The sequence below is a fragment of the Camelus dromedarius genome, chromosome 14, assembly GCF_036321535.1.
Source record: "Camelus dromedarius isolate mCamDro1 chromosome 14, mCamDro1.pat, whole genome shotgun sequence".
Taxonomy (NCBI): Eukaryota; Metazoa; Chordata; class Mammalia; order Artiodactyla; family Camelidae; genus Camelus; species Camelus dromedarius.
In genome coordinates, this window is record NC_087449.1 from 49,219,857 (window position 1) to 49,444,314 (window position 224,458).

Here is a 224,458-nt window from a genome sequence, read left to right on the forward strand (position 1 = left end):
TCCATGGCTCGTGAGTCTGTGAGCTTATGTTGCCCTGGAGAAACAACCTGAATTTGTACATTAATGATGGTTATCTATCATAGCAATTTTAGTACATTAACGATGTTCCTGACAACGGCAATTTTAGTTATCTGACTCTGGTTGATGAGTGTTCAGTTAGCACAGGTTTGAGGTCAGTGGGGACAACAAAGGGAATAAGTTTTGGATAGAGAGATTAATCATAAACTCAGTAAGGACACTTGGTTTCATATCTTCTTGGGAAAGCCCTCTCCACTGTGGGAAGTATTTTCAAGACAAAGAGACAGATGACTTCAAACGTCCTTTGGAGACACTCCCAGGACACAGGGACCTCTGTGCCTTTGGGGTCTGTCATTTTCAACAATGCCAATACAACTAGCACATTCAGGGACTTTGTGGTATTTTTCTTTGACGTTTTCCAGTTTAAACTTAGAAAAGGCTGTTGGACTGCAAGTAACAGCAGTTTCTCAGGCTAACTGAAACAAAAGCAGGAGTTATCTTATGGCAGGATGCAGGGGAGGAAGAGAAATGGCAGCCCCCACATATCCTTTCATCCCTACTTTATTCTTTTCTTCTCCTGTACACAGCTTCTGGCCTCTTTTCTTTGGTGTAAGCAACAGTGAAGGTGAAGGCAGTTGCTCTAGGTTTACCTGTTCTTAGGTAAGGGACCAGCCCAAGCCGACTGACAAACAGATCCGCAATCCCTAGACAAAAGATCTGATTGGTCCGCTTGGACCGGGTACGCATTCCTGGACCAATCAGTCATGGCCAGGATGTGAAGGGGCGGAGTCACAGGGTTCAGACCGGCGCTCGGGGGCCACACCGAGTGGAGAGGAGCAACTCTGGAAGAAGGTGGGTAGGTATGGGAAGGTCTATGATATTAAAGGAGGCCAGTTGGACGCCCAGGACTCGCTGGCACAATGCGTTTCCCTTCATTCCAGTTAGTGGGAAAGTCTTTTCCATAACTGGCCACCATGTGGACTCTCCATTTTCCACCCATGTAAACCGTTGTCAGTGAAAAGGAGCCTTCATTATATATTTGACATTTCTGTTTTTAGAAAGAAAAAAGGGATATATTTCTAGCTCAGACATCTCCTAAATAGTGAGACTGTAATTAAGGCAATCATCTCTGTTTCTGCTGTCTGATCCCAGCCACGGCTCCGGGGTTGTCCCTGGGTCCTGGTCAAGGTGATGGTGCATCATAATCACCTTTTTTCTTCCTTTCACAAGAGGCCCTGGGAGCTCTGGGTTCACAGTGCCTGACATACTTCCTGGTGCAGCGCCATGGCAACAATTGACAGCTTGGATTCAAATCCCAGCTCCCTTCCTAACTGTGTGATCTCAGACAGGAGACTTAACTTTTCTGTGCCTCAGTTTCCTTATCTGCAAAATGGTGACATATAACAAGAGCCAGCTCATAAAGTTGTGAGGATGAAATGAGTTAATATTTGTAAAGTGTTAGAAGCGCCTGGGGCATGGTAAATGTTCAAGTGTTGGATATTATTTCTACTATGGGCATCTCACTGACAGCTGCTCCCCTGCAGGCTGGCAGGCAGGGTGGGTGGAGGAGTTGGCATCGCCCTGTCCTATGTCATCCACCTCCAAGCCAGCAGGCAGGGTGGTGTGTGGAGTAGGTGGGTGGAAGACATCATGGCAGCCAAGATGAGGGGTGGGTGTAAGGGGACTGCGGCAGCCCTGGTGGGGGCAGCTGGACCTGCCCAGCTGGGAAGGGCTCTGGCTCAGTGCAAGGCTCCAGCAATCCGGGACCTGGTTGCAATTGTGTGTTCCTGGAGGGAGAGGAGTGCGTGCCTCAGTGGTGGCGGGTCTAGGGATGTGGTCAGCTTCATGGGTGTGAGATCTATGCTGTTGAACAGGGCCCTGCACTCAGAAGGACCTTGCTCTTGGTTTAATGCTTGCTGTCATCATCTTGAAATTCTGCATAATTTTTTAACGAGGGGCCAACATTTTCACTTGCACTGGATCCCACCAATTGTGTAACCAGTCAAGGGTAGGTGACATGTGAGTTGGTTTTGAGTGTGGTTATGTGTGTGTGTATGTGTGTGTGTGTGTGCAGGTACATGCCTGGGATGTCTCTTCCTCGGGATTTGAGGAATGCTGGTCTTTGTGGGAATTCCAGAAACTGCAAGGCAAACCTACCCCATCCCACCCCAGATGCAGGGAAAAGCCTCTGTTCTCAGTTCCTCCCTGTATCCTCAGCCCAGACTCATGCCCCTGCCTCTACACAATCCCAATGCCCCATTGCACCCCCAGCCCCACCCCTGTGGGAAGATAGGAAAGGCAGCTGGAAACTCCCAGATCACCAGTCCCTGGCACAGAGGAGAGGAAGCCACGCTGTCTGGGCTTACACTGTGCGCCACGATCTCCACAGGTGTCACCTCTGTCCTCCCTGCTCCCCAGGGATCAGGGAGGGGTCAGTCTCCTCACTTCTCAGATTGCTCCTGCACTTCCCAATCAGGGCTTCCTGTGAGGAAAAGCTGACACGGGTGGTCAGGAGTCCTGGTTCTGGGCCTGGCCCCACCCCCAGCCCATTCTGGGACCCTGGACAGGTGGCCTTCCTCGGGCCATCTGTAAACCACCTGACCCCTAAGTTGCCTTCAGCACTTGCATCCTACCTGACTCTCAGGTTCCCCGTACCTGTGACAGCCATTCCTGGCTCTCTGCACAGTGGGACCCTGGCCCTGGGTCAGTTCCAGACCCCTGCCCCAGTCTGCTTCCAGACACAGTCACTGACTCCTGGATCTGGTCCCCTTACACAGATGGGGAGAATGTGGCCCCAAGTGCAGACAACACACACTGATTCAGTGGTAGAATCCAGGCTCAAACTAAGCCTTCCTGCTAGCCCAGATCACCACCACCCCAGCCCCTCCATGCCTCTGGTGCCGTACCCACCACCCCTGCCTCTGAATTACAAGCAGAATCCCGTCTCTCTTAGGAAACTCAGACCCACAGCACAGTTTCCAACCCCACCCCATCCTTCCTCCAGTCACAAATGAGAGGGTTTGAGGATAGCATCAAATTTCCCCATACAGACGGGGAAACTGAGACCCAGAGAGGGGCAGTGGCTGCCCCAGATCACTTAACCCGGCGGCACCAGGCACTTCCTGATGCCAAATCTCATGGTTTCCCCTCATTTCTTCTCTCCTTATCCTCCTACTCAGGACTCCAAGCCCTGCTAAGCATCCAGAGGCCCTGAAATCTGAGGGTTTTCTCTGGGGCTCCTCCTACCATCCCAGGGACCCCAGAAAGGATCACTGTATCTTTGTGGGTGAGGTTGGCTCCCAGAAATAGAAGGGCAACCGGGGAGGGACTCTGCCTGCTCTTTGCCGAAGCTACTTAGACACCCATCTCCTCACCACCGTCCCCGCCCCCACCCCTAGGCTGCAGAAGGGACAGGCAGCAGTAGGGCAGCCAGCCCCACAGAGATCCAAGCATCCATCCTGGTGCTCTTCACACTGGCCTTGCCGGCCCGCTAGACCACACAGGTAGGTTCCAGGCCCCCTCCTGGCATCCACTGGTGCAGCTCTGCTCTACGTTTCACCTCTTGGACTTCCACCTAAGAACTTGTTTAAAGATAGGAGTCTCTGGTGTGAAATGGCTCTCAAACCACAGCGCCTCCTCATGCTGGTCAGATGGGAAGACCGCTCCAGAGGGCAAGAGGTTTGTCCCAGGACACAGAGCAAGGCAATGAGGGTGTCTTGCCTGGGACCCGGTCTCCTGCCTCCCAGCTGCATTTCTTTCCGCTCAAGGCTGACTTTCAGATCTTCCTCTGAGCAGAGTCTGGGTGGGGGGCTTCCTGAAGGCCAGGGCAGAGGGTAGGGAAAGGAGGCTGCTCAGGCAGCCAAGGAACTCTGACAGCAGACCTATTTTCTGTGGGGGCTTATGCCGTGTCCTGGAGGTGGACAGAGAGGTGAATGAGGCACAGCGCCTGCCCTCAGCAAGCACCCCATCAGGTCCTGAAGAATGGATCTCTCCAAGGCTAACTCTAGACAGCTCCCCACTCACATTAAGCTTCTCCTCCCAGCCTGCGAGCTCTCAATCTTACCACTATGCTTCTTTCCTGAAGTTGCTATATCTTCCCCCTACTCCTCCCTCCCACCCCCAGCCTTCTAGGTTCTTCTCTCGCTCCCACATCAGCTCTCTTATCTCACCTTGCTTCACAGCCAGTAGCCTGGGGAAGGGAGCACAGGCCACAGTGGGGAGATGGGACAAAACTGCAGTGCTCCCCCTTCCCAGGAGAGGGCGCCCTGTCATCTGCAGCAACCCATCCCACCAGGCGCTCAGCTTTGCAGGTGCAACCCAATCCAGAGCCAGGACTAATATGCAGTCTTCACAGTTACGTGGCAGGAAGGCAGGAGTAAGTGATCCCAGCTTCCAAATGGGAAGACCCAGGTCCAGAGAGGGCAATGGTGGCTGGAGGCCTGGGGTCACACAGCAGCTATGTGTCTGAGCCCTTGAGCCCTGTTTCAAGTGCCCTTGACTCAAAAGAAACCAGCTGCTCCTGGTCCTGGGAGGTCTGCTGTCCTGCGAGGGGAAGGGGCTCCGGGCTGGGCAGTGTCTGAAGATCCTGGGTCCAGACGTATCTTTTCTTGGGCCATGTATTCTTGAATTCCTTCCAAAACTGATATCCCCCACTCCCGAACTCCCATGCCCTGCTCCCAGCATCCTCTGCCTCAGCTAAACCATGGGGTTTAAAGGAAAGGGCTAAATAGTCCTGGGGCCCTGGCCATACATCCGCTCCCATGGGTGCCTCAGGGAACTCAGGCATTACCTGTCCCCAAAACACTCCCTTTCCTCAGAAACCAGAGACAGCTCTGGGCCTCACTATGTGCCAGGCTCCGCCCTCGGACTTGGTGTGTTAGCTCACTGTACCCTCAGGGGAGGCGACTGAGGCACACAGAGAGCAAGTGACCTGGCCACATGGCCAGTAAGCGGCAAGGCAGGACTGAAACTCAGGAAGTCTGATTTCAGAGAGAGACTTGTAACTACTATATCAGAGACCTCTGGTCCCCTGATATCCATTCTCTCCTTTTTCTAGACTAACAGGCTGTTTAGAAGAATGACCATGTTGCCCAGTCTCACTTGCATGTGGACGTGTGACTAATTTCTGACCCAGGGAGAGATGTGTGCAGCTGCCCAGTCACGCCTTTAATTAGGAGAGGTGTGTTCCTGTTCCCCTTCCGGACGGCTGTGGGTGTGAGTGAGCAGACTGGGATGGCTGCCACAGCCTCCTAACCAGTCTCCGGTCCAGGCTCCACACAAGAGCCAGAGAACTCTTAACATGTGTCAGATCATGGTGCTGCCCTGCCCCAGATCTTCCATGACTCCCCATTTCTTCAGAAGAAAGGCTAGCCTCCTCCATGATGGGCAAAGCCTTTTCTTGTCCGGCCCTAAACTATCCTCCCAGTCTCATCACTTGCCACTTCTATCCTCTGCCCTCATCCCAGATCAACCATCAGGAAAAATCTCACCCTTGCTTACCTATTCCCTGTCCTCTGCCTCCCCAGTTTCTCTCCCACCTGGCAGATCCCAATGTATTCTTCAAGACCCAGTCCAAAGGGCATCTTCCACATGAGGCCTTTCCTGACCCTCCTGGCATAATGAGCTGTCCCCTCCTCTGGTCTTCCATGGTCTGGGTACAGCCCTCTGGGATACCGATAGCCTTTCTGCATTGTCATTATCTGTAGACACATTCACTTCTCCCATCTCTCAAAAGGGTGAGAGTCGAGTCTGGGCTATTTGTTGACTGTCAGTACCCTACACAAGGCCAGACACCAAGCCAGTGGTAATTGAGTTCAATGAGAGAGTGTGTGTGTGTATGTGTGGTTTATGTGGGTGTCCTGAGCTGGCTAGAGGCCCAGACCAAGGAGACAAGGAGGACATCTAGAAATAGCCCTATCCCAAGCCCCAGACTGGCCTGGTGCCCAGATAAACTGACCCTGAGTAAGAAGGTGGGGGCCCGGAATGGCTGGGTGGAGACTAGGAGGTGTGGCTCTGGCTGGCTGTCACCTCGCTGCCCTCTGAGGTCTGCTAGCCGAGGTGGACAGTCCTGGCACTCAGAGTTCAGTGACCCTCAGTGACCAGTGAGTATTTCAGGCTGGGGCTAAGCATCACCTGCTCCCTTGGCCCCAGAACTTGTAGGGCAAAGGGGACCTGCTAGTCTACCCACGAAGGAGGGGCGGGATTGGGACAGAGATGCTGGAAACATTTGCCCTCTCCCCGCTTTGGCTCCAACTCACCCTCTTCCCCACTTGGAACTTCCCTTCCTGAACTACCAGCCGCCAAAGCTGGAAGGATTAAGGAGATCATCTGGCCCAGCCCCCCACCATGGAGGTGGGGACACTGAAGAAAAAGAGAGTGGCCCAAGGTTGCAGAGCAAGATGGGGCGAAGATGGTTACAGGGAAGGGCAATGCAGCATAGTGGTGAAGCCATACAAACTCTAGAACCAGTCTGCTGGGCCCAAATCTCATGTGTACGTGGGTGATGGGGATAACGACCTACATCACTGGGTTATCGTTAGGATTATAAGAGTTGAAAGACAGAAAACTGCTAAGTCCAGTGATTGGCACTTGGTAAGGGCTCTGTCTATGGCTGGTGACTAGGTTTTTGTCCCGCCGTGGAAAGAATTCAGAGATAAGACCCAAAGATTAAGAAAGTAAAATGGAGGTTTATTAAGGGATAGATAGCCCACTCTCAAGGGGAGAGCGGACAGGCTGAGGTGAGCAGCTGCCCTGAGTTTCTTTGGCAAGTTGGTTACATAGAGGATAAAAATGAATGGGTGGAATATTCATTGGGGAGGGAAAGGTTTGGGATCATTATCCCTGATTTTCATCCCAACTCCACCTTCCCGAAGGGAGGAGGGATTTTTGCCCTTATTTAGTCTGGATCGGAAGTGTCATGGCGTTGGTGCATGATGGGTACTTCTGATCTGCAAGGCTAACTTTATTGATCTGAGGGCATAATGAGCAAAAGGTTACATTTGGACACTGGTGATTCCTGCCTTTTCCCACCTTTCTTTGTCAGCCTCCAGGCCACTTGTCATCCCCAAATTCGTGACCGTTTATCAGCCCAGAGGTTCCTGCTTTTCCTTCTCTGCCCAGGGACCCCTGTGGTATACACGATGTAGAGTTTCCTGCATTTGGCCCGTGCCCGTCCTTTTTTGCTCTGTTCCTGCCATTTGGCCTGCGTCCCCCTTTCTCTGCTCATATCCAGCCATCTGCCTGCTCTAACACTTCAATGGCAGCAATCATTTTCTGCACCACAGCATACAAAGCTTCTCAACGCCCACAGTCTTATTTGTCCCTTCCAACAACCCTGAAGGGTGGAGATTACTAACCCCATCACACAGAGAAGGAAATAGGCACAGAGATTGACTGGTCATGTTCACAGAGCTGGTATCATGTCTCCCAACTGCCCTACCAGCAACCTCTCCATACCCAGCCCCCTGTCCCTGGCAGCTCATATGCTGGTTCACCAAATGGAGAAGGCGACCAGACGGAGCCACATGGAGAGCCAGCGCTTGACTCCTGATGCTGCCCTGGGCTCTTCTTACCCCTGCATCGGATGGCCCATTGCAGGGAGGCCAGACTTGGTCATTTGACATCATCCCTCCTGACTCTGATCCCAGCCTTGTAATCTCTCAGTCTTGTCACCTCCCACCCCTAGAAGGGGAAATGTCTCACCATGGGCTCCAGTCCTGGTTGTCCAGAAGCCTACCCAGTCCTTCCTGCAAAGGATTGTTCACTCTTCCTATCTAGTGTCTATTTATTACTGAGCCAGGGGATGCTGTCCCTCACTGACCTCCAGCCAACCCCAAACTCCTAGGCCCCTAAAAAGCCCAAGCCAGACCAACAGCCTTGGCTCTATACCTGCTTCCTAGAACATCTCTGGCCCCAGGCTTCCGAGGCTAACACTCATTCCCTGCCAGGCCCCCCACCATGGCTTGCCAGCTCTCTTCACCTAAGGACAAACAGCGCTCACATGTCCACACCAGCCAGGCCCATTAGGTCTCCTGGAGCTGCCTGAAATTTTCCAGAATCTTGGGCAAGCTACTCCTGATTGAAGTGCACTCAGGGGAGTGACCATTGAACCATCTGTTTGGTGCCAGGTCACATGACACTTGAGTATGTCACGGACCTCAGGATGGTGTGAGGTGCTGCTTTGTAAGCGTTAGGTTTAACCTGGCTAATTATACTTTGCTTAATCCAATATCAGTTGTATTTTTTTCAGAGGCAAATTTTTCATTTGATAGAGTAGTTCTGGGAAGGAGCCAGGGGTAGCCCCAAATCATGTTTGATTACTTCCTGCGAACTGCCTTTTCCCCAAAGAGAGCTATTGAAACAGCAGGACCCTGTGGGGTCCTCCCTGGTACAAATCTTTTCCATGTCCCCCATTTCTTGTTTGTAAGAAATAGGCTTCATTCAGCCTCCTACACCTTCCCTGAGTTCCAAAGGACAGATCCAAACACTTACTAATCAGAGAAGGGAGGGAAAGCAGAAACTAAGGGAGGAACATAGTGTAGCCATGAGGGAGGGTCCTAGTTCCTCCGGTAGGAACTAAGGTCCCCAACCAGGTGCAGGATGGCAACCTCAGGCAGAGCACAAGATTCTTGCAATACCGCCCTGTTACCTCACCACCAACCGATAAGAAAGTCACACACCCTGCAGCCCTCATCCCAAATTTTGTCTATAAAACTTGTCCCCCAAAACCATCTAAGAGTTCGGGTTTTTCGAGCCTGAGCTGCTCGCCCTCCTTGTTTGGCCCTGCAATAAACCTTTCTCTGCTCCCAACTTCAATGTTCTGGTTTGTTTGGCCTCACTGTGCGTTGGGCACATGAACTTTGGTTCAGTAACACTACCTCGGAGGCTCAGGCTACATTTATGTGCCCAGAAGGGCAATTTTCCCCTGGGAGTACTTGGGGCCCCACTCTGCACAGGAGAGGGCCTCATCTGGTGGCCCTCAGGGATGGAGTGAGAAAGAGGACACGAGAAGGGAGACTCTGGCAGGAGGAAAGTTGAGAGCAACAGACAAGGGTGGGACCCTGGGGGAGGGGGAGACTTCAAACAGAACACTGATGAGGACAAGTAGCTTTCTTTGCTCAAGAGAGACTGTCCACTCCACAAATCCATGCCGGCCCTGCACCACGCCCTGTGGGCACAGTGGGGAGCCCTCACACCATTTCAGGTATAATGGGAACAGACTCTGAAATAAAGATGATAGAGGAAAATGGGGTGTGAGAAGATGGCCATGTCCCAGGTCCCAGGTAAGTCTCTGGGAGGGTCCTTGGCTTCATGCAGGAAAGAATTCAAGAGTAAGCCACAGTTGAGTAAAGTAGGTTTATTCAGAGAGATGCACACTCCATAAACTGAGTATAGGCCATCTCAGAAGGCCAGAGACCACGAGGTTTTGGGGGAGGGTGGTTAAAGTAAAAGTAGATACGCACTCCATAGACAGAGTATGGGTGAGGGAGCAAGACGCCACAAGGTGTGGTGTTGCTGGTTTTTAATGGGCTCACTTGTTAGCATATGAAATGTGAAATATGCTAACAAGTGAGAGGATTATTCCAACTACTTTGGGGAAGGGGGCGGGGAGTCACAGGAATTGGGCCACCACCCTCTTTTTGACCTTTCATGGTTGGCCTTGGAACTGTCATGGCACCTGCAGGAGTGCCATTTCCCATGCTAATATATTACAGTGGGCGTATGTTCAAGCTCAAGGTCTACTGGAAGTCAAATCCCCTACCATCTTGGGCCTCAAGGTCTATTGGGAGTTGACTTTTTTGCCATCTTGGTGCTTATTGCTGTGTCATTCCTTTAATGGCTGCCCCCTGCCCTTCCTGTCTCATTGGGACCCCATGAAAGCAGGACACCGTGCTATGGCAGGGAGGACGGGGTTTCCTGGAGGAAGCAGAGTTAAGCTGAGAGCTGAAAAGGGAACAGGAATTAACTAAAAGAGTAAGGCCTGGGGAGGAAGAGTATTCTAGGCAGACAGCAAGCAAGAAACATGGCACCCCTTCAAGGCATATAAAGGGCAGAGTGACTGCAGTGTGGAGAGCTTGAAGAGGCAGGTGGGAGCCACAGTATGGGGGCTGTGGAGCCGTGGCAAAGGATGTGGGTCTTCTGCTGAAGGCCATGGCAGCCAGGGAAGTAGGCTGAGAAGAGAAACAACCTTTGTACTGCATTCCCAAACTTACCCTATCTTATCTTCCTAGAGTCCTTGGGAGGCCTGGCTGGGTAGGAATTCTATTGTGCTTTTTGCAGATTGAGAAATGGAAACCCAGAGAGACTGTGACTTGCCTGAGGTCACACAGCTACTGTGTAACAGGGGCAGAATAGTGAGTCTCATTCCAGAGCCCTAAAGCTGGGGAGGTAGCTAGATTCACTCACTCACTCACTCATTCATTCATTCAATATACTCATTCACTCACTCAGTTAGTCAATGGTCATTCATTCATGCCTACTGTCTGCCAGGCACTCCTCTTGGAATAGGATTTCAGTAATAAAGTAGACTAGTGCAACAGATGAGACAAGCTAAAGAGTTTGAGCTTGATCCAGTCAGCAACAGGGACGTCAACTGGTTTCCGGGAGGGCAGGGGTGACTGTCCAACGCTTGGAGCAGCACCCTCTCCCCTCCCCCACCCCAGGCAAGGAGAGCCATTGTTCTCCTTCCGGGGAGCACCCTGCCATGGGCAGTGGTTTCTCAGAAGCAAAGTGGTGTTGAGTAAGCCTCTATCGTTTGCCATTATTTGTTCTTTCAGACCCACAGGATCTAGAACTCTTGGGGAACGAGGAAGCAATTTCCTAGTGGCAGAAAGAACACTCCATTCCACTGACTGTGGCCGCAATCCTCCCACACTGTGAGCTCAGGGAGGGCAAGGCTGCGGCTGTTTACCCTGGGTCCCCACTGGGCCCAGCACAGGGCCTGGCCATGGCAGATGCTCGATGAGACTGGTGGAATAAATGAATTCTTTCAAAAGAAAGGGAGGATGAGGAAACTTCTCTGCAGCATCTGAAGGCACTCAATGATGTCAGCCAGAAGGAGATGGAGATTCACTGGGGTCCTCTTCTATTGGTTCCAAGTCTCAAAGGGCTCATTCTTGTGCACCGCTGGGTCAACTGCCCTGGGGAGGAGACCCAGAAGGAAGAAGGAGGTCACCATTCATTGAGTGTTAATGAGTGTTAGGCTTTCCGTATGTTATCTTCTTCAATCCTCAGGTTGATTAGGGTAGTAGATGGCCCACCTCCATTTGGGAGGAAAGGAAACTTGGAAGGGGGAAGTGCTTGCTCTGGATCTTTAGCTAGTAAGTGGCAGGCTTGGGACTTAGAACCAGGCCTCTTTCTAAAGATCCTGCTTCTGAATAGACCAGGCACCAAGGGAAGGGTATGGAGGGTGTGGAGAAAAGGGTTGTCTAAGACTTGATTCCACGGCTGGCAGAGTCAGTGAGCCCCACCCCTATTACCAGCCAAAGAGAAAAATTTCTAGTTGCAGGTACTGGGGTTGGGATGGGGGTGGTCAGCATCCACTGATTTAGACCCTGAAGGGGCAAATGAGGGGTGTCTTCTATGTCCCTGGGTCAGTAGAGCCTCCACACTCAGCTTCTTTGGCCCCTACCTCTCGCATCTCTCCCTGTGCCAGCAGCACATCCCCTTGCAGAGGCGTGCGGATAGCAGGGAGGGCCAGGGAACAGCTGAAGGTGCTGAGTAGGCCTTCCTCTCCCCGCCTCCCCATGGCCCCACAGATCATCCGGTGCTGCCGGCCCATCTCATTGGCTCTCTTCTGGTTACTCATCTCTCCTCTTCTCCATCTTCCCAGCCTGTGGTTGCCGTGGAAACATAGAACAGTGACATCACCATAGGGTGAGGGCTGGGGCGATGCTGCTCTTGGCAGGGGCTGGTCCTGCCTGCCAGATGTTACATCCACAACTGGATCTGACAAGGGCAAGAATGGGGGGCTGGATAAGGGACAGGGTTCACATTCCCTCCCCTTGCTCCTCTTTCCCCAAATGTAGTGGGCATACCAGGACAGGGAGGGTGCAGGTAATCAGAGGAACGAGGAGAAGGCTGTACACACTTTGAATGGAGAAGGCTAAAAGTCGAGTGGGAAGGAGATAGGGTGCAAGTGGCTTAGGAGTCAACTTTGGTGAGCCAGGTCTGAGTGTGGTGGGGAGGCAGGGGTTGGGCAGCGAGAACAGCAGGCCTGGGGTTTGTCTAGAGTTCCTCAAAGCACCACACTGCTCAGCTTAGGCAGGACCCAAGAGAGGAAGCAAAAGGACTTTCTGGCAGTGTCCCCCTCAACCCATCCTAAAGACCTCTATAGCCCCTTCCTCACAGCTGCAGCAGTTTCAAACTGTCTCAGAAATGAGAAAATTTGAGGATTAGGGAAGCAAAGCAATCTGCTTTGGGTGGCCCAGCAGGTGAGGATCCGAGCTGAGACCAGGTCTGAGGAATCCTGCACTGTCCATGGAGAGGGTAACAGCAGTGACAGTGAATATTTCTTCAGTCTACTGTGCTCTGCATTTTAAATGCGTTATCTCATCTGATCCCTAGCACCTCTGTGTGGTCATTACTGCCATTCCCTCCATTTTCAAGATGAAACTGAGACTGGGTGGCTTAAGTGAATTGCTCACAGCCACATAGCTGGTACCCACGGGAATCAGAATTAGAACCTACATCTCTCTGCCAGCAGCTGTTGGCCCAGCCCCAGCTCTCCACCATCATAAAGACCATGTAGGGAGAGAGCTCTGGTCTCTGGGTCTCTAGCCATTCAGTGTTTGAGAAAGGAGGAGGCCTTGTGTCTAAAGGCCGTGACCTTCAGTCAGAAACAATCCCACTCCCCTCCTCCCTCTGCACCTGCTCCGGCAGTGAGGTCATCAGGGCTCCATGCCCAGCCCTGAGGCCTGTCCCTACAGCTTTGGCAGAAATAGGCCCTTTGGTCTTCTGGCAAGTGGGTCTGTCCAAAAGAACCAAGGCCTTGGGGGAGAGAGGGCTCTTCCTCCCTGGCCATCTTCCCAGAAAGTTAGGGGAAGGGAGGTGGGGGCAGATGTTCTCCACTTCACATGAAGAAACAGAGGTCCAGGAAGGAGGGTTGCCACACTACCTGTGTGTGGCAGGGCTGGTGGCACCCCAGGGCCCCTGGGCTGGGTCCTGCTTCCCCACCCTGTGCACACCTCTGCTGGCTGAAGTTTAGTTGGGCACCACTCCCTTATGTTTTGTGTCTTCCTCGGTAAGTGTGTGTCTTGTTCATGGTTGTCTCTCCAGAGCCTAGCCCAGGGCCTGACACAAAGTAGGCGCTTTCATAACTGCTGGATTAAGAAATGAATGGGTTCCTCTAAGCTTAAGTTAGCTCCTCTGTAAAAGGGATAATAATAACACCCATTTCATGGACTTTGTTTTAAAAGTTCAGTGAGACAATGCACTTAAAGCCCTCAGCATGCAATAAACATCCATACAAGGTGGATCTTATTAACAGTGCTTTAGAAACTGTAAAGTGTCAAACAAGGTCTTTACAGGAGGTGACTGCCGGTCTCTGAAAGTGCGGCTGCTTCCTGGTGTGTAGAGGTCGGAGAAAGGGCGGCAGGTGGGAGCCGCAGCAGTCAGGCATAACGGGGAGGTGTCCTTGAGCCTTGAAGAGCTGGCTGGAAAGGCAGAATTTCTGAAGTAGGGTGAGGAGGGAACCGCCGACCGGAGGAAACGCTCGTAGCTGTGCGCAAAGGTCAGAAAAGCCTGGAGCATTGGCAGGGTGGAGGGGGGAGTTGGACCGCCGGGCGGAAAGGCGCGCGCGGGAGGCATTCTGCGGGGAGGGGCGAGCACGTGTGGGAGCAGGCGCCGCGCGACCGGAAGGGTCACGCTTTTGCCCGGAGGAGGCGGAGGGCACACGCTGCCCCTGGTGACTCTCCCAGCCACGGGGCAGTGGGGGGTGGCAGGAGATCATGGGGTCTGGGGCCAGCTAGACCAGGCTTGCGATCTGGATTCCAACACACCCTCTCCTTATTTCTTGTGACCTTGTCAGTCCCCCTCTGAGCCTCGGACTCCTCACCTGTTAAATGAAGACCACGATGCCTGCGCCGCGAAGAGTGGGCCAGAGCTTTCCCAGCTTGGGCATCAGCCCAGGGGCGAGTTTCCTTTCTCCTCTAGTCTCTGATCTCTGTTCCGACCCCAAGCTCGGGGAGGAGCGGAAGATGTCCGCGGCGTGCGCCCCAGCTCGCGGGCACAGCGCCCCCAGTTGCTTCCTTCTCAGATTCCTAAGAGCGCCTTGAGGCCAGGAAAGGGAGCAGGTGCTGCCAGCCCGGGGCAGGGACTCGGAGCCCGGGGATCCGCGCTGACGCAGGCGAGCTGGGCGCCACTGGCTGCCCCTTCCCACTTTGGCGGGTTGGGGGATGGGCGGTCAGCCCCTGGAGAGTGAGCGCCAACCTGGGGCTTCCTATTTCGGGAGCGGGGGTGTGGGCCACGCCCCGTCACGTGATGCAGGGGCCATTTAAAGCGGCAGCGCGCGCTGGGAGCCGCCGGTCCCAGAGTCCTTACACGCCTGCTCTGTTGCCTCTTCTTTTTCAGCCTAGTCTCACCATGGTGGACGCGTTCGTGGGCACCTGGAAGCTAGTGGACAGCAAGAATTTCGATGACTACATGAAGTCACTAGGTAAGGGCGGCTCAGGATGCTGGGCTGAGGATGCTGGGCTGAAGGGAGCTGGCCGCGAGCCCGGCGTGGAGCAGGGCTCCAGCCCTGGCTAGTACCTGCAGGCCTCTGCATCCCTCCGGGTCAAGGTTGGGGAATCTCAGGACGCGGAAAATGCGGCAGCCAGGGCTAGGACGTGCGAAGCCTGTTGGGAGGGGGCTATCATTGTCTGAACCTGGCAAGAGGGATTCCCAGGGAAGGAGGAGCAAGGAGGCAGCTGTGTCGGTCGGTGTGGGGGAAGGGAGGCGCTTTCGAGGAAGAAGGGTATATGATCTGGAGGTAGGGGGCGGGTTTGGATAAAAGGAAAGAAAGCACTGATCCCAGAAAGTGGGAGGCTAGCTAGGGGAGGAAAAGAACAGAAGCTTGGGTGGTTTAGGAACTGGAGACTGAGCACGGAATGGGAATGGGGTGGATAGGCGTGTCCAATGGTCTAAAGAAGTAGGGAATCCCTGGGAGGTGGAAGATAAAGGCGGAACCATGATGAATGGGATATGAGGAGAAGTAAGACTGGGGCCTGCACAGTTAGCAACAACTCCTGCCCCTCTATGTTGGGTTAGTAGGGTAAAGGATTTTCACTGGACGGTGCCCTCTTTCTCACTAGCCAGTCTCTGTCCTGCAGTGGTGTGTAACCAGGCTTTAATCACTCAGCCTAGTGGTAGGGTAGAACAAGAGACCCTATCACCAGCTGCAACCCGAGGATCACCATTCATTGGGTAGGTGTCTGGTGGAGGGGTGCAGCAAAGGGGTCTGGAGCAGAGCCAAGACCTGGCAAAGGCAGGGAGGGTCTTTGGTCTAGGAGGATGTGGTGCTGGGATGGGGAAGAATGAATAGTCAAAGAATCTTGCAGAGGAGAACTTTGGAGATCCCCATACCTTACCTGGTTTGACAGATGGAGAAGCTGAGACCCAGAAAAAGTAGAAACTTGTCATATCACTTCCATAGCAGAGCTGATATGAAAGCCTAGATTTCTAGACTGGCAACCCAGAGCAGATCCCACTATGGGCCCTGGGGGTGGGAATGGTAAGAACTGCTTAACTAATGATTGACCTCAGCCCTTCCCCTCCTGATAGGGGTTTAGACAAGAGAGGGTGATATCCTTTCTCTGGAATCCCCAGCTTTGAGATTATCCTAGCCTCCCCCCAGCTGGGATAGGGAAAACAGGATGGCTGTTCATGACTGAGCTAGGTACCATGCCTTCCTCCCAGGGAACGGGGGCAGGATGACAGCACATGCCAAAAGAAGGGTTGGTTCACTCCAGGCACCTCCCCACTCTGTTCTTGCCCCCTGAAATAAGGACCACAAGTGTTGGCTCTTGAGGCCAAACCAAAGCGCTCAACTGCCCCTACTCTATGCTGGGCACTATGCCCAATGACTCCAGGAAGGAAGTCATTCTTGGAGAAGCAGGGGGCCCTGCTGGGCAGCTGTTGGGGAAGTTGGAATGACCAGAGCTAGTTCCTCTCCCAAACCTCTTCCAGCAGACATTAGAACAGAAGACCTGTGTCCCTGAAGTGAGTTGCAACATCCTTAACACCCTTGCTCCTTTATTTTGCCCCAGCTTGGGCTAGGGTGCTGAAAATCCATCCAGCCTGCTTGTTGTACAGACGGAAAAGATGAGGGGCCCAGAGGAGAGAAAAGACCCTCCTCAGCTTTCTCAGTAAATAGCTTCAGCTTCACTTCTCAGTAGAACCCAGCTTTTCCCAAGTCTCCTAATTCTGTAAGTTTCTCTTAGCTCAGTCCCTCACCTACTCCACAGTGCTTTCCTTCCTCAAATACTCCACACCTCTAGGTAGGTCCTAAGTAAACAGAGCTCCTTGTGCAGCGACAAGGCCCTGCTCTGTGCTGGGGATGGGATTGGCCTGACTCACTCTGATAGCAGGGGACAAGGCCAAGGCCCTCAGTGGCCAGGAAGGTGGGCCAGCAGCTGCACAGCTGCAGAGGCTGCCTGTGCCCCTCTTGTTTTAGACCAAGAGTTCTCAGGGGACAAAGACGCTCAGCCTAGTGAGTACTAGTCATCTCAGGCACACTTGGTGGCCTTAGGGCCTGGATGAATTACATGCTGGGAGGCAGAATGGCCCAGGAGGAACAGTGAACAGTTTTAGAGCTTAAATTCACGTCTAGGTCAGCTACTTACTCTTTGACTTTGGGCAAGTCACTTCACTCTCTAAGCATCATTTCTTAATTGGGAATAATAAAGCTCATCTTTCAGGGCTGTTATAAGCATTAAATAAAACAACCCACGTAGCCAGGCACGTTTGAGGACTTACCACCCACCACCTCATCACAGCCTCTGCCCTTGGAGGACAGCTCAGTAGAGGCTGCTGGGAGTAGAGGGGAGGTTGGAGGTAAAAGGACAGATCTCAGGGAAGCCACGACCTGTAGGGCTCTTTGTTCCACACCCTCTCGCAGCACTCAGACCTTTGCCCAGCACCCAGGGAAGCCATGCTTGGGTCCCGAGGGGTCCCCACAGGGCCTTAGACCAGGGGCCAGGAGACCTGGACTGGAGTCTTGACTGCCTACTACTTTAGGCCTCTCCTAGGTCTGTACACTGAGATGAACACTCCCCTCTGCCCGCCTCCTACATCATGGAGAAGAGGCTTTGAAAATATCTTTGTTACCATATATGGGGGAAAGAGCACCAGTGTCTCAGGGTAAAACTTCCAAAGGTGGGAAATTCTTGTCCATAAAGCCTGGAAGGCAAAGTCCACATTAATCTACTTTCTCCCTCAGCCTGTGCCTTGAGAGCTGCTCAGGTGCCCTGAAAGGGAGCCTTGTGCTCCAGTCTTGGGAGGCAGTACAGCTGAGCAGTTAAGTGAGCTCTGCACTCAGACACCCTGGGTTTGAATTCCAGATTTGTGACCCTGGGCCTCAACTATTGTCAGTTTTTGCACTTGCAGAGATAATAACGTCATCGGTCCTTCAGGGAGACTGGAAGGACTGAAGATTACACGTGCAGTTTTTGCCACACAGAAAGCACTTAACAGTGGCTTATTTTGATCTCAGCTCTGCCACTTTCTGTGAGGCATGTCTGTCCCTTAAGTTTCTCATCTGTCTAATGCGGTCAGCAGTCTCTCCACCTCACAGAGCTAGGAGGAAGACTGAATTTTAAAATGGCCACGCAAAATCTTTGAAAGTTCTTGCCCTCCTCTTCCCCCTTCCCCACATCCAGGCCTGAGAGTTGTTCACTGAGCTCCTTGCACCCTACCTCTCTGCTCCAGCTCTTACTCATAACCTTCCCTCTGCCCTCAGGTGTGGGTTTTGCTACCAGGCAGGTGGGCAACATGACTAAGCCTACCACAATCATCGAAGTGAATGGGGACACAATCACCGTAAAAACGCAAAGCACCTTCAAGAACACGGCGATCAGCTTCAAGCTGGGAGTGGAGTTCGATGAGACAACAGCAGATGACAGGAAGGTCAAGGTGAGTCAAGGAGGGGGTCATGGGGAAGGGAAGGCCCTGAAAGGGAATAGGATGGCGCCCTATTATGGCACCTTGACGGGTAGGCTATTGTGGGGGAGTCCACGAAGCCTATGCCGTGCTGGATGTCCCAGGCGCTAAATGCATGTAGTCCTGTCCTCTTGTTTTCCTCCCTCCCTTCTTGCGAAGCATCTACCTGTTGCCTCCAGGAGCCGGCAGCACAGAGCCAGGATGTCCTGACCTCTGAAGCGTCTACTTCAGCTCCAGCTGGGTGACCTTGAGCATGGCATGAAACAGCTCTGGCTTTCTCTCCCCTTCCATACATGGGGGGAGTTATGTGGACATGGCTGTGACCTCAAGTGCTTTAGGAACAATGCCCAGAAGTCAGGGTCTTCCACTGAACAGGTCATCCTGGCTTCCAGCAGCAAAGGAGGCATGTAGGGGCAAGAGGTTGAGACCCACTCAGATGCTTCCTCTTCTCCAACCTCACTTCCTGGGCTTGGCCAGCGACCCTGAGGAACTATTTCCAATGCTGCCAGCCTACAGGCAGGAAAAGCTATGTTCTGGATGGAGAATTGTCTTAGGTGTGTTTGTAGTGTCTTCTCGCCAAGCCTTAGCCCCTCCCTCCTTCTAGGGAGAGAGGGGACATCCACTCCCAGTCTCAGGGCTTGTCACCCTGTGGTGGCTATCTTGGCAGCCTGCCTCAGGCCTCCCAGCCCCTAGGCCAGGCATGGACGAGAGAGAACTAAGGGATTTTGCCCTCAACAGGGTGTCCCTATAGCAGTATCCTCCCACCAGACATCATTCAGCTCCTTAGCTGTTTCCTCTTCCTCACAGCTGCCCCCAAGGACAGGAGAGGGTCTAGTCTCCTCCTTGTGGAGGAAGCTGGAGCCCAGCCCAGGCTCACACAGGAAGCTGGCAGCAGAGACAGGATGATACCCAGATGGCAGCCTACCTTGGAGAGAGGTGCCTGCCCTACCACATGCCTTCACCTCCTTGAGCTCACCTACCTGGCAAGAACCCCAGTTAAACCCAGCAGTAGTTCTCTGGGATGCCTAGGCTAAAATAACCTACTCTGAATGGAAAAAAAGTAGGGGAATGGGAATGAGGAGGAAGGTGGTGGGAATGAGGAGGAAGGTGGTGGTATGGGTGCACAGCCCACCCAACCAGCCCTAAACACTTACACAGATTCTGATTCTCCTACTGAACCCTGCTCAGTCAGGGTCCCTAGCCTGGCTTAGAGCCCCCAAACTTATAGAGAAGAGAGACCTGGGAGAGCTGCCATACGAGGACCAGCTGATGCAGGCTGGCAGCACTCAGAAGAGTAAGTGGACATTTGACTAGGGCTGCGGAAAACTCCAAGGGCACCCAGTCCGAGTCTGGCAGTTGCTGCCCACTTGTCAGCTGAAGGGGTCACGTGATGTGGACTAATAGGAGTAGGAATACAGGATAGAGTCTAATTTCCTAATACCTCCCATCCCCAAGGGTCTTTCAGACATTACGTATGATCAGTACTAGGCTGGAGACTCTTAGGACTACTCCTCCTCCTCAACAGTCTTTCCCAGGGGTTAGGCTGGTGCACGCCCCCTATATCTTGGTGGGACTGGGGCATCACCTAGAGCTTGGGATAAGTGCCCATCCTGAAGGCTGGTGGTGCTTCTCAGAGCCAAGATGTCTGACTCCACTATATGCCTCGCTCCCCCTACTCGCCCAGCAGCTGAAGGCCCCTCCCCGGGCCAGGCAGCCATGGTGAACCAGACATCCTGCGGGGCTAGGCTGGAGGTGGGCTGCCTGAGCTGGCCCTCACACCATCAGTGGTTCTTTCCGGCTAGAGGCTGAGTCCTCTGTGGCCCCAAGGACCAGACTCCTTCCTATCCCTCAGTCCTAGCTTAGATCACAGCTCAGGCCTCTACCCTCTTTCCACAGTCCACTGTGACGCTGGATGGAGGCAAACTTGTCCACCTGCAGAAGTGGAATGGACAAGAGTCAACACTTGTGCGGGAACTCGTTGATGGGAAACTCATCCTGGTAAGATGGACAACTTTGGAGCCTTACCCAATTGGTTACTACTACCTCTTCAGCCAAGCCTATTGTGAAAAGCCAAGGTCATCCCCTGGGACCATGGAAGCTGGAGCGGTGGAGGGTTAGAGGCAGGGCCTGGTGGTATTAGGTAGGAATTTTCTATGAAGTGGCTTTGGACTTACACAAGCCTAGGTTCAAATTTCAGCTTACAGGCTGCATAACTCTGGAGAAGTCACTTTCTTCAAGTCCAACTGTAAAGTGGGTATTAAAACACCAACCTGTGGGGCTGCAGGGAAATCTGAAGGAGACAGTGGCTGGAGAGCACAAAGCATCACTGGTGTGGCAGGACTACAGTAGGTGTCCACAGCCTTAGTTTCATCCTCTGTGTTGGCAACTTGCCTCACTCCAGCAAGAGGAAGAAAGCAGGGCCAAATCTGATCCCAGGCCCGCAGGAGAGGCTCCCATTTCCTAAGCCTTTGGGCAGGGGACAGGCTGGTGATGGGTGGGGCCGACTGACAGCACAGTCCTTTAAATTTTATTCCAGGCTCACCTCCTCTCAGTGCTTTCCGTGCCTGCCTTATTACAAGTAGCTGACTATGGCCTGGGTTGGAGGTGACAACCAGGCTGGGAGATCTGTCTATTTAGGCAAACTTGAGGACCTCACTCAAAGAATGCAGTCTTGACAGAACACCTCCAGGCCCAGAGGCAGAGACAGCAGCCACCCATGTTCTCTGCCTCCTAACTCTGTACGGCCTCGGGGTTCTGCCTCAGCACCTTCACTGCAGACCCTCTCGGGTCAGTGTAACCTGCTCACTGCATTTCTTGTACTCACACGGGGCAGGAGACCCTGTGGAGTTAAGAGTGGGATACCCAGCTCTGGTGGGAATGTGACAGGCAGGAATAGATACTGGGCAATCAGGCTATGGTGAAACCATGGGTGATGCTGGGCTGGATGATGAGAGTTTGGGCCTCTGGCCCTGGCCCTCCCCTAAGTTAGGGAAGGGGTGGAGAGAGTTGGTGGCCTAGTACTGTCCTTCCCTAAGAGTCTCTGGACATTTTTATTTATCTTTTTGTTTACTATGTGCCAGGCACGATTTTAGGCACTAAGGATGAAGGGAGAGGAATGGTACAAAGGAAAGAAACACTCTGGGATCTTGACCAAGTTACTTCCTCCCTCAAAGCTAAATTTTCCCAAATCTTGAAAAGAGGAATTATAATACCTAACTTAAAGACTTGGCGTAAGCATTAGGAAAAGATACATGGCACGTAGTGGGGAGTCAGTAAATGAAGATGATTAGCATGAAGGCAGAGGGCTCACCCCTTCGGAACGGAGAGTGCTCCCAATACCTTCCGTGCCCTCACCCCTGCCCTAACCTGACTGTCTTTTCTTCCAGACGCTCACCCACGGCAGTGTAGTTAGCACTCGCACTTATGAGAAAGAGGCATGACCTGCCCACTCCTTCACCACCTGCTCCTCTGCCAACTGGCTGCTCCTGGACTCCGCACCAGATTGCCTCATTTTTCCTTCTGGCATTTTGTACAAATGCACTGATTGGGGAAATTCTTCTGGGGCCAGGTGGCACCAGCCTGGATCCAGTTCCAGTTCTCATTGTGTATGCTTGCTTTTTAAACTGCATCCAAAGGGTGCTCTGAGGTCAATAAAGCACAGCCAAGGCCACCCAGTTGCCTTTTTGCCTTTGGTGACATGACTTTGGGAGTCTCAGTTTCCGTGTGTGTCAGAGTGGGCAGAAATGACTGCCACTCAGGAAGAAGCACTGGACAAGAGACTGAAATGGACAGTCTCAGGGACAGTGACAGCTGATCACCTTACACCTACAAAAAATAAAACAGCTGTACCTACACCATGACTTTCACTGCCCCCTCCCTGTGGACAAATGAGCTAGTCTAGCCTGGAATAATCACTCGGTGGTGGAGCTTCTGAACCGTCACCCCAGGCCCACCCTGCACTGAACGCCCTTAGGTCTGGACAGCTGCTCTTCCGGAATGCTGTGATCACTCTTTCCAGAACGCAGGCTCAGGACACAGGATCCAGGCTTGTGCCAGTGGTGGTGGGAGAAAATTTCCACTGGCCAAGAAGCTGAGCTTCCACCTATGCGCCAGGCCATTACTCATACAAATTATTACTGGTTCTCCAAGCCCTGGGGGAGAGGTCATCTGATCATTACAGAAGCGAGGGCTTGTAAGTGATCCCCCTAGAAGGCTGTGACCTGCTAGTACTCTGGCTCTGTACCTTAGCTGGGCCTCTCTCCAAAGTCTAAGGTAACATATTAAATGTTTTTCTGTCAACTAATGCAGACTCAGTGACTTTTAAGTCCGTAAGTTACAGAAAGAGATCATACCAGTACAGACTCTCAGTACGTTTAAAACCAAACACACTTCCATATAGTGCCAGGAATTTAAGCAGAAACTTCAAATGGAACCAGTTGACTCACACAGTAGTAAATACAAAGCAAAGCAATGATCTTGGCTTGAGCTGTCTGGTTCAGTGGTCTGGAGGAATGTCACACACAAGCTCAGTCACTGCAAACAATGGTTTTCTGGCTGTGACCACTGGCTGTCACTTCTAACATAGTAGAATCATGTTAGGGGAAATGGAAAAAGTGAGCACCACTTCTCACCATGTTCTCCCTCTGCCCCTGTGTTGGATGCAGCAGACCCACCAATCAGCCCAGGGCAGACGAACAGGGAGGGGCCAATCACTGTTCTCCAACTACAGCCAGACCCCCCTCCACAGCAGTGCCTGTGGCTGTAGACTGGACTCCGGTACAGGAATCCGGCTCTGGCAGTGGCAGCTGGAGAAGGTAATAGGACCTGCTGCTGAATGAAGGAAGTTGGGTGAATGAATGGGTGAGCTGCAGGGGTCATTTGCAAAGGGACCAGGAGTGGTAAGGGAACAACTCATTCAGACAGATGCCTTTGATATCTAACTCCCAAACCTGCCTGCGGCATGAGGGGAAGCTGTCTACCATGGGAGAGAAGTCATGGGGTGGGAGGCCATATTCTCACTATGGAGTCTTTCGAGGAACCAGGGTTTCAAGGCACAAGGCTGCTGGTTCCTTCTTCTCTCAACCACCCCCTCTATTCTTTCCACTCTCACTCCTTGTGCTTCTTCTTGTGTTTCTTCTTCTTTTTCTTCTTCTTTGCTGCCTTGCTGTCTTTTGATGTATGTCTTGCTTTCTTGCCTGTATCACTCTCAGAGTCTGAGCTGTCAGAGTCAGATGACTTTCTGTCTCTATGTTTCTTTTTCTTCTTTTCCTGGGGGGAAAAAAAAACCCTCAACATTGTATGTGTATATTTGCTTTAAAAAATAAATTACATCTTTACTAATAAGAAAAAATGCTCAAAACAAGTGAAAAGGGATTAAGTCATAATGCAGTATATATTCTAGGTTCCAGGGTGAATAACATATATATATGTATGTTTATACACATATATACATGCACACCATATATATTATATAAGCATGTATAAATTAGTGTATTAAGTAATATACACTTAATATATATACTTGTACATATTTACGCAGAAAACATGGGAAGTACACAAGCAGGCAGCAAGTGCTACCTCAGGAATGAACTAAAAACAGAGGCGCTGGGGTCTTTGTCCTTTTTCATTTTTTTTAAACAAGCATTTATTACTTTCATTTTTTAAAAGCACAGGATATTAAAGCTGAAGGAGTCCTCAGAGATCACCTAGTCTGTCTAGAGATAGTACCTCATGGACCCAAGGATAAGACAGTCATGGAATAAGAGAGTAAATAGATTAAGGATTTCTGCCTCCCAGTCTGGTTTCCATTAGCTGCCAGGAGAATAACTGCTATCAGTGAATAAGGCCCCACCTGCTGCCCTTGAATGTTTATCATCTCTAACTTTCGCAACAACCTTACAAGAGCATACTGATAAATAAAAAAGCTCAGAAAGAACTTTCTCAACCCTATACCCCCAACACCATGCTGCCAAATTCACAGCAAAGACACACACAAAGGAAGAGACACACATTCCCAGGCTTCTGCATTCTGTACGGTGCTCAGAGCAGTTTTTATGTATTGCACAAACCTTTTCTTTGAATTGTAAATGTGTATATTGCCTCAGAAAGGTTTCTAAGGAGAGATTATGGGCGAGGAAAGAGCAGAAGAGGGCAAGGCTCCTGCTCCTCCTATGGGCTTCCAACCAGCATCCTGAGAGCTGTAAGTCTGTCGGATAGACTAGGCCTTAGCAACTGGCTTTGAGAAACAACACGTGGAACCAGGTGTTAGACCCAGACTTGAGTTTGGTTCTGCCACTTACCATTACTCTTCTGTAACCTTGGGCAAGTCATTTCACCTCACTGAGGCGTAGTCTCCTCAAATGTAAAACAGAGATAAGAAAAGCACCTACGTCCCAGGGCTGTGGTGAAGATTTAACGAGACAGCATCTGCAGGTGGAGAGGCTGAAAGCCACTTGCCCCAGATCACACAAGGCAGGGCTGGGATCTGCATGTAGACCATATGACCGGAAACCTCCTGAGTTTTCTTCTATAGCACACGGTCCTTTTCCTGTACAGAGACAGGAGGCCTCATGGTGCAGTGGTCAGAACAACAATTTTGGAATAAGACAGAATTGAGTTCAAATCCCAACTCTGCCACTTATTATGTGATTTAGAACAAGGGACTTAATTTTTTTGAACCTCAGTAAACCTTCAGTAAATTACCAATAATAAATACCTACTTCAAAGGATGCTATGAGGATTAAACATGGCAAGTACTAACCATAGTGCCTGACACATGGTAGGCATTCAGTGGTTGCTAGAAGCATCATATTATTCTCTCATTTCAGAGACCTCCAGAATGTTGTGACAGTCTAGCCAAGTTTCTACAGAAGATGAGTCAACATTTTGAGAGGAGATTAAACCAAAATTCTCTCTTGGAATCTCCGATGGAGTAGAGAGAGAAGCTTCCCAGCCCTCATGACCAAGATGCAGGAGCCATGGCTGAGAGGAGCTGAGAGCTGGCAAACCAATGGTTTGGCTTGTGGTGTTGCAATTTCCTGGATGGCAGGAGCATGGAAGCCAGTCACAGGCTGTATGGGCTGGCAGGCTCACCAGTTTCTGCCCCTTAGGTAGGACGGAGTCCTGGGAAAGTAAAAAAGCAAACGCAGAGTTTGACACCAGTTCCCCCAGGCCTGGCCCTGCCTGGATAAATCAAAGAGAAAGGAGAGTATAACACCTCCTTACAATCAAATAGCACTTTAGCTTATCAAGCTTTCTGCATCCTGTATCTTGTGACAATAACCTGGTATGGTCAAAAGGCATTTTACAGAGAAGGAGACTGCAACTCAAAGAAGTAAAGTGAGTTAAGCTACACCAAAGACAAGAATATTGTACTTTCTAACTCCGAGTTTGGCATTATTTCCACTTTGCTTTCTCTCAATGATGCAGGCTCAGGAGGAGGAAAGAGAAAAACAAATTGCTAGAGAACCCTGGCATGCTGGAACATGGACCGTAGCTAGCAAGGAGGACTAGGCAGATGGCCTTCTAGACCTCAATCTTGATATAAAAGCTCTTCTGCAACCTGAACAAAGAAAATCCAATGGCCTCATTTTCACTGTGTATCTAACCTTGAGATAGAGAACAAAAATTACTTCATATGCTGTAGTTCAAGACAGAAGTTCGGAGTTGGGGTGGGTGAAGATGGAAAGCCAGAGGTGAAACTAGCTTCTAGCCCCTTGACTGCATTCTAGGGGGGAGGGGAGCTAAAGGGTAATGACCCAGGGATGTGAGCTCACAGAGGGGCGGGGGAAGAAGCGTGGCTCAAAACCACTCTCTAGGAAAGGTACGTGTCATGTGCTACAACAGCCAGCTCATCCACTTTGTCTAGGGTTCTGAAACAGGACAGCAGCAACCCTGTATAAGAGAAAAACAATAACTGACAAGGGAGAATAACAGCAGCTAACATTTACTGAGTACTTCATTTTCTCGATGCTGAGTTAGACATTTTGCACACATACCTCATGACCCTCACAACAAATCTATTAAGTGGGCATAACTGTCTCTGTATTTTCAGGAAAGAAAATTACAACTTCAGAGAGGTTGACTGAGATAAAATGACCTGCCCAGGTGGTAGAACCTCGATTTGACTCAGGCTAGGCCCCAAGTTAGATGTTCTTTTTAGCCCTAGGCAGCACCCTAATAACCTAGCATTTCCCGAAGGTACCGATTTAGCCAGATATCAAGCAAGCAAACATTTATTCTTTTTTATTTAGTATTAAGAATTATTCTTGAGAAAGCATTGGTTATTAATTCTCTTATTCTTTAGAAATTGATGGATTCTCAAGAGATAATTTGATTCTCAAACTGATTCACTAGGGCAAACTTTTGGAAAGTAAGATAGAATGTGACTCCTGGCTAGAATTTGCCTGCAAGTACTAGTTTATTATAGCTTGGAAAGGGTAGGACCAAAAGGAATAGGTTTATTAATCAACTCACAAATATTTACTGAACTTTATTACCTACAAAGCACATTAGAGAGCCACAGTTTACAGTATTGCTAAGGAGATAAGAAAAACACACAGATTTTTAATAGAAGTCAGACAAATAGAGAGCGCCTACTAGTGCAAAGCCTACTAGCAGATGTGAGTAAACACACTCAGGACCTCAGTACTGGTGACTGGCACCATTCCTCCAAACCTGAGCCAACCTCATCAAACAAGGGAAAGAGTAACTCCTTGTAACCACACAGTATATTCATTCAACAAATATTTGTTGAGTACCTTCTATGAGCCAAGAATATCTATTAACTAATTTGTCTTTTATAATAGCTGAATTACATTAGAAATCAGGGATCAGGAGCCTTGAAGGAGTAAATTCATCAAGGAGAAAGGCTAGTTAAGATACTAGGCAGCCCATGGAAGTGACGTAAGAAAACTATAAAAAACATGCCATGGACACACAAGGGAAAGAAATCAATTATGTCTGAGGAATTTGAGGATGGCCTCATGAAGGATACGTAATATGTTGCACTTTTGAAGGATGAACATGGTTTTTGGCAGGTGGAGTGGTGGTGGTAGTGCCGATGGACGAAGGGAAGTAAGGGCCTTGCAGCCAGAGCGAAGATGGAAGGAGGCAAATGCCTGAAAGACCTTGTGCTTATTTACCTGCCATTGGATCCCATCCCTTCTCTCCTATTCAAAGACATCAGCCCCAAAATTGTACTCTCTCCTGCATCAATTTTTCCTTTTTTACTGGCTCATTCCCAACAATAAACAAATATGCTATAATAGTTCCCATTAAAAAAAAAACCCTCTTAAACAATTTCAACCAGGTTGTCACCCTACCACTCGACTAAAACAGCTCTTGTCAGAGTTGCCAGTGACCTCCATATGGCCAAATTCATGGTCAGTTCTTGGGCCTCATTTACTTGATCATTAGTTGCACTTGACACAGTCCATCTTCCTTAGAACACATTCCTCACTTAACTTCCACAACATTCTCTGATGAACGTAATGAGGTGAAAGGTAAAATATAAAATGAAAGTTCATCTTCATCTCCATAACCTCTAAAAGTTGAAACACTCTGGGGCTGAAGTCCTCAAACCCCTTCTCTTCCCTGTATTTACTCTCCATGTAATCGCATATATGAACTTAAATCCCATCTACGTGTAGATGACTCCCAAATGTGTATCTCTCACTCCAAACTACACAACCAACTGCTTCCTCTACACATCCATGTGGATATCTGATAGGTGGCTCAAATCCGATGCCCTGCCCCCCCAAACCTACTCCCTGCTCCCCTCTCCAGCTTTCTCTCCCATTTGCATAGATAGTATACTCAGACTAAAGTTGATTGCTCTCTACTCCCATATTTACTTCTGCATTCCTTCTCTTAATTCAGTTAGTCCAAAACCTTGCAGTCATCTTCAGCTGGTCTCTTTTCCACCTCACATCCAATCACTCAACGAATTCTGTCAGCTCTACCTTCAGAATATATCCATACCTCAACTCCCTTCTCAGAACCTCCACTACTATCATTCTAGTTCAAGGTACCATCATCTCTCACATGGATTATTAACATTGTCTATTAACTAGCTTGCTACTTTCACCTTGACCTGACTATCTAATTTCCACAAAGTAGCCAGAATAATTCTCTTAAAAGATAAGTCAGATCATGTCATCCTTTTAGTCAAAACCTCTAATGACATCCATCATATTCTAAGTGAAAGCTGAAGTCCTCATATTCTCCCATAAGGCCCTGGTTTCCTCTAACTCATTCACTTCCTCCAGCTACGCTGGCCTCCTCACTGCTCCTTAAACATGCCAAGCTCACTCCTAATATCTAGCTATTGTATTTGTTGAAATGCTCTCTCACCACTTTTCTGAGTAGCTTGCTTTCTCATTGCCTTCAAATATCCACTCAAATGACACTTTATGAGAAAGACCTGCCCTTACATCCTATCTAGACAGGCAAGTCACCTACCCTCTTCCCCCCATTCTAGTACTCCCTATCTCTCATAACCAAATTAATTTTTCTTCATAGCACTTACCACTACTCGACGTATTAGTACTATTGTGTATTTACTTACCAACTCATTGTCTGTGGCCCCCATTAGAAAGTAAGTGCCTTGAAGATATTTTACCTGTTTTGTTCACTAGAGTACCTGCAATGACTAGAGCAGAGCTTTGCACATAGTAGCTCTTTTAATGAATGGTGTAGGGGGAGGACTGGTGAGAGATGATGCTGGGAAGTTGGACAGACAGGGAAGAGTCTCAAAGGAACTTAGACTTTATTCCATAGAAGAAAGGGGATCACTGAAGGCTTTTAAGCAGACTATACTGGACAACTCTCTGTGCTCCAGCAGAATGGGCCCAGGCTTGGCAACCTCTAAGATAGGCACCAGAAGTTCTCTGGACAATGGAACAGAGCCAGCACTGCAGCCAAGGGATGACATTCCCATTTCTATTCTTATATATATAGTACAGCAAACAGTAATTATAGTAGCCACATCAAGGGAAGAAAATTATATTCTGGACCAAATATAGCTAAACTTCACTATATTAAGTGGGCAGCCTGATCCCCAACGCAGATGCTTCCTCCTAAGATGGTATGAATGATTCAGAAAGACCTATGATGGCACATGGTAAGTGAAAGAGGCCAGCAAGGCACAGACCACAGGTTCATGAAAAGATTATCCAGAGCTTCACTATAAAAGCCTCTATTTGTATTTACCAACTGCTTCATAGTCCATTTCCATTTGCAACACACAGTTTCCTCTTGTTCTAATTATGCCCAACAAAAATGACTTAACAATTTGCAGACACTGGGATGTGTCACGGTACTGAATAGGTATAGCATAGAAATAAACCAAAGCACATGAGATTTTTGGACAAGGACATGCATTCAGTTCATGTATGTTTGATGAGAAGAGGCTCAGGGCTAGGAAGATCTCTCACTCCTGCCCCTGCTCCTTTCATTATGACCCACTGGTAGCAGCAGGAGTCAGTCCTTATTACTCTCCAAACTGAGGGCAGGTCTCAGTGAGTGAAAGAATCTGAGGAGCTACAGAGAGCAGAGATCATGGAGTCTGTCCCATCCAAGGCACAGGTCTGTATGTGCCAGGCACTATTTGGAACAGGTGACATCCTTTCTTTATCCTGGGCTGTTTCTTGGTTCTGCAACATGCCTAGCACCTTCTCCTGTCTTAGAGGCTTTACATTAGACATTCTCTTCACCAGACTGCAGAAGGAAGTGGGACAATGAAGCAGTCTTGTGAAGAAGCAGAGATGAGAACCCAACAGCGTGTTTCTGACTTTCTGGGTTCTAGTTCTGCATGGTCCGGAGCCAACTAATGCTGGAACAGGTGTCCAAATCTGTCACTCTTGCACACTCCAAAATATCCATCTCAGGTAGGTTTTACTGGTAAGGAAAGCCAACCTCCTGTTGGAATCAAAGATTTAGAGGGGGAAAGGAAACAGACAGGAGGCCTGGAATCTTGATTTATGATTCTGAACAAAAATAGATCAACAGAGAACATCAGGTAATTGCTGAGGGTAGCTAGTAATAGGGCAAAAGTTGCAAAAAAGTGACTTTATAAATCCTGATAAGTCAATCACCTAACACAGTGCACAACAGATGTGTATGAGGCACTCAATACATAGTTGTTGAGTAAATAAATAATTGAAGAGCTAAATGAATTAATGGTAGCAGTGTGGTATACAGAAAGAACACTGGGTTAATAAGCTGAAGAACTGGGTTCTTATTTCAGCACTCTCTCTTGTAGCTGTGTGTCTTTGAGTGAGACAATTTCTTTTAATCTCCATTTTCCTAATGTGTAAATTGGTGGGATAATAACACCTACCTACTCTGGTTACCACATAGGACTCTATAAGGATAAAACAAAAAATGAAGGTATTTTACAAACTGTAAGTATTAAACAAATATAAGGCATAAAAGATAATAAAGGGATTAACAATAAGATGAAAAGACAATGATGCTAGATGATACCTTGACAGAAACAATGACCATTAAGGGAGAAGTTTTCACAGTTTCAGCTCCCCAGAGCACTTCTTAATCAAAGAGAATTCATGAGTTAGAAGTTAATATACGCAAAGGTACTTTAAAAAATAATAAGGTATGATGATTATTACTGCCATTGTTCATCAGACCATTTCTTTACTAACTGAAGAGCGATGGAGAGTAGGAGAATGGGCTGACTAAGCAGGCCATAAAAACCCTCATACCTAACAGCTCCTTAATAATTATTGGTGAACTTAATACACATCTCAAAGCAGCTTTAGAAACAAAGCAATAACTAATTGCACCAAATATATCAAGCAATGCAAAAGCAACTTAACCAAAGGCTCACAGAAGTGAGATATCCACAGAATGACTTTAGGAATCTAGCATATACCATTTAACCCCTAAAAGGTTAAGAGAGAATGAAAAACCCTTGGAACATATAAATAGGATCAGAGTTAAAAATCTAGCTCTACTAAAGAAGCAAAATTACCTGTTTGCAGACATGATCTTATATGTAAAAAATCCTAAAGATTCCACCAAAAAAAAATCTGTTAGAACTAATAAATGAATTCAGAAAAGTTGCAGGATACAAAATCAACACACAAAAATTAGTTGCATTTCTATATACTAACAATTAGCTATCCAAAAAGAAAATTAAGAAAACAATTCCATTTACAATAGCATCAAAAAGAATAAAATATTTAGGAATAAACTTAACCAACGAGGTAAAAATACTTGTACACTGAAAACTACAAAACTGCTGAAAGAAATAAAAGACAACACAAATAAATGAAAAAAAATGGGAGACTTAATATGGTTAAGATGTCAATACTACACAAAGTAATCTACAGATTTGATGTAATCCTATCAAAATTCCAATGACATTTTTTGCAAAAATAGAAAATTTCATCCTAAAATTCATATGGAATCTCAAGGGTCCCAAAGAGCCAAAATAATCTTGACAAAGAAGAACAAAGATGGAGAATTCACATTTCTTGATTTCAAAACTTACTACAAAGTTAGAATCATCAAAACAGTGTGGCACTAGCATAAAGACAGACATTTAGACCAATGTAATAGAATATAAAGAGTCAGAAATAAATCCTCATGTATATGGTCAAATGATTTCTGACGAGGATGCTGAGATCATTCAATGGGGAAAGGACAGTCTTTTCAATGAATGGTGCTAGGAACATTGGATGTTTGCATGCAAAAATATGAAGTTGAAACCTCCTTTACACCACGTTTAAAAAAAAAAAACCCAAAATGGATCAAATATCTAAACTTAAGAATTAAGACTAAACTCTTAGAAGAAAACAGAAGAAAAAAGCTTCATGACATTAGATTTGGCAATGATTTCTTATCTGTAACATCAAAAGTACAGGAAACAAAAGAAAAAAATATATATTGGACTTCACCATGACTGAGAATGTTTGTACATTAAAAGACACTATTATATACTTAAAATGTGAATATACTTAACTCTCCTTCTGAATTGTATACTTAAAAATGGTTAAGATAATAAGTTTCATATGATTTTTCACTGCAATTTTTTAAAATGTAAATCTGAAAAATAAAAATAGACTATCAACAGTGAAAAGGCAATCCACAGAATGGAGAAGACATCTGCAAGTCATAAATCTGATAAGAGATTGATACTCAGAATATATAAAGAACTCCTTGAACCCAGTGTCTGTACTTGAACCCAGTCTCTGACCACAAAGCCTCTATTTTTAAGCAACAGCTAATTGTAGTTGACATGCACTGGACTTTGCTTTTTGCCAGGCACTGTGCTTAGAGTTTTATGTGTATCACTTCATTTTAACCACTTTATGAAACAGATGCTTATTGTTCCCATTTTGTAAACAGAGAAACAGATTCAGAGAAGTTTAGTAACTAGCCTAAGTTCCACAGTGAGGTGACCCAGCTGAGATTAGAACCTGGGCAGTCTGTCTCCATAGCCCAGGTTCTTAAGTTCATCCTCTACTGCCTCCAAAAATCAATTCCTCAGCACCCACCTGATGCAACACTGCAGAGACACTGCAAATGAGCATTACAAGATTGCATGGCAAAAATGGAAAGATGCTATGACAAAGTAAAAAAGCAGGAAATAAAATGGTACATACATTTTAAATACACCTAGGTAAAGCATGAATTTGAAAACAGCTGGTAGGAAATATGTGACACAATAATATAGATTCTGATAAAATTGTGAGATTATGGGTTGCCCTTCTTTTGCTTTACATTTTAATGAGGTTACATGGGGGAAACTTCCCATCTCCCTCTTTAAGTCAAGTCCTCAGAGCTCTATGAGGAAGGATCTAGAAATACCAGCACCAAGGATAAAGGTAAGTTAGGCTCTGTTTACAAAAATAAGCAATACTCAACTTATTATGTATAAAATAAACTACAAGGATATATTGTACAACATGGGGAATATAGCCAGTATTTTATAATTATAAATAGAACATAACCTCTAAAACTTGTGAATCACTAAACTGTACACCTGTAACTTATATAATATTGTACATCAATTATACTTCAATAAATTTTAAAAAAAAAAAGTAATACTGCAGGCAAGGTGGGTCACAGTTGCCTCTGAGGGAGCTAGACGAAACATGGCAATTCTGAAGGTTTGCAGGCAGCTTCTGGAGGGCAGCACTTGGAGTAGGGATCTTTGTTAAATTCTATTTCTTTGGTTCACAGGAGAACAGTACCAAACTCAGATAGTAGCCCCGCTGCTTTAAATCAGTGTTTTCCAAGTGCCATTGATTCATCTAATATTGCCACAATTTTTTCTCTGAGTGTTTTACAACTTGCTATTTTTTCACTTAAATTTTTTTCATAAAATCTGAATACTTTCCTTTTAACTTTAAAAAGTCCTACTTAAAAGAGAAATATTATAACAGAACCACATAAGTTAAGTATGTGTAAATACAAAACTTGCAGCCCTTGTCTTAAGTAGAAAGTAACTATAAAAATAAGCACATAAAAAAAGGTACAACAATGATTTAGCTAGATATAATGTACTGTCAGTGCTAAAGGCAGTAGCTGAAGAGGAATACAATTAGACAGTTTGTTTTCACAGGAGGCAGTTTGGATTTTAAGTACAATTGGAAATCATTGAAGGATTTTAAACAGGAAGAGACATGGACTGACTAGACAGTTTAACAACTCTCTCTTGGGAATTAAAAAAAAAGAAAGAAAAAAAAATGAGAAAAGACAGAACAACTGAACAACTGAACAACATCATTATCCACTTTGACCTAATTACCAATTGTAAAACACAATGCTCTATTAGAACTCTTGTGTACTACTGGTAGGAATGTGAAATGGTATAGTTGCTGTGAAAAACAGTGTGGTGGTTCCTCAAAAAAATCAAAATAGAATTACTATATGATCCAGCAACTCCACTTCTGGGTATATATTCTCAAAAACTGAAAGCAGGGTCTTGAAGAAATATCTGTACAACTATGTTCACAACAGCATTATTCACAAAAGCCAAAAAGTGGAAGCAATCCCAGTGTCAACAACAAATGAATGAATAAGCAAAATACGGTATACGCACACACTGGAATACTTTCAGTCTTGAAAAGGAAGGAAATTCTGACACACGCTATATCATGGATGAACCTTGAGAACACTGCGCTAACTCAAGTAAGCCAGTCACAAAAAGATAAATACTGTATGATTCCACTTTATAAAGTACCTATGGTAGTCTAAAGCATACAGACAGAAGGCAGAATGGTGGTTATCAGGTGCTGGGAGGAAAGGCGAATACACTACAAGAGAACAACTATTTCTGACCAAACTACAGCATAGTTTTTTTTCATTTCCTCTCTGTGCTGCACGCTACAAATGTACTGGTTTTTTTCTGCACCACAATAATGTCTGTTTCCTGAATTGTTCTGCTGTAAGTAGTAGACGGGAGACACAACTCAGTGAGACAGGCACTTTTATCCACTGCTGGGTGCAAATAAGTACATTTTTGAAAGACAATTTTATCAGATGTATCAAGAGCCTTAAAGCCCTAACTCGGTAATCTTATATAGGAATTTACCCAAAGAAAGCAGTAAGAGATGTGGCCAAAGATTTAGATATGAAGTAATAAAAATATCTAACAATACAAAAATTATTAAATAAACCATCATACAGCCATAGGGTAGAATATCATATGTTGCCCTTAAATCAGGTTCCTGAAGAACACTTAGAAGATACTAGAAAATGCTTTTGTTAAGTATAACAAAAAAAGATATAAACTATACCTAGTATGACCATGATTTTGTGTTCATGTGCAAAAACAGACGTATATACATGAAAATTATATATCCACATTTACCTTGAAAATAGTATGTTTATTTAGAAAAAAGATTGGATTTTCCAAAAATACTATAAGAGTCTCTCTGGGTGCAAAGATGACAAGAAATCTGAATATTCTTTATGTTTTTTAGTATTTCTAAAATTTCTGCAAAAAGTACATTTTTATTTTAAAACTCAAAAAAAAAAAAGGTAAAATATAAGCAAGACAGCACTCACCTTCTTTCTTTTTCTAGAAGAATTTCTCGTGGGGTCAGGCTTCTCAAACTCTGCTGACTTTGCCTCTTCCTTCTCCTCCTCCTCCTCAGGTATCAGTGAGTACTTGGTCCCACCTGGCTGCATGAAACAATCCTTTGCAAAGTGGCCTGTGGAAGAGACGTGGAAATGGTAGGGAGGGAAAAAGCAGTCTCTCCCCTTAGCATGCCAACCTTCCCCAGACCGAGGCTCCTGAAAGGGGCTAGCTGGTTCAGGAGGTACTACTGAGCTCACTCAGAGCAGCTGTTGCATTCAGAGAAGATTTCCTGTCTCCTGAGGATGGCACTGCTCACTCAACCAGAGCTAGACTTGCAGCTGGTCCTAGAGCTGTGGGGAGCATTTGTCACTGCTTTGGAAATGGCACAGGATATGAGGACACAGACTTGCGCTGCCCTCCATTAGCAACTGGGCTTAGTAACTTTTAAAGATCTATTTGGAACTCATTACTGACAATGAAAGGCTGCTCCAGAGAGCACAACACTTAGCAGAGGGAGCTGAGCGACAGGCCAAGCCCTAAAGGAAGATAGCTCTTAGGCAACAGGCAGGAAGGCAGCACTCAGATTCAAGCTAACAGAGAGACAGCACGGTCACCTAGGGGCCCTCAACGTTCAGACTGTCAGGTCTGGCAAGAGCCTGAGAGATCAAGTCCAACACTGCATGTGCAGAGGATATGAAGGCACAGAGTGAAGCACCTAAAGGCCACACAGATAGCAGCAGAGCTAAAACGTACCCCAGGTCTCATGCCTCTCTGCCCTGTGCTTTCTACTGTACCAAAACCAACCACCTTTGGCCTGCCTGGGCCAAATTCCACCTCTCATTATTCTTCTCTACCTCATGTAACACCTGGTGGACACAAGCTGAAGTTAAGAGAACCCCAACCTCCCTGAGCCTATAGTGCTATTAAGGGGTCCCTTAACAGATGCTACACAGCTGGTTTTTGCCTGAGTTTTTTGTAGATCCTGTCTCAGGAGCACAAAGAATTTGATGAGATCATCAAAAAGCTACATATAAACTACTTTGCAACTTGGAGTCCAGAAGCTGGATGGTGTCTGGAAGGAGAGAGAATAAAGCATAAAGTTTTCCAAATATCTGGAATGTTCCTATAATAAGAGTGAGGAAGTATTCTTTCTTTCAAAATTTAGTTTTCACTTCCTCCCTCTACTTTAATGATAAATTGGGGCTTAAACTCCACAACCTCAACCAAGGCAACCAGGGCTGCTACCAGTCATTTTAGAAAAATCAAGAGAGCAGGGTAGATGGAAGGCTAGGGTAAAGGGGTGACAAATTGACGTCCCTCTGAAAATGAGCAGCTGGCAGTCCCTTTCATTATAGCTCCAACAAAGGAAGTCAGGCTGAAAAAGCTCTTTAATATTTGAGTAGAACTAAAGAAGACCTGAGGAAACAGAGCTAAAAGGAAGTGATTAGCCGGTATTCTCTACTACTAAAAAGATACTGAATTCAGAACTCTGAAGTTAAAGAGATAAAGGTAAGCAAGAAAAGGTTTGACTTGGATTCTTAAAGGCTGTATTTCCAAGTTGCTTAATTTTTGAAGCAAAACAATAATGGTCCTTCGAGATAAAAACTGAGTGTTAGTCATAATCCAACACTCTTACCCCTCCTGGCATAGTATCTGAGGACCTTGTACAGGCAGGGCATCAGCTGTGGAGAGAGGGGAGTCGTGATGGTGGTATAGTCCCGGCAGGGACAGAATTCAAAGGAACAGAAGAAGCATCAGGCCATGAACTCCGATGTGAGTCGTGATGGTGGTATAGTCCTGGCAGGGACAGAATTCAAAGGAACAGAAGAAGCATCAGGCCATGAACTCCGATGTGAGTCTAGTAGGAACAGTAGAATAGCAGGTGAGGCCGTCACTTGGCTAAAAAACAGAGTGAGCTAAACATACACTGGGTGGCTTCCCTCATGCAGTAAAGGGTCTGTCTGTAAGGAGAGAAAAACTGAAACAGCAGAGGCTTCGCCTTACCTTTACAGCCACACTTCTTGCAGGTAGTGTTCAGGACAGCCTCGAGGGTAATCTTCTGCCCAGTGTAATCCTGGAAGGACCGCCTCCGCCTCTCTTCTTGCCTGTAATGAAAAGGATACTGACTGCTGGCCCTCTTAAGAGATGTGGTCAGAAACACTACAAGTTAATACTGTATGTTGGTTTTTTGCTTTGTTTTTGGTGGGTAGAAGGGAGAAAGAAGGAAAAGCACTAAGCCTAAGGAGACAGGCAGTGAAAGCAATGTGAAATAGACAACTTTTCTCATTCAGGACAAGGCTCTGAATTAATAATTATAAATGAGACTAGGTTTCATCTCCCTGATGTACAGGGGATGAAGATATAATTACTCACCCCACTAAGCCCACTACAACCTTTACACAGTCACTCCTGGGTTTAAAAGACCTTCAATGACTTCCTAGAAAATCAAGTCCAAATTGTTTACCTAGGTATTCAAGGCCTTTCACAGTCTGTCGCTAACCTACTTTCCAGGCTCATCTTTACTTGTACAATATGCTCTGGCCAAACCAGACTATTCTACTTTCTCCAGATGGTTCACTGCTTTTGCTTAGGCAGTTCTCTTTCTGAAATGCTCTGCTTCCCCTCTTTACTCCCTCCTCACCACCTAACTACACCCAAACACTTCAAGGCTCAGCTCAGTTACTGCCTCTCCTCCTATGAAGTCTTCTTTCCTGAGCCCCTCAACCAGAATTAGCTCTCTGTTCACATTCCCATAACACTTTAAAAATATTCTAAACATTTGACCAAAGTATAATATACATAGAGAAAAGTGTTCGTAAACACACAGCTTGACTGATTTTCACAATTTGAAATACCCATGTAACTAGTACTCAGATAAACAGAACATCACCAGCACCTCAGAAGCCCCTCTGGTCACCATGCCTCCCTCCCCCAAGGGTAACCACTATTCTAATTTCTAACAGCATAGATTAATTTTACCTACTTTTTATGAATTATATGAATGGAATCACAGTATGGACCCTTCTGTGTCTGGCTTCTTTCACTTATTTGTGAGAGCCAGCCATACTGCTGTGTGCAGTTGTGGATCATTCATTCTCACTGCTGTAAAGTATTTTGCTATTGATGCGCATTTGAGTGATTTCTATTATGAACAGTGCTTCTGTGAACCTTCCAGCACATGTCCTTCGGTGAACATATATATGTATATGCATTTCTGTTGGGAAGTGCCTGGTTCCAAGTAGGAGTGGAACTACTGGGTTCTAGGGCATCTACTTTAGGAGACACCACCAGACAGTGTGTTTACCAATTACACCTCTACCAGCAGAGGCTAAGCATCCCAGTTGTCATAGCTCTTGTTTTTTACCCTTCCTCTAACACACAGGACCTGCAGAGCAGGTACTCTTGAAAATGTTTAACTGAAGAATATCACCCCGATCATTCTTTCTTTCAAACTCTGTATTCTACACACACTTCAATCCTAGCACATATCACAGCAAATTTACATTTCTTCTCTAGATTGTGGGCCCTTTAAAAAAATATCTTACTTGCATTGGTTTACCTGGCACCTTAGCCCAAGGCTTGGCAAGCAATAGCATCAATAACTCCTTGTTGAAATTTCTTTATTTTTCATCCAAAATATTTTCCTTTACCTGAACATCTTTAGCTTTGAACTCTGACTCCACCTAAGAATTTCTCACTGTTCACCAGGTCTCTGTAGAGTCTAGCAAAAACCGAGAACTATCCTGCCAAAAGAGCCACATTACCCAGAGAAATGCAGGGTAACAATATCAAAGCAGAATAAAGCCATCTACTTCACATATTTTAGCCAACAGTTTCATGGGATGCATGGGCTCAGGAGAAGAAACAGAGAGGATAAAGGTACTCAGGTCCTCCATATTCTGTCCCAGTTATTCTTCAAAGTTCAGCTAAAATATTGCATCCTCTATGAAATGCTGCCTGCTACCATAGGCAGAGTTAATTACTCATTTTATTTTACTAGGTTTGTTTTACATTCTGCCTCACCCTCTGTCCTATGAGTAACAAAAACCAAGTTGAGGAGAGTGAAGAAGGGAATGATGACGTATCAACAGCCATAAAGTCTCAGTTAAGGAAGATGAGTAAGTTCTAGAGAGCTAATGTATAACATTGTACCTATAGCCAACAATACCGTATCACACACCTAAAATTTTGTTAAGAGGGTAGATCTCATGTTAAATGTTCTCACTATACTAAAATTTAAAAAACCCAACAATAACAAACAAAAAAACCAAGGTAGGCTCTTGGGGACATAACCTGAACAGTCACAAAAACTCCACGGCTTTCAGATGTCCTTGTTTATAGAACTGAGTTTCAAGTGGCTATGAGTTACAGCTTAAGCAAACCCTCATTATAATTAATTCCAATACTCTGTGGATTCAAATATACTATAAGCCAAATCAAACCTCCTACCTGACACTCCATTCAACAAATGTGTCACCACAACATGTCTCCCTTTCTGTCCTTATCGCCATCATGCTAGTTTAGGCTTCATTACATTTCACCTAAACGGTAACAGTTCATTTACCAGTGTCCCAGCCCCTAATCCAGCTAGCACACATAGTTGGATTAATCTTTTTTTTTTTAAGTTTAACTAATAAATGGCAAGCACCAACGCTAGTACTAATGATACGAGTAAATATATTAAAATGATAGGACATGGTCTTTTTCCTCAAAGAGTGGAGGGCAATATATAAACAGATAATTTCAGTGTGGTAGTACATAAATGTTCTTTCTAAAGACTATACTATGCTGGCTAAACCTAACTGGAAACTGCACTTAGCCCCATTCCATTTGCAGATTCCCTTATTAGATGACCTTGTTAATACTTTGGGGCCTGAGGGAATGAAACAGATGACAGCTAGATCTTGATGGAAAATGAAAGGTAGTTGACAAACTGTGGGTAGCTGGAAAGAGCATGAAGATATTGAGCCTAATGGAGTGAGGCCAGAGAATGAGGTACCTGGAGAGAATAATTTGATGAGGAATGTCTCCCAGTCAAAGGCTTTTTAAAAATTCATATTATCTGACTGACATTCAAAGCTCTCTGCAATCTGCCCCCAACATACCTTGCAAGCCTTACGTTCTAGTACTTCACTACACCCTCTTCTTTCCTTAAGCGAGACTCTTGAATATGCATGTGCTTTCCTGCCTCATGCTTTTCCGCAAACTATTTCTTCTGCCTAGAATACTATTCTTTCTCTTGCTGTCTGACAAAACCTTATCCATTCTTCAAGACCTAGCTCAACTGCCACTTCTTCTCTATCAGGGCCTGATATCAACTCTTCTTCTTCAAGCTAATTTCTAGAATCCTTCCCTTATGCCACTCTTTTAGCATTTATTACATGTTGCCTTATGTTAAAGTTATTTGTATAATTATCTCATTACACCAGGCAGTAATGTCCTTAGGTGGAAACCCTGGTAATGCCATTTTACCTCAAACAGAGTATGAACCCAATGTATACTTGTTGAATGAGTAAATGGATGCACTAACTAAATGACTACTACACACCAGGCACTATGGGAGACAATAAAGATAAGAAGTGACCCTTGTTCTCATGGGTCTTATATATTCTTTCAAAAAAAGGGTATATATAACCTCAGATATTAGAGGAAAAACAAAGAAACACTTTATAACAATAACTACAAGTAGCTACTGTGTATTAAGTTTCTACTATAGATCAGACAATAAGCTAGGCTCTTTATAAACAAGATTTTATTTAAATTGTACCATCATTTCTGAGATGTAGGTGTCATTACCTCCATTTTATAGTGAAGAAGTTGAGGTTCAAAGAGGCTAGGTAATCTGCTCAAGGTCAAATACTAGCTTGGGCAGAACTAGGACTCTTTCTGACTCAAGTCTAATTCTAAAACCTGGGGGGAGGATATAGCTCAAGTGGTAGAGCACATGCTTAGCATACACAGGGTCCTGGGTTCAATCCCCATGTACCTCCTCTAAAAATAAAAGTAAACTTAATTACACCCCCCCCCAAATAAATAAATAAATAAATAGAATTAAACAAAAACAACAAAAAAACCTATCATTATTCCACTATGTGATGCCTCCTTCCTGGATGCAGTCTAGAAATAGCTGCATAAAAACAGGGAGTCCTTTCTCTTCCCTACCCTTGTTGTGACAGAGGCAGCTCTTTTATCTTACTTATTTTATATTTTATCCTTATAAGGGTGAGTTTGGGAAATTTCACTGCTTTTTGATGAGTCTGTATACACAGGGTTCTTTGGGCCAGAAGTCATTTATTACAATGCATTCAATCAATGCTAGGCTTAAATAACACTTCTGAATTACAAAAGATTCCTAATGTAAGTGGAAAGTATCTGTCACTAATCAGGCCTACAAATATCAATATTTAGAGACTAAACTACAGAAACATGAAAAACTCTGTAAGTCACATGAGACACCTAGAAACATCCTGTGGTGAAAGGGCATTAGTTTAACATCAGGGAGACCCAGATTCCAGTTCCTGACCCACTCTAACTTGCCATACAACCATAGGCAAGTTATCACCAAGCATCAAGCTAGAAACTAAGAAAATAAAATAAATGGGGATAACACCCACTTTGCAGGTTGTTATGAGAAACAGAGGCATTAATGTACATAATGTCTGGCATATAGTATGTATTCAATAAATATCACCTCCCTTCCTTTTAGGTAAATTTCCTTTGTATCCAAAATGATTTTGCTCAGAACTATAAACACACAGGTTTCCAAACATTTTGCCACCAAGATCCCATTCAAACAACATTTAATTTTTTTTTCTTGTTTTTAAAAAATTAATCAATAACATGATGGCCACTAAGAGCAGTTGATTAGCATAAGATAAACAATTTGATATTTTATTATCAGAAGCAACAAAATAATGTCACATTTAACCTGAGGATAAACGTATGATTTTAGTTGTTTTCTAAAACACTAGAAACAGTTCATAAACCCCCAAGACTCCTTCAAGGGATCTTAGGGATCTAGGAACCCCTGGTCAGAAATCACTGGCATATACAGGCATACCTCATTTTACTGTGTTTCACAGATACTGCATTTTCTACAAATTGAAGGTTTGTGGCAACCCTGAGTTGAGCAGGGCACTATTGGCAGTGTTGGCACTATTTTTCAAACAGTGTTTGCTCACTTTGTGTTTCTGTGTCAAATTTGGTGAATTTGTAATATTTTAAACTTTTTCATTACTATTATTATTAGATCTGTTACAGTGATCCGTGATCAGTGAACTTTGATGTTACTACTGTCACTGTTTCAGCATTTTTTAGTAATAAAGTATTCTTTTTCTTTTTTTTTCAAATGGAGGTACTGGGAATTGAACCAAGTACCTAGTGCATGCTCAGCATGTGCTCTGCCAACTGAGCTATACCCTCACCCCCAATAAAGTCTTTTTTAATTAAGGTACATACACTGTTTTTTAAACATGCTGTTGCACACTTAACAGACTAAAGTGTAAACATAACTTTTATACACACTGGGAAACCAAAAAATTCCTGTGACTTGCTTTATTGAGATATTTGCTGTATTGAGGTGGTCTAGAACCAAACCCACAGTATCTCTGAGGAATGCCTATATTTAAGAAAGACTGAGAGATAGACAGAAAATTCCCTGAATCATCAGACAGTAGCCTACATAGATAGAAAATCTTTCATTTCTAGGTGAAAGGTCAGAAGAACCAGTGAAAGTAAGGTATTGTGTTCCCAAGATGTAGGAGTTGCTCCTCCCATGTGGTCACAACATTTTTTTCAGCCCTAGAGCTAGGAGAAAGGCAAACAGAAGGTACCTCATGAATGCTTGTTCACAGTTAAAGGGTAGAAGCAGGGAAAGAGTAAGAGGAAGGAAACGAAACCACTGATAGAGTACTTCTATGCTAGGAGCTGCACGTTAGCATTTCACCTCAGAACTTTATGCAGTAGAGTGTTGTTTATAACACTTTATACCTCTAAAACCCAAAGATTACATAACTCATCAATGTCACAGTCTATGTATGGTAGAGTTCCCAGGCAGGCCTGATTCACTAGAGCATTCTGTGGTTTAAGAGGTAGAAGGACTTTAGCCTTTCCAAAACTTTTACCTACTCAATGATAACGTTGTTGGGATCAAGGTCCTTCCCAGTCCCTTGGTTGACAACTTTCATCGAAAGGGATACTTTTATCCTATCATTTTTCATCTGAAAAAGACAAAAGCAAAGTCAGCAAAAGCTCAACATACATCATTTAGACTGCTGCTCTAAAATTATCTAAGAATTGACATAACAAACACTGAGCTCCTCTAATGGCTGAAGTCCTGTGCTAGGAAAGTTGGGGGTACTAATATGCATAACAGGCAGATCCTGGGGCAAAAGCCTTTTAGGAAATAGTTTTCATCTCATTCTGACCCTCCTGGAAGGAAAGACAAAAATGGCTGCTCAGAAATCCAAGGCCTGTGGAAGTAACCAGATAGAAAATAACAGTTGTTTCTTTCAGATAGTTCAGCGTAATAACTGGTTTGGAGATTCAGGAATGCAGAATGGGTTTCAGAACATTCCAGTAGACTAGGTCTCTTGGACTTCGTCTAAAAGCTTCTTAAACATGAAGACGAGTAACAGCATCTTTAAACATGAAGATAATTGTTAGCCACATTGGTCTCCTTTCACCTCCTCTAGCACTTGAAGGCCCCCTTCACTTTGGGGTCTTTGCATCAGCTACTTACTCTCTTTGCCTCGAATATTCTTATCCCAACTTCACATGACTAGTTCCTTTCTCTTTACCATCCCCCATAAAGCCTGTTCCTGACCACTTTATCTAAATCTACCTCGGATGATGTCTGAACCTATTACAACACTTACTGTAACCTGTGATGATTTTAGTATGCTTACTTTTTGTCTCCTCCAGTTATATGCTATGTAAGTTCCATAACCGCTGGAGTCATTCATGTTTGGTTAACTCTTATATCCCTCAGACCCAGTACATATTAAGCACTCAAATGTTTTTGAATAACATCTCTTTCAGGCCTGTCTTCCCTGCCATTCTCTGCTAAAAAAACAGGCCTCAGTGTATGTACACATTTCTCTTGTGGTCTGCCCACACCCACAGCCCCTTAAGTGAGTTTTTTAACAGGGACTTCCAGTGCTTTCTCACTTCCCTCACACTGCATGGTACCAGGTATTAAGAAAAATGACTGTAAACTCTGTCCTTTTTTGTTTTGGTCCACGCTGAAGTGCACCTGGCAGCTCTGTGATAAAAGCCTGGCCCACAGATTAAGTTTTCTCTCTTTTTGGTTCTTTATTTTTTTGGTTTTTTTCTTCACACCCACCATTTGGGTGAATTTCAGGGAGGGACGTTTTATAAACATGTATTTATTGCACCACACTTCTTACTGGTCACACCATTCCTTCTGAGTTTGCATGACAGACAGCCAAAAGGTTTAAATTCAGGTCAGATTATAGCAGCAGGAAAATAAGATTATCAGCCACAGTTAACAAAAGTACACACACTCATGAAATATCATCATGAAATACTAAGAAAATATCAGCTTTTCCTAAACCTTTTTAAGCAGTTAAAATTGCAGAGAATTTTACCTCTCGGCCAATAAGCTTCACCCACACTTTGTCTCCAACATCTACTATCTCAGAGGGCTTGTCCACGCGACAGGATGACATGTGAGTTCGATGGACCAGACCTGGGCACAAGAAGGAGAAAGGAAATAAAGCACAAGGCATGTCTGGTATTCATACTCTAAATAACACAGTAAGGAAAAGATAGGAGCTGGGGATTTACTGAAAAAGTTTTCGTTAATTTAAAACTGCAAATTAAAGCAACTGAGGTCACTTTTTTATATCTAATCAACTGACAAATATTCTTTAAAATAATGCTCAATGTTAGTAAAGATGTGATACAATAACTACATTTATATAACACTGGTAAAAATACAAGTTGGTCAAATTCTTTTAAAACAAAGGGCACAAAGATGTTTGTATCTTTGATGCAAGAATAACACCACTGGAATTTTTCTGAAATGAAACTCAATTGAGGCAAAAACCTATGGCATATAAAATACTTCCAGTATTATTACATACAGAGGTTAAAAGTAAAAATTATAAAACAGCCTAAATGATCAATAATTGGAAAACAGCTTGGTAAATTATGGTACGTCTTTCAAAATGAAGAGTAAATAGCCATTAAATTGCAGTTACAGAAAATAATTATGATAGGTGTTAAGTGAAAAAAGGAAATATAAACAAGGAGCCATTTTTAATCTATTAAATTAGCAAAATAAATTAAAAAAATAAAATTAATAATACCCAATGTTGATGAGACCATAGTAAAATTAGAAATATTGCTGAGGTTAATATAAATTTTTAGAAGTCATTTAGCAATGACTATCAAGAATGATAAAATATTTAATAAAATTAAATTAAAAATATGTAATAATTATTAAACAACTTAATAATGACATTTAATAAAATATTTATAGTAGACATCATTTTCCTGTCTGACCAAGGTCTTTTCCTGGGAGAACTGTCTTTCTTACATTCTATAAAGTAATCTGGTCAGTCCTTATAATTTGGTTGGAGCTGACCTAACTCCCAACTGTGGGCATATGACACAGACTTAGTCAATCAAGGTACTTCATCCCCCTGGTCACAGTAATTGACTGGTTCAGGGACAGACACAAGACACTAGCTAAATCAAATCATTTGTCTCAAGACTTCTGTCAGGATTATAAACTACAAAAAGTTAGCAATGTCCATCTTTACCACTAGATGGCAAAAGTCAGCCAGAGGGAAGCAAAGAAGAGCTTGCATAAACAAGAGACAAAGCCCTGAAGGCAAAAACTGAGCACCTGATCCAGCCCTGGGGGAAGCCAGATTTATCTTGCACTCCCCAGAAAAATTAGCCAGAAATTAGGCAAAATGTTTCTCCTGTGTTTCTGTCCCTTGCAACCAAGAGTTCTAATAATTAACTTGACCCATAATCACTTCTGAGACTAAGAAAATCATCTTATACATAGAAAAATCTACATGTATCTAGAAAAGTGATCTACATCAAAATATTCAACGTATTTTTACAACAGAAAAAAATCAGATTAACAACCTAATATCCAGAAATAGGGTAATGGTCAACTATGGTACATGTAGCCACATGATGGTCCAATAAAAACAATGTTCAAAAGATTATGTAAAAATACATAAATAATTCATTCTTTCGTAAATATTTATCGAGTGCCTACTATGTGCCAAGCTCTATAGGCAACTAGCATTTTCTCATTTAAATAAAAAAATGATTAAAATAGATTCTAAAAATAAGGAAGAAATGATCCAAAATACTATAATAATGGTTATGCTAGGGTATAAGATTACAGGTTAATTTTTTCTTTTATTTTTAAATGTTTTAATAATAGAGAAAATTTTATCTATTCTGAGGGAAATGAATATAATATACAATTATTTTGAATGAAAATAAACCAGGCATCTACAGAAAAATCTTGATAAGTCAAACAAAGATCAATATCCAGAAAAACTGCCCTCCCTGAAGTTTCCTGGGAGAATTACTAATCTTTACTCTCTCTCAGTCTCTTTCTCACACATGTGCATCCACAGGGCTGTACCCAAAGGATCTGCCCTCTCTGGAGCTCCTATGCGAAGCCACTGCCTTCTCTGATCATGGTAATTGGTTCTCTCAGACCTACTTCAGCTGATTCTGAAGGCTGATATATCTCTCTGGATACCTCCAGAGCCAAAATGTTTTATATACATTATATAAACACATTTTAAATTTTAGACCATCACATAATCTCCAAATTGGATAAAATTCATGGAGCTGGGCTTTTTTCTTTTTCATGATGGTATAATGAGCAGACTAGCCTAATTGGAAAGTCAGGAGAGGAAATTCAGATACCCTAAAGGAAAGGAAATCTTTCACTTTGACATGTTTTTGCTGCAACTGTCCTCTAATTCTAAAATTCACTTCTTTCCTGGATGCTAATGGAAGTTGTGATGAAAATTAATGTTGAGTCTAATATACTTGAGAGAACATTTTTTTCCCTTTCCTGAAACAGGCCTATTTATTGGAGTACTACAAAGAAGGAAATAATGAATTAACCATTTGTCCTTCTCTCACTGATCCCAAAGCAGGATATATTTTGGCCCAAGCATCACTCTTAGTTAAATATGATACTTCTCAAAGCACTGATAATGAAAAATTACAGACAACTTAAAATGATTATGTGGTACATCTGAACGATAGAATAATGCCATTTAAATGTTTACAAAAAGGATTTTAAAAGATAAAGGAATGTTTAACATTCATTAAGTGTAAAAGCTACAAAATGGATATATAGAATATACTCTTAATCTCAATATGTTCATTTTTATGCACATATGTGACTATAAAGAAATATACTGAAATATTAATGCCTATCTCTATGTGCTAGTAATATCACATAATTCTTATTTGCTTTTGTAGTTTATTTTTCTATAAGCATGCAATATTTTTAATCATAAAAACCAAAATGTATACTTTTTAAAGCAAAATGTGAAAATGATATGCACACTATGACTGAAATTATGTAAAACTACGTCTCATGTGGACACAGATGAAAAGGGAACATAAGGGAACATAAAAATAGTTATGCTAGGGTAAAGGGTTTTTATAGTTGAGGCATTAATGGATTATCTCCAAAAGGCCTTAGCTTTTTTGGGGGGGGGGTGTAATTAGGTTTATTTATTTATTTATTTAAGTGGAGGTACTAGGGATTGAACCCAGGACCTCATGCATGCTAAGCACACACTCTACCACTGAGCTATACCCTCCCCACAAAAGGCCTTAGCTTATTAGGTGAATTAAACAAGGGAAATGATCTAGCTCACGGTCTTGAATGTGAATGTCAGGTAGGCAGTTGGATATGTAAGTAGCTCAGAGGAGGGGTATCAACTGAAGATACAAATGTAGGAGTCTTCAGCATGCAGATGTTTATATGCTAAAATACATTAATCAGACTATGAATTTAGTGATTGGTTAGGGGACAGACACAATTCACCAATTTATTAATTTACAATAGAGGATATACTTCTCTTATATCTGGAAGGTTCCAAATCCTTATCTAGGTAAACTACCCGCTGACCCCAGTATCAAATACCTGAAAATTAAATTAGTGATCAGAAATTGCTTCAACATGGAATCAGAACAAGAGGGAGACAAACGTTTTGAGAAATGTTTCTAGCCCATGAAGGTTTAATGGACTATCACTTTCTCATAAAAGAGTCTATCTCTCTAGTTCCTATCATCAGGTTCATTTCTGCCTTAGTAAAGCAAGATAAACACTGCCAACTTCAGGCTCTCAGGCTTCTTTTACTGTGTTCCAGAGGCTGATTATCTGTTCATATAATCTCCCCCTAGATAGAATGATACAATCAATTAGATTTCAGTCTCCTAAATGCAATTTCATTCCAATCTCTTTTCTCTGGAATTAAACCCAGATTATCCTATGAAGTCTTGAATGCTCCCATCTCTTCAGTCACAGATTTACAGGCAATTACCTGGTATACGTCTATCTATGGCTAATCCTATATACTCTGTACAGGGGATTCAACACTAGTTTCATTCTCAGAAGACAGTCTGAATTCTTGGGCGGTACTTCATTGATACCCATATACACCACCAAAACTTGAATTAAGTGTATGTGGTAGAGAGCATCAAATAAAACATGAGACTCCCTCATTCGGTGCTGGGTACCTCACTAGATACAGTACATCCACTGATTCATTTAATCCTTACATCAGTCCTGTGACATAGGTTCACATGAGGAAACAATCCAGAGGTTAAGTAAATTGTTCAAGGACACAAGCTGATAAAGAACTGCACTTCAAATATGACTCTGTCAGGTCTTCTAAAACATATTGATATTTCTCCATTTTCTCTTTATTATTAGTCTGTTATCTTTTCAATTAAAGAGAGAAAGATGATCTCATCTACAATAGCTGGAACACATCTAATTCTGTTCTAGCATATGCTCCAAGACAGAAACAAAAATGCTTTGCTCATCATGCCACATGGAAGAGCGCAGTTTATGTCTGGATTTAAGCCATAAATGCCCAAAGGGCATATCAAGTCCATCATCACATTCAATAAACCCAACACAACACTTAAACAGAATGAGTCCCATCTGAGGGTCTGCTGGGAGAAGAAAAAAAAATCTGACAACTTGAAAAGAGTTAGCATCTCAATCATCATATGAGAAAAATAGAGATAGCCTATTATAGTTCCCTTAAAAATATTCTCCCAACTGTGTTAGGTTCAACTTAATTTCTTTCACAAATTCCATTGACAATAAAGAAAAGAGGTAAAAATTACAATCCAGTAGAGGAAAGCTGAAGCCAAAAAATGTCAAAATAAGAGATTTCCTTTACCTTTGGGGGATCTGAATTCCCTCTCTAGACTTTTCAAATAAGTTACCTCCAATCAGCAGGATATGACAATAATGTAAGCACACAAGTTAAAGTGCTTTCACATCCTTTATCTTGTTGGGATTTTGGATTCATTCAAACATTTACTAAACACCCACTATCTTGTAAGCAAAAAATGGATCCAAGGATGAGTAAGACATGATCCTGCCAGTCAAGAAACGCTAAAACACACACATCCTTCCCATTTCACAGATAAAGAAACTAAGGCTCAAAAACTAAGCAACCTGCTATAGTCAAGAAGATAGTAAACGGCGAAGCTGGGACTAGGATTCATTTATTCATTTAATAAAATTCACTGAACACTCACTATACCTCAGGCACTGTAGTAGGCCAACTCATCCCACTAGCCTAACTATTCCACAGCTCAGTGGATTGACTGCAACTTCACTCATTTTATTACACTATATTGTAATCTCTTTAGATCTCTAGACTGTGAACAATCTGAGAGCAGCAGGGGCTATGTTTTCTTATCTCTGTATTCCCACATAATATCATGACCAAAAATTAGAACTCAATAATTATTGGATAAACTGAATTCACTACTAAAATATTTGCACTTCCACCACAAACAAGGTACTTTAAAAGCCTAACACTGAACAATCTCGACTCTCAAAATTTCATCGTTTACTGCTGGTGGGCAGAGGATAGTAGAGGGAAAAAGAACTTCATAAATACATAGGACAGCATCACCCACCACGATAGTCACTAGCTCTGTAGCTATTATTAAGTTTACATTTAAATTAATTAAAATAAACCAAATTTAACAGTTGGTGGGCTACTGTATTAGACAGCACAGATGTGGTATAACAGAAAAAATATATTTGGTTTTTGTCCCTGGTCCCTACACAGAACTCTCAAAACTCTCAGAATTTCCCCAGTGACAAGAGTGTCTTTGTAATTCATAATAAGCCCCTTTTAGTAACACTAGAGTTTATGTTAGTGAGGTGAACTAGTTGTGGGGCCCCTTGATAGTTTCTGGATGGAGCTAGTCACCAGAAAGACCAAGTGATCAAAGGATTGGAACTTTAGCTCCACTGACCTCCAGGAAAGAGGGGGTAGGGGCTGGAGACTGAGCTCTACAAAAACTCTTGAACAATGAGGTTCAGAGAGCTTCCGGATTAGTGAACATATCAGCTTGCTGGAGGTTGGTACGCCAGAGGGCGTGGAAGCTCTGCATACTGCTCCCCCACCTTCCAAAACTTTGCCCCATGCATCCCTGCCATATGGCTATTCCTGTTTGTATCCTTTATAATAAACCAGCAAACAAAAGGGAAGTGTTTTTCTGAGTTCTGTGATGCGCTTTAGCAAATTATGAAACTTGTGGAAGGAGTCTTGAGAACTCCTGATTCACAGTGGGTCAGCTGGAAGTAAGAGTGGCTCAGGACTTGCAACTAGCATCTGAAGTGGGGACATTCTTGTCGGAATGAGCCCCTTTAACTTGTGGAAACTGACACTAACTCCAGGTAGATAGTATCAAAATTGAACTGAACTATTAGACATCCAGTTGGTGCCCAGAGAACTGGAGATGTGGTTGGTGTTAGAAAATACATCAGAACAGATACAGAATGTGTCCATCGTTGTATAACGGGAAAGGAAATCTGAGAAAAATAACTCAAATTAGAGTCAACCTTCTTGAATCATAGATGTTAAAATCCAGAGAGCAAAGTTATTTCATAAATCAGTCCTTTCAAGATGGGACTTTATGCACAATCTTCCCCCATTTAAGGGCAGAGAAGCTTTAAAAAAAAAAAAGCTTTTCTACACTGGAATGCAGAAAAGCCAACTGCTCAAGTTACTCAATAAACCTACAGAAGGGCCCAGGATTAGAACTCACAGAGTTTCCACCTAATTATTTGGCTCCCTGAACGCTCCCTCGGAGGCCTGTCTCAACACAGCTGTCAGATGGAGAGATTCACTTGTAAACTGGCAGCCACCATCAGAGGCATCACCTGACAGGGTACGGACACAAGTGAGTTGAAGACTAACTGCTAGAAGATGGCAGGCCTGTAATCCCCACACAGTCCCCAAAGTGTCAAATAAATGCTCAAGTAAGGATGGGACTTCCAGGTACTGGCAGCTAGGGCAAGTACATTGACAAGAAAATCTGTCTTCAGACCAAAAGAGGTGCATACCCTACAGGGATGAGGATGAGTTATGGCTCACTAAATTCCAGCCAGCATAAAACAAGAAACTTTATTACAGATTGCTGACTGCTAGCTTGGAAGCTACTAGTAAGCTGTTTCTAATTCGCCAAGATGCAATTTGCAGAGTAGTCAGTCTTCAAGGCTAGAGGCATGGCTTTAAGCTGAAGATCAGCTGTTGGACTTCTGTAAAAGAAAAATTTGGGAAAAAAAAATTGCAAGTAGTGAAAGTCCCTTTTCCACGCACATCTCCTCTCCCTTAGCAAGCTAAGCTCCCTGGAGGTGACCTTTGTTATAATTTATTGAATATTCTTCTAGACTTTCTTCTAAATATACACAATAATGTTTAAACATAAGCATATATAAACATGCTTTAAAAGGGGGAAAGGGTCACACTATACAAATTCTTGTGCAACATGTTTTTTCATTTTGTTAGTTTAGGCACCTTTCCACGTCAGTAAATTGAGAGTTAGTCTGCTTTATCAATGCACTTTCCCCCCCACTTTAAAATCTCTGAAATTGGAAAGCTACTTATAACCACTGGTGTCTTATATCACTGTGGTGGAATTATATGAAAACTTTCCACTGACTTTTCTGGTAAAATGAAGAAGGGACCAGCACCAGAGTATCTTAGAAATACAGTTATCATTCTTTTTATCATCTGTATAGTTCACTGCATAGAGGTACATAATTTATCTAATTCCATACTGCAAACCAAATTCCTCAAAGAATCACTAGATTAAAAGAGTAATAAGCACATTAAAAATGTTCACAGGCATTACCAAAGTCTAACAATTTACATGCTCTCAGTAGTAAGTGAAACTATTGTTGGAAATACCCAACACTTCAAAAAATACTTTAAAAATAATTTTAAAATGTAGTTGAAATAAATCATAAAAAAAGATCTTATGAATCCTTAACCCAGTTTCCTCCAACGGTAACATCTGGTAAAACTATAGGATGCTATCACATCCAGGATATCGGCACTGACACCATCATATAATAAGAAATATATATTTGGTCTTTGTCCCTGGTTCCTGGCACAGTGCTCCTAAACTCATGGAATTTCCTGAGTGATAGGAGCATCTAGTTACTTATAACAAGCCCCTTTCAACCTTGTCCAAATTTATGCTAATGAGGTGATTATTGGTGGGACCCTAGAGAGCTTCAAGGTATCACCAGAGGAACCATCATATGATTGAAAGTTTAGTCTGATTAACGGGTTGGAACTTTCAGCCCCATCCCGACTTCCAGGGAGGGGAGAGAGGTTGGAGACTGAGTTAAATCACCAATGGTCAATGATGGGAACAACTGTGCTTACCTAGTGGGACCTCCACAAAAACCTGAAACAATAAGGCCTGGAGAGTTTCTGAGTTGGTGAGCACATCCACATGTCAAGAAGGCGATGAAACTCAACTCTACAGAGACAGAGGCTCTTGCACTCAGGGCCCTTTTGGACTGTGCCCTATGTACTTCCTCATCTGGCTGTTCATTTGTATCTTTTATAATAAACTGTAATACTAAGTATGGTATTTTCTTGAGTTCTGTGAGTTGTTCTAGCAAGTTATCAAAAGTTGCAAAGGTGGTATGGGAACCTTGAGATCTGTAGCCAAGTCAGACAGAAGAGTGGGTAATGTGGGGACACGATACGTGCAAGTGGTGTGTGAAGTGAGGGAGTCTTGTGGGACTGAGATCTTAAACCCATGGAGTCTGACATTATGTCTAAGTAGTTAATGTCAGAATTGAACTGAACTGTAGGACATTCACTTGGCATCAGAGAATCAAAGAATTAGAGAGCTGGTTGTTGATTCCACACATTTTGGAATGGCAATAAAAAGGAACGAAGTACTGATACTGCTACAAAATGGATGAATCTTGAAAACATGCTAAGTGAAAGAAGCCAATCACAAAAGACCACGTGTTGTTATGATTCCATTTATAAGAAATGACCAGAATAAGCAAATACATAAGTTGTCTAAGGCTAGGGGGCTGAGGGAAGGGGGAGATGGGGAATTTGGAGTGACTGCAAATAGGTACAGAGTTGCTTCTGGGTGATGAAATTGTTCTCAAACTAGACTGTGGTGATGGTTGCAAAACTCTGTGAATATACTAAAAACCACTGAATTGTATACTTTGGATAAAATGTAGGTATGCGAATTGCAACTTAATAAAGCTGTTAAAAATGTTACATAAATGGAATCATAACATACATAACTTTTTGGGATCAGCTTTTCACTCAGCATAATTCTCTGAGATGGACTCAGGCTATTGCATGTATCAATACTTCCTTCTCATTCCTTTGTACTGCTGAGCAGTATTCCATTGTAGGAATAAATTACAGTTTAAGCTATTTTTTTAATCAATATTGAGAAGAGTATCTTTTAAGATACTTATTGCTCAATTGCTATTTTTTTCTCCTGTGAATTATCTTTCCATACTCTTGCCCACTTTTCCTATTTCCTTCTTTTTTATTAGTCCTTTGTCATTTGCACTGCAAATTCTTTTTCCTAACTTAACTTCGGGTTATGATAATTTTTGCAATAACATTTTTGACTTTTATGTAATCAAATATACTCCTATATCAACTTTTATGTAGTCAAATATTTAAATATTTTCAAATAATACTTTTATGATTACATCTTTTACATTAAAATCTCTAATAAATCTTTCACTTACTTTAGCACAAGGAATTAGCAAGTTGGGTCTTTTGATTCACTAGCAGTGTAACACAGCAGAAAGCCCACTGGGCTAGGCATCAGGAGGCCTGGGTACCAGTCCTGGCCATGCCATGACCTAGCTCAATCATTCTGAGCAGCCACCAGTCTTAGAACCTGCCTTTTCTACTTAACATAATTGTTTTGAGAAACAAATAAGACTACAGATGTGAAAAGGATTCTCGAAAAATATTCCAAAGATACCTACCAATTTATGAAGAAAATTTAAAACATTATATGTATATTTGTATTGGTTACAATACTATTTCCTTTCCATATGCCATATACTAGAAAACTCACAATGTCAGCCTCAGAGACTAAGTAGCTTGCCCTCTCCCAAATTCTAAGTCCAAAGAGGTCAAGTGACTTATCTAGGGTCAAAGGTGAAATTTAGGGAAGAGCTAGCTCCAGAAGTGAACACAAGTGGCTATGTACCAGCCCTTGCCCCAGGCCAAGAGCACTGTTCTTCTGAGTTAAGAATTACTAAAAATGAACTGTCATCAACTACCTATATTCGTATCTATACACTAAAAACTAGAACAAACTACTATCTGAAAAATGTAGAGCCTATAATTAGGATGTGGTGGGGGTAACAGGAGAGAGAGGGAAATGAGAGTGCTGAATTTCAAGATATAGGCTCCCACCTTGCTTCCGACAGCCTGGGATTTTGATAAAGGCTCCATAGTCTGTCACCATAGCAACCTAGAAAGACAAAAAATAAAGAATCTATGTCACACAAATGACAATCTCTCTCCCACAGCATTTAACCTAGTCTCCCTAAATTTTTACTTGGTACTGCCTGCCTCTGCTGCAAAACTGCCTAAAAGTGATATTCTGTCAAACATTCTTTCTGTTCCTTTTGAAATTTAGACTGACAGGTATGTGTGATCATATTAAAAACAATGGAGAGCCTGAAGTGTTATCAGATGATATGACAGTATTTGGGAATGCCCAAATCCTACACGTACTAAAATCCCCCAAGAAAGGTATACAAACAAAAGGAACAAACAGCAGAAAATTAGGTAATAAATTTACACTTTTATATTATCTGGAACTGAGACCTCCCATTTGAATACAGAGAAGTTTGGCAATTTGTGATGGTTCATGTAGGAAATATCTTTTTCCTAAACTTCAAATCAACCAGACTATACGGTTTGCTCCGTTTCACTCCAAACGAGGGTAAGGTTTTATTTATCAAGACAATTAGAGAAAAAGCCAATATGCAGACTTTAACAGAACCTGAAAAGATGTAATCAGAGAGAAAAAAAGTTGTCTTTTTCAGAGCTGACAGATGGAGAAGCTAGAGGCTTGATGGATCTATGTAATAGTAACAAAAAGCCCAAAAGCCTTACCAGATAAGTCACTATCCCAGACTCTACCTCTACTCTTCTCCTACCCTCTGTCTTCCAGCCCAATCCCCCAGCTTGGGAACCAGGATTAAAATTGTCACTCATACTATATTTATCACTAAATTCATTATTACTTATAAAATATTCAATACAATCTTACACATATAAACTTTGTTCTTTTCAGTGACTTTAGTTGTTTAACCTTGGGCAAGCACTGCTTCAGCTTCACCGTAACTAAAACAACAGGAAGGAATAAGATAACGCCTGCTGCACTGCCATTCTCTAATATATACTGAATACTCACTACATGCAAAACACTATTCAAAGTGCTTTACATCATCCTTGTGACACCATATGATGCTGGTACTATTACTATTCTCACTTGATGGATGACAAAACTGATGCATGGAGAGACCAAGTAACTGATCCGATTTCCAAAGCTAATAAGGAGCATAGCTGTGATCTGAACCCAGGGAGTCTTGAACTACACTAGAGCTGCTCATGGGTTCACTTTAACTATAAAATTATAATGGCCAAAGCACTATGACATTTGATTATCTTATCTGCTCCTGACAACAATCAGGCGTACATATGGTAGGCCCCCATGTTCCAGATGAGGCAGAATAGTATAGATGGAGAAAAAGCACAGGCTTTGGAGTGAAAGATGTGGCTTCCAACCCCAGCTCTGCCACTTCTTACCTGTGGGATCCTGAACACAACTTGCCTTTCAGGGCCTAAGTTCCCATTTGTACTCACTTTGCTGCTGTAGATAACAAATCATGTACATAAAGAGCCTGGAACTTGTATATGGCACTTGTACCTAATGTACATTCAATAATTTGTTAATTTTTTAAATAATTTACAGTTCAAGACACTGAAGCACAAAAAGGTTAGTGACTACTGGAAAGGCACACAACTGAATTAGATACATGGTAAACATAGAACCTTTGTCCCCTGACTCCTAGTCCAGTGTCTCGTACTTCACCAAGTATCATCACTACTCACTTCAATGTTAGGACAGAAATAGAATAAAAACTTTCACACTCCTCATTTTTTAATGGGCACTTGAACTAACTCTTCAACGTACAGCATTAAGAATGGGTTAAAAGTTCGAGATTTGCAGATACTGACTGGTATATATAAAATAGATAAACAAGTTTATATTGTATAGCACTGGGAAATATATTCAATATCTTGTTGTAGCTTACAGTGAAAAAGAATATGAAAAAAGCATATTCATGTATGACTGATGCATTGTGCTATACACTAGAAATTGACACAACACTGTAAACTGACTATACCTCAATTAAAAAAAAAAAAAGAATGGGTTAAAACCCCAAATTTCTAAACTCCTGTTTTACAATGATGAATATGCTATGCCAGGGCAGGTACCAGATATTCCCCAAAAACAGTACAACCAGGCAGATACTAGTACCTAAAATCAAGGCAAGGTAGAAATGGAGGAAAGACTAGAGATTAGCTGGTCCAATCCTGTCATTTTTCAAATGAGGAAAGTGAAGACCAATACTTATTCAAGTTAACAAAGCAAGCTGTTCCCTGTAAAACAGGGCCACATCTATAAAGAAGATGAGACTTAAATTTTTAAATTATAATAAAAGCAAACCCTTCCTTTCTGGACCAACTAAAGGCACTCTCATTCTAGAAAGAGGGCTGAAATGCTTCATATTGCATAACTACATTTATTTAAGGGCATAATTATCTAAACAACTTAAAAGTAGCACCTGGAAGTTGGAGCCCAAATCCCCTTACTGCTGTAAATTAAGACAATCTCACTTTTCAATCCTGAAGCTCCAGTGTCACATTATGATCTTAGGAGGAAATGTCATAACAGACCTTAATTTGGCCTCTCCCCAAAGGAATGTGCTCCAGAATGGATGCATTCAACCGCTCAGTGAGGAAAACACATCCTTGCCTATTTCCAGCACCAGGTGTTTCCATCACTGTGTCTCCTAGGGTGCAGACAGATTCAAAATTAACAGAAAGGCATCTGCCTTAGATGATCACAGAGTCTGCCTGGTGTCCCAAGAATAATTAATCAAATAGCTCAAGGGAAAAAGTTCAGTAATTATCTCATCTGAACTCAGTGTTTCGGCAAAACGAGTTTACCATCTTCAGATTAGAGGTTGTACAGGCCTTGAAACTACTTATCCCCATAATGTAAATGAGGAATTTGAGGCTCAGAGACATAAGCTACTTGTCTAAAGTCACAAAGTTAGAAAGTATTATGACCAGGTATGGAACAGAAGTTTTCTGATTTCTAGTGCAAGGCTATTTCCAACTTGCCAACACCAATCTCCCCTCAGCATTTCTTTGGCTATGGCTGGGCTAAGCCAAGTCCCAAATCACACTAACATGCTTAATAGACTCCAGCACCAAGATGCCTCTCAGAAGACAAAAGAAAGATGACTATTGGCGTCTCAGCTTTTCAGTCTCTGGCCCCCCAACCCTGCTGAGCCTGCTAAGAGAAGAGCTGCTAGGATACGGGCTGTACCACCAGTTTCTTCAAAGGCAACTGGTCCTAAGAGGCTTGGATTCAATTTAATTCAAATACTTACTGAACACCTATATGCAAGATACCATGTCAGACACTGTGAAAAAGAATCAACTTAAAAAAGTTTTTAAATGAATTTGAATTAGTTATCAAGATACATGAGATAACTATGGCCTCTGCTCTCCAGTAACACACACTCTAGTAGACGAGACAGACACATATACAAGTGACAATAGTCCAAGACAGGCTATGATAAATGGCATGACAGGTACAAACAAATGACTCTGGAATAATCCGGTTTACCATCTACTTTCCTTCTATACTACCCCAATTCAGTCAAAATTCTGGGTCTTTCAGTTCCTCCATGCATTTATGAACAGCTGAACAATGCCAGCTGCAGAGCTGGAGAACTTGATTTAGAACTTGCCACTTATTAACCATTTGGGCAATTACTTAACTTCTGAGAAGTTTCCTTATCCATAAAATGGGGTTAGCAATTTCTTTGGAGAGAGTCAAGGACCCATAATGTGTGAAAGTGCTGACATACATTAGGCTTACAAAACTTTTTTTTGAATTTTAATGTAACCAGGTCTTCTTTATAAATATTAGGCACTCACTGAATGTTGGACGAATATTCTGAAAAATAGCTTCTTCTTTTCAATTTATCATGAAATTTCTCTTTCCCCAATTCCAGTCACTTCTAAACATTTTTCAAAATGTGCTCCTGAAATACTAGAACTATAGTTCTAGCACTAGAACTATAAAGTTCTTTCAGAACGTTACTGTAGCCCATCCACCCTTGACAATAAAATATAAAACCTACACTAATTCAAGCCCCACCTCATATAAGACAGGTCAGGAACCATTGAGTTAGTTTGCAGAGGGCAGAGAGCAGAGAGCTCTTGTTTCTTTCGTGGAGCACCTGACAAGTGAGGGCTTCATGATCAGAAAAATCTATTTCATTTCCAGTGCTACCATTTCCTTCTCCTGAGCCCTGGTACCTCGCTAAACTTTGGGGATACCACGGGTCCTAAAGAAAGAAGACAGAGGCTCTGAAGAGCAGAGCTGTTTGCTTTTTGTTATAGTGTTATCATCCTTTGTATCTTAATCATTTCATTACAAGTTGGGATCCACTTAACAGAAGTCAAGAGCCACAAATATGTATAACCAACTGTCAAACTCTGTCCTCAAAGGCCTCACATTATTAGGTGGTTAAACTTTTGTCAACCATAAAGCAAGTATCAATGCCATAAGAATGATAACAGTTAAAATACTGTAGGCACTCACAACACACTGAAAATAATTTTTTAGCTTTACTTTTGCTTCAAGAGAAGGGAGAGAGGGTCTCTGAGGGGGAAAAAAAAAAGAAGGGAGATAACAATGAATTCCTACTATGTCTCAGGCACTGTGTTTTTATAGATGTTAGCTTATTTAACCATCATCACAATCCTATGAAAGTTGTTTTTATCTCCATTTAACAAATGAGAAAACTGAGGCTCAAAGAAATTGATGATCTCAAGGATTACACAGTTGGTAAGTAAAAGAGCTAGGATTGGAATCCAGGTTTTGTCCAGTTACAAAGCCTCTGCTCTCTAAACAAATACTATGCCTTCTCCCTCAAATGCTGATCATTCACTTAGTTATCAAAGACATATTGAGCACCTACTATTTTCTACTCACCTACCTGGGACTGAGATATACAACAGTGAACAAAACAGACAGGGCTCTGCCATCATGGCACTTACTGTCTTGTGAGGAAGACAGACATCAAACAAGTATAAAATTAATACAGTATGAGTCTATTTATTTATGGTAGGAAAAAGATCTCTGAGGAGATGACACTAGGGCTGAGACCTAAAAGATGAAGAGAAGCTGGTGAGAAAGTAGGGCAGTTAGAAACAACAGCATGTGCAAAAGTCCTGAGTAGGAAGCAAGCTTAACATGTTCAGAGCTACAGGGAGGCCAGGGTAGCCAGAGTATGTGAAGAGTGGAACAAAACAACATTGTCCAGCGTAAGCAGAAGCCAGCTCGGGAAGGGTCATGAAAACAAGTCTGGATGTATTCAAGTGTAATAAGAAGCCTAGAAGAGCTTCAAGAAAGTAGCTTGGTCCAAACTGTTTTTAAAATGTTATTCTGGCTGCAATGTGGAAAAACAGACTGAAGGGGGACTACAAAAGAAGTAGGGAGCTGAGGAAGGGTCAGGCAAGAGATCGAAAACTTAAACTAATGAGATGTCATAGGGATAAGGAAGCATAGACAGAAGAGACTTATTTGGGAGGTAGAAATGCTAGGACTTGCTAAGAGACTGGAGAGGGAGGGAAACAAGATCAAATCAAGAAAAGAAATTGAGGATGGTATCCAGATTTCTAGCATAGGTAGCTGAACGGATAGTGGTTCCACTTGCTGAGATGGAAAAGACCAGAAGAACAGATTTGATGAGAAAACCAAAAATTCAGTTTAAAACATAAGTTAGAGATGCTGGAAGGTATACAAATGAAGATGCCAAGCGTGCAGTTACAAGTCTGGAGCTTAGAGGAGGTACGTGTGGGAAACAGATGTTCTCCTAGCCCTTCCCATCTAAACTGTAATGTTCAAGTCATTCTCAAGTGGACAGGAGCTCCAAACCCAGCTGCTTTTCACCCTTAATCTACGCTTAATATATATAGTAGGTTTTCAAAGCCAAAAGACTATACCTCTCCTTGGAAAATAGTGTAGAGAGCAGGCAAGTTCTCCATGGTATCGGGTCTTCCTGAATTCATCCTTAATGTTCTATGGCTCCTCCATTTCTCTTCTGCTAAAGCTAATTCAAGTGTCCTGTCACAAAGAAATAAGACAGGCAACAATAAGAGAGACATTTGCAATAAAGAAGAAATGTGCTGGGGGGAGGGTATAGCTCAGTGGTAGAGTTCTGTGCTTAGCAAGCATGAGGTCCTGGGTTCAATCCCCAGTACCTCCATTAAATAAATAAATAAATAAATATGTAAATAAACCTAATTACCTCCCTCCCACCAAAAAATAAATAAAAATAAATTTTAAAAAAAGAAGAAATGTGCTGACAATCCATAGGTAGTCTCTACAGGACACACCATTAGATTTAACCCCATGTACTTTTATCCAAATCTCTTTTGTCTATTGGAGGGAGTTTTGGAAACCTTGATCTTACTGCTTTTCAGTTTGATACTTACCCAAAGCCATTAACCTACTGTTTTTTTTTTTTTCTGGTTTTTAATTACTATCATCGCTATTCTTTTGCCTAGGGAAGGCTTTTGGGGTGTGTGTATGAATGGGTCTTTAAAAAAGCAATAATAATAGTAATAAAAGCTAACACTTACCAAGCACTTACAATGTCCAGGCCCTGTGCTAAGCACTGGACATCCAATATCTCATTTAATCCTCAAAACTCTCAAGATGTAGTTCTATTACTATAATATTGTATAGACAAGAAAGCCAAGGCTTCCAGAGGCCAACTTATTAGGCCTATGTCAGAAAGTCAGGAAATGGTAGAGTCAAACTCTGGCTGACATCAGAGTCCACAATTTTAACCACTATGCTAGGTGTTGAATCTGAAGTAACTTCAAAAAGAGAACACAGGTTACTTTTTCCCTAATAAAAATAAAGACACACATGCTCATTTTAAAAGTTCAGATAATACATTAATAATGAAGGAAAGAAAATCATCTATAATTCAACTTGATTTATATCCTTTCAGACTTTTTTATATGTGCAAGTGGCTTTTTAATGGAATCATGAAACCATTAATAATCATTAATTAATAGCCATTTTCTTATTATATTTTAGCTATTCAAATATACACACACTTTTTTTTTTTGGATTTGAGAAAACCATTTCTTGTTATAATGAACCAGAAACAAAACATTCCACTGAAACTGGAACAGTTGACAGCATATGACTGAACTTAATTAAACCTTCAGGTAAGAAGAGGGTCAAACAAAGCCAATTACACACACCTTTTTTAATGCCTGTATAATAATCACTATTGGATACATCAAATTTATGTAACTACTTATAAATCATGTTAAAATGCAGACTGCAGTTCAGTAGGTCTAGGTGGTGCCTGAGAGTGTACATTTCTAACAAGCTCCCAGGTGATGCTGATGCTGCCTAGGTAGCAAGTCTTAGAGCTCTGGAGTTAGAAGGGACCCTAGAGATACTCAGCCTCCTGGTTTTAAACAGAGAGGAAACTAGCAATCTAGTAGCTCTTACTCATATGCCTTTACTCTGCTGGATATATCTACTCTGCTGGATAAATCACTGCTACTTAAAGATAAATCTCAGATCTCTTTTTCCTCTCAATTACACTTAGCATCAATAAGACCTCAAACTCCATTTTAACTGGGTTTTCATAAGCAAATACTTCCTTCTCTCCTCAACTCTGAGTGCAACCCTCACCTTCAGATGATTACTCCAGGTCACACTTTTGGAAAGTCTTCCTGATTTACAATGACCATCCATTAACTTCACTGCCTCACTTAAAACAAATGGAAGAAAATTCTGTCAGTCTTCCAAACCCTAGTTCCCAAGGCCCAGGAACATCTCTGTCTTTGAGTTCCATAAGACAACCTTGTAACCTCATAATAAACTTGCCCTTTTCTGTTTAGGTCAGCCAGAGGTGGGTTTTATTACTTTATTAATAGCACACAGATAGAATGAAGGCAGACTTGTCAGTTCTTGAGAAGTGACTGGTAAACAGGTTAAATCCAAGTTTCACAGCATGGTTGGATCCTGCCTCTTCTACTTCCCGGCTATGCAGTCTCATCTCTAGTCCTTCTCTTCCCTCTGCCCAGCATCCTTCACCTCATATCCCAGAACAAAGGTTATTAACCTGAAGCCAATAGCTCTATCAAGAAACCCTAATTATACCTCCAACTCTTGGAGCACTAGTGAGACACAGAATCCACAGAGGCATCAGCAGCTAGGACATATAAATTAAGCTCAAACCACTTAGTCTATCAACTGTTCTTCTCTAAACAAAGGTCGTGGAAAGAGCAATACCATCTCAAGTTATTTCTTACAGATTTTTGTTGTGATAATAGTATGAACAGCTAAGTTTAAAGCTCTCCTATTTGCTCCTTTTGTAGAACAGCAGCCTGAGAAACCCTATGCAATTCTTCAAGCAGGAAACTGCCATGCATTTTTGAGAGAAATCCTGTTATATAACAGTAACAGGCTTACAATTTCAAGATTGTAAAGGGTTGCTGTTTTTTTTAAAATGTAATTAAATATTTTTCAAATTATATGCTGTAGAAATCTAGGGTTCTATGGCAGTTATTCAAAAGGAATCCAAATTGGAAAGGGAGATGTAAAACTGTCACTGTTTGCAGATGACATAATATTATACACAAAAAATCCTAAAGACGTCACTGAAAACTACTAGAGCCCATCAATGAATTTGGCAAAGTTAAAGAACACAAAATTAACATAAATACAAAATAATACATAGAAATCTGTTGCATTTCTATACACTAACAACAAACTATCAGAAAGAGAAATTAAGGAAATAATCCTATTTACAATTGCATCAAAAATAATAAAATACCTAGAAAAAAACCTGCCTAGGGAGGTATGGTGGTTATCCAGAAGCTCCTCAGCTAACTCAAGTTTATTTTTAAAAAGTCAGTTCTAAAATATCTAGGGTCAAGAAGACCAAAGTAGGGCCCTAAGCCAACCAACCAGAGGAATGCCTCCTTACTGAAGGTGGGGGAGCACCACCCCAAAGAAATCAGAGTTAGGAGAGACCTCACCCCCCGCCCCCAGAGCAGTTGGGAAGCTAGGAGCCTCTACCTAGTAATTAGGCAGAGGTTGATTACTGCTGATTTTCACTTGCCTTCCCAGCTTGGAGTGGGCCATGGTAGCAAGGCGGAGTGCAGGTTACAGGAGGAAGGCCCTACCTTTAATAGGAGGGCCTACTTAAGCTTTGATCTGGTTTACCTGTTAAGGTTCTGCATAACATTTCATTTGGAAAAAAGAGTTCTGCTACTTTTTAGAAGTTTATAAAACACTGAGATAAATGTAAGTCTAGTTCGATAGGACCACATTTGTAGACTACTGACAAGGACTGAGGTACACCACATGGAGTTGCCTTGAAATAGTTCTAGAAACAGAAAATCTTCCTTAAGCGTCCCATTTTACTTAAATATTTTAAACAACTGTATATGCAGGGAAGTAATAGGGACCCAGGTATTAGCCACCTCCTTCCCCAAACAAAGGACAGAGCAAGGAAAGTATAGTGTGGGAGTGGGAATGGGAGGTGTGTCAAGGGAATGGAAGCCCAGAGTGGGGTCATAGCCTATGCTGGGTGAGGAGGAAATCTGCAAAGAAGAGCAACCCAGTGTGGGAAGAAGTAGGGTGATGAGGGTGTCCACACACTGGGGCAATTCGGAATGGGAGTCAGTGCCCAAGCATGGAGAAGCAGGGCCTGAGGATAAGAGATAGTTATGCAATGTTAATTTTCTGATATTAGAAGTTATATTATGGTTATATAGAAGAACGTCCTTGTTTGTGGGAAAGCTGTTCACGGGTGATGGGGCATCAGGTCAGCAAACAGATCTCTCAAATGATTCATTTAAAAGTGTTATTTGTACTGTATCTCCACAATTTTGTGTTTTTTAAAAAATATGCCTGCAATTGGAAACAAAAAATAACCACATCCTCTCCTCTTTCCCCTCAAGCAATGAGAAGCATAGAACAGTATTAAATTGGAGAGATACTATACAGTCCCTTTGGAACTTCATCTCATGTGTCACCTTACTGATGTGGCCAAGATTTTTGTTGTTGCTGTTTTGAAGTTTAAGATTTAGATTTACTGCTGTTGTTAGTTAACAGTACTAACTGGATAGAACTCTAAGAGTTACAGAGATTTTAATTTATTTTTAAACTATGTATAAGAATTGAGGAGAATCAATTGATAAGTCAAAATACTGAGATACAGCAAAGACAGAATAATGACAGTCTGCATTCTCAACACTGCCTCAAAAAGAATTCACAGTCCGTATCTAAATTTTGAAGAGTATAATCCTAACACTAATCAGGTCCCAACATTAAAGATTCCAATAAGGAATTATCAGAAGAGCATCATTCATAGAGGCTGGGATGAGCAGGGTCTGGATTTATTCATTCAAACATGTAATCAAGGACCATTTCTCATTTGATTTTGAGTTCCCAATGCCTGTACACAGTGGGCTCAAAGTTTTCTTGAATGTGTGAATAGAGTCTTACTATGTGGCAAACACAGGTACAGAAAGAAGGAAGAAAGCATTCTGGTCTAAAGAATGTAGGAGAAGGAATTGAGCTCAATATGCTGGATAGGTTAAAAGATGGGAGACTTTCAAATGCCAAACTGGTGTCCCAATCTTCTTCCTTCCTACCAATTTTCTAAAGTGACTGTGTTAGACAGATGCTTCCTCCATTTTGAACTCTGATCATGGATCTATAGAGAAAATAGTCAAAAGCGAGGAGAAAAACAGGCAAAAAAAAAAGAGGAAAAACACAAAAATGAACTCATAAAATGTAAAAGCTGAAAGCATTTATAGAGGTCATTCAACCCATTACTCTTACTGAACTAAGAATGAGGCCAAAAGAAGTCAACTGACTTGACAAGGGCCGCTCACAGTTAGCCATGTTGGTACTGTACCAGTACCAGCACCATGACCCCAAGACCAGCTACTACCCACACTGGTCTTTCAGTCGACAATCCTTAAAGTCCCTTCCAAGTCTACTACTAATAATAGCTAACATTTGAGTGTTTCCTATTTGCTGTTAACCTAAAGTTTTACTTGTCTTCACTAAGTTAATTCCCTATGAGACAGGCAATCATCACTGCGATTTTACAGATAAAGAAACTAAGACACAAGACAAGCTAAGTTACCTTGCTCAGGATTGCAAAACTATGAATGATGGAGAAAGGATTCAAATCCTACTTACAAAATATTTTTCTTTTATTTCTAGATTGTGAAATTCTTCCAAGCAAGCCCCTGTCTTGCACATCATCATATCCTTCGAATTTCCAGTGCCTAGCACAGTATAAAGCACATAGAAATTCATAACTTCTACTGAAATACTGAAGTACTTAATTTTACTTTATTTACTTTATTGATAGTTAATTCATCAATTCACCACATTTATTGATGTTTATATATCAGGCTCTGTGCTAGGCACTTCATAAACCTCTTTTTAATCCTTAAAACAATTCTACAAAGTATCTCTGTTTTAAAGAAATGAAGTCCAAAATTCACAGCTAGAAAGAGACAAATCTTAGGCCATTCCAAGAGCCACACCCACTTGCCAGTAAACCATCCTTTTCAACACAATTCCTGTCCTCAAAGACTTCCTAGTCATATAAGGATAACAGTGACCAGTCACAACACAGTATGATCAGTGAAGTATTAAAACAAAGAGAAGAAGGGCCTGGGGGAAGCAAGGAAGTTTAAAGAGTGACAACTGAGGAGGCCTTTAAGGATAAATGGAGGTCCTCCAGCAGAGAGTACTGTTCTTTGACCTCATTAGAATGCCAATCTATTAACCTCTACTTTCTTCCAATCTATTAGCCCTCTCCCTTTTCTTCACTCTTCTCGCTATCCAGCTTACATTCCACAGTTCATCATTTAAACAGTAACCTAAGTTCCCTTAAATGTCTTTATAGCTCACCTAACTGGCAATACCCCTACCCTGATAGAGTACAGTTGCAGGTACTGGAACCCATTCTAGCTAGGTTAAGCAGAAAGGGATTTATTGCCAGGTATTATGTGGCTTACAAAATTACTGGATGGGCTATAGGAAGTACTGGTAGAACTTCCCAGGAACAACTCCTAACCCACAAAATAACACAATCTTTGCCATGATCAATATTTGCAAATGATGCAACTGACAAGGGCTTAAATCCAGAATATACAAACAACTCATACAACTCAATAACAACAACAGAATAACCCAATCCAAAAATGGGCAGAAGACCTAAACAGACATTTCTCCATTGAAAACATACAGATGGCCAATAGGCACATGAAAAGATGCTCAATATCGCTAATTATCAGAGAAATGCAAATCAAAACTACAATGAAATTATCATCTCACATCAGTCAGAATGGCCAACATTAAAAAGTCCACAAACAATAAATGCCGGAGAGGGTGTGGAGAAAGGGGAACCCTCCTACACTGTTGGTGGGAATGTAATTTGGTGCAGCCACTATGGAAAACAGTACGGAGATTCCTTAAGAAACTAAAGACAGAGTTAGAATATAATCCAGCAATCCCACTCCTGGGCATATATCTGGAGAATACTCTGATTCGAAAAGATACATGCAACCCAATGTTCATAGCAGCACTATTTACAATAGCGGATACATGGAAGCAATGTAAATGCCCAACAGCAGATGATTGGATAAAGAAGTTTTGGTTTATATAGTCAATGTAATACTACTCAGCCATAAAAAGAACAAAATAATGCTATCTGTAGCAACATGGATGGACCTAGAGATTATCATACTAAGTAAGTAAGACAAAGACAAATATCATATGATATCACTTATATATGGAACCTAAAAAATGACACAAATAAACTTATTTACAAAACAGAAAGATACTCACAAACACAGAAAAAAAAAACTTATGATTAACAAAGGGGAAAGGGGGGTAGGGATGAAGTAGGAGTTTGGGATTAGCATATACAAACTACTATATACAGAATAAACAAGGTTCTACTGTATAGCACAGGGAACTATATTCAATAGTTTGAAATAACCTATAATGAAAAATACATATATATATATCATTGAATCACTATGCTATACACCAGAAACTAACATAACATTGTAAATCAACTATACTTCAATAAAAAAAATTTTAAAGATCAATTAAAAATAAAGTTATGGCTATCATTGCAGAAAGTCACTAAAACCAAAATGTTGTTGACTAAGAAACACACTGCCTCTCCTGTGGAGAAAAGGGAACCCTCCTACACTACTGGTGGGAATGCAGTTTGGTGCAGCCACTGTGGAAAACAGTATGGAGATTCCTCAAAAGACTAGGAATAGACTTACCATACAACCCAGTAATCCCATTCCTGGGCATATATCCAGAAGGAACCCTACTTCAAAAAAACACCTGCACCCCAACGTTCATAGCAGCACTATTTACAATAGCCAAGACATGGAAACAGCCTAAATGTCCATCAATAGATGACTGGATAAAGAAGAGGTGGTATATTTATACAATGGAATACCATTCAGCCATAAAAACCGACAACATAATGCCATTTGCAGCAACATGGATGTTCCTGGAGAATGTCATTCTAAATGAAGTAAGCCAGAAAAGAACATAAATACAAAACAGAAACAGACTCAGACAGGCATATGTAGAATAGATAAACAAGATTATACTGTATAGCACAGGGAAATATATACAAGATCTGGTGGTAGCTCACAGCGAAAAAAAATGTGACAATGAATATATGTATGTTCATGCATAACTGAAAAATTGTGCTCTACACTGGAATTTGACACGACATTGTAAATGACTATAACTCAATAAAAAATGTTAAAAAAAAAAAAAAAAAAGAAAGAAACTCACTGCCTCTGCCACGGTACTTGCCTGCAAAATAGGATGCCTCTCACCCTCCTCCTCTCAGTTCCATATTCAATTCTCATCTTAGGTGCAAAGGAGTCTAGGAAATATCTGGCCCTCACTTCCACCAATACCTCAATCTTCACCACCACCAACTCTCACCTAAATAGTCTGTCTGCATCTATCTCCCCTCCAATCTGTTCATACTCCTGAATCTGAGGGATCAAGCCGCTTCTCCCACCACACCATCCCCTCTTCCTGCAAAACAAACAAGCAAACACACTCTCAGTGATTTCCCATCAGCCTTACAGTAAAAGCTACAAAGTCCTACAGAGTCTGACCTCTATCCACCTCCAGCTTCATCTTGTACCACACTCCCCTTCATTCTCTTTGCCCTGGTCACACTGGCCTCTTTGTGCCTTTTGAGTCATTTTCATCCCATTTGCTACAGGGCCTCTGCACATGCTGTTCTATATGGAATACTCTGCCTTGTTCTCTTCACCCATCTAATCAGAATTCTCTTCAGTTATCAGTTCAGGCATCTTTCCTTAGAGAAGCCTTCCTGCTTATTTCAGGCACTCATAACACCAGGCATCTCCCCTAGGCAGCACTTACTTTGCATTTCTTACTGAGATCATTGGTGAGCATCCGTTTTTCCCACCGAACTCAAAGTCCTGAAGTCAGGGACCGTGTTTGGTTCACCATGTCTCCCTGATGCTTTGCACAACAAGTATCAGTTGGACGATTAAGGAGAAGGCCTAGTTCACAGGCATGACTCCGAATTTCTCAATAAGACTGTGCTCTGGGGGCTAAGAGTTGGGCATTTCCTTCATCTCTGTCTCTCTCAGAAGCACTGAGCAGGCGCTAGTAAAAAGTTGCAGAATCATGGCAGAAACAAGTCGGCCTCCTCAGTCAGAGAGGACCCTGGTGGAAACTGAGAAACAGGCTTTTCTCCCTGGGAGCGCCCGGCAAAGGGCTCGACACAGAAGGCACCTATTGAAGTAGTCAGCTGTCGAGGGCCCCAGGCAGCCGCAGAGACGCTAAAGCTCTGCTCCAGCCGAGAAAGGGAATCCAGGCCACTACACACCGGAGTTAAATTCTCGGGCCCCCTGCTCCCCCAACCCCCGTCCCTTCAATCAAACCTGCAGCTGAGAAGGATCAGCCTAAGACCACACAACGGAGGCGCCGCCTCCAGATCCCGCAGCCACCCACTCCCGAACTGCCTCACACTTACTCGGTGTCAGCGTCAGGTCTTCCAGCCGCAGCATTGCGCGAAACGCCAAAACCCAGTCAGCGCGCTTCCACCCACAAGACACAGCGCGCCTAGGCGGGACTCCAGCTCCATCCACCAATCCTGGAATCGTGTTCTCGTGACGTATGAAAGAGCCGACCAATAACAGGAGACTCCTCAGAGGGCAGTGCAGAGGGGAGCGTTGGAAGCCGATTGGTTTCTCCAAGCCGGAAGTTCTAGGGGAAAGATTAAGTCCGAGCCAATCGTGTGGTGCCTGAGGGTGTCGGCGCGGTCAGTGGCGGTCTGAGTAGAGCGGCTGCCGCCATGATAGAACAGCAGAAGCGCAAGGGCCCAGAGTTGCCGCTGGTCCCAGTTAAGCGGCAGCGGCATGAATTGCTGTTGGGAGCAGCGGGGTCGAACCCCGGAGCCGGGCAGCAGCAGGCGGCGCCGGGAGCTTTGCTGCAAGCGGTGAGTGAAGGAGCAGGCGGCCTTAGGCCCTCAGCTCATCTTCCTCCTCAGAGCGGTGCACTGGGTGATCCTGCACCGGCCCTTTCCCGGCACTGCGGGGGCGGAACGAGACTCTACCTGGAGTTAAAGCAAATAAACACTGTAAAAGCTGTCGATATACTGCGATGCTCCATGTGTTTCCCCGTTTGACCCCCGTTTTCAGTGTCTCGACCGCCCACTGGGGTGACGTTAGAATTATTAAGCTCCTTTCGCATCCTAAATCTTTTAGGGATCCTGCATAGAATAAACGTTAAGAAAAGTTGGTAGAGTGGATGATGAATGAATGAATGAGGGAAGAACGGAAGGAAATGAACGATACTGGCTAGCTTTGGGACTTGGGGCAACTTGCTTTTCCCCTGTTTCTCTGCGCTAAGTAGTTAACATTCATTGAGCCCCTGTACTAAGTGCTTTGTATGTGAAAGCTCCATGTAACTTGGTAACAGCCTAAGAGTTAGGAATTGTTATTATCCTATTTTGTAGCTGGGGAAACAGACTTATCTAGTAAGTGATAGGAACAGATTTTAAACCCAGAATCCCTGCCTTAACTACATTTCTTGTAAAATAGAAGTAGTGATCACACCTCTCCTTCTGCGTTGTTGGACTCAAATGAAGAAATATATCCCCTCCCTAAACTCCTCTCCCAGCCAGTCAGCAAATCCTGCTGACACCTTCCTGAAAATATATCCAGCCTTGTTACCACTTCTACCACCTCCATCACTAGCTCCTGGCCTCAGCCATTATTAATTATCTTATCTGGCATTACTACAGTAGAATCCAAATGGTTTTCCTGTTTCTATTCTCAGATGCTCAATCTGTGCTCAATCCAGCAACTGGAGGACTCCTAAACATCAGATCGTGTTACCTTCTGTTGAAAACTTTCCATGGCTTTTTACTTCACTCAGAGTAAAACTAAAATCCTGACAGTCTTTTGCCCTCTTTCCCTTAATCTCTGATCTACCAGTTTTCTATTGTTCGTGCTGTTCAAGTCACACGGGCTTCCATCCTCCTACCCCAGAGCCTTTGCATTTGCTGCTCCCTCTACTGGAATATTCTTCCTCTAAATATCCACACGGTTTACACACTCAGCTCCTCCAAATCTCTGCTGAGATAACACTTTTTCAGTGAAGGCTTTTCTGATCAGTCTATTTTAAATTGCAGTACCCTGTATTCACTAATCCATATTGCTACTTTGTTTTTTGCCATAACACATTCCACCATCTATATGTTTTACTTGTTTCTGCCTTCGCTCCTTTCTGTCTCTCCTTCCCACTAGAATATAAACTCCATTGCTTATTTTGTTCAATACTGTTTTTTCAGTGGCTATAACAGTGCCCAGCTCATAGTATTTTTTGAATAAATGAATAAGCTGGAAACTACTGAAGAGCTCTGGGGATTATTAATACTGTACTTTTTCTGTCTGACAAGTAAGAATATCAGCCCAGATTTCTGTGAATTGCCCAGGCCTAGGCTTAGTGTCCAAGACCATCAAAGCTACTTTCCTTAATAATATGTCCCCTGCAGGGTTGTCGGGAAGCTCAGTTCAATCATTCATTCATTAAATGAACTAGAGTCTGAGAAAACAGTGTTGAATGACACTGGTAGGGTTCCTGTACTCACAGAGCTTTTCTAGTGGCAGGGCAGGGGAGACGAAATGTAAACAAACATAAAGAAGGTGATTTCAGGTAATGATAAGTGCTGTGAGAGAATACAGTAGGGTTGATGGAGTGCAGAGGGGAGGTGGGGTGCTGCTTGAGTTTGAGTGATCGAAGAAAGACTTTCTGAAAAGGAAACATTTGAAAGGAGCCACACACAGGAAGGTCTGAGATAAGGGGATTCCTGTCAGGGACAAGTGTAAAAGATCCTAAGGCAGAAATGAGTTTAATGTGTTTGAGCAATTATAAGTTGGCTATGGGACAGGAGCAGAGTGAGGGAGGAGGAGAGTTAGTATGACAGACAGACACCGGAAACCTCAGCAGGAGAGTGTCAGATTGGAGACATAAGTTATGTGAGAAGAGTTGCCGTTTTCTGAATCAGGAGAAATATACTCAATCATTGTTTCCTCATCTTTTCCTTGCACCCCCCCCACTCCCCGATTTTTCAGTCTCCTTTGCCTGAATGTAATGACTACCATGTACTTCTCTCTTTTGTTTAGGGGCCTCCAAGATGTTCCTCTCTTCAAGCCCCAATCATGCTTCTTTCAGGACATGAAGGGGAGGTGTATTGCTGCAAGTTTCATCCCAGTGGATCCACCTTAGCATCTGCAGGATTTGACCGACTGATTTGTAAGGCATAGTTTTTGAGTTGAGTAATTGATCTCTGCCAAATAGTAATTATTTTTTAAAGTTTTCAGTGCCATAGAAGGTATCAGTTTGAGTTGGTCACATAACAAACTATGTAGCTAACATGCTAAAATAGGGTCATAAAAATGCTGAATGATTTTGGTTATAGAACTCTGGGTCCATGTGGTAAATACAAAAGGAATTATGCTACCAGTTGGAAAGTGAGTTGAATCTAGTTTGAGAATAATCTTCCTCATGGAGGCAAATCTTGAGCTGATTTAGCAAGACTGAAGATAGGCTTAACAGGCTAACGGGAGTAAGAGGAGAGAGAGAACTTTTATTTTTCCCAAAGATAGGAGGCTCTTCTCTTGATCCATTCTCTCAGAATCTTAGCATTTGGGAAGGAAGGAGTGTATCTATCCTAAAGTAGCAACTCACTGGATAATCTACCTGTCCATCATCAGGATCTGCTACCAGATTCTCAGCTACTAGTCAGGAATACCCTTTTTGGGGAAATAAGTTGGGGGAAAAATCACAGTGGGGAAGTCATGAGAAAAAGCAAAAGAGGAGGTAACAGAAGCATCTGACTTTTTCCTCTGGCCTCATTTGCCGAATTGTGAGATGAAATGAGTCCTTTGGCTCTTTGCTTATAACTGTGCCTCAGGCTGAATGATGTCTTCACTGTTTTGATTTAGGTATTCTAGTTCTATGGTCCTTAAACTTACTGGTGGCCAAGTATCTGGAAGGCTTAGGAATCCTTGCAGAACATTCTTGAATTACTGATATGCTTAATTTCATTGAACAAACTAGAAACAGTTTAATCAGCAGAAAAGTAGCTGTAAGTACCTTATTATGTATAGAGTGTTTGTTAATAACACTCATCACACTTCAGTCTGTGCTGGACCAAGGTCTCCAAGGATAGAAATTTTGTCTCTTCATTTACCTTATTTTACCCCAGCACCTAGTGTAGGTATTTGCTATGTGTGGAATGAGTAAATGTAGTAAAAAGTTATTGTCTTGTGACCTTCAAGTCAGATGCAGCTTCCTAAGTTTCCCATAAGTACCGTCATTTTTGCAGTCTGCTTCTGCTCATAGCAGACAAGTAACAGTGAGTGCCAACTTTTTTAAAAGTACAGAAGAAAACACTTAAGATTTAAAAAATTGTATCTGTTAACTAAAATGTTTTATTTTATGAAATGTGAAAATACTGCATTATTTTTGTTTTAATATGAGGAAAATTGATTTAGCTAATAGAACTAATAGTGTTCCAATGGAGTATAATTTCAGAACTGTTGTTCTAGTGAATTCCTGAGTACTCTTTCCATGCCAATGATGAGTTTTCTTTTGCCTAGTAATGCTTACAGAACCCCTATCTCCCTAACAGTGTTGTGGAATGTCTATGGTGACTGTGACAACTATGCTACATTGAAAGGACACAGTGGAGCAGTGATGGAACTACATTATAACACAGATGGGAGGTGAGTGTCCTGCACAGTGAATGACAACTGCTTCTCGTACTTAATTCTTTTTGACATCCTTTCACATTTCACCCCTGAATTTTCTCTCAGGAAACTATGCTGTCAAAAACTGCTGCATTTTGGACAACCACTTTATTGTCCTATCTCTGACCCCAAGTGAGGTTTTTATTCTTGCATGTATGCATTTATAAACACATCATTTCTATCTAATGTATAAACAGCCTAGAAAAGTTTTTTCTCTTTCAAGACATAAAACAAAATGTAATTTCTATATGTAGAAATTAGTTAATTTTTATTATAAAAGTAATAAAACAATCTATTTTGAGACAACTCCAAAAAAAGGAGGAAAATGACAAAATAGCCCACATTTTTACTACTCAAAAGGTGATCACTATTAATATTGTGATGTGTTTTTCTCAAGCCTTTTTCCTATTCAAAACAGTTTGGTTTTTATGTATATATTAGAACTATTTGTATAATCTTGTCTGTTGCTTTTTACCTTTACCATTATTCACCTGTTTACATATTTATTATAAATATTTTAATGATTGCATAATTTTAGAATAACTATAGATAATATAGAAATGTGATTGTACAAGGTTAATTAATCCCATTAGGTATTTCAGTAAACATTTATTGTTTCACACTTCTGACCTCTAACAATTTTAGGGTTCCCTGAACAACTGAGTGCATAGCTTTGTGTACATTTTTCCTGTTTGAATAAAGAAAGCATTATAAAATCAATCATAGCATAGAAATCCTCAGAGACAAAATAAAGGGTTTAATTTTTAAAGAAAGAGTTAAGAGTTACTGGGCCATTGAGTCAGGAATTTCTATACTCTGTCTTAACCTCCATAGCAGGAGTGGATGTCTTACGTGTAAAGTGTTGTATATCACAGAGGAGGAAAAGATTGAGAAGACTGCTATATTAGATGTATATTCTGTCATGGGGACTGACAAAGGGAAATTTTTTTTAACATTTCATATGGTAGACCTCATAATTGTGTCTGGAGCACCATTAGGGTTTTGGTAAGTGGGGATAAGGCATTCTAGCAGCACGTACCAAACTGTCAAAGCACAACATGTTAGTGATCTTGAAGAGTTTGACACCTTTTGGCAGGTGGGGGAGATAGATTGCTATTGTTTGTCTTCACTTTTTTTTGTTGTTGTTCTTCCTCTTATCTTTTAGTATGCTCTTCTCAGCATCCACAGATAAAACTGTGGCTGTGTGGGACAGTGAAACAGGCGAGAGGGTCAAAAGACTGAAGGGACACACTTCCTTTGTGAATTCCTGTTATCCAGCCAGGAGGGGCCCCCAGCTTGTCTGCACTGGCAGTGATGACGGTACAGTTAAGGTGGGTGGTGTTGTCTGTCTGTGTTGAGGGTTTCTAAGGTGACATAATATGAACTTTATCTTGCCTTCCCACCTGTGCTGTACCTCCTTGCCACAACTTTGTTTCATCAGACAGTTCTCAAAACAGACACTTTTTAAAATAAGTTTAAAATAATAAGCAGTTGGGGTTTTTTCCTTTTTTTAAGTATCCTACAGAATAATATTGGAACCATACTGAACCACTGTGACTTGGAATAAAATGGATACCATTCAAGAATAAATGGGTTCTTGGCTCAGCTATTTACTTAATTGTATGACCTTGGGCAGTTCACTTTTCGGATCTTCAGCTTCTCAATCTTTAGAATGGTGACAGCACTATACATGTCTTACAAAGCTGTTGTGAAGTTATAGTCAATATGTAACAAGAACATTGGCTTTAGTAACATAGAATGGAATATTAAAGGTCATTTAGTCCAGTGATTTCCAACCTGTCTGCATATTAGAATTCCCTGAAGAACCTGTTAAAAATACCCAGATTCTGGTTTAGTAGGTCTGGAATGGAATTTTTTTTTTTAAGACTATTTTTTCACAGCATTTTTGGGTTCATAGCAAAATTGAGGAGAAGATACAGAAATTTCCCATACAACCACTGCACATACTCATGCATAGCTTCCCCATTGTCAACACCCCCAACCAGTCTGGTACATTTGTTACAACTGATGAACCTTCACTGACACATCATTATCACATACCCAAAGTCCATAGTTTACGTTAGGGTTCACTTTTAGTGTTGTACATTCTATGGGTTTGGACAGATGTATAATGACAAGTTATCTGTCACTATGATATCATACAGAGTATTTTCACTGCCCTAAAAATCCCTTATGCTCCATCTATTCATTCCTCCCAACCCCAGGCAACCTTTTATCTTTTTACTGTCTCCATGGTTTTGCCCATTCCAGAATGTCATATAATTAGAATCATAAAATGTGTTGCCTTTTCAAATTGGCTTCTTTCACTTAGTAATGTGGATTTAAGATTCCTCCCTGTCTTTTCATGGCTTAATAGCTCATTTCTTTTTAGCTCTGAATAACATTCCATTGTTGGATGTACCACAGTTTATTTATCCATTCATCTACTGAAGGACATCTTGGTTGTTTCTAAGAGTTGGCAGTTATGAATAAAGCTTCTCTAAACATATATGCGCAGGTTTTTGTGTAGACCTAAGTTTTTAACTCCTTTGGGTAAATGCCAAGGAGCATGATTGCTGGATTGTATGATAAGGATGTAAGAAACTGCCACAGGTCTTCCAAAGTGGCTGTACCATTTTGCCTCCCTACCAAGAATGAATGAGAGTTCCTTTTGCTCCCCATCCATGTCAGCATTTGGTATTGTCAGTGTTTCAGATTGTTTTCTTTTTTCATTTTTCAGTTTTATTGGGTAGAGTTGTTGCAGTTTGACTGCACATGTACAATATATTGCATGTAAATACATATACACAATATACTGCACATATTTTTTTAAGTTTACATATATGCGCTATTCATTGTTTCTAAGAACGTTTAAATCTCTAGCTTTTTAAACTTACATAGTTATCAAAGGACTAAAGCAAACCACAAAATAAGAATTAATTCCAAAAGATAACATACACCCTGCTATTAATAGCAACATTATTTATAATTGCCAAGATACGGAGTGCACATCCTAAGTGCACATCAATAGATGAATGGATAAAGAAGATGCAGCATATGTATGTAATGGAATACAACTCACCCGTAAGAAAGAAGAATATTTTGCCATTTGCGGCCCTTCATTCTCTGTTTCAGATTTTGGCCTTCTTAATAGGTGTGTTGTGGTATCTCATCATATTAATTTGCATTTCACCAATGATGTATGATGTGAAACATCTCTTTTTTTTCCAGTTTTATTGGGAAATAATTGACATACATATATTATACATGCATAAGTTTAAGGCATACAGCAAGAGGGTTTGATTTACATATGTTGTGAAATGATTACCACAATAGGTGTGGCCAACATCCATCTTCTTATATAGATACAACAAAAAGGAAAAAGAAAATTTTTTCCCTTGTGATAAGAACTCTTTAGATATACTCTCTTAAAAAGTTTTCTATATATCGTGCAGCAGTGTTAGCTCTAGTCATAATGTTGTACATTACATCCTTAGTACTTACTAATCTTATAACTGGAAGTTTGTACCTTTTGACTACCTTCTTTCAATTCCCCCTTCCTCCACCCTCCTCTTTTAATCACAATGTAGAGTATCTTTTCATATGCTTATTTGCCATCTGTATACTTTGGTGAGGTATCTTTTAAGTTCTTTAGCTCAATTTTTGATCTGATTATTTCCTTATTGTTGAATTTAAGAGTTCTTTGTACTGTATTCTGGATAACAGTCCTTTAACAGACAAGTCTTTTGCGTATATTTTTTCACAGTCGGTGTCTTGTCTTCTAATTCTCTTGACCTTGTCTTTCACAGTTTTTAATTTGAATGAAGTTCAGCTTACCAGTTACTTCTTTCATGGATTGTGTCTTTGGTATTGTATCTAAAAAGTCATCACCATCCCCTAGGTCACCTATGTTCTATGTTACTTTCTAGTTTTATATTTTACATTTTACATTTAGGTCTATGATCCATTTTGAGTTAATTTTTGTGAAAGGTGAAAGTTCTGTATCTGTATTCTTTTTTTACATTCATTTTTTACATCTGTATTCATTTATTCATTTTTTACATTCATTTTTTTACATTTTTTTACAGTTGTGCCAGCATCATTTGTTTTGCTCCCTTGTATTGCCTTTGCTCTTCTGTCAAAGATCAATTAATTATATTAATGGGGGACTATTTCTAGACTTTCTCTTCTCTTCCATTGATCTTTTTGTCTGTTATTTTCCAGTATCACACTATCTTGATTACTAACTTTAGAGTAAATCCTAAAGTTAGGTAGTGTCGGCCCTCCAACTTTGTTTTTCTTCAATATTGTGTTGGCAAGTTGGAGTCTTTTGTCTCTTCACGTAAACTCCAGTTTGTTGACTTCCATGAAATAACTTGCTGGAATTTTGGGTGACATTGCATTGGTCAATATGATTAACCTGTAGATCAAGTTAGGAAGAACTGGCTTCTTGACAATATTGCATCTTTCTACTCATGAACATGGAATATCTCTCCATTTATTTAGTTCACCTAAATACTTCTCTCTCTTTTTTTTTTTTTGATGCTAATGTAAATGGTATTGTGTTTTTAAGAATCAGAATGTTAAATAAGTTCCTCAAGTAATTTGATGTAGCAAGTATGATATTTTGGGAGCTGTTGATCTCTTCCATCATCTGCACTTTACAAATGAAGAAAATGAGGCCTAGAAATAGTAACTTATTTCAAGGGTACACAGGACACACCGCTTTGTAATACCAACTATTTTATTATTTCTTTGGCACTAATTTTGGACTCTGGATTATATTTTTATGATGAAACAGGGAGGGACTTCAAAGGAGTACATCTGAGAAGCCAGACTAAACTTCTGATTGTTGCTTTTTTTTAAATTAATTTGTTTGTTTGTTTGTTTGTTTTTACATAATTAAACGTTGTGACACTGACATGCTAGATTATCTGCTTTGAGATGTTTTCTACTAAATGGTTTTTTATAATAAACCATCACTTGAGCCCCCTTGATGCTTGACTAAGAAGAGAGTCTGTGGCTTAGGAATGATTCCCAGAGCTCTTAACCTAGATGTACTATAGTTGGAGAGACTTAACAGTAACTGACTTACTAATTGGCATTTCAAAAGGCAGTAAGAGATAAGCGTGCCCTAATGAATTTTGTTAACAAACATTTATTGACAGCTTGCTACAATAAACATCTAGAAACTTAGTCTTATTTAGTTTCACCCTTCCTTTCACTTTCTTCTCATTGTTTTCATTTTGTCTTTTCTTCATCTCTGTCCTCATGTTTATCTTTCCATTTCTCCTTAGCTTTTTCTTTTTCTATTTCCTTTCATTGTGAATATCTTGCCTTTTCTGCTCTTTCCTCCTTTCAGTTTCTTGTTTCTCTTCTCCCTTAATTAAATGTAATTTGAAATAATTATTTTAACTTAATTACTCAAGGTAGTATTTTTTTTAATGTGTAATAAATATATCAAGGGGAGGGTGTAGCTCAGTGGTAGAGCACATGCCTAACATGCAGAAGGTCCTGGGTTCAATCCCTAGTACCTCCATTAAAAATAAATAAATAAATAAATGAACATAATTATCTCCCCCCACCAAAAAAACATTTTTTTAAATGTGTAATATATCACATTACTTAAAGGTAACTGTTTTTTTAACCAGTTCTTTATTTTTAATTTCAACTTATTTATAATTAATGCTTCATTAAACACCCTTTTACGTATGCCTTTTAGTTACTTGCCAAGTTGGAATGCTGTTTTGTTTTCTGTTGCCAGATTTGTAAGTACAGTACAGGAGTTAGTAACTTGTTCTTATTTAAGAAGGAATATGTCATGTTTTTGTATTTGTTAGAGTTCTCAACAGAAAGCAGAGGTTTCACTGTAGCATTTTTCAGTCTGGAAGTGGTATCTTGGGCATTATCTATGCTAGTCTTTTCAAACCGTTTTTAGCAATTCATTCTTTCTTCTAATGAAGCAATTAAGTGAAATATACATTATTCCCTTTTAAGAACAGTTCAAGTTCTAGTGCCATTACATAGACCAAAGCAAGGAAGCTGTTTGGATTAGAGGTGAGGGTAGGCAAAAGTGCCTGGAGTTGGGTGTCAGAACCCAAGTGAGGTGAGAGGAGAGCATCCACACAGGACGGGGGCAGTTCACTATGGGGAGCTGGAGACTGTGTAGGGGGAGGAGGGCATCCACACTACACAGGGCAGGTAGCCCAGTCTGGGCAACTGGAGGGCGAGAAGGGGGATGCAGCCCAGCAAGGAGAATCAGTTCCCTAGCAGGGTCCAAGGATCATCTACACACTGGTAGGAGAAATAATGTGGGTATCAGAGCCTGAGTTGAGGATACCCACACAGGGTAGGAGCAGTTCAGGTAGGGAATCTGAGGCTGAGCAGGATGAGGATGGATTCCCTGGGGAAGAGCAGCCTGGAAAGGGGTATTAGAGCCAGAGTAGAGTGAGGAGGGCATTCACAGAGAGGGATCACCCAAATGGGGTGAGGAAAGGGGTTCCTATAGAATCAGCCCAGCCCAGAGTGGGAATCACAGTTCATGCAGGAAAAGAGGACATCCATACAGGAGAAGGTTGGAAGAGGATGTAGGAGATTGGTTGCATACAGGAAGCTTGATCAAATAAGTAAATATAATAAATATAATGGGATGCAGATTTCTTACTGTCAGAGAAAGGAGTTACCAATACAGAAAGAGAGAAGTAAAATGCATCTTGCATTGTCTGTATCGAATTGAAAGTATCATGCATCTTGCATTGTCTGTATCGAATTGAAAGTATCATATATGAACAGATAGGTATAGGGGAAAACATAGATGCAAATGTGTGTTCATAAATGTGTGTGTGTGCCTATGTATGCATATATTGACTAACTGTCCACTTAGCGGGTTTAAGATCAACAACACCCCAAAACTAATGAGCACATCTTCTGTCCAGGTCTTGGCCTTTCAGGACCATTTTCCACTAAAAGAGTTCCTTATTTCAGGACTGGGCAGGGAAAGTACAAGAGGAGCCTGAAATGTCTTAGGCAAAAAAGCTTGTCAGAAAAATCTCTTAATCAAATGATCAAATTGATTGCTGCCAAAGGTGCATAACAAATCTAATGCGAAAACATGAGACAAATCGAAATAGAGGAACATTACTGTCCCGTAGTTTTGAGAAGTGTCAGGTGTTACAAAACTCAAGGAAAGTCAGAGAAACTCTTCTAGGCTGAAGGAAACTAAAGAAACCTGACAGCTGAATTCAGCATATGATTCCAGGCTGAATCCTTTTGCAATGAAAGACCCTATTGGGACAAGTGGTGAAACTTGAATGAGATCCGAGGATGGTAGTAACGTATGGGTGTTAGTTTCTTGGTTCTGATGGTAGTGTTGAGATTATGTAGAAGATCTTTTTAGGACAAACATACCAAAGTATTTAGGAATCTCAGGACATTAGGGCAGCAACTCTCAAATGATTTAGGCAAAAAAAGTTCTCTTTTACAGCGTCTTTGGTGTGACTGTTTCAAAATAATACAATCATTTTAAAATTATGGTTGTCTGGAGCTAAAGTTCTAAAATATTTGAATCAAAACAAAGTCTCTCAGACATAGAAAACAAACTTATGGTTACCAAAGGAGGAAGAATAGGGGGAGGGATAAATTAGGAATTTGGGATTAACAGATAACACAGTACAATATATATAATAGATAAACAACAAGGACATACTATATAGCACAGGGAACTATATTCAATATCTTATAATAAACTATTTGGAAAATAATCTGAAAAAGAACATGTATATATGTATATATAACTGAATCACTTTGCTGTATACCTGAAACATTGTAAATCAACTATACTTCAATTTTTTAATAAAAATAAATTAAAAATAAAACACTTGAATCAAACTTTAAATGGCTACTGTAGCTTTTAGGGTGAAAACTAAGATTGATTTGATCTGAGTAGAGAATATTTGTTAAGACAAAGATTGTAGTAAGTCTGGCAAGGTATGTGAGAGCTAGATTTATCAAGGCCTTGAATTCCAGGCTAAGAGGTTTGGACTTTATAGCCAGAGAGTTTGATGGGTAGGGGTTGGCTGTTGGGTCTCTTGAAGAGGATTGAAGCACTCTTTTTAACTTGGTTAATTTTTTTTTTTTGAAGTGTAGTTAATTTTTGATGTTGCATTAGTTTCTGCCTATAGCAAAGGGACTCAATTATATATGTATACTTTTTCATATTCTTTTCCATTACAGTTCATTACACGATACTGAATTTAGTTCCGTATACAGTAGGACCTTGTTATTTATCTATTTTATATATAGTAGTTTTTATCTGCTAATCCCAAATTCTTAATTTATCCCTACCCACTTAAGTACTCTTTTTTGGAACATTTATCTTTCCATGTGCTTATGTCTTCTGAAGAGAAGTGTTTATCCAGGTTCTTTGCCCATTTATTAATAGTGCTTTTTGTGGTTTTGATGTTGAGTTATAAGAGTTCTTTATCCTGGATACTAGATGTTTATCAGATATATGTTTTGTAAATATTTTCTCCCACTATTGGTTGTCTTCTCATTTTCTTGATACCTGTCCTTTAATGTACAATGTCGTTTAATTTTTATGGAGTCCAGTTTATCTATGTTTTCTTTTGTCACTTGTGCTTTTGGTGTCTTGTCTAATAATTTGTTACCAAATCCGAGGTCCTGAATTTACCCCTTTGTTTCCTTCTAAGAATTTTATAGTTTTAGCTGTACATTTAGGTCTTTGATCCACGTCAAGTTAATTTTTGCATGTGGTATGAGGTAAGGGTGTAAGGGGCTAGCTCCATTCTTTGTAGTGATTCAGTTGTCCCATTTGTTGAAAAGACTATTAGTTTTTTTTCTTCTTCTTCTTTATACTTTTTTGCTTCTTTCTGTGCTTCATAATTTTTCATTGAAAACTGGACATTTTAATATTGTAATGTAACAACTCTGGAAATTAGATTCCCCCTAGAGTTTGTTGTTGCTGTGTTTTGTAGCTGTTGTTTGTTTAGTGAATTTCCTGAACTAATTTTGCAAAGTCTGTATTCTTTGTCATGTGTAGGCACTGAAATCTCTCTTTCATCAGCATAGTGGTTCACTAATGATTGAACAGAGATACCTTTAATCACCTGACGGGGCAGGGAGAACTCTGCCAGACTTTGTAGATTGGCTCTCTGGGTGTTTTGGACCCTGCTTTCACCTCTCAGCCAGGCAATTTACAACTCTGCATTAGCTTTCACTTCCTGCTCATACAAAGCCTGAAGGTCAGCAGGAGGTGAGAGCTTAGGGCATTCTCAGTTCTTCCCTAAGCATGTTCCCAGCCATGGACATGTAAGTGGCCTTCTAGGGTTCCAAGAATATGTCAAAGCTTTTTCAAAGCCCTTATTCTCCAAACTGTCTCATTTCCCAGCCTTTCCTCCCCAGTTTTTTGGTTTGTCTGTTTGCCCCAGCTGTTATCTCTTGCCCCAGCCAGCAGAGAGGCTAATGCATTTGATTTTAAATGTTTTAGACAAATGCTCTGTCCTGGGAGAGTTTCAAGTTAGGCAAAATAAAGTCAGACTGTTTAAGATCATTGTTCAGGGAGCCACCAAACAGGCAAATAATAATAATAATAATAATAATAATAATAATAATAATAATAATAATAATAATAATAATAATTTAGAGAGACAATTTTTGGGCATTCCCTACTGTGCCATTTTCACTGATGTAACCTCCTCTCTCTACATATATATTTTTTAAATGTAAGTTACAGCCCACTTAGGATCTACAATTTTAAAACACTGGTCTAATATCCTTGATGTACTAAGAACATATGAACTAATAAACAAGGTGAAGATTTCCACTCTAAGGGCGTGTTGATTAACCATTCAGAGTATAACAAAGGAGTCTAAAAATATAACCAAAGTGATTTGTTCCACCAACCTTCAGGTATGTTGGCAAAATTGTAGTCACCACTCACCAAGTTAATAGGATATCCAGACAAGTTTCTGAACAGGGTTCCTGTTACAGATATTTTCACCTCCACAAAGTCCTTGGACTGTGTGGTGTACTGTGCAATTACTTCTTAGAGTGATGTTACTATAGACTCTTGTCCTCTTTTTCAGCTTTGGGACATCCGTAAGAAAGCAGCCATCCAGACATTTCAGAACACCTACCAAGTGTTAGCTGTGACCTTCAATGACACAAGTGATCAGATTATTTCTGGTGGAATAGACAACGATATCAAGGTATGTTAGATGTTTATGTTATGTTTACCTTTTACCTGTCTCCACTCACAGAGATAAATCTTTCTGAACTTCTTAGCTTTGCACGTTGTACCAATTAAATGGAAGATAATAACTTACAACTTGTTTTCTTTCTGTCCTATCCTCATTGACTTCCTAAATCACGGTTATATTACAGCTCATATAAATGCTGTCAAGGACTGGGCAGTTAATGTGAAGTGGGAAGTCCCTGTGTGGGAACTCTGGAAATGAAGAGTGCATTCCCTGCCTAAAGGCATTTGAAACCTTTTTTTTTAACCTACACTGGCCTCATAAGATAGCAGTAAATCAATTTGTGATTCTGTACCCTAATCTCTCATTGTGTCTTTCTTTTTGAGAATATGGAAAGGAAGTTTGGGGGGGTCCATAGCTAAGAATATGAGGAGGTAATGATGTTAGAGAAAGAAGCAGTAGACTACGTGGCAGTACAGTGTCGCTCAAGCTTTCAAATAACTGACTTGGGGTCTAATCTCAGTTCCAACATTTTCTCGTTTTTTGTGACTTCAGGCTAGTTCTTACTTCTTTCAGCCTCTGTTTTCTTGTGTGTGTAGCAGGGGTAATAATAATATCTACCTCATAGGGTTGTCACGGGGATTAAATGAGCCAAATGCATTAGAGCACCTAGCAGTTTCTGGACATAGCAAGTGCTATGAAATATGAAATGTTTGAGGGTAGGGGCAGAGGGAGGTGATACAGTTTGTGTCTGCTTTTGCTTATTGGCTTCCTTAGGTATTTCAAAGACTTTGACTTTACCTTCTTCTTTGTCATGAGAGTAATAACTGGGTAAATACTCAACTTCTTATGTTGTCTCTACCTAGAAATTGTACTGTATTCCCATCCCTCCTTGCCTCCTTTGCTGTTACTATGGGTGAAATGTCCTTGCTTTTGTCTAAAGGTGGTCCCTTAAATGAAAGGATTTCAACTCTTTTTTCCTATCTCTACTTTGTGCCATCAATTTTCCCAGATCCTATGTTTTCAACCTCCTCTTCTGCTTTCTTCTCATTAGCATTTCATCATGTTCAGATTTCCTCTTGGTGGGGAAAGGGGTCTTCTATTCCACATTTTCTTGTTACTGTCCTGTCAGTCTTCCCCTTTACAGCCAAACTTCTTGAAAGACAGTGATGGTGGTTTTAATAATAATAGTGTTACCATCACCATCATCTAACACTTAATTTTGTGTCAGGCATTGTTCTTAGAACTTTACATTATTAATTCATTTAAACTTCACAACAACCCTATGAAATAAGTACTATTAATGCCATTTTACTGATGAAGAAACTGAGCTAAGAGAGGCACAACAACTTAACCCAATGTTACACAGCTAATAAGTGATGAAACCTCAGTTCCAAACCCAGAGTTTGGTTCCAGAGTCATACTCTTAATACCTGTGAGAAATCCCCTGAAGATTTTCTCTACTTACTGCCTTTAATTCCTCACCTTCCTTTCATTCCTCAATTCCATCTCATGATCACTCCTCAGCAGTCTGGCTTCATGCCTCCATTGTTTTATTCTCTTCAAGGTCATCAGTGATCTCTCTGTTACTAAATCCAGTAGATCCTTTTAGTTTTTTTGTTTGTTTGTTAAACTGGCTATGACAATGTACTGTCCTACCCCTTCCATCAGGCATATCCTTCCTCAGATACCTCTGCAAGCTATTCTGTGTATTCTTTAAATGTCGTTATTCCCCAGGGTTCTTTCCTTGGTGCTCTTCTTTTTTTTTTTTAACATTTTTTTATTGAGTTATAGTCATTTTACGATGTGTCAAATTCCAGTGTAGAGCACAATTTTTCAGTTACACCTGAACATACATATTCATTGTCACATTTTTTTTTTCGCTGTGAACTGGTGCTCTTCTTACTTCATACCTTTCCATGGACAATTCTCATATAGTTCTGTGACTTTAATTGTCATCTCTGTTGCTGGTGATTCTGTGTTCTCAGCCTAGAGCTACATCTCCACATCCACATATACAACCAGCTACTCAGCATCCCCCACTTGGATGTCTTATAAGTACCTCAGAAATCACCATTTCCAAAATTCAGTTTCATATCCCTTTCTGCCCTATAACTATTTGGGAAATGTGCATTCAGAACATGAGGGCTTAATTAGATTTTTTTTTAATTGAAGTATAGTTGATTTAGAGTGTCTCAGATGTTAAAGTGATTGTTATATATTCTTTTTCAGATTCTTTTCTATTATAGGTTATTATAGGATATTGAATATAGTCCCCCGGGCTGTAGATTAGGTCCTTGTTGTTTGTCTATTTTATATATAGTAGTGTGTATCTGTTAATCCCAAATTCCCAATTTATCCCTCCTCCTAATTAGATCATCTTAATAGCTAATGCGTTATTTCCCCGAGTGAAGTTTGGGAGCCCACTATCATTAGAATCACTAGAGGGCTTCTAATATGTATGAAAGCGGATTAGTGTCACTAAGCTATGATAATTTCCATACTTTTAAGTTGTTGTTAGTATTAAATTTACATACAATGAAATTAATTTTTAATTTTAATTTCTATGAATTTTAATGCTTGTGTAGATTCATGTAGCTACCACAGACTGTACAGAGCAATTTCCATCACCCCAATAAACTTCATAGTACTCCTCTGGGTCAAACCTTCTGCCCAACCTAATCCCTCCCAATCATTAATCTGTTCTTTGTCCTGTAGTTCCTATTCTAGAACATCATATAAATGGAATCTTACAGTAGATAACTTTTTGAGACTGGCTTCTTAAATTTAAACTATGAGAATTTGATCCTCTCATCTCTACTGTGGGGATAGTAGCCTAAGAATAATATTCTTGTGCTAGTAAAGTCTTCTTGCCACAAATTGTGTGGCTTATTTCGTGCTCTTTGTCTATACTGTTTCAGGGCCTTCTATAAACAAATGTATCCAGTTGTTCCATAGTCCTGAAAGGACTGAGTCCCTTTTTTGTTTTGAAAGCTTTCCGTATCTTCTCAGACACACGCTGTATGCTGTACCTTCTCTTAGGTTAGATTATTTCTTCAGGTATCTAATCCCAGCCTTTGTCTGTAGATACATACTAATTTTGTTTTGAAATCTGAACTTATCTCAGATTTGAGGAATGTATAAATATAGTCCCATGAGTATGGCAGTTAATGAGTTTACATTCACAGCCTTGTAGTCTTTATCTTTCTAAACTAAAAAGTCTATCTGGTTCACAAACATTAGAATTTTTCTTTCAGTGCCTCATTTTCAAGGAATTTTTTTAACTAGAAGTGCACAGAGTATTCCCAAAAGTGGGACATTCTTATTGTGGTACTTGGTCAGGATCGTTGCATTCTCTTGTCAGCATTGGAAACTCTGTACGCTATTTACAGTATATCTTATTTTCCAAATTAAAAATCAAGGTAGGCTTTCCTGATTTGACTACTTATTTACCTTGAAAGTTTTGCAGAAATACAAAAATTGCACTCAAATGTATATTTAATAAAACAACTTTATCAGGAATAAAATTATTAAAATGAGATTAAAGTATTTATTATAATTTAAATTTTTTATTAATAAAAACGATCATTTGTTCATTGAAGAAAATTTAGAAAACGTAAGAATAGGGGGGAAAAAAATCACTTGCAGTCTTAGCATCCAAATTTAGTCACTCTTGATATTTCAGTATATTTCCTCCCAGTCTTTTTCTGTGCCATAGTGTTTTATATGTAAACATCTTAATGTTCACACTTTGGGTAAAATCTTACATGTTGCTCTTTTCACTTAGTAACATATATCTAGTCTTTTGTCTGGAACCCCCCACTGTACACATTGCTATGGCTAGTTTAGTCTTCAAAGCTCAGCTCAGACATCTCTTTAGAAACGATTTCTTAGATGAAACTAGGCCCTCAGTCTAGTTGCTCTCCAATATATCGCTCTTATTTTCTTCTTAGCAATGTAGTTAGGATTATTTTTCTGTTTCTTTTTTTCTCTAGTTTTATTGAGATATAATTGGTATAGAAAATTGTATTAGTTTTAGATTTACATCGTATGATTTGATATATGTATATACTGCAAAATGATTACCATAAGATGTCTAGTTAACATCCATCACCTCACATTGTTACTTTTTTTTTTTCTTGTGATAAGAACATTTAAGATCTATTCTCTTAGCAACTTTCAGATATTCAGTAAGTATTGTTAACAGTAGCCACCGGGCTATGCATAACATCCCAGAACTTAGGATCCTTTTTCTGATTCTGCCACTTAATTTGCTAGCTATGTGATCTTAAGAAAATTGTTTAACCTCTCTGAGTTTCCGTATCTTATCTCTAAATGGGAATAGTCAGTCTTCTTCATAAAATTCTTGCATGGATTCAGTGAGGTAAAAAATATAATATTCTTTGCAACATAGCAGTTACATAGTAAATGTTCAGTATATGTCAGCTGCCATCATCATCATTTTTCTTTTATTATTAGAATAATCAATTATTTAGTAATCAACAATCATATACTGGACATTTAGGCTGTTCATATGTATCACTATCACAAGTTATGCTGTCCTGGACATATTTGTGTGTTAAACTCCATATTTAATTACTTTTTTAGAATAGATTTCTAGATGAAGATTAATGTGTTAACAAATACAAGGCTGTTTCATATTTTGGATACAGGTTCGCAGATAGTGTTTTGGTGATAGCAATTAATAAAGACAGTATTTGATACCAGGTTGCTATGGTTGTTTGACTTCATTTTGCTCCTGTATGACTAAGGGGTGTGCTGGAGAGATGTGAGACCATAGAATTTCTGTCTTCTCTTTATTTAACAACACCCTATTCTGACATGCTTAGGGGTGAGTAACTGCCCTTGGATCCAGAAAGACAGTTGTCCTTCGGCCCTCATAAATTTCTTTAAAAATGCAAAAGAGAGGCTCCTTTTCCATCAGAAACACACAGAGAATGTCAAACCTGAAAGGGACCTTAGACATCTCGTTATCCCTTTTATTTTACAGATGACTAAAGCAAAACACTAGGAGGTTAAGTGATTGGGCTAAGATCATGTAGTCACTCACTCAGTGATTGAGCCAGGACCAGAACTCTGTCTCCAGACGGCCAATAATCTTGCACTCTACCATTGCCTCTAGTCAATTAACAAACACCTTTTAAGCAGTCAGAGACTTACCAGTCTTGAGCACTTGCTTGACAAAATTCCTACACTGCCTTACTACTTCTACAGGAAGTGCTCCTGAAGAGCCTGGTTTTTGTTTGCTTCTCAGTCTCAGATAGCACTGCCTATTCTAAGAAGGGGGGAACAAAGAGGGAATGGAAACCTGTTTAAAATCTAAGGTGATACTTACCTGGCAGGGGAGATACCGTGATCACAAAGGTGATTTTCTCAGGGCGAGGCTTATCCATTGTACTACAGATGTGCTGATCCCTGCAATTTCCCTAAATGTGGGAAACTCGACTGCATAATTTGTGGTAGTGGGGGACTGCGTTCATGCTCTCCAATAAATAAATAAGTAAATAAATTTTAAAAATCAATCTAAGGTGAGCAAATTCTGTGTATGTTTCTGAGCAAATATGTTTCTCTTGGGATTTTCTTCCTGGGCATAGGATTGGGGAATCAGAGGAAGATTAATAAAAGAAGAAAATGCTCTTCTGCTTGATGACTTGAAGGTCTGGCTGGCAGTTCTTTGACATTTGTTACAATTCTGAGCTCCAGTTAAAATGGGAGTTTAGTCGACTTTTTTTCTTTTTAATGTAGTGGGTAAAGGGATAGAATATATCCTCATTGATTCTTCTGCCTCAGCTCTCATCCTTTCCAATTATCTGGGCCAGAAGGACCTTTCTAGAATCTGAACAATGCATTCCACTACTCTGAACCCTTCTGTGGCTCCCCAGTGAGGGAGATTAAAAAAGTCCAAACTAGGCATTCAAAACCTTTCATGAGCTGGCCTCTGCTTGCCTACTGCTCACGCAGTGTCTGTTGCCTCTCTTTGCCCATTCCCTACAACCCAGCAGTTTTTTTCATGTCTCTCTGCTTTCATACATTCTCTTTGCCTGGGAATACCCTTCTACTTTGTCTGAATGAAAAAATACCTCTTTCTTCTTCATACCCCACTCAAGTGCTTTATTCTCTATGAAACCTCCCCTTACTCTCATCCCTGTATCACAGGAGCATTAAACCCTCTGCCATCTTTGCTGTTGCACCTTGTACAGACCTCTCATCACTTGTTTACTCCCTACTAGACTGAAAGCTCCTTGAGAGCAGGGTTGTCTTTTTTATCCCCAACAGTGCCTGCCACTAACAGATGCCCAGACATTCACTGAACAGCTGATTAGGACATCTGCAAAATGTCTTTGCTTAAATTAGTGCCCTGCTCACTCTTCCTTTGGCAAATCCCAGATGCATTTTGGCTCTGCAAAACAACGTGTGCTGGCCTCAAAGAGGAAAGTCTAGAAATAGCACCCAAATGCTGTGGGGGATGAGGAATTGCATTCTCTCCTAGAAAGCTAAAGATTTCAACAATGCCTTCTCTGAAGAGGAGGAACAATGGCTTGAACAAAAAAAAAGTCAGCCACTCAGGCCTTCCTGATTATTGAGGCAGCAAACATCCTGACACAAAAATGATTGTATATAAAGTGTGTTGGGTTCCACACATGAATGAGTTATTGATGGAAAAAGTGGAGTTGTGTGCCTTATGTATTGCTTTGACATAACAACACCGAACTCATTTCTAGATGAGGAAAATGCCTTGCTTAAAGGGACAGCAAATTTTTCTTTTTTTCATTTAGGAAAAGTACGTGGCAATATTAAATCAAATTCAGATGAAATTTTATATAATAACAATGACCTTAACAAAATTGCTATTCTTTTTCCATATGACATTCCAGACCATTTTTATTGCCTTTAATACATTTTTTACATAGTTGCAGTCTATGTAAATATAAATACTGTTTTGTATTTTACTTATTTGCTTAATAATAGCTTATTTTATAAACATTTTTACATTTGATCATCAGAATATTTTTAGAAAGTTAGGTAGTTAATAATAGCTACCAATTGTTGAGGGCCTGCTGTGTACCAGGCACTTGCTAAGCATTCCATCAGTAATCCTCACAATAGCCATAAGAGGTAAATGTTATCCCCATCTTACAGACCAGAAACAGTCTAAGAGAGGGTTAGTGGCCCAATAACATATAACTTTTGAGTTGCAATGACTGGGGTCAGTTTGACCCTAAATCCTCACTCTTCCCACTCTGCTATTCGATCTCCAGCATGAGAGCTTGTAGTGTTGCAGTGTGTTTATCAGCCATAATTTAATAAACAGTTTCTTTTTCCTGTTTGACACTATGTCATTTTCAGCCGAACCATTTCTCTTACCTTTCCTACCCTGGCAACAGTGAATGTACAGTTTATTTTTCTTTTAATAAATATGCTTTTCTGTAGTGTGTATGTATGTATATATGCATATTATGACATTCAATGAAGTTTTAAGGCATGGTTTTGCATATTACCTTGCTGTATACTTTTACATGCAATCATGCCTTTTCAAATGATTTGTTTCTTTGTTTTCATATGGTTTTAATAGTTAATTTTTAGTTGCTAAGAATCATAGTTTAAGCATTTTAAATGCTTCTTAGTTTTTAAATTCCTAATATATTTTGTTATGGGTTGAAAATCATCTCTTTAGATTCTATTTCTTTTTGTTAAACTTTATCTTAGTATTTGACATTCATTATATTTTTCTAGTCTAACATAGTAACTTTGACACTTCTTTTAGAAAGACAAAAGAGTTTTTTCTTCTTTGATAGAAATCCTGTATTTTGTGGTAAAGTAATACTTGGCCCAGAGGCAGATTAAGAAGGGATACCAATTTTCCCAGGCAGTTGACTCTTTAGTAATTCTATTTCTTTGCTGTTCACAATTTGATTTCTGGGAGCGCCTTCTTACTTTGTTTTGCAGGTCTGGGACCTGCGCCAGAACAAGCTGACGTACACAATGAGAGGCCACGCAGATTCAGTGACTGGCCTGAGTTTAAGTTCTGAAGGCTCTTATCTCTTATCCAATGCAATGGACAATACAGGTAACTTTGGAAAAGAAAGCTCTGTCAGTGCCCTGTGGACCCTAAAGAAAATGGTCACTAGGTGCTAGAGATGTGTGCTGGGATAAAAGAGTTAAGGATGGCTTGCAGGTATCCACCAGGGCAATTAGGAAAACAGGTTGTAATAGAAAAGCTTTAGAAGAGATGGTCAGGAAGCCAGGATTCTAGTCCTTGATCTTCCATCTAATCCCTGAGCAACTTTGCATATAGCATTTCTCCTCTCTGGGCATCAGTTTCTACACTGATAATGTAAGAAGAGTGGACTTTCCTTTAAGGCCCATTTCAGCTCTGGTATGCTATGCATGCAAGGCTATGGATCCAGGCAGGATCCAAAACACTCCTAGTGATTAGTTTGTTGAGAATGATGAGAGTCTGGAGATCCATCCAAGGCAGTTCTCAAGCATTTTGAAAGAGTAACTAACAAGCTCAGATGATCAATAAACCCATTGATATCTCAGTTGTGCTTTTTCTGCCAGTATGTCTTTCCTCCCCACTCCAAAGCATTGATGTGATAAGAGATCCTCATTATTCTGGATTTACACAAACACACTCTTGTCCTTTCTTTGCTTGTTTTTGAGTTGTTGGGTGTGAGAATGGGTTTACTATGGCAATAAAGAAAGATGGCTTGTTGGATTATATGCTTAATATTGGGAGAGATTGGAAATCCCCTCTGGTTCATAGACTCATCAGGAACCAAAAGGTTTTCACTGACATTTTGTAACAAAAACAGTGCCTCACACTCAGTGGGTGCTCAATTAATAATTGTTGAATGAATGAACAGGCTTATCTCCTGACTGTATTCTCAGCTCAATAGCAAACTTCCATGTATAGCTTCACCTTTTTATGCCTGTCTGACTTCAAAGATTTTTTTTCACATTCAAATAAAATGACATCACTCAAATTCCACTGTAGGTTTAGCTTTAGTTTACAATAGCTGTAGCCACTGCTTACTGTGAGTGTTTACATCCTATTTCAGTAGACTTGCTGTTGTCTAATTCTAGCATTGTTCATAGTAAGGAAAGATGAGATCCATAAATGGTTATTAAAGTAAAAATAAGAATTTCTTGTTATGGTTATATAATAAAATTATGAATTCTTTATTTTTGTTTATTGCCACCAATCTTTTAGAGCCCTTTCACATATATCATCTTATTTGTTCCTTAAAATATTCTTATTTTTTAAAAAAAGAACAATGATATTCTCATTTTACAAAGGAGACCAATACACAAGGAACCTTGTTCTTTTCCTGATATCCCCCATATATATAATAGAATTGGGATCAAAGTTCACTTTTTCTAATTCTTGGTACAGTGTTTTTATATTTATATATATATATATATGTATACACACGTACACGTATATATATATTTGACCTTGTTCCCAACTAAACTGTAAGGTACCCCTATGAGCAAAATTAGAAAAGGTAGTCATAAGTTTGGTTTTTATAGATTATCACAGTAGTCAGTGGTATTTAGATTGTCATATTGAAACTTTGCCAGATGTGACTCTTGGGGTTGGCAGAAGAATCATTTACAAAATGTTTTGTTGAAATCAGTATCACACCCAGCTGCTTCCTGTTGCAAATCTCCAGCAGTGTGTTTGACATTTTCACTTCCTACGCTCTCAGTTTTCCTCTTTGCCCTTAGTGCCTGTTAATGGAACTTGGCTGCATTTCATTCCCATTAGAAAAAGAGAAAAGCCTTATCAGGTAGCAGAATACTATGGTGGTCCTTCTTTACCCAGGAAATAACATCTGTCATTGACATGATACTGATTTCAGCTGGGTTCTCAGGAGGCCCCTGGCTGATAACTGTTTTGCTTTGTTTGAATTCACAGTGCGGGTCTGGGATGTCCGGCCGTTTGCTCCCAAAGAGAGGTGTGTGAAGATATTTCAAGGAAATGTACACAACTTTGAAAAGGTAAGTTCTGCATGGCAGAGGAATTTTACTGTCCATTTGATTCAAAGAAACATTTAAGATGGTACTAGGGTGCAACATTTATACATATCAAATCATTATGTTGTACATCTAAAACTAATACAATGTATATAGGTCAATTATATCTCAATTTTTTTAAAAAGGTGATGCTAAGGGTAAAGAGCCCTGAGAAAGGACTACGTTCCAGTACCACTGTTTTCCATCAAAACTGTTCTTGCCAGAAATAAAACTAACAGAAACATATGGAAGAAGGCACTCATATAGATAGATAGTGATGGGATTTCTGACTTCAATAAGACACTCTTTTTAATTCTTTGGGAACTTTGACCCTTATAGGGGAGTGTTGCATGTGGGACCCAGCCTCCCATGGCCGTTACCCAGATGGCATCCCTCCCCCTCCAGTAACCAGCTGTTCGAGCCCTGAGAGTACATCCCTTCCTTCACTGAGCACCACAGGCCAAGTTCTGAGAGAGAAATTTTTCTAAACTCTGAAATCCTTGGTCAGCTCTTACAAGTAGCTTTTCCTACATATAGTTTGTAAATATAGACTAATGTTTTTCTTTTGAGAACCCATTGAGATTCGGTTTCACTTTCTAAATCAAATTTTATTTTTTGATGGATTTGGCTTTATTTTTGTTTTACTTCCAGATAGAAAAAAATTAATGAGGAACAAGATAAATGCAGCAAAGGGAGCCTCCATTTGTAGGCAAAATTTTGTTACCAGGTCCACTCTTAATTTACTGTAAATTAAGCATTTTCTACAGTTGGTTTTTATATGGTTTGAAATACAGCAAAGCATGCTGTCTTGGGCTGTGGAATATAAGATAATTGCTGGCTATATTCTGGGGAGAATAATTAAAACTCTACTTAAGAAATTTAAAGTTTCTTAGTGATGCTATAGCCTAATAAAGATGGGTTTGGTACATTATGGTATTCATTGGATTCCTGCTTATTCATCACTATAGAATCTTCTGAGATGTTCTTGGTCACCTGATGGAAGCAAGATAGCAGCTGGCTCAGCCGACAGGTAAGGATTACTGGGTGTGAGGTAAAGAATGATGTAGCTATGCAGGTGTCTTCTCATGTTTAATACATTAAGTGCAAATACTGAGCTGAGCAGACAGAGTTATAGCTGTGCTCGGAGATGAAGCCATGTTCAGTCTGAAAGGTTTAAAGCTCGTGTAGACAAACACATCATTTCTACCCTCTTTGGATACATTTTAGACCTGAAGGGTAAAAAATTTCTTTGATTGGTGGATTCCCTTTGCCATCAAAATAAAATTCAGACTCCTAATCTGGCTTCAGTTTCCCTTATTAGATTCTTTTGCCGTGCTTCAGTTCATTCAAATGCATATTGTATGTACTTCTCCCCCACCGTCAACACAATGCTTCCCTCACTTAGAACTTTCCCTATTCTTACATCCCTTGTGCCTCCAGTCTTCTCTCTCATATCCCCTCTTCTCCATTATCCAAACTCCTATATCTCTCTAGTAACCACCTTTATATCATATCTGTAAACTTCCCTGGCCCTCTATCCCTCACCTCTTGGGCATAACTAATTGCTCTTTGCTCTGTCCTGTAGTCACACCATATACACCTAACCTTTTTTAGCATTTATTACATCTTACAGTAAGACAAACACAGTGGGAAACACCTACTGAATTATTTGTTCCTAGATGCAGGAAGTGAGTCTTAGTCATCTCTGAACCTTGACCTATTCTAAGCAGTTAGTGAATACTACATGAATGAATCCCTAGCTCAAGGATGGCAGTCAGACTTTGCCCTGCATATCAGCTCAGCTATTGATAATAGCTGTCAGTGTTGAAGATGATTCAGAGCTGGGTCTGGGTTCAATGGGAAAAGTGTCATGATTGCTAGATGAGAGGTCTGGCAGCATGTGGGTTAGGTATTTTCCAACCCTGAGCTGAATTAAAAGACTGTGAAGCTTTAACTGTCAATGTAAACTGGCTGAGGAATTAAATTATAAATGAGGAACAGAAGGGAGAGAATTCTTTGGTCAGATGATCGTAGTATTGATATGTCTATGGTGACCTATAATTGGGAGAGAGTCAGAAGTTGAATAGGGATGTCCAGGTGCCCAGGCTGTTGGGGCACAAATGTGAAATGGTAAAGAATGATGCCCTCTGAAGGCAGACCCTAGGTTTAGTCCCATTGGGAGCTGTCTTACCCCTTTTTAGCTTAATCTCATCTTCCTCTGCCTTCAGAGATTTTTCTGCTGCCTGACTGAAACAGGCACCATCCTGTAGATGTGAAGCTTTTCCTAGGCTAGGTTGGGCTTTCAGCATGTTCCATAGTCTTCTATTTGGGGCTCTAGCACAACCATAAAGAAGCCTCACTTTGGTCTGTCCCACACTTTCTGACTTGTAAACAATGTTGAACATACTTGAATATTCTATAGTCCCCCCTTTTTTTTCTGGCACATTTAATGAAAAATACAAGTATTCTGGTATTTTCTAGGGGGGAAGGGACCCAGGTAAAACAGTGGCACATTGCTGATTTGAGTGCTGGTGGTTTGGAGAGCTGCCTTGAAGAGAGAATCAAAAGAATTTTCAGTTGCCAGGTTTCTAAAGACCTTAAAAAACAGGCCTAAGGTGTCTTACATTCTGACAGTAAGAACCATTCTAAGTATTTCTGCATGATTTTCATCAGAGATGTTGTATCTTTCCCATGTAATTAAGTTTTTTAACGACACCTGCCTAGCTTTTCTTCTGAGCAGTTTGCTTCTAACATTGGGCCTTTCTGACTTTCAGTGTCCTCTCTTCCGTCTTTCCCTTCCCATGTTCATTTAAACCTCACATGTGGAAGCATGGCACTGCTCCAGCGAAAGCCTGTGTGTCTACCTGTTGAGGGTTGCCACATTTCATAGGCCACCTCGCCAATTAGCCTCAAGTCAACAAGCAGCTCTGTTACATAAGGAACCTGGTCCCTGCCGAATGTTGCCATGCCAAAACAAGGAGAGGATAAGGATTCCCTCCAAATTTAGCATCTAATTGGCAGCCATGGAGAGTGAGCCCCTGAAGTAAACCCTTGGAGATCTGGAGTTCTGCTGGCTTTTATGTGCCTGAGAAATGTATCCTTCCTTCTCAGAGAACTGCTTTTCAGCTTGGCCTGGATTTGGCAAATTTCCCCTCCCTACATGTAAATGACCTACCTCCTCATGTTCAGACATGAAACCGTTCAATAGTTCCTATCAGTGACTACAAGAAGACTGGTCAGTCTCTCTGCTATGACTGATGTTTTTAGTTTTTAGCCTTTTGAGTTCTTGTGATTCTGTTTTGATAACAAATATTTTTATTCATCATAACAATAACTGTCATTAATTCTGCATGCCAGGCACTTTGCATATATTTCATTATTTTTCTCAACCAAGCTGTGAAATCAGTATTGTCTCCATCAGTACTCCGTAACACTAAGGAAAGAGAAGCTCAGAGAAGTTAAATAAATGTCTAAGGTTACTTAGCTATTAAATAGTTGCATTGAGACTTGAACCCAGGTCTTTATGACTCCAGAACTCATACACTTTTCCAATATGCCACGTCGCCTTAGCTGGATTAATGGGGACAGTTACTTGTGCATGGCAGGAAGGAAGACAGTAGGGAAAATAGGAGCATCAGAGCCAAGGAGTCTATAGACACATAGGGCTCCTTCTTCTCTTCCACCTTGCTTGGAACTTTTATTTAGTTCCTGTGGAGCCTAGCCCTTGTGAGCTAAACAGTGTAATTAAGGAGCTCTTATTTATTTGCATCTTAGACCAAAAGTGTGATATTGTTCAGAACTAGGCATTTTATAATCAAGTACTGATGAGTGTACCCTTTCAGGTGTTGACTGAACAAAACAAATATGTAAATAACCTGTTTGAAAACCACTAGCATTTAAAATTTACCAACAGATTATCTTTGTGTCGTCATATAAAGATAATATTTATTTATTTTACCTTCATGTTAAAATCGCCCAAGCAAGGCTAAGGGTCAAAGGAACTTCTTTGGGAGGTTGGGGGCGCTGCCAAGGGTCACGAGGTGTTTGAAGATGGTAAGTGAAAGGGGAATACTGAAATGTATTAAGAGTTCTCATTTTAGTTCTGCCACTGAGCTGCTAGTAACCTTGGAAAAGTCACTTCGTTTTCTTATCTGTAAGATGAGTTTAGACTGGCTGATTTCTGTTGGCCCATTCCCATGCTACAATTTAGTGTTCTTCCCATGAATTCATTGCAAAATTTGGATCAAGTGAGTATTTGGGTTGTGTTTATATAGCCAAAATTTCCTGTCCCTTTTGAGGGCTCTGATTTGAATACAATACTAAGAAGTTCGGGTGGATCTGCAGCCTAGGCTCCCAACTTGCCTTGAGTTGGGTTACCTTTAAGACATTCCTGGATGCATATGAAGTTAACTACACATCCTAATTATAAAGGTGCTATTTAAAGAAGATTTCTGTGTGGGGTCTGGAGGAAAAACTGTTCATCTTACTTCTCCATGATCATTCCTATTTCAGAAGTTTTTGCTTGAAAATACCAGTAATGCTTATATTTTAAGCTATTTCTATTTCTCCACCCAGTTGCTCAAGGGCAGGATCCATGCCTTATTTAAAATCTGTATTCCTAGTTTCTAAAAGTCAGAACACAGTTCAGTAAATATGGAGTGAATAAATAAATGGTTGCTTCTGTTTCCCTTAAAAAGCTATGCTTCTGTGCTGCTCTCAGCTCTGGGAGGCCTTAGCCTTGTTCTTCATCATACCTTGCAGGTTTGTGTATGTGTGGGATACCACAAGCAGGAGGATTTTGTATAAACTACCGGGCCACGCTGGCTCCATCAATGAAGTGGCTTTCCACCCTGACGAACCCATCAGTAAGTCTGTCCTGACACAGGGGAAAGGGAAACTGTGGGAATCCCCCTAAAGGGACCCTGAGAATACAGAGGCAGAGTTTTATGTGAATTCCCATGCAAGCAGTCTTTACGGGGATCATTGACAGTCTCACCATTGTTCTAAGTAGTGAGAGTAAGAGCAATGATCATTTTCTTCTCAGCCTCAAAGGGAAGTTCGTTAGTCTGTTTCTAGTTCCTTTGAGTTTACTTGCTTCAGGTCTATGTTTCAATAATGTATTCAGATAAAAGAATGATGTTTCTTAATATTCAGTTATGAATTGCAACTTACACTTTATCGGCTAGCTAAACTAAATAATGGGCCTTGAATTTAAGGAGAAAATGTGCCTTCTTCCAGGGCTAAGTATAACAAGCAGAAGCACATTTATAAAATGACAACAGACGTTGATTCTTTTTTTCTAGAATTGCTGAAAAGGTCTTTTCGTAAGGTTTGACTGACAAGGGACATCAGGGTTTAGACCCTGATAGTGTAATTCCCGTAGCACGGTCTGTCCTCGTGGTTTCGAGAGGACTTGGGTTGAAAAGCCAGGCTGTAGTTTTCTGTGAATGATGTTTAGGAGGAGGGGAATTTAAGCTAAATCCAATTGCTCTTTTATACCAAAATTGCCTCTTGATATAAGAGCCCTTGAGCACCAAGTCTCCTTTAGCCTTCTTTATTTCCAGTTATCTTCTCTGTTCTTTTCACCTCAGTTCTCTCAGCATCCAGTGACAAGAGACTATATATGGGAGAGATTCAGTGAGGAGACTCCACAAGGCTGCTTGACCCTGAGACCTCAGACAGCATAAGTGGCATGAAATGATGCCCAAGCCAGCATCCTCCCTTCAGATGAAGATCAATACTAGCAAGAAAGAAGGAAGAGGTGGCCATATTCCAGCAACACATGTATCCCATTTCACCAGGATGATTAAGGCAAGCTTACAGTGGTCTCTTAAAACCACCTGCCAGATTTCAGGGACTGTTTGGTTTTTTTCTTCCCTTTTTTTTTAAATAAGTTTTCTTCAAAGAGACAGACATTGGTTGTAGTTTCCTGTTTCCTGATCCAGGCTGAAGACAGGGAATATGACTGAAATTTATTTCTTGGGGATTTTTTTTTTTAATTCAGTAACTTGTATGATATTTTCTTTCTGTGTTTCTCTGACTCATTTTGTATTAAAAGCCAAATAGATGTCTTTTTACAGGAGCCATGTGGATTGGATTTATTGCTGTCTTTTCCTTGAGGCTTCATCTCCGTAAATTTAAGCAGGGCATGATGTGGCCAGGGGATACATACAATCCTTTAAACTCCTGAGAAGTTAGTGGGATATCCTGGGCTTTTTTCTCCTCTTCTGTGTTTTCTGGTTTACTCACTCCCATGAAAATGACAGAATAATTATCAGTAACAAATACTTGTCTTCTACTAGAAGCATAGCAGTCATGAGGTGATAAATAAGGTCTGAAGAACCTGGTTCTCACATATTTTTACATGGTCTTTAATGAACAGGGTCTGTGTTTACTGTGCCTTCTACCAAAAACACTTCTCTGAGCAGCAGTACCTGTTCTGGTTTGCTGAAGTGGGCAGATTTGGGGCAGTCTCAGCTGGTAACCAACAGCATTGTCTGGAATGCTGTATAAAACTCAACTCAAAAGGAGTATGAGAAAGTTATGGTGTAACTGGACCATGATATTGTCTAAGACTTTTTTGATGATTCTGTGTATTTGTCTGTCTTTCTCAAACTAACAGGCATTAAGAAATGCTATTAGTTGCCTTCTATCCTCAAGACAGGTTGCTATCTCCCTGGGTGACTGTGCCCAACACACAGATCGGCACTGATGAACTGGGGAGTGGAGTGTGTATTTTCTGAACCTCCTATCTCAACTCAAAGGTCTTCACACCTCCAACCTGTTCTGAAAATGTTTGGTTATATATTTTTGGCTCACAAATTGAATCCTCTATCTTAAGTTATGGAAGAGAGGATAGTTTTAAGTGAGCACATGTCCAAGATTTAACTTGGACATTAATGGAGGAACTAGTGGGATGATAAAGCTGTCAAACCAGTTACTTTTAATACAGTGAATAAAGTTTAAATAAAGTACACTGGAAACAGCAATTTGTTGTTCCTGGGAGTTAAGGAAGTTTCACAGATTGTGTGATTATGCTTAGATTGGGTCTTACGGAATGAGTAGGACTTTGGGACTTTGCCAGGTGAACAAAAAACATGTGCATTCCAAGAAACGGCAGGCACAAGCTTGAAAGTTTGGTGTGTTTCATGAACCAAAAGAACTTCAGCATGGTTAGCAGCGGGGAGCAGCAGATAGTAAAGTTGCAAAATTAAGTAGGAGCCAAATCCTGGAGAGCATGTACTTTATGTAATGTATCCTGTAGGTTGAGGCTTCCTAAAGTGTATTCCACAGCATACCATTTTCCTGGTATGTTAGATATGTTGGGGCATAAAGATCTCATGCTCAAATAAGTTCAGGAAAGACTGGGTTAAATAAAGTGAAACCGGTTTCTTTATTGCAGGAATGCTTAGAACCTTAACTATACTAAGTATAGTGGGATCTTCGAAGGGAATGGTGATTCAGATTTTAGGCCTGAGCAATAATTATATATATATATATAATTATATATATATATATAATATATATATATATATATAAATGGTTATGCCTTTAACCAAAAGAGATCTGGCCAAAGATGGTTTGCAAGCCACTTTTCACACCTCTAGCACAATCATAGGTTACTTCCTAATCCCTTATAAACACCTGGTCTACATACCTCAGAATTAGTCCAGTCCCCTTCACCCACCCTCATCTTTTCTTGGCTAGGGGTAAAACAAGGCTTGAACCTTGACACTGCATTTTTAAAAGCTTACCAGTCCCTTGAGAAGTTGGCAATGATTGGGAAGAACCAGCGTCCTGGAGAAGGGCTTTCCTCTAACCTCAGCCTTTTCACTCCTCCCAAGTGCCTTCTTCAAAGGAGGGTAGAAGCCATTAGCAGGAAATAGTGCCACTTAGAATTTGTAGGGAATAGAGGCCCTAGCCTGGGGAATATAAAACATCCCCAGAGGGTGCACATTGTATCCTCACTTTGGGAGAGATAGATTGCTCCCCAATGAGTAATGGCATCTCTGGTTTTCAGTTAATTTCCCTTTGTGACTTACACAGTCTCTGGCACTTAGTACTGCTGGCACTTAAAGAGCCAGGTCTTTTTTTCCGCTGGGTGGTTGAGCTTTGTGAGCTGAATGGTCAAGGAGGTGGATTTGGACGGGTCAAGGCTCTTATTTGAGTTGTTTCTTCACAGCAGAGCTACAGAGTTGTTTGTTCCTGGTAGACCTAAAGTCTACTGCTTGTTAATATCTCATAGTGTGTGGATGGGAAATTGAGGTAAGAGAGCCCTGAGCGATTTGGGGCTGCAGGCAGTTGAGCCTTAGGGAAAGGCCCTTTGGGGTAGGACAGGATCTGCTCCTTCCAGAAGACTTTAGGGCTTGACAGCTGTGTCCCAGGACAGAAGGAGGGGCCAGACTTAAAAGCCTCTATTCCTGTGGGACCGGATGAAGCCAAGTCTGACCTCTGAGCCTGCCTTCTGGTCAGTTGTCTCTATACCCCAGACCCATAGTGATCCTTCTTTGGAGAAGCTCCCCATGGGTGCTTCCGCTGTCCACATCAGGCCCTGAGCTATCCCAAACTCCCTTTTTCTCAGCTTCAACTTCTTTTTCTCACTTGCCTCTGCAACTCAACCTACGCTTTTAGATTCTTCTTTACTGTATATCCTCTAAAGCACTAGTTCTCAACTCTGCAGTTTTGCTGCCCCAGGGGCATTTGGTAATGTCTGGAGACATTTTTGATTGTCACAGCTGGAGGGATACTATGTACATCTAGTGAGTAGAGGCCAAAATGCTCAAAGAAGCAGGTACTCTAAAATGTCATTAGTGATGCTGTTGAGAAACCCTGCACTACAGCAGTGATTCTCAAAGTGTGGTCTCTGGAACAGCAGCATTAGCATCATCTGAGAATGTGCTAGAAATGTAAACTCAAGAGCCCTCCCTGACACCTACTGAATCAGAAGCTAGGGAACGAAGTGTTCAGCGTTCTGTTTTCAGAACACTTCCTCGAGGTGATTCTGATGCAAGTTTGAGAACCACTGCTCTACAGACTCAGAGGGTCCTAGGGAGGCCACAGAAGCTTCTCCTGTATACTCAGTAATAGTTGTCCTTAACTATTTAATTGTTCTTTTTGGCTTACATGCTTTATATCACTTGTCACATTGAGGGGCAACAGGTTCAAAGAGGAGAAGTAACACTGAAGATCAACCAGCTCATAAGTAGCAAAGCCAAGACATAAACCTAGCTGGAGTTCTTACCCCATCTCCACAACGTAGGCCTTGGTGGCTCTTAATCTTGAATGCACATTCGAAGTACCTAGGGAGGCTTTGAAAATTCTGATGCTTGCATCGTACCCCAGACCAACTAAATCGGAATCTCTGGGGTGAAAATCAATATTTTTTTAACATTTTTTATTGATTTATAATCATTTTACAATGTTGTGTCAAATTCCAGTGTAGAGCACAATTTTTCAGTTACACATGAACATATATTCATTGTCACATTTTTTTCTCTGTGAGCTACTATAAGATCTTGTATATATTTCCCTGTGCTATACAGTATAATCTTGTTTATCTATTCTACAATTTTGAAATCCCAGTCTATCTCTTCCCACCCCCTCCCCCTTGGCAACCACAAGTTTGTATTCTATGTCTGTGAGTCTATTTCTGAGCATCAGTATTTTTACAGCTTTCTCAGGTGATTGCAATGTGCAGTCAAAGTTGAGGACCCAGGTGGTAGCCATGGCTATAACTATAGCCAGGGGGGCAGCATGAAGCCAGATGGGCTTCTCCTGGCACCCCTTGGCTCTCAAGAAAACCACTACTATGACATGCGGTCTGTGAGAACTTAAGAACGCTTCTCCCAATGCCCACGACTGAGCTGAAACATGAGTTTGGCCAGGAGGCAGGGGTTGATCCACTGTGTTCATCTCTGCCTGATTGACTGTGGGGCTTTGTGCAGAAAAATGACCTCTAACCTTCCTTCAAAGCCCCAAGTATAGCATCCAAATGTTCTAGAACTGGAAAAGGCCTTACAAGTACTTCAGTCATCTAGTCCAACTTCGTTTTATGGAAGGGGAAACTGAAAGGAGATACAGTTTTCCCAAGGTCACATGCATATTAAGTTAATGGTTTCGCTCATTCAAGAAACATTTATTCAACAGGCCTCTGTGGCAGGCCCTGTGCTGGGCTCTGAGAATACAGAAATGACTGAGTCATAGCCTCATCTTTGGAGGATCACAGGGCAGAATAGTGGGGAGAGAAACAAAAATCAGGGCTTCCCAAACTTTTCCCTATAAGTGCCTTAATGGCAGAGGAGAATGAACTGGGGCAGAAGGAGGGAGTCCTGAAATTAATAACTTGCAAATCTTACCTTGGATCTATAAAATGTATGATTCTCCACTCAACTTTTCAGTTTGATAAGTTTCAAACATAAACATTAAAAAAATTGAAAGATTAATGTAGTGAATATGTTCGTTTCATCTAGATTCAGTAATTCAATAGTCTCTCTTTCACACACACACATACATATATAACTTTCAATGACTATTGAAGGTAAGATGCAGACATCATAATTCTTTACTCCCAAGTACTCTTAAATACTCCAGCAGGTATCTGTCTCCTAAGAACATTCTCTTTCATAGCCACAATACCATTACCACACCTAAGAAAATTAACAATTCCATAATACCATCTAATGATCATATTAAGATTTCCCCAATATTAAAAAAAACTTTACAGCTAATTTTTCAATCTAGAATCAATGAAGTTTTATGCATTTGGATGTTCTGTCTCTCTAGTGTCTCTTAATCTAGAATATTTTCCCATACCTTTTTTCCCAGTGAAATTGGCTATTTAAATGTGTGGGATTTTGTATGCTGCTTCATAATACAGCTGTGCTTGTTTTACATTAATAAGTGTTTTAAACGACTGAGCACCGAGTAAAATTGACACTCCAGGAAGATGTACCACATTTATCTGTGCTTTGTGTCTTCTCATGTACTGTTTTAGAAACAGATACAAATAAGCAATTCAAATTCAATCTAATACACACTGTCAGAGGTATACCTCCAAACTGGGAGGCAGTGCCTAAGGAGAAGTTAGAGAAAGTTTTACTGAGGAAATGACACTTCAGGTGAATCTTAAAAGGAGATTGGAAACTGGAGAAAAGAGGAGCTGGGAGGGGGAGTAAGTGCAGTCTAAGTAGTGGGAAAAACATGGACAACTTCACAGATCACCAAAACTCCTGGTGTGATAAAAAATGACACACAGCATGTGGTGATGGTAGCAGCATGTTGAGGGGAGTGACAGATGAGTAGGAACCTTGGAAAGTGTTGGAGCCATATTGCAAATGGTCTAAAAGCCAAGTGGGCAGCTTTGGGCTTCGTTTTATGGAAAGGAAGCCAGCAAAGTTCTCTCGGTACTCAGCACAGGAGTCAACCACACCTAGGATGTTTTTGATTCTGGGGAAGCCTCAAAGTACAGAGCCAAGACAAGTGGATGGTAAGAAGGCTGATTTACACTCAACAAAGAAAGCAGCTGAATCGGAGCTGTCCACACGCAGAATGGTAGAGAGGTCCTCCTCTCTGGAGTGGCCAAGCAGAAGCTGGATGACCATTTGATGGGAATGCCTGTGTGGTATTGATTTAGAGGGTTAGAGCTGCTCATCAGAGTCCCCAAGGAGAATATTTTTATAATACCTATAACCAGGTCCCACCTGCAGAGATTTTGCTGGAGTTGAGCTGGTGTGGGGCCCTGATTCAGATGCAGGTGGTCTACACACTAACCTTCGGGAGCCACTTGGTTAGAGGACCTCTAAGGTCTTTTGCAACTCCACTATTCTATGATTTTACATGCCATTTACCTCGGCCTCTAAGATAGTAGTTTTAGGATTCAGTGAATTGTTTGCTGTGAAAGGACGTCTGGGTGAGGGCTTATGGAAAATAGGGATGAGGAGCCAGCAGGAGGTTGAGAATCCTATCAGGGCATTTGGGACCTGCTGGAGGGGCCAGGCCAGAGCTGACTCCATCTGTCTTCCGATCCCCAGTTGGCCCTTGGGCCAGCCCAGTGCAGCATAACAAAGGCCCAGGCAAGTATGGTGCTGATTGGAGAAGGCTTCCTGCCATCTCTCAATGTCCCCAGCTCAGCTCACCTGAGGACAGACTTTAACTGAAAGCCCATGTGGCCCCTAAGGGCCAGTGAGAAGGGAGATTTGTCTTGGCTGTCAGCGGAGTCTGTGCTAAGGATCCTGAACCCAGACAAGGAGAGTCAACTTTCTACAGGCTTATCTGCCATCAGAGCTGTTTAGGGCTTCCTGACCATTCATATATGCCCTGTTCTATCCTCTTCCTTTATTCTCAGCCATTCTTTCTTATCAGAGTTTTTTTTTATCATTTTAAAATTTGAAGGAAGTTGGTTGGAGAGGGGTGATGGCAGGAAGGGGGCAATAGGCAATAAAAAGTATGTGCAGAAATTAAAGAGAAGGGGTCATAGCTCCTGAATGCACCTTGCCTTTAAACGCTTCTGTGTCTGCACTTCTTGTTCTGTCTGGCAGCCTATGTTGTAGTCATCTTTTCTCTGAAGTTTCCCTTACTACCTATTCCCAAGCAGTTAGCCATTCTTTCCATCACTTGGTTTCTGTACCTCACAGTCACTATGCCATTCTGTGTATCATTCATATCTGTTTATATGTTCTGTCTCTCCCACAGGCCCAAGAGTCACAAACTCAGATGGCATCAGGGCCCAGAGAGGAAAGGCAAATGGGTGAAGCTGCTGGGTTTAGAGAAGTAAGCAGTGAACGATGTCACATTGTTGGCCGGTGTGCTAACCCCCAGGCTTTTAGCCCAGGGATTCTCAGAGGCACCTACCCTCTTCATCTTTGGTTCCAAAGCTCCTAGCTCAGTGCCTGACACAGTAATGGAACTGACCCAGAGGTCTTGAGATCCAGCTCTGCCCTTACTGTGCTGTGTGACATTACAGAACCCACTCAACCTCTCTGCTCTTCAGATTCTCCCTTTATGTCTCCCCTCTTCAAAAAAGGCACCTTGCAGATCATCTAGGCCAGTGGTTTTTGCACTGTTCCTGAGGGACCTGGGATTGAGGTGCTATCTGGGGACTGTCACAGGATGGGAGGGCAGACTGAGACAGCAGCTCGCCAGTCCTCTTTCTCCACACAACCAGAGCAGTTCACTGGTTTTTCAGTTCTACAGATGTGTGATTTCTTTTGAAGAGAAGCGTCTGCTGCTAAAAAAGAAAAATTTGAAAACTGTAAGGAATGCAGTAGGCATGGTATAGGTAAAGTAGTTCTGCCTGGATTCAAATCCTGATTCTGCCACTTCCTTGTTGTATGACCCTGGGCAAGTGATCTAACCTCTTAGAGCCTCAGTTCCTTCACCTAGAAACTGGGTAGTGATAACAGTACCCACTTCAAAAGGCTTTTGTGAGGCTGAATGAGTTAATGCATTGAAGTTGCTCAGAATAGTGTCTGGCACAGAATGCTTAAGAGATGTTAGCTACCGTGATAGAATGAGGTCTTTGTCCCTCTCCCTGGCACAGAGCTCCTGAAACTCTTAGGAAGTCCCCAGTGATAGGAGTGTGTCTTATTTATGAGTCCCTTTGATCACACCTGAGGTGACTTAGGATGGGACCCCTAGACAGACTCAAGATGCGACTGATCACCAGAAAGACCAAGTGAGTGGAAGAATGGAAACTTCTAGCCCCTCCTACTGAGCTCCAGCTGGAGACTGAGCTGTGTAACAGCTCTGGAACACTGAGATCCAGAGCACCTTCCTGGCTGATGAACTGGCTGGGAGGGTTGTGCACCCCAACTCCACAGAGACAGGAGTGTCCAGGCCCTTTCCAGACCTCACCGTATGTACTTCTTCATCTGGCTGTTGATTTGTGTCCTTTCTAATAAACCAGTAAAGGTGAGTAAATTACCTTCCTGAGTTCTGTGAGCTGTTCACAAGCAAATTATCCTACCTGAAAAGGAGGTCGTGGGAACCCCCAGTTTATAGCTGGTTGGTCAGACGTAGGGGTGGCTGGAGATTTGCAACTAGCACCTGAAGGGGAGGCAGTTTTGAGGGTACTGAGTCTTTAAGCTATGGGTCTATGCCAACTGTGCGTAGTTAGTGTCAGAATTGAATTAAATTGTTGAACAACCAACTGGTGAAGAATTGGTTGGAAAACACCCCAGGAACTATTATTAGTATGCTCAGCCCTCAAACTTGGAAGGAGAAATTAATAGGTGTAACATTTCTGCTATCTTACGAGTGAACTTTCTCAGAAGCCTTCAATGTTTTAACCCATAGAGGGACTAGTGGTAGAAGATTCAGACACTGACTGGGCTTGGTTTAAGGCAAGGGAAGAACTTAACACCTCATAAATTTCTCTTCACTTCAGCAGCTCCTAATGCGCCTCTCTCTAGGGCCAAGCATGCTCCTGCCTTCTCACTCAGGAAGTGTGGGTATGTTCTGAATCATCTGTCCTTTATTTCTAAATCCTGCTTCATTTCCCCCACGTTCTTTCCCTAGTCCAAGGCTGAGTCATCTTTTTTGTTGACTCCTTTAAGCCCTCCTGACATCATCCTTAGCTCCTAACACCCACAACTTCTTGCCAAAGATGCTTCTATCTGTTCCTACAATTAGATAGCCTTCCCCCTTAGAATCCTGGACTTCCGGGTGGTAAAGAGAGCACGAGGTATGCTAGGGCCCAGGGCAGGAAGATCATTCTTTCATCACGCATTTGCTGACTCCTGACATGATCCAAGCCTTCTGGGATACAGAGATGATATATGACACAGTTGCTGTCCTCACAGAGCTCACAGTCAACTGGCAGAAACAAAATCAGACAAGTAAAATAAATCCTAGTAAAAGCTCTCCTGGATGTAGCACAGACCACATGTGATCCCAAAAGAGGGGCTCCTCCTTGAAGTCACAGTGTTAAGGAAAACCTGGCGAGTGGGGAAGTAACAGGAGAGCTGAGATTTGAAATGTGAATGGGAGCTCTCCAGGCTAAGAATTTGGATGGGAGATACCTTCTAGACAGAACAACATGTGCAAAGCATGGAAGTGAGAGATGGCATGGTACATGTGTGGTGTGGGCAGGACTTCGACTAAATGGAATGACCAGGGCAGAGGCTAGTTCTGCTGAGGTCAGACAAGCCATCATCCCTGGTCCCATAGGCCAGACAAGAGTGAGTTAGCCTGGCCTTGGAACAGGGTGTCACAGGCATGATGTGATACAGCCAGGTGCCTGGCAAGGGATGGTAACAGCCCCAGTGGAATCCACTCTTATTATTAAGATTAAATGAGATAGTATATGTTAAGTGCCTGGCTCAGAGTAAGCACTCAACAAATGGGAGCTATTAATGTTATTATTACTGAATTGCATTGTTAGCGTCACAGAGGGAACTGGCAGACAGTCTGTCTGGAAGAGGCCCCAAAGAGGATCTGCTAGAAAACTTACATCTGGGCTGAGTCCTTGTGGGACTGGTTCTTCTTACTCTTTTGTAAGAGAAAGTCTTTTGGGAAACAGACTCTTTGGGGAATCTGATGAAACCTGTGGACCCTCTCCCCAGAAAAAGACACATCTGCTCAGATGAAGCTTTGCATATTATTTCAGGGACTTCACAGACTCCTGGAGGCCTGTCTAGTCATGGAACCTGGTTAGACACAGCTGTCACTCGCCAAGCATGGCTGAGAAAGTTCCCACTGTTATCTCAGCTTATTCCAAGTGAAAACCAGCTCACGTAATTTCAACTCTACCAATATTCTGTGTGTTTTAAAATTCCAAGTGGCATGCTGGTGAGTGGGTGGAGGGGGGAGACCAGTGAAGAGACCACTCTGCTAGTCCAGGGAGAAGACAACGGCTGCCTTCAGGGGTGGGTGTCCTCTGCAGGCCCGCAGGGCCCTCCCTGTGCTTGGTTTAATGCTCCGCTGTGTCTTCATTCCTAATGAGCCTTAAGGAGCCATGCATTTTCATTTTGCATTGGACCTCACAAATTATGTAGCCACTCCAAGGAGAAAAAATCATGCATCTGAGTGCTCACTATGTAAGCAGCATACAAGTGGCAGTGCTGGAACTACAACCCAGGCTGCTTGGGTCCAGAACCTTGGGTTGTAATACCATACTGCCTGCTGAGTCCAGAGGGCTAGAGAGAGTGAGGAGGAAGGGAAAGAATAAAAAATGTTGTTTCTTCTACCATATCACTGTTCTCCACTCCTCTGCCACTCCTTCCCGCCTTCTCAGTATCAATGCCATGTCCACAAGGAGGCCTTCCTGGTCTCTAAATCTGAATTATGGCCCCCTTAGTCTTTTACTCTTTGTTATCCTTTAAGGCACACATCAGAATTTGTCGTCATGTATTTGCATATTTTCTGGACAATCCCTCACTAGACTGTTCTCTCAGTGAGTGCAAAAACTGGTTCATCCCCTTATCCCCAGTGGAGAGCCTGGTACATAGTAGGTATTTCATAGATATTAGCTGGAAGATAAGTTCATAGAATGTCATGACGAGTCAAATGAGATAGAAAAGCCCGGAGGATGACGCAAGGATTCCCACCTGAGTGATGCTAATCATCAAGATGACTGTAAGAAGTTAGGAGTCGGGTTGAGATGATTAAATGGATTTGAGATGTGTTTGGGAGCTTGGGTGCTTTTGGGGGGAGGGGGTGTTTTGGAGAAGGCAGTCTTCTACTGGCCAGCCCTTCCTAACTCCTTCCCCAATGCAACCTGGGTTAGGGGCTGGCCACAGCCCCCCGGGCAGAACTTTGCCACCAGGCATCTCATGCTCCTGCCCCTGAGAGCCTGCCTGTTCCCTGGACTGGGAAGCTCAGTGGGTTCTGGAACAGCGCTCCTGTTCTGGATCATAGGGCCCCCAGGGGTGTGTATGCAGTGGAGGCTCAATAAAGGCCAGCAGAAGGAAAGAGGGAAGGAAGACAAGGTGGCCAGGCACTCAGGAGGGAGGCTGGGGTGGGGAGTAGACCTGGGAACTGGAGTGGAAATAGGGGGTCGAAGTTGGAACCGCATGGCCCTAGAGACAAGGTGGACAGAGGAATGTGCCGGCACCCTCAGGAGGCCAGGTACAGAGCTAAGTGCTTTATTCACGGAACTGCATTTCATCTTTGCGGCAACACTGAAGCGGTCATTATTATTCCTACTTTGTTAAGGAAACTGAGGCCCGGAGAGGTGATGTGATTTGCCCAAGGTCACACAGCGAGTGAGCTGTGAAGTCTGGATTTGACCCAGAGCTATCAGTCCCCAAGCCTTCACTCTTCTCACTTCACTCCCTGACTCTTGCCCCTGTTCTCCGCTTCTCTACCCCTTCTCCCCTCCCTTCTGCTCCCTCGGCCGCCCCGCCCCACCCCTCTCCTCCCCTCTCCTCCCTCTTTCCCTCCCTCCCTCACTGCCGCGGCGGCGGAGCCACGTGGTGGGGCCGGGGAGCCGCGGCCGCCGAGCTCCCGGGCGGCTGCCCCAGCTGGGCAGTGCTGCTCTGCGCTGCGCCGCGCTGGGTACCTGCGCTCCCCGCTCCCCGCCAGCCGCCCGGGGGCAGGAGGCGCGCCTGGCGGCCGGCCGGCCAGACAAAGGAGGCGCGGCGCGGCAGAGCCAGAGCGCGGGCGGACAGACCATGGACTCAGAGCGCGAGCGGCCGGCCCCAGCCCTGAGAAGCCGGCGCTCCCGGGCCCGGCCCTAGGCGCCCGGCCCCGCCGCCTGGGGCGCACAGCGGGGAGGACGCGGAGCCCGCGCGTCGCAGAGGAGGCGGCGGCCGCCGAGCTAGAGGGGCGCCGCGGCGGACGGCGCGCGCGGCCCCCGGAACCATGGGCAAGTGCAGCGGGCGCTGCACGCTGGTTGCCTTCTGCTGCCTGCAGCTGGTGAGCGCCGCGCGCCCGGGCGGCCAGGCCGGGTGGGGTGCGGCGGGGCGGGGTCCTGGGGCGTGCGGGTGGGGTTGTGTCTCTGTGTGTGTTGGGGGCGAGCGCCCGGAATGAGGGGGGGGTGTCTGGAGTCACGGAGCGGACGGGCGGAGCCTGCTTCTGCTGGCCGGGCTGTCTCTTTGTGTGCGCTTCTCTCCCGGCGCTCCTCGGTCCCCGAGTGTGTCCTGTGCGCAAGTCCCCGGCCGCCCCGCGCCTGGGGCTCCACGCGTCTGGCCCGCACTGTATGAGTGGCCTCCTGCTAGGGGGATGCGCCGTGGGACTGTGGCTCGCTGGGGCTTGGGGGTGTGTCCGATGCTGGTGTGTTGATCCGATGAGGTCCCTGCCCTGTGTTTTCCTCTAGATAACTCGTTTGCGTGGGTCTCTGCCTCTGGTCTCCGCCCCTGTGAATGTTTCTCACAAAAGTCTCTGCTCCTGTGTGTGTCTCTCTCCGGGTTTCTCCTTGCTATGTCTCTAGATCTCTGACCATTTCTGGTCCATGTTCATCTGTGTGTGTTGGGATCTTAGACTCCAAGAACCGTTCGCTCCTTTGTGCTGTTCCTGCCTCCCTCCACCCTCCTGATGGGGCAGGCCTGGGAATGGAGAGCCGCCTCCCTGGAGAGGTTCACAAGGAGCTACCAAGTCCTGGGCCAGTCTGACCAACCAGGTGCAGGCCCTCCCTGCTTTGGCTGTGGCCACAGGCATTCATCAGTCATCAGTTACACCAGAGCAAGGGTGGTAATGGGGGTAGGGGGTGGAGCGCGGGACAGGCAGACGGGCTCCTCTGCCTGAGCTGGCACAGGTGAGGGTAGGGATACTTTGGTGCCACGGGGAGGATGCGAGCATCTGGGGACACTATACCTCATCCCAGCTCAGGGAACTTGGGTTCTTGTCTCAGGGGGGCCAGTGGAGTGAATTTAGGGGCTGAAGGGGACCAGCGCTACCCTTTAGCTCAGGCTCTGGAAGGTGAATTTGGGAAAGTGGTTAAGGAGAGGCCAGAATCTCCTGTCTACCCTAGAGCTGAGGCACAACAACTAGAAGCTTTGGGGACAGAGGTGCATGGGGACCTCCATGGGCAGAACTCAGGTATAAGCGTGAATTTGGGGAGCCGGGGCCTCACTGATGCGGACTCTATGTTCTGAGTCTCCGCTTTTGCCTGCATCCATTGCCCTTCCTCTACCACAGGTGTGTACAGTAATGCAGAAGGAAGATTTGCATGTGGATATACAGACCTCCTTGTTTGTCTTTTTTCTCTTCTCTTGGGGACCCCAGCCCCAAATTTGCCATCCACAGACCTGTCCCCTTGAGCAGTGGTCAAAACAACCAGCCCTGAAGATTGTAGCCTTGGATGCAGGGCAAGTGACTTCCCCTCACAGGGCCATCTTGGTTGGCCCCTCTGTAATTCCTCCTCTGTGAGGGTTGCAGAGGGGATTAGTTAAGATCAGGTAGAATGGAAACTCCAGAAGGGCAGAGATTATCTGTTTTGTTCCCACTAAATCCCCAGCAGCTGGAACAGTGCCTGACACTCCATTAATATTTGTAAAATAAATGAGTGAATCAGTTATTTGGCAACTCCTGGCTCCCAGTAGAAACACGCTTCTTTATCTCCTTTGAGGAACATAAAATGCCAAGAAGTGCTGAAAGTTTTCAGAGGATTTTTTTCTGTGTTAATTTTTAAATTTTTAACTAGGACATTTTTGTTAGAAAAGTAATATACAGATATTATAAAATGATTAAATCAGTAAATAACCAAACAGACCAGAAGATAAAGAAGTTTCTTTCTATGCCCAGTCCCATACCCCAGAGGTAAGCACTATTAACAATTTGTCTCATAGTCATTCTCTGTTGATGAGCTTTGGGGAGCACTTATGAGGTTATAGGTACCCTTGTAAGCACTTTTCCGTGTATTAACTCATTTAATCCTCATAACAACCTTATGAAGTAACTTGCCCAAAGTTGTGCAATCAGGGGCCAGGCTATGAAGCCAGGCAGCTGACCAGCATCCTCTGTTGCCTTCTTAATTGTAAGTAAGTAGTTCTGGCCCTGGTAAGTCAGGGGTCCCTTGGGAGATGCTTACTACTCTAAAGAAATGAAGGTGGTGGAGGCAGTCTTCCTGTCCCGCCCTCACCTGCCTCCATAGCTCTGCCCAGCTAAGCTAAACCCATCCTTCCATTTAGAGGGCTCACCAGTGCAAGGGTTTCTGGAATTAGACAAGGGCTGGGTGGGATTCTGATCCTTCTACATCCTGAGTGGGTGCCTTTGGGCAGCTTGAGAGGATTACCTGAGATAATCTGGGGATGTTTCGAGGAGGGACTTGAACATTGGTCTCTTAGGTCTGTTGCTCTGTCTGGGCCGATTGCAGAGTGGGCCCTTCAGCTGTCGCTAACTGCCAGGAGCCTCTGCTCCCTGGCAGCTTCCATAATGTGCTTCCAGATGCTGGAATTCACCAGTTTGCTGAAGGGAGCCTGTTTCCTCTCATCCAAGGGGCAGAGAAGGAAGAGGCTGTTAAATGTTTCTAAGCTGAAAACTTTACAAAGGAACTGTGTCATTTTTCTTTTTCCAGTGGGGTCTGACTTATAATAAAGCAGGCCAGTTCTAAACAGTCTTCTGTGGTTGGGATAGACTTGCTTTGGGTGAGGGAGTAGGGTGTGAGGGTGCACCGGAGGGTGGGAGAAGCAGATGAGGGCTGTACCATTCAGGTAGACAAGGCTCTGGAGTTTGAAAGGACAGACATGGGTTTGAGTCCTGGCTCTCACTTCCTAGCTGTGGGACCTTAGGCAAGTTGCTTACCCTCTCCGAGGGTAAATAAAGATAAGACATAGTTTCCAATTCTTAGAGTTGTTGTGAGGATTAAATGCATATAATGAGCTTAGTTAACACTGTGCCAGGCACCGAGTGAGCATTCAGTAAACTATAGCTTTTAAAGAATGAAATAATGCTGTTTTCAGCAACACGGATGGACTAGAGATTATCATACTAAGTGGAGTAAGTCAGACAGAGAAAGACAAATATATGATATCACTTATACGTGGAATCTAGAAAATTATACAAATGAACTTATTTACCAAACAGAAACAGACTCACAGTCATAGAAAACAAACTTACAGTTATTAAAGGGGAAGAGGAGGGGGAGGGAGAAATTAGGAGTTTGGGATTATACAAACTACTATATATAAAATAAACAATAAAGTCCTACTATATAGCACAGGGAACTATGTTCAATATCTGTAGTAAACTATAAGGGAAAAGAATCTGAAAAAAAATTTTTAAATAAACTAGCTTTTTATTGTTATCATCTTAATGATACATACCCTGAGATGTGTCCCTGGAATTGTGACCCAGACATGTTCAGGTGCCCCTGCACTCTTCCTTTGTGGGAAACGGCAGGTATTTGGGCCCTGAGCTGCGAGTCAGGAGGCCTGGATTCAAGCTCACCTCTACCACTATATCCTATGAACTTGGGCAAGGCTTTTCCCCATCTGTAAAATGGGAAGAAACACTAGTCTTATGAGGGGAGGGTATAGCTTAGTGATAGAGTTTGTGCTTAGCATGCACAATGTCCTGGATTCAATCTCCAGTACCTCTGTTTAAACAAACAAACAAACCTAACATCCCCCCTAAAAATAAACAAACAAACAAATAAATAAATAAAAAGAAAGAAACACTGGTCTGTGTCTCTAGGGTCTTGCCAGTTCTGCCCATCTAGGACTCTGGGATGATGTCTGGATTGGCCTGGAGGTTCTGTGGGTCTCAGTCTGGTTTCACTCTGTAGAGCATCTTGGATCCCTTGCTTTCTCCCTACTTGGCATATCATCTTGACCTTATCAATGCTATTCACTCCCTAATTTTTATGTGTTTCTTTTTCCCTCCCCTGTCCAAGCCCTTCCCTTCTTTCCTGGTCTCCCTCCTTTCTGAAACCTTATAGGCCACTCTGTTCTTCCAGTAAGAGGATGAACTGAGGCTTGCCCAAGGGAATCATCATCAGTGCCTTCATCATCATCATCATCATCATCATCACTCCCATTTCTGGAGTCCTGTGCTAAGCACTTTATGTGCAATACCTCATTTAACCCAGTGAGCTTACACATGTAAAGTGCTTGGCAAAGTGCCTGGTGCATGTTAAACAATCGATAAACATTAGCTGTTTTACTGTTTTATCCTTCTTATTGTTTTCCCACAAAATGAGATAGATGCTTTTATTATCCCCTTTTTCTGATGAGGAAGTTGAGGCTCAGAGAGGTCTCTAAGCTAGTCAGTGACAGAACCAAGATTCAGGCACTCTTTTCCCGGAGCAGAGAGCCACCCTCCCCACCCTGTGCCACTCTGCTGCTCACGCTGAAGCAGCATGTGACCTCAGACAGGTCTCTTCACTGCTTCAAGCCTCAGTCTCCTCATCTGAAAATGAGAATGATAATATTTCAGTAGGATCCCACCACTGTGAGCCTGTGAGTGGTCAGTAATACATCACTGCCATGCTTGTTCTTGTCCCAGCTCTGTGTGACCTTGGACACATGCATTCGCTCCTTGGGGCCCCAGTTTCTTTCTCTGGAAAAGAGAAAGTCATCCCTACTTCACAGAGTTGTACGAAGGGCTTAGCTGGGTGCCACGCCCAAGTAGATACTCAGAAAAATCATCAGTTTCATTCTCTTCCCTTCTGGAAATCTCTTGGCTTTCTGGAAGGTGGTGGGTGAGGGGGAAAATGTGTAGCTTCCTGCTGAGCTGCAAGTAATGGTGTGAAACGTGGTCAACCTGATTGATGTCGTTATTAGCAATAGTGATGGTGAAGACCAAGGGAAATGGGCTTGTGCAGGGGCCTGAGCTCTGAAGCTTCCTGGGGAGGGGCTGCCTCTGCTCTGGGTGCTTCAGTCCTTGGGCCAGGCTTCAGAGCCAGGAGCACAAAACCATTCAGGCAACTGATTGTCTTTGTCTCTCATACCGCTTTGGACGGGCTTGGGACTGGGGTGATCAACTGCTTTTTGCAGATGGACAGACTGAGGCTAAACAGCCCTCAAGACCCACATGAGGTAGACAGAGCAAGGTGGAATGGAGCAGGGGGCTCCAAGGGCCAGCAGATGGCCTTGGTTCAGCTCCGTTCCAGGGGTGGATGGGTGAGTGATTTTGAGATAAGTGTCCCACATATAGCAGCTGCTCTGAGATCCGGCACAGAGGGTAATACCTCTGGGATCAGACAGACATTGCTGCCTTGCTTTGTGACCTCCAGAAAGTCCCTTACCTTCTCTGAGCTTCTGCCTCTCTCTTGTAGTCAGAATAAAAGCTCCTGCCCCATGGCAGTTGGGGAGGGTCCCCTGAGATGGTGCCCAGATGGCACTGGCCTGGGCAAGTGCTCCCTACGCCTCCCTATGTCATTTGCCTTGAGGTTTGGATAAGTCACTTCAGCCCCATCTCTGCCTCTGTTAGAGATTTTAGTGATCAGAGTCATACCCATAAACCCTTTAAGTCTTAGTTTCTTTATATGGGAAATACATGGTTCTGAAGGAAATAGTAATAACAGTAACAACTTCCTGTTGTTTGGTGTCTTCTGTGAGCCAGGCACTGCACTAAGCGCTTTATATACCTTGTTCCTTGTTACTTGCCGGCTTATCCGTGGCCACATAAATAGTAGGGACAGAATGAGGATTCAAAAGTCAGATCTAGGACTCCACAGCTTCTACCTCGCATGCCCTGTTCCTTCCCCTGTAGGACGGTGGGGGTGCTGGGTGTGGAAGCCGACAGACATCTGAATCTTTCTTCTTCCATACAGGGTTGTTACTAATGCCAGACCTTCTGAGCTACTTGTTCAAATGCTAACCCCCATGCCCCGCCCCCATTTCTAGTCACCCCAAGGCCGGCGTTGGGTTTAAGAGAACTGTGACTTGGGTTAAGGAAAAGTTACCCAGGAAGGAAATTAACCTGCATTGAAGACTTATCAGCCCTCATAACAACTCTATGAGATAGGGATGGTCTTTATACCCATTTACTGATGAGCATACTGAGGCTCAGAAGAATGAAGTGACTTGTTACCAAGGAAACGGAAGATACAGTCTAGACCTCACATGAATGATCAAGGGGAAAGGATTTGAGAACAACTGCAAAATCTGGACCAAGTGGAGATGGTCAGCTCTTGATGGTTGAAGTCTCTTTTCTTTACTTTCAGGGAGGAGTGGGTGATGGGAGAGCAGGCTGAGACCAGAGATGTGTTTTTAAAAACTAGTTCATGGCCACAAGGGGCAGAGCTGGCTTTGGTCTGGGGGTCCCCAGTCCCAGTGCTCTCAGCCTCCCTGCTGATCCTGGAGAGGGATGGTGATTTGGAGACTGAGGGGGAGCCTCAGGGAGCAAAGCATTCTTCCCTGGGACACGTGCTCCTGCCAGCAAGCACTAGGGTTTTGGAAGAGCAGTTATTGTGGCTGCAGGTTTTAGTGAGTTACCCTGGCCTCCTGGCCCTTGCCTTTCAAAGCAGCTGGTAAATCCAGAGGCAGGGAGTTCAACAGGGAAGAGCTTGGGCTGTGGGGTCAGGCTGAGGTTTGAGTTCCATCTTTGCCTCTTTGTAGCTGGGTGAGATTGGGCAAGACACTTAACCTCTCTGAACTTCCACCTGTACTTCTCTAAATCAGGATACTAGTAATCTGCCTCGGAGATTGCATTCTTGGAGGTAAGATACGCTGATTAGGAGCTCACAAAGTGTTCACACTTTTTTAAAATATATTTTTATTGAAGTATAGTCAGTTTACAATGTTGCATCAATTTCTGGTGTACAGCACAATACTTCAGTCATATAGGAACATACGTATATTCATTTTCATATTCTTTTTCACCATAAGTTACTACAAATATTGAATATAGTTCCCTGTGCTATACAATATAAACTTGTTGCTGGGCTCACACTCTTGAATGCTCCAGAAATGAGACAGCAGTTTTTATGAACCTGAATATCATGGGATGGGAAGTGGACGTGTCCCCTTTTTCAGCCATTTGAAGGCCCAAGTTGAAGCAGAGGTTCTGCTAAGTCTGCATGGCCTTGGCCTTAGTGTCTCTTGAGCTTCTCTTTTTGTAAAATGGGAATAATAATAACAATACACCCTCATGGGACTATAGCGAGGATGACCCAAAACAAGGCAGGAAGAGCTCTGGGCACAGAGCCCAGCACTCACTCCGAGAGAAACAGAGAAGTTTGGTGCTCTGTGTCCCCTTCTGTAAAGGGAGAAGGTTGGGTTCGTCATCTCAGGGGAGCGCTCTGGTGCTGACTCATCGATGAGTTCCATCCTTTACCAGGTGGAGATCAGAGCTGCCGCCACATCAGCCCACCTTGCTGCAGGTGACTGATGGGGGGAGGCTCCTGCCTCCAGTGGCCGGCCCACGGCTTTTCACCTGGGTGTCAGGTTGTCAGGAACTTGGGAGACCTCTTCTTTCCTCTGAATGAGTGTACTTTCCTCATCCCAAATGCCCACATGGCCTATTTGGTTGTAAAATCAAGTCTCAGACTATAGAGGCTCAGAGCAGGAGGTTCTAACCCATCACTAACCCCTGGCCCACCGCAGGGGAACTTCCTGAACCCTAGAGAGATAAAATGCTGTTGGGTCAGAGAGTAAGAATCGCCACCAGCTAACTCTACCCAGAGTTGCATTCACCAAATATTTATGAAGTGCCTACAGAATCTTGGGCACAATTCTTGGTGCTGAGTCACCTTAGGGTACAAAATACACCCTCAGCTGCAAGTTGGAATCCCAGGGTTCTGATACTCACTTTCTGTGCTTCTTGGAGCTGGCCCTGTCCCTCTCTGGACCTCATTTTCTCCAGTCTGTGACACTGAGGGAATGGAGGAGAGAGTATTGAACTCCATCAGAGGTTTTCAAACTATCTACAGAGGCTCTGCAGTAGTGGACTGAGAATCAGGTGGTGAGTTCCCTGTATCGGGCAGTGATTAAGAATTAATACAGGGGAGAGGGTATAGCTCAAGAGGTAGAATGCATGCTTAGCATGTATGAGGTCCTGGGTTCAATCCCCAGTACCTCCTCTAAAAATCAATAAACCTAGTTACCTCCCCCCCCAAAATGAAAAATAAGTAATACAATAATAAATAAATAAAATATTTTAAAAAGAGAATTAATATATGGGTTGGACGACATCTTGGACATGTAATGGATCTAATGATGATCTGGGTCCCTTGGAACCAGATACTGATTCTAGGTCCTGAGAGGTCAGTGGCAATAGCAGAAAATGGTATTTATTATGAATAATGAAAATTGTGAGCATTTTTGTGCTTTTACCATGTCCCTTTACCTTAAGCATGCTCCCCACCGCCCATCAAATCACAGAGCCAGGCTGAGCTAGCAAAGGAAGTCGGGGAAAGGGAGTCTGTAGGTACTTCACCCCTGTGCCCGCTCTGGCTAGTCCTTGCCCTCAAAAGGGAGGCTGCCTTGGGATTACTAGGGTAGGGATTGCTCCTAAGCTTTTTTTTTTGAGGGGGGGTTAGGTTCTGCAGCCCCAGCCTGAACCGGAGACGTGGGTTTTCAATTACACAATTAAATGCACAATTAGGCATAATTACCAGTGCTCAGAGCCCAAGACTGCTCATAATAGGCGTGTAATCTACTGCAGCCTCTGTTTATACTACTCAGCGTGCTCCCTAATGATGCCAAGATGCCTTCACACTGCACTGTTGCCATGGAGATGAGCCCGCTACCACCATGCAGGGCTGACAAATGGTGTTCTGGTCCTGGACCCCTGAATTGTTTCTGAGGCCTCTGCAGCCAGCCCTGGAATGGAGGGGCCAGCCAGGTGGGCTGGGAAGGTGGGTCAGCCCTCCCTGCCCTCTGATATATCCCACTGGTTTGAGCCAGCCTTAGAGCCACCAGGGAGGACAGGAGAGGGCAGCTTCAGCCCCCCGAGAGGCCTCAAATCTTGAGCAGAATGGCCCAGGTCTTATGAAAGGTCTGCAGTTATCCATTCAAGGTCTGGACAGGGGGCCCTGCAAGCAGCTGGCTCCCGCATAGGCCTGGTTCTGCAGTAATCTGGCTTCGTGGCTTCGGACAAATCCTTGCCCCTCTCTGGGGCTCAGTTACCCCATACGTGAAATGTCCAATGGATACTGAGCATCGCGAAGCACTGCCTTCTGTCATAACAGCTTTACCTGTAGTAGCTCATTCACCCTCACTGCACCCGTATGTGATAGATGCAGTTATGGTCCCTGTTTTGCAGAAACTGAGGCTGCAAGCAGTTATGTCAGGCAGTGGCAGAGCTGGGCTACAAACTCAGGTAGTCTGACTCCAGGCCCCACTCTTAACCTCTAACATTTGGCCTCACATGTGTCATCGCTTGTCACCCTCGCAGCAGCCCCAGAAATGGACCGCTGTTGTCCTCATTTCCTAGATGAAGGCTCTGGAGCTCAGAGAGCTGAAGTTACTTGCCGAAAGTCACACAGCAACGCAGTGGCATGGCAAGTTCCAGCTGATGCCAAAACCCAGGACTGCTAACTTTGGCTTCTTAGTGGAAGTCATGAAGGCTGAAAAGATTTCCTTCCACAAGCAAATTCCAAGGATCCTCATTATCCCCACCTGGCCTGGCCCCAGCCACTGAGGAGACAGGCAGTCCTGGGGTCCCTCAGACCCAGCACTTTGCTTTGATCTTGAAGGTCTATTTCTTCCTCCATCAGTCCACCCCGCCCCTTCTCATCCCCACTAGGTGTCCCACCAGCATGGAGATGTGTGTGTTCCTCCTGCCACTTGCCTGGAGCCCCCAGCTGCTTGGCCAGGTTTTAGGGAATGAGGCATCTGGGAGAAAGGGCAATCTGAGGGCGACAGTGCTTACCTGGCACCGTCGAGGTCTGTCTATCTGGATGATTCCCCCATTGACAACCTGAAGTCTGAGTTTTCTGAGAGGAGGCTGGCAGACATTACTTCACCTCCATTCTCTACAACTGGGAAAATGAGGATTTGCCCAAGACCACTGTGCAAGTCAGTGGCCGAGTTGGGACTGGGACTCAAAGCCAGTTTAGGACACTTTTTATTACTTTCCATTTACGCTCCCCCCACCACTACCACCACCAGTCTTTAGGAGAGAGGCGTCTGGGGGCTATGATGTGTATATTTGCATGTTTGTATGTATATATGCAAAACTGCACACAGCTGCATGCCCACGCACATGGAACAGACACTGGCACATAGAGATTTGTGGATCAGTAAACACCCCACTTCCTCCCTCTTCATTTATTCATGAACTCTGAACTCCTTGGCTCCAGAGAAACTGCCTGGAAGAAAGCAATTAGAGCATAATTAGAACCACTCTTATTATCAATTCTCAGCGGGAGGGGAAGGGGAGCTGCTAGGGCATGGGGGTGGCCTTGGGAGTTCCCATGGTCCCCACTCCTGCAGCTGCCCCTTCAGCTCCTGCTCACCCCGTGGAGCTCAGCCTCCGTAGAGTCCTGGGCACTGGTCCATCTTCGCCAGGGGATAAGGACCTCATTCCTGGAGGCATCCAAGCACGTGACAAGGCCAGGGAGGAGAGCTTTCTGCCTTACATACTAAATTAAAGTAGGTGATTTCCAAGTCCCTTCCATGCTGAGCTGCTTGGGTGCTCCCAGCCAGGGCCAGGGCCAGGCGCTGCGGGAAAACTAAGAAGCACAATGTGGCCCCAGCTTTCTAGACAACATCCCCTTGTATCAGATTGCAGTGAATGAAGCCTACAATGACAATGGGAAATGTTAATTACCTGGAGGAAGCAATTTACCAGGCAGGGCTCCATTCATTGCCAGATGATGAACAGTAATAATAAGAGTGCCGGCAGTCAATGTTTATGGAGTGTTTCTGACCTCAGAGCCACTGCACTTCCCCACCAGGTGTCCCACCAGCAGAAAGAGGTCACCCACCAGCAGGTGTCCCTCCTCCTCCCTGAGGAACAGGAAGACAGGACTCAGTGAGGTGCTGGGTACTCCACTTCTCAGTTCAGATGTGTTTTCTTACTTAATCTTGCAGGACCCTAGGGGGTAGGTATTAATATTTTCTCCAGTGGACAGGTGAGGAAACTGAGGCTCAGAAAGTGACAGAGCCTGCCCAAGATTACACAGTGTGGGTGCAGGACTCAAACCCAGGCCTTTTGGACTCTATAACCCTCCTTGTGCTTTCTGCCCCACTAGTTTGCTCTCTCCCAAGCTTCAGATTGGACCTTGAATGTCCCCTCAGTGTCTGTCTCCTGGTCGAAGGTAACACATGGAATCTTTTCGTTCCTCCTATTCTCACAATGTGCCAGCTGAAGAGACAGTGGGAGAGCCCTGCTCTGGGTCGCCACCCCCAAAACCACCCTTGGCAAAGGAAAGTGAAGGCCTAGCAGATGAGGGTCTCTGGCCTCTGGAGGGAGGGTCACCATGGATACAGGAGCCCAGTCTGTAACCAAGGAGACAGCCCCCCAGCCCTTAGGCTGTGACAGGAGGGTGTGGCTTCAAGGGAGGGGAGGAAATTGCCACCTGGGGCCCAGATGAACAGAGGAGATGATTGGCTAGATGGGGTCAAAGGAGGAGTGGAGGGCTGTGATGCTCTCTTGTGGGAATGGGGATGGATACCTGGGGATAACAGGCTTCCTTCTTCCCTTCCTCTGTCCTACCTGAGGGGAGGTTGCCATGATAACCAGCTACCCTTCACTGACCCTCTATAGGGCACTGCTCCCTTCCTCCAAGTGACAGGTAGTCACCCTGGTAGCAGGTCCTGCGCACACCAGGCGTCCCTGACTTCCCAGGGGCCCCTTCCCTCACATGTGAAGATAGATTGTTCTTCTGCCACATGGGCACATTGTTCTTCTGCCGCGGCTCTGTCCAGCTGGAGATGAGGGTTCACATGGGGCCGGCTTTCTGATGGGGGCCTTTTCCTAGCCTAGAGATCATTATCAAGTCCAGGCTGATCCTGCCTCCTTCTGTTTGTAATCTCTCCATGGCTCCTCGTTGCCTTCAGGAGGACGTCTGACTGTTCCCAAACTTCAACGTGCATCAGAATCACCAAGAGGCGGGGAGGGTAGAGAGCATGCTTTGCATGCATGAGGTCCTGGGTTCCATCCCCAGTACCCCCAGTACCTCCATTAAAGAGAAGAAAAATTAGATAAATAAACCTAATTACCTCTCCCCTGGGCGAAAAAAAAAGAATCACCAAGAGGGCTTGTTAAAATACAAATTTCCACACCTCACCCCAAGTTTCTGATTTAGTAAGTCTGAGGTGGAGCCTATGAATTTGCATTTCCAACCAGTTCCAAGGTGCTGCAGCTGGTCACACATTGAGAATTACTGGTCTAACCCATGGGACACTGGGCTGCCCAGGCCCCCCCACTCCCGCCAACCCTGGTGCTCACCACTTCCATGTCCCTGAGCTCGGGGCTACGTTGACATAAGCGCACCAGCTGCACCGCACACCTCTGTGCCTTTGCATTTGCTGTTCCTGCCTCTGGAGTCCCTGCCCCTTTTGATCTCCTTCAGGCCAGCTCGCCTATCGTTTCCTCTTTGGAGCATCACTGGACTCCCGCACCCGTCTTCCTTGGACTCGACTATTCCTTGTCCCTGCTGCCTCCGTTAACGGCAGGCATCACTCTGTTGTAATCTGTTCCTGTTTTCACAGCAAATCGCTCTCTCTAGACTGAGCTCTGTGGGGCCTAGGGAGGTGCCTGAGCCGTCTGGTCCTTAGCCTGGCACTGAGTCTGGCCCTCAGAAGGCCCCAGTGATGGTGATGACTGCATGAACCCCATAAGCAGATAGGAAAACCCAGTGAATAGTCACAAAGCTGCCGATTACTCTGTGCCAAGCACTGTGCTAGGTGCTGGGGAGTCAGTGGTGTGGGGGGCAAAGTCCTGGCCTGTGTGGGCTTAGATGCTATCAGGGATCATTTTGGGGTGTGGCCAGTGCTGTGCAGAAAAGAAGATGGTGAAGGAGCTGAGTGTTAAGGGAAGGGCTTCTTAGAGTCGGTGGTCAGTGGAGTTGAACAGTCTGCAAGCAACGCACGAACCTTCTCACGGACTTGCTGCATTTGCTCCTGACTACAACCCCACCAGGCAGGAGCTGTCGTCCCTGTTTTTCAGATGAGCAAACGGGACCCAGGAGGGGAATTCACCGGCCACAAGTCACAGCACGCACTCAGCAGAGCTGAGATCTGCCTGGATTTCCTGATGCTAAGTCCCAAGCTCTCTCCATCCCCCTGGGCTGTCCAGAGTCCAGGCACCTGTGTGACCTGAGGCTTTTTCCTGGGAACCTGTCTCCACTGAGGGTTTCCCAGTTTGCTCATGACAGACCCCAGAGCCCCCCATTAGATCAGCCCAAGCCCATTTTCAGGACCCGCCGGAGCTTCTCCAGAGGGAGGCTGTGAAGCTGGTATGTGCGTTCCCAGGCCCCAGGGACAGACAAGGGCCGGCTGCCTGGGGGAGGGGCAGGTGTGGCTGCTGCCTGCACATGTGTCCCAGGGTGTCCAGACCTGCACAGAAGGGAGCCAGAAGACACTACTGCCTTGTAGCATGGAACTCTGAGGTTCAGAGAAATTTCAGCGCACAGCCTGGCCTTCCAGACAGTTATGTCTGTGTCGGAAGATAGAACATATTCTATTTAAGAGTTTGTTAGCTTGATTCATAAGTTAAATGTTTGGACACATAGTGGTCTGTTTGTACTCTTGCTTCGGTCCTGAAGTTCCCCAATTGTTTGAGAACAGCCTGGCCTTGGGGATGGGGTGCAGGCAGGGGCTCCCAGGTGCCTGGTCAGCCTCAGGCGAGGCCAGCTGCTCCAGCCTGTCACTGCCTGTCTGCTGGTCAGCAGTCCCGAGAGCCATGAGTGAGCTGCTGTCCCCAAGCTGCCACTAGCTGTTAGTCCCATGATAGGCCACCAGGGACCCAGGGATCCTTTCCTGAAGTGAGAAGCTGTCTGGGGCCCAGCCTGGGAATTACACTGTGGTTGTCAGCTGTGACACGCTGGGCTGGCTGGTTCCGATGCATCAGGATGGAGGGTGTGGGGACGTGATTTATCAAGGCCCATGGCTAAATATTTAATATACAGGATTCACTTCTCACCCTCCCAGCTGCACGAGACACTGGTGAGACATTCTGCTTCTGCTCTGGGAATGTGAGCACAGGCAGGGTGCTCAGCCTCTCCGAGCCGAGTTTCCTCATCTGTAAAGTAGAGAGCATTGTACCTGTCTCTTAGGGCTGCCGAGCAAATGCACTGAGAATCTGTGAAAGGCACTCAGACAACAAGGTCCTACTGTAGAGCACAGGGAACTGTACTCAACAGTCTGTAATAAATCATAACAGAAAGAAGATGGAAAAGAATGTAAGTGTGAATACATATATTTATGTGTAACTCAATGCTGTCACCAGAAATTAATGCAACATTGTAAACCGACTACACTTCAATTAAAAAATGACAGTTTCTGGACAAAAAAAAAAGATTGTGAATCACTTTGCTGTACACCAGAAACTAACACAATATTGTAAATCAACTATATTTCAATTTAAAAAAAGAAAGGCACTCAGCACAGCACCTGGCACTTAGTCAACTCTTAGGAGGTAGTAGCTGCTGTAATTAGAGTTGATGGGAATCACGATGAGGCTCTCTGAGGTGGTGTGTCTGCAAGGCACACAGTTTGCTGGAAGGGAAACTGGACAGAGAATCCTGGAATGTGGGAGCCTGAAGGTCCCCAGAGAACATCGCTACAACCCTTTGTACAGACGGGTACACAGAGGCCCAGGGAGGCAGGGGGCCCCATGGGGTCCAATCTCTGTCTCCTTCCCTCACTGTCCCAGCAGAGGACAGGGAACCTGCATCAGGACCCTTCGTGGACTGTTCCAGGAAGTGGTCTGATGTCATTTCTGGGAAGGATTGTAGTTGGGTGTGTGATTCCAGACAAGGATACTCTGAACAAAAATAAGCTCCCCTGGGTGGGTGGAAGCAGACTGCTCTCTGCTCGCTTCTGGGCAGCTGTGGGCAGGAGTATGCAGCTAGAACTGTTCCCGGTGTCTCCGTATTTCTGGGCAGGAGTTGATGGGGAGCAGGAGCAAAGATGCTGCTAAGTTAAAATGCCACAGACATTCCTAGGAGAACGGACTCAAACCTTACTCTGACACCTAGTGACCTCAAGAGTGGGCCTCACTCTCCCCCTCTGGACAATGGAGGCACTGCTCCCCCAGCAGGATAGGAAGCCTGCTACTCATGGACTCTAGTCCTGGATCAAAGCTTTACCAGCCACATGACCTCGGACAAGTTACTTTTCTTTAGGCTACAGTTTTCCCATGTGCAAAGTGCCTCTACCTGGTGCGTGTCTGTGAGGATGAAATGAATCAAAGCATGCTGAGCATTTAAGAGATGCTTGGCGTGTCATAAGCGTTAGCTATGATTCTTTCTTGTCATTCTAGGGGTAAAATGGAATATCACCATTAAAGGGCAGCGCTCAGCGTGTGTACATAGTAGGCACTTAAGAACCATGCCTTCCCTTTCCTTCCTCCTGTAAACCAGGCCTGGAGATCAGGCAGGGGCCCGGTCCCGGGGAGGGGGCCCTCCCTCCCCCCTTGCTTCCACGCTGACAGCACACCTCTTCCTCCAACAGGTCTGCCAGCAGCCTTCTGGCCCTGGGCCAGGAAATGATTGCAGGAGGCAGTTCCACTCCAGCTCCTCAGCTCCTCTGCCCTCACTTTTAATCTTCCCAGCCAGCCCTGGGGATGGAGGATGGGAGAAGGGGTGAGGATGAGAAAGTCTCCTGGGGGCCGCAGGGATTTGGTGAAGAGCCAGGCTCTGGCTTTAGAGCCACCTGGTTTGCTCTGCCCCTTCTCCAGCTCTGAGATCTCAGGCTGCACTCTCCTCCATGAAACAGGGGCGACCACCCATCCCTCACTTGCCCGAGTTTGTGAGGGCCGAATGAGAGGGCTCACACAGAGCACTTGCCACAAAGCCTGGCACAAAGTAAGTGCACACAAAATATTAGCCATCATTATTAATGCTAGTGTTAACATTCAGAGCCACGTGTTTTGAAGGGAAAGTCTTCAGCCCAGTCACCTGGAGGGCAGTTGGAGGGTAGTCCCTCCTGTGCAGGCCCTCTCCTGCCATCCCTTCTTACACACCCACCCCAGCTCACACAGGCCCCTGATGACCCCTCCCCTGGCCCTCTCTTGAGACAGACCAGAGCAGAGCACTGGGGAGGCAGGGTCCCCCAGAACTGGCAGATTACCAAGAAAGGAAGAGGGTAATGGGGGGGACATTCACTCCACTCATTTATTCCTTTGTGCCACAGATGAATCAGAGCAGGAGACCTACACAAACAGACCTTTACCATTTGGGAGGGTAAAGGCAGTGCAGAGGGAAGGATACCAAGATACCGGCAAGGATACGGGGCTCCCTTTCACCTCTCTGAGCCTCAGTGTCTTCATCTGTCCAATGGGGTTAATAATCCCACATTACAGGGTTGTGGTGGCATAAATCACAGTCTGAGCTGTGAAGGACTGTCCAGATGTTGGCAGCTGCTGTGATTCTCCACTGGAAGAAGCAGCTGGGACCCGAGCCAAGGCAGGACGGTGATGGAAGCGGGATCCTGACGCCCACCGCTGTTGCTAGGCAGACTTCCCACCTGGCCTTTCGTCAGGACAGGAAGTCAAAAGTGGTTGCTGTTGCCATAGCAGTGAGGCTGATTTTCGTCCGTATTTCCTCCCTAGGAGCATCAGTATAGGAGGTGACACTGAATAAGTCAGGGAATTGGATTTTTTCCTCCTTCTATCAGGTCACATGCAGAGTGACTCAGCCGGGAGAAGTGACCTCCCAACTCCTTCCAGATGTTGACTGGGAGCACTTGACCCCGCGGTAGGTGCATATACCTCCCCCACCCCCGTGATGCTTGAGCCACGGGGCACTTGGAGGGCTTGGTGCCCCTTCCCCAGCCCCAAGCTGCTTTCCTGCTCAGCCTCCAACCCCACCATGTTGGCATCGGGGCATGGGATGATGGGTGTCCCAGCCCTTATCTCTGGCACCCTGATGCCTCTCATTCCCCAGCTCTTGACGCAGGGCTCTTTTCTGGTCCCTTCTACTCACTGAGCACCCTCCCAGGTAGGATATTTGTGAAACCCTCTGCCTGAACTTCTTCCTTCTCCTCACCTTGCTAAGCCCTCTTCCTTCAGATCACTCCCTCAGAGAAGTCTTCCTCAACCACTTCCATCATAGCTCTCAGTCTTGGTACCCCTCCTGTAGAGCACTTAACGCAATAGAAATTGTGAGATGTATAGGTGTCCCTCCCTCTGCCCCCAGCCCCCATATGTAACCTCCATAAGGACAAGGAGGGCAAAAATGTCTGGACCTCTTTTTCTCCTTTTTTATATTAAGATATAATTCACATACCATAAAATTCACCATTTTAACAATTCAGTGGTTTTTCATATTTTCACAGAGTTGTGCAACCTTTGCTACTACCTCCAGAACATTTGCATCACCCCAGAAAGAAACTTCCAACCCAATCCCCCCTCCCACTGGCCCCTGGCTACCACTAATCTACTGTCTCTCTGGATTTGTCTCTTCCGGACATTTCATATAATAGAATCATACACTATGTGATCCTTTGTGATTGGCTCCTTTCACTTAGCATAATGTTTTCAAGGTTCTTGCATGTTGTAGCGTGGACCAGTGCTTCATTCCTTGTTATGGCTGAATAATATTCCACTGAATGGATATATCACATTTAGTTTATCCATTAAGCAACTGATGAATATTTGGGTTTCCACTTTGCTGCTGCTGTGAATAATGCCACTGTGAAGATTCCTGTACAGGTTTTGTGTGAACTTTCTTTTAAATTCTCAGCTATATACGTGGATATGGAATTGATGGTCCATGTGTTAACTGTGTATAATTTTTGGAGAAGCCATCAGAATGTTTTTCACAGTGGCTGCACCATTTTACATTCCCACCAGCAGTGCGTGAGGGTTCCAGTTTCTCCACATCCTCTCCATACCAATACTGACTATTATCTGTACTTTTTATTATAATTGTGCTGTGGGTGTAAAGTAGTGTCTCCTTGTGGTTTTGATGTGCATTTCCCTAATGATTAATGATCTTGAGCATCTTTTCATGTGCTTATTGGCCACTTGTGTATCTTCTTGGGAAAAATGTCTATTCAGATCCTTTGCCCATTTTTGATTATTTATCATTTTATTGTTGAACGGTAAGAGTTCTATATGTTCTAGATTCTAGACCTTTATCACATCTATGATTTGCAAATACGTTCTCCTCCTAGTCTGTGGGTTGACTTTTCACTTTCTTAGTGGTATGCTTTGATGTTCAGAAGATTTTGATTTTGGAGATGTCCAATTTATCTAGTTTTCTATTTGTTACTTGTGCTTTTGGTATCATATCTAATAAATGTCACTTATTCTGTCACTCAGATTTACACTGGTGGTGTTCCTTCTAGGAGTTTTATGGTTTTAGCTCTTATATTTAGGTCTGTGATCCATTTGGAGTTAGTTTTTATATATGGTGTGAGGTAGGAGTCCAATTTCATTCTTTGCATATGGATATCTAAGCATCCCAGCACTGTTTGTTGAAAAGACTATGCTTTCTCCATTGAATAGTCTTGGCACCCTTGTTGAAAATCAACTTACTATAAATATATGGGTTTATTTTCAGATTTTCAATTCTATTCCATTGGTCTTTATGTCTAACCTTATCTCAGTACCACACTGTCTTGATTACTTTAGTGTGTTGGTAAGTTTTGAAATCAAGAAGTATAAGTTCTCCAACTTTGTTCTTTTTCAAGATTATTTTGCTATTCTTACATTTCAATATGAATTTTAGGACCAGCTTGTCCATTTCTATAAAAATAGAAGTTGGAATTTTGATAGAGATTGCATTAAATCCCTAGATCAATTTGGAAGTATTACAATTGCAACAACATTAAGTCTTCTAGTCTGTGAACAGTGGATGTCTTTCCATTTATTTAGGCCTTTAATTTCTTTCAATAATATTTTGTAGTTTTCAGTATATGAGTATTTCACCTCCTTAGCTAAATTTACCCTAAGTACTTTATTCTTTTTGATGCTATTGTGAACAAAATTATTTTCTTAATTCAAGTTTGGGTTTCTCATTGCTAGTATATAGAGATACAACTGATTTTTGTATATTGATCTTGGATCTTGCAACTTTGATGATCTAATTTAGTAGCTCCAAGTTTTTTGTGGATTCTTTAGGGCTTTCTTATATAGAAAGATCATGTCACCTGCCTCACAGATACAGAGAACAAACAAGTGGTTATCAGTGGGGAGAAGGAGGGGAGGGGCAATAGGGAGTGGGAGAGAGGGTTATTATGGGAATATATGAAATCAGGTGTGTGAAACTTATAAAAATTGTAAAGTACTACAGAATTTAAAGAATCTTTCATTCAATTAAAAAAAAAGATCATGTCATCTGCAAATAGACATAGCTTGCAAACAGAGATAGCTTTACTTCTTCCTTTCCAATTTGGATTCCTTTGATTTCTTTTTCTTGTCAGATTGCTGTGGCTGGAACCTTCAATACAATGTTGAATAGAAGTGAGGAGAGTGGAGATCCTTGTCTTGTCCCTGATCTTAGGGTGAACACTTCCAGTCTCACCTTTAAGTATGATGTTAGTTGTGGAGTTTTTCATAGATGCCTTTTACCAGGTTAAGGAAGTTCCCTTCTGTTCCCATCTTGTTGAGTGTTTGGTTTAGTAAGGGGCTGTGTCTTTTTTTGCTTTGCTCACCACTATACCTCTACTGTCTTGCATTGTGAGTGATATTCAGTAAAAATTTATTGGTTGAACAAATGATGGGAGAATGAAAAGGTCTAATAATGTTCTATAGAGCCCAGTCTTCTCAAGACCCTTCCTACGGTGATTCCAGCTTCCATGTCCCCGACCTCAGGCTCGGACCCTCCCTCCTCATTCACTCCTCTCAGCCTTTCTCTGGCCTGACCTACAAACATGGGCCCTGCTATCCACTATCCCCACCTCAGATGAGGAAACAGCCTCAGTCGTGCTAAGTGGCTTACTAGCTGTGTGGCCTCTGGGTAACTGGTGGAGGCAGGATTTGCACCCAGTCTGGCTGGCTTCTCAGATTACAGTTTCTGCACCTGCCAGGTTTAGGGGGGAGTAGGCTGAGTCACAGGATAAAGAACTGCATCTCTGCAGAGCATCCATTCTATCCTGATCTGTAGGGAAATGAGATAAGGAGAAGGCTCTATCTCAGACTCAAATATTAGATGCATATTCTTTTAAGATAAAACAGACTTCCAGGAGATTCCTCTCTTGCAGCAGACTCCTTGGAGGTCAGTTCTGCTGGTGGGAAGGAGGAGGGGCCTGGACTTTACTGCCTGCGCTGCTTCTCTTGATCCAGGTGGAACAGAAAGTGCAAGCCCTGGAGGGCTCCCCTGTGAGGGGAGAGCTTGATGGTTCCCAGATATCACTTACCCCATTGAATCCATCCCTCAACCTGGGAGGCAACAAGGGTGGGGGTTACAATTCCCATTTTACAGATGAGGAAATTGAGGCCCTGAAATTTCAACTGATTTGCCCAAAGTCTCAGCGTCATAATTTTCTGAGTCAGGTAGCATGTCGTAGACTCACACCAGAGTCCAGTAGGGAAAGGGCAGAGTCAGGAGGAGGCACTGAAAGTCGGGAGATTTTTATACAGAGACATTTTGTCTGGTGTTTGTCGGAGCGCCTCTGCTACAGGCAAGGGCTGACCGCTCTCAAAGGCCTGCTTAGCCAGGCTGGCTTGGAGGGAGTGCCAGGTCAGCTTCAAGGGAGCCTTTTGAGGGAGCCCTGGGGCCCAGCAAATAGCATACTTAACATGAGGGGGTTGCAGGGGTGCTGTGAAGGTAGGCAGGCCGCCCTGCTTGAGGTGATAGCCAAAGGACTGCAGGAAGGCCCCTCTCTGTTTTGTCTTATTGGCAAGGAAGAAAGGCCTCCAGAGAGAATGAAAGAACCTTTCACTGAAGGAAGCCGGGAACCAGAAAACTTCAGTGGAGGCAGAGCTGGGTGAGAACACAATCTACAAAAGTGGGGGTGATGGTGGCTGGAAGGATTGGACTCAGAGAATACCAAAGAAAGCACCTATTGGGTGCACCTTCGGTGTCAGACACCCCACTTCCCATCCTTTCATGTCAACTCTGAAGTTTATTCTCTGAGGTTTATTCTCTTCCTGTTTATAGACTAGGAGACCAAGGCTTAGGAGGTTTAGACTTGCTGGGCATCTGGTAAATGATGGGTCTGAACAGAACACATCTCTGCGTCTTTGGTACAGAGTGCATCCTTTGAGAGGGCACCGGTTTCAGCAGCGAGGGGTTCAGGCCAAGAGGTGATGCTGTGCATGGACCAGAGGGGCTGATGGGGAAACATGGGGTGGTGGGCAGGGTCTGGAGTCACGGCTCTGTATTCGAATCCGGCTCTGTGACCTGGGGTCTGTTACTTTACTCCCTGGGGCGCAGTTTCCACATGTACAAAATGATGCTTCTCAAGAGTGATTGAGGAATAAACTAAAGGGACACAAAGCCACATGCATAGGGCAGCTCAGGGCAAGTAAGTCCCCAGAGGGAAAGCCTTGCTCGCTTCTCTGGGATCTCACTGCACTGACACATGAAGTCACTCGTCTGTACACCCAGCGCAGGCCTGGCGCCATCAGTGTCCATGTGTGCTTGGAGGGTGAGTGAGAAGAACACAGTGAAGCAAGCAGCCAGGCAGGACCAGGCAGCTGCTGGACTGGGTAGGCCGTGTGGGGAAAAGTGCTACCTGGCCTCCAAGGGGCCTGCACACACGGATGACTGTGGTCTCATCTCCTTCAGAATCAGGGTCCTCTGAGCCTGTGGGAGACCCAGGCCCAGAGTCTACACTGTGGAGAACAATCATCGCAGTTAACGTGGCTGCGGGACAGGAAGTTTTCTGAATGTTTTACATATATGCCCTCATTTAGGCCCCACAACAACCCCATGAGATAGGTACTGTTATTATCCTCATTTTACAGGTGGAGATGTTAAAGCACAGAGAGGTTAAATGTCTCACTGAAGGTCACACAGCTAAGAAGTGTTAAAGGTCAGATTCAAACCCAGACAGTCTAGCTCCAAGGCGACACTTTTAACCACTACACTGGATAGCTTCTCTGGGAACAAGCAGCAAGAATCTGGTCTTGGTATGAAGCCAAGGACTTATTAATTATCCTAATAATGACAGATGTGGGTAGACTGCTTCACAGTTTAAAAAGCACATTATAGTATATAAATTGCTTTCATGGTTGCAATCCTATTTGATCCTCCAATTTTTCTGTGAAGAAGATAAAACATCCTCTTTTTGCCAGTGAGAAATTAAGAACCCAAGAGGGAAAGTGATGTCCAAGCTGATAATTTACTGAGCACTTACTGCATGCAAAGTCCTTTCCTCACATTACTTCATTGACTTCTCACACAGCCCCAAGAAGTGGGTATTAGTAGTAGTAGTATTCCCATTTTACAGATGAGGAAACCGAGGCTTCAGAAAGTTACTTTCCCAGATCCCACGGCGTATAAGTAACAGCTGAGACTCTGTCCCAGGTCTCCCTGACTCTGAAGCCTGGGCTGATAATTCCTGGGCTCTGTTCTCAGTCCCATGCTGAGCAGATATTAACTCTCAATTGCTTTTGTCAACCTTCTGGTCTTTGCCACCCCACCTCCAGCCTCATAGCCACTCCTGAAATTCTCAACACCTCCTTAATTAATTCTCCCTGCCTAAGTGGCTGCTCCATTAAGGTACTTTCTTCCACGAGTTTTTGACTTAATTATATGGTATCATTCATTGTACCTAATGGGGGGATCTGATTAATCACCTTTATATTTATCCAAAAGTCCATTTGTCTGTGGCCGGCATCTCCTGGGAGAGCCTGCTTTTTGCTGGGTTTTCTCTGCCTGGATGGTCTTCCCCTCCACCCCATCTGAAGTGCTCCTTTCTGGAGGGCACCCTCCTCCCAGGCCTTCACTGCCCACTCTGGAGCCTGCTGGGGGACGGCACTAGGGATGTGCCAGCAGGTTGGACACTGGAACACAGGCAGAGGTGAACTGGGCGTCACTAAGAAGGTTGGAGTCCTGGGAGGGTGGGACCCCAAGCTTGGAGAGGGATTCTGGGTCCTGCCCTCAGCCATCCAAGGAAGCCTCGGCATCTCCATCCAATCACCCACCTTCAGCCTCCTCCTCCAGCCAGACAGCCCCGTGTTCTAACCTGCCCAGGCTCCTAGAGGCCAGCAGGATAAAGCTGTGGGTCTGAGGCCCAGCTGCAGGTCTCCCCAGCCACTCCTTGCTTCACCCATCCAGAGTCATCTTCAGGCCCCCAAGTGATCCATACCCTTCAGCAGCTGGGGTGACCAACTTGTCCCAGTTTGCCTGGGATTTTGGGGTTTAGCCTTTCAAGTGCTGCACCTCGAGAAACTCCACTATCCCAGGCCAGTCTGGACAGTTGGTCACCCTGCCTACACCTCAGATTTTGTCCATGTGCTTTGGTCCCCTATTAATTTCTTCTTTACTTTGTTTTCTTATAAAAGTGTTACTCATCAATATAAACATGTGCAGAAATATCTCTAGTTGACTTTCAAAGACCCCCTCCAATGCCATTCTCCAGAGTTAACAGTTTGATGATTCTTTCTTTTTCTTTCTTCTGCACAAAAACAGGGTCATACTTCTCAAGTGGCCCTGCAGCCTGCCTCTTCACACAACGCAGCTTGGCCCTCTTTCAAAGCCCCGTTGTAATGGCTGCATTGGTTTCATCATCTGGAGATGCCATAATTTACTGTGTGTCCTTCTGAGGGACATCTAGAGTGTGTCCAGTGTTTCATTATTATAGCCAGTTCAAGGCCAAACGTAAATATCCCCTCCTCTGACCCTCCAGGTGGTCTCAGGTTTCTCTCTCATTACTGTCATTATTTTAGTAGTAATAGTTAACATTTATGGGGCCCTTACTGTGCCAGGCACTCAACCTACATTATCTCATTTAATATTACAACTACAGGAAGTGCCAGAGATTTGTTATCCCCCTTTTACAGATGGGGAGACTGAGGGTCACATGGAAGAGAAACCCAAGCAGTCCAGCTCCAGAACGTGCCGTAAACTGCCTCACATGGTTTTCCAAAGGGTGCCCTGGAGTGGGCCGGGCAGTGCTGGAAGTCAGCACCAGGTCAGAGGCACTACTGATGAAAAACCAAAGCTGGTAGCCTGCAGCTTCTAATCACTTCCTGTCAGAACCCACAAGTTAGGGTTGGGGCAGGGCCTGGTGGGAGGAGCCTCCTGGGGGAGGGCAGGCTCTGTGGGCTCCTGCAGCCTTTTCTGAGCTTGTAAAAAGGGCCTGCCCCACAGGCAGAAATCAAAGAGCTCTAGGAGTGGAGATAAGGGGTTGGAAGGATGGGTGAGGCCTGGGCTTGGGAATGAATCTGTAAAACCCCTCAGTCCTCTCAACACTGCTGTGAAGTAGGTGCCTTGTGCCCATTCTTCAGAGGTGGAGACTGAGTCACAGAGAGTCACTGGCCTGAAGGCCCTTCTCTGCACTGCCCACACTACCTCCCACTCTGGTGCCTGTGGGTTTGGACCAGATGGTTGATGAGGAGTTAGTTAGGCGCCCCATGAGATGCAGAGACCCTTTGATTTTAGACTGACCTTGGTATCACCCTGGGCTGCTAGGCCTACGGTTTATGCAAATTAATGTAGATGTATGCTAATTAGGCCACCACCAGGCCCCTTGTTCTAATGGAGCTGCCAGTTCAGAGGTGTGGTGGGATAGATCTGCCCAGAGGGGGCCTAAAGGAGTCCCTCAGCTGGGGACGGGTCAGCAGTCACTGGGCTGCTGGGGTGGGGTTGCCATGGAGACAGAGACCAAGCCCCAGCCGCTGCCTCCTGACAGGTCCAGGGCTGGCCAGACCTGCCCACTGAGATGGTCCTGGGCCTCTCTCACAGCTCCAAGCCTGGTCTCTGAGGGCTAATTATGCAGAAGGTAGTGACCAGCTGCTCCCTGGCTCCCCCAGGCCCAGATGGGGAAGAGGTCTGGACCACAGCGGGAGGATGTAAGGACAGACAGATGGCAGCCTGGGGCCTGAGGAGCAAGGGGAGCTGTCCTGAGGAGGAGCGTGCAGGGCCGCAGGGGTGTGAGTAGCCCAGTCCCAGAGAACCGTGTGGTGGGGAAGAGCGAGGCCCCGCCCACAGCAGCCTGGTTGCAGTCTCAGCTCCCCTGTGTGCCCGTGGGCAAGCCCCTTCACTTCCCTGAGCCTCAGTTTCCTCATCTCTCAGTAGGGGAGGATTAAGAGAAGTGAGCTGAGTATGAGGGGTAATATACAGTAGGTACCGAATAAATGACTTGGCAGTGCTAAGACCCACTGGGAAAAAAAAAAAAAGACCCACTTGGAGAGGTTAAAGTTTTGTTTTGCTTTTTTTCCCATGGAAAAGAGCTTCCTCTCTTCTCCCCTGTCCCCCTTCCCTTGCTCTCTGGCCTGGGGCAGGTGTTCCGGTGTCTGCCCTGAGAAGGGAGCGGGCAGGACTGTCATCCCATGAGGGCAGAAACTGGGCCCTCTGTATTCACCACTCAGTTCTCAGCCCTAAGCACACAAAAGACACTCAAGAACTGTTTGTAGAGTGAATGACAAATCAGATGTGCGGTACTCAGAACAGTACCTGGCACTAATCCGAGATTAATCAACGTTAGCTGCTCCACCACTGCCGCCGGGAGGCTGGACTGGGTGGCTCACGGGAGGCCCTTGGATGCAGAGCAGCTTCTGCCTCAACCTCCTCTCTGCCACTTCGTAGGCCCTCAGCTGTCTCTGGAGAGATATCTGGTGGGTGGGAAGAACAGTGGGTCATAGAGACAAGGACTCAGATCTTCACTCTGCCACATCCTGTCTGAGTGACTTCAGGGGACTCCAGGGACTGCCCTGAGCCTCCTCTGTAAAAGGGAACCTTCGAATCAAGGTGGCCATACGAGGGCTGTGGGGAGGGGGCTGGCAGAACCACCTTCTGGGGAAGAAAGACTGTTAGGCTCTCGGCAGAGTCACAGGACCCTCAGGCCAGTCCCCCTGCCGGCAGGCGGGCTGCAGCAGCACCAGGCCTAGTTAGCCATTTGGAGCTTCAGAGGCCCCCATTGTGCAGGTGAGAACACCGAGGCCCAGAGGAGGCGTCTTGCCCAGGATCCCAAAGCACAGTCACATCAGAGGAGGAGGAGACCTCAGCTCCTCTGAGCCACACTGATGCCCTTTCACATAGCGATGAGTCCACCGCATCTTAAAGCATTTTCTCTTAACTTTTTAAGGGTCATAGCTTTGTTGTAAAACATTTCCAAAGTGTGTGTATTTAAAAGTAAAAGTCTCCCCAAGCCCACTCCCTAGAGAGAACTTCTCATAACCGTTTGCTGTGTGTATTTCCCTGGCTCCTGATGGTGCATCTGCAGTCACATACATTTCTTGTCTTTTTTTTTTAAACATAAATGGAATCATATTGTTCTGCAGCTGTTTGTGCTTTTTTTTTTTTTTTCACATAACAGTGATAGCCTTGGCCATTTTCCAGCAGGATCCAGGCTGGGACAGAGAGAGGCAGAAGTGCTGCGGGAGCCCTGGAAAAGACAGGGAGTGAGAGAGAGAGAGAGAGAGAGAGAGAGAGAGAGTGTGTGTGTGTGTGTGTGTGTGTGTGTGTGTGTGTGTGTGTGTGTGTGTGTGTGTGTGTGTTGGGAGTAAGGAGTCCCCACAGGTCACTACACACAGTGAGTGGGGAATCAGGCAGAGTTCCCCACCATCCGCTCCCAGAGGACTGTGGTAGCTGTTGATTGGCTTAAACTCTCTGTGGCTGAAGCCACACCCTGATACACCCCGCACAGGGCCTGGCACCTGATGGGTGCTCAAGAAATACTTGCTTGATGAATTGTGCCCTTTTAGGCCCATCTTCCCTGACTCTGCCAAAGACTAGCTGGTCTCTGTACTTCTTTTAATCTCTTGCTGGGTGTTTATTTCAGCTCCTGCTCAAATGGCAGGGACCCCAGATGGACCCTGGAGTCGGGGAAAGAGCTCCAGGAGAGAGAGAAGACCCTCCCCATAGACAGTCACTGCCCATCTCTGCTGTCAGTTTGCTCACCTCTCTAATGAGAGGGTTGGACCAACAGATCTCCAGGGGTCCTTCTAGCTCTGCCGTCTGTGGCTTCAGTCCCACTACCTCATTTCACGGATGAGGGGCTGAGTCGAGTTTAATTTTGTCAGCTGCCTCAGAAATCCACTGGGAAAAGGGGGGCTTGAGTTTGGGGAGGCAGCAAAGGCTGTTTCCACATACTGAGCACCAACTGGGTAGCAGGCACCGGGATGAGAGCTTCACAGGCACTGTCTGAATCCTCGGGACATTTTCCCAATGACAAAACTGGCTGGCTTGGAAAGAGGGAGTAACTGGCCCAAGGTTGCACAGTGAGTCAGGGACTGAGCTGGGAATGGAACTTAGGTCTGCCTGGCCCCAGCTGACGAGCTCTTCCCGCCTCAGCCCTCTGTGAACTAAAGCCGGTATCAGGCTGGACCAAACCACTCTCCAGAAACTTCAGGGGCCCCTTCCGCATCATTCCCCAGACAGCCTGACTTCTGTATCTAAGTCCCATAGCAACATGACTGGAATTCTGGCCAGGAAACTAGCTGACTTGCAGAACTGGCTGGCAACAGCTTGTGCACAAGAGGCTTCTGATGAGTTCTGTGGCCCCCAAGCCCAGCCCTCTACTTGCCCTCTCCCCCAGCTTCCTGGGACCCGGGTGGGCCCATCTGCATTATTCTTTCTCACCGCCCCCCAACCCCCAACCTGGTGTTGGGCCCCTGGGGTTGGCGTCTAGACAGACAAGAGCATCCTACTGAGAACAGAGGCAGCCCTGACTCGGGGCTGAAGGTTCCCATGGCAACTGCATCCCCCTCAGCTGGCAGCTACCCGATAAATAAATAATCAGAGGTGGGGGTGGGGAGCTAAGGGCAGGGGGAGGGGCAGCAGGGGAGCCTTGTAGAGGTTCCACTCTGAAAAGAGGGGTGGGTTAGGCTTGAGGCAGGCTGCAGGCTGGTATTGCAATCAGCCAGTTGAGAGAAAGTAGGAAGAAAGTGGCCAGATGTGAGAGATTCAGAAGATTAGAGAGACGGGATGTGATGACAGGCTGGGCACGGAGGTGAGGGGGCAGGAGGGAAACCAGAGTCTAAAGCTTAGTTTTCTGGCTCATGCAGCTGGGCATATCTTGGGGCCCAAATCACTGGAAGCAGACCAGGTTTGGGAGTATTAAGATGAACCAACCAGTGGGTACTTGGTTATAAAGGGGTTGGAGGCCGAAGGAACTGAAGCTTGGGAAGACATGCATTTGGGACATGTGGAGCGTGAAGAGGAGCTGCGATATGGCTTAGACTTAGGGGCCTGACTGTGCAGGAGGATGGGCTGCACCGGCATCAGGGGAGCGGCCAGGGAGGTGGAGAATGAGTGTGTGCCAGGTACAGCTCTCGCTGCTGGAAATGCAGCAGTGAGCATCCCTGCTGTCCTGGAATTTGCCTTCTAATGCAGGAGTAACAGTAAATAAGAGGGAATAGGATGTTAGCCAATGATAAGTGCCATGGAAAAAATAAAGCAAGTGGGGAGGCAGGGAGTTCAGCAACGGAATATAATTTTAAGTCGTGCTGACTCTCCTCATGACTGATGAGGGTGGTACTGTGAATCATACCCATTTTGTTGGTGAGAAAACTGAGTCACAGGGAGGTTAAGTGACTTGCCAAGAGTTGTAGAAAAACCAGTGGCACTAGGATTCTAATCTAGCTCTGCTTCTAACCCCTGGACCGAATTGTTATAGCACGTGGGCAGAGGAGTGAGTGACAAGGAGGGCATTGAGACCTTTAAACAGTTTGGGATATGAGAGCTTGGGATAGATAAGGCGTTAGCTGGAGGGGGCTACGGGAGCTTTTTTTTTTTTTTTTAAATAGGAGAGACTTGAGCATGTTAAGGAGCCAGGGACAAGGATCCCAGGCAGGGGGAGAGGTTGAGTTTACAAGAAAGAAGAGATGGTGGATGGTGTGGACTCCTGAGGTGGGGTTCAAAGTGCAGGAGGCAGTAGCCTTGGGTGGGAGGAGGGACAGCACCTCAAGTATAGTGGGTGGGGGTGGGGGAGACCAGGTCTTCACCCGGAGTGAGGGTGAAGGGGACCAGGAGGGTTGAGGACAGTGAGAAGATCTGAAATATCTTCAGGGAAAGTGAGTTCCTCAGAGAAGCCTAGTCGGGTTGTGGGACAGCATCGGGAGCCTCTTGGAGTCAGTGATTCTGGATCTCCAGTGGAGCCGGTCTGCGCCATGGAGTGACTTCCTCCAGCTGTGCTTGGCTGCTTTGTGAGCACTGAGAAAACGATTCATTAGGTTCATCCAGGTGTGGCCTTTTCCTGAGAGCCGTGATGAAAAGGCAGAGGAGTGTAAGAGTTTGGGTTAGAGGCAAAGCTGATGTCGAAGTGAGGGTCACATGATCCCCGCAGGTCAAGGTGGGATGTGAAGTGGGGAATGGGAGAGAGTAGAGGGGTGGGGGCTGGGGACTTGGTGCACTGGACTGGGCTTGTCATCATAAAGGGTGTTGAGAAGCAGTCTGGGGTAGTCCAAGAGGGGCTGGCGAATTGGTGACTTTGGAGGCAGGGTAGTTACAGGTGATGATGCAATCCAAGAGGTGGCAGTGGACGAGGTGGATTGGAGGCAAAGGTCAGGGGATAGGACTTAAGAGACTGAGAGGTTGGGGTGCTAAGCGAGTGGCCCCCAGATGTCAAAGTTGACCAGGATGGTGCAGGGATCAAACTCGTTTTCAAAGAAGGGACAAGACCTCGAGGCGAGTGGATGCTGAGGCCAGCAGTGAAGGAGGGTGGTACAGATACGGGGTCGTACAGTTCTGCAGGCAGTTTGGGGACCCCAGCAGATACCAACCCCACCTTTGGGCCTGAGGAACATGGGATAAGAGAAAGGAAACAGAGTCACTGAGAAGCCTGCAGAGAAGGTAGCCTCCTGGGGTACAGTATGTAAAGGGTGGGGGGACCCCTTAGGGAAGGCACTGAGCCCATAGAGACACCTGTTGGTGTGGCAGTGCTCGTGACAAGGGGCTGACGGCGTGGGGGGAGGGCTGGGTCAGAAGAAGCAGCACAGAGGGTTATGGAGGTCAAGGGCAGAAAGGACTAATGGGCAGAAACTTACTCTGTGGGCGTTGACAGATCCAGGCCAGGCTGTGAGGCTGGGGAGGACTTGACCTCATCTGTCCCTTTGGGACTACAGTCAGGGGACTGGTCTCACTTGTCTGGGACCCTGTGTGACTGGGGAGTTGGCTGGCCCAGAGGCTGTAGAGATTACCCCAGGCTCTCTGGGCTGCGTTGAGAACAATGACTCGACCAGCTTTGTACTTCAGAAAAAGCACTCGGCAGGGGTGGTGGTAGCCAGCCTCCCTTTGCCAGGAGAATCAGGCAGGAGGCTGCATCAGTTGCCCATAGAAGCTTCTGCACTGGCCTACTTAGGAGAGACATCCAAGAAGCCAGCTTGACCTGGCTTGCAGGCTGACCAGGTAAAAATATCCCCGAAGTCACTTTTCCCCCGTCAATGCATGTGCACTTGCACTTTTTGCAAAGAGGTAGATTGCTGTGGTCTCCACGCAACTCCTCCCATCAAAGTGAAAAGACACACCAAGGCCAAGGCCAGTTATGGTTTACAATCACTGCAGTCCTCAGATAATTGTTTCTAAGCCATTGCAACCAGATGGGGAAGATACTCCTATTTTTTGGTTCTTATTTGTTAATTAGCTGCATATCACTGCTGCACAAGCAGGAGTTCTGGAATATTTGACTTTGGTTTTCGAATGAAAAATAATAATTTTAGAATTGGGATTATTTATAAGACACTGAATCTTGGTTAAAATATTTATTTATTTATTTAAATCAATCTCTGTACTCACCATTGGAGGGAGAGGCAGCATCATTCAGGCCTGGGTGATAGCGCTGACCTCAATGGTTTGTAAGAGTCCGATTTTCCATCCATCTCCCCTACTAGGCTCTGAGTTCCCCAAGGGCAGGTATTCACTTTGGCATCCCAGCGCCAACACGGGGCCTGACACAGACTAAATGTTCTGTGAATAAATAAATGATGGACCCTGGATGGATGAGGGCATGTCAGACGGACGTCAGATGGATGAATAAATGGATGTGGATGGGGTTTTGATGAATGAGTGGGTGAGTGTTGGATGCGAGGGTGGAGGGAGGCTGGAGGGATGGCTGAGTGACAGGCACAGCCAGTGTTCCATATTCAGTGGAAAGAGAGATCCCTTTGGGGCAGTCTGGAGGTCTTCCTAGGAAAGGAGAAAATTGTGCTATATTTTGAAGACCAAGGAGGACTTGGATATAGGAAAAGGAAAATGAAGGTGGGACTTCAGCTGTTATATCAGCCACTTAGGGGCAGAAACTGACCGGGAAGGGAGGACTGAGCCAGATCCTAGCAGCCTTCAAAACCACCTAAGCATTGACTGTTAGGTCTTCTACTAATTAGCCACCATATAGTAAGTCTAATTGTTATTTTATGTGATGTCTCCATACCCTTACAACAACTTCTCAGGGAAGGGATAATCTTCTCTATGTATAGTTAAAAAAAATAAGCTCAGAGAGGGAAAGTAATTTGCCCTAGGTCACACAGCAGGCCTGCAGTTTGGACTTGAGTTTTAGTGACTCCAGTGCTGCTCACTCTATTAGTGAGGTTCCTGAGAACACAGGGGTTTTGAACAAAGGCCAGGGTTGGGGTGGGGTAATATCATGTTAGGTGGTCGTATCCAGGCTGGGTGTCACCCCAGCTACACTATGAGCCTGGGTAACTCTTTCACAACCTCCTTGCCGGGACCATGTGCCAGCTGAGCATCAAGCTGGACCCCAAACCATCAGGGCTCCCTGAGGCCTAGCAGAGTCAGTGTAGAAAGGAGAACAGAAATGTGGCAGGAGCTTTTAAGGGGAGCAGCTTGGGGAGTTTCTTTCCCAGGGTCAGCAGGCCACTGGAATAAAAATCAGAAGCGCCCTTAGAAGTCATTTAGTCTGGCAGCCTCTGTGTGTGGAAGAGGAGCCCAGGACCCAGCAGGGAAGTTAGATGCCCAGGTATGCCACGAATCAGTGTCAGAGTCTCGGCCAGAACCCACACGTCTTAACTCCCCCACCAGTGCCAACTGGGAAAGGTGGTGTGTTAGTTCCAGGATGGGACAGAGAAAGGCAGAATGACTGCCCGGCTCTGCCATCAACCTGCTGTGTGACCTTGGGCAAGTCACTTCCCCTCTGAGCCTTGTGGTCTCTTTATTCTGAGGTAATGATCTCAGTAGGGCCTTTCTGCCAAGAAGTACCCAGTGAAAGCTGAACTTGGAAAGCTCTTTACAATCTGTAGAGCCCTGGGAGGGGGAGTCACCAGCAAGAGATAGGCAGGTGCCAGGTGAGTGCCAGGGATGGGCCTGCAGCTTCCTGGGTCTCTGCCCAAGCTTTGCCATCTGTAGCATCAGCTCTACCTCCCCCTGCCTCCCTGCTGGGAAAGAGGCTTCTGGGGTCTTGTTACTTTATCAGAATCTTTTTTCTCCCCCCACAGCCAGATTCTCTTCTATCCCCTTCTATTTTAGTCCGGACTTTTGGTTGCAGGTGACAGAAATCAGTGGTAAAAGGAGGGAGAATTCATTTTAGGCATGGCTAGATCCTCAGACTTAAATGATGTCTCCCAGACACTCCCTTTGCTTGTTCCTTCTTCCCCCCTCTGTGTCCCTCAGCTTTTGCTTCCTCTTCAAGCAGGCTGTCCCCACATGGTGGCAAAGACAGCCACCAACAGCTCTCAGCTGGCACTACACCCAGCAAGGTATCCTGGCAGAAAGAGAGCATCTCTGTCCTGATGCTCCCGCAACTATCCAGGTGACTCTCAGGAGCAGGGCGCAGGGTGAGTGTCCATCCCGGTACAGATATATCACTGTGTGCTCATTATTTGGTTAGAGCTGGATCACGAGCCCACCAGGGAAGTTAGAAGTGGGCTCAGCCCCGCCCAAGTCACAAGGACTGAGGGCCTGGGAGGCAGTTTCCAAAACAAAGAGATAAGTTCTGTCAACAGAAAAGGGGATATGGGACAGTCAATGACAGTTGGTATCCTTGGCATCTTTGTTCCTAAGTGTATCAGCTGAAAAGTTGAACCAGCAACTACTGGAAAAGGAATATTAATTAAATCCTGAATCAGTTAGCTTTTTCTGTGTAACAAATCCCTTGAAAACGTAGTGGTTTAAAACAACCATTTTATTTAGCTCATGATTCTGTGGATGAGCTGGGAGGTCATTTGGTCTGGTGACGTGTCTTTGGTCAGCTGGTGGGTTGGCTGGCATCTGAATGATCTAAGATGGCCACACTCATGTGTCTTGATGGTTGACTGGCTGTCAGCTGGGGCACCTTGGTTCTTTTCACTGTGGCCTCTCTTCCTCCAGCAGGTCAGCTTGAACTCTTTTACAAGGTGTTGTCTGTGTCACAAGTGTAGCAAGTGGGCAAGCTCCAATGCCCCAGTGTTTTTCAAGCTTTCATCGTTTTTGCTTAAGTCCCTTTGAGCAAAGCGAGTCACATCACCAAGCAGAGAGTCAGTGTTGGAAGGCACTGCCAAAGAGTGTGGAAGCAGGAAGAAAAAGAATTTAAGGTCACATGTGCAACCTACTACAGCTCCCTTGGGGGAAGGGAGTGAAAAAGATCGCTTTCTCTGCAGCCCATGGATGCCATGAGCCAGGGCAACCTCCAGATAGGGGCTCTTGGAAGAGACAACTTGGGCCCACAGGCTTCCCTGGGTCCTCCAGGGCCGTGGTTCAGTCCTTGGCCAGGGCTGGAGGGAGGCAGGTTGGATCCTGACTCTCCTGGCTAAGAGGCTCCCCCATCCCTGGGGAAGGTGCAGGTGCCAGTGGGGAAGGCTTCTTGGCAGGGAAGAAGGTGTTCTGAACCCTAGCTTCCATCTCCCTTCAGCCCACCCCACATGCTGGTCAAGGCTCCACCACTTTGTGCTCACAGCCTTGTCCTCACCTCCCAGCATCCCTTTAGTACCGAGGGGCTGGGCTGCCTCTGAGACTTGTGTACAATCAGGTCATGGTGCCGCATCACCATGGGAACTGGGGTCCCCTGCTCCACAACGTCAGGGAGGAGTCCCCTTCCTCCTCTTTTAGGGGGTGACTGGCCTCAGCCTGTTCTTTTCCACAGGTGGCTGCACTGGAGCGGCAGATCTTTGACTTCCTGGGCTACCAGTGGGCTCCTATCCTAGCCAACTTCCTGCACATCATGGCAGTTATCCTGGGCATCTTTGGCACCGTGCAGTACCGCTCCCGGTACCTCATTCTGGTATGGCTCACCTGGCCCCTCCCCAAGCCAACCCCCTCCTCTCATCCCCATCTGTGCCCCGCTCCTTCTCCAGCCAGAGCTGCCCTCTACCCCAGGCACCCAGACCTCTGCCTCTATCTTGGCTCCAGCCTGGCTGGTGGTGTGGATGTCCAAATCTTGCTCAGTGGAGACAAGATTAGTATCGTTCCTAAAGAATTTTCTAGGGAAAAATCCAAATATTAATAAGCTACATCATTTAGCGAGTGTCTACCAGGTGTCAGGCACGTGCTAAGAGTTTCACATGCTTTCCTTGTCTTTACGACAGCCCTGAGAGGTCTGTCTCACCATCTCCATTCTCCAGATGAGGAAATGGGGCTCAGAAAGGTTACAAGGCTTCCTAAAGATACACAGCTAATAAGTGGCAGGATTAGAGCATCATGTCCAGAGCAGAGGCTCCTGCCGCATCACTATGCTGCCCCAGTAAGCCCGTGCAAGGGATGGACTTTGCCTTGTTTGGTTTCTGAAGTTGCTTCAGGAAGGCTTGGCTTTTGTCCCTTGATATTCATCAAGAATGTAGTCTAGAGTGGCTGGTGTGGCTTTGAGGCCAGTGCCTCCTGGCCCTAATCCCAGGAGAGGATTCCGTCCCTCTTTCCAGGCTCTGGTCCTTGATGGTCAAACTCCTGTTTTCAGCTGGCCTCACCCTTGTCCCCTGCTATTCTTCAGTGACCCATTCACACACCTCTCTTTTTTGGTTGATTTACTATGTAAATGCTTGACACCCATGATAACAATGACAAGTGATTTCGTGCCACCCCTCGAGCCCACTCACACTCATTCTAGTGTTTCTCCCCACCTCCCACAGGCTCAGCTCCAGAAGCCAGGTGAATAGGGCCCCTCCAGAACTCTCCTTCACCTGATATAGGAGGCTTCTCTCCAGTTATCAGAAAAGCCCCAGGCACCACTGTAGGTAGCACTGTCTGCCAGGCAGCTGCCACAGGAATTGCAGGCATAAGATTTAGGTGGAAACATCCAGCTCCTCTCTAGTTCTTTGCCATGGGCAGGATGCCTGGGGTCTGTTCTCTACAGAGTGGATAGGATTAGCTACCAGAGGACTTGGGTTTCTGTGCCAGCCCTACATCTTCCTAGCTGTGTGATCTTGGAAAATGTAAACCCCCTCTCTGGGCCTTAACTTAGTTATCTTTAAAGAGAAAGACAGTGCCTTCCCTGCAGGGCTGTTGTAAGGACTGGATGGATGTAAACATGATTTGTAAATTATGAAGTGCTCTCTGAGTGAGACATTGTCCTAATTTCCTCTGCAAAGGTCTCCTTAGTCCATAGATGCACCCCATCCCCACTCCCCCAGGCCCCACCCTGATCCCATCTCTGCTTTCCCCAGTATGCAGCCTGGCTGGTGCTCTGGGTTGGCTGGAATGCATTTATCATCTGCTTCTACTTGGAGGTTGGACAGCTGTCCCAGGTAAGCCTTAGGCCTGGCAGTGCCAGAGGGCAGAGCCCAACCTTTCCTGTCCCCTGCCCTGAGGGCTCCTTGTGTGGTGTGGGTCCTAGGTATCATCTCTTAAGGAGACCAACAAGTTCAAATACTCTGTGCTCCCACCCCCGCCCCATCCCTACATTTCTTTCTGGCCTCCCCCGCACTTCTCAAAAACAATTACTGGAGCACATGAGGCTGAAGGACAGTCTGTGTGAAGATGCGCTGGGGTGCAAGCTGGTCACAGTCTCAGCAGAAACCAGCAGTATGTGGCAGCCACAAAAGCTACTCTTAGGCCCCACGCATGTTTGGTACAAAGGAGATAAAAATGTGACAAGCTCTGTACTGCTTAGACCACAAAGATTTGGGTCTAGTTCTGATCTACAGTTTTCAGAAGAGAAAGAGACTAGGTAGAGCTTGTTCTGGGAAAATTGAGCAGACCACGTCACATGGAGAACTATTGAAGAAAGTGGGAGTATTTAGCTTGGAGAAAAGCAAGCCCAGAGGGCATGACTTCTATTTTTAGATATAAAGGAAGCAAAATAGATGAATGAGAGCACTGGCTTTATAATTCTGCAAGATTTAATCCCACCTGGAACATTTCCTAGCTGTGTGACCCTGGGCAAGTGGCTTACCCTCTCGGAGCTTCAGTTTCCTCATCTAGTAAGTGCAGGTAATAGGAATCCCAATTTCATGTGGTTGCTGAGGGGATGAAAGGAGATTACACATTTCAGTGCTTGGTGCTTGGCACCTGGCCAGCATGCAGTGAATATTTGTTAATGGACAATACATAGATGAGCAAGAACTCTTATTTTTTTCTAATGGAGGTACTGGGGATTGAACCCAGGACCTCGTGCATGCCAAGCACAAGCTCTACCACTGAGCTATACCCCAGCCCCCAGAACTTCTGATACAGACCAATCCCTTCACCATTTCAAATAGAGAGACCAAGGACTAAGAGAGGAGAGGTTTGCCCAGGGTCACGCTCAGAGAGCAATGGAGAGGCTGAATGGGCTGTGAAGGGGTCTGTATTGACAATTTCACCAATGGCTGGGAAATTGGACCCAGTGACTGTTAAAACGTCCCTTCCAGCCCTGAAATTCTGGGGCACCTGTGGGTCTGCAACAGCCTCTTCCATCGCCGATGGAGAAGTGCGGCCTGCATGGTCATCGAGCGCCACCTACTGGCCAAATGTTGACTTGCAGATACAGAGTTCATACCCTTCACAAATCAAGCTGGGAATGGAAGCTGTTACATCAACCCAGGTGTGAAGTAGGCCTTATATACAGTCTCCTGGAGCCTGGGGAGGATCCACTCCCTCTTCCTCCCAACCCAGCTCAGCATCCTAGGCCCCTCTGCCCCCAGGACCGGGACTTCATCATGACCTTCAACACGTCCCTGCACCGCTCCTGGTGGATGGAGAATGGGCCAGGCTGCCTGGTGACACCTGTCCTGAACTCCCACCTGGCCCTGGAGGACCACCACGTCATCTCGGTCACCGGCTGCCTGCTTGACTATCCCTACATCGAAGCACTCAGCAGTGCCCTGCAGATCTTCCTAGCTGTGAGTTCTCCTGGCTCCCTACCTGACACACTCCCAGAGATGGTGTCCACTTCAGCCCCTTTGTTAGGCCCTAGTTAAGAGGGGATGAACCTCCTGTGCTTCTGTCTGGCTCTGTTTCTGTATTTTGTACCACCTCCCTTCACCCCTGCTATACCCCTATTCAGGGAGTGAGCAGATTTAATAAATAGGATGAGGCATCAGACAGTGAGTCAGTCCTGGGTTTAAATCTCTAATATACCTGTTTTGTGACCTTGGACAAGTCACTTGCTTTCTCCAAGCTTGTTTTCTTATTCACAAGAAGGAATGACAATATCAACCGCATAGAGTTGTGAGAATAAAATGAGAATGGCTTCAAGATAGTAAGAGTTCTCATTTCCAGAAGGGCCAGCCCTGCCCTAGGCACTTTACCCACACAAAGTCACATAATCATCTTTCCTCTTAACAAGCCAGTAAGATATTGCCCAGATCCAACTGGGGAAACTGGGGCCCAAAGAGGCAAAATCATTCCTTGTCCAAAGTCACACTCCCAGAACGGAGAGTGGAAACAAATACATTGATTTTAAGATGCAGGCATTTAACTTGAAGTTGTTATGGGTTTGCCTTCCTCTTAGTGCAACCCACCCCTCTAGTCGGAGTGGGCAGGGACAGGCAGGGGGTGAAGAAAGAGCTTCCCTCTCCACCCTCCCTCCCTGACGCGCGGTGTCCTCCCCCAGCTGTTCGGCTTCGTGTTCGCCTGCTACGTGAGCAAAGTGTTCCTGGAGGAGGAGGACAGCTGTGAGTGTGGAGCCCCTGGGGAGGTGGGAAAGCCTGGCCATGAGCCACCCCACGCCTTCAGCACCCTGGACAGGGGCCCGAGCCCCGGGGAGCCCTGGGTCAGCTAAGGAGTCCCTCTTGGGTCTGGGAAGAAGAGGCGGCAGGATGGATGGGGATCTGCATAGCCAGCCCATTCTGGGCTGAGGCCCGGACATCCAGATGCCCAGTCCAAGGCTTTTGCACCGCCCCACTACCCGCCCCTCTTAGGCCCCGCCCCACTCCTCTCAAGCACCGCCCATTCCTAGTTCGTCCTGCCCCCTACCCCCTGGAGATCTTGCCACTGGAGTTCCGCCTCCCCAGAGCCTTCTCCCTTAAAGGGCCACCCAGCCCCTGCATCCACCCCCACCCTCCTCACTCTCCCAGGTCTCAGCTCTCTATCCTCTTGGACCCTGACCCCATCCCTCAGAATGCCGCAGCAAAGCCCCACCCCTAAGGGCCAGTACAGGGGTCTGGTCCTCAGATTCCTTCTTTTCAGAACGTAGCCTTCCATAGCTTGCCCTGAACACGCCCATCCCTAATCATGCGCCATCTCCCCTTCCGCAGTTGATTTCATCGGCGGTTTTGACTCCTACGGATACCAGGCGCCCCAGAAGACGTCGCATTTACAACTGCAGCCTCTGTACACGTGGGTCATGGCGCGGAGCAGAGTGGGGTGGAGGGACCCGGCCCTTAGCATAGGAGAAAGAAGGAGAGGGAGGAGCTGGGAGGGCAGCCGGATCTCTCCGCCCCTATACTTATGGGTCCGCTTCCCTAACCTTCCTTTATTTCCTGCAGGTCGGGGTAGCTTCTGCCCCGCGCCCACCCCCGCGGCTAGACCGACAGCCGCTGCCAAGAGCTCCAGCCAAGATGGCAGGCGCGCCCCCTGGCGGCTCGCTGACTGGACTGCAGCCTGCGCCGCTTGATCTGGGTCTGAAGTGGACTTGGACTTGGCCCTTAGCAGCCCGGACTTAAGGGGTGGGGCGGGGCAGGGCTGGAGAGGGGGATCGCGGGGTTTGTTTGTTTTGTTTTGTTTTTTTTCAGTCTCAGCCTTGGCGTGTTGCTGGAGCCTCCCTCCCTTCTCCAGCCTCTCCTTTCACCCTTCACCCAGAACCTGTCCCCTGTCCAGAGAGAAAGGGCAGGACAGACAGAGTCGCCCCATCTCACCACACTCATTCATCAGCCCTGGGGAAAGTTACCCTGAACTAGAAGCAGCATTCTTGGGTTCTTGTCTCAGCTCCATTGCTCTCTGTGTGACATCTGGCAAGGCCCTTGCCCTCTCTGGGCCTCAGTTTCCCACCTCAAATAATTAAAATAATCCTGTAGTAAGTGGAGATCTTTCTAGTCTTTCATTTGACTCTCAGTTCCCCAGACTATACTGGAATTTTTTGTCAATTCCCATTTTGCATATATGGAAACTGAGGCCCAGAGATGTAAAGCTATTTACTTGAGGCCACATAGCCAAGACTTGAACACAGTATACAATCTGTAGTTTCAGACTCTAAAACCCAGTGTCTGGTCTCTGAATTCCATTTCCAATCCCCCTTCCAGCTTGAACACTCTCGAACCCATGTGTTATACACCACAGTCACCTACCACCACCACTATTTGCCAACAACTCTCTTAAAGCAATACACCTGTTCTCTTGTGGGGAACAGGATGAATGGATCCCAGAGCCCTGAATTCAGCCTGACCCACAGAGAAGCCTTTTTAGACTCGGCCTGTATCCACCCTTAACTTTCAAGCTCTCTCCAGATAAGGAGGGGGGAACACAACTCAATCACCCCACCCCCTTCTGGATCCCTGAGACTGCTGCACCCATGATCCCCCACCCCTCAGCAACTCCACCAGCCCCTGATGGCTCTAGCCACCTCACCAGTTGCAAGACCTATGGGAAAGGACTCATCCTCACTGCCCAATCACCAGCGTTCAGGATCATGTTGGTGTCCAGGAGCAACCTCTAACAAGCTCAGTTGCTCTGAAGAGGCAGAATGGGGGTGTGGGCCATGGTGGAGGGTCAGGTGGGCCAGCACACTTCCTTAAGAACAAGTAGAGATGACAGCTCATACCTCCCTCCACAGACACCCCTGGGGACCCTGCACAGGCTGGTGAATCTGAAGGCAGAAGGATCAGGCCTCAGCTTCTGGCCTGTGAAATAAGAGTGGCCCTGGCTTAGGAAGGAGGGTGGGAGGCATGCAGGAACCAGAGAGGGGTCAGCCAGTTTGCACACTTGAGCCCGCCTGTGGTGACCATTTCTTATTCTCCACCCTCTGATCTTGGATCTAGTGTTCCCTCCTCTCTAAGGCCAAGATATCCTGAGCTAGGGCCCCACCCCACCATCCCATCTGCAGGTCTGTGCCAAAGAGCCATCCCCAGGTGTTCCTCTGGTGACTCTAGGGACTGAGGTCCCAGATGGTCAGCCTGGTTAGCTGATGGGTACAGCTCAAGAGGGGACAGTTCCCTTCAGGCCAGTCTGCTGCCCTGCCCCTGGGCCAGCTACTGCCTCCAGCCCTCTCTTCTCCTGCCCCAGCCAGCTGTCATCTCACCCCCAGCCCCCTTTCTACTCAATGGGTTTAGCCACTGGTGCTTTGAAGCCTTTTGTTTTTATAAGATGATTTTTTCAAGGAGACTGAGTTCTCTTTTCACTGGGACCTCGCAAGGCACGGAGTGTCCCACTGGTCTCTGTGCAGGTGGGTTGATTGAAAATGGTGTTTTCTTCTCTGTCTTCCAGTCCTCCTGCCCTGTGAGTTGGCAGGGTCTTCTAAGGGAGAAGTCCTCAAATGAAGGGTGGGCAGAGGTTGGGGATCTATGTCACTGTCGTTATCAGACGTTCCTGGGCACTGGCTTGTGCCTCTGACTGGCTGTGTAGTTTTGGGCAAGTCACCTACCCTCTCTTTCCTCATCTGTAAATTCCAGAGAGGGGACTAAATCAATGGGTTCCCAAACCTGGCTTCACAATCCCTCGAGAGCTTTCTGTTTATTTTTCTGATTAAGTGCATTTTAAGTTTATGCTTTCAAATACCCTTTGCATCTTGGCTCTGCCCTCTTCCTATCAATTCAGTTCCTGCCTTGGAATAAGCTGGCAGACGGTGCTTCAGACACAGATTCCTGCATCCCCTCTGGGACATCCTGGCTCCTTTTCTAGCTATACAGCCTGAATCAGTGTTTTGAATTTTAAAATTTTGTTTATTTTTGTGAATAGGTAATAAGTATATATGGGTACCGGAGTCAGAAAGTTTTAGGAAGGCTATGTACCCTTGCCTATTTTTCATTTCTTTCCAAAGGTAGTCAATTTTTAAAATTAGATCAATGTTTTTTTCCTTTTTCACACAAATTGTAACATATTCTACTGACTTTTTTTTTTTTTTTGAGTAAAGATAGATTATTTTTAGAGAGATATGTACTGCATAGAGTGTAGGCTGTTTCGAAGGCAAAAGAAAGGCCACGAGGTGTGGGGGTTGGGTGCTCAGGTTAAAGTAAAAGTAGGTACACATTCCATAGACAGAGTGTGTGTGGGCTTTCTCTGAAGAGGAGGGAGCAAGAGGCAGCCATGAGGCCGTGAGGTGCATGTTGACAGTTTTTATGGGCTCTGTAGCTTCATATGCTAACAAGTGGGAGGACCGTTCCAACTATCCTGGGGAATGGGCTCCGATTCCCAGGAATTTGGCCACTGCTCACTCTTTGACCTTTTTTGGTTAGCCCTGGAGCTGTCATGGCTCCTGTGAGAGTGCCATTTACCATGTTAATATTACAATGAGCATATAATGAAGCTCAAGGTCTACTAGAAGTCAAATCTGTCATTTTGAGCCTCAAGGCCTACTGGGAGTTGAATCTTCCACCATTTTGGTGTTAATTGCAGTCATTCCTTGAATGACTGTGCCCTGCCCCCTTCCCTCCTGTCTCATTCCACTCAGAGATTTTACTCCCATAATCTTATGGGGGTGCAGAGGGGCAGTGGTCCATCTTCCAAAACTGCTTTCAGGCTGTATTCTACTCACTTTTCAACTCCCTCCTTCTTTCATGTAACTCTAAGTCTTGGAAATCTCCCAATAATGTGGACCTGCCTCCCATTCTTCCACGGTGATTTGGTAGCATTGAGATTTTTAAGATTCCCCAGGTGATCTTGATGCAGTTAGGGGCTGGAACCACGGGTTCTACATAAGAATGCCAGGGTCCATTCTGCAGACCTCTGTGGACCACTCCTGGTTATGAAGTCAGAAGGAAATAAATCAGAGACACCACCTTCAAGGAGTTTATGGTCTAGTGGAGAGCCCATGGGGTGAGCAGGCAGAAGGGTGGATGCTGATAGCAGGTGGTCAATGCTGAGGACAGTGTAGTATGAATGGCAGTTGTTAATAGGAGCTCAGGAAGGAGGTGATCGGAGCATCCTGGATGGGACAACAACGTGAGCAAAGCTGTGGAGGGAGGAGAACCCATGGTGTCTGGAGTAAGAATGGCCAGACCCTAACTGGCTGGAGGAAGCATCATGGGGAATATATTAGTCTTCTATCATTGTCATAAATTATCACCACTTTAGTGTCTTAAAGCAATACAAATTCGTTATCTTACAATTTGGTCCAAGTCCAACATGGATCTCCCTGGGGGTAAAACCGAGATGTCTGGAGGATTGCATTTCTTTCTGGAGGCTCTAAAGGAGAATCTACTTCTTTGCCTTTTCTAGCTTCTAGAAGATACCTGCATTTCTTGGCTTACAGCCGCCTTCCTCCATCTTCAAAGCCAACAACATCACAGTTCTCTGACCCTTCTTCCATCATCACATCTGCCTAACTGTAGCCAAGAAATGTTCTCCACTTATAAGGATTCATATCATTGGATTGGATCCACTTGAGTAACTGAGGATAATTTTCTCATCTCAAAGCACGTAATCCCATCTGCAAAGTCCCTTTTGCCAGGTAACACATTTACGGGTTCAAATGTGAACCTCTTTGGGGATTATTATTCTGCCTTCCATGGGGGAGGAGTTGTATTCAGGTTATAGCAGCCCTGAATGTCAAACCAGAGTGGGTCAGCCGGATGTGAGGGCAGTGGGAACTATTAAAGGATTTTGACAGAAGCTACCCAGTTAGAGCTGTCCTGGAGAGAGAACTGGCAGGGCCAGAAGGGAGGCGGTTAGGGAAGCAGGAAGCAGTGTTTTGTCTGGAAGAGGGCTAAAGTTTCTCACTTCCCTGTGTAAATGTGTGTTCCTGAGGGTACGTGTGTGACCATGAGCTCTATGTGTGTAAACCTGGGAGGGCCAGTGCGGTAGAGGAATGATCAGCATGAACTGCAGGAGTCAGACGTCCCTGGGTCCCCATTCATCACTCTGAAACCAGTCAAGCTGGTCTTTCCACCAAGCCCAGGACAGCCCCCGCAGTTCCTGCCATCCTGGGGCCATCTCCCAGCAACCTCTGCTGCACATTGGAGTAATCCTAGTAGGACCTATCGTCCAATGACTGCTGAGTCATAAAGGGACCCAGAGCAGTAGGAAGCACTAGAATATGCATCCCCAAGGCATTTGACAAGTGCAAGAGTCTTTCGGGATTTTTTTTTTTTTAATGGAGGTACTAGGGATTGAACCCAGGACCTCATGCATGCTAAGCTTGTGCTCTACCACAGAGCTACACCCTCCCCCCTGTTCTGGGATTTATAGACAGACTAGCGTATGCTTGAATGTGTTAGAATTGGGTCTCACAATTCCTAAACAGATTGAGAATGAAGGAGGACCTGACACCAAGACCTCATTGCCTTACAAGATTCATTACACCAGAGGCTACTGGCCCTGGGCAGGGTTTCTTGAGCTTACAAGCATAAGAATCCCTTAAAAATCCAAATTCCTGAGCCTGATTCAAGCCACACTAAACCCATCATCTGGGCAGTGACAGGAATCTGCATTTTTTACACGTGATCCAGGTTTAAGAAATCCTAGACCCAGGGAAAGAAGCATTGAAATATTTTTTAAATTTCCCCTCCTCCAGTGACAATGGAGCCCCCACAAAATTCTGCCTGCCACCCAGCTCCCTCATATCTGGGCGAGGACTCTTAAGACTATCTCTCCAAAGCTCAATTTCATTCATTACTGAATTGTGACAGTCTTATCATTTAAAAAAAAAAATGGGTTAATTATTTCAAAAGTTGTGATCAACTCTTCATTGTTGTTGTTGAGGGGGGTAATTAGGTTTACTCATTTTTAGAGGAAATATTCGGAATTGAACCCAGGACCTCGTGCATGCTAAGCACATGCTCTGCCACTTGAGCTATCCCCTCCCCCTTGTGATCAACTCTTAAATTTAAATATTGACAACTTCACCACTAAGTCAGTTTGGGTCAAGGTAGGTCTGAGTTTGCCCACCACTGCCTGAGCTGAGGGCCACACTCACCTTGAGCCCCAGTTCCGGGAACTCAGTGGTTCCCCCTCACCATCTGCCCTGGAATCAGACCGAGCAGGTCCAGGCCAACTCCAGCCGCAGGGAGAGCCCCGTGCTGGGAGTCCCCTACTGAAGCTTTAGTTCTTCCTCTGCCCGCTACTCACCCCGAGACCTGGGGCCACGCCCACCTCTGGCCTTGGTGACTTCATTAGGGAAATATGAGGGCTGGACTTTGCAGAATATCCCTGGGCTGCTTTATTCCTGACGTTCTGGGATAGGGTTTCTCAACCCTAACTGTACTTGGGATGTCTTTTTAAAATGCAGATTTCTGGGCTCCAGTGACCCAAGCATATGAATCAATTCTTCAAATATTTGTTAAGAACCTACCACGTGGCCTTTGGGATACAGTAGTAAAAAAATGGGAAGTAATCCCTGCTCTCATGGGAGATATCTATAGGAGGAGACATATATAAGTAAACCAGTAAAATGATGGTATGTCAGAAAGTGTGTCAGATAAGTGTCACAGAGCAAAATAGGGTAGGGAAGGGAGTGCAGGATAGGGGTGATTCCAGTTTTATATTGGACATCAGGGCAGCTGGGAGGGTCTCACTGAGAAATATTTTTGATAAAAGACCTAATGAAGTTAGAAGACAAAGGGAACATCAGGTGCAAAGGCCCTGAGGTGGGAGTCTGGATACTGAAGGGAAACAAGGAAGCCAGTATGGTTCAAAGCAAGGAAAGCGGAGAGTGGTATGAAATGAAGTCAGAGAGATAAGGGGGGAGTGTGTCAGACTTGGCCTTGAAGGACACTGGAAGGGCTTCGGTTTTTGACCTGAGGTGGGAAACCACAGAGATGGGAAGAATCCCTTTGGATACTATATGGAGAATTGACTGTAAGAGATCAAGGGCTGAAACACAGAGACCAGGTCAGATGCTATCAAGACAATCCAGGTGAGTGATGGTGGTGTTCAGCCAGAGTGGCAGCAGTGGAGGTGGTGAGAAATGGCGGGATTCCAATGTATTCTGAGGGTAGGACCAAGAGGATTTGCTGGCAGGTTGGCTGTGGGGTGTGAATGAAAGAAAAGGGTCATACAGGACCCCAAATTTTTCAGCCTGAGCAAGCAGAAGGATGGAGCTGCCCTTGCAATGGGATCACAGCAGGAGGAGAAGGTTTGGGGGCAGACTTCAGCATTCTGGCTTTGGACATGGAAAGTCTGAGATGTCTGTTAGACATTCAAGGGGAGATGTCAAGGAGGCAGTTGGGTATAAGAGAGGAGAGTTCTGGGCTGGAGATAGAAAGCTTAGAATCATTGGTGCTGAGATGGTATTTCAAGTCATAAGAATGGATAAAATCACCAAAAGAGTAAAAGTAGACAGGAAAGAGGGTTGAGGACTGAGTCCCAGGGCATTTCCACATTTAGAGCTAGAGAAAATTAGGAGGAACCATCAGAGAAGGCTGAGGTGGGAAAACCAGGGAGCTGATACAGACTAGCATTTTGAGCTCTCTGTTTATTGAGTTCATTCTCTGTCAGGAAATATTTACTGAGCACCTCCTATGTTCCAGGAACTGTTTGAGACATTGAGGCTACAGCAATGAATAGGATAGACAAGGCTCTAACTTTCTTTCAACTTACCTTCTAGGCAGAACTGACACATATTTTCTGGTTTAGTCTTCCTAACAATCCTAAGAAGTTCTAGGACCACCATGTTATAGATAGAGACTCTAAAGCTGGGAGAGACTAGGTCACTTACCTGAAGTTACACAGCTAATTAGTGGCAGAAGCAGCATTTAAATCCAGCCACTCTGACCCCTGGCTCTTTCTCTAACAACTGAACACACTCCCCTCATGGGGAATTCCAGTGCCCAGGCAGGGTTGAGAACCATTGTTCTGGGACACTCTTAGTTTTCTATTGCTGTATAGCAGATTACCCAAAGCTTAGCAGCTTAAGTCAACAAACACCATCTTTCACAGTTTCTGTGGGTCAGAAATTTGGGAGCAGCTTAGCTGGGTGGTGCTGACCAGGGTCTCTCATGAACTTGCAGATAAGAGTTAGGTCTGGGCTGGAGATGACTGAAGGTTTGGCTAAACTAGAGGATCCACCTCTAAGATTACTTAATCACGTGGCTATTGGCAAGATACCCAGTTCCTTTTTACGTGGAGAAAGTGATCCACATAAGTGGATGCAGAGCAAGTGATCCGAGAGAGAGAGAGAGACTAGGAAGACCCAGAAGTCACACACCATCACTTCCACCACATTCTATTGATTGCAAGTGACCCACTAAGTCCAATCCACACCAAAGGAGTAAGCAATTAGTCTTCGTCTTTCGAGGGGTAGATTGTCAAGGAACTTGTAGACATATTTTAAAAGTCCTACAGAGGTGCTGATTGTTAATAGAAGACTCATTTTAAAGAAACTGAACAGGTACTTAGGAGAAATGGATTGTTGGTCTCCTTCCCTCCACTCTTCCCTATGATCTTCTGGATTCAAAAACCCAAAACTTGAAGCACTGGGGGAAAAGGGACCTGACCTGTTCATTGGTGAAGAGTGCAAGGTGCCTGGGACAAGGCAGACATGGATTTATGGAAGAATCCTACTGGACAATGTCTTGTAATCAGACACATAGGTTCATTCCATGGATGTTTATTGTTGCCTCCACATGCCTGTGTCCTGGTGATAGGGTGCAAAGATAGATCTGACCCAGTCCTTGTCCCTGGAGGGAGCCCCCAGACTGTATAGGGGGGAAATTTAATACCAACCCCCACAACATAGGTGTTATAAATGGCCGGATGATCCCCGGATATGGTGGAGAATCATGGTGAAAGCATAAGTGAAGAGGTCAATCAAGGGAGGCTTCCTAGAAGAGGTGGCACTTTGAACTAAGACTTGAAGAAAGAAGAGAAATGTGTTTGGAAGACTTGTGTGGAGAGAACAGGAGTTCAGGCCAAAAGAACACCTTGTTCAAAGACACAGAGTTGTGAGAAAACTTAGCATGTTTGGGGAATTTCAGAGTTAGAAGGAACCCTGGTACTACTTAATGGAAACTCCAGTGCTGCTTGCATCTCCTCAAAATAGTAATCGCCAACATTCTCAGATGTCTGTCCTCTGCCAGGCACAGTGCTAAGCATTGCGGGCAGATTGTCTGATTTGAACCTCACAATGACCCTATAAGGTGGTTATTATTATCTCCAGTTCATAAAGGAGGAAACCAAGGCTCAGACAGGTTAAGTAACATGCCCATGGATGCACAGCAAGCAAGCTGCAGGGCTAGATCCTTAAATCAGGAGGTATGGGGTTTTGTTTGTTTGTTGTTTAATTCTTTTTTCAATTGAAAGCCTGTGTTTTTAGCATCTGCATTGTCCTACATCTGCATTGGTAAGTAGTCATGCAGCCTCATCCTGCTTGGAGTGACAGGAAGCCTGCTATCTCTCTGGCAAGGACAAAGAGGCTGTGGGGTCTTTCTTTCCAGTCCTGGAATGTTAGGAATCACCTCCCTAATTGAAGCATGGGGTTAATAGAAAGACAGGCACTACCTCCTGTGTCAAGTCAATAAGCATTTATTGATTATCAATCCAATACCATTTCCCCAAAGAGCTCTGTCTCGAGGCAGCACAATCAGCGCCTGTTAGGACAGGTGGTGGCTGCAGGGGCTATGAGGAGACGTAGCCTCTCCCGGGGGGGGGGGGGGGACTCAGGGAGGGCCTCCTGGAGTGACCCAGAGGGCAGGGCATGGATTTCTCCAGACCAGAGTTTCTCAGACTCAGCATTATTCCCATCTTGGGCCAGATCAGTCCTTGTCCTGGAAGGCTGGCCTGTGCACTGTAGGATATTTAGCAGCATCCCTGGGTTCCACCCACGAGATGTACTCCCCCACCCTCAGTAGTGACAAGCAAAAGTGTCTCCGGACATTGCCAAGTATCCCTGAGGGGCAGTATTGCCCCTGGTAGAGAATTACTCCTCTAGACAGAGGAAATAAAGTGAGTTAAGTCATCAAGGGGGGACAAGTGAGATTTTGGGTAAAGCAGTTAACCTGAGCCTCATTTTTCTCAACTGTAAAATGGCATAATATTTCAAAGGGTCATTGTGATAATTAATGAGAACACCTGTAAAGCCCCTGACACAGAGAAGACCCCTGATAAATGTTAATTCCTTTCCATTGTGGAAAAAATGACAACCCCTGACCCCCAGGTTCATCAAACCACAGGCTGCTTCTGAGACTAGCTCTAAACTGGGGCCTCAGTGTCTCTGCCATAAAATGGCATTGAGGTGAGGAGAGGAATGAAGCTAAATGGGTGGTTCCCAAACTTTTAAAATTACCACCCTCATCCTGGTCCCATTTTTAAAGAGAGAACATGGATTAATAACTGATTTATTTCCCAGTTGCCCAAGGCAGCAGCTGCCCCAGTTCTGTAGGGCACCACTCACCACGTGACCTCCCGGAGAGCTGGTGATCCCAATCCAGAACAGAGACTCCTCTGTCGCCTTGACAACCTCTTCCCACTTAAACATGCGATGGTTCTCTGGCTTTCAGAAATACTGAGAAAGTACAAGGACCCCATTCTGCCCCCAGAGGCAGATTAAGAATCAGAAATTGGTTGATGATTATAGAGCAGGGACTCCCAAGCCCCCAGCACCAGCATCAAGTCCTGCAGCTACTGTGCCAGGCACTGGGCTTGGGGTTCCACGTGTGCCACTGGCTCCTTCACTGCTATTGTCACCGGTTCAGGGATAAAGGCATTGCGGTCACCAGCCAAAGACACTGACTTCCAGACTCTCTCACCCTCCAGGTGAGCACAGCCTGCATGCATTTCTGTCCACATTCTTGGTCTCCTGCCTTTGTGTCCTTGGAGGGTCCTTGGCGTGAGGGGTGGGGTTTGTGAGGGTGGTGGGAAAGAAAGCCCTGGGCCCCTCCAGGGCAGGAGGAAAATAATCAACATTTAACACTCACCAAGTTCTTACAACATGCCAGACTTAAATTAACTGCATTAATCCTCACAGAGACCTTATGAGGCAGCTGCTGTAATTCTCATTTTCTAGTGAGGAAACTGAGGCAAGAAGAAATTAAGGTTTCACAGGCGATAAAGTGGGAAGACAGCTGTTTGTTGAGCGTCTGGCCTGACACTTTTCTTAAGGGATATCGTTCATCCTCCCCATCATCTCCAGCAGAGGGACAGCCCCTGTTTCACCCTTACTGTCTCTTGCTTGTTTTTACAACCTTAGTCTTGCTCTTAAGGGATCTCGCTCTATCTCCTTCTATAAGAACACTGGGGAGCTCAGCTGTCACAGCGACACCTGCTGGCCAGTGCTGCATCTGCACTGCCTCCAGACATCTAGACTGGGAGGGGACCACCTCTCCCATCCAGACACCCTGAGTCCGTGTCTTCCTGAATGCCTGACCATCCTACCACCCAGCCAGTGCCCTTCCTCTCCCTCTCCTTTCTTGGTCTCTAGCTCGGAAAGCTCATGGGCTTTGGAATTAGACCAGGGTTTGTGTCCTGGCTCTGGCACTTGTTGACTAGGTAATCTTGGCCAAGTCTTACAATTTCTCAGAAGCTTATTGCTTCACTTATAAAATCCTTCACCAGACAGGGATCTCTGGGAATCACAGGTGGTACTGAATGTAAAATATGAAGTGTGAGTTTCCTTCTGCTGGTCTCCAGGCACAGGAAGGCGTCCTCTCTGCCTGCCTAAAGTGTGTGATACAGTAGGATTCCACTCCAGTCTGTGCCCCTCTGAATCCTTGCCCTTCCCTGGCACCTCCCCTCCTCCTGAAAGATGACAGCTCCTGGATCACAATGGATGGGAATGGGGAGGACTCCAAGGGTAGATGGGGACCTGGGTTTGGGAGCAGGTCATTGGGGGAGATGGGAGGAGTCAGGGTGAGGCAGAGCAATAGGAATGACTAGGAAGCTGAATTCTTGTCTCAGTTTAATGGGTCACTTTAGACAAGTCAGCTGCTGTTCTGAGCCTCACTGTTCCCACCTGTAAAATGACCCTAATAATGTATATCTTTGGGCCATAGAGGGTAAGGGCTTTGAAAACTGTAAAAGCTGTAAACAGGGGAAAGATTTATTCCATTTTGGGGTGGCTTGCAGTGTCCTGGCCAGACCATACTCTGGAGCAGTCTGGTTTGGACCTGAGCCTCAGCTTGGACCTTCAGTGGAGCTCAAAGTGGCCTCCTCCATCTGCCAGACTCAGCCTTCCTCCATATGCCTCTGCAGCCCCAGCTTGCCCTCTTGGGATGGCGATGGGCAAAGGACCTATCCCGCTGTCACAGGACTTCGCCCTGAGAACCAGCCACCATCTCCTTCTGCCTTTTCTCCACCCCGTGATCTGCTCACCTCCACACAGCCTTTGCCCAGAGGCCCCAGGAAGTGTCTCCAAGCCTCCACTGTGATAAGCACGCCCATTCCCCAGAAGCGGAAACAGAGCCCCTGGAAGGGGAAAGAACTGTTCCAGGTCTGGGGACGATCCCCTCTCCCCACTCCTACATTGTCCTTGCAGGACTGGCCGGGGGTCTGTCCGTCATGGGCACACTGCTGCCGGGGCTGCACCTTAAGCAGCCAGCCTGGTCCTGTTGGTGCTTAGTAGGTGTTTGCTGAGTAAATAAGAGAATGAATGAATGAATAAATGAATGAGTGAAAGAACAGCAGGTTGGGTCCTGTGGTTATTCCCTTTCCACAAATGAGGAAATTGAGGCTTAGTGAGGCAAAGGGCCTGTTCCCTCGCAAGGTCACAGCCGTGACAGGACTCCTGGTCTCTGGCTCTAAAGGCCTGGTTCTTCTGTGGGCGGAGATTCTGCTTCTTTGCCTGGGTCCTGCAGCATTTCCTGCTCTCCACGGGCGTGGTAAGAACAAATGGCCTAATTCCCTGGGCTTTAGGGGATTTGGGCTCTCTACACTCCCAACTCTCTTCTCCGTGGGAAAAATATAAAAGACCTCATCCTGGCAGGTGGCACCAACTGAAGGCACATGGCAGCCCCATCTGGAGCTGTAGTCATCACCACCGTGAGGTCTTCGAGGCCCTCTGAGCCCTCCGATGTGGCCGGGCCACATTCCATCGCTGGAGCTTTGAAACCAGCAGCACAGGCGGCGCCAATCCCAGCTCTGCCCCCGGGGCAAATCGCTTTTCCGCTCCAAGCCTCAGGTTTTTTTGTTGGTTTGTTTGGTTTGGTTTTTTGTTTTTGCTTGGGGTGGGGGGTAGGTAATCAGGCTTATTTATTTACTTATTTATTTTAATGGAGGTACTGGAGATTGAACCCAGTACCTTGGGCATGCTAAGCATGCACTCTACCACTGAGCTATACCCTCCCCCCAAGCCTCAGTTTTACTTATGCAGACCCATTATTTGCATCTCTCTCCCCTCCCACCTCCTCTTTGAGTTGTACTCTGGTTGGTTGGTTGTTTTCTGTTTGGGGTTTTTTAAATTTTTTTTTGGAGGGTGGGGTAATTAGGTTCATCTGTTTATTTATTATTCTTGGTGGAGGTACCAGGGATTGAACCCGGGATTTCATGCAGGCTAGGCATGCATTCTACCACTGAACTATATACCCTCCTCCCTATTTGGGTTTTTTTGATGGAGGTACTGGGGATAGAACCCAGAACCTCGGGCATGCTAAGCACACATTCTGACACTGAGCTATCCCCTCTCCCCGGGGTTGTACTGGGAGTGTAAGGAGTCATGCATCATTGTGCCTGGCACACAGTAGGAACTTAATATATATGTGCCCCTTCTGTCCCATATCATCAGTACAATGTACATCAACACTTCCTTTGTGAGGCCAATGCCATGGACCACCAAGGACTCTCTCTTTGGGCCAGCCAGGGAGAGATGGGGTGGCCAGTGGCTGCCTGTTCATTCAGCCACAGCCCTGCCAAGGTGCAAATGAAGCTCTCATTGCTTTCCTTTCCCACCAATGTCACTCACTTGCCCTCCTGAGTCCTGGTGGTGGCCCAGCCAGAATCCTTGGCCTGGCTCCCTGAGGGGCTTGCTCCCGCTGTTTCAATGACCTATTGCTGCATAACAAATCAACCCAAAATTTAGCAGCTTAAAATATTTTGCTATATCTCACAATCTGGGGGATCAAGGATTTAGGCAGGTTTCAGCTGGATTCTGCTCCATGGCATCAACCAGGGTCACTGGGCAGTATTTTGTGAGTGGTTAGTCTGGTCTGAGAGTCCAAGGCACCCAGGAGGCTGCCCTCACATGCCTGGTGTCTTGGTGGCATCAGCAATAAGACTGAGCTGATCTGGGCCCTTCTCCTCAACATCTCAGGGTCTTCCCACGTGGTCTCTCCTGCAAGATTGTTGAAGTTTTACATGGTGATTCAGAGCTTCAAGAGACCAAGGTAGCAACTGCCAGTCCTTTTAAAAGCTGGGTTTGGAACCGGCACAGCATCACTTCCACCATAGTCTATTGGTCAAAATGGCAACCAGCCAGCCCAGGTTCAAGAAAGGGGAACTTACCTCTTCCTAGGAGGATTGACAAAGGACTTATGGTCCCCTGTAATCTGCCACACCATCTAAAGTCTCTCCATTCCCCTGAATTTAATACAGCACATGCAGCTTCAGCTCCTGCTATGCCAAACCCTGTACGGGGTTCTGGGGATGAAATGGTAATGGTGGAAGAAAGGGGCCATTTAAAACCCCAGCTGTGTCCTAAAGAGTAGAGAGTCCCTCATATAGAAAGCCTCTTGTTTCTTCTGAATTCCTTGAGGGGGTTGGATTTGCAGATGAGTTTGGGAGTAGGGGTTAGAGAAAAAGGAACATGTCTTACATACCAGGTGAAAAGAATTTTGGAGGACCTGTAGGATAAACTGTTTTTTTTTTTTTTTTTTTTTAAGTGAGAAAGGGGACAGGGAAAAGGCCTGGGAAACTTGGAGGGGGTGAGCTGGATGAAAATCTCCCAGCGGAAGAGGAACTTTGCAGATAGATGACTAATATTCACATTCATTCATTTAACAGTTGTCCATCCACTGCCTACCAGTGCTGAGCCCTGCAAACCTGGTGGAGAGCAAGATGGGTCCCTACTTACAATCACCTGGAGGAAGCAAACAAACAAAAAGTAAAAAGACAAAATAATTACAAGTGGCGATAAGTCCTACAAAGGAAACTCACAAGTTGCTGAGAAAGAGAGTAAAATAGGGACCAACTTTAGGTATTAAAACCCTCCTTCCATCTCCACCAAATCTTTTTTTTTGCACATATATATGTATATATATATATATATATATATACAGTCAGTTTTCCACCAAATCTTTAGTAAAGTCTGCTACCCACACAAAGCCCTGTGTGAGGGGGGTCTATGGAAATCAAAAGAGGCTTAGTTCTAGATCTGGTTTAACAAAATGTGCACCAGAGACAGAACAGGATGGAGATGCTTCCATAAACTGAACTAATTAAGTGGGAGGGGAATGGGTAGCTCTCCAAATAAAAACCAGAGGGGATGGATGCCAGAGAAGCAACCCACCGATGACCATTATGGTGCAAACCTCCTCCCCTTTCCACCAGCCTCAAAGTCTCTTCCCCCTTCCCCAAATCAGTGAAATCTATTCCTGCCTCCAGGCCTATGCCCTCCCCTGGCCAGAAGTCTTCTTTCTTGTCCTCATATTCTGAGGCACAGATTAAATGCCACCCTTTCCAGCTTGGTTCAAAAACATTTGCTGAGTCTTCTCCTTCCATAGAGGGCCTGTAGACATGGAGAAGAAATGGATCCAATCCCTGACCTCTAGGAGTTGTTCAGGGGAATAATATTTGAAGCCACCATTTACTGAGTGCTTTATGCCAGGCACTGTTATGCCTTTTCACACATCACTTCATTTGATTTACACACGCAAAAATGGCAGCCATTATCCTTATTGTCCTCTGTGCACAGCCCCTATCTCTTCAGACAGTAAGCTTTGAGAAACCCACCAGCCTCTGACCACCTCTTCCTCCTCATCTCATGCCAGTCCTCATTCTTGCTTGCATGTACTATGCTGATCTTTTTCAAGTCCTTGACAATATTGTGCTCCTTTCTACCCCAGGACCTTTGCACATGCAGGTTCTTCTGTCTAAAATATTCTTTCCCCTAGTTTGCCTAATTAACCTATCAGACATTCAAAAGTCACATCAAACATTTCTCTGAGTGAGGGTCTTCCCTGACCTTCCAGACCAGGCCAGGGTCCCTGCTTAGAAGCTTTTAGAGCACCTCACCTTTCTTCCTAGCACTACGCACAAGGATAATTATATACTCACGTGTGTTTAGTGTCTGTTATCTCTCTCCCGCCAGATAGTAAGTACCCATGAGGGCAAGACTGAAGTCTGTTCTGCTCACCTGATGGTTTTACCTGGCACAGAACAAAAGCTCGGCAAATACTTGTTGAATGAATAAGTTGTATATCCATATCCCTATCCCCCAATACACGAGGGAGAACAGCTGGGTCAATACTTGTTAGTGTAATTGTAACCCAGAATGTGACAAAACAATGCTTAACTTGGAAAAAAATGGTATGAGCATGAAGTTCAATAGTTGTTATAAAAGAAAAATAATTAATGCTGTCACCTTAGATAGATGACAACAAGGAGCTCAGACTGAGCTGGCTTGGGGATTCAGCTTTTGCAAGGGTTTAGGACAACTGCCAGGAGTTCAGGGTGAACAGGGTGAACAATCCTCAAGACTACTTTTTTTTTTTTTGGAAGGGGAGGTAATTAGTTTTATTTATTTACTTACTTATTTTAATGGAGGTACTGGGGACTGAACCCAGGACCTCACACAAGCTAAGCATGTGCTCTACCACTGAGCTATACACTCCTCTCAAGACTACTTTTTATGCTGAAGCCAGGGGGACGTGTGCTCTCTCTTCTTCTGGGATGAAAGCTGTAATGTCAGTGAAAGTCTAGGGCTATTTGTCTAGAGCTAAACTTGCCTGGCTGCATGGAAATAATAATTGAGGGATGATGAGAGGAATGGAGTCCTAAGAACCTTTCTTGAGTCCTTGGGATCCAGCTATATCTCAAACTACTATACCTCTAGAGCTTATCAGTAATTCTCACCTCTTTCTTATTGCTTCTGTTGCGATAGGTTTCTGTCACTTGCAATAGCTAGGGTCCTGGTCAACAGAATGTTCAAACAGGTCTGATCTAGATCTGAAGTGGGCTGGAGACCCAAGTCAAAACATAACAGGTTTAGCATGAACCTGGCACATAATAGGCACTCAGTGCCCAGAAAACACCATTTTTTTTAAACTGAAGTATAGTCAGTTAACAATGTGTCAATTTCTGGTGTACAGTATAACACCATTCTTATACTTCCTTATATTTTCCACCAAAGTACACATCACAACTTTAATTGAGTTATTATTCTTGTTATTAATTGTTCCCTGTCGTCCAATTAGACTGTAAGCTTTACTTGTGCTGAAACTGTAAACTGTTCACTGTATTTCTTACACCCAGTACACGACCAAGCACAGAGCAGGTGATCAAAAATATCTTTTGAATGAATGATGAGTGAATAAATAATTAGGCAACAATTACATGGTGGTTAAGAGCACAGGCTTTAGGGTGAGAAAGACCCCAAAATGCTAAGTCAGACCCCAGGTTGAAGTGCTTCTGCCACCTACTATGTTAATGGGGGCTTGCCACTTAAGCTCTTCTGAGCCTCAGTTTTCTCAGCTGTAAAACGGGATAACAACGTCACCTACTTCATGGATTGTTGTGTGGGAAAATGGAAACTGTATGAAATACTAGTACAGCTATTAGTACAGTTCTTCTTGGCAAATATAAAGTATACTTTAATTAAGGAACGGACAGTAAGGCTTTCTTTTCACTTCCATTCTCCCAACCCACTTCTCCTACGACCCAGCGAAACAAGACGGGTCTTAGTCTTTTTGCAGAAAAGGAGCAAGACCCACGCAGGAGAAAGACTTGCTCCAGAATTCAGCAGAGCCTCGGACCTCCTGCTCCTCCAGGCAGGCGGGCCTGGCGGGGACCAGCAGGTGGGGCTGCGGAGCGAGCGGCTTCCAGGAAACTTCCGGGAGTATCCAGCGCTCAGACTCGGCGTCCAGCCCTCGGGACCCGCCCATTGCGCCCCTCCCAGCTTCTTTTTCCCGCACCCAGTTCCTCCTGGCCCGCGTCTTGGGCCCCGCCTCCAGCCCCACCCGTCCTGGAGCCCCGCTCCTCGGCTTCCGGCCCCTCCCAGCCCCGCCCATCTCCCCCAGAACGGGTCCCGCCCCACTCCGCTCTTGAACTCGCCGCTCCCCGCCCCTCGCCCCAGAGTTGAGCCCCGCCCCCGTCCCACGACCCCGCCCCTTAGCCTCAAGGACTCCCTTTGTTCCAGAGCCTACCCGCCCTGGTCTCGGGAGCCGCTGACTCAGCGGAATGGAACCAGACCTTGGCGCCCCCACGCCCACCCGGCTCTCCCAGGAGAACTGGAGGCTGGCGCCTGGGGAGGTGGGAGGTGCGATCACCCCGGCCCAGCCCTTCTTTTGTTCCATAGAACATTCCTTTGCTTCAGCCCTCCCAACCTGGAAAGTCTGTGGTTACTGGTTCAGGTTACGTTTCTGAACCGTAACACCGAATATGCAACCCTAAAACCTGGCTCCTAACACGTCCTAGTTGCTCGCCTTGAGCAAGTCCTTTGACCTCAGCTTGCTCACTTGTAAAATGGGAGCCAAAACGATGATATCGAAGGGTCACTGGGAGATTAAATAATGATAACACAGCTATGAAAGCTGCAGGCACAAAATGAACGCCAGATACTTGGTAAGGAAGGTCTCCACCGATGAAAAGCTAACATATTTGTGCTGAGCTCGCCTTCTTCCTTCATCCCAGTTTGCACGGACAATTCTTCGTCTTCCTAAGGTTTGAAATCTCACTTTCTCAGTAGGGGCCTTCCGTGACCTCTCCCATACACCTACACGTTCCTGGAGTTATCCTGTCGCACATTTCCGTAGTAGGCAGTAACTTCCCTGATTCAAATACTTGCAACTACTTCTTTTCTTTCTTTTTTTTTAAATTGAAGTATAATTTACGTTCAATGAAATGCACAGACAGAACTTAAACATGCAGTTCCATGAGTTTTGGCGAAATGAAAACACCCTCGTAACTTAAATCTCCAAGACAAGGAACATTGCCAGCCCCATAGAAAGTTCTTTTCCCGGTGAACCCCATTTCCCACCCAGGGCAACCACTGTTCCCATTTCTCTCTCCCTGGCTGAGTTTTGCCTGTTCTAAAATTGAATATAAATTAAAGCATTCTATATGACTTTTCTGAATCTGGTTTCTTTCATTCAGCATATTCTTCTTGAGAGTCATACATAGGGTGTGTATCAATGTTTCTTTTCATTGATGCGTAGTATTTCATTATATAGCCATTCCATAATTTGTTTCTCTGTTTTTCTGTTGATGAACATTGGGTTGTTTTCAGTTTGGGGCTGGTATTAAGCTATGAACATCTCAATCTCTTTGTGAACCTAAGTTTTTATTTCTCTTAGGTTAAGGAGAGGAATTGCTGGGTCAGAGGGTTGTTGTAGGTTTAATTTGATAAGAAATTGCCAAATAGTTCTCTAAAGAACCATCAACAATGTAAGAAAGTTCCAGCTCTTCCACTTTGTCCTGAGTATTTGGCATTTCCAGTCTTTTCACTTTAGCCATTCTAAACAGTTCAATGGCATTCATTATGGCATTACTTTTTAAAATAATGAATCAATATTTTTAAAAAATGGTGAATACAAGTATACAATTCCAAATTTCAAAGGGCTTATCAGTAAAGAAGAGGCCAAAGATACTCCTTTTTTCTCCTTAGAAAGTTTTAGCCTTAGGAGTGGCTTGTGCTTCCATTCAGATTGAATATTCTTTTTTGGCTATCTGTCTTTTTTCCATTAAAATATAAGCCCTGGGAGGAGAGGGACCACCTATGGTGCTCACAGCTGTGATCTGAGCTCCTCTCCAATGCTAATAAAAGCCCAATAAATATTGTTGAATAAATGTCAGGCCCTGTTCTAGACAACTCACATCATCCATCACATTTTGATTTAAGAGAATAGTAGAGTCCCTTAGGATAGAGCCTGGAATTGAGTGATATCAATAAAAATTTGTTAAATGAATGAATGTTGATGAAGATCTCAGGGGGGTTTTGCAGGCAATACAAGCTGGCTTTTTTCTTTTTTTCTTTTTTTGCCCGCAAACACTTATTTGTCAGACACCATGAAAACACAGAAAATAGACTTTTTTTTTTCTTTTTTTTTTCTTGCTGCCCAGCATTACTTCACCCTTCTGGTAACTTGACCTCAGTTTTCTCCTGGGGAATTACCTTCCTCCACAGTGGCCAAACTTCCATTAGCTTTAGGTGGGTATGTGACTCGAGCCTGGCCAATCAAGTCATCTCAGCCCCTTCCTTGGCAATGGAGATTGGTTCAGGGATGTGCCCAGGGTGCAATTTGAGCCAATGAAAGCCAGCCCTGGACTTGTGTACAAACTGTTGGGCAAGAGCGCTCTCTTTTCCTTACTGGACTTGGAATTGTGGCGATAGAAGCCTGGGCTCTCCCTGAGATCCCTTAATAGAATTGAACTATGTATGAGTGAAGTTAGGGAGCAAGCCACAGGGGTGAGTTCCTGGCAGAAGGAATACTCCCAGCATGAGGAAAAATGGGAAGGCCAGTGCAGTAGAGTGAGAGAGGAGGGAAGCAGAAGTGAGTTCATGTGGTCAGGCAGAGGCCAGTCTTGAAGGGCCTGGTGGGCCATAGAGAGGAATTTGGATTTTACTCCAAGGATCTATGGAAGGTTTTGGGCAGGGGAGTCATATAATCTGATTCACGCTCTTTAAAAAAAAAGCTCTGTGGAGATGAGACTGACAGTGAAGAGTCAGGGGTAGGAAGAAAGGAGACAAGTTATGAGGTTGTTATAGTCATCAAAGTAGAAACAATGGTGCTTTGAGCTAGGGTTGTAACTGGTGAGAAAATAGTGAATTTGGTATGGCTTGTTTGAGAATGGAGCCAGAGCAAAAGAAAGCAGAGACTACAGAGTAACTTTTGATGACATCATTTGAGCCCCTGGATCCACCTATACCTGAAGCTGTTTCTCCTGGACTTTTCAGTGAAATGAGCCAATAAATTCTTTTTTATGATAAAAGACAGTCTGACTTGGCATCTGTCACTTGGAAATGAAATGAGTGGTGGTTTATGTGCATTATTCATTAATCCTTAAAACTGATGTATTGGATTGCCACTATTATTAGCCTACTTTTGCAGGTGGGAAAACTGAAGCTTAGAGAGGGAAAGTGAATTGCCCAGGGCCATACAGAGATTAAGAGGTAGACATGGAATTCAGACAAAGTCACCAACCCGGAAGCCTGTGCAATTAACCCTACAGGACAGTGACTGTATACCTCACCCTCCTTCCTTCCCTTCAGCCTTCTTTTTGCTCTCTCCTAAAGGAGGATCCAAGGCCTTTTAGTTTCATGGATCAGGATGAGGCCTGTATTCCAAAGGAAACCTCAAGGGGTCAGAATCCCATCCACTATTTACATGACTCCCAAAATGTACCTATGCAAAATGAATGGCATCCCCAAGTTACACATAATGTATCTTCATGTATGTGACTCAAGGAACATATGTGTCAGTATTAGAGGCTGTGCTGTATGATAGAAGATTCTCCTGAAAGGGGCAGAAACTCAGATCTAATAAGTTAAAAAAAAAAAGAGAGAGAGATTAGAAAACTCTAAATATAACACTGTTAGTGTCAGGTATGGCCAGATCCAGGAGCTCAAATAATATCTTCCATTCCTCTTGCCTTACAGTCTCTCTGTGTGGGAACTATGATGGCCTCCAGCAGTCTAAGATTTAGCTTAGCAACTTCAGGGTAAAGAGATAATTTTCTCCAAAAGTTCTGGGAGAAAATAATCTCAGGAAGACTCATCTGACTCAGAGGCAAATGCCCATTCTTTCCTAAACCCATCACCGAGGTTAGGCAAATAGGATACTCTACTGAGCAAGGCATGTTCATGTGCCCACCCCTATCACCCAGGAATTCCTGCCTTCACCACATTCTCTCATATTCAGAAGACTAAGTTCTTGCATATTACAGTTGAAACATAGTCTCTCCTGGGCATCAGCTGAGAAGTTGTCACACCTCTCAGCCATCTGTCTGCCAGACATCATGGTAACAGTATCTGTCCTCAGGTAAAGCACTGTAAATATATTTTACATATTGATCCAAATTCAGCAGCATACTTGTGAAGACTGTGTGATGAGGGGTTGTTGATAATACTGGTGTGAATCAGTTGCAATGCATTCTGTTGTACAGAACAGAAAACCCAACTCAAAATGGCTTGAAGGATTAAGATGTTTATTTATTATTATTGTTTTTATTAAAAAAAAACTTTTTTGGGGATGGCTAATTAGGTTTATTTAATTATTTATTTATTTTTAGAGGAGATGCTGAGGATTGAACCCAGGACTTCATGCATGCTAAGCACGAAGGAGGTATATACCCTCCCCCTCAGGACGTTTATTATTTTGCATCAAACAAGGTCCAGAGGTAGGGAGGGCTTCCAGGCTGGCTGACAACTCCACGATGCTATCCAGGACCCAGGTTCTGGACATCTCTCTGCTCTGCCCATCTTAGTGTCAGCTTGTCCTCTGGCAGGTTGAAAGACAGAGCTACACTTCCAGCCCTCACATCCAAGCACCACAGTGCTCAGGAAGAGAGAAGACCCGTACCATCCTGTGACTCTTTCTGAGGAGAAAACATTTCCCAGAAGCCCTCTGGGAGAGCCTTCTCAGGTCCTATTGGACAGAATTGGGTTCTGTGACCCATCACTGAGCCATCACCGTCAAGGGAGGTGGAATTATCCTGACCAGCTTGGACACGTCACCTGGATGTGGAATGGATATGGGAGCTGGGAACTAACCATGCACCACGGACCAATTTAGTTAATAGATGTCAAGGGCCTAGGAGATACTCAACCACAAATAGTTCCCTTCCTTTTCCGTTTTGGAGTGATACTGTCAGATGATGTGTCAGAAGAAGTCAATGTCAGTTTTCTGCTCCAAGGGTACCATGGTTTTGACCTGGTGGAGTCTCTTTGGTTGGGAGACACTGAGCTTTTTTTTTTCCTTTTCATAAACTATATTTGCTTTTTGCTTCAAGGCCCGGGACACAAAAACACCAACTGAAGAGAGGTAAAATACTCCTATGGAAGATGCTCTTATCTGAGTTAAATAACCTGTGAGAGTTTTCATAATTGGTGGTTCAGTACCTGGCCTATGGAAGGCAATTTGCTAATATCCATTTTAAAAGTTTAACTGCATATAACCCTGGATCAAACAATCCTACTTCTACAAATCTGACACAGATACATACAGACACAAAGACATACACAAAGGACATTCATTGGAGTTTTGTTGTAGTAAAGACTAGGTATGAATATATACTTTTTTTTTAATGGAAAAACTGGGGATTGAAGCCAGGACCTCATGCATGCTTGCTCTACCACCAAGCTATACCCAACCCGCTAGACTAGGTATAATCTAAATGTTCCTCAATGCTTAAAGTAAGGTCTGGCCATACAATTTAATACTATAAATCACTGAAATGAATGAGGCGCATCTAAGTGCACTGCCATGGTGCTGCCTCCAAGATGTGAAATAAGGAAAGTTAGAAAGGATATTCAGAGTATGAAACTACATGTTTTGTTTTGTTTTTTAAAGAGGGTAGAAAATAGATACATACAAGCTGTACCTGCACAGAATACCTCTGGCAACATACCATGTGTGCATATTACCTATTAAAAAACAACTTTTTTAATGTCGTCATGGGCACTGTTGATGTTCAATCCAGATTTCCATGGATCCTCTTCTGTGCGTCTGCCCTGGTTTTGGTGCTGTTGATTTCCTTTCCAATGGCTCAGCTCCTAGAGCCTTCCTCAGAAGATTGGACTCAGCTGCTTGAGCGGCTCTGGCCTCCAGAGAGCTAGAATTACCCAGGGGGTTAAGTCCTAGCCCTGGCTCCGTATCCCCATGCCCCCAACCAGTGCGCATGACATGACGGATGGGAATGGAGATGGCAGCCCAGCTCCCTTGCATCGGGCCAAGACAACTCAGGCAAGGTACTTCTACTCCAGAATTCCCACTAGGATCAAACACTCTACACTGCCCTCAGGATTTTTTCTGAAATCACATCCTTGTTTGACCTTGTCCTCTTCCCTGTCCAGCTTCCCACACTCCCTTACCAGTTTCTCCTGGTAATAAATCATTTGTACAAGAATCTTCGTCTTGGGATCTGCTTCTGGAAAAACCCACTATTTGTTTCTTTGCTTTTATTAAAACAGGATATTCATTCATTCATTCATTCATTCATTTACTCAAACAAGTAATACAGGCATTTACTCTACTCTCACTGTAAAATTCAAAGAAAACTGAGCACAGAGCAATGATTAATTTCATAAATCCCAAGTCTACTGCTCCCTGAGAGAGCAAATGATGCTTTTAATTATACTTGTGTCCTTATAAGTCTGAGTAAAACAAAATGTTTGCTTGTGTTTTCATAACTGAGATCACTCTGTATGTTGCATTTGGCAACCTGCCTTTTTTCTTTAAAGATCTGTCTTGACCGTTTTTCCCATGTCCGCACATCTAGACCTGCCTCCAGGGTGACCTTCCTAAACTGCCTGTGACATCATGCTGCTCCCCTGCTTAGAGTCCCTGAAGTAATGCCACCCCCTCCACCTTCTGCAATTGGAGGAATAAAATCCAAACTCCTTCTGTGGCTATAAGGCTGGCCCTGCCCACCATTTCTGTCTCCTCCCTTTTGTGCACTACATTTCAGTCACACTGGGCTTCCCTCAGTTCCTTGAATGTGCCATATCCTTTATTGCCTCAGGGCCTTTGCACAGCCCACCTCTTCTTTCTAGAATATTCTTCCCCCTCCCTCTTTGCCTAGCTAACTCCTACTTCGCTCTGAGGTCCCAGCGGTAAAGCCCAGGCTGAGTGACAGCCCATGTTCTTTGTCTTTATAGCACACTGTATTTTACCTTTGGAATATTCATAATTACTTTGTAGTATCATTAATTCACATCAGTGATGATGCTTCTAATTAATGAATTGATTATCCACATGACTATCTGTTTCGTGTTTTTCTTCCCACTGGAGTGCAAGCTCCGCAGGGGAAGGTCCCTTCTGTCTTGTTTATCCGCATCCTTAGTGACCAGCACAGTCCCAGGCAAGGAAGAGAGGCTCAGCTAAGGAGAGGAGGAACTGGATGCCGGTCTCATCTCCTTCTCTCTGAGGCAAGGCCATCTCTTGTCTCTGCTTTGCTCTTTATAAATAAATAAAAAATATATATATTTGGTTATATGTATATGTATATATAATTATTATCTTTAGGGAGGGAGGTAATTTGGCTTATTTATTTATTTTTAATGGAGGTACTGGGGATTGAACCCAGGACCTCCTAGGCACGTGCTCTCCCGCTGAGCTATATCCACCCGGCTCTGCTTTGCTCTTGGGCCACCCAGGAGCTGCTCTTTACAGACCAGTGACGATCACTCCCAGCTGTTCTCCTATCACTTGGCCCCCGCCACAGTTCAGGTGCCCCTGGATCCTGACTCCACATCAGGACCTCTCCGCCCTGGAGCCCACCACCAACTGACTATGGCCTGTGGGTCTCTTTGCTCAAGTTCCTGGGAAAGTCTCCCTTGGCTCAACTCAACAAAAGGACTGGTTTTCCTTGGGCCGGAGATCCGCCCTGGCCACTCCTCTCTGGCCAGGACAGCAGGGGGAGGACTGTGGGAACCGTGATAGCTTAAGTCAGAGGGGAAGTTGAATGTGGCAGGAAACCAGACTGGCATTTTTGCCACAAATGTAAAAGAAACCCCAAATCCAAAGATTTTTGTTTGTTGTTCTGGCTTAAAAAAATGGATATGGAAGCTTCTGTTTTCTAGATAAATTTTAGGTTGCTTCTTGACATTCATAGAGACATTTTGGGCCACCTTTTTAGCCCTGATTCTCTGGGAAATGATCCCTACCACAGAAAAGGCTGTGGATATGATCCCTCCCCAGTGACCATAGCTGATTGGTCCAGGGCCAAACAGCTGACTCAGACTGGGTCACTCAGAGTCCTTGGGCTGAGAAATTGGAATTTATCACAGAGCTCCAGAACAGACCCAGTAATTTATCTCCAGAAACAAGAAGGGGGAAGAGGAGGGGGAGGAGAGGGGTGAGGAGTCTACAGAGAGAAGAGGGACCAGACTTTCTTTCATTCAGTAAATAGTTATTGAGCAACAACAGTGTGTCAGGCACTGTTCTGTGCGCTGGGGATACATCCTGGAACCATGAAAGCAAAAACCCCTGCTCTCTTGGAGGGCATGTTTTAGTTTGGGATAGACGGCACACAAGGTGAATACGGAAAATAAAAGTTAGATGGTGCTAGGAGCTAAGGAGGAAAAAAATAATCAAGTTGGGATGTGAGATAGGACGTGTCAGGGCGGGAGAGGGCAAGTATTGAAATGTTCATTAGGGTGTCCAGGAAAGTCTTCACCAGGAAGGTGATGTTTGAGTCAAGATCTGAAGGAGGAGAGCCAGCAAGTCCTGTGACCCCTTAGGGAAGAACAGTCCAGGCAGAGCAAAGTGGGCAAGGGGAGATAAAGCCAGAAAAACCGTCAGTAAGAGCTGCATTTGCGGGGCCTTGTGAATTAAAATAGCCACTGGGAAGTTTAGAGCAGAGGAGTGACATGATCTGACTTAACTTTTGAATTTTATTTTTTTTCGGGGGCAGGGGAGTAATTAGGTCTATTTATTTATTCATTTTTAGAAGGAGGTGCTGGGGATTGAACACAGGACCTTGTGCAGGCTAAGCATGTGCTCTACCACTGAGCTATACCCACCCTCTGACTTAACCTTTAAAGCATGATCATTAAGGTGGCTGCAGAGGCAGAACCAGGGAGACCTGTTTGGGGGCTAAGCAAGATTCCAGGCCCAAGGGGATAGTGGCTAGGACCAAAGGAATAGTGGTGGGGTTGGTGAAAAGGGTCAGATTCTAGATAGATGTTGAGGGCAAATCCAACAAAACATGCTGACGGCTTGCAAAGTGTAGAAAACAAGAGTGAGGATGACTCCAAGGGTGACTAGCAGAGGAAACAGAAAGGATCACTTGACTGCCAGAGGCAGTTTTGCTGGTTTCTGGGCCCAGGCCCTCCTGGGAACCCATCACAGGCACTCGAGTCCTTCTAATGGCCCCTCCTACTCCCACCTTTTCTCCTTAAGCTTGTTTGCCTGGGTTTCCTGCAGGAACAACTAAAAATCCTGACTGATGCCCCTCCAGTTCTCATTTCCAGGACCAGCAACCTCATAATTATTTATACAGCCGTCTGTCTGTACCACTGGACCATGCACTCCCTGAGGCAGGGACTTTGTTTTCCACATCTGTATCCTCAGGAACTGGCATGGGGCCTGGCTCAGAAAAATCACATGATTGCAGCTAAATTGATTGAGTCAAATGAAATCTTGGTCTAGAGATTAAGGGACTCAGAAAACATCCCATATGGAGACAGGCTCACTCCTGCCCCAACCAAACCAACCCCACATTTTCTCTTTCATAAGTTGGACTTTGAAGTGATTTCTCTCTGGGAAAAAAAAAAAAAAAAAAAGTTCCTCTGGTTTAAAAAAAAAGAAGTGAAAAAGCACCATCTATTTATTTCCAGTTAAATATGGCAGACTGTATACACACTTTATTATGTGTTCCTTCTAAATAAAAGGTGAAGAAAGATGATTGAGCTGAATCTAAACCAGCCAGGGCACAGCTGAGAAGCCCCCTAACTTCACTGCAGTGTCCCCTCAAAGCCCAGGAGATGGTAGAACCAGGTGGCTCTGGCTTCGGAGTGAGGGTGGGGCTGGAAACTGGAGAGCTGTTGAAATTCTGTATTAGAACAATTAGACCATCAGACCCTTCTATTTCATATACCACCAGCATGTGATTTTTTCAGTATCAATTTCCCAAAGTTGAATTTTGCCTTGAATTTATGAACATTTTCATTGATACTGGTAACTATTTTCATGCCATCTTTGCAATTTTTAATTAAGCTCAACCAGATTCTAAAAAAACAAAACAAAATGAACAAAACCTTCTACAAAGATAATAACTTTCGTCTGAAAAGTAAGAATTAATCACAAAAATGTATTTCTTTGAGCTATACACTTGTCCCTGGAAGCCATGTAATTTGATATGAAATATCAGAAGTGGGTTTTTTTGTTTTTCTGTTTTTTTGTTTTTTGAAGTACCATCAGTTACAATGTGTCAATTTCTGGTAGAATTGGTATTCTGATCCTAAACAGAAGAGATTGTAGCAGCTTCTATTACTTCGATTGTTTATTTTCGCTAACTTCAGTTAACATGGAATTCAGATCTATAGGCAAATTTCTGCAAGCTTATACAGGAAAGCTTTTTTTTCCAAATAAGACAAGTATTACCTGACTTGCAGGTTTCCCAGAAGGAATTCATGGTGTAGAGCTGCACACTTCCTGCCTGACCATCAGAACCTAGACTTAATCACTGTTTCCAAAATATCTCATGTGTTTCAAAGTGTTTATTACCACTTTGAATATTTCATCTCCAGCAGATTGTCTTGAAACTTCAGAGGTTCTTCCAGACATTTCTCTCTTGGGATTCTAACTGGTGCCACAAAAATACAACAATTACTCCAGTCTGTAGGATCATCAATCTACAATGAAAGCTTTATCCTATTTAATAGTTTTCTGGATTAATGCTAAATCATCTGACATGTTGTCAATGTATCAACTAATGGCACAGTATTAGTCTAAAGCGACACTTTTTCCCATTTCTTTTGCTTCCAAACGTGGTGTTTCTCTTGTTTCAAATGCAGTTTTCACTGATTTCCATGCAAGCCAGTAAAATCAGCACTTGGGCCATTGCCCAAAGGCATCTTGGTTTTAGCCATTAATTGTGTGAAGTTGAAACCGCCTTCGTGAGCTGGACCTGATACTGGGAAAACCAATCTCATAAAAAGAACTCTGTTCTTTATTTTGCTTGTGTAGATTCTTCTAAAAATCCAAACCTTTTTTTTTCTGTGTCAAATGATGTTGTACACCCATACAAAATGGCTCTTGGAATTAAAATGATGATAGCACTGAAAATTGGAACAAAATATGATGGGAATGTCACAGAAAGTAAAGCAAAATGACAGAGATGGAAAATAGGGGAGGAAATAATCAGAAAATGAGAGGGCCAGTCTAGCAGGTTTCATATCTGAGTTTCAGGAGTTCCAGAAAGAAGAGAGGAATTCCTCAAAGAAACAATTCAGAAACTCTGAAGAATGCTAGTTACCATAATGAGGTCCACTGAGTTCCCAGAAATAATTAGATGAAAATCAGTCCATGTCACGTTACATTGGCAGGAAATTTCAGAACAATAGGGACAAAAAGGAGATGTTCCAAGACTCCAGAGAGAAAAACAAAGTTTTCCACAGGCATGCACACACTGAATCTGGTTGTGATGTTAAATCTTGGTAAGCAAGACACTGACTCTGTTACTATGCAAAAAGCAATATGTACAAGGAAGTCCTTTTTTTGAAGCTAGTGAAGTTTAGATGTACTCTGTGGTTTTGTCTTGCCCAGAACTACACCTCACTCTTCTTGGAAGTGATCCTACTCTCTCTCTCTTTCCCCAACAAGTACCATGTGTTTCAAATAGGAGCTTGCCTGTCTTGCAGGCCCCCATCTCCCTGGCCATGTTATATCAGAGCCTTCCCAAGATTGTTCACATCCAGAGTGAGAGAGAACAATTCTAACTTCCTTCTGGGTGGTAAAGATGAGAGATTCTATAGCTGCTGGCCACCGTGATCCCAATATATGTTCAAAACAGTAGAGTTCAGGCAGAGAGAGGCAGAGATGAGAGACTTAGCAGTGTCTGAGCCCCTTGAGTCAGCTGTCCCTGAAACGGATGAAAGCCAGACCCCTGTACTTCCCATGGCCAAGTGAGTCTTCCAAAACAAAAGCCATTTGTCTGACCTGGGTCTCCATCACTTGAAACAAAGATCTGTGCCTAACACAGAAATGACTAAACAACATGCTACTAAAAAACCAGTGGGTCAGCAATGAAATAGAGGAGGAAATTTAAAGAAACACCTTGAGACAAATGACAATAAAAATATAACCACACGAAATCTATAGGATGCAGCAAAAGCAGTCCTAAGAGGAAAGGTCATAGTGATACAGGCCTTCCTCAAAAAACAAGAAAAATTTCAAACAATCTAATCTACCACCTAAAAGAATCAGAAATGTAAGAGGGCAACTATAGTTACTCATGAATAATTAATAATTATAGCTGACATGTATTGAGATTTATGATGTGCCAGGCACTGTGCCAGCATTTTGGTACTGGGGATTGAACCCAGGACCTCGTGCATGTGAAGTACCCACTCTACCACTGAGCTATATTCTCCCCCAGTTTTCAGTGTATTATCCCATTTAATCTTCCCACTAGACTTTGAGATAGGTCCTATTATAATCTCCATAAAAAGATGAAAGAAATGGGTGGGTTACTTTTCCACAGTCTAAGATTAAAACTCAAGTATATTGGGGGGGTATAGCAGCTCAAGTGGCTAAGTGAGTGCTTATTATGCACAAGGTCCTGGGTTCAGTCCCTGGTATGCTCTAAAAGTAAATAAATAAAATAAATTACCTCCCCTCCCCGCCCCACCAAAAAGAAAAAAACCCTCAAGTATATGAGAGACCCTTCCCTCAATAGGACACTCCCTCCCTGCCACTCCTCCCACTACCCACAAGCCACACCCCCTTGCTCATGCTTTGTCTTCGCCCCAGTTCTCCCTGGCAAAATCCAGTTTACCCTTTAAGACCCACCCAAAGGATCCTTCCTTGCTCTGTCCCGAACCCCTCGTGCTCAAGTGTGCATTATTTCCTAGCCTATTCTGTGTCCTCAGCACATATGCAAAATATTGTGAAATTAAGGGCATAGCTCTGTTCAGATGGAGTTCAGATCCTAGCTATACCACCAACTTGCTTAGATAAGGGTCTTAACACATCTGGGCTTCAGTTTCCCCATCTGTAAAATAGGACAAACTAGAACTGCCTTCTAGGGTTCTTGTGAGGATTAAATGAGCTAATACATGCGTATAGCAAGTTCTTAGTGTCTGCTCTGTAGTGAGCACTCAGTAAGTGCTGGCTATTTTGATTGCTAATGTATAACCTTATCCTCATGCAAGTACCTTACTCTTTCTAAGCCTTAGATTCCTTATCACTAACATGGAAATCAAGATAGCCCAGCCTTGCTGGAGTTTAATGAGATTCAGATCAGCTACTGCTTGTTAACCACCTGGCATCATCATCAGCATACTGTGAACACGAGCTGCTCCTGCCAGCAGTTGATGTCTCCATCTATTTTGAGAGTTTCCACGGTGTACTTTTCCGTGGCTCTGTCTCCTCCCCTAGGCATCGGCATCTCTAGGGCAGACACCCCAGGTGGTGATCCAAGTATCTGCTCACTCAAGACTTCTCTCCCCGGCTTCCAACTGATTGCCTTCCCAGCAAGAAACAACATTTAAGCCTGGTTAGGCTCTCATAAAAATAGTTCCCGGCTGCCTATGAAATACACAGATGCCATCTCCTTATAAAAAATTCATGCATTATAGCTAAGGCTAAAATCTGCTTCGAGCCTTGTGCCAATCCCAAGCCTTTCAGAGGTAACCGCTGCTATCAGTTGGCTGACTTATTTTTATTGAAACTGCTCAGTACTTGGACATTTACAATCTGAAGATGCATGTCTTCCTTCTATTCTGGAAGAATCCTCAGCCCTTATTTCTTCCAGTATTGCCTTTTTGCCATCCGCCCCATTCTCAACTCCTGGATTGCTTGTTAGATGCTCTCAATCTGACCTCCACCTCTCTCTCTTTTTAAAATAATATTGCATTATTTTATTTTTTTAGGGGGGAGGTAATTATTTATTTTATTTATTTCTTAGTGAAGGTACTGGGGATTAAACCCAGGACTTCATGCATGCTAAGAAGGCACTCTACCACTGAACTATACCCTCCCCCTGGCCTCCATATCTCTTAATTTCTCTCTTTTTTCCTTCCTCTCTTTTCCTTCTGGGTCAATTTCTTACCATTATCTTTAATTTTTTTCCTGAAATTTGGTTGTGTTATAATAGAGCAATAAAGAATGCTTTAGAGTCTAGAGATGGTTCATACAGTCTATTAACAATTTTGGAAAGCCCATGATATTAATATTAAATTGTGGCAAGGTAGAAAGTTTCATAAAGAAACAAATGTTAAAAGTAAAATGTAGTTACAATTGTTTTAAAAGTCTTGTCCAGTTTGAAAGACTGACAGTGAATTAAAAATTTTAAAGTAGGGAAAAACTGTTTTTCACCAAAAAGTTACGAAAACCGTTTGCTAGCATTTGTGTTTTAACCATTGCTAGCATTTGTAAAATCTCAGAAAGTGGAACAGTTTTTCCAAGGCAGGGGCTAACATTCAATTTGTGAATGTAATTTGATTTAGCCAGCGCCAGTGAAGTAAGGGTGAAATGTGCCATTTTGTACAGAGGGAAATAACTCCTCTTTCTCTGGTACGTAGCTCCCCACCCTGCCCTGCCCCATGCCTAGCCACCAGCATAAGCAGGCAACCCCTCTGCCTCACTCAGGAATCCAGTACCGTAATGACTACAAAATGGCCACTCAGATTACACTCAATAGCCCTGAGGTCAGAGGGCCCTGAAAGCTGGCCAGTACCAACTGCTTTCACCAGGAACAAAGATCCTTCTGCAACAAAGTAAATTACATTCCAAGACGCCCTTAACCTGTGACCCTGACCATGTGAACTCTTTTTATTGCTATTCCTGTTTACTAATTTATTACTGCCATCTGGGTCAAGAGATTTTTTTTCTAGATATGCTTGATGTATTTCTATTTCCTAGTGACAGAGAATGCTTGCTATACACAGTGCCACAGGTTATCTTTTGTTCCTTTTGTTGTACTTTGGTTTGTTACTCATCAAGGCATATTTGGACAGAAAGAAAAACTGGCAACTGGATTGCAACACACACATTTCTTAAGCTGAGTGACCTCTGATAACACAAGATCTAATTTAGCTTGCCCCTGGAGAAAATTCAAGCAACTTTGGGGCTTATTCAAGTGTTCATATCATGGTGTCAATTTCTAGTATAAACCATAATTCTCAACACTTATGTTCTTTCAAAAGAAAAGTAAAAGCAAGCCATTTACAAATATTTTCTTCAATGTCACTTGATGGGTTTTTATATAGCAGATTGACTATTGAAAATTCTGTCTGGGTTATTTTTTGAAACAGATAAACAGAAATGTATTTACCAACAACATAAATTCAGTATATGTGGCCAACTTGTTTACAAATGTCTTATTTTAAAGGCAGCAGTGAATTTATACTCTGCAATACCTAATTTGTGAATCAAATTGTTTTTATTCAGAATTGCCTTTTACAGATATAGAGCATCACAAACTGTGTCCTAGAGTAAGAAATGTGGGAGGTTTTTTGGCATCCATCCACACAAAAACCCCTGTTGAGATACTTCCCCCTGAGTTAGTATTATGTAATTTAAAAAAGCATTTTCCCAGAAACATAGGGAAACACTAGAAACACATTATTCTTATGGATGAAAAGAAATAACAACTAATTTCTCTTTTATTCTTTACTGTAAAATTTTTTTTAAATTCATAGTAAGATGTTTAGATGTTTCTATATTAATTGGCCACTCACAGGAGATTAAGTAAACTGCATTAGACTCTTAAAAGCTGAATCTTTTTTTCTTCTTTTTTTAAATTGAGGTATACTTGATGTATAGTATTATATATGTTACAGGTGTACAATATAGTGATTCACAATTTTTAAATGTTATACTCAATTTTTAGTCATTATAAAATATGGGCTATATTCCCCATGTTGTACAATATATCTTCGTAGCTTATTTTATACATAATAGTTTGTACCTCTTAATCCTCCACTTATCATATTGCCCCTCCCTACTGGTAACCACCAGTTTGTTCTCTATGAGTCTGCTGCTTTTTTGTTATATTCACTAGTTTATTGTATTTTTTAGATTCCACATATAAATGGTATCGTACAGTATATGGCTTTCTCTGTCTGAATTATTTCACTTAGCATAATGCCCTCCAAGTCCATCCATGTTGTTGCAAATGGCAAAAATTCACTCTTTTTTATGGCTGAATATTGTGTGTATATATATATATATACACATATATAAAACACATCTTCTTTATCTATTCATCTATTGATGGATGCTTAGGTTGTGAAAGCTGCATTTTAATATTAAACTCTTCTGCACATCTTTTGGTATCCAGATTGAAATCAGTGGAAATAAAATGGGAATGCACCATGAAGGAATTTCTATCTGCTAGGATCTTAGGCCAAATATATATCTTTTGAATGATAAGAAAGGAAAGTTCTACTCTTCTCACTAATTATTTACTTTTCATCTTGAAGTGACTGCTGTTTTCTGGCCTACTTGTGGCAACTTTTTCTCTTCTTTTCTTTTCTCTTCTTGAGGAAAGAGTACAATAGACCAGATTTTACTGGGTTTTTTGGGGAGAATGTTTCTGACATCCTTCTTTTTTTGTTGTTGTTAATATTGCAGGACAGGTTTCCTTTGGGCTTCCTAAGCCTTTGGTTTCTTGGCAACAGTCTCTGGTCAGATCACAGATCCCAACGGGCTGGGGCGGGTCGAATTCAGCACCGTGCATGAGGCACTGGCTGTAGGAATCTAAGAAGCTGGAAGGTGTTGCTTAAAAGTCTTCAAAGGCATGCTCAGGTCAATGACTGTGTCTGTCCGATAAACTTGGTCCAACAGCCAGCTCTGGCCAGTGAGATTTTCCAGCTGAGTCATATTGCCTGGGTTGAGCATCCCTTGACAAGGAAAGCCTTAAATAAACAGTGACTTCTGGTTCCCTCAGCATGTGGTCTTGGAACAGTGGCTTGCTGGAGAGATCTTAGCTGGGGTGTGAGGGTGCCTGACTCACAGTACCACACCCTTGCCTACGCCCAGAACCCCCATGGTCACTGTGATTGGCAGCTGCCTCCATGCTGGAGAGAGTTTGAGCCACCTCCAGGCTTGACCTGTTGATGAGCCTCTCACCCAGCTCTTTCTCATATCCATTTGCTAATTTGTATGCTTTAAAAAATTTTTTTTGTTTATTTTTAATGGAGGTACTGGGGTTTGAACCCAGGACCTTGCACATGCTAAGCATGCACTCTACCACTGAGCTATACCCTCACTCTAATTTGTATGCTTTTTAAAGGCACCTGTAATTAATAATCATGTCCCCTTCCCCACTTCTTTCACTTTTTAATAGAGGTATAATTTCCATAGAATTATATCCTCAGATTGTTAGTGTATAATTAGATGAGGTTTGACAAAGGCATACAACCCTGTAGCCCACAGGCTTCTCAAGATAATATTTTCATCACCTAAAAGGTCCCTCATGCCCTTCTCTGTTAATCTCGCTACCCTCATCCCAGGCAACCAGCCTGTCCCTGATGATAAAACCTAAGAGGAGTTTGCTGCTCTGATTTTTGCACATAGTATCATATCATAAGCAATTGGTCATAATAATGAATAGAAGGAAGTCAGACTGACTGACGGTCAAGTACTTCATGAATATTATCTCAATTACTTTTCACAACAAATTTTTTACGGATCATGATCCTGATTTTACAGGTGAGGCAACTGAGGTCCAGGGAGGTGAAGCTGCTTAGTTGGCAGGGAATTAAGGCCTATTGGACTCCAGAGTTTCTGCCCCATTCTGTTCATTTTGCCTCAACATAAATCCTTAAGAATGACATTTTTTCTTTAAATAACAGGGCCCATAGAGGTGGGACAGAGGCAAGACCTGACCTAGAAGATGTCAGAACCCTGGGTCTGTGTGTCCCCAGGAAGGGTCCTGAGTTTATCATGTTGTGCTGGAATCCAATCACGTCAGCTCCTGGGAGCAGTTCAATGTTCAGTCTGTTGTCAAGTGGCAGATCAGCTTGAAATCAACCAGCGGCGAGAGGATTCACATCAAGGAAATTAACAAATGCCGCAAACTAAAGCTGTCTTTTTTCCCCAGAAAGCCGGTTGTTGGGCACTGACCAGCACACCACTGGTGCCATCCATCACACCAACCACCCTTTTCTGCGCAGAATCATCCATAGTCACATAAGCCTTTCTAAATAGTCAAGTAGAAAAGGCACAGTAGACCAGATCGGATCCGTGTTTGGTAGCCCCTTAGATGAGCCACATTGAGCTTGCCGCTCAGACTGGAGATTTAGTTTGATCCTCTGTAAATAAGGGGAGGGGCAAGGCCAGGCCAGGCATATGAAGTTAGAGTCCTGATAGCACATCTAGCTCCAGGTTTCCCAATTCTTCCAGGCCTGGGACGGGGTCAAGGAAGGACATTACCCGGCAGGTTTTAATGGTCTGTTAGCTGTTAATAATGTAGAAGACTGGCTGGTGAGACAGACCTTAATTTTTGGTTTAGCAAGAGAAGCTGCTTGCTGCTTGCTTGTCAGCCCGGAAGAACACAGAAAGTTACCTAGAGCCATCCAGGGAAGGATTCCTGGAGTGACCCTTATTAGTTATGTAAATGACTTTGCTTTGCTTCGGGGGATGTGTGTGTGTGTGTGTGTGTGTGTGTGTGTGTAGGAAGGTACCCTTTGTGGTCTAGCAGAGGCTGCCTCTCCAATTTGCTATCTGGATGGAGACAAGGGGAGGGAAGGAAATTTGGGAATCATCAGATTGAAACACAGACCCTTCTCTCTGAGGATCAGTGTTACCAGACCATCTTGAAGGACTAATGTGTCTTCTCTCTTCTCTTTCTGAAATTCCTAGAAGTCAGATGTTCTTTGTCCGGAACTCACTTCTCTGTCTTTTTCCTCTTAGATTCGAAGTTAATTTAGAAAAATTAAAAAATACCAGTGGCAGGCATGGAGAGGGAGGAGGACCACCTTGAATTCCAAAGCACAGACACTACCATGAACTTCTTGCCCTTATCCGTTCATGTGTCATTTACATACAAATATATCAGCAGGAGAGATCTACTGTCCATGTGCTGCATGTAGCCTGTTATTTTCACTTGACATATTCAGCATATAAATCTATGTGTACAGCACTGTTTCCTAATGGCTATCATTTATTTTTCTGGAGGGATTTCCATTCCATTATTAATTTAACAAACCCCTGAAGCAAACAATTACATTGTCCCCTCATTTTTGCTATGAATGTATTTCTCATGCTTGTTTAGGAATGATTATATTATTGTCTTTGTTTCACCAATTGAAAACTTTTTTTTACCTCTTCTCTCCCCTTCTCTTTCCAACAACCCCTGCTTAAAGGTAATCAATTATAATAGTCTGAACATTATACTGTATATCCATCCATGTCTTTCCACATGCTCACACAATTATTTATATATATTTGGGGGTTTTTTTGTCATGCTTTTTTAATCAACAGTAGGATTACATTATGTGCATTTCCATGCAACTTCTTTTTCTTTCCTGACACTTCAACATGGGGATCTTAGTTGCAAATGAATGGAATTAACTCATTTTTTTCTTTTATTAGCTATAAAATATTCCATGCTGGTGATGTGTCATAAATTATTCAAGCATTCTCCTGTCAATGGGATGCAGGTTGTTTTCAGGTTTTGTTTGGTTTGTTTTGTTTTTCACTTTACAAACAATATTGTAATAAACACTTTTGTGTATCTGTCCTCTAACTGTGCCTGTATTTCTGTTGGGTGCTTTGCCAGGTGGACAAAAGGCTTTGTATATTTTAAATTGGAAATTTAAATTTAAAACTCAATTCTTACAGCCTTACTAAGAACCAAAGTTATCACTCTTCTTAATTTTTACAATATTTTGTGAAAATCATGAAACTGAAAGGCAAAATATAGTGTCTTATGGTTATTTAAATTTTCATGTATTTGATTACTAAGAAAGATGAACATCTTTTCATAGCTTTATTGGCCATTTGGAGTTCCTCTTCTGTAAACTGGTCACATTTTCTGCTATTTTTTGGAACAGGTTTATCTTTTTCTTATCAATTTATAAGAACTTTGTATAATCAAGTTATAACTCTTTTATCTGCCATCTGTGTTACGGGTAATTTATTGGTCAAAACATTTGTCCTTTGACTTTGTTTATACTTTCTCTTTTTTTTAATTGAAGTATAGTTGATTTACAATGTTGTGTTAGTTTCAGGTGTACCGTTTTTACTTTCTCTTAAAATGTTTATGGGACAAAAAAATTTTATCTTTTATTTAAAATTTCTTTATTTCCTATCTTGTGTGAAAGAATCTCCCTGAACTCTAGAATCTAGGTTATATGATACTCTTCTAAGTTTTCTTCTTCTAAATTTTTTTTTGCATTTAAATCTTTAATCCATCTGGAATTACTTTTTTAAAATTGAAATATAATTGATTTACAATGTCATGTTAATTTCAGGTGTATAACAAAGTGATTCAGTTATACGTATACATTTATATATATTCTATTTAAGATTCTTTTCCATTATAGGTTATTACAAGATACTAAATATAGTTCCCTGTGCTATATAGTAGGTCCTTGTTGTTTATTTTATATGTAGTAGTGTGTATATGTTAATCCCAAACGCCTAATTTATCCCTCCCCACCCCACCCCCTTTCCCCTTTGGTAACCATAGTTTATTTTCTATGTTGGAATTAACTTTTGATATAATGAGAAGGGAAAAAACCAACTTTGTTATTCACTAGACTAGACCAATAGTACTCATGCTAGCATTATTTTGTAAACGACCGTCTTTTTGATCTGAAATGAAATGCTACTTATGCCATACATTGTATATGCATAAATGTATGTGTGTATACATAAATCTATTTCTGGATTCCACTTGTTTCTTTTAATGTTACAGTATGTAATATAGGTGTTAAATTATAATATTGTAATATACAATACAATTGTCAACTTCTTCATTGTAAGTTTCATTAGCTGGTATGGCAAGACCCCATCCTTATTCTTTTTTTATTATTTTCTTGGCTAGTTTAAACGTTATTCTTCTACATGAAGTCTGAAATAATTGTATGTCGTTTCCATTTGTTTAGTTCTTATTTTATATTGTTCTATAAGATTTTATCCTTTTCTACAATTAGGTACAATAACTTTTTTTCATTTGTGTGGCCCTCCTAAATTATTTTTCTAACTGCTTATTATGAGTACAAAGACTGTTGATTTTCCCATACTTCTCCTGTAGTCATCGTCCTTGCCAAATTATCTTATTAGTCTGGTAGTGTATTTGTTCTCTAGGACTGCCATAACAAATTTATGACAAATTTGGGGCTTAAAATAACAGAAAATTTTCTCTCTCACAGTTCTGGAGGACAGAAGTCCAAAATCAAGGTCAGTGGGGAGAATCCTTCCTGGCCTCTTGCAGTGTGCGGTGGCTCCCGGGGTTCCATGGCTTGTGGCTGAAATACCTCCAGTCTCTGCCTCTGTCTCACATGGCCATCTCCTCTGTCCATCTCTGTTCTGTGTGCCTTTTTATGAGGACACCTGTCATTGGATTTAGGGCCTCCCCAGATAATCCAGGATGATCCGGTCTCAACATCCTTAGCTTAATTACATCTGCAGAATCTTTTCCCAAATAAGGTCACATTCACAAGTCCCAGGAGGTGAACATATTTTGGAGGGGATGCTACCCTTCAACTTACCACAGGTAGTTTGGTGGGCTTTTTGTTTTTTCTAACAAGGGTTTACTGGGTTTTCCTAAGTAAATAAAATTTTCATTCAGCATTCATAATTCAACAAATATTTATTGAACACCAACTCTGGGCCAAGGACTAATATGGATCAAGGGTTCTAAGTGCTGGGATACCATTAATAAACAAAACTCATAAAAGTCCTTGTCCTTACAGAGCTTATAGTCTAGTGGGGAGAGAGAGATAATCACACATAAATAAATAAAATATATCAGGAGATGATAACTGTCATAAGAAAAATAAAGCAGGCTTAGAGGTAGAGTGACTGGAAGGGCTATTTTAGATACATTGATGGGGAGGGCCACATTTCAGCAGTGACCTGAATCATGTGAGTCACTGGAAGAATGTTCTTGGTAGAGGTAAAAGTCCTCGGTGACCATGTGCTTGGTGTGTTTTGGGGATAGAAGGTTAAGTAGAGAAGTGACAAGTTTTAAAAGTAACAGTCTGGCTGCTGAGTTGAGAATGGACTGTGGGGGCAAAGGTGGAAGTGGTTAGGAGCCAAATTAAACAACCTGGGAGAGGGCTGAATGTGGTTTGCCATAGCATGGTGACTGCAGGTGCAAGATGTGCCCCAATTAGGGATCTATTTTGAAGACAGCTGACAGCATTGCTGATGGATTGGAAAGGGGAGACATGAGAGAAGGAGAAAAATCAAGAAGGATGCTATATTTTTGGCCTGAACAACTCGATGAATGGAGCTGTCACTAATGAGATCAGGGAAGATTGGGAGAGGAGCCGGCTTTGCAGGGAAAATCAAGATTCCATTTTGATTAGGTTGGGTTTGAAGTGCCTATTTGGACTGCCAAGTGGAAAAGTTTAGGTGGCAGTGGAATTCCTCGTCTGGAGGTCAGGGGGGAAGTCAGAGCTGGTGATACAGATCTGGGGTTGCAAGGATAAAAATGGAACTTACAACCATGGATTAAAATAATAATAATAATAAGGTTTTGTTTGTTTGTTTGTTTTTTAAAGAGAGAGCTCCAAGGACTGTGTCCTGGGGAACTCCACTACTTACAGGTTGGGAAAGTGAGGTGGATTTGGCAAAGACTACAGAGGAAGAAAAGGCAGAGAGGTAGGAGGATCAGGGGTTGGTGGCCCAGGAGCCATGTGAAGAAAGGGCTTCTGGGAGGAGGAAGCGATTGACTGGATCAGAAGCTGCTCATCCAGCAAATAAAGGAGGCTGGTTGACCACTGGATTTGCAACATGAAGGTCATCAATGACCTTGTTTCCATGGAGGAATGGGGACAAAAGGCTGATTAGAGTACATTTGAGACAAAATGGGAAGATGGGGGGGTGGGGATATAGCTCAGTAGTAGAGCACGTGCTTAGCATGCCTGAGGTCTCGGGTTCAATCCTCAGTACTACCATTTAAAAAAACCCACAACCTCAAAAAGAGAAAATAGGAAGAGAAAAAGTGGAGATAATAAGACTAGATAATTATTTCGAGATATTTTGACCTAAGAGGACCAGAGAAAAGGGGTGGGGTCTTCAAGGGATCTGGAAATAACAATTTTATCCTTTCTTTTCCAGTATTTATACTGGTTACTTCATTTTCTTGTCTAATTTGATAAAACCTCTGAAAACAAAGTTCAGTAATAACATGTAAGCAGATATCCTTATGTTTTGCCAGTTTTCCCAGTTTTGATGAAAATGGTTTTAGGGTTCAACCATTGAGAATGATCCTGCTGTTGGTCTTTGGTAAATAAGTTGTTGGGCTTTTAAAAAATTACATAAAAGTGGTTTTTATTTATCCATATTTAAAGGAATTAATGAAACATAACATAGATACAATACAGTGCACAAATCTTAAATGTATATCTCATTAAATTTCAGAAATGAACATATCCGTAGAGCCATCTCTCAGATCAAAATAGAGAACATTTTGAACACTCTAGAAGCTTCCCCCTTGCCCCTTCCAGCAATATTCCTCCAAAAACAACCACTTTCTATTATGATACAGTAATTCTGCCTACTTTAATATTTCATGTAAATGTAACCATACAGTATGTTTTCTTTGACATCTGGCTTCTTTCACTTGTTATTGGATCTAAGAGATTCACCCATGTTATTGTATAGAGCAGGAGTTGCTTCTTTTTCATTGCTCTATAATATTCCACTATTTAAATATAAAACATTTATTTTTCAGATCTCCTATTGATGCACATTTGGCTCTTATTAGTAAAACTGTTACTAACTCTCATTTCATGTTTCTGTATTTTACTCAAGAGTTTTCATTAGGAACAATTGATAATGCCTTTTCAGCCTCAATTCATATAATCTTATAGGTTTTCTTCTTTAACTTTTATCAATATATTTCTCATAGTTAATGCTTTAATATAATGAGAATTAAGTCTATTTGGCCATAGTGCATTATTTTCTTAATATGTTGCTGAATTTGAATTGCCAAAGTCTTATTAAGAACTTTTACATCTATATAATATGATTTAGTATATAGTTTTGTATCCCTCTTCATCAAGTTTACATAGTAAGGTTATTCTAGTTTCATATAAATAAATTGTGAGGCTTAAATTTTGTGATCTAAAATAACACCAGACATACTTGATTTTTAATAATTAGAAAGAATTCAGCTGTGAAATAATCTGATCTGGCATCTTTTTAAAGATGATTTTTAATTTATTTTGATATAATTTTAGACTTACAGAAAAGTTATAGAACAAGGAATTTCAGATTTTAATTGCTTACATTTTACACTACATAATTTTCTCATCCTCTCTCTCTTTCTCTTCCCCATCCCCCTGCATATAAAACAAGGACATTCTCTTATATGACAACAGTACAATTATAAAAATCAGGAAATTTAATATTAGCACATGACTATTACCTAATATACAGTTCATATTCAAATTTCATCAAGTGTTGCAATAATGCCCTTCGAGATATTTTTTTTTCAGATCCAGGATCAAATCCAAGGTCATGAATTGCATTTAATTGTCCTGTCTTTTGTTTTTAATATATTTTTATTGAAGTATAGTCAGTTTACAATGTTGTGTCAATTTCTGGTATACAGCACACTACTTTAGTCATAAAGGAACATACATATATTCGTTTCATATTCTTTTTCACCATAAGTTACTACAAAATATTGAATATAGTTCCCTATGCTATACAGTATAAACTTGTTGTTTGTCCTGTCTTTAATCTCCTTTAATCTGGAATTGTTCCTCAGCATTTATTTGTTTTTTGACCTTGGCATTTTGGAAGAGTCCAGGCCAGTTATCTTGTAGAATGTCCTTCAGATGGTTTTGTCTAATGTTTCCTCATGATTGGATTCAAGTGATGCATCTTTAACAAGAATGTCACAAAAGTGAGCTATGTCCTTTTAAATGCATGGCACCCTGATAAACTCAGCTTGTCCCAGTCATGGTGATGTTAATGTTGACCATTTGATTAAGCTTGTGTCCTCCAAGTTTCTTCACTGCAAGGTTACCATTTTTTTCTCTTTGTTATTAATAAATAATTGTAGGACATGACTTTGAGATCAATAATCAATAATCTTAAATAATCTGTTCTTCATCAACCATCTGGCCTCACACCTTTTTAAAAAAATAATAGAGCTTTAGTCACTTTCCAGTCTCTTCCTGTTGATGGGTGATTCAAGTTTTCTATTTATTCAACCTTCAAATGTTCTGTTTCTCAGTCCTACATTCTGAGAACTTTTATTTAAAATTCTTCAGCTGCATTTTTTTAAAAAGCAAGCAATCCTATTACTAATTCCAAGAAGTCTTTCTTGTTCTGTTCATTTTAAAAAGCGTACTGTTGCTATTTAATGGATTAGTATAACTTCAGATTTTTCCGAGGACCCTAACTAGGGTCCCTAAATTATCTTTGCTACCTCTGTGATCTTTTTTTCCTACTTGCTTATCTTGGCCTTCCTCTTTCACTCTTGCACATAGCAGGCTTCCGTCAAATGCCTGGCAAGCCTTGTTAGCTGTGTACTTCTAAGAAAGAGGCAATCGAAAGGCTCTCTGGGGCTTGCGTGAACTTGGCAGATTTGTGACTGAAGGCCTCATTGCTGGAGGAGTTGGAGGGGCCGTCGTGGTGCTGGTGGGCCTCTAAAGGAGAGATTTTGGGGGGCAGTAGCTCCCACTCCAGCTGTCTTCACTGTCTCCAGAGACTTTGTTCAATTGCCTTAAAGAAGAGCCTTCCATTACATCCTACCATTCCCTTCCATGTGGTGGAAGGGCCTTTGGGTGGGACATTTAATTAGTATCTACATTTACAGCCCATTTCTGACGCCAATCCTTTCTCCCAGTTCTCATTTCCCAGTCAGGAACTTTCTAGAATTCTGCCCGAAATAGTGATTCTCTCTTTTCCTGCCATCCTCTCTCTGCATTTTCAGATATACTGCTTTCTGGGATGTGATTCATCATCAGTTAACTCTTGGCATTCATTTGCCATCATTCTGAAATTTTTTGAAACTTCCAGTTCACTATTGAATGAACCTTCTTCTTTTTTTTTTTTTTTTAGGTGCAGATACATAATTTTAAAATATTTTTCTATTATTTTAATTGGGTTTCCAAACAGAACATGAGGAAAGGGTCAGGTTGCCATCTTAAACCACAGCCTCTCCAGTCTCCTTTTAATAGAATTCCCCTTACTGCTTAAGCTAGCTGAAATTTGCATCTGTTACTGGTAACCAAAACATTTCTAAGCTAGAAGGGCATTGTCAATTGGTATTCATCTGTCCTAGGCTTAGGGTCCTTATGATTCCCTCAGCCTTTTTGCAAATAGACTACAGTGCCCTTGATCAGGGTCCTGGCTTGTTGGTGAGATTACTCCGAGGCACGTCACGTCAGAGTTTTGGTGGCTTCCTAAATCCCTGGTCACACAGTTAATTTACTCCCTGATTCTCAAACTCAAATGCCTGGAGGAGTTAGGCAGATACCATCAATGAATGAGTGGGCCAGGTGGGGACTGGGGAAAACTGAACGTTTGTGCCTCTTAGCAGGGCAGCTGTCACCAGACAGCTCTTACTCTGCCATGTGGCCGTGTTAAGTGAAGTTGCCAGAACTTCCGATTTTTAAGAGAAGCTGGGAATCTAAAATTTATGTAAAAAGTCCAGATTTTTAAATGTTAGTAACTAAGTTTAAAATGTTTTAAATACTGTTCTGGCAAAAGAAAACATGCTGTAAGGCCACATTTGTCACTTCTGATTTAGTCCCTTAGATATCTAATCACATCTGATTTATGGGTCACTTTTATCACACCTGCTACTGTGACAATTTTACTGTATATTTACTATTAGGCATTGTACTAAGTAGTTTATGAACATAATTGTATTTAATTGCCACAGCAACACTGGGAAGTAGATAATAACTTTTCCAGTTTATAGGCGAGGGTGTCTGTGCAGCAAGACTTTTTGAAACACAGCTCTTAAATCCTTAAACCTTTTCACTGCTTCCTTTTATCCTTAGAAAAAAACTAAGCTCAAAACAAACAAACAAACAAAACCACCAAAAAATTAAAAAACAGAACTCCCCCCCCAAAAACCAACAATAAAACAAAACAAAACAAAAAAGACCAACCCCCCCCCAAAATCAAGCTCAAATTTCCTCAGCTTGATTTATAAGACACTTTAACACCCAACCCCATACACCTCTCTCACCTTGCCTTGCATATTTGGTTCCAACAACTGAACTTTTCTCAGTTCCTTAAACATGGTAATCTTGTTCTTGCTACTGGATTTTCTCCACCTGGATGCTTTTCTATTCCTCTTCCTGCAACCACTTGCCATTCACTCTTCAGGCTTCAGCCGCTAGATCACTAGCCCACTGCAAACCCCTCAAATTTTCATCCTTATCTTGAATTAGGTTAGGTACTCATACAATGAGTTTCCATAGCACATATACCATTTATGGTTATTGCTAGTATAACAAACATGGTAATTCATTAGTTCCTCCATCTTTTCCCCTGACTGAGTAATAATGCCCTTAATGATATGACATCTAGGTCAGAGTCCACAAGTCACTTTCAGATATTAAATATGTGCCCAATTTGACATGTTACAATGATCTACAGCCAGGATCAGCACACTATGGCCTCTGGGCCAAACTCCCCACCCTGTTTTTGTAAATAAAATTTCTTTGTAAACAATCAAACTCATTCATTCTGAATTGTCTATAGTTACTCTTCTACTACATTATCCGATTTGAGTAACTGCCTGCCCTCTACAGAAAAAATTAGCCAACCCCTGCCAGGATGGTGGTAATCCCAAAGATAATTAGGATGTGGAGAAATTAGAACTCTCATACAATCACTAGTAGGAATGTGAAATGGTGCAGCTGCTTCGGAAAAGAGTCTGGCAACTTCTCAAAATGTTAGAGTTATCATATGATCCAGCAATTCCACTCTGACTTGAAAGAATTGAAAAGATATTTCCACACAAAAAGGTGTACACAGATGTTTATAAATATAGCATTATTCACAGCATCCCGAAGTGGAAACAATCCAAATCTCCATCAACTGATGAATGGACCAATAAAATGTAATATATCCACACAATGGAATAGTATTCAGCCATAAAAAATAATGAAGTACTGATACAGACAACAGCATAAATGAACTTTGACAATATTCTGCTGATAATGTGTGGTTGTTCTCTAGACTTACAGTGTTTTTCACTTGCTATTTCATGTAATTTAAATAAAAAAATAAATTATTAGCATGAATTTGCCATTCTTTATGTTTTATGTTTATGTATTTTTTATAGTTTATATTTTTATGTTTTATATAAAATTCTGGGTTTAAATGCAAATATAAGAGAATTTAACTCATGCCAAATCACAAAATTTACATAATTTGAATTTCATAGTTTGTACCTACATATGTATTTTGATTTTACTGGAACAGTGGAAACACTGTATCAAGCTAAATCAACTGCTTTTATTTCATTTCTTTTTTTATTTTATTTTTTATTAGGGTACACTTGATTTACAATGTTAGTTTCAGGTATACAGCAAAGCGATTCAGTTATACATAGACATATATATGTATGCATATATTTTCAGATTCTTTTCCATTATAACTTATTACAAGATATTCAATATAGTTCCTTGTGCTATACAGGAGGTCCTTATTGTTTATTTATTTTATATATAGTAGTGTGTATCTGTTAATCCGAAACTCCTAATTTACCCATCCTCTCCCTTTCCCCTTGGGTAACCAAAGTTTGTTTTCTATGTCTATGAGTCTATTTCTATGGCTTTTCAATTATTTCTCTTCTTGATGTGCACGTATTTTTATCAACACTGTCTACCTTTGGCTTACTGATGAATAAGGAAGGAAATGAAATATAATAATAATGTATATTATATATAATAATATTAATCTTAACAATAAGATTACTGCTACTACTAATAGTTAATCATATGAAATACTAATGAATAAGGAATGAAATGAGCTATGGATTGCCTATCTTTCCCTTTCCTTCTTGTAGTCATTTTCAAGGTGATTGGCTAACATAGGGAAGTAACATGGATGAAAAAGAATATGGTAGTGTCCCCTGATCATCTGGGTTTCTTAGAATGCTGTGGACTTTTTCATTCATTCCAAGAAAGTTCTGATTGAAACAGGAGCCATGGTCTGCCGGGACTATCAGAACTCCCGCACAGATGTAACCCGCTTCCTTTGCACTTGCTGTGAGTTCCACTGCATTCCCACACATCATGGGTCCGCTGGAATCCTATGCTCAAGGGGCCTCATGCACACTACATGCAAAACGGTCTGGTGAGGATTGGTAGGCACATGTTATGTTTATCTGTTCCCTCTTGTGCACACTCCATCATTCCCTCGGATTTCAGGTACAAAAATGAAATTATTAAGAATATCAAGATGGTGACAGCAGAGTATTAACCAAGCCTGGGGCTCTGCTGAGGATGGGGCCCCAGAAGATTGCAGAGTTCACACGCCTGAAGTTGGCCCTATCTGCAGGTTCCCCAATTACTGTGGTTCTTTTTAGAATTTGAGGCACTTAGCAGCAATTTTTCCCACTTTGGGGCCAAATCCCCAAATCTGGTACAACAGAAAAAATTTCACACAATTTCCTCTTATACTTGCATGGCAAAGTCTGTTAGTTTTCTCCTCTTCTCTGTTAACAAAATTCCCAGTATTCAACCGGGCACAGAGCCACCTAGAATAAAGACTACATTTCCCAGACTTCCTTGCATCTATCGAATGTGGCCAGGTAACAGCGGTCTGGCCTATGGGATGGAGGGGAAGTACTCTATGCTGAAGAGACTCTTCTGAAGAGTCCTAAGTGTCAACTCTTCTTAAGGGATTGGGTGTGATCACTTATGCCCCTTTCACTTCTTTTTATTTCTTCCTGGAGTGTAGATCTGGCTTCTTGTATCTTGAGGTTAAGACCAACCATGGTGGAGCCACAAAAATAGAGGGAACCTATGTCCTGACAACAGAATGACATACAAACTCTGGCCCATCATCCAGACACAGTTGGTTTGGGCTTAATTGTATTTGCAGCTAAACCTAATCCTAATAAACATTATCTGTTTTATTATCTCTTTGCCAATAGACTTTAAGATCCATGACGGCAAGAACCCATCAGCCTTGATTGCCCTATTTGCTGTTGTATTGTGAATATCCAACACTGCACCTAGCACAGAATAGGTATTTAATAGTCAAATGAATGAATAAATGAGGGAATTGAGGTCCAGAGCAGTTGATTAACATGCCCAAGGTCACACTGGCTACCTAGTGGGAGGCAATGTGATTCCAGGTCTACTCTATTGACCAGGCTAACACTCAGAAGCAGCCTTACTTTCCATCTTTCTACTTTCCTGGAGGACTGACGCTATTGAATGGCTTGCAACTTTCCAAACACATCTTGCTGTTTCGTGTCTTTGGGTTTTGCCCAAGCTATTCCTTCTGCCTCGAATGCTCCACCCACCCCTCCTGAATTGCTTTGTCAGCCGGTAAACACCAAACCATCTTTCAATACCCAGTACATGTGACACCTAGCACCTCCCAGAGAGAATCAATCTTTCCCTCCTCTTTTTTCCTACTGTACTCTGTACCGATTTCTATCAACCTGCTGATAATGTTTCACTGCACTATAAATTGCCACACATTCACACTATTGTACCCGCATTGTTATTTCCTGAAGGGCAGGGACTGGGGAATTACTTACCTCTGAATTCCCAGAGCCTGGAACATAATAGGAGGCTAAAACATTTGTTGAATTGGTAGGATCCTGATCCCAATTTATAAATGAGGAAATCGAGCTTAAGACAGAATTACGTTCCGTTACACAGTGAATTTTATAGGTCTACAGAATACAGATCTCCTGGCTTCAGTTTGTATATCTGTTTGCTAGAGCTGCCATAACAAATTACCACAGACTGGTTGATTTAAAGACAGAAATTTGTTTTCTCACAGTTTTGGAGACCAGAAGTCTGAGATCAAGATGTTGACTGGGTTGGTTCCTTTTTAGGACTGTAAGGAAAAATCTGTTCCATGCCTCTTCCCCAGCTTCTGGCAGTTTTCAGGCAACCTTTGGTGCTTCTTGACTTATAGAATCACCATCCCGATCTCTTCCTTCATCTTCATATGGTGTTCTCCCTGTGTGCACTGTCTGTCTTCAGATTTCTCCCACTAGTCATATTGAATTTGGGCCCACACTAATGACCTCATTTTAATTTGATTACCTCTGTAAAGGTCCTACATCCAAGTAAGGCTACATTTTGAGATACTGAGGGTTTGGATTTCAACATATGAATTTTAGGTGGACATAATTTAACCTACAACAGTTTCTCAATTGCAAAATGAAGACTTCAGCCTGGATGGTTCTTAAGGTCACTTCTGCTTCCAAGCCCAGGGAGAGAATGGCTGGCCCAAGGCCACATAAATAGTGGCTAGAGCTGGGATTCAAACCCAGGCTGGCCTGACTCCAAACCCTGAACTTTTAAACCAGTGCAGATTTATGATGCCTAGCTCACAGGGAGACAGCCTTCAACTTCATGGGCACACAAACCTCTCTTTGGCAGAAGCTGGGATTGGGGGAGCAGCATGCTCTGGCCATGTCTCTTGTCTCTTCAGCTGTTCTCAGCATCCATCCTCGGTCATCCTCTGGCAGAAGATTCTGTCCCATTCTGAGCTGCAGTAGTGAGGCTGTGAGCAGGAGCCCACCAGCTGCTTACCTGTTTCAATGGCAGCCTCAGCAGGGAAAGAGTAAAGCCCAGTTTCTCCATTAATATTTATTACATGAATGTATGATGGGTAGACGGTTCCTGGTTGCTAGAATTCCCAGACAGGTTGAGGGGAAATCTACAAGTGAAGGGAATTTGTACCTCACCTCCTGTACAGAGGCCAGGAAGCCTTTTATTCTTTGTCAACATGATTCCCAATGATATAGTGATGACTAAGGAAGCAGCTGTATGGGTGGACCCCAGGGCACCCTCACAGAATCCCAAACATCCCAGAGCAATGCTGCAAAAATCATAGCAGTGACCAGGCTCACTTCCACCTCTAAACTTCCATTTCACCATCTGTACAAACAAAGACAAAAATACTTATCTCTTCCCATTGTAATAAATAGTTAATCATTCGCTGAACTCTTGCTAGGGGTCAGGAATTAGACCAAACCAGGGGTAGGCAAACTTTTTCTGTAAACGGCTAGCTAGGAAATATTTTAAGATTTGCAGGCAAAGAGCCAAAATCGACACTATCATGTAGGGATGTATATAACAAGACAGAAAACAAATCTCCTCTATTTTGTGTGTGTGTAAAATTAAAAATATAAAAACCGCTTTCAGCTTGTGAGTTCTATACAAATAGGCGGCAGGCCAGATTTAGCGCATGAGTTGTAGCTGGTTGACCCCTGTTCTAAACACATTATGTGCAATGGCTCAATTAATCTTCGCACCAACGGGATGAGATCTGTGCTGACTTTACCCTTGTTTTATAGAAGAGGAAACTGAAAGAGTCTCAGAGGAGTTAAGCAACTTGCCCAATTCACACAATTATTAAGTAATGGAGCTGGAATTTGAACCAAGGTAGTCTGGTTCTGGAGTTTGTAAGCTCAATCACCTTGTTGTACAACAAATTTAATACACACATAGGACTTGACTTTTTTTTAACTTTATTTTATTGACGTATAGTTGCTTTACAATATTGTGTTAGTTTCACATGTACAGCAAAGTGATCCAATTATATATATATTCTTTTTCAGATTCTTTTCCATTAGAGGTTATTGCAAAATATTGAATATTCCCCATGCTGTATGGTAGGTCCTTATTGTTTATTTCATGTATAGTAAGGTGTATATGTTAATCTCAAACTCCTAATTTATCCCTCCTCTCAACCCCTTTCCCCTTTGGTAACCATAGTTTGTTTTGTATAGAACTTGACAGTTATATATATTTATTTACATATAATTGTTCTGCTTTTCCTCTCAGGAATGCCAGACTGGCAAAACGATATCTCCAGTACAGAGTGATAAGTACAAAGAGAGGGAAGCACAAGGGACTTTAGGAGCAAGCAGCACCTCCCCCCAAATTTCCAGTTTCATGTCCATCACCTCCCAATAACCCTGTGACTCAGTGATGGCTGTTTTAATTATCTGCATTTTAAAAACACAAAGCGGAAACTCCGAGAAGTGACTTGTCCAAGGTCACACAGCAAGCGGGTAGCAGAGCCAGGATTAGGACCCCAGGCTCCTGAACCTTGTCTAGGGTGCGTCTTACCATCACACTGTCTCTGAAGCCCAGGCCAGGTCTGCTACATCTTCTGCTGGTGAAGAGGCTATCCAGGATCTGGCTCTTCCAGAGAATACCACATGTGATCCTGGGTCATGCACCAAACCACAGAATTCTTGGAAAATCAAAAGTGGCAAGTCCATGAGAATTTATCAGGAACCCGCTCCTTCTAGTAGTCCCCTCGTATCAGGCATTGCTGGCTGCTTGGCATCCATGATTTTATTTAATTCTACAAGAGTTTCCGGGAACTTTCATCTGTAACCTGTGGGGCAACAGTAGGTTTTAGGGAAGGGGAAAAGACTCTGGGGCCTGACCACTGCCCTTGCCAATCCTGACTCAGCCACTTACTGGCTCCATGACCCTGGTTAAGTTGCTTCACCTCCCTGGCTTCAAACTCCTCATCTGGAAAATGAGGATAATAAAACCTATTTTGCATAGCTGTTGTAAGAATTCAAAGTAATATTTGTATGTCAAACTGTTCTCAGTGGTTCTCACTAAGGGGCAGGATTACGTTTTGTAAGACTTGCACGTTTTGTAGACTTCTACAATTGTAAATGTTTTATGATAATCGTGTATTATTTGGTAAGTAGAAAAATACATAGAGATGAATATGTCATATATATTTAAGCTAAGTGCATACAGTAAGCATGCAATTCACAAGTTTGTGTACATATTTATGCAGCAAACATTTAGGGAATTCGTGGGGTTAGGGCTCCTGGGATCAGAGCCCTGACCAAGTTCCCAGTGGGATTCACTGAATGAGGGTGGGAGGCATCTGCTGTGGTGGGAATGGAGTGCTCTGTGCAGGTGATAGGGCCAGGCGTGGGGTGTGAACCTCTAATTGCCAGTTAAGAGTGATGGAGACACTGGGAGAGGCAGGCGCCCAGAACAAAGGATAGGTTTTATAGATTAGTAGAGTTTGCCAGAGGGCAGACTGGGAAGGTACTTTCCCACAGCTAGCAGTGATTTTTTGCAGGATTACAAGGAAAAGAGTTCTTTGTTTGAGGATGGCTCAGGACAGGTCCACCTCTGTAGCAGGGAATTCAGGGCCATTGGATTTAAGGACCCATCAGGTCACTCATGGTTGGGGAGGGACAGCTCTCAGAGAGAAGCAGAATTCTCATCTAGATAGAGTTTGGCTCCCTTGAAGATTTAAGTACTAAACTTAAAACCATTAAAGCTCAGGGGAAAAAAAATAGGTGAATAAGTTTATAACATGGGGTTGAGGAAGGTGTTCCTAACAAATACCCAGAAGCCGTGATGTAAAAGATTGACAAATTTGATGAGAAAGAAATCTAAACTTATGTACTAAAAAGAGTCCAAAACCAAATTAGAAGACAAATAGCAGATTGGGAGAAAATATTTATAACGTATAACTGATACACACAGAGTCAGCACAGAGCACCTATAAATAAACAACTTAACAGAAAATAAAGAATGCAAATAGGCAATTCACAGAAGAAATGGCTAAGAAACATAAAAAGACTTTTACTATCCCAAAGTTACAAAAAAGCCAACGAAGAATGCAATTTTTTCATCTAGCAGATTGACAAAATTTTTTAATGTACGTGATAGCCTATGTTGGTGAAGTGTCTGGATGTGTTCGTGTATCCTTATATTTTACTAATGCATTTGAAACTGGGCAACCATTTTGGAGGGCAATTTGTGTGTCTTAACACTTGAATTATTTGCTTTCTCCCCTTCCCCTTCCCACCCCCACAAATACAAGACCTATGATGGCAAAGATCTCATCTGTCACACCCACTGTTGTGTTTCCAGCACCGGGAAGAGTACAAGGCATAACAAACCTTTGATAAATATTTAACTCACTCAATAAAAGTATGAATTTTACACTCATGTTTCTTTAGGTGCGGAAATTCTATTCTGGGGAATCTACCATTGAAAAATACTTTCCTAAGGGGCCAAAGATATTTCTGTAAAAATGCTTAGTGAGGCATTATATGAAATAGTGAAAAGAAAATTACAAACAAAATAAATGTTCCCCAATAAGGGGGATGCATTAAAAAATATATATATATATTATGAAATACTATGCAGCTGATAAAAAGGAGGCAGTAGAACTGAACGTATAGTTTGCATATTTCATTGAGGGAGAAAAATGAGCTGTACAGCAGCAGATGTGGGCTGAGAGAGGACTTCTATGTTTGAATTTTGTTTGTCTTTGGGGTTATCTTTTCCATTTATTTATGTTTTTAAACAAAAGTCATATATATTTAAGGTCTACAATGTGATGATTTGATATACATAGTGAAATGATTACTATAGTCAAGCTAATTAACATATCACCTATTTACATAGTTACCATTTGTGTGTGTGTGTGATGAGGGCACCTGGAAACTACTCTCTTAGTGTATTTTGTGCTCCATACAGTAGTATTAAGTATAATCATTTTGTCTGTACCTTTCATCTCTAGACTCATTCATCCGACATAACTGCAGCTGTATACCATTTGACCAACATCTCTCCATTTCCCCCACCTCTCCAGACCCTGATAACCAGCATTCTGCTTCTAGGAGTTCCACTCATTTTGAGTCCATTTATAAGTGAGATCATACAGTATTTGTCTTTCTCTGGCTTATTTCACTTAGCTTAATGTCCTCCAGGTTCACCCAGGTTGTAGTAAATGGCAGAATTTCCTTCATTCTCATTCTGAATAATATTCCATCGTATATACACCACATGTTCTTTATCCATTCATCTGTCAAAGGACACTTGGGTTGCTTCCATATCTTGGTTGTTGTAAATAATACTGCAATGAACATGACAGTACAAATATCACTTCAAGATCCTGATTTCATTTCCTTTGAATATATGCCCAGGACTGGGATTGCTGGGTCACATGGCAGTTCTATTTTTAATTTTTTGAGGCATCTCCATACCAATTTCCATGACTGTGGCTTTTTGCAGTTTTGTCTGAAACATTTATGATGAGCACATGTAAGAATTACAACTTTTAAAAGAATAAATAACAATTAATGAAATGTAAATGCTTTTTTATTTTTTAGGTGAGAGTTAATTAGGTTTATTTATTTGGATTGAATCCAGAATCTCCTGCATACTAAGCAAGCACTCCACCACTGAAGTATACCCTCTCCTGTAAATGCTTTTTTAAAGCAAAGGTATTAAAGAGAAAATTCAGCAGTCTTCTTAAATCACCAAGGTCTGGTTTTTCTTTCTTCCCTGCTCCTCCCTTCTCTATTTCTTTCCTAGTTCTTCTTCTTCCCTCACCCCTCCTCCTCTTCTTTAAAATTCCTTATAATTTTTTTTTTTTTTTTTGAGTACATAAGGACTCTACCATGGCTGTGACTGCCTCTGACAATTCATGATGATGGGTTGTTTACTGAGTGCTCACTAAGCCTCAGGTTCTGTGGGACGCATTTTACATTCCTATCTCCTTTAAGAGATTCTCTGAGATAAAGATGACTACGTCACAAGGCAGCAGCGGAGCTTAGTGGTGCCAAACTGCTCGGGCTCAAATCCCAGCTGTGCCATTTACTAGCGGCGCCCTTAGCAACCTTCTTCACTTTGGGTTTCTCCATAAAATGAAGGTAACAACAGCACCTGCGTCAGAGGGTTGTGGTCAGGATGAATTAATAAGAACCAAGCACGTAGGGCAGTGCCTGGTGCAATTTTACAGGTGAGGAAACGGAGGTAAACCAGCAGGGATTCTAGCCCACAACTGGCTTCAGAGCCTGAGCCCTTCACACTCGCTTGGTTCTTCCAGTCCGTGCAACTTGGGGAGCCAAGCTTTCACGTGGGCTTGAGGCAGAATGGGGAGGTGGAGTTGGGAGAAGTTCCTTTCTTGATCCTTCCCGTGTTTCTTCAGCTGTTGAGCACAGCCATGCTTTCTGTAACTAAGCAGGAGACAGACTTAGAAGAACCAGAAGCAAGCCCTTCACACCTCCAAGTCCCCAGAATTTGTCTGCCAGTTGTAAGATAAATTTGTGCAAGCCCCTGGGAGGGTCTCGGGGTTCAGGCGTCCGGTGGGGACTCATTTCCTTCTTGGCCGGAGGGAATTGCGGCTTCTTCCCTCTGAGATGTCAGCGTGGGGAGGAGGTAGGCCTGGCGGAAACTTCACAGGTCAGACCCTGACCCCACCACCACCCTCACCGACCTCCAAGGAACATGTGGTGACCGCCGGAGGGTGAAAGAAGCAAAAGAGAGCACCATTCCGAAAGTTGCTTTGAAAAGCACATTAAAAAAACATTTTGGTGGGGAGTGTATAGCTCAGTTGGTAGAGTGTCTACTTAGCATGCCCTAGGTCCTGGGTTCAATCCCCATGAACCTCCAGTAAATAAATAAATAAACCTAATTACCTCCCCCCTCTCGCAGGAAAATAAAAAAACCTAACTGTTTGTTTCAAAAACTTTTAGGTGTTCCCAGAAAAAGAGCAGATGTGAAATCATTCTTTTAAGAAGAGAGGTCATAGAGGGAATGTGGCAAAAATCCAAGGCTTCCTCTGGGCTGCTCGCACGTGTGCTCGGCCCCCTCACCCCCGCGACCCCCTCACCGTCTACCCCCCTCACCAGGTGTGGCCAGGCTGACCGGTGGGGAAGGGGGCGGAGAGCCCGCGGTGGGGTAACAGTCCAGAGGGCACCTGGCGTACCGATCTGCTCCCGTTCTTACTCAAAGGCCTTTCCGCACCCAGACCTCTCCAGGATTTGGCTCCTTTCCCAGCCCTTTCTTCCCGCTTGTAATTTTGTAAAGTGGTTTCATTCCTGGGGTTTGTATGTATGCAGAATCTGTGTGTCCACAGGGGAAAGGAGCCTGGCCTTACCCAACTGAAAATAAAGAATAGTAAACCACAACATCAAAACACAGACACAAAAAGACAACTTGGAAAGCAGTATTTATTCTGGCTTTGCTGTTGTTTTAAGAGGTAATACGTGTTCTAGACAGCACAAAATAGAAAATAGAAAATGAAAATACAGCGACTCCTGGCACCAGGTGCCAGCTAACCTCTCAGTTAACAGTTTGTTTCTTCTCTTTGGGTTCTAGGACACTGTGACGTTTATTTACCCCCGGGTCTGGGAAAAAGACTCCCACACCCACACCCACACCCACCCGTTCATTCCCTGCCTCACCCCTGCGCAGAGGGGGCGGAGTCAAGGGCGCAGCTCTGGGAGAGATTCTCCTGGAGTGGGGGACTGCAGTGGTAGACTAGGTAGGGAGTGGCGTCAATTTGTTCTTCTGCTGCTGTGGGAGAGGATCTGTGAACAGTAAGCTGACCAGAGATTCCTTGAGGGCTCCTTAACTCAGCGGAAAGGGCCCCGGAAGGCCGAGGTTAGGCCCCTTTCATTGCCCTCTAAAATGTACTCAATCATTAAACATTAACTGATCCCCTCCCTGGGCAGGCCCTGGGGCCTCTGAGGTGGGGAAGCTGAGGTCCTGGTTTTCCAAGAGCTCTCAGCTTGCTGGAGACAAGGGAAAGTAAGAGACACTGAATGTGGGGGTGCCCCAGGGATGTAGGGGAGAGGGGAGGAGAAAGGAGAAAGAAGGGCATGTAGCAGAACCCCTATTTTAAAAAGAATGTTATATATTATCATAGCATTTTTATTTGGAAAAATGCAAAACAAAACTGATTTTTTTTTCTTAATGCAGAATATAAAGGGCAAAATGGGAGCAAACCTGGTCAAGAAATCTGATCAGAGGGGTTGTCCCAAGTCTCTTCTTATCAGTGACCCCAGTCCTCGTGGGGGTGGGGGCAGGGCCTTGCCCCTTTCCAGAGGCCTGTCAGGAATGGGTAGCTGTGACCTGCTTTTATTTACTAGAATGGGGAAGAGTTTATAAGGTTGATACCTGGAGGCTGGGGGAGGACAAGTGTGTGGGAGCTGGGAAGGGGCATTCCTGACTAGGAAGCAGAGAATCTAGGTTCAAAGGGAGAGCTTGGCAAATTCAGGGACACACAAGGAGCTGGAGGAGGGAGATTGGCAGGGCTGGACACCCAGGACCTGGAGCCCTTATGAAGGTTTCTGACCTGTGTCCCCAGGGCAGTGAGAAGCCACAGAGAGAGTGTTGGCTAGAGGTCTTTGGTTAAAAATAACAAGATTCCACTGGAAGTATTTTAAGAAAGACAAAGGGCACTCTTAAAGAGAGCTACAGAACAAACAACCAGGCCCAGGAAAGAGCAAGGATGGGGTCCCAGCTACAGGAATTCGTGTGCTAACTCTCTAGGTAGTAAGGATAGCTGCCCTTACTAGGTTCTCACCACATGCCAAGTGCTGCTCTCAGCCCTGTGCATGTATGAGCCTATTGAATCTTCAAGTGGCCAGTCCTCTGTATGTATGAACTGTTCTGACTCCCTACTGCATAGGTGAGGACATCGAGGGATGGGACAGTTATGTGACTTGCCCACAGTCACACAGTATAATGAGAGGTGGAGCTGAAATTCAAATCTAAGCTTTATGGCTCCAGAGCCCAGACCCAAAATCCTACCGTATAAAGCTGCCTCTCATATCAATAGATTAGCATTTCTATGTATCTTCACTCAAGATTAACACTCCCAGAAAAGAGTCTGATTGGCTCAATGTCCCACCCAGGGGTGGCCCACTGGCCAGATGCGGGGATTGTCGGTCCCATCACACCCACACAGAAAGAGGCCAGAGGAAAGATGGTGCTGTGGCTGCAAGAGACCATGGATAAACAAACGGTCTAGTTCTCTACCGGGGCAGGGATTGAAGAAGGGAAATGATGAGGTCAGATTTGTATTCTAGGAAGACCATCCAGGCTACCTAGTGGAAGATGGATTAGAAGGTCCAAAAGTTGGGGCCAGAATCCCCACTGAGGACATTAGTCTAATCATCCTGCAGGAAATGCTGATGTTCAGCTAGGTTGGTGGGAGGTGTGTGGAGAAGGGGATGGATTTGGAAGATACAAAAGAGGTACTTAATGGGATGCAGGAGCAGGGAAGTTCAAGTGGAGAGGATTCAAGAATAGTTCCAAAGTTCTGGCTTAAGCCACTGGGTTTATGGGGGTGCCAGAAGGAGCAGGTATGGGGAGGTATGGGCCAGGCTGAATTCAAGATGTCTATGGGCCATCAAGGTGAGATGCTCAGGAAGCAATTAGGTGATTGGGAGATCCATAGGGAACTTTGCTTGGATGCATGTCTATACAGGATTGTACCAAGCTCCTACAGTGCCTTTTAAAGCAAGGGTGGGCAAATTTTTTCTGTAAAGGGTCACATAGTTCATATTTTATTTAGGCTTTGTAGATCATATGGTCTCTGATGGAAGTACTCAACTCTGCTGTTGGATCATGGAAGCAGCCCAGACAGTACTTAAACAAGTGGGCATGACTGTGTTCCAACAGAACTTTATTTATGAACACTGAAATTTGAATTTTATATCATTTTTATGTGTCAAGAAATAGTATTCTTTTTCTGATTTTTTTTTTAACCATTCAAAAATGTTAAAACTATTCTTAGCTTGTAGGGATCATGTTAAAACAGGGAGCAGGTTGAGAATTTGTCATGCAAGCTGTATTTTGCTGATCCCTTGTGTGAAAGAATCAGAGTACAACATTGTAAACTGACTATACTACAATGGAAAAAAAAACAAAACAAAACAAAAACAAAATAATTAGAAAAAGTTGCCCTGTCATCCAGTAATGCAGTTTATAAGTTAATTATTTCTCAGTAATAAAAATTATGACAAACATTAAGTCATTCTGTATAAATTACACAAATCAAATATTGAATGTAAAATAATAGAAAAGTATTGTTGCAAATACGTTGCAATTCTTCAATGGTAGTCATACTGGAGTTTAGAAAATAACAAGATTTTTGATTCTTAACACATTAATGTCTCATCAAAATCTTCTCTTATGCATAAAGGTGATTTCGGTTGTAAATTTTTACAGAGTTGCAGTAGTCCATATTCTTCATATATATATATGTTGAGTTATATATGTTGTCTGGATTAGAACATTTTTAAAAGGTCATGATATTCTTTCAGTATCATACATCTTTCTTTTAAGGATATTATTAGTGGGTCAGGTATAGCAAAATAAAATGAAATAATTTTGAAATTTAATCTTGGAAATCACAATAAAATGAGTCTTCCTCCTTTTTCTTAGCATTTTCTATGTGGCTAATGGTATCAGTGTTTAAATTCTGTAATTTGGCACCAATAATCCATTTTTCATAAATCTGGCTTCCTGTTTTAAACAAAGAGTGTCTTAATTTTTTTCAATGCTTTCAAGGGCATTATGTATATTACATTTTGTTTCCTATATAATTCATTTATAATATTTTTATCTAAACACCATTTCATATTAGCCCCAAGCAAATACATTTAAAAGTTGAAATTTGCTAGAGTATACTTTGTATTCTGGAATCTATATCTTTATTAATATAATTAAAAGTTCCTAAGAAGGATTCTGCATCCTGCCTCTTGAGCTATTAGTGGCATTATGGCATTCTTTTCACTTTCTCATTATGGATTCAACTTTGATATTCAAAGTTTGAAAGTACACGTTCAAAACACTTCAACATTTCAGCAAAATTGAAATTTTGCTGGATAGTTTCTAGGCAATATTTTAAAAATCAGTGATGTCAAAAGAATTTTTTTTACCACATCATTCACTATCAAGTTTAAAGAATATACAAAGTCTAAGATTTCCCTAGAATTATTTTTCAAGGATCTTCTGTTATAATTCATTATAGTTTTCCATGCATTTCTGTTGCATTGTCATATTCCTGGCCTTTTGGGTTATTTTTGTCTAAATTCAGTTTTTGTGAGTGGTCTACTGAGAATGCAAAATCTTTCCCTAGTCAATTTATCTGCCAAACAAAATCTCTCAAGATGTTCAATGTAGGTATTTCTGCATTTTGCAAATCTACAAATCTAAAATAATTGTTATGTGCTCTACATAGCTTGTTCCTGGAGTTGTATTTAAAATAAAAATGTCTAACATTTCTTATTTTATTCAACATAATCTTACTCATTGCATCTGTTTATACATTTAATTGTTTCATTTTATCTTTTATTCCCTAAACAGTGTGTAATATTATTTTGTGTCAATGTTTATATTTTGCATAAATGTTCTGATATAATTGTATCAAATTCTGCTATGATTCTTGCCAAATTAAGAACAGTTCCCATTATCACACTCATTAACTTTCTTGGATGAGCTTAGATATTCCCTCACCAAAAAGTGAATCATAAGTATCATATGTTCAAAAACGGCACCCAAATTTTTTTCTCCTTTGCACATGGATATATTTTTGGAATCAGATTTCATTTTGGTTGGTGTGCATTTCACTTTCTTCATGTTTATGAGGAATATGCAGTCAATGCTGCCAATCTTTGCTTTCATTCTCATTCTAGTGTTGATTTGATTTTTTTCCAATCCTCAAAGAGTTTACAATGTAGACAAAATATAGAATCCTTTGAGGTAGACTAAAGTAACCAGGATTTAGTGATTTTTTTTTTTCCCAGAAGAATTGTGAGTATTAAGTTTCCAAAACTTTCTACCTGTGTTGTTGTCTGGAAACTCAACATTTCTTACCCAAGATAGATCATTTCAATCAGAGTTGCCTGTTTTAAATGCAAAGTTTCGTGGTTAGATGCCTCGTAGGCAGAAAGTACATTTGGTTTAATGGATTCTTTGTTTTTGTTATTTTTATTATTTTGGTCTTTTCTAGTTTTTTTCTGAATTCTATCAGTTATGTGGAGTGTAGAAGTCCAAAGTAAACTCATATCCTGCCCTACCAGCAATGTGTTAGTGCTGTTTTGCTGGAACTAGTACCTCTGAACTGTTTCCTTTTTTCCTGGCAATCCATCTAGTATTTTCAGAAGTCTAAGCATCTAGAGGAGTCACTAAGTGTGGTCAATGGAACCAAAATGCTGAAGAGAGCACCTAGATCAATGTAAGCAACTACATACATATTTTTTAAATAAATAAACTTTACACAAGAGCTTTTCAATTTCTTTTTCTGGATCTCAAAGAAAATTTTTTTTCTAATATCTGAGGAGAAGTAATTTTATGATTTAGTATTTTATATTATTCATAACACTTTATTATCAGTGTTATATGCTAATAAACTTAAACAATCTATAATATTTGTAGTAATGAAATTTCCATAGCAACAAACAATTGATATGGTACAATTAGTAGGTCATTATATAATAATCTTTAAGCTTTATCTGTGTAATTTTTTGCAGATTTTTAATGGTGGCTTCATGCTAGTTATTACATAATAATTTGTGTCATTATGAAAGCAATAGTAAATTTAATTAGAAACTCAACCTCATGGTACAGAAACATAGCAGCAGATGATGTGAACTGTAAGATAAAACATACCACATTTGCCCAGGGCACTGATACCAATAGGATCTTTTTTTTTTTTTTTCTCAGATGATAACTCATCAATACTGGAGTCAAAAAAGCAAATTTGCTTAAGTTATTTTAGGTGATATTAGAACAAGAAGGTTTTTGATTATTGTCAAAGTGGAATGACACATAGTGATTTTGTTAGAAAAAGATACTTTAAGGTAGGGGAAGGTACAGCTCAGTGATACAGTAAGTGCTTAGCATGCACCATGTCCTGGGTTCAATCCCCAGTACAGCCATTAAAAATAAATAAATAAATGAACAAATAAACAAACAAAACTAATTATCTCCCCCTCAGAAAACAAACAAACAAAAAACCCCAAACCAAACAAACAAAAAAAGAAAATCCAGGATTTAAAACATGGATAACAGCAACATAAAATATGCAGTCAGTATCTTCCAAGATGCTTTCTGTTGTAAATAATAGAAGACCAAATAAAACCAATTTAAGCAAAAACAAAAGAAAAAAGAGTTTCTTGACTCAGACGAGAGGACTATCTTTGGGGTATGGCTAGTTCTGAGGTGTTCATCCTGTGCGTCAGCGTTCTTCACAGGAAAGCTCTTTCTGTGAGGGGACAATGATAACAATCGGCAGATCCAGACATATATTCTACCAGCTTAGCAAAGTCCGTAGGAAAAGCACAGTTCTTTCGTACTAGTTCTAGAAGAAGCCCTGGGAATGATTCTCAGTGGTCCGGACTGAGTCGCTAGGCATTTCCTGAGATGTATGAATTGGTTAGGCCTGGGCCATAAACTTATTCCTGTCTTGGGGGTGGGATTGGTGTCCCCTGAACCAAGATGGGTGGAAAGATTGTTCCCCACTGGAAAATGGATCTGTTGTTAGCAGTCAAAGGGGGAGTGAAGCCTGGGGGTGTACAAGCCACCAATGCCCATTACACAGCACAGGATATAAGCCCAGGAAGAATCAGGAATGAGCCGTATTTGCTGGATTTAACATTGAGAGATTTTAGTTGGAGCGGTGAGCATGAAGCAAGATTTCAACGGTCGAAGAGCGAAGGAAAGGCAAAGAAGCAGAATCTTTATGTTGGTAACTGTATCAAACACTTTGGCTGTGAATGATAAGAGAGAGATTGGGTGGTAGCCAATCAGGAGAGACTTCAGCCTGTTGAAATTAAACAGCTAGGAATAATATATAAATAAGAGCATTTAAATTTGAGATATGTGTTGAACATTTTAAATTTGAGATACCCAATTAAACTTTCAAGCAGATTCAAGCAATATGTGATTAGACAGACAAATAAGTTTGGAGCTCAGGAAAGAGATCTGGGCTAGAAATATAAATTTGGAAGTTGCCTGCATACAAATGGAATTTAAACTATGAGACTGGATGAGACTGGCAAGGGAGTGAAAGGAGATAGAGAAGAGAATAGGATCAAATTTTGAGCCCTGGAGCACTCTTGCATTAAGAAGTCTGGGAAAAGGGAAGGAATCCACAAAGAGAAAGAAAAGAGATGAGAAGCAGATGATGTGGCGTCCTCAAAACCAAGAGAAGTAAGTGTAACAAGGAGGAGGAGCAGGGAATTTAACAAAATGGAGGCCATTGGTGACTTTAGCCGAGCAATTTCAGTGGAAGCTTGGGGGCAAAAACCAGATTAGAGTAGGATTAAAAGAGAATGAGATGAGAGGAATGAGAGACAGCAAAAAGACACAACTCTTTGGAGATTGGTGAGAGGGTAGAGTGAAGAGAAGTTTCTTTTAAGATTGTAGAAATAGAATGTTTGTAAACTGATGGGAATGACCCAGTAGAGAGCAAGAGTGGATGATGTAGACAAAGAGGAAGATCAACGGAGCAAGGTCCTTGAATCTAGTGACTCAAGAGAGACTGGCTTTAGGTAGGAAGATGAAAGTCCATCTATTGTAGCCAATAGGAAGCATGTATGTGAGCACAGAGTTTGAAATTGTCATTGTTTCTAAACCATTTCTTTAACCAAATCTGTACCATGAAGTCAAAATGCATGGTCCAAAGTTTTAGGTTCAAACATAGCAAAACGTTGAGCACATAGTAAATGCTCAATGAATGATAGATTTTTTTTAGATTTATATAGATATATATATTATATAGATAGATATAGATAAAGATAAAGATATAGATATAGATATAGATATAGACACAGATATAGATATCTGTCCTTGATAACATTCAGATTGTCTGGCTTTTTACATTTTGCTGCTCTAATAGTATGAAGTGGTGTCTTACCATGGTTCTAATTTGCATTTTTCTGATGACTAAGCCCAAGCATCCCTTCAAATGCTTGTTAGCCTTTTGCTTTAACTTTTCTGTGAATTATCTGCTCATATCCTTTGCCAATGCTAATTTGCAGGAATTCCTTGGTTTTTTTTCAGTCATTGTCAGTTTTAATTATCACAAATGTCTTCTTCCACTCTGTCTTCCATCTTTTGACTCTGTCCATTATATCATGCTTTGAATAGAAATCCTTAATTTTAATGTGATCAAAATGGTTTGTGCTTTTGATTTAAATTTTATTCAAAGGCTACTTACCCACTCCTAGGTAAAATATATTCTCCTATTAATTCAAGACTTTTACCTTCCATATTTAGGTTTTTATTCCATTACGAGTCTATCTTTGTATATCATATTTATTGTGAGCCAGTTTTCCCAACTCTACCTACTAAATAAACCATCCCTTCCACATTGAGTGTGGTACACCTTTCTTGTATATTTAGTTCTTATATTTACATGGATTTGTCTCCAAGCTTTCTATTTTATTTCATTGGTCTATTTGTTCTTGAACAAAAATGTGTTCTTGAACAATGCTAAAATATATTTTATTCCCATGGTTTTGTAGTATGTCTTTTTTTTTAATAGTTGAAGTTTCTTCTTCTTTTATTTTTTAAATGTTTTTTTATTGAGTTATAGTCATTTTACAATGTTGTGTCAAATTCCAGTGTAGAGCACAATTTTTCAGTTATACATGAAAATACATACATTCATTGTCACATTCTCTTTCGCTGTGAGCCACCACAAGATCCTGTATATATTTCCCTGTGCCACACAGTACAATCTTGTTTATCTATTCTACATTTTGAAATCCCAGTCTGTCCCTTCCCACCCCCTATCCCCCTGTCAACCACAGGTTTGTATTCTATGTCTATGAGACTGTTTCTGTTTTGTATTTATTGTTTTTTTTTTTTTTTTTTTTTTAGATTCCACATATGAGAGATCTCAGATGGTATTTTTCTTTCTCTTTCTGGCTTACAGTAGTATGTTGTAACATCTGATAAGGCTAGTCCCCCTTCTTTATAAGCCTTGTCAAGGTGGACCTTTACTTGTGGATCTTTAATCTGGAATTATTATTGAGATTGCAATTAATTTGTAAACTATTGAGAAGAATTGACATCTCTATAATTTTTAATTATTCCACCGAAAACATGTTTCTTCATTTATTCAGTTTATCATCTATCTCCATCTCTATGGTCTTAAAGTTTTCTTTGTAGATATCTGCACATTTTTGATTAGTTCTTAAATACATTAAGATTTTTATTGCTATTGTTACATGTTTCTTATTTTTTTAAACTATATTTTCTAGCTGGTTATTGCTGGCAGAGAGAAATTCCACTGCTTTTGGTAGGTTGATATCCAGCAAACTTGCTGAGCTCTCTTATAGATTCTAATTGTTTTTTTGGTGATTCTCTTGGCTTTTTTAGACAAATGATTATGTCCTCTGCAAGTAGTAATAATTTAATCTCCTTGCTTTGAATCCCCACCCTTCTTAAGTCTTTTTTCTTTCCTTACAGCATTGGCCAGACCTCCAGTAACATGGTAAACAATAGTGATGATTGGACAACCTGGTCTTGTTCCTAGTATAAAAGGAAGACATTAAAAAATCTCAATTAAGTGTAACATTTGCTGTAGACTTTTGGTATAAAACCTTTACCAAGTTAAGGATGCTTCCATCTATTCTCAGTTTGCTGAGTTTAAAAAGTATTATAATAAAGAGGTGAACTTTATAAACTGCCTTTTTTCTAACATCAATTGAGATAATCTTATGCTTTTCATCATTAATCTATTAATATATAAATTACATTGGTAGATTTAAAAAATATTGGCCCATGCTTTTGCCTGTGGGATTAATCCCACTTGATCAAGTTGTATGATTTTTATTATAATTATAGACAACATTTATTGAACACTTACTATGTGCCAAGACTAGTTCTAACCACTTTTTTTAATTACATATAATTCTCACAACAACCCTTTGAGGTAGATGTATTGTACCCATATTTTAGATGTGGAAACTGAGGTACAGGGAGGTTAGATGATTTGCTGAAGGTCACTCAGGAATTGATGGACCAAGGGATGTATCAGGTAACCTGACTCCATAGTCCACACTCTTGTATTTATTTATTTATATTTTTTGGGGGAGGGAGGTAATTAGGTCTATTAATTTACTTATTTTAAGAGGAGGTACGGGGGGATTGAATCCAGGACCTCATTCATGCTGAGCATGTGTTCTATCACTTGAACACTCCCCACCATAGTCCACACTCTTAATCGCTATACTATAGTGTCTCATTTTCACTTGGTTAGCTGATGTTTTCTTTATGTTTGTTTCCGATTATAAGTGAAAATAGTTTATATTTTTCCTTTATTAAATTACCTTCAACTTCAAAAGAATTGAGACACAGTTCATAAAAATATCAAAAAATTCACCCTTTTAAAGTGTACAGTTTAGTGGGCTTTAGTAGTCACAAGGTTGTGCAATGGTCACCACTATTTAATTTGAGATTTTCATCACCACATAGAGAAACCTTGAACCCATTAACAGTTACTCCCCATTTTCCTTTCTCCAGCCCCTGGCAACTACTTACCTACTTTCAGTCTCTATGGATTTGTATGCTGAACATTTCAAATAAAAGGAATCATGCAATATATGGCTTTCTGTGGATTATTTTATTTTGCATAATGTTTTCAAGGTCAGCCACACTGTATCAGTACTTCATTTATTTTTATGGTTGAACTGTTTTCCATTATATGGATATACCACATTTTGTTTATTCATCAAATGGATACTTATTGCCACTTTGTGACTAATAATAATATCACTATAAACATTTGTGTGTGAGTCTTTGTGTGAATATATGTTTTCAATTCACCTAGGAGTGAAATTGAAGGTCATGTTAATTGTTTATTATTAAACATATAGCATATGTTTAATTTTTGAGGAATTTATCTTGATCCAAATTTGGAATCAAGATTAAAAGTGTGTTTCCATTTCCTACTAAAATGGCAAAATAGCATGAGCTGCTGCTTCCTCCTCCAAGTCACCTGCTGAAGAAACTCTAGCTAAAACAGACAAAGAACATTAGAAACCCAAACGAAAGAGAGAAACCCCTGGAAAGACTATTTTTAATTGGTGTGCCTGCATGTGCATACAGCAAGGCTATGAAAGGATAAATTAGTAAAAAGCAGCATAAATTCTGCTTTTGTCTCCCCTCCACCATCACCTTGGTTCAGTTGTTTCCTGGCCACTTGCTGCAGAAATCTGGGTTCAAGGCCCAGATCTGTGGGGTTGCGGTCACAGTGGTCAAATCAAGATGATGAGAAACAGACAGTGCCTGAACAGCCTTGGGCACTGAATCTTCCACTTCCACCCAACCCAGCTCCAAAGTGCACTTTCAGTTTGTTAGAGGCTTGAAGGTAAAGCTGGAAGGGCTTTGTGATGTTTGCTGGGACTGGCTGAGACTGGGGTTGACCCTTCTCCCTTCCCTCTTCCCCCTTTTCTGGGAAGCATTTCCAGGCAGAGGAGTCAATAATCTCAGGAGAATAGGTGCCAACAGGCCAAATTAAGAAGATATCACCCAAGTGTAACTACCTCAGAAGAAAACCAACAAACTTGATTACCCATATTATCAGAAACAGTGTTCTTAAAAACAAAGGGTCCATAGAATAATAAATATACTAAGGAGATAAGGAAAATATAAGCAACATTCCAAAAAAAAAAAAAGAAAAAAAAATATAAGCAACATGAAAAATTAATATGAAATATTAATAAAGACAAAGTGAAAAATATTAGCCATGAAGAATATAATGGTTGAAATAAAGAACATTATAGATGGGAGAAATAGTTGATTTAGATATAGCTGAAGGATGAATTATTAAGATTTAAGATCAGATTGAAGAAGCCTCCAAGAAGGAGGAAAAGAAAAATAATGTAATGGAAAATAGAAAAAAAAGATATTTTGAAACATGGAAGAAAGAAGCAGAAGTCCCAATATTCATATTTTACTAATATTAGAGAAAAAAAATTTTAAAGAAAGGACTTTCTCAGCATTAAAGGAAAATGAAAGACCTCAGATTGAAAGGGTTTATGAAGTGCCCAAAAGGAATGGTAAGAAAAATCCTAAATGCGTTATAATAAAATTGAAGAAAATCAATCCAAGGAAGAAAATTCTAAAACTTCTAATTAGGAAGAAAAGAGATTTACAAAGAAATAGAAAATAGGATTGAAATTGGACTTCTCAACCACAACACAGCAACAGATAGCTGTGCTCTAGTAGTATATGGCAGATAGAATAGATACAAGGTGAGGATGGAATAAATCTTTTAAAGGATTGAGGAATATCATTTTGAACTATCCAAATTATCATTCAAATGTAAATGTATAATTATAAGACAGTCTCAGGTATGCAACACTTCAGGAGTATTGCCATACAAAGATTCACATAAAAAAATGTTCTTGGAGAGAATTCAAGAAGAGAAACAAGTCCAGGAGATGCTCTAAGAGATCAGAAGTAAGCTTAATCAAAGTCTGTGGAAAGGCTTGCTGTAGTCTTAAAACAACAAAACAAAAACAAAAAACGAATACCTCTCTCTCCTCAAAAGAGGAAAAAATATTTCCATAACAACCCATTATTAAAATTTCAGACAATATTTTCATGATGGGTGGGGAGACACCAAGGAACATGAAAGTATGCTAAAATTCTCATCTTTGAGGAATGATATAAATTATAGGTTTATAAAGAATGAAGGAAGAACAAAGAAAAAGGTAAAATTAAATAAAAGAAGAGGTAGAAATGCCTAAATATATTAATAATTGCAATAAGCCTAAAGGGACAAAACTCACCAGTTAAAAGTCAGGATTTGTCAGATTGGATTAAAAAAGCAAAATTCATGGGGACATGGAAGAGAAAAAAAAAGACCTTTCAAGTAAATTTTAACCAAAAGTAATCTTGTGCGGATGTATTTATATCAGAAGAAAAAAACTTTAAGACAAAAAATGTCATCGAGGATAAAGAAGATCACTATATAATGGTAAACAATTCAGTTTACCAAGAAGATATAAAAATTCTAAACATATATACTCCTATAAGATAGTATAAATGTACACAAAATCAACATTAATCGAACTATATGGAGAAATTTCTAAATTCACCTTCACATCAGATGATTTCAATACATCTTTTCCAATTAATAAGTCAAGCAGCCAAAAGTAAGAAATCTTGCCATCTTAGCTGTTCAAGTCTCAGTCTGTACATCTGCCTATAATGCTTGTGACAGTGCTTAGCTCTTTTGTAGATAAGCTTCCTCTTTGCCTTTTGAAGCACATTTTGGGTGAATTTCTTTCTCATATGCTTGATCTTTGGCTCTGTGAAATTCCTTCACTCTTTCTTAAGGGTTTCTGGCACAGCAGTAACCCTTCTCTCCTTTTCTGCACCCTCCATGGTTCCAGCTGGAAAAGGGGAAGAAAAAAAATTTTTTTTTCAAAAAGCTAACAGTAAACACATCTCTGGTAAGACTGAATGAGAATAAATAGAAGCAGAAAAAGAGAAATAACTAATATTATAAACAATAAAGGGGCCATAACTATAGGGAAAACAGATTTAAAAGATAAAACTATCATGAACTTATGCCAATAAATTTCAAAATTTATATGAAATGGACAACCGCATGGAAAAATATAACAACAAAAATTGACTCAAGAAAAACCAGAAGGCAAGTAATTTTATAATGATTAACACTGTACTCCTGAGCACTTATCCCAGAGAAATGAAAATTATATTCACAAAACAAAGCATTTGTACATAATTGTTGATAGCAGCTTTGCTTGTAATAGCCCAAAACTGGAAACAAGCAAAATGTCCTTCAATGGTAAAATTCAATGGTTCAACCACACTACTGAATACTACTTAATTCAGGAATGAAAAGGAACAATGATACATGTAACAATGTGGATAGAACTCAAGAGAATTATGCAGAGTGAAAAAAAAAAAAACAATCTTAAAGTTTACATACTCTATAATTCCACTTATCTAACATTCTTGAAACAACAAAATTATAGAGATGAAGAACAGATTAGTGGTAGCCAGAAGTTAGAAATGGGGGGAGGAGTGGTTATGGCTATAAAGAGGAGTAGAAGGGATCCTTGTGGTGATGAAACAGTTCTATATCTTGATTGTAGTGGTGGTTACACCAATTCACACATGTCATAAAATTACATGAAATTGTACACACATACACCCACAGATGAATGCACATAAAACTAGTGAAATCTGAATAAGGCATGTGGGCTGTTACAAGGCCAATTTTCTGTTTTCGATATTGTACAAGAGTTATGTAAGATGTTACCATTGGGGAAAACTGGGTGAAAGGTATGCAGGATCTTTCAGTACATTTTTTTGCAACTTTCTGTGAATCTATGATTATTTCATAATAAAAACTTTTTAAACCTTGAAGCAGTAAACAACTTCCAACAAAGAAAACACCAGGCCCTGATGGTTTTACAGGCAAATACCATCAACTTTCAAGACACAGATTATTCTTACACACAGATCATTTTATACAACCTCTTCCAGAGCATAGAAAACGAGGGAATACCCACCTCCCGCCTAGTCCATGAGGCCAATATAAACTGATACCAAGTTCGGATAAAGTTAAAACAGGGAGAATATATTACAGATCCATTTTACTTGTGAATATGGACACAAAGATCCTAAACAAAATATTAGTTAATAATAAACAATAATGAATTAAAGAAATAAACACCATGACCAAGTTGGAGTTATCCCGGGAATAATATACCTACATGTTAGGAAATCTATAGATGTCATTTACTATAATAACAGATTAAGGAGGAAAAAATCCATATGAACATTTCAATGAATTCAGGAAAACTATTTGACAAAATTGAACATAAACTAGAATGGTAACCCAAACAAAGTACCTATTCAAAAACTTACAACAAGTGTTATCATAAATGTGAAAACTTTAGAAGCATTCCCTTTAAAACTATAAGCCTGATTATGCACACCAACTATCACTATTTCTACTCAACAATGGGATGGAGGGCCTAGTCATTGCAATGAGAAAATAATAAGAAAATCATGGCATAATTATTGAAAAGGAAAAAATAAAGTTGGCATTATACTCAGTTGATAAACTGTTTTCATTAGAAACACAATAATCTATAGACAAGTTATTAGAGTAATAGAATATAGCAAGGCAGCTGATGATAAGATCTGTATACAAAAGCTGTTTGCAATTCTATGCACAAGTGACTTCATATGATGTAATTATACAAAGAAACAAGTAAAGTAGCAACACAAGTATGACATACTCAGGAGTACATCTAACAAAAAAGATGTATATAAAAAAATTACAAAATTGTGCTAAAGGATACCAAAGAAGACCTAAAAAAGTAAGAGCTATCGCATACTTGTAGTAGGAAGGCTTAGTGTCAGAAAAAGACTTTTCTACAAGTTGATCTATAAATCCAATAGATTCAGACAGTATTAGATTAACAAGCTGATTCTGAAATGCACATGTAAGAATAGAAGACCAAGAACAGCCAAGACTAAATTTTATTTTTAAACTTATTATATGTATTTGAAATTTTCTACAATAAAAAGATTTAAAAAATCTTGTCTGTTCTTGGTTTTCTCGTCTTACTACATAGCATGATAAAACTCCCATATATTCATCACTCAACTTTAACAGTGATCAATTTCTGTACCTTCTTGCCTAGTTTATACCCTCTTCTACTTCCCCCACCCCAGATTATTTTGAATCAGATCCCAGACATTACATCATTTTATCCTAAATAGTAACTCTAAATGGTTATTTATTTATTTATTTATTTATTTATTTATTTATTTATTTATTTATTTGCTTTATTGTTATTTATTTACTTTTAGGGGGGGACGTAATTAGGTTTCCTTATTTTTTTTAGAGGAGGTACTGAGGAGTGAACCCAGGACCTCACGCATGCGCTCTACCACTGCGCTATACCAATCCCTCCTATATTCATTTTAAAAGGCAACTACTGGAGTAATTTTTCAGTTTTCATTATTTTCCTCAGAATCCTGTTATGCATTCTGGATAATACACTTTCAATGTCACAAGAAGAATCAGTGCTTGTGTCACAAAGTCACTACTTGTATCCACTGAATAATAATATTTACCGACATATTTGCCCATGAGTAGGTAGTTTTGTCTGGTGATTTTCCAGAATTTTTTGAAAGGTTCTGGAAGATGATATAATTGGGCATCCACAGAGAATAAAAGCCAACACATCTTTTGCAGTTTTGATTCCTGTGTTAGTACTTTCTTAGCTTTCTCTCATAGGATCCACATGGTTCTCCTTCATTTTTCCCTTGGGCTTGTCCAGTAACATTTTGTAACCTCTTGGAGTGCGTGGCCTATTCATTTTGAACTATTTTATCGACCTAAAAAGATATTATAAACAAACTATAGTTAAAATTATATATACTTCCCTCCAAATAACTGTTTTTGCTCTGTTCCACAAATTTTGACATATGTTTTCCTTATTATTCGTTTCTAAGTAATTTTTTTTTACACTTAAAAAGATTTGTATACACTTTTAACACAGTGGTTACTTAATAATGTGATTTAGTTTCTAACACCATAGGATTTATAGTTTTCAACAATAAAAAACTTCACATCTTAGAGTTAGAGAATATGGTCTACATGTTATTGACTTTTTTGGAATTTGTTGAGGCATCCTTTATACTATTATGCATGTTCTTTTTTTTCCCCCTTAAGAGGGACACTGGGGATTGAACCAGGACCTCATACACACGAGGCATGCATTCTACCACTGAGCTATACCCACTACACTGCTGTGTTGTATTTTTGAACATGCACTATGTATGTTTAAAAAGTCTATCCTTTTCTGTAGGTGGAGAATAGAATTCTACATATAGCTAGTAGGTTGATCTTACTGTGTTGTTTGGATTTTTGATATTCCTAGGTATTTTTTGTTTACTTGATCTATATATTTTGAAAAAAGTCATGGTATAAAATCGCTAATTTTTTTTGAGGGGGGTAGGTTTATTTATTTATTTATTGTCAAATGGAGGTACTTGGGATTGAACCCATGACCTCACGTACCCTAAGCACACACTCTACCACTGAGCTATACCCTCCCCCTATAAGATCTCTCATTTTGATGATTGATTTAT

The 224,458-nt window shown here is 43.1% G+C and overlaps 4 protein-coding genes and 1 non-coding gene across 9 annotated transcripts; 4 read left to right on the forward strand and 1 right to left on the reverse strand.

Annotated features, from left to right (window-relative positions):
• The first annotated feature begins 13,590 nt into the window (after window positions 1-13,590).
• FABP3 (fatty acid binding protein 3) lies at window positions 13,591-21,823 on the forward strand. 2 transcript variants are annotated; one of them, XM_064493829.1, is made up of 6 exons: window positions 13,602-13,747; window positions 14,045-14,147; window positions 14,587-14,671; window positions 17,954-18,126; window positions 20,050-20,151; window positions 21,540-21,823. In XM_064493829.1, exons 2-6 carry the CDS (start codon window positions 14,079-14,081, stop codon window positions 21,591-21,593), a joined length of 483 nt encoding a protein of 160 aa, XP_064349899.1. In that variant the 5' UTR covers window positions 13,602-13,747; window positions 14,045-14,078; the 3' UTR covers window positions 21,594-21,823. The 2 variants fall into 2 exon arrangements, with proteins under 2 accessions (XP_010974402.1, XP_064349899.1); XM_010976100.3 differs by lacking the exon at window positions 14,045-14,147 and having other exon boundaries at window positions 13,591-13,747.
• Window positions 21,824-22,547: 724 nt separating this feature from the next.
• On the reverse strand, window positions 22,548-70,306 carry ZCCHC17 (zinc finger CCHC-type containing 17). Of its 4 annotated transcripts, none has more exons than XM_010976101.3 (8): window positions 70,227-70,306; window positions 61,108-61,228; window positions 55,198-55,255; window positions 44,812-44,912; window positions 43,331-43,422; window positions 37,208-37,308; window positions 35,191-35,336; window positions 22,548-23,421 (listed from the first exon to the last, which is right to left on the reverse strand). In XM_010976101.3, the coding sequence occupies exons 2-8, from the start codon at window positions 61,171-61,173 to the stop codon at window positions 23,260-23,262; spliced, it is 726 nt and encodes a 241-aa protein (XP_010974403.1). In that variant the 5' UTR covers window positions 61,174-61,228; window positions 70,227-70,306; the 3' UTR covers window positions 22,548-23,259. The 4 variants fall into 4 exon arrangements, with proteins under 4 accessions (XP_010974403.1, XP_064349898.1, XP_031320428.1 ...); XM_064493828.1 differs by lacking the exon at window positions 70,227-70,306 and adding an exon at window positions 69,608-69,626; XM_031464568.2 differs by lacking the exon at window positions 61,108-61,228 and having other exon boundaries at window positions 70,227-70,277.
• Window positions 70,307-70,508: 202 nt separating this feature from the next.
• Window positions 70,509-100,848, forward strand: SNRNP40 (small nuclear ribonucleoprotein U5 subunit 40). Its single transcript, XM_010976104.3, has 10 exons — window positions 70,509-70,691; window positions 72,883-73,012; window positions 74,394-74,487; window positions 75,677-75,842; window positions 84,615-84,737; window positions 92,694-92,814; window positions 94,669-94,751; window positions 95,735-95,796; window positions 99,528-99,631; window positions 100,358-100,848. Exons 1-10 carry the CDS (start codon window positions 70,548-70,550, stop codon window positions 100,405-100,407), a joined length of 1,077 nt encoding a protein of 358 aa, XP_010974406.1. The 5' UTR covers window positions 70,509-70,547; the 3' UTR covers window positions 100,408-100,848.
• On the forward strand, window positions 90,074-90,237 carry LOC116157002 (U1 spliceosomal RNA). Its single transcript, XR_004140967.2, has one exon. It is a non-coding gene; the product is annotated as a U1 spliceosomal RNA (small nuclear RNA).
• An 11,509-nt stretch (window positions 100,849-112,357) lies between the features above and the next one.
• NKAIN1 (sodium/potassium transporting ATPase interacting 1) lies at window positions 112,358-152,111 on the forward strand. The gene is made up of 7 exons (XM_031464567.2): window positions 112,358-112,619; window positions 146,825-146,962; window positions 148,338-148,418; window positions 149,796-149,993; window positions 150,707-150,767; window positions 151,350-151,431; window positions 151,581-152,111. Exons 1-7 carry the CDS (start codon window positions 112,566-112,568, stop codon window positions 151,588-151,590), a joined length of 624 nt encoding a protein of 207 aa, XP_031320427.2. The 5' UTR covers window positions 112,358-112,565; the 3' UTR covers window positions 151,591-152,111.
• The last annotated feature ends 72,347 nt before the right edge of the window (window positions 152,112-224,458 follow it).

Bases quoted from the DNA above. Each gene is read 5' to 3' on its own strand.
- ZCCHC17 (XM_010976101.3), bottom strand. From the start codon at position 61,173: ATGAATTCAGGAAGACCCGATACCATGGAGAACTTGCCTGCTCTCTAC. The intron at 55,256-61,107 runs GTATAGTCTTTT...TTGTCTTTCTAG, and splicing joins ACACTATTTTCCAAGGAGAG to GTTGCTATGGTGACAGACTA. The intron at 44,913-55,197 runs GTGGGAGCCTAT...TCTTGTGCCCAG, and splicing joins CCCAGGCTGTCGGAAGCAAG to GTCTGGTCCATCGAACTCAC.
- SNRNP40 (XM_010976104.3), top strand. From the start codon at position 70,548: ATGATAGAACAGCAGAAGCGCAAGGGCCCAGAGTTGCCGCTGGTCCCA. The intron at 74,488-75,676 runs GTGAGTGTCCTG...CTTATCTTTTAG, and splicing joins CATTATAACACAGATGGGAG to TATGCTCTTCTCAGCATCCA. The intron at 75,843-84,614 runs GTGGGTGGTGTT...CCTCTTTTTCAG, and splicing joins GTGATGACGGTACAGTTAAG to CTTTGGGACATCCGTAAGAA.
- FABP3 (XM_064493829.1), top strand. From the start codon at position 14,079: ATGAAGACCACGATGCCTGCGCCGCGAAGAGTGGGCCAGAGCTTTCCC. The intron at 18,127-20,049 runs GTGAGTCAAGGA...CTCTTTCCACAG, and splicing joins CAGATGACAGGAAGGTCAAG to TCCACTGTGACGCTGGATGG. The intron at 20,152-21,539 runs GTAAGATGGACA...CTTTTCTTCCAG, and splicing joins TTGATGGGAAACTCATCCTG to ACGCTCACCCACGGCAGTGT.
- NKAIN1 (XM_031464567.2), top strand. From the start codon at position 112,566: ATGGGCAAGTGCAGCGGGCGCTGCACGCTGGTTGCCTTCTGCTGCCTG. The intron at 112,620-146,824 runs GTGAGCGCCGCG...TCTTTTCCACAG, and splicing joins CCTTCTGCTGCCTGCAGCTG to GTGGCTGCACTGGAGCGGCA. The intron at 150,768-151,349 runs GTGAGTGTGGAG...CCCCTTCCGCAG, and splicing joins CCTGGAGGAGGAGGACAGCT to TTGATTTCATCGGCGGTTTT.